Source organism: Pipistrellus hanaki (assembly GCF_964339955.1).
Source record: "Pipistrellus hanaki genome assembly, chromosome: 1".
Taxonomy (NCBI): domain Eukaryota; kingdom Metazoa; phylum Chordata; class Mammalia; order Chiroptera; family Vespertilionidae; genus Pipistrellus; species Pipistrellus hanaki.
In genome coordinates this window covers 89,219,362-89,507,719 of record NC_140503.1, presented here as the reverse complement: position 1 = coordinate 89,507,719, position 288,358 = coordinate 89,219,362, and the positions used below count along the sequence as shown (strand labels likewise).

General features: G+C 40.1%; 3 protein-coding genes, 2 long non-coding RNA genes and 5 pseudogenes across 22 annotated transcripts; 5 read left to right on the top strand and 5 right to left on the bottom strand.

Annotated features, from left to right (window-relative positions):
• Window positions 1-22,810: 22,810 nt before the first annotated feature.
• On the bottom strand, window positions 22,811-28,084 carry BAMBI (BMP and activin membrane bound inhibitor). The gene is made up of 3 exons (XM_084897483.1): window positions 27,647-28,084; window positions 24,036-24,323; window positions 22,811-23,599 (listed from the first exon to the last, which is right to left on the bottom strand). Exons 1-3 carry the CDS (start codon window positions 27,720-27,722, stop codon window positions 23,181-23,183), a joined length of 783 nt encoding a protein of 260 aa, XP_084753609.1. The 5' UTR covers window positions 27,723-28,084; the 3' UTR covers window positions 22,811-23,180.
• A 30,219-nt stretch (window positions 28,085-58,303) lies between these two features.
• On the top strand, window positions 58,304-59,972 carry LOC311620640 (aurora kinase A-like; annotated as a pseudogene). The gene is made up of 2 exons: window positions 58,304-59,438; window positions 59,773-59,972. The product of its transcript is annotated as an aurora kinase A-like (transcript).
• Window positions 59,973-77,856: 17,884 nt separating this feature from the next.
• On the bottom strand, window positions 77,857-159,385 carry WAC (WW domain containing adaptor with coiled-coil). 13 transcript variants are annotated; one of them, XM_084875985.1, is made up of 14 exons: window positions 159,123-159,367; window positions 158,149-158,185; window positions 156,385-156,580; window positions 114,612-114,718; window positions 107,077-107,192; window positions 106,394-106,506; window positions 101,703-102,011; window positions 93,481-93,723; window positions 90,015-90,137; window positions 88,641-88,789; window positions 84,417-84,538; window positions 81,542-81,728; window positions 80,508-80,635; window positions 77,857-79,339 (listed from the first exon to the last, which is right to left on the bottom strand). In XM_084875985.1, the coding sequence occupies exons 3-14, from the start codon at window positions 156,521-156,523 to the stop codon at window positions 79,270-79,272; spliced, it is 1,806 nt and encodes a 601-aa protein (XP_084732111.1). In that variant the 5' UTR covers window positions 156,524-156,580; window positions 158,149-158,185; window positions 159,123-159,367; the 3' UTR covers window positions 77,857-79,269. The 13 variants fall into 13 exon arrangements, with proteins under 13 accessions (XP_084732111.1, XP_084732113.1, XP_084732108.1 ...); XM_084875987.1 differs by having other exon boundaries at window positions 156,385-156,599; window positions 158,150-158,185; window positions 159,123-159,349; XM_084875982.1 differs by lacking the exon at window positions 159,123-159,367 and adding an exon at window positions 158,557-159,068.
• LOC311612190 (small ribosomal subunit protein uS15-like) lies at window positions 94,627-101,691 on the top strand (annotated as a pseudogene). The gene is made up of 2 exons: window positions 94,627-94,653; window positions 95,432-101,691. The product of its transcript is annotated as a small ribosomal subunit protein uS15-like (transcript).
• Window positions 159,386-159,500: 115 nt separating the features above from the next.
• Window positions 159,501-180,547, top strand: LOC311618856. The gene is made up of 3 exons (XR_014794386.1): window positions 159,501-159,895; window positions 171,330-171,527; window positions 180,210-180,547. It is a non-coding gene; the product is annotated as an uncharacterized lncRNA (long non-coding RNA).
• A 3,879-nt stretch (window positions 180,548-184,426) lies between these two features.
• Window positions 184,427-248,113, top strand: LOC311618861. Its single transcript, XR_014794388.1, has 4 exons — window positions 184,427-184,941; window positions 192,444-192,639; window positions 244,863-244,982; window positions 247,919-248,113. It is a non-coding gene; the product is annotated as an uncharacterized lncRNA (long non-coding RNA).
• Window positions 196,796-200,083, bottom strand: LOC311612183 (regulator of G-protein signaling 18-like; annotated as a pseudogene). The gene is made up of 3 exons: window positions 199,938-200,083; window positions 197,365-197,535; window positions 196,796-197,290 (listed from the first exon to the last, which is right to left on the bottom strand). The product of its transcript is annotated as a regulator of G-protein signaling 18-like (transcript).
• LOC311610026 (cleavage and polyadenylation specificity factor subunit 6-like) lies at window positions 219,944-222,058 on the bottom strand (annotated as a pseudogene). Its single transcript has 2 exons — window positions 221,618-222,058; window positions 219,944-221,381 (listed from the first exon to the last, which is right to left on the bottom strand). The product of its transcript is annotated as a cleavage and polyadenylation specificity factor subunit 6-like (transcript).
• Window positions 222,941-228,363, bottom strand: LOC311612176 (bridging integrator 2-like; annotated as a pseudogene). The gene is made up of 3 exons: window positions 228,352-228,363; window positions 223,901-224,614; window positions 222,941-223,666 (listed from the first exon to the last, which is right to left on the bottom strand). The product of its transcript is annotated as a bridging integrator 2-like (transcript).
• A 7,668-nt stretch (window positions 248,114-255,781) lies between the features above and the next one.
• RAB18 (RAB18, member RAS oncogene family) lies at window positions 255,782-285,838 on the top strand. Its single transcript, XM_084876360.1, has 8 exons — window positions 255,782-256,034; window positions 260,637-260,692; window positions 268,846-268,907; window positions 274,954-275,026; window positions 278,291-278,409; window positions 278,485-278,551; window positions 281,026-283,113; window positions 283,355-285,838. The coding sequence occupies exons 1-7, from the start codon at window positions 255,967-255,969 to the stop codon at window positions 281,196-281,198; spliced, it is 618 nt and encodes a 205-aa protein (XP_084732486.1). The 5' UTR covers window positions 255,782-255,966; the 3' UTR covers window positions 281,199-283,113; window positions 283,355-285,838.
• Window positions 285,839-288,358: the final 2,520 nt, after the last annotated feature.

The following is a 288,358-nucleotide window of genomic DNA, read 5'->3' as shown; positions in this document are numbered from 1 at the left end:
AAGTAAGTATGATTTATCCTGGGCATGCAAGATTGATTCAAAAATCAACAGACTAAAGGGAAAAATATATATTATCATCTCTATAGATTTAGATAAAACCTTTGGCATAATTCAACATCCATTCAAGATTTTTTAAAAAGTCTACACATTAGAAAATGAGATGTTCCTCAGACTGATAAAGCACTCTCTTCAAAGACTACCACTTCTATCCATACTTAATGGTGAAAAACTTAATTCTTTCCCCCTAAGATTGGGAATAAGGCAAGGATGTCTGCTTTCTTCACTCCAATCCAATGTTTCCAATGTTTTAATAGAGTCTCTAGTCAGAAAAATTAGGCAAGAAAAAGAAAGAAAAGAAAAAGGTTATGCTAACATGCTAAGTGTCCAACCATCTGACCAGTCGCTATGACATGCATTGACCATCATAGGGCAAATGCTCAATGCAGGAGTTGCCATGATGCACATTGGCCATTTACAGAGAAATGACACCGCAGATCTGGTGACCACAAAGCAACATTCAGCTTCCCCCAAGTGGGACACAGGCCCTACCACCACCCCAGAGCAATACCCAACCAAATCGCAGCCAACATTGCTAAGACCCCATGGTGCAAAATGCAGCTCACAGCCCAGTACTGCCCTGAAATGGTGGCTTTGGACGCCAGGTAATGACATCATGTAGCAACACCCACCTTCCTCTCTCTAGCTACTAGCTTCCTTGGAGTTTCTTCAGTCCAGGAACATGACTTGCTTTATAGCCAGGTGGAAACATTTTACACTTTAACCAAGTGTCTGTGAAGCATTTCCCCATGCATCATCTCATTTGATCCTCACAGAAGTCCTGAAGTAGGTAAATAGGAGACTGGGTAGAATCCTACTTTTTTTTTTTTTTTTTTCATTAGCTGGAAAAAGAAGATTTAGAAAATGAAGATTTTGACCCTACTGAAAAGAAGTAAAAAACGATGAAACTTGAAAATGACTTCAGGTTTTCTCACTGCACAGAATATAGTCAAACACTGCTACAGTTAAATATAATATTTCACCCTTGGTTCTCCCTGCATAATCTGTAATAATAATTTGCTTCATGTTGATATTTATTGCTGTGTTGCTTACAATTACCTGAAAGAGAAGTTGAGGTGCTTCACTGGGCTGGAAAAAGTTTAGCTAAATTAGAAAGCATGTCTAATAAAACAAATTTTATATATATATATATATATATATATATATATATATATATATATATATATATAAAGCTCTTGCTGGTACCAATCGCACACATATTTTTATCTGTCATTGTTGATCATGAATTTGATTTACACTTCTATTATAGAGAAAGGGTGAATAGCAATATTAAAATATTTCTTCTAATTAATTTCCTTTCAATGTGCACAAATTCGTGCACTGAGCCTCAAGTGGAAAATAAATAAATAAATAAATAAATAGGATAAATAAATGAAATAAATAAAACTGCTTCTGTTCTCAGTTAATATGACCATCTATGTAGAAAATAGCTAAGAATCTACACAAAGAAACCACTACTAAGCCAAATATGTGAAATAAATAAGGTCACATACTACAAAGAAAATAGTTTATAAACCAATGTATATCTTTGTATTTGCAATAAACAATTGGAAATTGAATTTTTTAAGTGTATAAGAAGTCCTAAGACAAATAGTATTTAGACTTGTTGCTCTAAAGACTGGCACTAACTAGAGGTCATTGTTTCTGACCACATTCTTCTGGGTAAGAAAAGTTTGACCCTCCTCCATTTCATAAATTCCATTCACATTTGGAAGAGGGTAATACCTACTCTCCAGATCAGTGCTTCTCAAACTGTCTATGATATAAGAATAATTTTTTCTCAGTCTATCACAGACTGATATCTTGTAAAATACAATAAAAAGTAATGACTAGCCAAAGTGAAATTAAAATCAAAGATATACAAATGAAGTCCCATTTTTAATTAGATTCACCAGAAATAAAATTACACCACCAAATTGATATTAATATTTCTAAATAATTATTCTCAATTTCTGTGCTTATCATGAACCAGTGCAAACAGTATGTGGACCAGCCCCACCATGGCTCACACTTTAAATCACCTTGTCTTAGAGTTTTGCCAATGGGACCGAGGAAAATTAAGGGAAATATAAGAAATGATGAGGAACCCATAGTCTAAGAGGGGCCAGAACCAAAGTTTGCTACAAATCAGTACAAACCCCCAGGAGAAAGCCCTTGCTGGCATCTCTGTATTTTTTTTTTTTTTTTTTTTTTTTTTTTACATCATGGTCTGAAATCTTAAGGTTCTAGGTACCAGAATTCACTGCTGCTTGGGAGGTAGGGCTTGTTTTATTAAATGTTAATATTTTGTTTGTTTCCCTTTTCCATGCCAAGAAACCCTTTTATTTTCTCCTAGTCTTCTAATATTTCTTTATGTTTTCTTTCTTCCCCTCATTAGTTTTGTTTGTTTTCATTTCATATACCTCCTCTCTCTCTCTCTCTCTCTCTCTCTCTCTCTCTCTCTCTCTCTCTCTCTCAAACTAAACTAAAATACAGAAAATCAAGATAACTCAGATCTGCAGAGCACTTGAAGACTTCTTAAAAATAGTTTAAATGTTTTCATTTTCTATCCAGAGCACATTTTACTGCACTGATACAACAAATCAAGAATTTTTCTTTCTTTCTCCCTCTCTTATACATTTCATTTAAGCAAAACTTGGAAAAGATAAACATTTACTTTTTATGTGCTAGTTATTCTGGTGACGCTTGGTATGCTAGACTCAGATTGAGCATTCCATGTAATCTGATGTCTTAATTTTTTTAAAAAATATATATTTCTATTGATTTCAAAGAGGAAGAGAAAACTAGAAACATCAATGATGAGAGAGAATCATTGATTGGTTGCCTTCTGCATGCCCTACACTGGGGAGTGAGCCTGCAACCTGGGCATATCCTGACTGGGAATCGAACCATAACCTCCTGATTCATAGGTCAACACTCAACCACTGAGCCATGCCACTCAGCCTATCTTAATTTTCTCATTCACCCATTTTATCAATGCCTGACAATGCCCATCATACTGCCCACTTTGATTCTGAAATATCAAATATTTGTCATCAATGAGAAGCTGAATGTCTCTGAGGTTTTCTTATTCTGGAAATATAATGCTCCTCTTCCATGATTTCAATCATGTAGAAAATTCCTATGTTGTGTTCTTGACTGTTTTCTAAAAGGAAATTATTTTAGGACAGTGTTATGAATAAAGTGAATGAAGTTGTCAAAGCATGAACATGAAGAAAATTGAGACTCTTTTGTTGAAAGAAACACTGTCCAAATATAATTATCATTTCTACTCTAAAGCTCTTGAAGCTTTAGAAATACAATTTACATCAAGTTTGACATTTTATGAAACTTACATTGAAATGGCACCTAAAACTATTCGCTGAAATTGCACCAAGATCTCTATATTCTTAGATAAGAATTTTTTTTAAAATCAAGACTGTTAAAAGAGCAAATTCAACACATATTTTTTTTCTACAGGTACTTCTCTGTTTCCAAGGGAAAATTTACTATATATATGATTCATTAATATTAACCAAAAAGGATGATCAGAATCAATAGATTTATGCTTCATTTGGTTAAGAGAGTGGTTTGTACAAATGTAAGAGGCAACTAAAAATAACAGAGAGAATGAAATTGCACTATAACTCCATTTCTCCCAAAAGCCAAAAAGAGAAAAGTTAACATGCCCTCTCCTTATCCCCAGACTAAGGAAGTCATTGGTGAGGAAAACAAAAATCTTTTCCTACAGCTGCCAGAACAATGTAACAATGATCTTTCCTTGAGGAATTAAACCTAGAAATAAGACATTTTTCTCAACCAAAAATAAGCTAGGCAAAGAATTATTTTCTGGTCTCACTGGAAGGGATGGATGAGATTTGGCAGAAATCATGGATTTGGGGTTTAGCGTGGTTTTGCCCTCCTGAAAGGTAGAAACACAATTTCAGACTAAGGCCATTGGAAAGATTCAGAAATAAAACTTTGTGGGAGAATTTGAGATCTGTTCCCCTGGCATATGTCATCAGTTTGGCTCAAATAAACTCAAAAGAGAGAGAGAGAGAGAGAGAGAGAGAGAGAGAGAGAGAGAGAGAGAGAGAGAGAGAGAGAGAGAGAGAGAAAGAAAGAAAGAAAGAAAGAAAGAAAGAAAGAAAGAAAGAAAGAAAGAAAGAAAGAAAGAAAGAAAGAAAGAAAGAAAAAGTTTTCAATATCTATTGGGGAAAATGTGTCCCAGTAATAGTGTAATAGTATCCTGGGCAAAAATCCCTGCTCACAGCATTGCCACAGAGAAGTCAGCCACTTTTTCCCAGCTATGGCATAGGCAGAATAATACACAAATTTGCGTTATTTAAATATTAAACAGTTAAGTGTAGATCAACAAGAAGCATAAATATTCCTTCTTATTTCCCTGGCCAGATGGTGCAGTTGGTTCAAGTGTCATCCTGTGCACCAAAGGTTGCAGAGTTCGATTCCCCATCAGAATACATAACTAGGTTGCAGGTCTGATCCTCAGTCAGGCACGTATGAGAGGCAACCGATCTTTTTCTCTCAAATCAATTTTTTAAAAATTCCTTCTTGGACCCTAGCTGGTTTGGCCTGTGCATTTAGGATTCCCGGGTTCAATCCTGATCAGGAACACATGCCCAGGAGGCAGGCTCAATCCCCAATGGGAGGCATCCAGTAGGCAGCCGATTGATAATTCTCATCATTAATGTTTCTTTCTCTCTCTCCCTCTCCCTTCCTCTCTAAAATTAATAGAAGTATTTTTTTAAATATTCCTTCTTGGTCTACTAAATCTTAACAGTTCAGTTAATTGTAGAACATTTTCAAAATCAAAAGTCAATTCTATTGTTATATAATATTTGTTTTAAGTATGGGAAAGTACAAAGGTTAAAGTTATTTTTAAGCAAAATTGTCTCTAAGGGTTAGAGGTTGTCTTCTTCTTCTTCTTCTTCTTCTTCTTCTTCTTCTTCTTCTTCTTTTAGTTGAACTTTTGTTTCATTTTTATTTAGGGGTCTAAGAAAAGTCAGCATGTTTATTTCAACCTGCACACAACAACGGTGCTACCAATTTCATTATTTATCCTGTTTGGGCTTTTCTCTCTTCTCTCTCTACCCACCCTAGCCCGAAATCTAAGCCTGATATTTATTGTAAATGTAAATTCAATTACAAACAACATTCCTAATGGGTAGTGCTTTTTTTGTTGGAATAGGGAAAGATGGCATGTAAATGTTGTATATACCATTTTTCTAGTAGTTATAATTAAACTGTATGGTTTATTTTTTTAATATATTTTATTGATTTTTTTACAGAGAGGAAGGGAGAGAGATAGAGAGCTAGAAACGTCGATGAGAGAGAAACATCGACCACCTGCCTCTTGCACACCCCCTACAGGGGATGTGCCCGCAACCAATGTACATGCCCCTGACCGGAATCGAACCCGGGACCTTTCAGTCCGCAGACCGACACTCTACCACTGAGCCAAACCGGCTTCGGCAACTGTATGGTTTAATTATAACTACTAGAGAAGGAGAAAGGAATCAAAACCTATATTGAAAGAGCAATAGAAATGAAAGTATAGAAGAAATAAAAATGGAAAAATACATAAGAAAAAGCTCATATTTCAAAATATTCAATAGTATTTTAAGAATAATTCCTATTTTTACAGTGCTTTCCCAAGATGATCATAGGGTCTTACCAGCATTGCAGAATTCCTATAGCACACATTTGAGGTAGGAAGGAAACAATCTTATTGTAACTCTCATTTTACAAATGAAAAAAGATGAAGCTGGGAGAAGTCATGGCTTATTAAATCTCACTAGTCATTATAAAATCTTCAAACACATTGCTTCTTTTTAAAAAACTGAAAACTGACTGTCATAGTTGTGCAGCAGTGACCAGTTAACACATTGGGCACCAGTAGTTTTATTGCTAGCTTTACCCAGTGGCCAGATAAGATTCTATTGAACGAGTACAAAAAACGTTTTGCAAAGTATCATACTTTAAAAAGACATTTGCTTGTAAGAACATGCAATAAATAACTTCAAAATGCAATGTACTTAATTTTAAGGCACACCTTTAACATTTATGTAAAACACTGTGTAATATGAAAACACGAGAATGCTCGTGATCCGCCAGCAATGTGTTAATAGAGGAAGAACTATAGCTGTGGTAGCTTATGCCGATCACCTTCACTGTACTAGGCATTATGCTACAGACCCCACAGGAACCGACCAGAACACACAGCTTTCTGTGTATTGCCAAAGCTGCAGTGCTGTCCACAGCCAAAATGAGACCAAAGATGCCTGGGTACCATCTAGAACAGGGGAAGAAGGCTGCTGCAACAGAAGCCAGTGGCCGCTCCCCAGCCAGGGAGGGGTGCTGAGCCCCTAGCCAGGTGAGCATGTGGGTGCTAGCCTGACCAGCTGCCTGCTATGGGCCACCAGTTTGGCCAGAACACCTGCAATATCTTGTCAAACCATGCCTTAGCTGGCCCTTCCTGCGCCTGTCAATTCAGAATAGCATTTTGCCAAGTTGGAACAAGTGCTCTTGTCATAGGCAGCACATGGTAAGGCTCAGATGTCCACATTTCCTCCCAGCTCTACCAGGAACTGCACCTTGATTTCTTAGAGAGGCATCCCTGGTGGCTACTTCTTCATTTCCCAGTCATGTTAATAGACCGGAGCAGGCTAGGAATGGCACCTACTCATTTTCATTAGAAAACCACAGAGTAGACAGTCATAAATTGTTCTGCCTACAACAAGAATAGGGCAATTGTATCAGATTTCTGTAAAAACTGTCAGACCAGGGTGTTGGAGAAATGGGCATTACTTTCAACAGCTGCAGTGAGTCAGAGCACAGGGGCACAGGACACTAGAGATATTGCCAGTGTGTTCTCAGTCCTGAGGATCATGGCCTCTTCCTTTAATCACCATCTTGCCCAGGAGCACTCAAGCTTGCTTCATAACTCTAAATTCATAGGTTCCAATCCTACATCATTAATGGGTAAGAAACACCCACCAGGAAATTAGGATTATATGTGTCTTGGGAGCTCAGTGAGGTGAGGTAAAACATAATTATTGAATGCGTAGCCCGTATCTTACAAGCAAGAGTCAGGATTACTCAGGCCTGGTCCAGGACTGATCTGTAAGCTTCACATCATGGGTCCAATGGTCTTACAAGAGAGCTTCCCACTAAAGTTCCCAAATCAAAGTCCTATATTCAGTGAAGTCACTGGAAGACAAATAGGTTGAGCAGAGAAGCAAAACCCAAGTACATGATTGAAAGAGAGAAAGAACATTACATAAGAGCAAAAGGGGACAGGACCAGCCTGAGGCAGAGCCCACAGAGATGTACTGAGCAGTGGAGAATCATAGATAATTCTCAAGTCTAGGGAAAAGGACAGGGATAATGCCATCATTAGCAATAAACCCATGTCTGAGGGCATCAAAACTAACAGGGTAAGGGGCAAAACCCAGAATGGATAGGAGGGGTCAAAAACTGGACAGCCAATGGAAAATGTGCTTGGAGCTACCTATTTCACTCACCACAAGTCTCCAGGAAGGAGCTGGTGACTGCTTAAAGATTCTGTGAAGATGTGGGACACAGAAAATTCCTGGGCTTGGGGGAGACTCATTGATTTGTCAGTTTCTTATGTAACATGAACATCAGGCTAACTTACAGAAATATAAAGATATAAGTATGGAGAAACCAAGATGGTGGCATAGGGTAGATACCTGAATGCAGCCTACCACAACAATTTTGAATTTAGAACTGGAAAACCGGGGAAGCATCTCCCTGAAGCACCAGACAGCTGGCTGAGAAGAGGCTCTACCATCTGGGAAGGGGAGAGAAGCCACGCTGAGCCTCAGGAACTGTGAAAGTGCGGAGAACTGTGTGCGAAAAAAGGCGGCCACCGAGTTCGCTGCTGCCTTGCTTGTGGCACGCAGAGAGGGCAGGCTGAGTTTCCTGCTGGCTTACTCCCTGCACCTGGAGAGGGCAGACAGCTAACACTCAGCTGGCTTTCTTGTTCAGGAGGAAAACAGAACCACACTATTGCTCTGATAGAAGGTCCCAGTCAGGGAGAGGCTGGACTGTCAGGCAGTGGGCAGAGATCTCTTGAAGGTATGTGAAGCCAGGGGCCATTACTGTGGGATTCAGGAACTGGACCCTCGTAGGGAGGGGCTGACGGGAAACCAAAGCTTTTCTGCACCAACCTGAGACTCCGCCCCATCAAAGTGGAGCACAGAAGCCCTCCCCAAGGCTGGCTTTCTCGTTCACCAGGAATAGGACTTTCCTAAGGCGGGACTGATGGGAATCCAAAGCTTGTCTGCACCACCCCGAGACTCTTCTCCATCCAAGCGGAACACAGAAGCCCTCCTAGCTGAGACACTGCTGATCCTCACAGCCAATTGGCTTGGAGATCAATGCTTCCCAGTGATACCAACAACAAGCAAGGCCTAACAACAAGACTGCACACAGAGCCCTTAAAAGGCTGCACCAAGACTGTCCACCTCAGGTAATTGGGAAGGCTGTGCTACTGGGCTCTACCAGAACACCTAGCACACAAAACTATTCCATCAGATCAGGAAAGCAGCTAAAATGCAGAGAAGAGGCAGGAAACAAAGAAAGGAAATGGAGAAATGTAAAATGTAAAAGAATGGACATTGAGTTCAAAACTACAGTTATAAGGTTTTTCAAGAACTTCCTAAAAAAGGATGATAAAATAAACGAGACCTATGAGGATATGAAAAGTGATCAACTAGAAATAAAGAATACATTGTCTGAAATAAAAAATATTATACAGAGTCCTACAAACAGACTGGAAGGTCATAAGAATCAAGTCAAAGATTTGGAACACAAAGAGCTAGAGGTCACTCCTCTGCAGAAGCAAGAAGAGAAGATAATCCAGAAAGTTGAAGATAATGTAAGAAACCTCTGGGATGACTTCAAACGAACCAACATCAGAATTATGGGGGTCCCAGAAGAGAGAGAGCAAGATACTGAAAGCATATTAGAAGAAATAGTGCCAGAAAACTTCCCCCACCTGGGGAAAGAAATAGACTTACAAGTCCAGGAAGCGCACAGAACGCCAAACAAAAGGAATCCAATGACACACCAAGACACATCATAATTAAAATTCCAAGAGCAAAAGACAAAGAGAGAATATTAAAAGCAGCAAGAGCAAAGCAGGTAGTTACCTATAAAGGAGCACCCATATGATTGTCAGCTGAATTCTCAACAGAAACCATGCAGGCCAGATGGGAATGGCAAGAAATATTCATCACTTGCTATTCAAATGATGACTAGCAAGAACCTACAGCCAAAAATACTCTACCCAGCAAAGCTATCACTCAGAATCAAAGGCTAGATAAAGAGCTTCACAAATAAAGAAAAAGCTAAAGGAGTTCATCACCGACAAACCAGATTATATAAATTGCTGAAGGGGATTCTTTAGGAAGAGGAAGAAGATAAAGATAAAAATTATGAACAACAAATACTTAACTATCAACAAGTGAATCTAAAAACCAAGGGAATTAAAAAATCTGATGAACACTATTAATTGGTGAATATAATAGAATCAGAAGTATGGAAGGGGAGTGGAATGATGATTCTCAGGGAAAAGGGCAGTGGGGAGTGTGGGAAGAGACTGAACAAAAACTGTGCACCTAGGGATGAGGACAGTGTGGGGTGGGGAAAGGGCAGAGGGTGGGGTGGGAACGTGGTGAAGGGGAGCAATTGAGGGGTGGGGAAGAGGAACATTTGTAATAATCGGAACAATAAAGATTTATTAAAAAAAAAAAAAGACGATATAAGTATGTCACAAAACTCTTAGTAAGAAATAATAAGTAACGAAATGGGTCCTAGCTGGTTTGGCTCAGTGGATAGAGCGCTGGCCTGTGGACTGAAGGGTCCTGGGTTTGATTCAGTTCAAGGGCACATGCCCTGGTTGCAGGCTCAATCCCCAGTAGGGGGCAGCCAATCAATGACTCATGTTTTTATGTCTCCCTTTCCATCTCTGAAATCAATAAAAATATATATTTAAAAAATAAATAAATAAGTGACAAAACGGTAGATTTGTGATCAGTACTCTTATTTTTTTTAAAATATATTTTATTGATTTTACACAGAGAGGAATTGAGAAGGACAGAGAGTTAGAAACATCGATGAGAGAGAAACACCGACCAGCCGCCTCCTGCACACCCCCCACTGGGGATGTGCCCGCAACCAAGGTACATGCCCTTGACCGGAATCGAACCCGGAACCTTTCAGTCCGCAGGCCGACGCTCTATCCACTGAGCTAAACTGGTCCTGGCTGTGATTGGTACTCTTATTATCAAAGCCGTATTGTGCTGTTAATCCAACAGATTTCTTAGAAGCACAGATTCTCATGAGAAGACTTCTCACTCAGTTTATGGCTTCTGTGTGGTCTGGAACAAAATTTGAATGCATCTCTTGCCTTCTTGTGGAGGTTCACCAGCCCTTCACCTGGACCCCAAAGCAGCAAGACAGTAGGCAGCACCAAGTGCAGTGAACTGTGGCATGGCCCTCTGTTGAAGTCAGCAGAGCAAACTAACACACTTGACAGGTGTGTATTCATTAACAGGATTTGCCAAAACAGGTATTTGTTGTAACAGGGAGCAGATAACATGCCCTTCCTGATTTTGGAGAATGTTAACACAAACTGCTCTGCACTGATGTCAAACATTGTCACTGTTCTAACAAGTAACATTTTTTTTTTTTTTGCAAGGGATATGGTACTTTCAATACTTTTACATTAAAATTAAGTACTTTCTTAATGCCTTAAGCAAAATGCAAACATGGCAGATTAAATTGGGCTAATTAAAGATACTTACAAATAAAAAAGAATAGACATCGCTGGATCTTTGAATCTATCCAGTCTGGCTCTTTTCTGGGCTGTAAAGTACACAGGTGAGTCCTGGGTGCTTCTTTCTCTAAGCATTTGGAGGGTGTAAAAAGGAACAATACTTACTGGTAATGGGTAACTTTTACAACTTTGCAATGAATTGGGTTAAAGCTTTATTTGCATTATCTTATTTAATCCTCCCAATAATGCAAAGTGCTGATAATATTTATCCCCATAGGTCAGTGAGGCAATGGAGAGGTTCATTAGCCTAGAGTCATACCACTCGTAACAAGCCAAGCCTAACTGAACTCAGGTCCCTCACAAGACAAAACCATACACATCAGAGCCACTATAAATGAGGAGTTAGATGTGATCGGGGAGTTTAGGGTAAGGGCCTCGGGGAGGGAAGAAAGAAGGTAAAGTGGAAATAGCCAGATCGTCAGGATGTGAGCAAGATAGAATGTACCAGTCAACTGCAGAGTTGCCCTTCCTCCTGAACTGAAGCAGGAACTAAAAGCAGGGAGATGAGGGCAAAAAGAGATTGGCTGGTACTTTTATGAAAGCGCCAATAGAGGTCAAAAGCAGGAAGTGTAGACTCCTAGACTAGTGAGCTTCTGCAGCAACCTTTTTTGGGGCCCCTCTCTGCTTACCACTCCCTTGTCCATGAATTCATTCCTTGACTTCTCCAGACAACCAACCCAACAGCTCACACTCTTGGCTCATCTTTAGGGTCTCATCCGGGATCACTGGTTTGAAACACCAGGACCCTGTCAGTTAGTTAAAAGCAGCTAGCATGGCTGCTGGACTTAAGACACAGAGGACAGGCTTTTTCAGGGTGGTCAGTCTAATTCCCCTAATTATAGGGAACGTTGTTCTAACTCCAACTCAGATTCCTTTCTCGCATATTTCTCACCAGATTACCTGATACCGTGTTTCCCCAAAAATAAGACATCCTCCGAAAATAAAACATCCTCAGAAAATAAGACCTAGCGCATGGAAAGATAAGACATTCCCTGAAAATAAGACCTAGCGCAACTTTGGGAGAAAAAATTAATATAAGACACTGTCTTATTTTCGGGGAAACAGGGTAGTAGGGGCATGTGGCCAATCTGACATTCCCAAGCTCTAGAAGAATCTGGTTTGACTTGGAGGCTCAGAAAAGTCCTCCTTCCTGACCCACTAGCATAAATGGATGGCATTCTCTCTTTTTCTTTTTAGGGGCCCTTAAAACCTGTTTCTACTTGGATGTTTTGGTGGAGATTGTACATTGTGAAGGTTTGATCCTCTTAAGAAGAATATTGAGGTCCCCAGGTCCCCACTGCCCCCAGTGTCCTCTCCATCTGGATCTTAGGAGTTGGGTGGTCCAATTCCTTTCATCCCTGATCCCTCACATGTTCAAGGTGGGCCCTCAATGGACTCCCAGGGAGCCGTTTTGCCATTGTCAGTCCCTCTGTCCTTTTGGGTGTAGGGGACCGAGCCCACCATCAAGAGTATGGTCTACTCTTCTTCTCTGGGAGAATGGTGGACTAGGCATTTTCAGACTTGTGTGTTATAAGGTCTGAGGAGAAGTTGCTTCAAGCCTCTGAATTATGCCTTCTTTGCCTCCTTCACTGGAATTATTGTCCTTGGTAGATATCCTTGACTCATTTCTAGAGCAGACAGAGCCTTCAGACCAGAGTCTGAAGCTTCATAAGGCTTTGATAGCTGATTTGGCCTCAAGCAGAAACCTCTCCAGGGGTCTTCAAACTACGGCCCGGCCCGCAGAGGAGTCTGATCCGGCCCGCCAGGTTTTTTGGGCAGTGAGCGCAGCCGAGGTGTTACAGTAGGAATTAGTAGTTCATATAGTCCGGCCCTCCAGCTCTCTGAGGGACCGTGATCTGGCCCCCACTTTAAAAAGTTTGAGGACCCCTGCCCCACAGGGTAAGAATTCAATCTATATGTAACTGAAAGGGGAGAGTTCAACCTATAAGTAACCAAAAAGGGGGGGGGGGGGCCCTTAGGAGTACTGACCCAAGTCTGAGGCCCTGCTCAACAGCCAGTGAGAGATCTGAGTAAAGAACTGGACATCGTGGCCAAGGGCTGTTTGTGGTAGTGGCTGCTGTGGCGCTGCTGGTTCCAAAGGCCACCAAGTTCACCTTAGGAAAGGACCTGACGGTTCTTACACCCCATTATATCACAGCTTTATTATCCTCCAAAGCAGCGTTTCCCAAAGTGTGGTACGCGTACCCCCAGGGGTACGGGAAGAGTTTGGTGGGGGTACACGGTACACCGGAATTTGGTGGGGATATGCACTGCACCGTGCTTAGCTGCGCCTAATTCTATGTTCTCATGAGTACGAGGGGTACTCAGTGTTACGAAAATTATAGAAGGGGTACACATATGTCAAAAGTTTGGGAAATACTGCTCTAAAGGAAGCTCATGGCTTTCAGATAGCTGTCTTCTCAAGTATCAGGCACTACTATTAGAGCAGTGGTTCTCAACCTTCCTAATGCCACGGCCCTTTAATACAGTTCCTCATGTTGTGGTGACCCCCAACCATAAAATTATTTTCGTTGTTACTTCATAATTGTAATTTTGCTACTGTTATGAATCATAATGCTAGCAGGGTCGCCTAAGGCCATCAGAAAACACAGATATTTACATTACGATTCATAACAGTAGCAAAATTACAGTTATGAAGTAGCAACGAAAATAATTTTATGGTTGGGGTCACCACAACATGAGGAACTGTATTAAAGGGCCGCGGCATTAGGAAGGTTGTGGACCACTGTATTAGAGGGACCTATAGACCAAGTAAAATAAAATCATGGCCCTCTTTAAACCCAGCCACCTTCCTCTTGGAAGAAAAAGGAACACAAAACATGACTCTGAACAGGCAGTACTCCAAACCTATGCAGCCAAAGACTTAAGGGAGACTCCTTTGGAAAGTCCTAGTCTGACCCTGTTCATGAATGGAAGCTCTTTCGTGGAACATGGGGCGCGTAAGGCTGGGCACACTGTGGTCACCCTCATCACCACTCCGGAAAGCACTCCCTTCTCTCGGCACTAGTGGTCAGTTAGTCGAGCCGATTGCCCTTATAAGAGCATTAGAGCTCGGCGAGGGCAAGGGAGTAAACAGATACTAGTATACTGACGCTAAATATGCTTTCTTAGTCCTCCACACCCAGGCTGCCATCTGGGAGGAAAGACATTTCTTGGCAGCTAATGGATCCCTTGTTTAATAGCTCTGTCCTCAGTATACCTCCCCTCAGAGGTAGTTGTTATATGTTGCAAAGGTCGCCAAAAGAGGAGCGATGAGGTCAGGGAAGGAAATAGGCTAGCTGCTGACCTGGCCGCCAGAGCAGAACTCTCTAGATCCTTGGATTCCTTAGCTAATGTAGTCTTAGATAATGGTTTAGCCCTTGATTAACTATTGGCAGGACAAGGAGGAGTCTGAGTGGTTATAAGCAAAACCTGCTGTATTTATATCAGGAACTCCCACCTCGTGGAGACAAGGATAAGGAAAATCTATGAACAAGCAGAATGGCTGCATAAGTACAAACTCAACGGGGCAGGGACATCAGGCAGTCTCTCTTCCTGGCTGCCTAGCATTACTTGGCTCCTACTCTTTCTAGCCCCCTGGTCTCTGTAGTACTCCTAATTTTTGGACCCTGTGTTTTTTTAGCGTTGCTAAGGGTTTTATTTCTAAATAGAGGAAAATAACAAAATTAAATTAAAATAGGCTTCAGCTGGAACCACGTTTGTTTTGCTTTTTGTTTTCTTTTGAACAAATTAATTACCTACCAGCAATTTTGTTTTATTACAGCATGAACCAGGAGGAGGACAGGAGAAGGGCGGGACGAGGAGAGAAGGTCTGGTGACTGTGATGACAAGCACCAAAAGCTTTCTTCAGATTTCAGGGAGCCCTGATAACTCCCCAACCGAACCATTTAAAAGACTCCGTGAGCACAGCTATGTGGTCCTCCTGGGTGGATCAGTCAGAAGAAGGGAGGAGAAGGGAGAGGAAGGCCAGAGGACTGTGAGGAAGGGCAAGGAGAGGGGGAGGGGGAGGGGAGGTTACTGTAGCTTGATTTGGCCTGGGCTAGAATTGGGGCACGGGAGAGTCTCCAACTTTGCTATGCCTTGTCTCTGGAATGGTGCTGGTCCAGCCCCAGCTACCACCTGTCCGCCTGCCCATCCATCTAACCATCTGCCTCAGGTGTCTGGGAATGCTGGTTAGAGGCTACCAGGGAAGGGGCCCCCATGAGCTGAGGTCTGAACAATACCTTGGAGTCAGGCTATAAAAGTCAAGGGACTCAGGGTTGGGCTGAGATGGGGGTGGCCATTCCCCCTATTGTCCACTTCCCAAGAAGCAGGTTCAGAAAAAGGATCCTTGAGGCCAAGGGGAGCAGGGGGCAGTCTCTATTGGGATCTGTGCCAGGTTCAGCCACTGTCACACTGTTGCTGAAACGGCTGCTGTGGGCAGGACACATGCAGCCATGGAGTCAGAGTAGAGAAAGGGGCTGAAGGGCCTGAGCTGGTCCCTGGGGGCCAGCTCCCAGGCATTCATTCTGGTTCTCTTGTGTGCTGGGGCTGCCAGAGGTGGACAGGGGTTGGGGACACCCTCAGCCCAGGTCTCCTCCTCCAGCTCCTCCTCCTCCTGGGACTCCTTGGCTTTTGGCCCTGAGCTCCAGACCCTCTTTGGCTCTAACTCCTCTTAGGCTGTGGATCTAGCATTTGTAACCTCTTAAATTTGTGTTTTCTCCCCTAGAATCCTTCAAATTACAGATGGTTATGGAAATGGAACCTCACATGGACAACCTGATTTTCCAAGGCCCTTGACTGTCCTCTCCTGACAGCGTTCTCCCTCAGCAGGAAGCAGTCAGGTGGTCCCAATCAGAGGGGTACACGAGAAGTTAGATGGGATCAGGCAGTTTAGGGTAAAGACCTCTGGGAGGGAAGATGGTAGATAAAGTGGAGACGACCCAGATGGTCAGGATGTGCGCAAGATAAGAGGAATATACCAGTCAATCATAGACCTACTCTTCCCCCCTAAACCCAAGAGCGGAAACTAAAAGCCGAGAGATGAGGAAAAGGAGGTTGGCTGATGCTTTTTTGAAAGAGCCAATAGAGGGCAAGAGCAGGAAATGTAAACTCCCAGACTGGTGAGCTTCTGCAGCAACCCTTTTCGGGACCTTTCTGTAGTGCTGAGAGCTTTGTTACTTTCGCTGTAATAAATTTCCCTACCTTTTTTGCTTACCTCTCCCTTGTCCATGAATTCATTCCTGGACTTCTCAAGACAAGGAACCCAAAAGCTCATACTCGCATCTCATAAAGATGATAAAAACGTTAGGCTGAGTACTTTGAACAAATGCCTTCAACCAAAACCCGTCCATACAAAGGCTCAGCCCTAGTGAGAGACTCAATGGCAGGTCTTCCTTTGGGCCAAGGAGGGAAGGGCATTTTCCCAGAAGAGGTAGGAAGATGAAACCAAAGAAAATGGCAGATTTATTTTTTTCCAGACGAGGTATTCATTATGACAGATATTAGAAGAGAGAGGCTAATGTTGTTTTCCTTTTAGTTTGTTTTCTGGTGGCTCAGCCCCCGCCGGAGAGCATTTATCTCCAGAACTTCTAGAGCCCGCGGCTTCCCAGCAGGTCCCTCCGAGCAGCAGCAGAGCATTTCCGCTCCCGCAGCCCAACTGGAGTTAATGAAAAGACTGGACTCTGACGGACCTGATTCATTGCTGAGAACCATGAAAAAGAGCTCCATAAATCTGCCCACAAAGAAAAGATCAGGATAAACAAATTGAGCATTTCAAAGCAACCTGTTAGCTACTCGCTGCGATTTGCATACTAATACCAACAAACAACCTCCCATTGTTAAACAAGATGGCTGAGGAGGTCGGGTTTTATTGTCTGACTATAGTGTTTGTCACAATCCAGCCCCTTGAAAGATTTACTTTCAAACCTGCTTCACAATCAAGTGTCAGGCCAGGGAAATGACCCTTGACATTTAGCGATCCCTGATGGACATGCAAATCCCCCTGCAGACAGCCTTTTAAAGCAGCACCAGCCTTGAGCTCTGTCAGCCTGAGAAATTGGTGGTCAGAAGAGAAGAATCCCAGAGGACTCTGGGCTTCTAATCAAGCATGATCACTGCTCCACCAGGTTTTGCAGAGAGAATTTTTCCTCTTTCCAGCAAAGAAGTTTGCCCTTGAAAATGCTTATAACAGTGCTGCTTTTAAAGAAATGGGGTTTCCCTTTTCCACACTTTATTCACATTTTTAACAAACACTACTGAAAGCAGATTGATGTTGGTTTGAGCCAGGGTCATAAGAAATGTATACGTATATGTATACCTATATTACATGTGTGTGTATATATATATGTGTGTGTGTAATATACGTATACGTATACGTATATGTATATGTATATAATATTTTTAAGTAAATACAAGGAATGTGAGAAACTAAAAAACAACATAAAGTTTGGAAAGACATGAATGGTCATCCCCACCACACCACATATTTTTAAATTTATCTTTAGTTATTTTAAGTTATCTATAATAAGTAATTTTCTTAAGAGAACATTAAATAATAATATAATAAAAGAAACATACATAAAAGTCTAAATTATAAAACTGTAAATATATGGCTGTATAACAGCCCTTTGAGTTTTGAGATAAAAAGTAATCACCGAATGAAGATGCTAAGTGTTTGAGGGGGGGAAGATAATTTGTAACTTTTGGTGTGTCCTTGAATGAAAGATGCAGCAAACTGTTGCTTTAATTATAGCCTCTAATTAAAAGGTTCATTCAGGAGAAGAGAATTTGCCAAAGTTGCACCAGTGTAGTTGTGACAAGCTGCTGAAGTTGAAATGCTAAGTCAGACTGCGTCCAGCTTATTCATCTTTTGGGCCAACAAAACTCTCAGTGACTTGTTCTTGCCTCCTTAGAAAAACAAAGTTTGATAAAAACTTTGGGTACTTTACAATACTTAAATGAAAATACAACTTTTAGTTTAATAAGAAATGATGCTATACTTCTTGGCTTTGGGGACTGCTAATTTAAAAGGTAGGCTGGCTGAGCAGGTCGACCTTAGCAATGCTTCATTAATTTTCAGATCCATTTGAATTATTTCTCCTCAACTCCCTTCATTAGCAATTTGTTTTCCTTTAGACCTCTCAAACAAAAAAATATATAAAACAATAGTTTAGGATAGAAAAACAAATGAGAAAGAAGCATTTGTGTATTTATTGACAATCTGAATTCAGAGGTTTGATGACAAGAGGCCTTAATCTGTCCTTCATCTCGTGCTCTCCTTTGCTTGGATTGTGGAAACGTTCAGAGTTTACTGATCCTAGAACACCCCTCTTTCCCACCCTCACCCCGAGCCTGCCTAGGAGTAATCCCTAAATCCAGATGAGAAAACCAACTCAACTGTGAAGTTTATGGTATCAAAATCACATTCTTTAAATTTAGTAAAAAAATTATTCAAATTGGAATTCCAACACTTGAAAAGTAAGCAACTGCTTTTACAAGTGTGGTGTTTTTCCACTGTCCTCATCAGTTCCCGGGGGAAATTCCAAGAGGAAGCGACGAAGGATAAAGAGCTTTCTGTATTTCTCTTGGTTTTAACTGCTAAAACAATTTTTGTTCCATTAGGTTTGTAATTTGAGATCTTTCAGAGTAAATTTACACAACAGCCTCTGACTTTATTAATTCATCACAACTAGTGTAGTCTTCACATCTAAAAACAAATTGCTAGCTGCTCATAAATTCCATCATCTACTTATATTAACACTGAAAATGGTTAAGTGCAAAATTATTCCAGAATTACAAAGACTATTGGACTAGCATGACATAACTGTATATACATGGGATGCAATAAATAATTACTAACTCATCTTTCTAGGGTTCTACTCAGATTTAGTTTAGCACCAATCTAATCTACAATATCAGATAATAGTAGCCAAACACAATGTGAAATAGCCCCTGAGAGGCCAGTCTGGCCAGTGGCCTCCAGAGAGAATGAATCCCTTAGGTCTTGAGGAATGACAAATACCCTGAGATATTATCTAACTGCTTACCTAAAGTATCTCCCAAGATGGAGGTCAATGCCTTTCTGGTTATGCTTTTCATATTCATAGAATGGGGAGTTTACAAGAAACATGGCTATTAGGCCTCCTCTAGTAATAAATAATTCAAAACTCCCCAAAGCAGATCCATTGGCAAATTGCTGCCTTGCTGCAAGAATTAAATCCCTGGTTAAACTCAGCTTACCACCTTCCCACTTCCATCTCCAAATTCTGGAATGGCAGACAAGTTAATTACATCACTGAGCTGCAGAATGGTGCTGTGTTGGCCAATTAAGAAGGACATGTATCAAGTCTAAAACTGTACCCCAAATAAAGAGAAGAAATTTGAAAGAACATTTAATGTCATTATTTTTTTTTTTGACTCTCAGATTCTCAGATCACCAATCTGCCTTTTAAGTCAACAGAGTGAGGAAGACTTTAACAAAATGAATTGGATAGAGGGGAAGGAAGTGAGTTGGTCTCTGGAGCAGTTATTTTTTTTCCATTACAACTGTGACAAAGTAACTAAATTAACTTCATCCAGGGAAATTAAATGGATTTTTCACTAAGTAGCCCCCTGTCCCACCCCCAAATTTACAAAGTCCCTAAAACTAGTTTTGGAACTATTTGTATTTTGTTGGGAACACCTGTGGGGCAAATTATAATTGATGGTACCACTTGTCTAGAATACATCAATCAGACACAAACTGTTCAAGCAATTTTGAAACATTATCTGTCACTTAATTTTGGTCTTGGTTTTCTCAATGGGTTAACAATCCAGAGCAGCTGAAACTCTAAAAGAACTTCTGCCAAACACCAAAAAACAAAATACCTGTATCAAATTAAAATGTTCCTATTAGTAGCCATTGAGATTATTCCAAAAGGAAATAATTACAAACCAACGTAATTATTAGATATGAGACTAATAGCAATGAATTTAAAGTAAATATTAAAAACACTAAACCCAGCCTACAGGTGATTAAAGGGTTTTCAAATATGCAAAGATCTGAAATATGAAAGTCAAGATAATAAGAGGCACAAGTTCTCAAATTTTGAGGGAAGTTGGGCCACTATTTCCTCATAATAATCTCATAAAGTATTGTCATTGATCCCATTTTATTAGTAACAAAACTTAGTATTCTAAGAGCTTGAGTCATTTGCCCAAGTTCACACAGCTGTTAGGGACAAAGACAGCCTTTGAACCCAGGCTGTGAGACTCCAGGTTGTGAGCTTGGCTGCTATCCTGTAAGCTCAGCTTCATCACACGAAGCAACTTTTAGAAGTTTAGTTATTTGAACTGAGACAAAGGCTATAAGGGGAAAAAGCTGTCTTGGCCCCCAAAAGGCTAGTTCCAGATTCATGATACTAGATGCCACTGCTTTCAAGCTTGTAGCCTATAATCAACTCACATTGAAAACAGATTTATGAGCTCTTCAGAGGAGAGTTTTGTGATTTTCTAAAGCAGACACATTTGGTATTTTAGGTCAACCCCCTATGGTGTGGTGTTTTTAATAAAATCAGTTCAGCAGAAATTAGAGACACATTAGTCAATTTCTAGAAAGCCTCTGAGCCATTCAAAATAAGGGGGTAGGAGGAAGAACATAAAAGACATAACCATGTTCAGATCAAATTTTTTTTAAAGGGATAGAATGTAAGGGATGTAAATACAAAAACACGGCAAATTTGGTCCCATTTGTCTCGATTTGGGCAAATTTACACTTAGAAATGGGGGAGTTTTATGTCAATATTAAACAAGGGCTGTTCCTGGTTAGCCCAGCCTTGTACTGACACCTCAAAGTAACAGTAAACATGTCCATGAGGGAAAAACAAATAAACCAGTCATTACCATTCTTACATCACTGCATCAGGTAGGTAGTTATTTCATGAAGGGTCCTTTATCTCCACTCTTGGCAACTTCTACACTCTCATAGGAAAGCAAAAGGAGAAACTATATTTAGTTCTTGGTAAAATTCAAAGTTGGGAAACCTGCAATATTTTCATTGAAAGGCTAAGTTATGCCTAGATCTGACTGTAAGACATGTGCAAAAACTAAATGAATGACAGGATTTAAAAGAAGAGGATTGTTATTATCAAAAGAGACAAGGCCAGTCTATTAAATGGCTGGAACATGAGCACCAGAACACCCAGTCTGACGGAGCACGGGCACAGTGCCACCACCCCAGAGAAAAGGGAGATGCAAACAGTTTCATAAATTTACAGTACAAAGAAAAAGGCCCAGATGAAGAAACATAGAACCAAGTGAAGACCCTTCATTGACCTTCCATTCAAGTTGTGTGATTTTAGCTTTAGCCTGGACCCAGGCCTTTTCTGGAATATGGAGTTTATGGATTTCCAAGTGTTTCTAAGCACATGAATTTAAATCCTTCATTGCTATATTCCTTAATGAATTGATGAGTTGTTAACTGGTACTTGGAAGAAATTGAATGAATAGAGAATAGCAGGGCAAGCAGAAGGAAATAACTCCACAGAAGTGAAGTAAAGGCTGGCTAAAGAATCATTGAACTTGTATGGTGTTGTACGTGAAATGAGAAGGCATAAGGAGCAAGTCTTTTAATCTAAGGTGAAACAATTCCTTGGCTCCCTCAGAAATTGACACACATAAAACTTATCACATAAATTGTTAAGGCATGAATGCACAAACTGTCAATCTCAAAAAGCACAAAACAAATCTGTCATTTATTAAGATGCATATTTATTCCATAGCCTAATTTAGTTGGGCTGTGGTCTATTAACTATTAAATAATCTAAGTACTCATCTTTAGATTAGTCCTTTCAATTCATATTCTTCCATGAGCTTGGCTACTGCATCTGTCTTCAGGGACCCAAATTATGCTCATCATAAAATATTCCAGACGACATTTTTTAAAAACTCTATAATATTCATAAAAGAAAACCCCTTACTCAAATATGTAGGCAATAGGTAATTAAGCAAAAGTTTCCAATATACAAAAGAATTGAGGGAAAACCCTACATGGCAAATTATTCTTTTAAGATTAAAAGAATCCATTTGGGAGAAAGGTACACAAATGTGACATGGGTTTATACTCAGGCTAGGCAGTGTTGCCAGACAGAAAGTCCTACAGGAGCGGAAACACTGGTGTACTAAGTTAGTGGCTAACGTTTGGTTATGTTAATAAAAGGATCACTTGGGGAAGAAAAACTAGCAGCACTGTGTGTTATTTAAATCTCAATTGATATATAGTGTTCACCATGGAAAACCTTTCTAAAATTTCGTTATAGAAAATGAAAAATAAGATAAAATATTAGTATAACACTGTGTTTAAAGATGTTTTGGAGTCCAAAATATTTAATTCGGTTTCAGACAGAGTAAACAGTAGAAGTAGGCAGTGACTAACTTTACCAAAATAAGTTTGGTTTTTTTCCTGGTTGGAGGTAGACATATTTAAAAGTATTAAAGAGCAAGTGGATCAAGTTGATAAGTAATAGTAGGCTTGCTAAGGCAACTTCAGTAACAGATCAATCATACCTGATGTGGTATAAATATGCTTAAGATTTCTCTTAGATAAAAAAGTTAAAAAACAGAATGATCCAAACAAAAAATGTGGGTAAGACACTTAAATAAATGATGGGCAGTCCATTTAGAAATTCTACATGCTGTAGGAGAATTACACATATGCACGTAAGAACAAACAAGATTTTGGTCTCGTTTTTGAAACAAAAGAAGGGAAGACCAAGCCAAATCCTATAGTTAGACCCTACTCTGAGCAACAGATCTTCATTTATATAGTTAACATGTAGTGTCTTACACTTCCCACTTAGTTTTTAATTTATGACAAGACACTGTTTTCAATTTCAGACAAAAATATAGATATATATTTTTAAATCTTTTTTACAATAAATCAAGATGTAGGAGCTTACATAGAACACATTTTAGTTTATTTAGGTACTCATTCCAGCTCCCTCAGATGCAAATCACCTTGGTAACAGTGTGTACATAGTCTTCTCTTTGCTTTTTATAATTTCAAAGCAAAAAAATTCATTTGACTGTATGTAAGTCTGTGCAAATAATCCTTCAGAAGAAACACCCAAGATTCTGTTTGCAGAGGTCATTTTGTCTCTCAAAGTTGATTACGTTTGTTTTTCTTCAGATAAAGTGCTCCTGTCCAGCGGAACTCAAAGGCCTTCAAGCGTCCAAGAAGCTCAGTTCAGATAAGACACGGTCATACGAATTCCAGCTTCCCGTGCCCACTATACATGCCCCAGTGAACGAGGGAGAGGATCTTGTCGTTGCTGAGGTCTGCTTGTCTCATTTTGTCACAGGTCAGACAGCAGTTCTCATGCCCACTCACCGGCACCATGCATTCCAAGTCCAACTTTGCAACCTGCCCCTTTTTAGAATGGTGTCCGTGAAAGCTGTAGTGCAAACGGGAGAGCATCTGTTGCCGCTGATCCCGCAGTCTCTTGTTTTCACTTCGCAGCATCCTCAAGGCCAACATAATAAGCAACACTAAAATCAGCCCTCCAGCAATAGGAACAGCAATCACTGCTGCCCGGAACCACAACTCCTTGGAAGAAGTCAGCTCCTGCACTTTGGTGATGAGGTTTCTGCTACCGTCGTGCTGATACCGGTTTCCTTGTCCTAAAGGAGCACAAGCAAAACTATGTTAACTCTTCCTGTACACATATATTCAAACTCACCTATCCATTTTAAACCAGGCACCCCAATACATAGCCTACAATTAAGTCAACCCTATTTAGGAAATAAATGTTGCAAAAACAATGCAAAAGATTACAAAGACATCTGTTTACAGACTCTCATTACAGAGTATTAGTGGTCTTTTAATGTCTTCCAACTTGAAAAAACAGGCAAAACCTATTATGTAGACAGACATCTAATGCTCAAGCACACATAAAAGCTACTCAGTAGAGATGCATCTGTGCATTCAGCCATTCTTCTCCCTCTGCTGTCTCTAATTAGATTAACAACAAAATCAATAGCAGACATACAAAGTCTTGGCTGTCACAAAACTGTATAGATCAGGCAAGCATTCTGGTTAGAAAGAGCTACTACCTACCTGAGGCCTCTCCTCTGGGAGAAGAGAGAACGTCATGCAGCCCTCTGTAATTGCACATATCTTCATGACAGCATTCCAATGTGGGTATGGCGGTGCCAGAGTGGTTTTGTGCCTGTTTGGTTTGGCAGATATCTGCTGTGCTTGCGAGAGAGTCCAGGCAACCATGGGTGAGCGGGGAATTTGTGTTCTGAGGATCAAGAAGCTTAGAGAAGCAGGCACTCAGCTCCGACTTACACATATAGCCAGTCGCCACACAGTGGGCAGCATCACAGTAGCATCTGATTTCCCCTGGAAACAATGAGAAACTGCATCAGAGACCAGATAATGCGTCTGCTTACGTGAATGCTAAATCCCAAGCTCAAAGGCACTTTTAGAATATTCAGCTGAGTGCTTACAACAACAGCAGACCAGGAAGACTGGGAAAGCCCTTTGTGTAAGCCTGTGCTTTCATTTCAACCCAGTTAAGTACAATTTTAGAAATGCATTCACCCCAGTAGCAGAGAATCAAAGTTCAATTTGGGTTTCTGTTAAGTTAGTAATTAAAAATAATACTTTTGTTTGTGAGGGAAAATAATAATCACAATAACTTCTCCTACAATAAGGTAAAATTACATCATTTACTCAATTAATCATGACCATACAAAATGAAAATGCTAGGCTTTTTTATTTTGTCAGTATAAATATTTGATCGGAACTACTGAATTGTTTACTACCTCGAGGGGCTGTGCCAAGATTTAAGAGCTTTAGCTAACACTTTATAAAGTTATTAACTAGAAACACAACAATCTAGAAACTGCTCCAGTCAGGAGGTTTTAAAACTATGAAACTGGGCAGCTATTTGCAACCTCTCTAGAAAAGGCAAACTTTGCCTATAAAGATCTTTTCATGCAGAGGAGCTTTTAGTATATTGTAAAACAGGAACTAGGCAGTTTACAATTAGTGGTTTGCTTGCCAAAGTCAATTTCTTTCAGCCCAAATGGAAAGTCATAAATCTGGGGGTGGAGGGGAGAATGTAAAAACTGCAAGGCTAACCTCTCCTCCCCCTGAACTCCCCCGTTTTACATGTAATTCAACATGGGATCTAAAAGGGGAAACACTGAATCTGAAAATCCTCTGCTGGTTCAATGAAAAATCCTTAAGGAAACCTCAAATTTTTCTACAGGAAGTGATTAAAGTTTCCTTTATAAAACTTACTTTGTGAGTTACTGTTAACCTTTTGCTGCAATGTGAGATCTGAGGCTTTTAACATCAATTTCTAGTTGAATTAATCTGGGTCTCAGAGTTATCACTAGTATGATTTCCCACCCGGTGGACGCCAGTCATTGTCACATGCCACAGCTAAAGCTACTGTGAATTAAACTAACGCACACACCTCTCTCCAGTTTCCCAATCTGAAGTTCTGTCTAGTTACTGAAACCAAACCCCTCTCCCTACCCTTTACTCCTCTCTGCGAATGCCTGAGTAAGGTGTCTCATTTAATTATCTGTCCAAATTCCAAGCCACCGTATGGCAAGCTCAGTTTTCACCAGAGGCTGCTAATGCTTCAGTTCTAAAAAGACTTGCCAACTCTATGTAGATCTCCGGCAAGCTAAGTTTAACGGTACAAAGCCGGAGGTCTTGCTGCTATTCTAAATTTCTGTGTCTACACTCCCTGTCCTGGGTCTGGGGCCCAAGACCCTTCTCCAGGAAGACCTTCAGGATAGGAACTTGATTTGTAGAGGTTTTCTCCTCTTTGCAGCTTGATTTTTTTTTTTTTTTTTTTTTTTTGCATAAAGCTCACTGGTATTATGTGATTGATGATAACTACATGTCCCTAGTCTGACAAATCCCATACAGAGATTTAAGGTTGAAATAAGACAGATTAAAAGTCTGTTTTGATCCTATTCACCCCAGACCTCAAGCAGGAAGAAAAAAAAAAAAACTGAATGCAAATGAAATGCTGCTTAAACGTTTATGAGAGCCTATTTAACATATTACATTTTCAATGACCTAAAACAGTCTAATAAAATTTTGACAGGTAACTAGAAAAGTTCTAACGACTTTTTAAAAAAAAAAAAAAAAAATTGGAGCCACATTTGAGCAAGTTGAATTAACTTTTGTATTACTGTATTGAAACTATATTTCTGTTTCATAAAGTTTCTTCCTGTGGCATACAAAAGGCCAGAAAGGCGACTGGTCTTTTGAAACAGTGAACAATGCTCTTTCTGAAGTGTGTGTGCCCCCCCCCCACCCCCACTTTTTACTGTACGTAGTGATTAAACAAAAATGTCTACTTTAGTCAAGATGGCTACAGGAGAGACTGCAGGCTTCTTTTAAAGCTTTTGAAGTCAGCAGCAGTCAGAAATCTCTGATCCCCTAATTATATCATTATCAGGCACATAGTTTCGGTATCTGCGACTTCACGTCAGCCTCAGTCCCTCCCCGCGCTGCCCGCCTTTGATGGGACCGGGAGGCTCCCCTCTCGGGCGGAGAGGGCTGTTATTTAGGGTTAATTACACCCTTCCTTCCAAAATAAATAAATACTGTAGCACATCATCCTTGCTGGGCTGGCTTATCCTTTAACCTCATGCCTGATACATGGCAATTAGAGAAAAGTGGAGGGTGCAAAGCTAAACAACACTTCCTATTTTTTAAAAAAAATGTATGTGTAGTTCACGGCAGGGTAGGTAGGGTAACCTTGAGAACTAGATGGAGTTTGGGTTATTTCAAACTAAAAGGTGAAAGTCTGCAGGGGAGAAAAAATAAACTAAGCGCTGTTTTGTTATTGCTTTTCAGTAGCTTTTGTGCAATGCGAAGGGAGTGGGAACTGGGACCACTGACAGAGCCTTCTCCTCCCAGCCACTAAGAAGAGCACAGCATACCCGCCTGCACAGTGCACACACACACACACACACACACACACAGAGAACACACACCGGACACTCGCTCCAGGAGGGAGGCTCGCACTCGCTGGTTCACAGAGACGCTCACTGGGGGACGGAAGGAACGCTCCTGAGCAGAGGCACATTCAAATACAAAGGCGGACTCAGAGAGAGAGGTACACATGCAAATACAGACACACAACACACACATTCAAATACGAAGATATATTCAAACACAAAAACAGATTCAAACACACTCACTGAGACACACGCGCCGGGCGCGGCGCAGGGGGGAGCGGGCTCCGCGGTCCCTCCGGGCTCCCCCGCCCCGGGCAGGCGGGCAGGCGGCGCCCGAGCCCCCCCACCCCCGGCCCGCTCCCGGCCGCAAACATTCTTAGGTTCAGACACACTGACTGACACCAACACCGTGACAACCGCTCGCCCCGGGGTCAGACCGCCCCTCCACGAGCCGGGCCCGGGACACCGACCCGATTCGGCTGCGAAGCCACCGCCGCGGCTTCTAAGCAGCAGCGACTTGTCGTGACCTGCGGCCCCGGCGCGGGGGGGAAGCCTCGCCCGCCGCCCACAAAGCCCGGCGGCCGGCTCCCATCCCCGGCTCCCATCCCCGGCTCCCATCCCGGGCTCCCATCCCCGGCTCCCATCCCGGGCTCCCATCCCGGGCTCCCATCCCGGGCTCGCAGGGCGGCCGCCCGCCCGGGACCCCGCGCCCTGCCCGCCGCGGACACCCACCTTTGGTGAGCAGCACGGCCATGGCGCAGAGTTCCAGCTGCAGCCAGATGAAGATGTAGCTGGAATGGCGATCCATTGACGCGCCCACGGCCGCGGAGCCACGCCGGTGCCGGAGCCGCGGGCAGCGGCAGCCTACGCCTCCCGGCGCGCGCGGCGCATGAGGGCAGCCCGGGGCGGGCGCCGTCAGCGGGGCGAGGGGGCCGGCGGCGCCCGGAGCATGGGAAGCGGCCGGACGGTGTGCCGAGGACCCGAGACGGCCGGCGACGCCACGGACACCGGTTCCTTCCTCCGCTGGGGCCGCGCTCGGGGTTGAGCTCTGGGATCCTCTCCCTCCCGGCGGCCGCGGGGCAGGGGCAGCGCGCAGACACCGCCGGCGGCTGGCTCCCGCTGCGCCCGCCTCCTCAGCCGCCGCCGCCGTAAATACCGCTCCGCCCGGGAGCCGGCCCGGCGCCGCCCCGCCCCCGGCCCGCGCCAGCGCTGTCCGATTGGCTGACGGGCTCAGGTCAATCATCCCGCGCCCAGGGGGCGGGCCCAGACACGGGCGGGGCAGACCTGCCTCCGGCTCCTCGCAGCGCCGGCGTCTGGCCCGGCCGCTCCCCGCCCCCGCGCCGTGTGTCCCGCGCTCCCTCTAGCGGAGGCCCGCCGGTCCCTGCCCTTCGCGAGGCGCGCGGGGCCGCTGTGTCCATCTCCGGACCCTCACAGCTCAGCCTGGAGCCAGCGCCCCCAGCCCGGGCCTTCTTTTCTGTTCCCCCCGAAACCCGCGATTGGCCCGCGTGGCCGCCTCCCAAAGCCCTCCCCCGCCTCTGCGCTCTGGGAGCCCCAGGGACCGCGGCGGTCCCCGGCGTGCGCTCCTGCCGGGAGCCGCGGGCTGGCGTGTGGCGGTGGAGCGGGGAGCAGTAAGGGGCCTGGAAGGAGGCTCGGGTTTGCTTTCAGCTCCCTCCCTCCCCACACACACCCTTTCCCCCCAGTGCATCCTCTAAGAGCCGCCTGCCCTGTGATCAATAAAGCCCAGACAGACAGACTGTTGATCAGTAGGAGACGCTGAGTTCTCCTGGGTAGACAGGGGACGAGTAGAGACACTTAACGAAAATTAGCAAATCCAAAAAGCACCCGGCGCCAGCGAGACGACACAGGCCCGGGCTGACGCGCAATTAACCACCCCCCTAACAAACGCAGGCAAACACTCGCCGACCTTGATCAATATCAGCCCCTCGGCGGTCTCCTTTCTGAATTGCTAATTCATTTATTAGGTCTTTCGGGGCTGCCTGCCCCCAGTGTACCCAAAAGCGGTCCTAAATGGTTTTGCTGTTGTTTTTTAATTTTTTTGGAGGGAAGACTCGGCTTAAAAGTGTTATCTGAGGAAACGATTTTACCCCTTGTTCTCAAAACCTGAGATTAACAAAAGTCAACCATTTGCAAAATTTCCTTTTAGGATTAACCAAGGTTGCCCTATCTGATAAAATGTCAAAGGGGGAGGAGATGGGCAGAAGAGAGCATTCAATGCTAAATTGGGAGATGCAGAGTCACCTCTTTAGGACTAGAGTGCAAAATTGGGCTTTAAAACTAAGAAATATATGTATGTCTCAAGGCGAACCTTGTAAATTAAACTTGTTGAAAGTCCACGGAACTGCAGCTTGTAGTTAATGAAGTTGTCTTTGAAAAGTAATGTTTATATGCAGATAAAATAAGATAATTTCATAAACAGATGCTCTGACCATTCCTCCAAAAGGATGGGACATTAAGTCCAGTTGAAGTTTTAATAGGAAATCAAACCAGATAGGACACCAGGTAAACTGCAGGCATATCTCACGTGGTGGACAGACTGTCATTTCTTGAAGAGGAGTTAGATAAGAGCTCCCTGATACCTAATTCTTTATTGAAGTTAACACTTCTAAGGGGTTCATACAGACAATACTTTCCATGCAATGACACATTTTTAACTTCAGATAGTCAAATCGTTAACTAAAAGGAAACTGAGAGTACCTATGTGTTCATTCAGCTATTTTGGAGCGCCCACTATAGGCCAGGCTCACTGTGTCTGGGGTTATAAAGATGCCAAAACCTAAATAGGAGCTTGGGGCAATGGAGCTTGAGGATGGTAGGGATGTACCTGCACAATGTTTTGAGCATAAAGAAAGAAAATAACTAGCTCAGGAAGATAAAGATATTAAGAAGGTCTGCTGGAAGCAGTAACATTGGACATGCCTCCTAAAGAATAAAGAGATTTGGAAGAAGACTTTTACAAAACAGAGGACCACCAGAATTTAGGCATGAAATGCACTGATTTCGTTAGGAGATATGGGTACTGAGAATGAATAAGCAATTCTTTGTTACTGGAGCATAACATGTGAAGCAAGGAGTGGGCAAAGATGCCCCAGAAAATAACTATAATTGCCTGTGATGCAGGAAAAAATGCTTATTTAATGGAAAGGGACTAGGAACATGTGTTGATGAAAGCTGTAAAACATTTGATGAAAGTAGTAAACATTTCTGAGTATCTTCCCAACCCCTTTCCCTAGAGCAGAATTAAGGGACTGCCCTCTGGCTATACCTATCACATGGCCCCAGTTGGGCCAATTAGGTTCTCTCTTCCTCATCTTTGGACAGAGATGCTGGGCAATCTCTAGAGATCACTTCACAGGACACATAGAAATTCAGTGTTCACTGATCTTCAAAGAAAGAAAAAGATGACAAAGATGTGCAGAATGGGAAATATTCAAGTCCAAATGATTTCCAGCCACATGTCTTCACATCCTGTCCTTAGGTTCCATGGTAATTCAGGCACCTTAAAATTCGACTTTGCACTTGAAGTTCTTTAACTTTCAACCCAGAGGGATCGGAATATAATGAGCCTTGTATTTTATTTAATTATTATTGACTTTTATACGTTTTTTGTTCCAAACACAATTCAAAATAAAAACATGTGATTCATTCTTCAGACCATGATTTCAACTCTTTTACTTTTATTACTAAAGGCCCAGTGCATGAAAATTCATGCACTCGGAGGGGTCTCTCAGCCTAGCCTGCACCTCTGACAACCTAGGACCCTTTGGGTAGGGTCCGTTCCCACAGCCCCCTCCCACCGCCGGGCCACGTGCTCCCTCCGCGGGAGGCCAGGACCTCCTCGCCTGGTGTTTGGTCATCTGTCTGGATGTTTAGGTCGTGACGGACCCTGGCTCTTTATATTTTAGGATTAGTTTAATGGGCAGAGTTTTTAAATGGTTAGAAATTAGTTATAAGAGAAAAAAGTCTGCCCTTTTTTCTAATGTTTTGGAGCAGACATTGACTTTTCAACTAAATGTAGAAGACTGTTTGAATCAATGTGGAAAATCAAAATTGGTTTAGGGAGAATATGTCAATTAAAAGGACATAAGAATAGTTGAGAGAATAGGCAACAATTTAAATTAAATTTAAGAGTGAGTAAAATTGCTTCTCTGCAGAGTTTTACTTGTGTTTTATACATAATCCAGTTATTACTTTCCTATACGTAGGTTGGTAAGTAGAGGGAAAATAGTAAAATCTAGTTAGTGTCTTTTGGAAATTTAAATCAAGTAATCAGTGACCACAATTTTCTTTACTATTATAAAGGGAATTCTGAAAATACAAACTGGGAAACAGCTGACTATACCTTAGAACAGAAAGCTGATTCTAGATTTAACAAATGGAAATAATTAAACATTATAATAGCTTTATTTTATTAACTCTAAAGTGTTCTAAATATGATTTATCCATGGATATAGTATCATCTACATAATCACAACATGCCACTATGAGAATTTTCATGGTTGTCTTACACAAAATAGCTTCTCAAATATCATTTTTCTTATAGAAGAAAAAATAAAAAACAACCACAAGAGTTTTTATGTCCCAACCCATTTTGTTAACAAAGCTGTAGCTATTAACCTCTGCTTACCAAATAATGCCATTGTTTCCCGCAGTTATATGTAATCCCCATTTTCAGCAATACCTCTCTCTTCACAGTGCAGATGAAAAATAACGCAGTGTATTTTGTTCAGAGAGAAGCAGCTGTGTTCAAGTTCCAGGCTGTCATACAAACAACTGTTGCAGTCTAGCAATAGAATCTAGCACTTCTGCCTGTCATACAACTCTTCCACCAACTAACAGTCCTTAAGGTTTAGGTAACACTTTGAATTCCCAATAGCAGCATTTTTACAAAGTCATTTGTACTCAGTAGAAGTTAGAAGTTTGGATCTAAACTTTAATTGGGATGAGGTCAGAGGTGAGAGGTTAGCACAGCCAAAGGAATGGTTGTCTAGTGAAGCTGGACTGTACTGGACTTTAATATGGAACAGAAACTATGGGCAATGGCCTTAATTCTAGCCCTGCTGAAGACAAGATTAGACTGCTTCCATGGCAAGGTGGACAGAGATGGGACCTTTGGAGGGAACTCCCTTAATTTTATATCATCACTAAAGCTTTCCATGAAACCCCACGCTCCGAGCGGGAGAGAGGAGAGATGGGGAAAGGGGCTCAGGAAATTCACTTCTTCGAATAAATTTTGTGTCATCTATATTTTTAGCCTATCATTTCAAAGACATCATTTAAAATGTGCACATTTATAGTACATTCTTCAGTCGAACTTGTTTGATTAAAAGGAGGAGAAACCCACTTAAGATTAATTAACTTTGGAGGGGTTTCTTGTGCAGTTACAATAGGCTTATTGTAAAGATTCAACTAATTGGTAATTTATAAGCTTTATTTATCTTCTCAGGAAGCTAGTCTTCCTGGAACCGGAAACTAGACTTAGATCTCTTTTCTCGGGGTTATCTTTGGTTCTTACTCTTCACCAGTGAGCTGGCTTTTTTTTTTTTTCTCATTTCTAGTTTTTGCTCTCTCATAACTTCTGCTTGGTTTTATCCAATTATGCATAGAGGCAATGCTCAAAAGATTGTTTTGCCTTCTGCCACTATTGTAAACTACTTTCCCCCTTCAGTTTCCCAATTCCCAATTTCTCAGGTGAATCTGACATGCAAATTACATGGGTTTTGTTCAGTTTATGGGCAGCCCAAATGCTTAGTCCATGGTCCATTCAGCTAAGGCAGGCCCTGGCTGATCTACAACATGCTGCTGCTTGCCATCAGGGTGTGGGCAGGGAGATCAGGTGGAAGGAGGTACAATTGTGAGTATGTGAAACACAGAATTTATTCTTGTATTTCTGTTTATTATTGTGTTATTTCCTATATGAATAAGTATAAATCTATTTTTGTCCCACCCTGTTATAAAATATATATGATACATTTAAAATTAATTTACTCAGCTCTAAAAAAAAGTATTAATGAGTGAAATTAAGATCATTCCTTTAAATTATTAAGTCAGTGTGGATGTTTGCTGTCATCAAGAGTAAACTCAGTGTAAGCACATGAAGATGGCCCATCTTATTACAGACTAATGGCTCAGAACTTTTCCAGAGTCCAAGACCACAGAACCACTTTGAACTCCTGGATTATGTTTACATAATCTTGAATATTCTGTCTTTTTCGTTGACAATAACAACTAAACGAGCTTTTCTCAGTTGCCTGAGAAAGATGGAAATTTGGGGTGAATAATCATCTGGCTTTTTCCAGACATGCAGTTTGGATATGGGAGGCTAAGATACTCACATGTCTATGAATGAATGACATTGTTTGTCAGTCCATATGTCACACAGGAGCAAAATTCATCGATTTTACAACCACAAAGCCAAAGCAGTTTCTTGCTTCCTTATAGGTCCAACTCTCTTTCCACTCCATACCTGTTAGTTGTCCCTCATAAGATTATGGAAGTATAAAAGAGTTCTCTAAAGAAGCAGCACTGTTTATATGGTAAGGCCATCCCTCTTTATCTACCTCAAGGAATTCGGGTAGGGAACCCTGCTAAAAGAAGGGAGCATCGCCTTAGCATCATAAACAGAATGTGGCAAACAGGGAGAAATCCAGCAAAGCCTGTTTCTCTCTGCGTCCCATTGTTTCTGGGTGGATCAGCAATAATTTGTTTAGCACATGTTTGCTTTTGTAATCTACCTGTAAATTACCTCCTTTCCCTTTGAAATCCCACACCCCTGCCTCCCTCTTCTTTGCCCATAATGGCATATAAATCTCAGCTGACCAACTTGTTCTCAGGTCTCATATCCTTATGGTACCCCTACGTGTTCATTTATACTACATTTTGCACAATTTTCCCTGTTACACAGTCTCATGCTGATTTGATTATTAGCCCAGCCAGTGAATTTAGAAAGGAGAGAATATTTTTTGCACCCCCTTTTAGTTATTTAACTTTCCTTTTCTTTCTGGTTACTCATGGAGATTATAAACCCTTAAAGACCAGAAAACATCTCTATCATTCTTTCTGTTTCCATTGTTACCTTTCACAGTGTTGTCCTGGATGCATTTTCATTTTTGGTGAATGAATGTCAATGAGTGAATTTCGAGCGGAAACAATATAACGTTGGAGATAAGGATACAACACTGAAGGAGGAGACTGAAGACTGGATTTATTTCTCAGCTCCATTATTCAGTGTAGTATTGTGGGCAATCAGTTGTCTCCTTTGTACTACAGTTTCCTCTCCCGTAAATGAAGGCAATAGTGGTAGGTGGCCTGGCCGCCCAGGATTGCTACAAGAATCATGAGGTCATCTACCTTGCATGGTTTTAACTGTAAAACCCTATAGAAATGTTAAATGATTTTCCAAAGAAACAAAAACTTTATTCAAATGTATTTTTTAATCATCTTAATATATTTATGGTAGTTTCAGGACTCCCCAAATGGATTCAGGATTTTCTCCTCCCTGGAACAGAAGATTGGAAGCACACGTGACATCACTGCCAATCTAGCCGAGGCAGGTGAAACACAGCATGAATCTTGCCAACAAAGGTTAGCTCCCACAACTGATGATAGTCCAAGAATCAGCCGAGACAAACTGGCTAACTTATCATTATGCAAGACATTTAGCTGCTCACAAGAAGCCATAATTCGTGCCTCCAGTCTTCTGTTTCCCAGAAGGCATCTTCCACCTGTAACAGGACTCCTATAGGTTCCCCATTACCAATGCAATGGCATTTTTCAAAAAAGTCTGATGTTGCTAATTCACTGTTGGGGGAAGCATTTCCCAATAAAATCCTGATTGATTATTGATTATGGGTGTACTAACTATAACTATATTCGTGAGCCATCTCCTTTTTATTGGTAGTCAATAAGATTACTGGGAAAAAAATATTACTAAAGAGGCTCCTGCCCTCAAAATGCTTACAATCCTGCTGCCATCCTTCTTTTAAGTGACAGCCTAGTTTTGACAAAAGTTGTGGAAATAGAGGATATGGGTGAGGAAAGGGTGCTGACATTCCTTTATTACTTATCTTTTTTAAAATATATTTTTATTGTTGATATTACAGACATATCCCAGTTTCCCTTTTCCCCCCTTGTCCCAGTCCCTCCCTCCTCCCCCAGGTCTTCACTACCCTATTGCCCATATCCATGGGCTATGCATGTATGATAAATATATAAATTCTTTGGTTTATCTCTTTTCATCCCCTGAGCCCCACTTTGAGGTCTGTCAGTCTGTTCTATGCCTTCCTGCTTCGGGTCTTATTTTGTTGCTCAATTCATTTTGTTCATTGAATTCCACATATAGGTGAGATCATGTGATATTTGTCTTTCTCAGTTTGGCTTATTTTGCTTAACATTATATTTCCCAGGTCTATCCATACTGTCCCAAAGGGTAAGAGGTCCCTCTTTTATACAACTGCATACTATTCCATAGTGTAAATGTCCCACAATCTTTTTATCCACTCATTTATTGATGAGTACTTGGGCTGTTTCCAAATGTTAGCTATTATGAACATAGGAGTGCATACTTTCTTTCTGATTGGTGTTTTGGGGGGTTTTAGAATATATTCCCAGAAATGGGATTGCTGGGTCAAATGGGAGTTCCATTCTTAACCTGTTAACCGAGCGGGACGTATAAATACGTCAAACGTAAACAATATCGGGTACGGGTAGGACGTATGAATAGGTCCTTGAAATATATGTTGTGCCCTGAAACGGGCGGGATGTATATTTCTGAACAACAAAGGTATTAGTCATCCATACATGTCTCCACATGAATTTAAGACACGGAGGGAATCAGTATAATTTCGCTAGTGAGATTGGTGGATGTGTTCAACAAGAATTGTTTTGGAGTTAACACATGACTTATTGAATAAAGGGTATAGGATTTACTTAGATAATTTCTATACGTCAATTCATTTGGCTGAACTCTTGTGTCAAAACAATACAGACATTGTTGGAACAATGAGGATAGACAGAGTCGGAATCCCCAGTGAAATAAAAACAAAAAAATTACAGAAAAATGAACATATAGTAAGAATGAAAGACAAGCTTATGGTTTTAAAATGGAAGGATAAAAAAAAGACATATTGATGCTCAGTTCTATTCATAATGATGAAAAGAGAGGAAGAGGCAAGAAAAACCGAATGTTGTCCTGGATTATAACAAGAATATGGGCAACGTAGATTTGGGAGATGGAGTTATGGTGGCCTACACGGCTGCCTGTAATAGGGTAAAAAAAATTTTATAAAAAAATTTTTCTACGATTAATTGCTATGTGCTGCTTCAATGCATATATTATATACAAAAAAGATAAAGGTCATTTGGATCGATTACACTTTTTGATAGAGTGTGTAGAGAAATTGGTAGATAACAACATACTGTAGTGAAAACCCACCCAAAGACATCAACAACAGCTCTACATCTAAACCATCACGCTTACTTGAGAGGCATTTTCCAGAAAAAATGAAAAGTGATATAGGAAAAACTAAATCCAGGAAATGCCGAGTTTGCTACAAAAAAGGTGTTAGGAAAGAATCTACATACTGGTGTCCAGATTGTAAGGTATGTATCAACAATTGTTTTATTTTTTTTTTAATATATTTTATTGATTTTTCACAGAGAGGAAGGGAGAAGGATAGTTAGAAATATCGATGAGAGAGATACATCGACCAGCTGCCTCCTGCACACTCCCCATCAGGGATGTGCCCGAAACCAATGTACATGCCCTTAACCGGAATCGAACCTGGGACCTTTCAGTCCGCAGACCGATACTCTATCCACTGAGCCAAACCGATTTCAGCTGCATCAACAATTGTTTTAAAATATATCACACAGAAGTTGAGTTTTGAATTTTTACATCTATATTTTAATTTTTTAAATTCAATATTTCTATTTTATTTGTGTGCTTTTGTTTATTGTTCTATAATTGTTAACTTTTTTATATTTTTTATTGTGTATGGAAATAAAAAATATATATTTTTTGTAATCTTTATAATTGTTTGTAAAATTTATAATTTTTTAATTCAATGTTTCCATTTTTTTGTTGGTATTCTTTTCTATTTGTTTATAATTTTGTATTTTCCTTTCTGCTTTATATATAAATAAATGAAAATATATATATTTCATAGTCTTTTCATTTATTTTAAGTATAAATAAATAAAATAATAATATGAACTTACATCCTCCGGGCGTGATGTACTGACACGTCCTAGTGAAAGAGTACGTGCCCGTTATATGTTGCGTAATTAAAAAGGGAATTCCCCGGTTAACAGGTTAATTTTTTGAGGAAACGCCATGCTGTTTTCCACAGTGGCTGCACCAGTCTACATTCCCACCAGCAGTGTACTAGTGTTCCCTTTTCTCCACATCCTCACCAGCACTTGTGATTTGTTGATTTCTTGGTGATAGCCATTCTGAAACGTGTGAGGTGATATCTCATTGTGGTTTTAATTTGCATTTCCCTGAAGAGTATTTTCACGTGTTTCATGGCCATCTGTATGTCCTCTTTGGAGAAATGTCTATTTGGGTCTTCTGACTATTTTTAATTGGATTATCTTCCTTTCGTTGTGCTGTGTGAGTACTTTATATATTTTGGATATTAATCCCTTTTCAGATGTACCTCCCAGACAGTGGGTTCCCCTTTCATTCTGATGGCAGTTTCTTTTGCTATGCAGAAGCATTTTATTTTGATGTAGTCCCATTTGTTTATTTTCTCCTTCATTCCCTTTGCCCTAAGAGATGTATCAGTAAATATATTACCATGTGAGATGTCTGAGATTTTACTGCTTCTGTTCTCCTCTAAAATGTGTATGGTTTCATGCCTAAGATTTAAGTCTTTTGCCCACCTTGAATTTATTCTTGTGTGTGTGGTAAGTTGGTGGTCTAGTTTCAACTTTTTGCATGTGTGTGTCCAGTTTTCCCCGCACGATTTGTTGAAGCTTTTTTCCTAATCTTTGAAGCCATCCCCTGAAGACTGGAACTGTTTTTCTGGAAATAGGTGAGTGTGGACCCCTCATACACGCAGAGAAAAGAGCCTGTTTTGATTGATTGACTTAGTCAGACGTACTATGCCCAGGTACAGCCAAAGCTGTTCAGGTCTAAAATCTTTTTGTTTTCATCATGCAGCATAACTCCAGCAAGAGACAGGAGGTTGAGAGGGGAAGAAGGGGGGGCGGAGGTGACTAGTAGACAGGGGTGAACTTCCCATATTTGACAGATCCAGGACGTTTTGGGAAAGTTTACTGCAGATGCCACACATTTTTACTGGTTCTTGGCTTACTGGAATGGAAGCAAAGGAGTATTTGGAGATATCCGTTTAAATATAAAATAAATGGTAATGCAGGTGCTTCTAATTTTCCAATGAAAAATCTAAAAACTGGCAGCACCAGAGCCATTTCAAACCAATCAATGGTATATTCGTGTCCATTCTAGAAAGCTACCCTGTTTCCCCGAAAATAAGACAGTGTTTTATATTAATTTTTGCTCCCAAAGATGCGCTAGGTTTTATTTTCAGGGGATGTCTTATTTTTCCATGAAGAAGAATACAGTACACATTTATTGTTAAATGAAAATAAAGGAAACTTATTACCTGTATACGATATGGTAGTACGGTGGTTGTCAACACAAACCAGACAAACTGTGAATCCTACAGTATCAAGAATTTACTCATTTATTCAATGACAATCATGTCATCATCTTCTGGAACATCATCATAACAATCCAATTCCTGAATTTCCTGGTGAATTTCTTGTAACTCCATTTCTTTCAGAATCAGTGGACCAAATCTCTGATGTTTAGCCTGGGGGGGTGGGCCTTATTTTCTGGGGATGGCTTATATTTCACTCAGAAGGAAATCTGTAAATAGGTCTTATTTTTGGAGGATGACTTATTTTTTGGGAAACACGGTAGGACTCTCGGAGGGAGAAAGTGGAAGAACAGGTTGATGGAAGGGAGAGCGAGGTTGGAGAGGCTTGAGCGTGAATGAGGGAGCGAAGAGGGAGCGAGGCAGAGAAAGAATGAGACCGAGCGGGATCCCTCCCGGGAAACCAAACGCTGGAGAGAGGTACCAATTATTTTAATTGAAGGTAATGGTGCTGAGGCGCCAGGGAGCTCCGCTCTGTTATGTGTCAGCAGCCTGGCCAGATGCACCCGCACCGCGCTCGGCCCCTCCACGCCCAGCCCGCGCCCTAGGGCTCCCTGCGCCCTCCAGGCTGGCGGCACCCCGCCCGGCCCGGCCCGGCCCGCAGAGAAGTTGTCCCCGCTCCCGGCCTGGCTCACTGGCCCGAAGGCCCCAGCTGGTCTGGCCTCTGGCCTCGCACGCTGCCTCCCTCCTTGTGAGGAATGAAGCGCCACTGACGTGTCCCAAAGTGAAAGGGAGGAGCGTGCGCTCCTGGCCGAAGCAGGCTGGCATTGGCAGGTGTGGAAGGCAACGCTGCCCCATCCTTGCACCTCCGCGTCCGTGTCCCTGCTGTGGTTCTCAGCCTTCCTCCCAATTACCCCTCCCTGTTTCCTCTTAACTGGATCTGAAGTGGGGTCTTAAAAATGACCCACCTGGGAGCAGAGTGATGCGACACCTGTGTGCCTTACGAAGTGATTGCAAATCTAATAAACATCTGTCACCGTGCAGTTATTACAGTATTATTTGCTGTATGCATGCCCTGTTGTACATGACATCCCTGCAACTTATTTACTTTATAATCAGAGAAAGGATTTTCAACAATAATAAAAAGGAGACTTTCTTGTAGAATTGCAGAGGGCGTAACAAGGGCCAGTGGGTGCCAGCTGAAAGCTGTCAAGCAGGCATACACCAAGAAAGAACTCTGTAGCATGAATGCTGTCGGGAGAGGCTCGGTTCCCAAGCACCAGCGGAAGTCCAGTGTTGGACACACAAGCTGATTGTTGGAGCAGGTGACCCTGAAAGTGACTTTCAATGCTGAGACAGTGTTACAGCTACAGCTTCTAGTTATTACTCACCACAGATGACAAGGCAATGCCGTGTCGTTTTGCAGAAGGAGGAAACATGTTGGACTCTGCACACGTCTACAGAATGAGGTCCTATGAATCAGTCAGACTGTCCTGATCTGCTCAAGAACAAGAATGTCCACCTGAGGGGAAGAGTGAAGGCTGATGTTCGGCTCCCACCCTCAAAACAGACTGTGCATCTCAACAGTGGCCTTGATGGCTTCAGAGGGAGTGCCTTCTAATTCACAAAGAAAGCTTAGGATGGGCCAGTCACAGTCCTATGGCCCAGAACCTGGGTCACCACAGATAGTCTATTGCCGGGGAAGTATAGGGCTGCCAAGGGAAGACGGCAGATAACTGGAATCTTAACTCAAGTTTGAGATCCATACAAGACCAAGGAGAAAAACCTTAAAACCATCTTAAATGGGTATCGATTCTCTCAAACCTGTATTGCATGTTTCCAAAAGGCATTTCCTGTATCTTTTTCTTGAGAAGTGTCTAAATACCTCCTGTCCATCTTCTTTCAGGGGACAACGAGGCAGATTTAACTTTCTGTGGGAATAAAGGCCACTTCCGTTTGACAGGCTCTACTAGTAAGAGCCTTCCTCATAAATCATTTCATATCACATTATAATTCAGACCAAAGAAAAAGTCAGGAGGCAGAGGAAGGAGGGAGAGAGGAGAACCCAAACAGGTCCCGTATATTTCTTCATGGTATAGCTGTCACTTATTTCCCCAGCTTTTGCTAACACATTATTTGATAAGTAGCCCTTAAGGTAACCTGGAACTGGACTGCCTAGAGCCAGGAACAGAATCACTGTAACCCAGCCTAGGGACTTTCCTTCTCTTGAAAGCACTGTGGTCTTCAGAACCCTTCCCAATGTCCCGGCTCACCTGCCCCTACAGCCAGAGAGCAACGCTGGGAACTGGTCTCTGCTCCAAATCATCAGGCCCTACTCCAGCACACCTTTGAATTCTCACACATGCATCATCAATGTCGTTTAAAATGGCCCTGGCCATGTGGCTCAGTTGGATGAGCTTTGTCCAGTGCACCAGGAAGTAGCAAGTTCTCTTCTGATCAAGACACAGGCCCGGGTTGCCGGCTCCATCCCCAGTAGGGAGCGTGTAGGAGGCGGTCCACGTTTCTCTCTCATTGGTGCTTTGCCTCTCTCTCTCTCTAAAAATCATTTTTTTAAACATATCTTAAAATCATGTGTTCGTTCTCTAGGCTTAAAAAATCTCCACCAGAGTAACCCTTTGTTCCTAAGCCAACACTGGAACTTTCACATCTATTATCACTTGAATTTTCCAGAGAATAAAATGCATTAGTTTTAGACCCACAGAACTTGCTCCACTTTCAGGTTGCGCCTCCTGCCATCCAGAAGGGAACGGACCTGTGGCATGTGTCTGTCGCCCTCTGGTGGTGAGAGGGAAGCAGCACCCAGCTAATGTTTGCTGTTGATACAGGAAGGAAGATCATTCTAGGGAAAATTTTGACTCAGTATTTTAACGACTGTCTCAATGTCAGGCAGTGACCTCAGTATCAGGACTCTGAGTACTGTTCCCAGAATCACCTCAGGTCTTCGGACAATAATGAAGACGCTCTTCTTCTTTAGTAAAGAGTGAGGCCTGGAGAAGGTGGCAGGAGCAGGTCCAGGTACACTGTGGAAAACAGTGATCATTGTTCTACATAAAACACCCTTGCCCGCGAGTGTTTGCATCACCCATCAACAAGCCAAAGCTCTTCCCAGGGAGGAGTTTATATTCTGGCTGAAATTTATTCATTCCCTTTTTTAAAAAAAAAACATTTTTAATTGGAAAAGTGTTAACTGAAAAGAACGTGGCATTGCCCCTAGTCTCTAAACATTAAATATCTTTGTTTCTATAAATCTACACACTGTTTTGACCAACTTTATAACACAAATAAAAATCTAAACACAGATGAATTAAACAAAGATCTCCTCCTTTCTTGAGCTACATAACACCAAAGATTGGTGACTGACCCATGGTAACGTTGTAGAGATGCATTCTGGGGCTATGCTTACACCCCCAAGTGACGTGAAACTCTGATTCTTCTTTCTGTTGAGATCAAAACTGAGAGACTAAGGGATAATTCGGCCCCATAGCTCCACATGAGTGACCAGTCTAGATTGATCAAGTTAATCAAACAGTCCCTCTGTGTACTGAGTTACATCAGCCACTCTTTGCCTCAAACCATGGAAATGATCACCACTGTCTTGACTTTACAGCTGAGGAAAGCCAGAGGAGATTGAAGGCTCCCCAGTCACGCCAGCTGCACTGAGATTCTGGGCTCACGGCACCACCTGCTAACCCTTCGAAGGTGGGAAGCTATGACTGGCCATTGTGTTCACTGGTAAATAGTGGTCAGTTTCTCTTTGAACAAGAATATTAAAAGAAAGTGTTAGTGTTTTCGAGCTAAGATTCCACAGAACCACTTTGGTAATATTATAAGGTAAAAATGCCTTTTGACAAATGGAGTACTTTGAGGGAGAAAAGAACAGGATAAACAAGAGAAAAAGAGAGAACTTTTACGCTGAGAATAATGGTTGTTTATGAATTGATTGATCCACTACCATTCCTAAACCTTTCTCAGTTCTCATGACCCCACAGTGAAATTTTCTGGGATTGAGTTTTGGGGTCGTTCTTGGATTTCAGCTTTCATTGCCAGAATCAACCTGCCTAGGTAGCTATCAGTGATGGTTTTTCTTCTTCTTCTTCTTCTTCTTTTTTTATCTTTATCAAGGATATTTTTTCCATTGCTTTTTTAGAGAGTCAGTGAGACAGAGAAAGAGGCAGAGAGAGAGAAAAAGAGAGAAAAAGAAAAAGAAAGAAAGAGAGAGAGAGAGAGAGAGAGAGAGAGAGAGAGAGAGAGAGAGAGAGAGAGAGAGACTAATGTGATAGAGACATATCCATTGGTTGCCTCCTACTCTTGCCCCAACTGCTGCCAGGGATCAAACCTACATGTCCTTGACTGGGAGTCAAACTTATAACCTTTCAGGCCAAGGGCCAATGCTTTGACCACTGAGGAAAACCAGCCAGGGCCCTGGTACTTGATTTTATTTGCAGGCTTCTGCTCAGACCTTTGCCTTCTCCTGTGGAAAATGCTCTATGGGAATTCCATGACCCTGACTCTCAGTGCTCACAAACAGAAGCAACCAGCAATCCAGCCTTCACACCAACCAGGATCCTCACACCAACCATGGAAGTGGCTTCTGTGGAAGGTACACCTCAGGGCTCCTGAGGTCATACCTGGTACTATTTTGAGGGCCATCGAGACCCACCGATCACTAAGAACCTGCAGATAACGTCATCTTTCCAACCAAGGATAAGGAGGGTAGCTATGATTTTCTCTGGGGCTCTGCCCTCTAGGCAAAAGGTGAATGGATCTAATGAAACCAAGCTTCTCCACCTGACCTTGCTACTCCATACTGTACCTCCTTCTCTGAGTAGTAATTGCATGGTGCTTTGTAGTGTGGGTACAAGAGAAGCAGTGGGATGCAGGAGACAAACACTGGACTGAATGTCATTTTGATACTAGCTCTTGGCCTGGGTTTGGATTAGACCTCACTTAGTCTGTCAGATTTAAAGAATCCTTATCAAATGAGCCAAGGAGAAAAATAGCTCTCCTGGTTCTAGTATTCTAAACCTTTTTCTAATATTGCTCATATTTGGGAGGATGTGTAACAGGATGAGAAAGCGAGGCCCTTGTTCTTAGTTTCTGCAGAAGCTCCAAGACCTAGTGCAGTGGTTCTCAATCTTGAGCCTTCATCAGAATTGTTAAAGCAGATTAATAGGCTCCACCCCTAGAGTTTCTGATTCACTAGGGCTGAGGTGGGGCCTGAGAATATGCCTTTCGGATAAGTTCCCAGGTGTTGATGCTGCCAATTGGGCATACTTTGAGACTCTTTGGCCTAGAGCTCTTTAGGAGGCACCAGGTACCCCCCAGACTTCTCAAGACATGCAAAGAGTTTGTAAACATGCTGTACCAGTAAGGAGATGCTGATCCAGACAGTCAACTACATCTATAACTGCTGACAGGATCTATAACCTATTTCCTAGGGTTAGTCTCATGGAGAAGCATATGATAACTAATATTTGTATAGTACATTATAATTTTCAAAGAGTTTTGCTTTATTTTATTTGATCATACTGACACTACTCTGATATGGAGAGTGAAGATATTATTATATTCATTTTTTTTTAGAAGGAAACTTGTTCCAAGGAGCCCCATATTAGATCAGTATCACACAGCTAAAGAGCACTAGAGTAGGGAACTCAGTTGAGGGTCTCAGTTCTTCTGTATTAAGCTGCCCCTTAGTATTCTTCCAGTAATTGGGGCACTGTTCCTAACCAAATAATTATTTATTTGAAGTTATAATTATGTATCATTTTAACACATGCAAAGCCATATTTATTTAAAAAGCCTTTCTCTCTGGCTCTATTGTCATAATCAAATAGAAACCTGAGCTGGAAGACTTACTCTTGCATTTGAATGTGGCTTTCCAAAAGCCTAGTTAAATAGTGAATCTCAGTCATCATCATTAGTAATATCAAGTAATTTTTCTTCACTACCTGATGTGATTTAGGACTCTCTGGATAAGTTTTTCAGAAGGTAAACTTCACTTCCTAGTTCTCAGTTTTGATATATTTTTTTTGCATACAAATTATATTTAGTATTCATTTTTTTCATTTCAAAAATGTTTTAAATATAATAATGTTACATGCAATAAACATTAATGTTTTAAGAAAAATTATCTTAAAAATAATAATACATTCAATAAACATTAATATCACAAAAATCCTATTTTAAATATAATGTTATATACAATAAACACTAAAGATTCAAGAAAATTATTTTAAATATAATATTACATGAAATAAATGTTAATATTTTTTAAATCTTTATTGTTAAGATTATTACAGTTGTTTCTCTCAAAACCCCCCCCCATAACTCCCCTCCACCAGATTCCCACCTCACCCATGCCCTTACACCCTGCTCCCACTGTCCTCATCTATAGGTGTATGATTTTTGTCCAGTCTCTTCCCACACCCCCCACACCCTTTTCCCCTCGAGGATTTTCAGTCCACTCCATTTCTATGCCCCTGATTCTATTATATTCACCAGTTTATTCTGTTCATTAGATTTTTAAAAATAAATCTTTATTGCTCAGATTATTACAATTGTTTCTCCTCCCCCCCCCCATAGCTCCCTTCCACTCAGTTCCCACCCCACCCTCTGCCCTTACCTCACCTTCTCCCCCATTTGTTTTTATCCATAACTGTATGATTTTAGTCCAGTCTCTTCCTACACCTCCCATACCCCTTCCCCCCTGATAATTATCAATCCACTCTCTTTCTTTGCCCCTGATTCTATTATATTCACCAGTTTATTCTGTTCTTCAGAGTTTTAATTCACTTGATTTTTAGATTCACTTGTTGATATATATGTATTTGTTGATCATAATTTTTATCTTTACCTTTTTCTTCTTCCTCTTCTTAAAGAATACCTTTCAGCATTTCAAATAATACTGGTTTGGTGGTGATGAAAACCTTTAGCTTTTTCTTATCGGTAAAGCTCTTTATCTGCCCTTCAATTCTGAATGATAACTTTGCTGGGTAGAGTAATCTTGGTTGTAAGTTCTTGCTATTCATCACTTTGAATATTTCTTACCACTCCCTTCTGGCCTGCATAGTTTCTGGTGAGAAATCAGCTGACAATCGTATGGGTGCTCCCTTGTAGGTAACTAAATGTTTTTCTCTTGCTGCTTTTAATATTCTCTCTGTCTTTTGCTCTTGGCATTTTAATTATGATGTGTCTTGGTGTGGTCCTCTTTGAATTCCTTTTGTTTGGGGTTCTGTGAGCTTCCTGGACTTGTAAGTCTATTTCTTTCACCAGATGGGAGAAGTTTTCTGTCATTATTTCTTCAAATAAGTTTTCAGTATCTTGCACCCCCATAATTCAGATGTTGGTATGCTTGAAGTTGTCCCAGAGGCTCCTTACACTATCTTCATATTTTTGGATTCTTTTTGTTTTTTGCTTTTCCAGTTGGATGTTTTTTGCTTCTTTGTATTTCAAATCTTTTACTTGATTCTTGCGATCCTCTAATCTGCTGTTGGATCTCTGTATGTTATTTCAGTCAGTGAATGCTTAATTTCTAGTTGGTCCTTTTTCATATCCTCAAGGGTCTCACTAAATTTATTGGGCTTTTCTAAAAAATTATTGAAAAACTTTATAACCGTGATTTTGAACTCTATATCCTCCATTTCTTTCTTTTGTGACCTCTTTCTTTGTCTACACATTTTGGCTGCTTCCCTGTGTTGATAGAGTGGCTTTGTGTGCTAGGTGTCCTTTAGGATCCAGTAGCTCAGCCTCCCCAATTACATGAGGTGGACACTCTTGGTGCACTCCTTTGTGGTCTGTGTGTACAGTCTTATTGTAGTTAATCCTTGATTGTTGTTGGTATCACTGGGAGGAATTGATCTCCAGGCCAATTGACTGTGAGGATCAGCTTTGTCTACGATGTGAGAACTTTTTGTGCTGTAGACATCCTTATGAGACAAGACTTGCTTCAGTGGGGCTTTGATGCTCACTTAGTCTGCCCCCTGAGTGTGTCCCTTATGGACCTGAGGAGTTGTAATCTGGATGGTCCCATTCTGACCCCTTGGTACACTGGCTGTAAGATCTCCAAAGAGGTGCTAATTTGGCCTCTGCCTGAGGCCACCCAGCAGGAGCTACAGAGAGATCTGCAGATTCCTCTTCTTTGGGTTTACGTGGTGCCCAGATGAGGCCCAGATATGAAGCAATGCAAGCTGCTGCGGAGCTTGGGGCCTTCTTTTGGATGTTTTGGGTCTCACTGACTCAGCTGCAGTTTGTTAGATAAGTTTAGATTTCAAAGGACCAGGTCATTCATATGCAAAAGCCTCTATGCACAACTGGGTAAGGCAGAGTCTCAAGGCAGAGAAAACAACAATGGCTTCCCATCAGCCCTGCCCTAAGAGGCCTCCAGATCTCAATCTCCCTTGATAATCGCTGCAAGCACGTTTGAGAGAAAGCCGCCTTTGAGTTCTGCCTGCTGCCAGACAGTCCAGCTTCTCCTCAATGAGTCTGGATCCCCAGAGTCTCGCCCAGAACTGGAGTTCAGAGCAGTGGGGAGCTTTTGTCTCCCTCCCATTTGAAAAAGACAGTTGTGTACTGAGTGGCCAGCCCTTTTTGCATGTGTGCCTCCATACTTCTGCCTTTACTTCCGCAGCTCCTCTGAGTCTCAATGTGCTTTCTCTTTCCTTCTAGCTGTAGAATTTCCCTTAGCCAGCCTTCCTGTGGTTCTGGATGACGTCCATTTTGTCTTTTAGTTGTAGTTTTTAAGTTGTTGTGTGAGGCAGCAGTTCAGGTGTTTACCTATGCCGTTATCTTGGTTTCTCCTCTGGATGCCTTTTATTTCTTCTTCTTGTCTGATAGCAATGGCTAATACTTCCAGTACTATGTAGAACATGAGTGGTGAGAATGAGTATCCCTGTCTTGTTCCTGTTCTTAGGGGAAATGGTTTTAGTTTTTGTCCATTGAGTGTGATGCTGGCTATGAGTTTGTCATATATGGCTTTTATGATGTTGAGGTATGATCCTTCTATTCCCACTGTGCTGAGATTTTTTTTATCAAGAAAGGGTGTTGTATTTTGTCAAATGCTTTTTCTGTGTCAGTTGATATGACTATGTGATTTTTCTCCCTCAATTTGTTTATGTGTTGTATCACGTTTATTGATTTGTTGATATTATACCATCCTTACATCCCTGGGATAAATCCTGTTTGGTCATGGTGTATGATCTTTCTGATGTACTGCTGGAGCCAATTTGCTAGAATTTTGTTGACAATTTTGGCATCTATGTTCATGGGGATATTGGCCTATAATTGTCTTTAATTGTGTTGTCTTTATCTGCTTTGGTATTAGGGTGATGCTAGCTTCATAGAATGAGTTTTGAAGTATTCCTCCCTCTTGAATTTTTTGGAATAGTCTGAGGAGGATAGGTTTTAGCTCTACCTTGAATATTTGGTATAACTCTCCTGTGAAGCTGTTGAACCATGGGCTTTTGTTTGCTGGAAGCTTTTTGATGACTGCTTCAATTTCTTCCATAATTATCAGCTTATTGAGATTTTTAGAACCTTCCTGATTGAGTTTTGGAAGGTTGTATTTTTCTAGGAATATGTCCATTTCCTTCAGTTTGTTGGAATAGAGTTGTTCATAATATTTTTTAACAATCTTTTGTATTTCCGTGGGGTCTGTTGTTATTTCGCCTCTATCATATCTGATTTTGTTTGTTTGCATCCTTTCTTTTTGCTTCTTGGTGAGCCTGGCCAGAGGTTCATCAATTTTGTTTATCCTTTCAAAGTAACAGTTCATGGTTCATTGATCTTTTGTATTGTTTTTTTGGTCTCTAATTTATTTCTGCTATAATCTTTATTATCTCCTTCCTTCTGCTTACTCTGAACTTTTCTTGTTGCTTCTACTAAAATACTAATGGTATATTTCACAGATATATAAAAAAAACATTCAAAAAATGTATATGGAACCAAAAAAGACCCCAAATAGCCTCAGCAATTTGGAGAAAGAAGAACAAAGTTGGAAGTATCACACTACCTGATATTAAATGATCGTACAAGGCTATTGTACTCAAAACAGCCTGATACTGGCAAAAGATCAGGCACATAGATAAATGTAACAGAACAGTGACCCCAGATATTAACTTTCACTATATAATCAATCACTATTTGACAAGGAGACAACAACATACAATGTGGTAAAGACAGTGCATTCAATAAATGGTGCTGGGAAAATTGGACCAAAAAAATGAAACTAAGCCACAATTTACACCATACATGAGAATGAACTCAAAATAGATAACAGACTTAAATTTAAATAACAAAACCATAAGAATCCTAGGAAAAGTCAGGTAATAAAATCTCAAACATCTCTTGAAGTGATATTTTTGCCAAAATGTCTCCTAGGGCAAGGGAAATAAAGGGAAAAAATAAACAAATGGGACTACATCAGATTAAAAAGCTTCTGCACAGCAAAAGAAATAATTAACCAAATGAAAAGGGAGCCCAGTGTATAAGAGAACATATTCCCCAATGATACATACTAACTAAAGTGGGAATTATCAGTAGAGTATTTGAAGCAGCAATTTGGAAGATAAAGAAGCAGAAACACCCTATCAGAACAGCAAAAAGAAAAAGTAATCCAAATAAATGAGGATAGTTTAAGGAGCTTCTAGGACACTTCAAGTGTACCAACATTTGCATCATGAGAATGCCAAAGGAGAAAAAAGTAAGTAAGGAATTAAAAACCTATTTGAAAAAATAATGATGAAAAGTTTCTTAGCCTGGTTAAGGAAATAAACATACAAGTCCTGGATGCACAGAGAATCCCAAACAATATGAACCCAAAGACATATCATAATTAACATGCCAAAGGTTAAAGATAAAGAAAATCTTAAAAACAGCTAGAGAAAAGCAGTTATTTACCTACAAGAGAGCTCCCATATTCTGTTCACTCCCCTTTATCATTGACAATGATGAACTCTCCAAATAATGTTATTTAGGTGGTGTGTCAGGCTCATTCTCCATCATTCCTTCTCAGAGTGCTGCCTGAGAGCTAAATCCTATATAGTTATAGGGAATTGAGTTATTTATTAAGATAAAAGAACAACAACAACAAAAGTAACCTATAACCTTAAATGCTTCCATTGAGGACAAATACACTAACTTACAATGACTTACTAATACCTGCGTTTACTGTATTGTGAAACATTGACTCTTGAAATAGAGCTTTTACAAGAGAGATTAAAACTCTTGCACATTCATCCTTAGATTCTCACCCAATAGTAGAGTCCAGCATCCCTCATTAGAGGTGCTGAGAGGTGGGGGTAGAGCATGGGAAGTAGATTCTGGCAGGTGGGAATCTCCCAAACTGCATACACTGAGAGAGTGGGCTTTCTGATCTTACAGTCACAACCTTGTCCACCCAAGCCTGGTGCCCTGAGACAAGATTCTGAGAAGAGAGAAAAGGAAAAATATTGTTGGCCTTCTGGCCGAAATGAAGTTTGGTATAATAGTTAGTCCCCTGGAACAATTTGGAAAGAGAGGGGTCTGGCATAGCAGCAGTGGCCAAGCAGAAAAAGGGCAAAGTTTGGATTGATGTACAGATTAAGATATATCAGTGCTAGCAACAGGAGAAGGAGAAAAATAACTTTCTGTAAAATTCTTTAATAAGTTGGCCAACTGATTTTCAGCAAATTGACTATACAGAGCAATCAACCCACCTCTCCCTTGATATATTCCTGGCTTGGATTTAATATACTGAACCACTTTCTTACCGAACTTTGATAAGAGTTATGCCCCTTCAACTATTACATTGGTGTGGGGAGCCAAATTACTGGCTTCTGAGTTAATGGTCCAACAATGATGCTTTTTTTGCTTACAAAACCTCAGGGCCCAACATCCACCTAAAGCATTTCCCCTGAGGGCCATCGGAAGGCAGTGCACCAGGGTGGGGAAAGGCACATTTTGGACTCAAAGATCCACTTGCATCTGATAATGCCATAACTAGGTCTGTAAGTTTTGAAGTCTTTTACTTTTTAATATGTAACATTGGATTTAATGAAGCTGTTTGTAATACACTCATCTTGAAGTCTTTAAATGTCCCTAAGCCCCTTTTTTCTCATTGTTAAAATGGGAATAAAATAACTATTTTATAATGTTATTTGGACAAAAAGATGTAATACTGTATGTAAAGCACATAGCACAATGCCTGGTACAGAGAAAGTCATTACCACATTTGGCTATCCTGATTATTTTGGTTACCAGGTGAAGAAAAACCTTGGAATTTGAAATTGTTGGCCAGGAGCTATATGTTGCCCAGATTATATGATCTGAGAAGTGATGCCAAAATATTTTCCCTCCTTTAATTCCTTCTTCATTTCCTCCTTTGTTTTCCCATCTACCAAATGGAAATCATGATAATTCTTTAAAAAAAAAAAAAAAAAAAAGAAGAAGAATGCAATATTAATACATGCAACAACATTGGTGAATGTAAAAAGGCTTACATTCTTTTTAAAAATATATTTTTATTGATTTCAGAGAGGAAGGGAGAGGGCGAAACAGATAGAAATATCAATGATGAGAAAGAATCATTGAGCTGAATCCTGCATGTCCCCTAGTGGGGATCAAGCCCACCACCTGGGCATGTGCCCTTAACTGGATTGAACCCAGGACCCTTCAGTTGACCCATGGGCCAACGCTTTATCCACTGAGCTAAACTGACTAGGTCAAGATCATGATCATCCTTACCTCCTAAGAACGTCATGAGGATTAACTAAAATATCACATGAGAAACCATTTAGTAAACTGCAGAGATTTCTTACTAGTATTCAAAGGGACTGATACCCTGTTTCCCTGAAAATAAGACAGTGTCTTATATTAATTTTTTCTCCCAAAGTTGCGCTAGGTCTTATTTTCAGGGGATGTCTTATCTTTCAATGCGCTAGGTCTTATTTTCGGAGGATGTCTTATTTTTGGGGAAACACGGTATTTCAGGAGGGGCCATGAACAAAAGAATGAGCATAATGGAAGAACAACTGGGAAGATGCAGAATGCAGATTTCTGCTACTCTTAATTATACCCAAAGCCTACCATAGCTGTCATGGAAAAGTTCAGCTCACAAATAGAATTATATTGAGGGGACTTAGGCAACATTTTAACATCACTTACTTTTTTTCATGGAAATATCACTTACTTTTTTTTTAAATAATTTTTTATTTTATTGATTTGAGAGATAGAAGAATAGAGAAAAGAAGAGGAAGAATAAAAAGAAGAGAAAGGAGGAGGATGAGGAGGGGAGAGGGAAAGAAACATTGATTTATTTATGCATTCATTGGTTGACTCTTATATGTGTTCTCACCAAGGATCAAACCCATAACCTTGGCTTATCAGGACAATGCTCTGACCAACTGAGCTACCAGCCAGCCTTAAAATCACTTACTTTTGAAATAGAGATGTTCCAGATTATACTGTTTCCTGGGTTGCTAATAAACAACACAGAGATAATGCCAAATGCTACCTGCATCTAGGATACAAGGCTATTAAGTTACAGAGCATCCCCACCCTTAGGCCATCATCACTAGAGTTGAAATGGCACACTTGGGTAGTAATTGCCCCTAAGATACTTCTATTTTACCAGATGAGGCCCACCAAGTAAATGGTCTTTTGGCAAAGTATATGGAAGCTTGCTGTCCTACCCAGAGAAAATGAATCTATACAAAGAGTTAGATTATCATAAGGTTCATTTTCTTTTCTTTCTTTCTTTCTTTCTTTTCTTTTTTTTTTTTTTTTTGGTTTGTTTTTTATTTTATTTTATTTTTTTAAATCAATCTTTATTGTTCATATTATTACAAAAGTTCCTCATTTTTCCCCCCCTACACCAGGTTCCCACCCCACCCTCTGCCCTTTCCCCACCCCCCATTTTCCTCATCCATAGGTGCACAGTTTATGTTCAGTCTCTTCTTGCATCCACCACTCCCCTTCCCAGAGAATTGTCAGTCCACTCCCCTCCCGTATCTCTGATTCTATTATAATCAACAGTTAATATTGTTCATCAGGTTTTTTAATTTCCTTGGTTTTTTTTTTTAATTAATAAACTTTTATATTTTTAAGAATAAATTTTAATATCTAATAATTTTAAACCTTGTTTTTTCTGCCCTGGGAACTGAGAAGCAAACTTGTTTACATTAAACTTGCCCTTAGAACTCCCATTTGACCCAGTAATCCCACTTCTAGGAATATATCCCAAGAAACTAGAAACACCAATCAGAAAGGATATATGCACCCCTATGTTCATAGCAGCACAATCTACAATAGCCAGAATTTGGAAACAGCCTAGGTGCCCGTCAGCAGATGATTGGATCCAAAAACTATGGTACATCTACACAATGGAATACTATGCTGCCATAAAAAAGAAGGAATTCTTATCATTTGCAGCAACCTGGATAGAATTGGAGAACATCATGCTGAGTGAAATAAGCCAATCAATGAAAGAGAAACACCACATGACCTCACTCATTTGTGGATAATAAAGAACATTATAAACTGATGAACCAAAAGATAGATATAGAGGCAGTATATCAACAAGTAGACTGTCAAATTACAGCGGGGAGGGGAGGAAGATCTGGGGAGATAATAGATCAACCGAAGGACTTTTATACATGCATATAAGTACAACCAATGGACACAAAACTCTGGGGAGTGAGGGGATGTGTGGGAGGGAGGGAGGGGGGCAAAAAAAATCAATAAAATATATTTAAATAAATAAATAAATAAATAAAAATAAAACATAAATAAACTTGCCCTTAGGTTATCAAAAGGTGTAGCCATTCAAATGTAAATTAACACATTGTTTAAAGATAGCTGCTGGCTGGAATTTTAAATTACCTGTTCTGGGTGGGAAGGGCTTGTCCTCCCCTTTCTCCATTAAAATTAAGGTGTTAGCTTTAAAACCTCTTTTTGGCAAGAAACCTTAAACTTTCAGAACTTTAAATTTTTCAGGCAGCAAATCAATTACTTTGCATTTTCTCAAATCAATAATACCTCCACATTCCCAAGGATATACTTCAAACAAAAGACACATCCAAATAGATCAACCAACCTCATCCAGACCCCACACAAGGCACTCACAGATCAACACCCCAGAGCTACAACAACTCAACACATCCAGATCTAAGCCTTCATCACTTGATTCAGCAGACCCTCAAGTTCCCCCAAAAGTTTCCAGCCATGTCTGAGAAGCAGCCCTGGGGCATGGGCAGGCGAGGAGCGAGCTGTTCCTGGCTGGCTGCTCCGGGCCTGGCCGCTGTTGCTCCGGGCCTGGCTGCTGCTGCTGCTCTGGGCCCAGCTGCTGCTGCTCCGGACCTGGATGCTGCTGCTCCGAGCCTGGCTGCTCCTGACCTGGCTGCTTCCGACCTGGCTGCTCCGGTCCTGCTGTTCTGGGCCCAGCTGCTGCCACTCCTGGCCCAGCTGCTGCCACTCCGGGCCTGGCTGCTCCGGGCCTGGCTGCTTCGGGTCTGGATGCTCTGGGCCTGGCCGCCCTGGGCTTGGCTGCTGCTGCCCTAGGCCTGGCTGCAACTGCCCCAGGCCTGGCTGCTCTGGGTCTGGCAGCTGCTGCTCTGGGGCCTGGCTGCTGCTGCTCCGGGCCCTGCCGCTACTGCCCTGGGCCTGGCCGCTCTGGGCCTGGCCACTGCTGCTCCAACATTCTGTCTTTCTTTTTTTTTTTTAACGCATTTATGTTGCAATGTTGGCTGATGAGTTGAGTTCTGTCTAAATCTTCGATTTTTCAAGATCTTCTTTGTATTCTTTCTTAAGTAATTTTACTATCTTTTAGCTATAACTTGATTTCTTCACATTGAAACTTTTTTGGTTTCTTCCTCCTCGTCCTGGAAACTCAGCAGGCTGGCCTGCGACGCCCCTTTGTTCTCCGCGGCCTCCTGCGCAGCTTCAGCCTGTTGCTGGGGTCGGCACCGTCCAGGAAATAGACCCTGGCCTCGGCTCCATGGCCTATGATCAGCGGTCGAGGGCCCAGCGGCACCTCCCCCCAGGGGCCCTGTGGCCTGGCTCCTTGCCGGCGCCCAGCAGCTCCCGCTCCTCATCATGCTCTTCCCAGTCTGGAGCTTTTGTCTTCTTCCCACCAGGGCAATCCTGCAGCACAGCCAACCGTCCCTTCTCTGCGCTCAGTGTGTGAGCCTCCGGGGACTCTGCCTTTCGCCGCTTCCCCGGGGTTCTGCCTTACAACCCAAGTTCCCTCTGTATGGGCCTGGGTCCCCAGGGTCTGGCCTAGAACTGGAGTTCAGAGCAGTCGGAACTGGGACTCAGCACAGTTCGAGCTTTTGTCTCCTTCCTGCTAGGGCAATCTAGCATCAGAGTCAACAGTCCGTCCTCTGCACGCAATGTGTGCAACTCCGGGGGCTCTGCCTTTTGCTGCTCCCCTGGGATTCCGCCTCACAGCCCAGGCTCCCTCTGTTTGAGCCTGGGTCCCCAGGGTCTGGCCTAGAACTGGGGTTCAGTGCTGTCGGGTCTGTGGTTCAGCACAGTCCGGAGCTTCTATCTCCTTCCCGCTAGGGAATGCCAGCCAAGCACTCGGCCTCCCCCTCCTCTCCGGCTCCGTCCTCTTCGAGCGTGTGCTCAGCATGACTCTGTACCTTAGGCTTTTACAGCTCCTCTGATTTTCTTTCTGGTTTTCTCTTTCCTTCTTGTTGTAGAATTTTCAGTCAGTCAACTTCCTGTAGCTCTGGGCAATGCCCATATAATATTTTAGTTGTATTTTATTGAAATTGTTTTGTGCGGCTGCGGTTAGGTGTTTACCTGTGCAGCCATCTTGGATCCTCCTTCCATTTTCTTTTCAAGGATCAAAAGCTACAACATGTGTATTGAATTGTAACACCTCTCTGTTCCTCCCCCCACTGCTATGGCTCTTCACTAATTATATTATGAGTTGAGGTTGGAATACCAACTTGAACTTTAGATTTGTGACACAACCAACTATAACTCAGTTTAAGCATACTTTTTAATTTAATTGAGCGTTCTAACTTACTCTGTACTTCCTGACTCCCTTGGGCTAAAACAACATGATCTAACTCAATAAAAACTAGCAAAAATATATATATTCTTTACTTTCAGTAAAGAGGCCTCTGATAAAGTGAGTAGCCTAAAGCCAATTGAATCTACCCAAAGCATACTCGAGCAGTGTTAATCAGCCAGAAGACTAAGTGGTTTTCTTTCCCTTCTTCGTGCCCACACATTCAAATCAGAGGACCCATCGTTTTCAGATGGCCTATAAATATACACCCTTTCAGGAATAACCATGCATCTCTATGAACTAAAATGTTGTGTTAATAGTGAGTGTCTAAAGTAGTTCCTGAATAGTTGTGAGGCAGATTTGGCCAAAGAGAAAAGAAGTTGAGTCTTCAATAATTAATTCTAATTTTATAACTCCTGTAGGGAGTGTGGGGTATAAGGACTTTATAATATAAAATCAGGAAAAGGCCAGGAAGAAGTCTGTACTTGACTTGGGGTTTAAAGCAACAGAGATTGGTAGATAAAAAGGAGAAAGAGGACATGCTGGAAAATGGAGCCACATAAGTGATAAGCACAAGTAAGTACTGCATGCATGCACTCAACAAATATTAATAGAGCTTGTACCATTTACCAGGAACAGGGGTAGATGCTGAGATATATCAATGAACACAAATAGCTCCTGGAACTTACATTCCCATGAAGGGGCACAGACAACAGAATATATGGAGGTGCCAATAACATACGGAGGTGCCAGATGTTAGCAAGTCCTGTGGAGCAAAACAGAGTCAGAAGGAACATACGGAGTCCTGAGTCACGGAGCTGCTCTTTTAAACAGAATGACCAGGAGATGCCTCTGGTAAAGTGACTGTTTTAGTAAGGCCTGGAGGAGGTGAGAGAGTAAATTAGACAGCTATATGGGGAATGAGTGTTCTTGGAAGAAGGTAAAGTATAAAGGCCTTGAGGTAGAACCATGCCCAAATAGTGAAAGTCTACATTCTCAGCAGGGGAGCCATCATCCTAAGGGGGCTCATTCCTAAAGAAAAAAAAAATCTTACTTTTTGAATGAATAAAAACACATTTCATGGAGTGCTGTGATTAGAAATAAATATATCTTAAAAAATAAATTTTTGTCTCTGGTGTGGGACAATAAACAAAGTTGAAAAATATGGTAGGGGAGGGAGTTGAGAAACACTGAGGTAGGGGAATGGTATGGAAGCCAAAGTGGCTAGAATGGAATGAGCTAGAGAAAGAGAAGATAAGAAGGAGGTAGAGGAAAAAGGAAAAAGAGAAGGAGGAGGAGGAGGAGGAGGAGGAGGAGGAGGAGGAGGAGGAGGCAGAAAAATAATGGGGAGTTAGGTTATCAGTAGGTCAGTGTAAACACTTTGGCTTTTACTTTGAGAAAATAAGGGACATTGCAGAAATTTAACAGAGAAATGATGTGACTTGCCTCTTAAGGAAATCTTCCAGCTGCTGTGTTGAGAATAGACTGAAGGGAAACCAGCTGAAGGTTGTTGATACAGCACAGGTGGGAGATAATGGGGCTTAGTTTGGGATGGCAGAGGTGGAGGTAGTAAAAAGCAGTGGACTGTGTATATACAATATTTTGAAGATGAGACCAGAAGGATGTGTGCATGTATTGAATGTGGGGTGTGAAAGAAGGAAAAGACTCAAGGAAGACCCAACATTTTGGGTGGAAGAACTGGAAGGATAGAGTTGCCAATTGTCTTAAAGGGAGAAAAGAGCAGGGAGAAGACTGCCAGGAGCTTGAATTTGTTATGTTAAGTTTGAGATGTATATTATGTGTCTAAACACAGATGTTGAGTAGGCAGATGAATTTAGAAGTCTGGAGTTCAGGGCAGAGGCCCATGCTGGAGATATAAATCTGGGAGTTGTACATGAGACCTGGCAGTGATATTAAAATGGGGGAGAGGAGAAGAATAGAGGTACAAAATAAAGTATACAGAAAGTAAACTAATACAATGGTAGATTCAAACCAGACATATCAAAAATTGCATTAAATAATCATGGCTTAAACACTACGCTTAAAAGGTAAAGGCTGTCAGGTGGAGATTATATATATATTCTAATGCCAGTGGTCTTGATTCAGCATCTAGAAGGGTTTAGGGACCTGTAGAAGGTGCTGTGCGTAAATTAAAAGAGTCCAGAGAAGAAACATAATTTTGGAAGGCATTATGGGGAGTCAGAGAAGACTTAGCTAAAGGAACTAAGTTCTCCTTGTCTCAGGACCCCTCGCTATTTATTAACACAATTTGTCCTAAGGCATGGTGGAGATACACACTTCAAAGGCCAGGGTTTAGTACACAGATCCATTGCCAGACTAGTGAATTGCCTGGGGCTGTTCAGGTGTTTTGCCAGTAGGAGGCAACAACATGTAGATTGAGATGTCCTTAGCTGTCTGGCAGTAAGCAATCAATTTAATGCATCCTTTTCAGGTTTGGGGAAATGCCCTCAGCCATCTCCAGATGATTCAGCTCTGCTGATCTGCTGGAATTGGCTTCCGGCAATATTCACTATCTAAAAGATGAAGTTTAAATATAGAAATGCATTGATAGCAAATGGATGGGAAAAGATACACTATGCAAACATTAAGCATAAAAAGAGTGGAGTGGCTATGTTAATACTAAATAAACTAGATTTCAAAGTAAAAAGTATTCTCAGAGATGATCTTTTGGGAGGACTCTGTGGCCTTGGGTTGTAGGCCAGAGCCAATAGGCATTATGGACAAATCTAAAGAAAACCACATTTCAGGGTCTGTTAAGACTACAATTCTACCTGGTCATGGTCCAGAATATGTGCCGGTAACTCAGCAAATGCCTTCTCAGCATCTGTTGTCTGCGAACAGTGGCCAGGTTCAGTGGATCTTATGTCCTTTGAATTCCTCCTCCCAGAGAGTTCTTTTGCAAGCACAAAAGCTTGTCCCAGCCATAAACCAGTTCAGAGTCTTAAGCAGAAGCAATTGAGGCAACCAGTGTTCCTCATCATATATCTAGGCCAAAGAATAATACCCAAAAGAATGAGTAGCCTCAGTCACCAGCCCCTGGAAATAATTCTGAAAAGGAACTGGCCTCAAACAGAAATATATACTGAAATTAGTCACCCTCTGGGTAAAGGAAAGTTTGATAATGTAAAGTGAGAGAAAAAAAACAAAGCAAGTATATTCTGAAAGTCTTATTTGAAGCTCAACTATAATAGAGAATGCAGGAGTTGAGCATCAGCTGAAAAGAGAAGTAAAAAACAATTTTATCTTAGGTATCCAAATATTCTTAGACTGAATGTTTACTTCCATGATGCCACAAGAGTTTATCTTATTCTACACTATGTACTTTTTGGAGCTGCCTATGAAGAACTTAAGAAACAGTCCAGGTTTGATGAGAAAAGAATTGCTATTTATACCACAGAGTTGGCAAATGCCTGTCTTACTGTCATTCAAAAAAAGTTATTCATAGAGATATGAAGCCAGAGAATCTGCTCCTTGGATCAGCTGGAAAGCTTAAGATTGCAGATTTGGGGTGGCCCGTCATGCCCCGTCCTCCACGAGAACCACCCTCTGTGGCACTCTGTACTACTTGCCCGAAATAATTGAAGGCCAGGTACACTTTGAAGGTGGATCTCTGAAGCCTTGGAGTTCTTTGCTTTAAATTTTTAGTTGGGAAACCCCCTTTTGAGGCAAGCATATACCAAGAGACCTACAAAAGAATATCGTGGGTTGAATTCACATTCCCTGACTTTGTACTGGAGGGAGCCAGGGACCTTATTTCAAGACTGTTGATGCATAACCCCAGCCAAAGGTTACCCTGAAAGAAGTACTCAAACACCCTTGGATCACAGCAAATTCCTCAAAAGCATCAAGAAGCCAAAAACAAACACACACAGAGAGAGAGAGGGAGGGAGGGAGGGAGGGAGGGAGGGAGGGAGGGAGGGAGGGAGGGAGGGAGGGAGAGAGGGAGAGAGAGAGAGAGAGAGAGAGAGAGAGAGAGAGAGAGAGAGAGAATATCAACTAGCACACACAGAGAATCAACTAGCAAGAAATCTTAAAACTCTTGCAGGGGGAGAAATCCATGAGCCAAAGCTGCTGTATAAGGAGTCAGAAGCAGGCTCCTGATATGATCTTATTGCTGAATGCCTGCTTGAAACCTAGAACACACCAGAAAATACGTTTTGTTTTTGTTTTGTTTTTTCTGAGCAGGAAGTACCACATCCTCTCCTTTGAGAAAGTTCCACTTCAATAAACATGAAAGTAGCCATGAGAATCATGCTAATTTCACTGATAATATCATCTGGAGGAAAGGTTCAAGTGCAGCTGCCCCACAGCCTGTTTGGAGTAAGGCATCCTTGTGGAAGATTACCTCAGAGCCAACTGTGGGCAGAGTGGCCCCTTTGCCCTGACTCCATCAGGTCAGGAGCTGCACAATAACCTTCCAAGTAGCTGAGTGTGTGTGTGTAAAACTCATTAGATGGTCATGCCTGGTAAAGCTGTCAGAATTAGTATGTGATTCTTTTAACTATTAAAGATATTTTAACATTTCATTAAAGCCATACAACTATAAATGTATATGTGTCTAATAACAGAGGTTCAAAATACATGAAGTAAATATTGATGTAATTAAAGGGAGAAAAAATAATTTCCACAATTATAATTTGATATATTATCATTCCTCTCTTAGCAATTGATAGAAAAGTAAGCAAAGATCAGGAAAGTCTTGATGTTCCCTCAGACATGACCAACTCATTCATTTCCTTTAAGTCTTGGCTACCACTTGACAATGCCAACCCTGATCATCTAATTTTAAATGGTAAACAGTTCTTCCACCACTGACACATTTGGATTTTCTTATTCTGCTCTACTTTTAAAAGAAATTCATATCACAGTAACAGCCAACCTCACAGAAATACAAAAGATTATGAAAAAAATACTATTAACAGCTCTATTCCAACAAACAGGACAACATAAATGAAATGGACATGCTCTTAGAAAAAAATAAGCTTCCAAAACTCAATCAGGAAGAATCAAAAAACCTCAATAGTTCAATAACTACTGAAGAAATTGAAGCAATCATCAAAAACTTCTAACAAACAAAAGCCCTGGTATGGACGGTTTTACAGGGGAGTTCTATCAAGCTTCCAAAGAAGAACTAAAATCTATCTGCCTCAGACTATTCAAAAAAATTCAAGAGGAAGAAGGCACACTTCCTAGCTCTTTCTATGAAGCCAGCATTGCCCTAATTGCAAAACCAGATAAAGACACCACAAAGAAAGAGAACTACAGGCCAATAACCTTGATGAATATAGATGCTAAAATCCTCAACAGAATTGTAGCAAATTGGATCCAGCAGTACATTAGAAAGATCATACACCATGATCAAGTGGGATTTATTCTGGGGGTGCAAGGATGGCACAATATCTGCAAATCAATAAATGTGATACATCATATACACAAATTGAGAGACAAAAATCACATAATCATATCAATTGATGCAGAAAAAGCATTTGAGAAAATCCAACACCTTTTCTTGATAAAAACTCTCAGCAAAGTGGGACTAGACAGATCATACCTCAACATCATAAAAGCTATATATGATAAATCCACAGCCGACATCATACTCAGTGGGCAAAAACTAAACTCATTTCCCCTAAGAACAGGAACAAGAGAGGGATGCCCACTTTCACCACTCTTGTGCGATATAGTACTGGAAGTGCTAGCCATAGAAATCAGACAAGAAGAAATAGAAGGCATCCAAATTAGAAAAGAAGCCTAGCCAGTTTGGCTCAGGGAATAGAGCATCGGCCTACAGACTGAAGAGTCCCAGGTTCAATTCTGGCTAAGTGCATATGCCTAAGTTGCAGGCTCCACCCCCAGTAGGGGGTGTGCAGGAGGCAGCCAATCAATGATTCTCTCTCATCATTAATGTTTCTCTCCTCTCTTTCCCTATCCCTTCCTCTCTGAAATCAATAAAAATATATTTAAAAAAAAAGAAAATTGGAAAAAAAGAGGTAAAACTGTCATTATTTGCAGATGACATGATATTATATATAGAAAACCCCAAAGACTCCATCAAAAAAACTACTAGAGTTAATAAATGAATTCGGCAATGTTGCAGGATACAAAATTAACACCCAGAAATCTATGGCTTTTTTTATATACCAACAATGAGCTCACAGAAAGAGAAATTTTTTTTTTAAATCCCATTTACCATTGCACCAAATAAACTTAACTAAGGACATAAAAGACCTGTACTCAGAAAACTATAGGACATTGAAAAAAAGAGATAGAGGAAGACATAAACAAATGAAAGAATATTTTGTGTTTATGGATTAGTAGAATCAGCATCATTAAAATGTCCATACTACTCAAAGCAATTTATAGATTCAATGCAATCCCCATTAAAATACCAAACTCTCCAAAAATTTATCTGGAACAAAAAATTACCCCGAATAGCCACAGCTATCCTGAGAAAGAAGAACAAAGTTAGTGAAATCACCAATATCAGATATCAAGCTATATTCCAAAGTCACTGTTCTCAAAACTTCCTGGTACTGGCATAAGAACAGACATATAGACCCATGGAACAGACCAGAGAACCCAGAAATAGACCTAAGCCATTATGCTCAATTAATATTTGACAAAGGAGGCAAGAGCATACAATGGAGTCAAGACAGTCTCTTCAATAGGAAAACTTGGTCAGATATGTGCAAAAGAAAAAAGAAAGAAAGAAAGAAAGAAAGAAAGAAAGAAAGAAAGAAAGAAAGAAAGAGAAGAAAAGGAAGAAACTAGATTACCAAATTTACTCCATACACAAAAACAAATTAAAAATGATTAAAGGACTTAAATATAAGATGGGAAACCATAAAAATCTGAGAAGATTCCATAGGTAGCAAAACATCAGACATATGTCGTAGCAAAATCTTTACTGATACAGCTCCTAGGGCAATGGAAACTAAGGAGAAAATAAACAAATGGACTATATCAAAATAAAAAGCTTCTGCACAGCAAAAGAAACCATCAACAAAACAACAAGAAACCCCAGTGCATGGGAGAACATACACTGAGTGGCCAGATTATTATAATCTCTAAATGCATAATAATCTTACCACTCAGTATATATCCTATATAATAAAAAGCCAATATGTAAATAATCCCCTTGACCAGAAGTTCAACCAGCAGGCAGGCCAGCCAACTGCTCACATTCCCTCCCCATGGCCAGGCTGGCTGAACCCCACCCATGCACAAATTCATGCACTGGGCCTCTAAAATATATACATATATATTGCCACTCAGTGTGTGTGTGCATTCAGAGATCATAATAACCTGGCCACTCAGTGTATTTGCCAATACTATTTCAGATAAGGATTTAACTCCTACAACTAAAGGAAGATAAACAATCCAATCAAAAAAATGGGCAAAGGGCCGAAACCGGTTTGGCTCAGCGGTAGAGCGTCGGTCTGCGGACTGAAAGGTCCCAGGTTCGATTCTGGTCAAGGGCATGTACATTGGTTGTGGGCACGTCCCCAGTAGGGGGTGTGCAAGAGGCAGCTGGTCGATGTTTCTCTCTCATCGACGTTTCTAGCTCTCTATCTCTCTCCCTTCCTCTGTAAAAAAATCAATAAAAAAATATTTTTTTTTAAAAAAAATGGACAAAGGACCTAAATAGACACTTTTTGAAAGGAGGCATATAGAATGCCAAGAGACCTATGAAAAGATGTTCAAAGTCACTAATCATCTGAAAGATGCAAATCAAAACAACAGTGAGATACCATCTCACACCTGTCAGAACGGCTATCATCAACAAACCAACAAACAAGTGCTGGCGAGGATCTGGAGAAAAAGGACCCTCATGCACTGCTTGTGGGAATACAGACTGTGAAAAACAGTATGGAATTTCCTCAAAAAGTTAAAAATGAACTCCCATTTGACCCAGCAATCCACTTATAGGCCTATCTCCCAAAAAACCAGAAACACCAATCAGAAAGGATATATGCACCCCTATGTTCATAGCAGCACAATTTACAGTAGCTAAGATTTGGAAACACCCTAAGTGCTCATCAGCAGATGAGTGGATTAGAAAACTGTGGTACATCTACACAATGGAATACTACCCTGCTATAAAAAAAAAAAAAAAAAAAAAAGAAGAAGGATCTTTTACCATTTGCAACAGCATGGATGGAACTGGAGAGCATTTTATTAAGCAAAATAAGCCAGAGAAAGATAAATATCACATGATCTCATATTTGGGATATAATGATCAACATAAACTGATGAGCAAAAATAGATCCAGAGACAAGATAGCACTGAACAGACTGTCCAACCTCAGAGAGAACGCAAGGAATGGGAGGTTAGAGATCAACCAAAGGACTTGTATGCATGCATATTAGCATAACCAATGGACACAGACACTGGGGCATTGGGGGCTTGCCCTCAGGGGTGAGAGTGGCTGCGGGGGTTGTCAATGGGGGAAAAAGGAGACATGTAATACTTTAAATAATTTTTTAAAATCTTGGAGTTCTCGTTTTATTAGTACAGGCAGATCTCCACCATTCCATCTGCTGTCTGTATAACATTCCATTGTTTGGATGTACCCATGTTAATTACTAGTCCCCTGTCAATAAATATTTAGTTTATTTCTAGTTTATTGTTAGTATAAGTAATATTACAATAATCATTCTTATACATATCTTGATATACTTTTGTGACTATATCCATGTAGCAGTGAACTTGCTGGATCTTGGGGTACAGGGTTCTCCTGCTCTCCAAAAGTAGAGTTCCCATGAAACCTTTCATAAGCTGAAATGGAATAAAGAAAAGAACCAAGTACCACTCATTAATATGAGAAAATTTTCAGCATTCCCAGAATTAAAAAAAAAACAAAAAACAAAAAACAAACAAAACCCTACCAAATCATAGCAAATAACCAATAAAACCTAAAAGTACAGTAACATATAATAAAAGTAGGGCCACTCTTACTGCTCAGTGCATACTGCCTTCATAACAGCTTTCTGCAAAACAAATAATTAAGGTTATTTTCACATTTTTACTTTTTCACAAAAGCAAAGATCCTCTTCAGATTTTTTTATTAGAAAAAAAAAAATCCTAGTGCAGATCTTTTGTAAAAGCGAAGTGGTGTAATTTGAACTTTCAAAAAGCAGAGGGAACCTTATGTGCACTTAAAAATTTAAAGATATTATCAAATGACTGCTGTTGTCCCATGTGTTTACTAATGTTATGTTTTCTCAACTTTTTTAATTTTTATAAATCTAATAATTGGAAATAGATGTCTCATAGCTTTAACATTCATTTCATTTTTTCACTCGTTCCACAGATATTTATCAAGTGCCTACTGTGTATCAGGCACTCTGATATTTTGTGAAAAGTCCAATAAGGAGTGCAGTGAACCATATTCTCACAGGTTTCATTAGCTCTTTTCACTTCTGGAAACGGCTTGTTTATACCCTGCTGCATTTTTCTCAAGTTGTTCCTATTCCTCTTTCAGACTTTCGACTACTGTTTGTGAGGACCTCTCCCATTTTTTGTGCATTGCCATTTCCCCCCTCCTTTGTTTTTGTTATGTTGAGCTTGTTTAGGATTTTAAATTTGGGGTTGTGTTGAGAAACCAAGATGGAGGCATAGGTAAAAACCTAAATTGCAGCCTCGCACAACAATTTCAAAAATACAACTAAAAGACAAAACGGACATCAACCAGAACCACAGGAAAGCTGACTGACTGAAAATTCTACAACTAGAAGGAAAGAGAAAACTACAAGGAAAATCAGAGGAGCTGTAAGAGCTTGAGGTACGGAGACACGGAGACATGGGTGCCCGTGCAGAGAGGACGGAGCAGGAGAGGACGGAGCAGGAGAGAAGGGGGCGGCTGAGTGCCTGGCTGGGGTTCTCTAGCGGGAAGGAGACAAAAGCTCTGGACTGTGCTGAACCCCAGTTCTGCCTGCACTGGACCCCAATTCCAGGCGAGACCCAGGCTCATACTGGGGTAATCTGGGCTATAAGGCAGAAACTCAGGGGAACAGCAAAAGGCAGAACTTTGGAGGTGCACACGTGAATGCATCTGTCATAGTGACTGGTCATTCCGCTGTTCAGTTGATTTGCATATTAGCCTTTTATTATATAGGATAATCACCATACTGTATATTAGATCTTCAGAACTCATTCATTTTATAACTGGAAGTTTGTAGCCTTTGACCCCAACCACTAGCCTCTGGCAACCACCATTCTACTGTTGCTATGAATTCAGCTTTTTTATTATAGATTGCATATATAAGTGAAATCATACAGTATTTGTCTTTAACTTATTTCACTAGCATAATGCCTTCAAGTTTCACATATGTTGTCACAAATGGCAGGATTTCCTTCTTTTAATGGCTGAATAATATTCCATTGTATATCTACCACATTTTCTTTATCTTGATCTATTGACAGACACTTAGATTCTCCCCATATTTTGGCTATGCTAGTAATGCTGCAATGCCCATGGGGGTACAGATAGTGATTTTATTTCTATCAGACACTCAAAGTGAGGTCACTGAATCATATAGTAATTTCATTTTTTGTTTATTTTATATATATATATATAAATATATATATACATACATACACATATATATGTATATACATATATATGTATATATATATATTTTAATTTTTACTGATTATGGTATCACATAATTGTCCTCATCCCCCCATTCCCATCCCAAACCCCTCCTCACATATGCCCCCGCCCCTCTGTTGTCCATGGCCACTGGCTAGCCCATGTGCATGCACACAAGTCCTTTGGTTGATCTCTTCCCCTTACCCCCACCCTCCCCTACAGACTCAAAAGAACTATTGGCCCAGAAAGGAACTCACTATAGACTGATTCATTTGCCTCTCAGCATAACCATTATGGCTTGTCTCAGTTTCGGTTCTTACAAGGGTATTTCTTGGATCACATGATCTCACACATCTAGAGGAAATAATGAACAACATAAACTGATGAACAAAAACAGACCTAGAGAAAGAGAAGCAGTGATCAGACTCTTAATATATTTTTATTGATTTCAGAGAGAAAGAGAGAAACATTAATAATCAGAATCATTGATCAGCTGCCTCCTGTATGGCCTCTACTGTTTTTTTGTTTTTTTTGTTGTTTTAAATATATTTTATTGATTTTGTACAGAGAGGAAGGGAGAGAGACAGAGAGTTAGAAACATCAATGAGAGAGAGGAGAATCCAAGATGGCTGCTCGGGTAGACACCTAACCGCAGCAGCACACAACAATTTCAATGGAATACAACTAAAATGTAGAGTGGACATCGCCCAGAGCTACAGGTAGTCGACTGACTGAAAATTCTACAACAAGAAGGAAAGAGAAAACCAGAAGGAAAATCAGAGGAGCTGAAAAAAAGCCTAAGGTACGGAGACATGCTGCGTGCTTGCATGCACGCATGCGCGCGCGCAGAGAGGTTGCAGCCAGAGAGGAGAAGAGGGCTGGGTGCTGCCCGGCGTTCCCTAGCAGGAAGGAAATAAAACCCCCAGCCTGGGCTGAACCCCCGAATCGGCAGCGCTGAGTCCCAAGTTATGGGCCAGACCCTGGGGACCCAGGCTCCGGCAGGGGGAGACGGGGCTGTGAGGCAGAATCCCAGGCGAGCAGCGAAAAGCAGGGCCCCCGGAGTCGCGCGCACATTGCGCGCAGAGGACTGAATGTTGACTCTGATGCTGGATTACCCTAGCCAGAAGGAACAGGGCCTCCGGCGGCGCTGAGCCTCAGTCCGGACTGCTCTGAACCCCAGTTCTGGGCCAATCCCTGGGGACCCAGGCTCAAGTAGAGGGAGACGGGGCTGTGAGGTGGAGTCCTGGGAGAGCGGCGAAAGGCCGAGCCCCCGGAGTCGCGCACATTGCTTGCAAGGGAAGGAATGTTGACTCTGATGTGGGATTGCCCTGGAGGGAAGGAAACGGGAGCCCCGGCTGTGTTGGGCCCCAGTTTCGATTGCTCTGAACCCCAGTCCTGGACCAGACCCTGGGGACCCAGGCTCGAGCAGGGGGAGACAGGGCAGTGAGGCGGAATCCCAGGGGAGTGGCGAAAAGCGGAGCCCCCAGAGTCGCGCGCACTGCGCGCAGAGGACAGTCTGTTGACTCTGTTCCTAGACTCCCCTAGCGGGAAAGAGAAAAAAAAGCTCCAGACTGGAGGAATGCGACAGGGAGCAGGAGCCCATGCTGGACACCAGCCAGCCAGGCGCCGGCAGGGAGCCGGGCGACGGGGCCCCCATTGTGGGGGGTGCTCCTGAGCCTTCGACCTCTGAGCACGGGCAACGGAGCCAAGGCCTTGGGCTGCTTCCTGGGCGGCGCCGACCCCGGCAACAGGATGGAGCAGCGCGGGAGCCTGCGGAAAACAAAGGGGTGCCACAGGCCAACCTGCTGAGCTCCCAGGACAAGGAGGAAGAAACCAAAGAAGTTCTCAATGTGAAGAAATCAAGTGAGAGCAAAAGATAGTAAAATTACTTAAGAAAGAATACAAAGAAGATCTTGAAAAATCAAAGACTAAGTTAGAACTCAACTCACCAGCCAACATTGCAACATATATGTGTTTAAAAAAAAAAAAAGGACAGAATGTTGGAACAGTGGCGGCCAGGCCTAGAGTGCCCAGGCACAAGGCAGCAGCAACCGGGCCCGGAGCAGCAACGGCCAGGCCCCAGAGCAGCAGCAGCCAGAACCAGAGCAACAACAGCCAGCACTGGAGCAGCCAGACCTGGGGCAGTGGCAGCCAGGCCTGAGGCGGAGGCAGCCAAGCCCAGGGTGGCCAGTCCAGGAACACCCAGACCCGGAGTGGCCGGGCCCGGAGAAGCCGGGCCCAGAGCAGCCGGGTTGGGAGCAGCCCGGAGCATCCAGGCTGGGCGCGGCCAGACTCGGAGCGGCCGGGCCTGGGGCAGCCGGGCCCAGAGCAGCCGGGTTGGGTGCGGCCAGGCCCGGAGCAGCGGCTGCCAGGCTGGGAGCGGCCAGGCCCGGAGCAGCCGGGTCAGGTGCGGCCAGGCCTGGAGCAGCGGCTGCCAGGCTGGGAGCGGCCAGGCCCGGAGCAGCCGGGTCGGGTGCGGCCAGGCCCGGAGCAGCGGCTGCCAGGCTGGGAGCGGCCAGGTCCGGAGCAGCCGGGTCGGGTGCGGCCAGGCCCGGAGCAGCGGCTGCCAGGCTGGGAGTGGCCAGGCCCGGAGCAGCCGGGTCGGGTGCGGCCAGGCCCGGAGCAGCAGCAGCCAAGTCCAGAGCAACTAGGTCGGGAGCGGCAGTGACCAGACCCGGAGCAGCTGGTTGTGGAATGAACCAGAGCAACAGAGGCCAGGCCCGGAGCAGCCAGCCAGGAACAGCTTGCTCCTCACCTGCCCCTGCCCCACGGCTGCCTCTCAGACATGGCTGGAAACTTTTGTGGGAACTTGAGGGTCTGCTGAATCAAGTGATGAAGGCTTAGATCTGGATGAGTTGAGTTAGTATAGGGCTGGGGTGCTGATCTGTGAGTGCCTTGGGTGGGGCCTGGATGAGGCTGGTTGACCTATTTGGAAATGTCTTTTGTGTGAAATGTATCATTGGGCAGTGGAGGTATTATTGATATGAGAAAATGCTAAGTAACTGATTTACTCTCTGAAAAGGGATTTACTATTGGGGAAAGGGAGGGAGGAAGAGACTGAACATAAACTGCACCTATGGATGAGGACAGTGGGGGATGGGGAGGGGGCGGAGGGTGGGGTGGGAACCTGGTGGAGGGGGGAAGAAATGAGGAACCTTCGTAATAATATGAACAATAAAGATTGATTTAAAAAAAATAAGAAGAAGAATAAAAATAAAATAAAATAAAATAAAAAAAGAAACATCGATGAGAGAGAGTCATCGATCAGCTGCCTCTTGCACACCCCCCACTGGGGATATGCCCGCAACCAAGGTACATGCCCTTGACCGGAATCGAACCCCGGACCCTTCAGTCCCCAAGCCGATGCTCTATCCATTGAGCCAAACCGGTCTCGGCCCTCTACTGGCTTTGACCCTGCAACCCAAGCATGTGCCCTGACCAGGAATAGAACCATGACCTCCTGGTTCATAGGTCAATGCTCAACCCTTGAGCCAAACCGGCTGGGCTTAATTTCATTTTTAATTTTCTGAGGAACTTCCATACTTTTCATAGTGGCTGCACCAATTTGCATTTCCACCAACAGTGCACAAGGGTTCCCTTTTTTCATAGTTTCACCAATTCTTACCTCTTTTTTTTTTTTTTATAATACTCACTCTTGTAAGTCTGAGGTGACATCTCATTGTGGTTTTAATTTGCATTTCCTTGATGATTAGTGATGTTGAATACCTTTTCATGTGTTTGTTGGTCATTCGTATGTTTTCTTTGGCAGAATGTCTATTCAGGTACCCTGCCCATTTTTAAACCAGATTCTTTTTGCTGAGAAATATGTTCAACACATTTTTGTTGTTGTTGTTGTGTTAATCCTTACTGGAGAATATTTTAACATTGATTTTTTTTTTTTTTTTTTTTTTTTAAGAGAGAGAGAGTGGGAGGGAGGGAGAGAGAAGAGAAGCATCAATGTGAGATAGACACATTGATTTGTTTCCTCCCATGTATGTCCTGACCAAGCTGAGGATCATACTTGCAACCAAGGTGCATACCCTTGACCGGAATCAAACCTGGGACCCTTCAGTCTGAGGGCTAACGCTCTGTCTACTGTGTCAAACCGACTGGGGCCTCATGTATTTTATATATTAAATTCTTGTCAGATACATGATTTACAAATATTTTCTTCCACTCCATAGGTTGGTTGCCATTTTACTTATTTTGTTGTGCAACTTTTTAGTTTGATGTAGCTTCAGTTATTGATTTTAGCTTTTGTTGCCAATACCAGTGTCAAAGAGCTTTTACCTTGTGCTTTTTTCTATTTTTGCAAGTTTCATTTGAGTTTTTAATCCATCTCAAGTTTATTTTTATGAGTAGTGTAAAATAGGCATCCAATTTCATGATTTTGCATATGAATTATCTAAATTTCCCAATACAGTTTATTGAAGAGACTAATTTATGTGTTGATTTAATTGCCATTGATCTTTGCATAGTAAAGTTATAATTAGCCCTTTTTCTGAATAATAATTTTATCTTTATTTTCCAGATATATATCACTGATAAACACTACAATTTGCTTTCTTCCAATCTCATTTTATAGCTCATTTCTTTTTCTTTTCTATCTACATTGGCAAGTATTTTCCAGATAGAATTGAAAACAACAAAGGTGATGGTCTAAATCTGATGTACTGCTTCCAGTTTTTAGTCATTAAGAATGATATAATGTTGAGCTTCACATGACTGTCTTGTTCTCATTCCTCAGGCCTCAGATAAAGTCATATCCTCAGAGAGGCTTTTTATAACTACATGATCTAAAATCCCTCACCCTTATACCTTTGTAGATCTATAATTAGTGCACTTTTCTTTTCTTTTCTTTTTTTTTTTTTTTAATATATTTTATTGATTTTTTGTACAGAAGGAAGGGAGAGAGATAGAGAGTTAGAAACATCAATGAAAGAGAGTCATCGATCAGCTGCCTCTTGCACATCCCCTATAGGGGATGTGCCCGCAACCAAGGTACATGCCCTTGACCGGAATCGAACCCGGGACCCTTCAGTCCCCAAGCCGACGCTCTATCCATTGAGCCAAACCGGTCCCGGCTATTTTCTTATAGCAATTATTTCTATATTTAATGTGTATTGTGTATTTGAATTCTGAATTTTTGTGCATTTACTTTTTGAAATTGTTTTTTTAAAAATATATTTTGTTGATATTTTTTTTAATAGAGAGGAAGGGAGAGAGATAGAGAGCTAGAAACGTTGATGAAAAACATCGACCAGCTGCTTCTTGCACACCCCGTACCGGGGATGTGCCTGCAACCAATGTACATGCCCTTGACCGGAATCAAACCTGGGACCTTTCAGTCCGCAGACCGACACTCTACCACTGAGCCAAACTGGCTTTGGCTGAAATTGTTTTTGCCTTCATTTATATGTAAGCATCAAAGAGCAAGAACCTGATCTGCCCAGCACATAATACCTTTCTGATCAGTAAACATTGGACCTTCTAACTAAAAAAAGAAAAGAATGCACTTATGCTTCCTCCCCTCTTTTCACCACCTCCTATTTTATCACTTAAACATTTCCACATTTTACTATGCTCATGTACCACATTTTCCATCATTCTGCAGTTGCATGTGGAAATTGCTACCCAAACACCAGCAATGCTTTTACTACCATTCTTTATCTTTTGTTACGATTTTCTTGAGTCATTTCCTTTGAGATCTAGTGAGTGCAGTAAGTCTCTGACCCTTTCATGTTTTGAAGTCTCTGTTGTCTCTTATGTTTAAACGAGTTAGTAAATATATTTGAGTCATAATATATTTTCTTAGATATTTCTTAGAACTTCAGACATTTCTCCATTATCTTTTGTTAGGAAATATTGTTCAAATTGGCATACTTTTTCTCTTGCCTTGCTCTGTTAGTGAGGACAGGTTGTGCTAGTTATTTGCTTGATTGCTCTCAAGTTCATTGTCCTCCCTTTCTCAGCATTGCAGAGAATGTCACAAGCTTTCTTACTCTTCGGCTTCTGAGTATATCCTGCCAATATAGGCAGATCTGGGACTGGGAAGGCCTGGGTTTCTCTTTACTTAAAAAAAGCACCTTAAATCAGTGAATGGCTTTGTCTTTTAGTTGGATCCATCTGTCCATGCTCCCAGCTCTCTCTTTTGTCCCTTTTTTCAGTCAGGACTGCCTTACTTTTACCCTCCACCAGTTTCAAATTTCCTCCTTTTGCAATAGCCAGATTGATTTCTATTTTCTGACTGGACCCTGACAAACTCAGGTGTGATTAGTTGTGCTAAACTACAACAAAATTTTCTATCTTCCTTCTTCTCTCCAGCCACCACCTTTCAAAGAACATAGAACAAGTTTGTGCTTCTTTCATATTTTTTGTATTTGTGGAGGAATATTTTGGCTCTTTAAATACTTACGTTAAGCACTAGAGGCCCAGCACATGAAATTTATGCATGGGGAGGGTGGTAGAGGGGAGTCCTTCAGCCTGGCCTGCACCCTCTCCAATCCGGGATCCCTTCGGGGATGTCCGACTGCCTCTTGCAATCTGGAACCACTGGCTCCTAACCACTCACCTACCTGCCTGCCTGATTGCCCCTAATCCTTCTGTCTGCCAGATGGCTCCTAACCACCTCTGCCTGACTGCCTGATTGCCCCTAACTTCTCCCTTGCTGGCCTGATCACCCCTAACCATCTTTGCCTTACCCCACACCCGGGACCCAGGATTCCCTCCTTTGGCCTGTTGCAGGTACCCAGTACACGGGTTTCCCTCCCTCTGGCTGGCCACAGGCACCCAGGACCCAAGCCAGCTTTGCCTGGGCTGGCCGCAGCTGCAGGGGACCACCGGCAGGCAGCTTCACCTGGGCCGTAGCCATTGGCGATGGCACCCAGAACCACGGGGCAGGTGGCTTGTCCCTTTCCTGGGCTGCAGGAGCAGGCACAGCCACTGGCACCTGAGACCACAGGGCAGGTGGCTTGTCCCATGCCATAGAAGCAGCCGCTGGTGCCTGGAACTATGGTGCAGGTGGCTTGTACCTCTCCTGGGCTGCAGCCCCAGCCACTGGTGCCCAGGACCATGGGGTGAGCAGCTTGCTCCTCTCCTGGACTACAGGTGCAGGCACAGCTACTGGCACCTGGGACTGTAGGGCGGGCAGCTTGTCCCTCTCCCAGGCCACAGGCGCAGACACAGCCACAGCCACAGCCACTGGCACCTGGGACTGCAGGGCAGGTAGCTTGTCCCTCTCCCAGGCCGAAGGCACAGGCGCAGCTGCTGGTGTCCAGGATGGCAGAGTGTGCGGCTTGTTCCTCTCTCAGGCTGCAGCCTGGCTGTCCCCATTCCTCTCTCCCATTGTTGAGTGCGAGCCATTACAGAGTGACAACCATTTGCATATTAGCTCTTTATTATGGATAGGGGATATCAGCTATCTTAACCTGCATCCATTATCAGTATTTTACATAGCATCTTTGGAATTCTTGAGCTGGTGAAACAAGTATAGAGATGTAGCCTGAGATTGCATTGGCATTTTAAGAATTGGAGCTTTTTAGTCATGATCTTAAAAATTATTTTGCCCGACTGGCATGGCTCAGTAGTTGAGTGTCAGCCTATGAACTTGGAGGTCATGGTCTTATTCCTGGTCAGGGCACATACTAGGGTTGTGGGCTTGATCCCCAGTGTGTGGGGTGTGCAGGAGGCAGCCAATCAATGATTCTATCATTGATGTTTCTGTTTCCCTTCCTCCTTGAAATAAAAATTTATATATATATATATATATATATATATATATATATATATGTTTAAAATGTTTAAATACAAAATTGAGTTATCTTATATTTAAAATGTATACTTATTTCATGCAAAAATATTTTGAGTACACACTTTGTGTTAATTTTTCTAGTTGATGGGGATATACAATACAGGAGACAAAAATTATTGTCCTTGCTTCCTGCCTTTCTCATGTAAGGTAATAACCCTGAAACTACGTAAATAAGGAAAGAAAATTGTCGGTTTCCAAGATGACCAAGAAGTAATAATGGTCATGTCAAAAAAGGCTGAGGCCCTGTGCAGCCTATTCATTGCACCAATGCGCCTGGTGCATGCCCATTAAGAAGTTTGTCATTTGAACATAGTAGAGCCATTAGGGACATCTCCAAAGCAAGTGTCTTCGACGCCTATGTGCTTCCCAATCTGTATGTGAAACCACATTACTGTATGTGCTGTGCCATTCACAGTAAGGTAGTCAAGAATCGTTCTCCTGAAGCCCATAAGGACCAAACACTCCTACCTCGATTTAGACCTGTGGGTGCTACCCCACGACCTCCACCAAAGTGCATGTAAGGAGCTATGCTAAGTCTTGAAGGAGTGAAGAAAAGTCCTCTAGGGGAAAAATAAATGAAAATTGTACCTAAAAAAAAAAAAAAAAAGACAACTATTGTAATCCTAACATACCCCAGACTGATGTAATTGGGAAATTAACAGGCACCTTAAAATTTTATAAGAATGTTTTTGCCTGTCCATCTTTAATCTTCACAAAAGCAGAAAATTCACAATCTCAGCCATTTTCCATATGATGGGCACGTGCAGTACCAATGTTCTATTAGTGACACATCTTAGAACATGATTCAACAGTGTTTCCTGCCTATTCTCCATCCTAAAAATTAGTCAAAGGCCTGATTGGATATCAAAGCAATATGTGAACCAAGGATATGGGATTATCAAAGCATCCTACCTTGTGAAACCAGGGCATAGTTCCTAACCCACACAATTCACCCAACACTGCCCTTCAGAAGCAGGGACAGGTCCTGCTGGTCTATCTCCCCACACTTATTAATCAGAAGTAGCATCTTGCTTCTTATTGTTTTCCTTACTCATAAAATGTGTTCACAGGAAGCTCTTAATTATTAGAGACCACATAATGATAACAATTAAAACAGACTTGCAGTTAGGTTTTGGTAAGCAATAGTAAAATGCAATAACTTAAAAGAAATTAAAAGCTAGTTGCTGTTCCTATCTCCTCATAGGACAAAATTGAGATTTGAAAACTTTTCAGTAAACTTTGTAAATTTTCTTAAATTTTGTATTTAGTATTTATAATTCATTCATGTATTTATGGAGTACAGTTTGACGAAAACTACAGTGAAGAAATAGTGATGGTGCCCCTTTAGATCAGGAAAATCTTCTTTGAGGTGACATGTGAGAAGAGACTGAATGGGTAGCAAGCTGTGCAAGTCTCAAAGAAAAGAAATTCACAGCCAGTCAGAGAAAATGGAAAAACCCTGAGGTGGAGCTACAATGCAAGGTAGAAACTAGTAAACGCAATTGTGGTGATGTAACTTAGGGGATTAAACATGTAAACCACAGAAGGAGCTTCGAATTTTGTCCTGAGCATTAAATTACTGGATTGTAAAAAGAATGAGATTTATATTTCACTCTGGTGACTATGTGGAGAATAGACGTGAATGTGATTGTAGTGCTGAGTTAAGAGAAGCGAAAAGAAAGATAAGGAGATTGTAGCAGTGGTCTAATTCAAAGATGATTGTAGATTGCATTGGAGTGGTAAACATGAAAAATGGTGAGAAGCTACAGATCCAAATATGTTTTTAAGGCAGATCTTGATGGTTTAGATATAGGGTGAGGGAGTTAAGAGGGGAAAAAAATAAATGACGACTCCTCCATTTGTGTCTTGAGCCAATTAATGAAAATGGGAATTCTAGAGAATAAAGTCTGAAGCACAAATTGAGCTCTATTTTAGAGAATTAACAATGTTAAATCACATATCTAAATAGACTGCTGTTTGAGAGCTCAAAGAATAGATCAAGACTAGATAACTGGAATGAAGGTGACCTTAAAGTGGGGTTCTTAAAGTCAAGAGCCTGGATGAGATTGCCTAGGCAGACTGCATTTTAAGGCACTCCCAAAGTTCAAAAATCAAGAGGACAAATGTGTACAGTAAATTAGAACAGGATCTAAAGAATCCCAACTTTTAAGCCAAAATATTTATTAAAATACTGCAATTAAGAAATTATATTGCAACCAATACAACTATTAAAAATTCTAGCAGTGATCTGATTTTTAAAAAAATGCAAATTATGCATTCTAAGACTTTCAAAACAGACTATTCTGAAATAACCGCACAATATAGTCAAAACATATTTATTACTTTTTAGTGTAATTTTGTACACTTCAGTACAAATACAAGATATATCCGTATTTACAGGTATTGAAATCCGTATATTCAAACCCCATATCTAAATACAGCAGTATTAAGTCCTGATGTAAGTCCAAATCAGAACTATAACAGTTCTGATTTGCAGAGTGACTTCCTTCACGCTCTGCCCCCACCCCTGGGGAAATAAACCCTTAAAGCTAAGGCTGTTTAAACAGAACAATAGGTTATTTTTGAAATGGGGTAACAATTCATTCTTTGCAAAGTTTTAAGCACCGCCTTTCCAATATATTACAAGTGTGAAACAGACATATAAAATTAGAAGATAAAATCATTCATTTGGGCTATTAAAAGCCTGATATCTTTAAAAAAGAGCTGAAGCATGGGAATTTTCAGGGTGTTAAAAATCTGGAAATATAGTCCAAGTTTTAAAATGAAAAGTTGAACTACATAGAAAAAATAGTAGGGAAGCTGGTTCTTCAGGGTAAAGACCCACATTCTAACAGACCCACCTTCACAAAATATTTTATAACAATAGAGTTTGAATCTGACCCTTTTAAAACAAAAATTAAAACCCTGAGGTTTCCTAGGGGCTATTCATATTTCCATTCTCAAATTATTTGAATCAAGGTGCCCACATATTCTCTGATACTATGTCTATTTTTAGAAACTGTCCCTGGTTACCTCAAGAAGGTTAGTTGCTGGACACCATGTATTAAAGTGCAATATTTAAAATATTTTTTTATAGAATAAGTGATTCAAATATTGTAAAAATAGACTACAAAAAATTTAATTTTCTAAGTTTAAAAATTCACCAGGAAATTTCAAATCAGGCATCTTTTATATGAGTTACCATCTGATCAGGAAACCTTTGCTTATCACATAATTGCTTATTCCTATCCTTGAACCATACAGGACTACATTAATAAGGGTTCTAGCTTAACATAGTTCTCTTCGGAGTTTCATTTACATGCACTAATCAAGTCCAGCAAATATTAACAATCTCATAGGTATAAACATTTCATGATGATATAACTTAGGACATTTGGTTCTTCTTACATGTTATGCTCAAGTTACAATAAAAAAAATTAGTTTCCAGTATCAGATTCTAATTCCTCTTAATTATACTGGAATACCTTTGTATTTTTGGAAATATCATCCATATTATCTCTTACAGTTTACTTTTTAAATTATTTAAAAGTTTGAGCATTATCTTTTATACCTTAAGTATGCTTAAAGCAACGAGAGCAATTTCAAAATTTTAGTATCCCAAGAATGTAATAACATAATGTCTCACATCACAAAATAAGCCCTTGGTGCTGGCAGTTCTCTGAAAGCACATGAAACACATCTGCCTCAACAGGAAAAATAGGCTCTAAAATTGGATAAGATTTTGAAATTAAGATTTTTTTTTTTCCTGCATAAAGAAACCCTTGTGACTTGATATAATACTGGCAGTGTCATGCTAAGGCCAGCTGACCAATATTTTAACAGAGAAAAAAAAAAGCCAAGGTAATTTTATAGTAGCAATAGTTTCTTTTTTTATTTTAATATACTTTAGGAAAACAATATACAAAGCTGAGCTTCTCCACCATTTCCAGCTAACAGTAGGAAGCTCCAATTACACAAATTTAGCGTTTTGTGATGGCTAAGAACAGCAGTCAGCACCAGACTTGAACAGTTAGCTACAACACAAACATCCTTCAAAATGAAATGTCATAATAGCAAGACAAGTAAACCAGGATTTAACAAATGACAACCACTTGGGAAGTGACTTAATCATTCTTGTTGAATTTCATATTTCATTAAATATCTTATACACAGTTCCTGTTCATCTGCTTTAAACGAAACCTTCTTTAAGGACTTATTTCAATTAAGTATAAATATTCAACAAGAATAGTTCTGATAAAGAATCCCCAGGTAGTTCAAATTCTAATATGCATTTGACCAAAGGAAAAGAAAAATAACATTTTATTTGTTTTAACATGTTTATTACAACAGATACAATTCACATCTGACTAGCTTTGTTTCCTCTTTCCCCTCCACAACCATGTTCACTGGGCATTTCCTTACATTTGAGCAATCAATGTAATTCAGCACACACTCACGTCCAGCAGTACTTTTAGGTCCATTCCATTCTTACAGGGTGCAAATGGATTTCAATAATTTATACAAACAAGTGGGTTATGCTCAATCACTGCAATTTTAAGCTACTGTACACAGGAATGAAAAGATTATAGAAAAGTGCCATAGCAACAGTGCCTTAAGAAAGGAGAAAAAAGAGGAGCCTTAAAAAATGGATAAAATCAAATCAAGTATTTCAGAGGAAAATGGAACACATCGAAAATGAAAAAACATTTCTCTGCAAAAAAAAAAAAAAAAAACAGAGAAGCACTGCTCTTGATCAGGTGCAAGTGTGGAAATAGTTGTTTCATGATATTTTATACACTGCCCATATGGTTCAAAATTGTATCTCCTTAGACACAGATCGCCTGGCGCTTGCACTGAATTTCTGAAAATGCAAGATTTCTGAATGATAAATTAAACCCCCCCCCTCCATTTTTTTTTCTTTTCTTAAAAAAGCTAATTTTGCAGACAGGTTTACATGTAAAAGGCTAGGTATTTAGCCACCTCAGCATTAATTAGTTTTGGATGTCTAAGCTCTGTTACACATGGCTTCCCATGGCTTCACTCTACAAAACATATTTACAACGTGAAGAATACATCTACATTAAATCTACATTTCAAGGGTTTTACATCAGTCTTGTCTCTTTCCACTGAATCAACTCTCACAGACCTCAGTCCCCTTGTCATTTCCTCTGCCCAGCTTAACGGTCCAAAGTCTACTTAAATGCAGATCAAAAATGTTAAGATTGGGCAATAGATTTACAGTTCCTGTACTCAAAACCATGTGCAATTATTCACATCTTCAGACCATGAAGGAATTCTGGTTTTTTAGCTTTTCAAGTTCCTTAATTTGTTGTCTCAAAAATAGTATCCTGAAAAAAATAAGAAGGCATTAGAACTGTGTGGTCATATAAATGTTACAGAAAAACCAAACTTCTAACAACAAAATTATCTTTTAAAAAACCAGTTACTAGTTAAGACAAAAATAATTAAAAACCGTTAAGTCTATAGTTAAGACAATCATTAAATATATTTTACATAATATATTGTATAAGAATGACAAAAGTTAGAATGTTTTCTATTTGTCAAACAATTTCTCAATAATTAATTTGAATATAACAATTGATTTAAAACATAGTGTTTACTGTATCATCACACATACAAAAAGGCAGTAGATAGTGAACATGAGATAAGCCTATATTGTTTTCTGTACTAAAATATAGTAAGTATAATAACGATGGAATTAACTAGATGCAACAAACTAATTTTTTGAATAATTTTCAATATAAATGTAAATTCATAAAAATGGAGCCAAGTCAAGTCCCACAGACATGTATATTTAAAACAAAAAAATAAACCCAAATGCCACAGCTAACCAAATTTCCATAAACTTCATAAAATGTTTCCTATACTGGCTTGATATTTGACTGGGTTTTCTCTTTTAATAAATCGCAATAAGGAATAGTATAATTTCTTAAAAGCTAAATCATCTGTCTAGCAAACCAAAATGAAATTAAGCTTTATGTAAGAGCTCTATTCAGAGCAATCTTAGAATAAAAAAATCCCAGTTGATATTCAAAAACTGCCTCCACATATTTTAGAAACTGAGACATAGATAAAAACTCAATTTTTCCAAGTGTACTATAAACCCCAACTTGGTATTTTACTAAATATGCGTGGTTTCATGAGAAGTTTAACTCTACTTTATACAAACAGGATGTGAAGCCATTTAAAGTTTGTCTTCAATTTTGTACCAGGTGTTTAAAAAATGAGACAATAAGAGTTTAGGTGAAAACAGGTATGTCATTGAACCAGCTGAAAACTATATTCCTAATGTTATGTCCAAGAATCTATTGATGATACTAGCATAATGTAAATAGTAATATGAAATTTCACCTGAAATAAATACCCTGGGCAATAGTTAAGTCCCCTCAATTCAAGAGTGACCCTTTATAATTAGTTGCTATCTAACTTCACTTTTTAAGTAATTACTTCAGTCTGACTTCTAAGAAACAAAAATTATTTCAGCAAAAAACTTACCTTTGCTCTCTCAAAGTTGCTTGAATTTCACATACTCGGACTAAAGATCTTAAATTTTTTAATTCAGTACAAATTTCTGACATATGAACACTCCCCATGTTATGGGCTTCTTCTCGCAATCTTGATGCCTATAATTACAGAAAACCACATAAAATATAAGTCACATATAAAAAATAAAACATTAAATTTTTTAGGAGAACTTTACACCAAGATTGCAGAATAATCATTTTCCTACAGGGGTCTTCAAACTACGGCCCCCGGGCCACATGCAGCCCCCAGGGGAGTCTGATCCTGCCCGCCAGGTTTTTTGGGCAGTGAGCGCAGCCAAGGTGTTACAGTAGGAATTAGTAGTTCAGATAGTCCGGCCCTCCAGCTCTCTGAGGGACCGTGATCTGGCCCCCACTTTAAAAAGTTTGAGGACCCCTGTAAAGTCACAGAAATGCGAGAGATTAAAAAGAGCGGCAGAGTAGGAGGATGCTGCACGAATGAACACGCTCCCAGGAACAAGCTGGAATTACAACTGAAATATGGAAAGGCTTCATGAAGAATCAATGAAAAACTCCTGCAGGCAGGAGAGAACTCTGATACCCAAGGACCGAGGGTAGAGACTGCATAGAGACTGGTAGGAGGGGCAGGGGCGCGAAAGGGCTGGCTAGGCACCCACAGACAGCAACTTGAGTCCTGGTGAGATATCTCAGCTGTGTTTGGTCCACAGGCTGACACTCTACTACTGAGCCAAACCTGTTATGGCTCGTTAGCAGTTTTAAGTGGAAAAAACAAAGCACTTGGTACACAACAAAATGCTTAGTACTTGGGGGCTACAATGATAATTATATTAAATTACTTTATGTTAAACCAATCTCTAGGTAAGTATATATAAAATATTTTATAAAATAGACAACCTATTTAGAAATTAGTTGCTTTAAATATAGCTTGAATATAGCAGTCCAGATCAGATTTCTTAAAGGTAGAATTTAAATTATATATTTTAGTTATCCAAAGGTAAAACATCTACTGTGAATCATGTAACATACCTGCTTTTCTGCATGATCTGCAGGCCATCCTTGAACATGTTTTATGAGATTTTCATTGAAATGTGCTGCTAGCGTAGGTGTTAATGAGCATGTAGTTCGGGTAGATGAATTCTGTGGTACTACTGCTGCATTTGACGCATTACTTCCAGAACTATGATTTGGACCAGGTGATGGACTTCTCTGGCTACTGAAGAGAAAACAGAATTGAATGTGAAGTATATATCTACAAACAGTTTTAGGGTTTCTTAGATATTGTCTGTCGGTACCTTCCATTCAAGATACCCAAATACCTAAGAAAAATGTTATTTTAACACAGAGGCCTGGTGCACGAAATTGTGCATGGATAGGATCCCTAGGCCTGGACCATCCGAGGCCTTCTGGCTGCTGGCTGGGGCCTCCTTTCATTCCATGCCCCTGCCCCCCTCCTCCCCTTGGTGGTCAGTGCACATCATAGTGAGCAATCGAACTCCCAAAAGGGACACTTTGCATACTAGCCGTTTATATATATATATACACTAGAGGCCCAGTGCATGAAATTCATGCAGGGGTAGGTGTGTCCCTCAGTCCAGCTTGCACCATCTCCAATCTGGGAACCCTCTCACAATCCAGGACTGCTGGCTCCCAACTGTTCGCCTGTCTGCCTTCCTGATTGCCACTAACCACTTCTGCCTGCCAGCCTGATCACCTCCTAACCACTCCTGTGCCAGCCTGACTGATGCCCAACTACTCTCTGCCAGCCTGATTGCCCTTAACTGTCCTCCCCTACAGGCCTGGTCCCCCCCCAACTGCTCTCCCTAAAGACCTGGGTCCCCGCCAACTGCCCTTCCTTGCAGGCCTGGTCCCTTCCAACTGCTCTCCCCGGCTGGTTTGCCCTGAAGGGTGTCCTGGATCAGGGTGGGGGTTCCCTTGGGACGTGGAGCAACCTGGGCAAGGGGCCTGTGGTGGTTTGCAGGACAGCCACGCCCCTGGCGCTCAAACGGAGGCCTTGGTATCTGTGATTTTATCTTCTTTAATTGAAACTTTGTAGCCTTGAACGGAGGCCAGAAACGACCAGGGCAGGAGGAAAGCTTGGCTCCTCCATCGCTGCGAGCAACCCAAGCCTCCTGCTCGCTTTAACTCTGTGGCTGCCATCATCTTGGTTGGGTTAATTTACATATTCACTCCAATTGGCTGGTGGAATGTTTCTCTTTTCTTAGTGTAGAAGATTAACAGAATTTAAAAATTCTAAGAACATTTATATAATATATTCCTTAATATACTTTTTTGGGGGAAAGCCCCTTTAAAACTAATGTCAGAGACAAATTTAAAATAACATCATCTTTGTATACTATAAACACTAATAAGGATATCACCAAGAAATGGTTACATTTTTTTTTTGTTTGCTTGTTTTGTTAATCTTCACCCATTTTTCCCATTGATTTTTAGAGAGTGGAAAGGAGGGCCAACCCTCTAACAACTGAGAGACACCAGCCATGGCTACATGGTCACATTTTAACAATTATAGATACAATGCACACATGAATATTATATCTTAAATACATGTAGATAAGGAGGGGAAAAAGATATATTGCTCTTGATTAACATCAGAACAGAGTACTGAAACAGAGGGTAAAATAATGAGAAGCAAAATACAGGCATTTTATTGGATAGCAATGAATGAGTTTAGTGGCAAAATAAGACCAAAAATGGAATACTCTGAAATTGGTTATTTCTCTTATTTTTTAAAATTATTATTATTTTTTTTTATTGATTTCAGAGGAAGGAAGGGGGAGAGAAGAATGGAAACATCATGACAAGAGAGAATCATGGATTGACTGCCTCTGCAAGTCCCCCATTGGGGATCGAGCCCCCAACCTGGGCATGTGTCCTTGACCAGAATCGAACCAGGGACCTTTCAGTTCGCAGGCTAATGCTCTATCCACTGAACAAAACCGGCTAGGGCTATTCGTTTAAAACTGTATAGCTTAGGCTAGGGTTTAGGGATAAGGTGGTGAGAATAAAAAATTTAGTCACCCACGTTGGTTATTTCCTACCTGCTTCATCAGACTTGGCTCTGAATGAATTTCAGTTATTTCCAAAAACTCAATCTCCCAAAGGATGAAGAGTTTTCATCACTGAGGATACTTAAAATAATACTGCAGCCTCTAAAGACAATTTAAAAGAAGAATTTCCCAAAAATGTTCTGAGCAATAGCAACATTGCTGGAGTAAGTACACAGCTTGCCAAGGTGATGTTTTGAAGGGGACAACTCTCATTTGGATGTGTTAAGTTCTCAACAGTTGAATTATTTTGCCACCTCATAGCAAGAAATAAAAACAGGAAAATCAATCAAATGAAAATCATTTAAAGTTGTATTTGTTCATTTAACAAAGAAAAGTGACAACACACTACAGCTCTATATGACAAGTAATCCTTATAGGAGCAGAGTTGAAGTTAAGAGGAAAGCTTGACTAACACACACCATTGGCAACACCAGCCCAAGTTTTAGATGTGAGATTCTGGAGTCATCAATACACTCCAATCTAAAACTGCTATGAGGAGGTTAAAAATGTCTCATTTCCAACAAATAAAGTATTATATAACCATGTGCCCTCTTTGTGCATGTTTTACATATTGTTACTCCCATCATATTCTACTCAGTGAAATACTAAAGAATGACCTTTCTCAAAATAACCCAGGCTTTTCTACCCAACAATCTAATTGCTACAGACTGCCTTTGTAAATTTAGTAATACATAAAAAGTTAGGTTATCCATGGATTCTTTCAAGATCAAATTATATCATATAGTAGTATATATATTTATAATATTTGAACAATGCAGTATGACATATTTAAGGAAAAAATAATGTTGTCTCAACACATAACATCAACTTACTTTGAGCGCTGAAGATTTCGAGGGGAAACAGGATCGTGACCTTGTGGTTTGTCAGCAATTACAGGCTGCTGCTGTGTGGCCGATTGTGAAACTGGTCCTTGCTTAACGATAGGAGTAGTAACCTGAAATGTCAGAATCTGGTGAGACAGAGTTCTATCACAATGACAAATAGCAGGGAAACGAAATCAAAGCAAAAGTTCTATCAATAAAACTTCCCAGTTACATTCATTCTTCAGTGTTTTTTAAGATCGAGTTGTCCTAAATTGTTTCATAATTAGAGGCCCGGTGCATGAAATTCGTGCACTTGCAGGAGGTGTGTATCTCAGCCCAGCCTAAGCCCTCTTGTAATCTGGAAGCCCTCAGGGGATGTCCTGATTGAGCATTTGCCCCCTGGTGGACAGTGCATGTCAAAGCCAGCAGTCATTCTGCTGTGGGTCTGAAACCAGTTCTCTGACAAGAGATCCCAGATTGCAAGAGGGTGCAGGCCAGGTGAAGGGAACCCACCAGTGCACAATCAAGGCCAGGGAGGGACGTTGGCCAGTGGGGGGAACCATCAGAGGGCTCCAGGGAATGTCAGAACCATCTGGCTCAGTCCTGATCAGCCAGACCCCAGCAGCAAGCTGACCTGGTCAGAGCTTCTGCCCCCTGGTGGTCAGGGCACATCTTAGCAAGCAGTTGAACAGCCTTAGCATATCATTAACATATTACGCTTTGATTGGTTGAACAATTAACTGGATGACTGGACACTTAGCATACCATTCTCTTATTAACAATTGACAGTAGCAATATATATAATAGTCTTTCTACCTATCCTCAGGGGATATGACCCAAGACCACCCCCCACCCCACCAATAGAGGCCTGCAAACCACATATATAGCAGGTCCTCAAATAACATCATTTTGTTCAATGTCATTTCATTAAAAGTTGACAGAAACATAACTCTTGTTTTATATCAATTAGCCTACAGTAAAAGTGGTTTCATTAAATAATCAATTGACTATGTTAAGCAGGTAGTACTGTTTATACTGCCTTTTTCTATATGTGCATATCTATGATAAAAAGTTTAATTTATAAATCAGGCATGGTAAGAAATAAACAACAATAACTAATAATATAATAGGATAATTATAATATATTCTAATAAGTTATGTGAATGTACACCCCCTCTGGTAATTGAGATGGCTACTAAGTGACTAAATGGCCAGGTAATTTATACAACATAGATATACTGGACAAAGGGCTGATTTAAGTTCAGGGTTGGATGAAATACGATAGTGATCTCAGAATGGGATGCAATTTAACTTGCAAAGTGTTTATTCCTGGAATTTTCCATTTAATATTTTAGTTTTTAGTTTTTATTTTAGAGATAGAAGGAGTGGAGAGAAAAGGGTGGAGGGAGAAAAGGAAGGATTAGATGAGAAGGAAGAGAAACATTAATTTGTTGTTCCACTTATTTATACACTCACTAAAGGTCAGGTGTATGAAATTCGCGCACAGGAGGAGGGGAGTGGGGGATCGGAGGGTTCCCTCAGCCCGGTCCGTACTCTTTCCTATCTGGGACATCCCTCTCACAATCCTGGATCACTGGCTCCTAATCGCTCACATGCTGGCCTGCTTCCCTTCCTGGTCGCTCCTAACTGCCCAGCCCCTGGCCTGATTGCCCCTCACTGCCTTTGTACGCTGGCCTGATGCCCCTGCAACTGTCCCCTCCTTGTTGATTTGGTTTGCTCCTAACAGCACCCCCTCCAGCCTAGTCACCCTTTACTACGCACCCCCCTCCATCCTCCCCGCTGGCCTGGTCACCTACAACTGCTTCCCCCCCCCCCCCCCCCCCCGCCTAGTTGCCCCTCACTTCGCCCACCAGCCTAATCACCCCAAAACGCCCTGCACCTCCGATGGCCTGGTTGCCCCCAACTGTGTCCCCCCCCCCTCCCCCCTGCTCAGCCTGGTCATCCCTAATGACCCTCCTGCTAGCCTGGTCACCCCATGCAGCCTGCTGTTCAGTTGTTTGGTTGTCCCTCACTAACCCTCCTGCCATCCTGGTCGTAGGCAGCAATCTTGTGAGGATGTGAGGGTCAATTTGCATATTACCTCTTTTTTATATAGGATTGGTTGATTCTTGTATGTGCCCTGACCAGGCATCAAACCTACAACCTTGGCATGTCAGGACGACAGTCTAACCAACTGAGCCACCCAGCCAAGGCTCCATTTAATATTTTGAACAGCAGCTAACTGTGAATAATTAGTTATATAAAGTACTGTCACTTAGGTCCCCAAATTCACATAACCCTCCAAATATAGGTACCGTATTTTCCGGCGTATAAGACGACCCCCTAATTTTACAGTTAAAACTGAAAGAAAATTAAGCCTTTGGTTAAATATGAGCTGTTAAAAATTTTCTGGCTGTATAAGACTACCTCCCACTTCCGAGGCAACACCAGTTCTTTTTTAAATTAAATTTTTAATGAATGGCCCCCGATTTTTGGTTGACTTTTTTTCGTTTCAAAAGTCATCTTATACGCTGGAAAATACAGTAATAAACTTAAACACCATAAAATCTAGAGATTAAAAAATATAGAATGAGTTTCCAAAGATCATATAGTTAGAAGAGAGTCAAGATTTGAGACCTGAATCTAATTTCTTTGTACAATAAAATGGTCATAAAACTACAAGGTGTACTGGTTAAACATGGTAATTTCAATAAAAACATCAAAAGTGCTTTATTCAAAGTAATGTCCATCACTGCTGTGTTTCACCGAAAATAAGACATCCTCTGAAAATAAGACCTAGCGCATGGAAAAATAAGACATCCCCTGAAAATAAGACCTAGCACAACTTTTGGAGAAAAAATTAATATAAGACACTGTTTTATTTTCGGGGAAACAGGGTAGCTACACATTTCCCCCATCCTTCAGGTAATTTGTGGATACTGTCCCAATAGAACTTTTCTTGCTTTGAGGCAAATCATTCAGAGACCCAGTTGTCCACTTCTTTTGAAGTGCTGCTCAGAAAGCGCTTGTGCCACTGATTGGAACAAGTGGTAATCTGAAGGAGCAAGGTGTGGTGAATATGGCAGGTGGGTTAATACTTCCCAGACAAGATCTTTTTGTGTCTTTAACTGGTTTTGAGGTGTGTGATGGTGCGTTATCATGAAGCAAAATTACTTTGCCGTGTCTTTTGGCCCATTCTGGTCATTTTATATCGCCAGAGGGGTCCCAGACTGCGAGAGGGAGCAGACCAGGTCAAGGGATCCCAATAGTGCATGATCGGGGCTGGGAAGGGACCATGAGGGGGTTCTGGGGCGTGTCCGGCCCATCTTGCCCAGTCCCTACTAGCCAGACCCCAACAGCAACCTAACCTACCAGTCAGAGTGTCTGCCACTGGTGGTCAGTGTGCATCATAGTGACTGGTCAAATAGTCCAATAACTTAGCATATTAGGCTTTTATATATATGTAGATTTTCTTAAGATCTATGAAACACTGAATGTCCACTTATTTTTGAAAACAACTTGAAAAAATTTTTTAATGTAAAAAACTGATATAAAGTATTTGAAATGCTAATTTTGACAATTTACTGTTTTAGCCATCATTATTCACTTTTATGAGATCATCCTGGTATAAGTTTTAAGCATTAAAAAAAGACCTAAAATCTGGCCTACTATCAACTTAAAGCTATGTTTTGTTGAACCTTTCAGCTTTGCTTACGATGTTATTTGAATAAAGAATTCTTTGGCATAAAATTTTAAACAGCTCATATTTAACCGAAGGCTTAATTTTTTTATTTTTTAATTGAGGCAAATATTCGATTCTCATGAGGTGGAAGTTAAATATAATACATACAAAGCTCTTAGCACAGAAACTGACTCATGTGTGGAATGAAAGTACAGGGGAAAAAGACATAAAAAACATGTTTTCTCATATCTTTTAGAGTTTGAAAATTCTACAAATATTAAGAGTCAATTATTAGTATACCCTTCTTTATCTAGCTCTCCATGTCACAAATCCCAAAACCAGTAAAAGTATCAGTGCATAAAAGTAGCACAGATGCAATTTCCTTCTCTATCCATCAATTAACTGATTCCAACCTGCATCTATTTGTATAATAGTTACCTGTCATTCACTCCACTTCATTCTCCCAGTGCTTTTTCTATAATAGATTCTAAAACATTATAAAACTTGCTTTTCCAAGTTTCTTTTCTAAATTTCCCTCAAAGACAACATACCTTTGGTTGTGATGAAACAGGAGGAGTACTAATCAAAGGTTTGATAGGGACTGTGTTAGTTTGAGGTGTGCTTATTCTTGGAGACACATAGGATCTTGGGGATGATGCATCAGACGTTAAAGACATTGGAGACTGATTAGATGGCTGGGCTGCAAAATTATGAAGCAATTAAGTTCAAATAAATAAAAACATGTTTGGAGAACTTTGCACCTCTCTACCTGCTCCCCCCACCCCCCCCAAACCCACTTCCCCCTCACCTCCACTACCCTGCTAGAAAACACTCATCTTTTCAGAGTCAGAATGTGAGATACTCACTGGGGGCCACATTTACTAAATGAGCTGTGTGTTACAGATTAAGCACATACCCAGTGTGGCCTCTCTTTTTAAGGCTGGACCTATTCTCACATGTAAGGCATTCTCACCATTCTTATTTCTTATTCTACATTTAAGGTCAGTTTTCCCCTTAGTCTCCTGCCTCACTAGGCTAACTAGACCATTGTAAAAGTCTTCCCACTATTATACTTCAATTTTAGACTAGTTATTCCTGCACAATTTATTAGCTTTTTGAGTTGGGGATGAGGGAGAAGTCAAAGTGACCCTTTTATTTCTCTTTTGTTCCTGTATTTATCTCTTCCCATTAAAAAACTTCATGGAGGCTCTAGATGGTTTGAGTCAGTGAACAGAACATTGGCCTGAAGACCGAAAGGTCCCAGGTTTGAATCCAGTCTAGAGCACGTACTTTGGTTCAGGCTTCTCTCTTGAATTTTTTTTTAATGACTAGTATTCTCCCAAACAAATCAAGATCATACTTCTGAATATAAAAAAACTTCTTTTATAAAGTACACTAGAGGCCTAGTGCACCGATTCATGCACCAGTGGGGTCAGGGGGTGTGGAGGAGGCAACCAATGTGTTTCTCACATCGATATTTCTGTCTTTCCCATTCTCTTTCACTCTCCCTAAAAATAATTGGAAAAATATCCTCAGGTAAGGATTAAAAAACCAAAAAAAAAAAAAAAAAAAACCCAAAAAAACTTCATGGGAAAGTGGGATAGTAGCTACTTAAAAGATACACTCAACATTTCACAAAAATTGAGGGCATATAATAATTTGCTTTTAGCTTTGAAATAAAAATATCTCATCAGCACCATAAATTCAGCATGAAATATACACTATTTTATAGAGTTGACAGCAATTATAAGATGTCAAATCTTGTTTCATCTAAAAGAAAAGAGTAAATAAAAATACTACTCTATATATAGTAATGAAAAATCAAGCATAAAATTGTTGTAGTAAATCAGCTCAAAGACTTAAAAAGAGAGAGAGAGAGAGAGAGAGAGAGAGAGAGAGAGAATAATATCTAAGAATATGCATACCTTGTGTAGAGAGCTGAGCAGCTTGAGAAATCAGAGAAGTTAAGTTGAAAGCTGATGGTCCAGCAGTAAGAAACTTATGGATTATAGACTGCAATGATGCTTGTGTCACAGCTGCTGTAAGAACTAAAAACATATTGTATCGTAAATTCAAATAAAACAGAAGCAATAGTAACAACTTGAAAATCAAAGAACTAAGACAAAACTGGAATGTTTCAAATCAGAACTCTCAAAATAAAAGTCTGTTACATCCTACATAATAAAAGCCTGATATGCAAATTGACTATCACTTCAACACACAAGATGGCTGCCCCTGTGTGGTCAAATATGGCCACCCCCATGTGAACACAAGATGGCCAGCAGGGGAGGACAGTTGTGGGTGATCAGGCCAGCAGAGGAGAGCAGTTGGAAGGGACCAGGCCTGCAAGGAGGGCAGTTGGGGGCAATCAAGCCTGCAGGGGAGGGCAGTTGGGGGCAATCAGGCCTGCAGGGGAAAGCAGAGGGAAACCAGGCCCACAGGGAAGGGTAGTTGGAGGTGACCAGGCCAGCAGGGGAGAAAAGTTAGGGGTGACTGGGACAGCAGGAGAGGGCAGTTAGGGGCGACCTGGCCTGCAAGGGAGGGTATTTGGGAGGGATAAGGACTGCAGAGGAGGGCAGTTGGGGGAGGCCAGGCCTGCAGGGGGAGAACAGTTAGGGGCGACTAGGCTGGCAGGGGAGGGCAGTTAGGAGCAATTGAGCCATCAGGGGAGGACAGTTAGGGGTGATCAGGCCCACAGGGGAGGGCAGTTAGAGGCAACCAGAATGGCAAGGGAGGGAAGTTAGGGGTGACCAGAACAGCAGAGTAGGACAGTTGGGGGTGACCACGCCTGCAGGGAAGGGCACTATGGGGGAATGAGGCCAGCAGGGGAAGACAGTTAGGGCAATTGGGCCGGCAGGGGAGCAGTTAGGCTCTGATCAGGCTGCCAGGGGAGTGGTTAGGGGGTGATCAGGCTGGCAGACAGACCGGTTAGGGGCAATCATGCAGGCAGGCATGTGAGCAGTTGGGAGCCAGCAGTCCTGGATTGTGAGAGGGATCCCAGATTGGAGAGGGTCCAGGCTGGGCTGAGGGACACCCAGCCTCCATACACAAATTTCGTGCACTAGGCCTCTAGTAAGAGGAATATAATGGCTCTAGAGATATGAAATGATCTGAGGCAGAGGACAAAAAATTTAATCAAACTACAATAAATGAAAAGAATAGTTTCCTTTACATTAAAATTCAGATATTCAGTCAAGAAAATTCTTCTATGACACTTTTTAAAAAACAGGAAAATGAGTATTCACTGGAACTTCTAATCACACTACAAAAGTATTCATATATAGGTAAAGTATGACTATGTTACTTAGAATTAACTGGATAAATGTTAACTATTTAATGAGATTGCTTTTTCAGACAAGCTTAACACTAAAACCCTAAATCAACAATCTTTTATAAGTGGATATTAAAAGGATATTAAAACAATGGGCACTTATGTACTAGTTGGTTTGGCTTGTTGGATAGAGTGTCGGCCCACAGACTGAATGATCCTTGGTTCAAAGACCATTGGTTGCAAGGACATATACCTTGAATCCCAGCCCTGGTCAGAAAGCATGAGGGAGGCAACCAATTGATGTGTCCCTCTCACATTGATATTTCTCTCTGCCTCTCTCCCCCTTCTACTCTCCCTAAAAATCAATGGAAAAATATCCTTCAATGAGGATTTTTTTTTTTTTTAAATCACAGAAAACAAAACAAAAATACACACACCTGGGCACTTAGGAAAGCCACGTTTTCCAAAGTATAAGAGCTTTTATTATTGACATTTTCTAATGCCATCATTTCTTCAAACTATTTAAAAGCCCCACTTTGCCTAGTAAAAATGTTCCCTATCAAACAAGAGAATGGCATGGTTACCTTAGAGAATAAAAATGATAATACAGAAAAGTTGAGGACAGTAAGACCATAAGATTAATAAACAACTATCCTGAGATATCCATTTAAGATAAAGAAAAAATTTAACCATTTAACATTACTGTTAAATATTTTATTTCAAAATGTACAGAAATGTAAAATTCTGCAATGCTCTTAAGGGCTTAATATTTGGATCTGAATTGGTTTACAAATTAAAAGTACATATACTTTTATTCAGACTTTGAGATCACTGTGTAAAAACTTTAGCATACTGAAAAGAAAAGTTGGAATTAATAATGCAATTAACTAGGAAAAAGAGCAAAATGTTATTACCTCCCTTTAAAAATTTTTTTCAAGTACTATAAGGAATTATTACCTTTTAATTAGCATATTAAAAACATTCCAAGTAATTATCTACCCACTAGAGGCCTGATGCACGAAATTCGTGAACTGGGGGGGGGGGCCTTCAGCCTGGCCTGTGCCCTCTCATAGTCTAGGAGCTCTTGGGAAATGTCCAACTGATGGCTATGCCCACTCCCAGTGGGGAGTGAGCCTAAACCAGCCCATTAGACATCCTTAATGCTGCTGCTGTGGAGGCGGGAGAGGCTCCTGCCACTGCCACTCTGCTTGCCAGCAGTGAGCCCGGCTTTTGGCTGAGTGGCTCTCCTCCTATGGGAGCACACGGATCACAAGGGGGGCAGCTCCTGTGTTAAGCATCTGCCCCCTAGTGGTCAGTGCACATCACAGTGACCAGTTGTTCCGCTGTTCGGTCAATTTGCATATTAGCCTTTTATTGTATAGACTATTATAAGATTTTTATTTTTAAAAATAAACCAAGAAATCAAGTATCCTATATAATAAAAGCTTAATATAGTAAGTGTCTAGTCGTCTGTTCAACCAATCAAAGCATAATTGCTAATGGTATGCTAAGGCTTCTCAACCACTTGCTATGACCACCAGGGGGCAGTAGTCGACAGGTAGGTTAGCTTGCTGCTTGGGTCCAGCCGATTGGGACTGAGTTCGAGGGTCTAGACATGCCCTGGAGCCCTCCCACGGTCCCTCCTTGGCTGGCCAAACCTCCCATATCCCTCCCTGGCCTGGCTGGTGCCCTCTCGCAATCTGAGACCCCCCTCGGGAGATGTCGGAGAGCTGGTTCCCACAGGCCAGGCCAAGTGACCCACAGGTGCACCAATTCGTGTACTGGGCCTCTAGTTTTAATATAATTTTAGCATGTGCTCTTTAGTTTGTTTTTACTTAAATAATAAAATAAAATTCACCATATACATAAAGAAGACAGAACTCATCTCTAGGAACTACTAGGTATATGGTAAGTCTTGAAAAAATACACAGAAAATCCAATTGCTAACTCAATTACAATACCAAAGGCATTAAACTATGGCAGGTAAAAATTCCAAATAACAAAGTGCAAACGTAAATTCAAAATGAAATAAAGACCATTCCTAAAATGGGAATTTTACTAATGATATGATTTTACACAATACAACTGGGTCTTTAAAAATTATTAGCATGAAAATTTACCTTCATTTATTTTGGATATGTCCACATTAGAATTATTAAGTTGCAGTGTAGCTTGCAAGGCAGGAAGCAACTGTCTAAGAAGATTTGGATCCTGAAGTAATGGAGGTATTGGTGATTGTGGAACAGGAGAAACAGGGATTGCTGAAGCAGATGTTGGAGGTGCAGATGTGGGATTCAGTCCAGAAGACGACGTGGAAGGAGTTGTGCAAGAATGTGATACAGATTTGTCTCCTGATGTAGATTCTAAATAAACAGGAGATAATAAGGCTGAAAGAATTACTTGAATAGAGGAAACTGAACCGATATCAAATAACTTCCATGTGCCAGGTTTGGTGAAAAAAAATCAAGAGATTATATAGCTTGCTTGAAGTCATGAAACCTTGGTAAAGCAATGATTCAACCATATCCATGTCTGATTCTAAAAGTACCACACTGTTTATTAGTAATGCTGTCCGAAATACTTTTGTATATTAACTACATATTCATGGAACCTTCCATTAGGATAAAAGGACAATACAATCCTCTAGGTCTAAATGTTACATGTCTGAAAATAATTAAAGGTGAAAATATCTACGAACAACCTACCTAAATATAACAATGGTCTTAATACAAATCAGGACAGGTACTATGGTGAACAACCCCAGAATGGGCTAAGATTATGATAAAGAACACAACTTGTGGCTTGTCTTGCCAGATATAAAAACTTACATTTTTTAAACAAAACCAAATTAAGGTTAATTTAAACTTCTGTATGTATATTTAAATATTTAAAAATAGAGAAAATATAAGAAGATATATTTTAACAGGATGCAGAAATTTACAAAAAGCAAAAAAAACAATTACATAAAAAGTATTAGTAACCAAAATATTTTAAGGAATTACTATAGATCAAAAAGGACAAAGTACACAATATAAAATCAAACAAAAGACACAAAATGACATTTCACAGCTTTATTAAAAAAAAAAAAAAAAACTGCAAAAGATGCTACACTTCATTGATAATCAGGAAAATGAAAATTAAAAACAACAGGGTATCTTTTTATGTTCATCAGGTTGACAAAAATGTAAAAGCCTGACAAATGTTGGCAAAGAGTAACAGAACACTTCACATTTCTGGTGGAGACTAAACCACATTGGAAAATAACAATGAGGCATTATCTAGAAAAACGAGCTGTACACACACTTTGTGACCCACCAACCCCTCACAGATATACACCCTAGTTTAGAAACTATATAAACCAGGAGAAACATTCAACAAATTTTTAAAATATATTATTTATTTATTTCAGAGAGAAAGGGAAAGGGAGAGATAGAAACCTCATTGATCAGCTGCATGCCATGGAGCCTGATTGGGAATCGAACTGTGTGTCCTCCTGGTTCATAGGTCAACACTCAACCACTGAGCCATGCAGGCTGGGCACATTCAACAATTTTTATCACAGTGATAGGTTTGTTTTATTTCATCTTTTAAATATATTTTTATTTATTTCAGAGAGGAAGGGAGAGGGAAAGATAGAAACATCAATGATCAGAGAGAATCATTGATGGGCTGCCTCTTGCACACCCCCAACTGGGGATCAAGCCCATAACCCAGGCATGCGCCCTTGACCGGAAATGAATCTGGAACCCTTCAGTCAACAGTCCAACGCTCTATCCACTGAACCAAACCAGCTGGTACTGTTTGTTTTATTTTAGTACAAAACTAGAAACACATGTCCACCATTAGGAAAATGAACACAAACTGGTATTTTCATGGAATTTTACTAATACCGTGACTTTCATGGACAAAAAAAAGAGCATTAGAAACAGAGACCTTATTATGGGTAACAACATTAAGATTGGGCTATTCAAGATGTTCATACATAGTCTCTGACAATACTGGTCTAAAAACTAAACATGAAAATTTACATTCCTTTTCACTATCATCATTGGTCATACACACTCAGGTTAGGGACTGTCCCAGTGTGTTTTGCCCTACCACCACAGTGTTCCCACCCGGTTGAAATTAATGTCTGACAACGTGAAGGACCAGATCTACAAACTGGCCAAGAAAAGCCTGACTCCCTCAGAAATCAGTGTGATCCTGAGAAACTTACAAATCAGGATCACACTGATTTCTGAGGGAATCAGGCCTTTCTTGTCCAGACATTGCACGAGTACGTTTTGTGACAGGTAATAAGATCCTGGAAATTCTTAAGTCCAAAGGACTTGTTCCTAATCTTCCTGAGGATCTCTACCATTTAATTAAGAAAGCTGTTGTTGGAAAACATCTTGAGAGGAATAGAAAGGATAAGGATGCTAAATTCCACCTGACTCAGAGCAGTAGTTACTGTTTGGTTCAATATTGTAAGTCCAAACGAGTCTTCCTCCCAATTGGAAATATGAGTCATCCACAACTGCTACTCTGGTTGCGTAAAATGTCTATGTACTCAAGCAATAAAATCACTCTTTAATTAGGAAACAAATTGCTAAAGCATTTTTTAATTTCCCATACATACACATTTCTTAAAAATTTAAGCTCACATTTATATTATATTACTGATTTAAGACTGCTACTATGATATGTTTCAGGCTCACTGTGTTTGAATGTTTACACTGCTACCAGTAACTAAATCTTCATTTCAAATTCTAGGAACTAATTTTTTTCTCTTCCTAGCTCCAAAAAAAACAAAACAAAAAAAAAACCCAGGTTATTATTAACAAGCTTATTGAAAATGGACTCCTCTACCAGCCTTTTTATGATGCTACTGTAATGGTTAAAAGAACTAGGAGCAATAGCTCTCTAAAATATAAACCTCAGGATGTATTGTTCAGTTATGATCAAGTTAGAAGGTATAAAAAATTTTATTTATTTATTCTTAAAATATATTTTATTGATTTTTTTACAGAGAGGAGGAGAGAGGGATAGAGAGTTAGAAACATCGATGAGAGAATCATCCATCAGCTGCCTCTTGCACACCCCCTACTGGGGATGTGCCGGCAACCAAGGTACATGCCCTTGACCGGAATCGAACCCGGGACCTTTCAGTCCACAGGCCGACGCTCACTAAGCCAAACCGGTTTTGGCGTATAAGACATTTTAATTTTTGAAGAGACTTGTGCATATTGAAAGTAAATTAATTAGAAGGTGGCTGGCGAGGCGGGACCAGGTGAGTGGACACGCCCTGGAGCCAACCTCTCACAGTCACCCCCTGACCACCCGCACCTGGGGCAGCGCTGGGACTCGAGAAGGGAGTCTGTAGAGTGAGCAGGGTCCCTCCACAGGTGGGTCCCTCGGCCTGGCTTGCAGGGATCGGGCCCAAACTGGCATTCTGACATCCCGAAGGGTTCTGGAGTGCAAGAGAGTACACTGCAAAGTTGCTATTGCTTGTATTGAGTGTCTGCTCCCTGGTGGTCAGTGCACATCAAAGCTACTGGCCAGCTGGTCACTTAGGCTCTTATATATATAATGTTTGGAACAAAACAAGCTCTATATGTTAACTTCCTTTACTTCCTGCACAAATTAGTAACCACTTCCCTCTGAAATGATCCTTACTCTTATTATTTCTACTGTGATTTTCTTTTGCTTTCAGTGACAGGAGTTGGAGAAGGTATAAGTTGTTTTCAAATTTATTTTGGTGCTGCTAAATCTAGCCACAGATTTGAAAAATTAACAAAAGCTTAAAAATTCTTCACCATTGTTCTTTAATCCAAAATAGTAGAAAAATTAATAAATATCACACCATGCAAAATTAAGTAACAAAAAAATAAACATCCTTTATTTCTAATTTTAATATTTATTTACTCTGAGGATAGATACCTTTTACAATTTTATGAGAAAAGACTATTGATAAACTAGAGGCCTGATGCACAAAATTCATGCAAGAGTAGGCCTTCCTTCCCCCAGCATTGGCTTCCCTCTGGTACCTGGGACCAGGGCTTTCCTCCAACCACTGATAGGCACCCACCACTTTCCTCACAGCCCTGGCTTCATCCGGAAGGACGTCTAGTCTAATTAGCATATTATGCTTTTATTATTATAGATAATATGGAAACCAGTTATAGGATCCTTGAGCAAATGACATGTCTAAAGCAAGGATATCTCTATTAAAAAGTTTTAATGAATGAATAATCATCCCTCTCATTAGATGAAAACTATGGAACCAGCAAGTAACTATGTGAATAATAGCATCTTCTAAGAACCAGCGTGAAGTTACTGCATAGGTCTGCTTCTGTGGCCACCCCATTTATTTTTCAAAGTTATTTATGCTAATAAATTATAAGAAACTTGTTAATGAAGATCATTAAACTCTTCTAACTGGCACTCATGTGACCAAAACAAAGAACAAAAGCCCTTGTTTCCTGCCTATTTTGTCATTTTACAAATCTGGAAGGGAGGGTAGAGTTAGGCCCAGTTTATAGAATGGACAAGGGGTACCAACTGACAAAAATCAGTTTTAGATATTTCAGAACATCAGAGTTTGTTTCTTTATTATATGGTTGTCCAATATATTCCCCTAACACAGGGGTCCTCAAACTTTTTAAAGTGGGGGCCAGATCATGGTCCCTCAGAGAGCTGGAGGGCCGGACTATATGAACTACTAATTCCTACTGTAACACCTCGGCTGCGCTCACTGCCCAAAAAACCTGGCGGGCTGGATCAGACTCCTCTGCGGGCCGCATGTGGCCCGCGGGCCGTAGTTTGAAGACCCCTGCTTGAAAGGTAGTATCTGACCTCTGTCCTGTTTCACCCTACCCAACACAACAATTATTCTCTACAAAATTGTACAATAGTTTCAAAACTTTTTCACACTCATTCCTTCAAGCAAAGGTAGATTTTGATTTATCTTTTTCTCAAGAGACACACTGGCTTTAAAGGAATCTAAATTTATTGCTGTTTCATTTAATTAGATGCAAAACATATATAACACACTTTCTCCAAATACGTTTTTTAAATCATGACCAGTGTGCAGGTGTTTGCCCCAATCCTCAGCACACTCATTACCATTCTTAGTTATTTCTCCCTCTACAACAAATATTTACTGCTTACATTTGTCAAGCATTATGGATAGGGATAGATCAGTGGTTAAGAAAGATCCTGTTCTGGTATTATTTCATACAGCTTATCTACCCTATTAGCACTTAAGATCAAGAGACCACTTTTAGTTGAACCATCAACCTCTTCATATAAATTGTTAAGGAAAATCCAAACAAGAAAATCACTACAGTGATAAGAAGAGTCAATAGGAAGCTTAATTTAAATAACCATGTATCCACTGAGGGAAATATTTTTTTTCAAATTAATGGGTGCTTCACAAATTTAGACGAAGTGAAAAGCAATCTAAAAAAATCCAATTTCTTATTTAAGGAAACAATATTGTCTTCAGTTCACATGCAAGGAGAAGTACTTGGAAAGACTATACAATTTTCCCTATATAAATAGGCAATTCCAAGATAATTGAGTTTCTTCCTATAAGTTCAATAAAATTATTAAATTTCAGAAGTCTAAGTTAATATAGACTTTATAGGTCTTTCATTATGGTTTTATGAAAACAACATGAATTTGAGAAGCTGCCACTAACACTATGTGTTCATACTGTGGCAATATTCAGGCTTTTCATATCTAATAAGAGAAAATATCTTCTCCCTCAAGATGTTGTTTTAAGGAATAAATTAAAATGTATATAAATTACCTAGCACCAAATGTGGTACATTGTTAATTTTTAATTGTTAGGTTGTCAAAATGATACTTGAATCATATATAGATAGAAAGTGAACAAAGTACAAATATAGTAAAACATAACGTCTAATCCTAAAATGGACACAGTCTAATTGAAGGAACTAAAATTATGTGATAAATGCTATAATAAACAAAACTACAAAGTGTTTGTGAAACACAGATTGGGAGAAGTTAACTAATGCTGAGAATCAAAGGACATTAGAGTAGCTCTTAAAAGGTACTGAGTTCAACAGAATGGGAATAAAAGAAATATGTCTTTCTTTTCAGCAAAGGCTCAAAACAAAAGAATGTAACATGCCCCAAGAAATGTACAAATTTGCAACAGATAAAATATAGGAAATATAAAAGTGGGCTGTTGGAGGTTAAGCTAGTAAGACAGACTGCAACTATATTGTTAAGTACTACTTGTTTTAACCTTACTATGAAGTTATGAACTTTATCCTTTAGATAATGGGAAACTGTTAGAAAATTTGAAACAAATAATACAACCCAAACTAAAAGTGGACAAACTGGGTAAAAGTAAGCAGAGCAGAAATCAGGTTAGTTCAAAAGGGATGACCCGAGTTTCAATAATGGAAATAAGATATAGGAGGAAGAATCCAAGATTTGTTGATGGATAGGTAGGAGGAGCTGGGCTAGAAATGTTGAAGAACAAGGAATAATTGGGGGGAAGTATCGTCACTTACTGAGAACCTAAGAATAAATTGTGGGAAAAGAGAGTAATTTGGGACACACTGTATTCTGAGACATAATACCAAGTGCTTATAGAAGAAAAGCATTAATGTGAGATAAGAATGGTTGCCCAACAAAAGAGAATATATGTGAAGCAAGCAAACACACACACACTGAATGCTACTGTTATTTAAGAGGCAAGAAGATAACAGAAAAGGGAAATTAGAGTACCAGTATCCCAGAAGACAGGAAAGAAAGGAATTTCAAAGGGAGGTAAAAGCTAAAAAGTATTAAAATGAACAAGAGGTAGCCCTGGATGGCGTGGCTCAGGTGGTTGGAGCTTTGTCCTATGCACTGAAAAGTGTGGGTTTGATTTCCAGTCAAGGCAGGTCGGAGGCAACTGATTGATGTGTCTCTTTTACATCAATGTCCTGTTCCCCCCCCCCCTCTCAAAAATCAATAAAAAACATGTCCTTGGGTGGAGATTAAAACAAACAAACAGTATGGAAGGTAAAATGAGACCAACATTTTAAGAACTGAAAAACTGTAACATCCATTAGAAAGTGAATTCAGTTTTCATCTTTCCAGAATTCTCTCAGTATATTTAATTCTGCATCAGGATAAATATCACTTGCACACCTAACCTTGGCTCTCAAGTTGGGTTTCAGAAGGGAAAAAGATTATGCACGGCGCAGGAGTCAGGGAGAAACCAGCTCAGATGTGGCCGAAGGTCCATGTGTGGCTGGACCTCACCTGCTGAACCCTCAAGACATTTAGAAGTTCCTTGACATTTATTAATACTAATCAGCTAATTCACCTCCAATGGGTCTACCCACAATTAATTATTGCCTTTTCATTTCTTTATTTTGTTTTTTTAAGTGAAAGAGAGGGGGACAAGCGAAGGGGGTAAGGGAGGAGTGGAAGAGAGAGAAGAACATCAGTGTGAAAGAGACACGTCAATTGGTTGCCTGACTCCCACACGATAGGGCCAGGGATAGAACTTGCAACTGAAGTACATGCTCTTGAGAGAATTGAACCACTGACTCTTTGGTGTGAGGGCCGATGCTCTAACCATTGAGCAACACCAGCCAAGGCTATTTCCTTAAGTTTCTTAAAACTTACTATGGAGCATAAGTTTAGCACTGTGAGTAGTTAGGCAACTACGCCCTGCTTTTGTTTTTGTATCACCTTCCAAGTAATAGTCACTTTTTTGAACATGGTATGGCTTCAGCATAAAGTTGGATAAACACAGTTTGGGTTGCAAAGTTTAGCGTATTCTCTTCAAACAATAAAACTCCTTATCTTGTGGCCCATGACTCAGTTTTCTAATTCACAAACTGAAATCAACAGCTGATATTGTATAAAAATGGCAAGTTTTAAAACTTGTCTCTATTCATATTTAAATTGTAATTAATAGAAAATTGGAATAATATGAACAATAAAGATTTATTTAAAAAAAGAAAAGAAAATTGGGACAATGTATAAACTAACTCATCAAGACAATTAGCACTCAAAAAAATTACACAAATATGAAGGGACAGTCACTTGGCTTTGATAAGTTATTTAAACAATTACTAAGTATTATAAATTAAGTACTGGACTTAAAAGTGTATATGACAAAAAAAAAACAATTATGAGGCTTCATAATTAAAAATTAAAAGAAAAAACTAATATGGCTAACTCTAGACCTATAAATCTATGTAGTAACATTCAAAAAGACTTAAGAGTTTATAATTAAGTCTTATTTAAGCTAATGGAAATAATGTAATATAATCAGAAATTCAGAAACTATATAGTTCAACGTGCAGCACATCTAGTAATAATGGCATACCTTTTCTTTCTGTTTTCTGTGCAGGGACAGAAGATGTGGGTGTAGGCAGTTTTGATAAAGTAGATGCTCCATTAGCATCAAATGATTTCTTTGGCTGGTGATCAGACTGTAGCATAAATTGACTAGAAGGAACAGTGCTTGGGGTAGCAGTTGGATGAACCACTGGTTTGATGGGGTGCTGTACTGGCGTAGAACTACTGTGAGTCTCTGCTCTTGGCAGTCTGTAGTCTCTGTCATTGTGTCTGCTTGTTTGAGACAAAATATTCTGTGGGAGCAAACTACTGGCATCACTGGAATGCTTGTCTTCCACTTTAGTTCACAGTTCGAAAAAAGAGATGTTGGAATGACGGTGATGGAAGGGGGAAGAAAAAAGATTATGTTAGAATCCTGTCTTGAACATCAGCTAATTTAGCAATATACTTGTACTTTTAATAAAACTGCAAGCCCAGTTAATGTCTGCAGTTTTAGCATATGTCTAAATGCTGAAAAAATTTTTAGCTCAACTATAAATACTAATCTATACTCAAGATTTCAAGTGGGCAACAACTCTTTGGGTATTCTTTAGAACCACAGTTGTTCAAACAAAACTTTAAAAATACTCTGGTAAAATAACTTAAAATTTTTTTGATAATTAAAAAAGTAAATAGTCCAGTCTTTTAAAATATAGACCTTTGGGTCTAATAATTAACTGAATTGTCCACATGACTAAACAAAAAGGCTATTAGCTTTAGTAGCCTGATCTTTCTGAACACTAACTAATTTGTGGGCTCTAAAGTAGTTTGTGCTAGGGCTTAAATGACCTGTTTTGTAATGATCGAATTAACAATGAACATATTTTATTAATGTAAACAAATACCAGTAGTTATAAAATCAAGTGATAGATAATGCTATCTGAAAATAGAAGTCCTACATCCACAGCATAGTAAAAAAAAAAAAAAAAAAAAAAACCAAAAAACCCACTTGCTATTATTACTTTCAAAACAAATCTTTTAACAATTTAAAGCCACAAAAATATTTTAAATTTAGAAGTACTTTTGCTTCCACAAAGAGTACAAAAGAAGGAAAAAACCAACAATCATAAAACTTTGTATTTATCAAAAAACCTGTAGCCTACATTACAACAGTCTTATCAGTAATTAAAGAATTAAAACAGTATGTTTTACTATGTTTCCAAGTAGAGAAACATTTTAAGATGTAAGCACATTCTATATGATAATAAAATTATCAGAGGATGCCCTCCCTGTTGAATACTGTATTCTTTTTTCCAATTCACAGTTTCTCCAAGTCTAGAGACTAGGACAGCACAAAGAAGGAAGTCTGCTGAAACTACAAGCCAGTTTTCAACTCATCAGTGCACAACTCCTACATGTTGAACCATAAGAAAAGGTACTGCCAAAAAAAACTTCAATCTATCAACTTGCATGCATATAAAATTTTAAAGTTTTATTCTAAAGTGTCCTCCTGAAAAGACTACTACTACAATAGAAACTTTCAGAGACAGAATAACAGAAATAATACCATGCCCAATTCCCACCAACCCTGTCACTTGATTACCTAAAACTTTTATTTCATAGACCAAGAAAAATTCCTTTTAGTTCTATATAATTGTAACAGTCAAAGTAAATACATTCAGTTGAAAATTACAGATGATATTTTCTTAAGCTTTGGGAAGAAAAAAAAATACCCCAGCAGCAGGATTACAGGGACTGAGAAAGATACAGCTGCAACAGTTTTCTATTACAACTCTACAGAAGAGTTAAAGCTGGGACTCTACTTTCTAATCCCCACAACAAGGATATTCAACAAATTTCGGAAGAGATTTTTGGTTGTCACAACTGAGAAGAGATGTGTATGGAGAGGCCAGGTACGGTGCTCTACAACCTACAATGCACACAGGACAGCATCCCACAACAAAGAATTACCTGACTCTAAATATCCTTGGTGTTACTGTTGAGAAACCTCAAATTAAGGTACCTCTAACTATCCAACAATCACTTTATAATGCACAATCACAATTAAAGTTGACAAAAATAATCCAATAGCAGTAATATCAAATTAAAAAGTTTATCCATATGATTTTCAATGCCAAGTTTGGATAACATTTACTACATTGCAAACAAAACAAAAAAAACTGCTCTAAAATCTAACACATACATACACGCATACTTCTTTTATTGGCAGTTGGAATTACAAAGCTTTAAGCCTTATCCTACATGAACACTAAAATACTGGTCAGATGTGAAAACTCTATCAACATTTTCTAGGTAGAGAAAGTTAAACACTTAAATGTCTTAGTGACTTTATTACGACAACACACCAAGTACAGCTCAGTTGACCAATTGGAGAAGAAATAAAAAGCAACCATATAGCCAAGGCCCTTTCACAAACATTATTTAAAATTCAAAAAATATGATACAGACTATATTTTAACACCAACACAGACGCACTGATCATCTGCACTTCATTTCTTTGCAGACAGAAAAGAAGTCTATGTCCCTAAATGTCTCCAGTTCATGGGATTAACACAACAGATATGATTTTCTTGAAAAATTATTTATTAAAAAGAGAAAAAATGTTTTTTCCTTCCATCAATATTTCTATTAGTTCTCAAATTACACCCTTTCACTTCTACCAATATTTCTATCAGTTCTCAAATACCCCTTCACTTACTCAACCCCAGTGGTTCTCAAGCCCCACAGGAGGGCAACTTAATTTTTAAGGGGGTAATTCAGGAATGAGTTATTAGCAGTGAATTTTTTGTATTTCTTATGGTTCTAGGGGCCTCATATATTGTGACATATTTAAGCATTTCGGTTCTCTATTATATATTCTGAATCTTTATTTGCTTTTTTTCATATCATATTATTACTTTTCTAACAATTTATTGATTTCTTCCTCAGTACTTCAACTCAACTGTCCTTTGTTCTTTTTTCTCTTTCATGGATGCCATGTTCTTTGGAATCTTGTTTGTTAGATAAAGTTAATGGCCTTTTAGGCTTCCTCCATGTGAATAAGAGCTCACTTTTTGAATAAGAGTTATATGTTATAGGGGAAGCATCAGAATTTTAGGTAGGGCATGGCCAAAAAAAAAGGTTGGAAAGACTAAAGTAGACATACTAGGCTCTGATCCTTTTTCCTCTCTGAGGAAGCCTACCCCATTAATTTTTAAAAAGTTGTTATTTTTTACACCCATTTGCCACTCTTCCTCAATACCCACCTACACCCCCACAACACAATTTGTTCAAGAGGCCCACAAGCTCGGAGCTATTGTAGTATTGTATTTGTTGTTGTTTTTTTAAACCTGGAGAGGAAAGCATTAATCTCACTTCTAATTGTTTGCCAAAAGACAGTCATTTAAGGTATTAAGTTTAATTGGACTAGATCCTAAGTCTTCCATCTCAAAATACCATTCTTAATTTCCTAACTTTAGTACTTTATTTATTGTTAAAAGACACAATTTTTATTGATTTTAGAGAAGGATGGAGAGGGAGATAGAAAAATCATGATGAGAGAGAATCACTGAATGGATCTCTCCTGCACGACCCCTACTGGGATGAGCCCACAACCCAGGCATGTGCCCTTGACCAGAATCAAACCCAGGCCCTTTCAATCTACACACTGGCACTCTAACCACTGAGCAAATTGGCTAGGGCTAGCTTTAGTACTTTAAATCATTGTTTTCTAAGAATTAAGTACAATTTCACTATATAAAAAAATTAAATGTTCCAAGAAATATATCTCAAACATTTAGTCCCACAGAATTATGCTGTTTCATCTTATATAATTATTCCCATCAAAATATTAATATCCTCTGCTGAAACTAAATAGATCCCCTACTTTTTTGTTTTGAATTATAGGAGGAAAATTCAAATGCTTAAATCTAAGAATTCCTAGAACAAACCTGGAATTCCTCTCAAAATTTAAAAGTTTAATAAAGGGCCCAAAAAAACTCTCTGGAATTTCAATTTTATTCTAGATAAGAGACGCCACTGGGAAAAGGATATGACTAGTAAAAGCTTCAAACTCAAATTTAAATTTGAAAAAAAATTTTACTTTTAATTTTAAATGAGTTAAAAACAAATGTATGCAACTTATATTGTCCCACTTAAGACAAAATCTGACCCCCAAAGAACATTAGGCTATGCATGGAAATGTTCTGCATGTTTATAGTCATGCTGAAACCGATTCCAAAACAAGTTTTTCATCAACCAAACAACAATAGGCACTGTGATGTCACTATCTGTGTAGGGGGCGCTGATTCAATTATTAAATTGAAGCCCAGGGAGTTCTGGAAGGGATATCAGTGCTCAGTTTAATAGTATATAATTCAACATGGGGTGTGGGAGTACATGGATAGGGGGAAGCTCCTGTTTTAAAAAGAAGTCAATCTACAAAATGAAGTTTTATTTTATTACTTTTTTTTTTTTTTTTTTTTTTTTTACCAACTTAACTGCATTACAGCCATTAAGGATATTAATGAATACTTGTTTGTATTATTCCACTGTGCATACTTTCCCTTTTCAGGAAACAAAATGGTGATTAGGGAAACATATCCAACATAAAGGAAACCCTATATATTCCTATTTATTTTAGTTTACATATGTAAATGTTTATGCATTTAGATCTATAGCATAAATGAACCACAGGAATGAAGTAAACATCATTACTATTTCAAAGAAAAAAATACTTACTTCCACTGGCAAATGCATTAGTGGCTGTTGCTTGCATCACCTCTCTTCTGTAATCCCTATCTTTTGGGAAGCTATTAACTGCCATCTTGTTTGCTTCTTTCTGTCTCTGTTCTCTAAAAATAAAAAAATAAACCCATAATAATTAAATCATATATAATAAGTCTACATATAACACTTCTGGCCAAATGTTCAACAAAATTATATATGCAAAATTAAATAACTGAATATAGTTTTATTATTATGTTACTGATGTGGTACATAGGATGCAGTAAACAAAACATTAACATTTCCACTGGTAAAAATATTATACCAATTATTTATATAACATTAACCCAACAACCAAAACTCTGTAATATTAATTCTACATATATGAAGGAACATACTGTCCCACAAAAATTACAAAGATTTCCATTACAATTATATAAAAATGAATAAATGTGAATATAAAATTTTAAATTAAGTGCACCAAATGTTCACAAGGCCCCGGAGAACAGTTGCTTACTCTGTCTTAGTTTTTTTAAGGAAATCATGGCATACACAGATAATGGGCCAATCACTGCAATTATATAGGAGAATAAATATCACTATTAGAAACCTAAACTTATAATGTTTAATGTTCTAAGATGTTAACTGATAGAATCAAGAATGAGAAATACTGTTCAATTAGATTAAGAGCTAAATACCTTTCAAGCCACTCTTTTGGTTTTTCCCATTGTGAAACTTCTGTTCGACAATTGTAGTAGTATTTTTTCCCAGAAGAGCTAATGTGCTCAGACCAGTCATCTGCAGAATCATAAGACTTAAAAATATTTTTAAAAATTAGAAAATGTTAATACTGTTTAATAACTTGATATGAAATATCAAGAATGTCAATGGTTTTCAAAGTATATATGGGAAAAGACTAATAAGATAAAGACAACCTGATCTAGGATGTAAATAAATAAATAAACACACACACACACCCCTTAGGAGACCTTAGTTTATGAAAACCTTCAAAGATAACAATGGAAAACTCTATTAAATATGTTAAGCAAATTAATAAATATAAAATTAAATAGATTAATAAATACTAATTTATTAGGGGCAGGAAGAAAAATGTTAACTTTACAACATCCTGACATTTGAAAAGCATTACGAAAGTTCCCCATTATCATAATTTTAATTGCTGGAATCCAGTCACATTGGTGGTGGGGGGAAGGGGTTGGAGAACTAACTGAGCTGATGGCACATTAGCTCTAAACTCATAGGCACAATAGTTATCATATACAGTGTGATAGAGAACAACCTGCTTATATTTACTGTTATTTAGTGGGGGGAAAAGCACAAGATTTAAAAATGTAAACAAATAGCTAATTAAAGGCAATGAATTTGTTTCATCTTCAAAACAAATGAAATGGGTCAAGTATTTATTAAACCTTGTCTCACATAAGCAGCATCACACATTTTTCCTATAACTAAAACTAGACTTTTGAACATTCTCAGTATCTTGCAGTTATTTTAAAGGCACTGTAAAATTAGAATGAAATTAGAAAAAACTGAAAGGCCCAGTTTTTATGGAACCGATCTCAGAAAGTTTAAGTACCTGCAGCACTGGCCACAAGAAATCTGGTAGAATTCCAAGCACATTTCAGATGAATTTCTTAACTATTTTTTTTTTTAAAGCTTTAAGTTTAAAATGAAATAATGTTATACTCTGATAGCCTATCCTTGTTCTGGGTTCAACATAGCATAGTGTGACACAATTTTAAAGCATGAAGAAAGGAACTTTTATGCCTTGCCAACTCAAGCTTTAATTTTACCGATGAGGAAATAAGTGGAGATAACTTAAGTTGTCCAAAGGTGCTAAAAACAATTAGTGGTAGAAAAAGAATCAAAATTCAGGTTTGCAGATTCCATTATTTCCACTAAATCAACACCAATTCTGGAAATGTCATAATTTTTAGGGTTGAATAAATACTGCAGATCCTATTATTTGTTTATAATCTCAATTTTATGTCTCTAAATAATGAAGCTATTTGGAAATCTGCCTTGTGCCTCCACACCTCTAAAATCAGTGGAAAGTTAATGCTCAATCCCCCTCCTTTGAAGAATCAGGTTACACCAAGCTGCAGTAATCACAGAAGGCAAAATTCAATTCTTCTACATCATCTACTACCTACCCCCTATAGCTAAATTATTAAGCATACTGAGCTGTTCTATGGATATAGCTGGACATTTTTGGTTTGATTTACTTGGCAAGAGGTTATATGGGATTACTAATTTGATCTGAAGAAGTAGAAAGAGATCTGAGGCAGGTGAACCAGAGTAGATGAGAGAGTGATTTAGACCAGTGTTCTTCACAGTGATGGTTTGAAAACTGTTTCCTGTCCTGGGGAAGATAAGGAGTTTGTATCAGAATAATGTTTCCCTGGCCCAAAGTCTTGCTTTAAGGAAAAAATTTAAAAACTAAAGTTTATTTAATGATAATTAACTTACATTCTGGCACAACTGCAGAACAGTTAAAAGTTCAAAAACCAGAATCCTGAAAAGCATGTGTCTACGACACTCCATTGATTTTGCCTATCAAATCTTAGGTTAGTACAAGTATGTGTTCCAGGGTACAGCATTCTTATCATATACCAGAAAACTTTAGCTTTCACCACCCCTCTTCCACCCTCAAAAAAGATCAAAGTTGGGCCGAGACTGTTTTGGCTCAGTGGATAGAGCGTCGGCCTGCGGACTGAAAGGTCCCGGGTTCGATTCCGGTCAAGGGCATGTGCCTTGGTTGCGGGCATATCCCCAGTAGGGGGTGTGCAAGAGGCAGCTGATCGATGACTCTCTCTCATCGATGTTTCTAGCTCTCTCTCTCCCTTCCTCTCCGTAAAATATCAATAAAATATATTAAAAAAAAAAAAAAAAGATCAAAGTTGGGGGAGAAAAATTAAGTAATGAAGTTATTTTTTAAATGCTAATGTGCAAGAAACAGCAGGTGTTCAACTTCCCCCCCGCCCACTTTATTTCCTTTCAGTTTTATTGAGGTATAACTAACAAATAAAATTGTAATTTATTTAAAGTGTACATAGGGATGATGTGATATACATATACACTGTGAAAGTGTTTTTCTGCACATCTAGTTAACACAATACTCATCTTTTTATATGTAAACGTTTAAGTTCTCTCTTACAATTTCAATTATACAATGCATTGTTATTAATATATACACAGGTATTGAATTTATCAAAAAGAATCTAAAATTAAGAGCTAAGCAAACAAAGGCCTGAAAACATACAAGTTTTCTAAATTAAGCTTGATATAGTTGCCAACATATGCCCTAAAGCAGCAGTTCTGCCAAGTATTGTCCAGGAACTGTTGAGGGCCTCCCCGATCATTTCACAAGATCAAAACTATTTTAATAATAAAACTAAGATGACTGCTTTTCTCCTCATTCCACCATAAGAACACTGTGTTTTCTCAGACTGCACAGATTTTTGTTCACAAAAGACTAAATGCGGATATGAAATTATAGGTCTCTTCTATTAAGTCAGGCATTCAAAAGATGTTCAATGTCTATTTTTTGTTTTAGACATTATCTATCATAAAATATATTATAAGCCAACCTGACCAGTATTGCTCAGTTGGATGGGTGTCATCCATGCATCCAAAAGTTGCTGGTTTGATTTTCAGTCAGGGCACATGCCCAGGATTGTGGGCTCAATTCCCAGTAGGGACATCTAGGAGTTTGCTAATCAATGATTCTCTCTCATCACTGATGTTTCTCTCTCTTTCTCCCTCCCTCCCTCCCTCCCTCCCTCCCTCCCTCTCTCTCTCTCTCTGCCTCTTCCTCTGTCCCTCTCTCAAAATCAATAAAAGGCCCTGGCCAGTGTGGTTACCTGATTAGAAATCAGCAATCCCTGCCTATGGTCAATGCAATCAATCAATCAATCAATCATTCAATCTCTCTCTCTCTCTCCTGCCCTTTTACTCTCTAAAATCAATGGAAAGAAAATACCCTAAGGTAAGGATTAACAAACATAGAAATGTTTGAAATATAATTACATGTTACATATATAATGGGTTTACAATTGATTTTAAAATCAGCTTTAATTTTTAACATGGTAAATACTGATAATAGAGTCCAAATAAACAAAAACAATGTTCATGAAAGTGAAGACATCTTGAGACTAAAAGTTTAAAAATGGCTACTCTACAAGACAAAACTAACACTGAACAGTTACTGAGCCACCATCTGCTGTCCTTCAATTCAAAATGTCTTTTAATACTCTTATATGAGAGAGTTGATTTTTCTCTACTTAAAAAAAAGCATCTCCCTTTCTACTCACTTCAAACACATCCTTCTCCAAGTTATTAAACTATGGAAATGAAAGTCAATTCTGGAATTACTTTATGAATTGCTAATAAAGAGCAAATCACAAAATAACATCATCAAAGATGACACTCATTGTAACAAAGAATTTCATGGAGACCTGAGAGTTCTCAAATAAAATTTTTTTAATTAATTGGAATATCGTTAGGCAAGATTGGTTACAGAGAAGAGATCTTGAGAACTTCAAACTTAAAGTTCCACAATATGCAAAGGGTAAGTTGAAAGTTAATGCAATCCTCTAAGACTGAATTTAAAATGTTTCTCAACAAATCAAAATTGGTGAAGGATACACAGAAGATTTTAATTATAATATCTTTAAAATGGGAATTAAAAATGAAGAAATCCAGAGGCTTCTTTTTTATAAAAACACAAATATGCACAGCTTATCTAAATAGTCTACATAATACCTGTAAGTCCTATCATGATTATGAAGGAGGCATTCGACAAGCTGTTCCTAAATGTTCAGTATGGGCTAGGTAGGCTCTATGTTAGACATAATTAATGTTTATCATAGTATTTAGAAGGAAACTACATGTGAATCTTAATCTAATACTAAAAAAATAAGGTCATTTCAACTTGACTTTCAATAGTTAACTTAGTAAATGTCACTATATAACCAAATATCTATGTAGTAATCTAAATAATAATTGTTACTTATTTTCAAAGATAGAATTAAAACCTAAAAACTTCAAAGACGAAAAATAACGTGTTTTTTTAAAGAAGGTTAAAATAATGTTCATCTGTTCATTTATTCTTTCATTATGAAACTATTAGATGAAAGGTAATTTTATGTATTCATTAGTCAAAGACTTCCATTTGAAGAGATTTTAAGACAAAGAAAGTCAATTTTTAAGAAACCTTCAGAAATGTTCAAAAGCCCTCTTTTCAGGTAACATTAAATTCACAGTTTTTAACTGATATATGTGTCATAATGGCTGGGTACATTATAATGTAAAAGACCACTACTTGGAGATTAATTATATACCAACAGTTAAAATTTACAGCAAGGGGAAACCCTGATTCTGAAAACACATAACATTAAATCCATTCTGGTAATGGTTTCAGTTTCCACTCCTATAATGAAATTCCCTGACATCCTTTATGATTTGGGTCTTTCAAGACTATATGATGCCCATTATTTATCCTTTCTGGTTTCACTATTAATTCATTTCTTGAAAATCAAAATAATCAGAATTTGTTTTCCTTAAATAAGTATTTTTTTTAAACCAAAACAATATTTATAGGGCCTGCCTTCTATCATAACAGTAAATGCCCAAATCTGAATTGTCTATAATAATAGAAATTTAGAGGTGTTGCTTTGTAAATAAAGCCATTTTACACACACACACACACACACACACACACAGGGCTATTCATTCTAAAATCCTGTGTATCTCATTGAAAATAACCCATTACAAGCAATTTGATGATAACAGTTAACAGTTTATCAAGCTCTTGACCCTGCCTTAATACCACCCTTCTATATTCTGTTCTGTGATACTAGGGTTGGAATAACACAAATTACATTCTATTTAGCCAGCTAGCCTCCTGTTAGATTCTGCTACAGTTGGCATTAGAGAAAGACTAAAAGGGAGGACAAAGGAGAAGCCTAGTAGCCATAGTTCCAGTTTCCAGTTTTCTGCTATCTGCTCCAAACCTGAATTAGCTTCACCGAAACACTGAAAGGTACTATCACCAGCTCCTCCTTCTAAGCTATTCAGTTCTGGTAACCCCAACCTTTTCCTATTGCTCATCAGCCCAAAGGGATAATCACTATATATATATATATATATATATATATATATATATATATATATATATATATATATATATGTATGTATTCAATGTCCTTTTTTGTTTTATTCAGTCCTCAGTATCTGCTTAATCAATCCTATATATAGAATTATTATTAAATTATGCTAAACATAATAAGCATGACTTCTATTTTTCCAATTAGACCCTGATTAACACAATATTTAAAACTATTCTACATTTATTTTAGGAAATTATCATTGCTGTCTCAACTTTCTATAAAAATGTACTATCCACACTGTTTTAACTAGATAAAGACCCTTTTAGGGTCTTTCAATGCCAATAAAGGTATGATGATCACCCAGATAATCAAGACAAAACTCTGTTGGATTCAACCTTACACTTCTATAGCTTTCTTGTTGTTCTTTTCTATAATGTACTTTCCATGTAGCTATCTGATATGTTTTAAGCTGCAAATATGATGTGACTTGACCAGTTTTATCCTTCAATGGGTCTCCACTGCCTTTATATAAAATTCACATTCCTTGGCAAGATACATAACTCTCTGTTGACCGACACCCACTCATCTCTGTCACCTGAATTGTTTTCACTGTGCCATATTATCAAAATCCTGTAGTTCTCCAAACATGCAAACTATTTCACACTTCTCTTGTAAGTGGTGTTCTTTTGCATATTACACAAATTCCAGAACTCTTTTAACGGTTCAATCTATTGGGTAGCATTACATATACTTTAATACCCTCCTCATAATTCTGGGAGTCCATCCTCATCTTGAGGACTCCTAAAGCAACATTAACATGCAATGTTTTATTTTTTGGTTTCTACCACAGACCTGAAAGTTCCTTTAACGTGAGCCACGTTTTCCTAGTTGTATAGAACTACAATCTAGGATATGCTTGGCAAATTAAAACCTCATTAAATTTTTGCTAAATAGCTCTACCAGTGTTGGAGGATGGATCTCCCTGTGTGAGATGTGCAGGAGGCAGCCAATCAATGATTCTCTCTCGTCATTGATATTTCTATCTTTCCCTCCCTTTCTCTGTGAAATAAATAAAAATTTATTTTAAAAAATTTTAATAAATGTATTAGAACTTTGAGAAAAGGGACTTTTATGTCACTACTGTCTAAAAGAGTGTATAACTACAGTAACAGTAGATCCTCAATACATATATAAGAAATTTATATATTACAAGAGGCCTGGAGCACGAAATTCGTGCACAGGGTGTGTGTGTGTGTGTGTGTGTGTGTGTGTGTGTGTGTGTGTGTGTGTGTGTATGTGTGTATGTGTCCATCCCTCAGCCCAACCTGCATCCTCTCCAATCTGGGACCACCTGAGGAATGTCCAACTGCCCGTTTAGGCCCAATCCTGGTAGGCAGTCAGACATCCCTCTCACAATATAGGACTGCTGGCTCTCAACTGCTAGCCTGCCGGCCTGCCTGATTGCCAGCCTGATCATGCCCTAACCACTCCCCTGCCTGCCTGATTGATGCCCAACTGCTCTCCTGCCAGCCAGATTGCCCCTAAATGCCCTCCCCTACAGGCCTAGTCACCTTCAAATGCTCTCCCCTGCAGGCCCTGTTGCCCCCAACTTCCCTCCTCTGCCGGCCTGGTCACCCCCAACTGCCCTCTCCTACAGGCTTGATTGCCCCCAATTGCCCTCCCTTGCAGGTCCCTCCCAACTGTCCTCCTCAGCTGGCCATCTTGTGGCAGCCATCTTGTATGTTGGAGTGATGGTCAATCTGCATATTACTCTTTTATTAGATAGTATGGAAAAGAGCGGCTTAAGTTAAACTACAGAAGTTTCACAATCTAAGGTTCTTTATATCTCAATGGTAAATTTTTGCTCTATAAAGGAATAGTGACAAATAATACAGTGTTCTTGGACTATCCTCAATTCTAATAAGGTTATCTCAGTAATCTTAGGGAACATTAAGAAAAAGGTAACTTAGATGTAAAGAAATTTATTTATTTATTTATTTTTTAAACAACATTAGACTTAGCAAGACTTGGTGTTAAGGGGTTTTGCAATGAATTAAAAAACAAACAAAAAAAAACAAAATTGGGTGTGTTTATATACTTACTGCATCTGAAGTTTTGCTTGGATTATTGCTTGGATTAGAAGAATGTGAATTTGAACTATGAAGACTACTGTGGTTGTGTGAATTTTCTTGTGGAGAGTAACTGGTCCCTTAAAAAAAGAAAATTATAAGTTTTACTTCATATTTAATTTAAACTGGCTTCCAACATGTCATGTATCTTTATATCACTGTACTAGAAAGTATATCCCTAAGTCACTTTATATAAGATCAGGAATACATATGTATTCATGCTTTTTATTAATACATAAAGTATTTGTGAGCCTACTAAAATGTGGGTTAATCAGTACACATGCTACATGGCTAATATGGAACAGTCTATATAATAAAAGCCCAGTGATCCTTATGGCAGAACAACCAGAATGACCGATCAATATGATGCACACTGACCACCAGGGGGCAGACGCACAACGCAGAAGCTGACCCCTAGTGGTCAGTGTGTTCCCAAAGCGGCAGTGTTACCGAACAAGTGGGAGTTTAGGAGCGAGGGGACAAGGCTTGCGAGAGGGATCTAATACTGCCAGACTAAAGGACCCCTCACTACCCCCCATCCTCTGCACAAATTTTGTGCATCGTGCCTCTAGTGTTGTTATAATTAGATGAGCAAAACCTCATCCATATAATTTCTAACAACTTCTGGGTTTCTTAAAAATAAAAGTTTTATTAGGAAATGACAGAAACACAACATATATAGAGGAAAAAGGGTACAAATATTCAACCATACAGACCTGAAAATCACAACTATTCAATATGTTTTTGCAATTACAATATTTCTCAGTTTCTTAAGTAGCTTCACCTATTTTTCAACTAAAACAGTATCAAGTTTTTAAAAAGTTAAGTCTCTTGGAAGGTGCTTGCTTTTAAGATGATAAAAAATGTCAAGTTTTCTGGTAACAGGATCAACTCTACCTAAAAAATGTTTAAATGTAACTCCTAAGTTTTATGAGTAATCTACACATCACAGAGATCATTAGAGATGATGTTTTTCTTGTCTTAGGAAAAGCTAAGGTATAAAAATCCAGACTTGCAAAAACATTAATGACACAAAAAGGTTTAACCATTAGTATTTCAATTCATTCCACATTATTTTATTTTTTTAGCATCAAGTTAAAAATAATTCAACGGAAGAGGGAAGAACAATTTAAATGGTCCAGAAATTAGTTAGCAGTAGGAACCAGCCATTATGAGTAGAAATGAGTAAGAACTCATTTATTTCACAATCAACAGAAAAAACTAATAATATTTAAGAATGAACCCGGACAGACAGAAGATGACTATAAGGTTTCAGATATTAAAATAGAAATGGTCAGCAGATCTATGTAGAACTAGGAATTCGGAAGTGGAGCTGGAAGTCTCTTCCATTAGAAGTGAAAAGTAGGGGGCTCTTAGCTTTGCCTTGCATATAATAAGCAAGCACTGGGCACTCAGACTGAATTAAAGAATGTGACAAGAAAAAAGACAATAGCCAACATTTAACCTCGGATAGGGGCCAGCTTAAAGCAGATCCAAAGACCCAATAAAGCCAGCGATATAATAAAATACAAAAGAGGAGCCCTAGCCGGTTTGGCTAAATAGATAGAAAGTCAGCCTGCAGAGCAAGAGGTCTCGGGTTCGATTCTGGTCAAGAACACATGCCCAGAGTTGTGGGCTGGATTCCCAATAGGGGGCATGTAGGAGGCAGCCAATCAATGATTCTCTCTCATCATTGATGTTTCTAAATCTCTCTCTCTATCCCCTCCTTCTCTGAAATCAATAAAAATATATTTAAAAAGATACAAAAGAGGGTTACCTAGGTACTGAGCACAACTTAGGTGGTACAAAGAGAAAATTCCCCAAAAGCCTGCATCTTGAGAGGCCTAATGGTTTCTTCACTTGTTTTTAATTTTATCTTGAACAGTATATATTTATGTAAAACACTAAACTATTAACAAAGTAGACTATAAATTCTTCAATAAATTGTGTGAATAAACAAAATCAAGAAGAAATTGGTCAAAAGTAAAGTTAGTGAGCAGAAAAGTTAACATAGCAAGCTTAAAAGACTGTTATCTTTAGAAAGGCTTGCTTGCAGAGCTTGCCCCTGACTGGCATGTGGAAACCTAGGTTTCAGGAGCATTCCCACAATAACTGTAAGAGCAGCTCACTGTGCCAATGATTTATGTTGCACACCTGCTTTTCCCACTGAGAATCCAGACTTTTGTATGTGCTAGGCAGAGGTGCCTACATAATAAGTCAAGTCCAATGAAAGCCCTGGGCACTAAATTTCTAATAAGCTTCCCTGGTACACAGCATTTTGCAAGTGTTGTCACAATTCACGGCTGGAGGAATGAAGTCTGTCTTGTGTAACTCTACTGGTGAAGATTCTTGGAAGCTTTTATCTGGTTCCCTCCAGATTTTGCCCCACATGCCCTTTCCTTTTTATTATGTTCTCCATCCTTTTATGATAATAAATCATAGCTATGATAATGACTGTATACTGGGTTCTGTGAGTCCACTTAGACAATCACCGAACCTGGGGGCAGTCAAAGGACCCTAACACAGTCAGTTACAAAGCAAATTATGCAGAACTATGCAGAAATTTATACTTTTTAGATGTACTCATACAAATTTTTAAAAATCAGGTTTATAGTTAAATACAAAAGAAACAGAACTAGTAATATAGACTACTAGACTATCATACAGGTATACTTATTATAGTTGAGATTGTCATAAAAATTTCCATAAATATCTCAGCAATAAGGGGTTGGGGGAGGGGGGGAGGAAATGCCAATTTTATTGAGTGAAATAAATCCCAGAGTTATCCATTAAGAAGCCCTGCACATATTCTTGAATAAAACATTCTATGAAATAGCTTCAATCTATGAAATAAAGTACCACTTTACATGGCAGACAAATAAACAGACCTTTCTTGCACCTCGTCCCAGGGCCAAAATGAAAACACAACTAAATTGAAGATTATTCACCTGGAATTATAATACCAACTAAAGGCCAGCAAACACCAGGAGATAGGTAGGTCACCACACCCTGCCCTCCCATGTCCCAAAACAATCCAATTAAAAATGGGCAAAGAAGTTGAAGAGGACAGATGGCCAATAGATCACTAATCATCAGACAAATGCAAACTAAAACCATGAGATATCTCCTTACACCTGTCAGAATGGACTTTCATCACTAAATCAACAAACAATAAGTGTTGTCGAAGATGTGGAGAAGAGGGAACCCTCATGCACTGTTAGTGGGAATGCAGATTGGTATAGCCACTGTGGAAAGCAATTCCATTTCTGGGAATATATAAAAAAAATTCTCAAAACACTAATTTGAATGAATATATGCACTCCTATGTTTGTGTAAGTGTTATTTATAATCACTAAGACTTGGAAGCAGCCAAGTGCAATGAGTAGATGAGTGGATAAAAAAGCTGCAGTGCATTTACACAATGGAATACTATGCCGCTGTAAAAAAAAAAAAAAAACAAGGATCTCTTACCCTTTGAGACAGAATGGATGGACCTAGAGAACATAATGCTAAGAGAATAAGCTAGTCAGAGAAATACAAGTACCATATGATTTCACTTTTATGTGGAATCCAATGAACAAAATATACTAACAAAATACAAACAGACTCACTGACATGGAGAACAGACTGTCAGCTGTCAGAGAGGAGGGGGTGATAAAAGTTGAAGGCATTAAGTAAACAAACAAAACAAAAAACACCTCACAAACACAATAGTGGTGATGACCAGAGGGAAAGGTAGATGGGTAGAGGAAGAAGGCGGTATGGGAAGGAGGGGGTAAACAGCAATGGAAGGAGTCTTGACGGGTTGGTGAACACACAATACAATATATAAATGATGTAGTATAAAATTGTATACCTGAAACATATAATTTTAGTAACCAGTCATTCCAATAAATAATAATAATAAAATTGAAGGACCTCTACCACCCCAAACCACTTTTCAAACAAATAAAAGTAGTTAACAGGCATGGCTGAATAAGGTTCAGCAGGGATCTCGAACTCCACTATATTAAAAAGTACAGACTTCAAGGTTAAATCTCAGAGGTCCTAATTCACAGTAAATGGGATGGGATTCCAAAAACTGAATCTTTAATAAGCACTCTCAAGATGGTTTGGTATGGTATCTTAGCCACAATTTATTCTAAGCAATGCATTACTTTCCATTGTCTTTGGTCCTCCTCTCATCTCTCCAAAACCAGAGACCACACTTAAAATAAGGGGAATTCACAAAGAAAGCCCCGAAATGGGTATTTTGCCATAACATGTTATCCTGAAAAACTGAGTTCTGCAAAAGCATACACTAAAAATAAAGCCATATGGGAAAAAGAGGAGCAAATCACTCAAAATTATGCAAATTTATTATAACCAGAACACTAAACAAAAACTTGAGCAGCAGTATTGGCAGGTTTGGCTCAGCAGTTAAAGTCCTCACACTGAAGGGTCAAGGGTTAGATTTCTGGTCAAGGACAGGTACCTGGGTTGCAGGTTAGATCCCTGCCCCCAATCAAGGGGTTGTGCAGGAAGCACACTAACCATTTGTCATTCTCTTTCCTCCTTCCCGCCCCCTTCCTCTCCTTCAAAAAGTCAATGGGGGGGGGGGGGGGGGGATCCTCCTTGGGTGAGGATTTAAAAAAAATTTTTTTTTTCTTTAGGCACTTTGCCTATGCAGCAGCTGGTTGAGGCTTTTTTCTTTCTATTTGAAGGTTTAACCCTAATCCTGCTATCTGATCCTCTGCTGAGGAAAAAAACTTCACATATAAACCAACACAACTTCAGTTTATATTGATACCGTTCTCCAATTTACCAATTGTATATGAGCTAATGGTGGTAAAAAGAAAATGTGGTAATCAGACTATGTCTCTTGGGATGGACGGATGGATAAAATGATGCGTTAATAACAAGCTTGTATCTGACAGTCCCTTGTAGCTAAATTAATCCCAATGATAGCCTCTAGGCATGCATAGCTATGGAGCACTTACAATATGGCTACTCTAAGTTGAGATTTGCTGTATGTGCAAAATACAAACTAGATTCAAAAACTCAGTACAAAAAGCACATTAATATTTCATACTGATTATATGAACTATTTTTTATATTATGGGTTAAATAGTATATACTATTAAAATTAATTCCAGATGTTAGTTACTAGGAAATTTAAAATTGCATATATAGTGCAGTGAACAGCACTACTCTAGATGAAAGTGTCCACTTTAGTGAAAGGAGGCTAGGGAGCTCTAGCCAGTTTAGCTCACTGGAAAGAGCATTGGCCTGGGGACTGAAGGGAACCAGATTCGATTCTGGTCAAGGGCATATACCTCAGTTGCAGGCTCGACTTTAGCCCTGGTTAGAGTGTGTGCAAAGGCAACGAATCAATGTGTCTCTCTCACATTGATGTTTCTCTCCCTTCCATTCTCTCTCTAGGGGGAAAAAAAAAAAATCAATGGAAAAATATCCTCAGGTGAGGTTTAAAAAAAAAAAAAAAAAAATGAAAGGGGGCTAAAGGTCCCTACTGTGCATAAGACATTTCTCAAATGTCCCTGTCTAAAAAAGCAGCTCGTAATTGAACTGAGCCTAGGATCTAATTCTACTTAATACAATATGCTGAAATTTTCTCGGAATGTAACTGTTGTGCGAATTGTACTGTAGAGTAGTTTTTGTTTCAAACTTTTACCAAGATGTTCACCACTTGGAACAACCTCATTACCAACAATACATCTGCACTTGTATCTATTACAAATGATATCAAGGGAAGTCCTTTGTTAACAGCTAGTACCAAAATTTTCATACTAACAGATAAATGAGATACAGCAGCTTTCACTGGATTTCATTTAATAAAGCTTATTTTAAAAAAAGTACTACTATCCTATGTATATCCCAAATAAATATGATAAATATTTATAGTGATAAAAACATATTTGAGAAATGTACATTATTATATCATTTCCTTTGGAGCCACCATATCATCCCTACTCTTACAGGTGTATTAGCATATATTGGTTATCTACAGCAGTCTACCTGAAGGCTGTATAAAGCCAGAGAAATCATTTGGTTTGGTCCTGCCAATGCATTAAGAGTTAATTAAATGTTTGACCAAATATAGCAGGCTACTTTTGTATAGCTCACAAATGATGTTATAAATATCCAAATGGCCCTTGGGGGGGGGGGGGGGGGAAATTCTCCCAACTACAGGTCTAAAGGCTAGAAATGGAGATTTTACAAAAATACTTAAGGTAATTGCACATTCAGAAGAATGAAGTTGAGTTGGACACCCTTTCCTCACACCATATACAACACTAAATCAAAAGGAATCATAGATCTAAATGTAAGAGCTAAAACTAAAAAATATAGGCATAAATTATCACCAAAAATACAAGCAAAGAAAGAAAAATTTGATAAATTAAAGTTTGTCAAAATTTAACTTGTGCTCCAAAGGACACCATCAAGAAGATAATCCACAAAATGGGAGAACATATTTGCAAGTCATATGCAAAGAACTTTTACCTAGTTTTATTCAATAAAAGAAATCAATAAACCAATTTTAAAATGAGTAAAAGATCTCAATAAACATTTCTCCAAAGAAGAAATGGCCAAAAAGTGGCCAAAAAAAAAGACATGAAAAGATGCTCAACACATTAACCATTAGGGAAATACAAATCAAATCTGCAGTGAGATACCACTTCATACCCACTAGGATAGCTATAGTGAGTGAGTGAGTAGGAGAGAGAGAGAGAGAGAGAGAGAGAGAGAGAGAGAGAGAGAGAGACACACACACACACACACACACACACACACACACACACACTATAATAAACTGTCCATGAGAACAAAGGTTAAACACACGTATCATGTAACCCAGCAATTCTACTCTAGATACATGTCTAAGATAAATGAAAACATTGGATATTGTATCTAGTTCAACTGTGAAATCTATATATATAAAAGCCAGTGACCCTTAACGCCCCATCACTATGAAGCCCACTGTCACCAGCAAACTGGCCTCATTAGGTACATATGTCTCCTTTTTTCCCCATTGACCCAAGAGCTCTCTTTGTGGTTAGCTGAGGTTGATCCCTGGCCAGCATTGCAGCTTTCCTTATTCCTCTGCCCTAAACCTCCTCTTTTCCCATTCTTCCCAGTTAGTGCTCACAAAAGTATCCTTTAATAAGTACTGCCCACTATCGGACTCTCCCACTCCAATCAAAGGCGGGGTCAGCCCTGCCCCCGACTGGCCTGCAGTCCTTCCCTCCAAAAGACCCCACCCCTAATCCCAACAGGGAGCTGGGCCAGCCAGCCAACTTCCTGCAGCCCCTCCCCAGACCTCACCCCCACACCAATAGGGAGCAGGGCTGGCCGGCCAACCTCCTGCAGCCCCTCCTGCAGGCCAGCCCCACCCTCGATGGGCCCCCACTACCCTAATCAGCCAACAGCCCCTCCCCCCAGCAGGCTTCCAACCCTGATTGGCCTGAGCGGGATAGGCCAGTTGGCCAACCTCCAACTATCTCCTCCTCACGACAGGCCCAGCCCTGATCTGGCCCAACTGGAGCTGGTCTGGTCCAGTAAAATGCCTTTCCTTAAAAAAAATTTAGGTATTTGTGTAATGACTTACAGAAGTATGTGATTGGAGTGAAGACTATTCATGAAGATTAAATTCTGGCAAGAGTAATCTTATATAATAAAAGCCTAATATGCAAGTTGACTGAATGGTGGAACTGGCAGAATGACCAATTGCTGATGTGCACTGACCAACAGGGGGCAAATGCTCAACACAGGAGCTGCCCCCAGCCCACAGGCCCCAGGTTGGCAAAGGTGGGTCCCAGTGGAGTGTCCCCGATGACTGGCCAGTTGCCCCACAGATTGGCCCTGATCATCGACCAGGCCTAGGAACCCTACCCAAACATGAATTTTGTGCACCAGGCCTCTAGTAATTTATAATGTAGTTTAACAATTGACAACAGCAAGGGAAGATTTTCCTGCTTAAAAAGTTAAGCAGCTAGCCTACTGTATAATCCACCAATCATACTCAGACATTTGTAACAGAGAAATTAAAAATTATTTCATATACAAATGTGAACATGAATTTACAGCTAAATTGGTTATAGCCAAAAACTAGAAACAATCCAAATGTCTCTCAATGCTGAATGGTTAAACAAACTGAGATATATCATACCATAGAGCACCACTCAACAATAAAGTAGAAATGCATTATTAATACATATTCCCTTGGTTTCTCAGAATTACGCCGAGTTAAAAAAAAAAAAAAAAGTCAATCTCAAAAAGTTACATACTATGATTCTATTTATAAAATATTCTTGAAATGACAAAATTATAGAGATTGAAAACAGATTAGTGGTTGCTAGAGAGGTACGGAATGGGGTGGCTGTGGCTATAAAACAGAAGCACAAGACATTATGAAGAACTGTTCTGTACCTTGACAGTGGCAGTAATGATTATCTACTCATGATAAAATTGCATGCAACTGAATCCACACACACATCAGGGCATGTAAATTTGGTGAAATCTGCATAGGACAAGTGGATTGTATCAATATTGATTTCCTGGTTGTATAATAAACCACTACTACCGTGCTTCCCCGAAAATAAGACATCCTCCGAAAATAAAACCTAGTGCATAGAAGGATAAGACATCCCTGAAAATAAGACCTAGCGCAACTTTGGGAGAAAAAATTAATATAAGATACTGTCTTATTTTTCGGGGAAACAGGGTAGAGGTCTGGTATATGAAATTCATGTATGGGTAGGGCAATCAGGGCCGAGTGGGGTTCTAGCTGCCAGCCAGAGCCTTCCTTCATTTTGCGCCTCCCCTTGGTGGTCAGCACATGTCAGAGTGAGCAATTAAACTCCTGGTCTCCCGGTTGAACTCTTGAGGGAACACTTTGCATATTAGGCTTTTATAGAGAGACAGAAGATTATGCAAGATGTTACCACTGTGATAAACTCAATGAAGGATATACTGGATCTCTTTGTAGGTATTTTACAGTTGCAAGAAAATCTACAATTATATCAAAATGGGTTGTAAAAAGTAAAACTAGGTGCTCTAGCCAGTTTGGCTCGGTGGATAGAGCGTCAGCCTGTGGACTGAAGGATCCCGGGTTTGATTCTGGTTAAGGGCAATTGCTGAGTTGTGGGCTCAATCCCCACTAGGAGGTGTACAGGAGGCAGCCGATCAATGATTCCCTCATTATTGATGTTTCTATCTACCTTTCCTCTCTCTTCCTCTCTGAAATCAACCTACACTAATAAAAGAGAAACATGCAAATTGTCCATACCTCTGCCCTGCACACAAGCCACACCCACCAGCCAATCAGGAGTGAATATGCAAATTAATTCAACCAAGATTGCTGTAGCCATGGAGCCAACAGGAGGCTTGGGTTTCCCCAGCAATGGAGGAAGCCAACCTTCCCCCCATGGCCGGTTCTGGCTTCCGCTCAAGGCTACAAAGTTTCAATTATAGGATATAAATAAATCCCAACAAAAATGGCGGAAGTCACAGATGATAGAGGAAGCCAAGCTCCCTGCCCAGCCTGGCTTGCCCTGGCCACTGCTCAAGGCTACAAAGTTTCAATTATAGGAGATAAATAAATCCCAGATTCCAGGGCCTCCGGTTTGGTCACCAAGAGAGTGTAGCCAGCCTGCAAACCACAACAGGTCCCTCGCCCAGGCCACCCCAAGCTTCAAGGAAACCCCCACTCTGATCTGGGCAAACCAGCCAGCCACCACCCATGTACCAGGCCTCTATCCTATCTAATAAGAATAATATGCAAATTGACCATCACTCCAACACACAAGATGGCTGCCCCATTGTGGACACAAGATGGCCAGCAGCGAAGGGCATTTGGAACCAGGCCCGCAAGGGAAGGCTGTTTGGGGCAATCAAGCCTGTAGAGGAGGGCAATTAGGGGTGACCAGGCAGCAGAGGAGGGAAGTTGGAGGCGACCGGGTCTGCAGAAAAGGGCAGTTGCGGGGGGACCCAAGCCTGCAGGGAGAGCAGTTGGGGAGGACCAGGCCAGCAGGGGAGGGCAGTTAGTGGCAATCAGGCTGGCAGGGGAGTGGTTAGGGGGTTATCAGGCTGGCAGGCAGACAAGCAGTTGGGAGTCAGCAGTCCTGGATTGTGAGAGGGATCCCAGATGGGAGAGGGTGCAGGCGGGGCTGAGGGACACACCCCCTCGTGTATGAATTTTGTGCATCAGACCTCTAGTAAAAAAATAAAAAATAAACAAGTAGTAAACCAGGTTTAAAAAAAAGTTGTGATTTAAACCAAAGTGTGACTGCTTCTTCTATTCTTCTATTAACAAGCATAGGTGATGTGACTTTGTTCTCTCACTGACCCTAATCATGAAGTCCATTTTGCTTAAGTTGCTTTCATCATGGCTCCTCACTATAGCAACTAAACTTGCTATCTCCACAAATGTATGTTTAATCAATCCTACAAACTCATCTCTATGGCTTTTCTTTAATGCCAACACAATGACTTCAGTTAGCATTAAAACTTTCTCCAAAGAGCCGAAACCAGTTTGGCTCAGTAGATAAGTGTCGGCCTGCGAACTGAAAGGTCCCAGATTCGATTCCGGTCAAGGGCATGTACCTTGGTTGCGGGCACATCCCCGGTAGGGGGTGTGCAAGAGGCAGCTGATCGATGATTCTCTCTCATCGATGTTTCTAACTCTCTATCCCTCTCTCTTCCTCTCTGTAAAAGAAAAACAAACAAACAAAAAAACTTTCTCCAAAGAGATCATTTTGCTTTCCACTGACAACACTACTGAAAAATACTCGGAGATGTGAGAAAATATAGATAGGCAATTCAGTACACTCAGAAAACAAATTAATGACCAAAATGAGTACTTTACCAAAGAGATTAAAACTTTAAAACAAAAAACAGTCAGAAATCCTGGAAATAAAGCATGCAATTAAGAAAATTAGGAATGAACTACTGAGTGTAGAAAAAAAGAAAAAAAAACAGATGGAGGGGAAGAATTAGTGTTATTGAAGGTAGGAATCTAGAAATGATGCCAAGAGGAGAGACCTGAGCACATACTCCCCATGTAAATTTTTTTAAGATACACTTTTCTAAGGTCACCATTTAAAGTGAACTTTTCATTACTAGTTAAATATTTATCAAAAGAAAATCTATAAATGTGCACTTATCAGCACAATTCTGGGAAAAGAGAGGGAGTGAGCCGGTTGAACTGTAAGGATAATGTGACTGAGAAATACACAATTCTGGAGAGCTACAGCAGATCATCATCTGGCATTGCAGTTCTTTTAAATATAGCATCTATTGTTTCATATTTACAGAATATAAATTAAAATATTTTAAAAAGTGGTTTTCAATAAAACCTTTAGAAAAGTCCAAATGAATCTTACCCAGAACAGATATATAAAACAGACATAAGTGGAATTGGGTCTCTCTTCTTTTCCTCCTAACAGTGACCTACAAGGCACTTTTGCAGAGCATTCATGGAACCAAAGGCTGCAGCTACAGAAGTCCTCACTCAAGGTCACAGTGAATTCTGAGACTTACAAACAAATAATGAAAACCAACTTTACAATAAGCTAATTGATATTTAAAAAAAAAAAGTTGAGTTCTTTTGGCATATCATCAATTTTGTATTTATAATGAAGCAGCACTGAACTAAAACACCACTATTAGAGAAACTACTGTATAGTCCAAATAAACCTTCCCTTGTTTAACTTAAAAATTGGTGCTACAGCTCTGGCCGATGTTGTTCAGTTGGTTGGAGTATTGCCCCGTACACCAAAAGGTGGTGGGGTTTTGCTTCCCAGTCAGGGCATAAATCTAGGTTGCAGGTTTAATCCCCAGTTGAGGCACATACAGTAGGCAACAGATCGATGTTTTTCACATTGATGTTTCTCTCTCTCCCCCACTTCCTCTCTCTAAAATTGATTCTAAAAAACAAACACTCACACACACCTTGTGCCAGTGATCTCTACAGCTATAATTAAACAGCCAATAATAATAACCAATATATATACTATAAAAGTGATAAGCTGCCTTCATATTATCAGTGAACTGCAATCTCCAATCAATAGCTTCAATCTAGGGCCAATCCTTTAATTCTCACACTAAATCTCAACATTGCTCCAGCAATTGCCTCGGTTTTTTTTTTGGTTGTTTTTTTTTTTTTTTACTCTACTGAACTGGTTTCATCAGCATACCAATATGCTTCAGTGGCTCCAATCTTCTAAAAAGAAAGAAAAAAAGAAACCTTTCCTTTAACCCACAACCTATTCCAGTCATAGTTTTATTCTTTATCTTCCTTTTGTTATACTAGAGGCCCAATGCTCAAAATTCATGCATGGGTAGGGTCCCTAGGCCTGGCCGGTGATCATGGCCTACCTGTGGGACGATTGGTGGGGGCCCTGCTGGCACCCACCTTGGCTGGCCTGGCACCCTCTGCCACTGGCTGGGGCCTGAGGGCTGCAGGTAGCTCCTGTATTGAGCGTCTGCCTCCCTCCACCCCCCAATGTGGTCAGTGTACATCATAGGGACTGGTCGTTCTGTATTTTGATCAATTTGCATAATTAGGCTTTTATTATATAGGACAGTTTGTTACAGGATCCATCCAAAACTGTCTTATAGCAAGGGTGGACAAACTTCCGGCTGGTGAAATATGAACACACCCATTCCTTTCACTATCTAGCTCTGTAGAGAAAGTTTGGTTTTGACTCAAATCTCCAGTCTAAACGAAATCAAGTCTCGTGGTTTTAAAATCACTCTAAGCGCTGATGATTCCAGCCCAATCTCTTCCTAAAACTTCAGACTCATAGCCTACTCCACATCATTTGGTGCCATAAACAGGATTCTTACAGACCTAAAACAACCAAAACACAAAATTCCTGATTCTCCTCAGTCCCCAAACCTTCAGTTCTATAGCCTTCATCTCAATACATGAAAACTTCAGCTTACAAACATACACTAATAAAAGAGAAAGATGCCAATTGACTGTAGCTTTGAGATGCCCACCAGCCAATCAGGAGTATGCAAATTAACAGGACAAAAATGGAGGGTTAATTTGCATACGCAGGCACTGTCCCAGCCAGAGCAAAGGCAGTGCCGGCAGCCAGGGGAAGGAAACCCCATCCTTGCACGAATCTTTGTGCATCGGGCCTCTAGTGCTTAGGATAAAAATATTGGGAGTCATTCTGAACTTCCAGTTCACTAGTTGATACTTTCAAAATCCTTCCAGAATCGTACTACTTCTTTGTATAACCCTAAATTCTCACTTGAAGTAATGCAATAGTAGTGTCTTAAGTTATCTCCTGCTTCTCTTATTTACATGAAGTCACTCAATATCCTCCAAGGAATTCTCATCTTACTATTAGTAAAAGCCTAAATCCATTTCAAAGTCTACAAGGTTCTTCACGATCTGGCCCTTGCTACTTCTCTGAGATTATCTTTAAACACTTTTCAAGTATAAAAACACTGGTGCTACCTTATTCAAACAAAAGCACAGTCTTGTCAGAAGGCCTTGACACTTAACTGTTTTCTGCCTGGAATATTCCACCTAAACTACGCCTATTCATAAGCCTACTTTCCTCACGTCTATGTAGCAGCATCTATTCTATATAGCAACCATACGTCCCAAAATTATCTTATTCCCTCTTATCCAGTTCTATTTTTTTATGAGGCACTTTTCTCTAACTCATATTAGTTAATTACCTATCTTCCCCTAAGAGACTGTCAATTTGAGGCCAGTCAACTATCTTATCTGCAAAATATAAAAACTAAAAAGTCTACAGTGCATAAAAATTATGTTCCACTCTTTGCAAAGTTTCTTTACTTCCCAGGACAGTACCATCTTAAAAGTTGTTGAGTATACCACATTTTATTAATTCTGAAGCAAACTCAATATTATTTTTACTGGCTTTCATTAATATCAGTAATTGTAACTTTAGACACAAAGAAATACAATAAGGACCTAGGAGAAAATGAAAAATTGTGAACTCAACACTTTTTACATATGTTTGCTTACATAAAATTAAAGAAAAATAAATTCTAAGGACTCAGCTTGCAAAATCTCGGCTATTTTATATAGGCAATGATAATACTGTATGACATTAATACAGTTCGAAAATGCATTAAATATAGAGTGATATCAAAGGAATGGAAGCGTGAGAGATCCCCTTGAAGTCTGAACAATTTGAACAGCTATAATTCAACAAAGGATTCCCTGCTCAAAAAAACAAGCACATCTGAGAGATCCATGCATTGAAACATCTAAAGGAGCAACCAAGGAGGTGAAAGAAAAAGGAACTCAAAGAAGCTACAGACACAGCCCTGAAGTTCAGAGCTCTCTGTGGCGTTAAGGGGGGAGGAATCAGGCTGTGGATTGCACACCCTTCAGCTGGAAGGAACAAAAACAGAGTTCCTGCAGGAGTGTGCAGTTTGACCTTTGGCTGAGCCCAGTGACCTGGGCAGAGGTGTAGTCAGGGTTATCTGCCAATAAGCATTCCAGACAGAGACACAAAGTCATGAAGCCAGAGCCTGGCCACCTTCCCTTATTAATCTCCCAGAGCTCGCCTCCCTTCATCAGGCCCATTGGATTGTAGAGTACTTTATCTGCAAACCCAAGTACGGATGCTACAAAAACACTTTCTCCCTGAGATAAGGACACACCCTACAACTAATCCTAGGATCAGGTAGAAGAGCAGGTATTGGGGGGGAAGGGGGGGTGGCGCGCGTGGGGGGAGGTGGAAGTTGGGGGAAGGCTAAACACCAAAGGTGGCAGCAGGGGTCCCTCAGTTCAACCCACCCCCACTGCCAGTGGTGTCTGGCTGTGAGGACAACAATGGGATTTCATAGCTTTGGAGCCCCATTGTCCACTGCATTAACCTGAGGCACTCCCTTGGACCAGAATGACCAAATCACAGGGAAGGCACAGGCCATTCTCCACTATACTGCAGAGATCTGAAAAGCTAGAGAAGTGCAAGAGTGATTAAAACAAACAAACAAACAAACAAAACTTTAGATTCAGCACCACCTACTAAAAATGGGCTTTCCCATATAGGAAAGACTATATCAATCTTCTAGAGAATTGCCCCTCATACATACATGTCTTGATAGAAGGGACACACCAAATACCGTAAATTACCAAGGTAATGAAGCAGGTCAGAAAGAATGAAAAATCTCCAGAAAATAAATTTAAAGACATGAAAATATACGATTTAAATAGAAAATTCAAGATTATAGTTGGGGGGGTGGGGGGATTAGAACTTAAATTCTGGTGATCAAACACTCAATAAAAAGATATCAAGAATGAACTAGTGAGCACAGGAAATACAGCTGAAGAGATAAGAGGAAAGAATTAGTGATATCAAAGACAGAAATCTAGAAATGATGCAGAGGGAAGAAACAGAATTGAGCATTAAAAAAAAAAAAAAAAAAAAAAAATTAAAAAAGCTCTACGATAACTATTTGACTCCATCGGAAAAAAGCAATTTAAAAATAGACATACCAGAAGAAGAAAAAGAAAGAAGGGAATGGAGCCTATTCAAATAGTTTGATGAGAACTTCCAAAGCTATGGAAAGAGCTAATTCTCAAACCTAAGAATAAAACCTTAACATCTAAATACCTCAATTCAAAAGACCTTCTCCAATACACATAAAAAACCCCCACAAAATTCTAGAAGCAGCCTGGGAAAAGAAAAAAACTAACCTAGCCCCAACAAATTTAACCTAGGTAGGAAAGCCCATTAGGTTATCATAAGACATCTCAGCACTCTACAAGCTACAAGAGAATGAAATTAAACATTGAAACTACTGAAAGAAAGTACCAGCCAAGAAAAAGATATCCAGCAAAGCTATCCTTAGAGATATGAAATAGAAATAAAGAATTTTCAAGAAATTGAGTAAATTTATCAACAGAAGACAACTAGTGGCCTGGTGCATGAAACTCATGCATGGGAGGGGAAGGGGGGAATCCCTCAGCCCGGCCTGCACCCTCTCTAATCTGGGACATCAGGGAACACAGACTCCTAATCGATTGCCTGCCTGCCTGTTTGTCCCTAACTACTCTGCCTGCTGGCCTGCTTGTCCCCAACTGCCCCTCTCCAAACTGTCGTCCCCTCCTCCCCCCTGCCCCCCCCCCCCCCCCCCCGCCGGCCTGCTCACCCCCAACTGCCCTCCCTCCCCTGGTCTGATTGCCACAAATTGCCTCTGCCTCAGCCCTGCCACCATGGCTTTGTCCAGAAGGATGTCTGGAAGATCTTCCGGTCTTATTAGCATATTAGCCTTTTATTAGTATAGATACTCAAGGGCTTTACTCTACCTAAAACAAAAAACTACCAGTAAGATCACCAAAAAACAGCATAAACAGTGATGATTTGTGCAAAGGAAAACATAAAAGGAGATAAGGTCTGAATTTCCAATGTAGATGGAGATTAGATACAATCAAAAGAAAAAGGATTACTGTATATATGAAAATTTCTCTTCCACAAACATAATGGTACCCACAAACACACACAAAAATTGAAACACATAACTTAAAAATAGAGGAAACAAATTTTTGGTTTTTAAAAGGGAATTACTTATATCACATGACCTAACACATCTAGGGGAAATAATGAACAACATAAATTGATGAACAGAAACAGATCTGGAGACAGAGAAGCACTGACCAGACTGTCAAACCTCAGAGGGAAGGTAGGGGAGGGTGGGGGCAATATGCATTCATACAAAGGACTTGTATGAATGCATATAAGCCTAACCAGTGGTCATCACGGACAACAGGGGGGTGGGGGCATACATGGGGAGGGGTTTGGGATGGGAATGGGAGGATGAGGACAAATATGTGATACTTTAATCAATAAAAGAAATTTAAAAAATAATAGAGGAAACAGAGGAAAAACGCATGGAATACCACCAAACAAAAACAACAGAAAACGCGCGCGCACACACACACACACACACACACACGCACAAAAAAAACAAACCCAAGAGACACACAGCTCAGGAAATAAAAGATAAAATGGCTATAGAAAATCCTCATCCTATATAATAAACGGAATATGAAAATTGAACATCACTCCATCATAAAGATGGCTGCATGGACAGCTGAGGCTGAATTCCCACAAGGAGCCTTAACAAGTAATCAGCAGGGACCTGAGGCTATACTGCGCTCCCCCCCCTCCCCCCCCCCCCCCCGCCCTACCCCCAACTGCCCTTGTGGCTGACAGGGAAGGGACCTCAGGCCATGCTCTCTGCTCTGGCACCAGGTCAGGGGACCTGGACCATGCCCCACGCAGGGCAGGGCTTTAGGAGGGACCTCAAGATGCGCTTCCCATCCTGGTGCTGGGCTAGGGGACCTCAAGCTTTGCCTAGAACCAGGCAGGGGGAACCTCAGGCCATGACCCTACCCAGAAGGGCTTGCTAGGGGACCTCAAGGTGCACCCCCAGTGCTGGGTTGGGGGAACTCAGGCCACGCCCACAGCCCAGCGGGACTTGATAGGGGACCTGAGGCTGCACCCCCTGACAGTGGGGTTTGATGGGGGACCTGAGGTTGTGCCTCCTGCCTGGCAGGACTTGACGGGGGACCTCAGGCCATGCCCCCGACCCAGTGGGGCTTGATGGGATCTCAGGCCGTGTTGTGTGTGTCTCCCCCCCCCCCCCCCTCTCCCCCTGCCGTGGGGCTTGACAGGAAACCTCAAGGCATGAACCCCGCCCTTGTCTGGGCTGGAGGACCTCAGGTCACGGCCCCTGCCCGGAGCTTGACAAGGGTGGGAATGGCCTGGTCTGGATCTAGCCCAATAGGGGGGAGTGGCAGCTGGGTCTGGGTCTCATGTGATTTTGACGTGCATGTAGTTGGGCAGGGACTGGACTCTGGGTCCCCTGGTGCGCCCCAGACTCTGACAGGAAGAATGCTTTCATATACATTTCACTAACTATCTTTCATCTCTGACACTTCTATTATAGAGAAAGGGCAAATAGCAATATTAAATTATTTCCTCTAATCAATCCCCTTTTAATATGCACGAATTTCGTGCACTAGGCCACTAGGTACATCAATAATTACCCCAAATATAAACAAACAGAATTCACCAATAAAAAGGCACAGAGTAACACAATGGATCAAAAGACAAAAGCCAAACACATGCTGCCCTCAGGAAACACATCTAAGCTGCAAAGACAAAGATAGACACTGATTCTCCAAGCAAATAACATACACAGAAAAGTAGGTGTAGCCATACTCATATATGACAAAACAGTTTTCAAAACAGCAGCAGTAACAAAAGACAGAATGGACATTTTATAATGATAAAGGGGACACTACATTAAGAAGACATAACACTTTCAAAATATATGCACTGAACCAGGGAGCCCAGGGAAAAACAGATCAAAACAAAATCATACTAGGAGACCAAAATACCCCACTGACAACTACAGATAGATCATCCAAACCGAAAATCAATAAAGAAATATAACCATAAATGACACATTAGATTAAATGCACATAATTGGAATTTTCAGAGCCTTTCCTCCCAGTACATCAGATTATACATTCTTTTCCCATGCGCATGGAACATTCTCAAGTGTGTGTGTGGGTGTGGCCACAAATCTAACCCCAACAAATTTAAAACTAAAGTTACATCAAGTATATTCTGCAACCACTATGCTTTAAAATTAGAAATCAACTACAAAAAGTAAAAGAAACCTCACAAATATGTGGTGATTAAACAATATACGATTAAAAATTGACTGAGTCAATGACGAAATAAAGGTAAGATAAAAATATATATAGTTCTAGCTGGTTTGGCTCCCAGGTCCCAGGTTCGATTGCAGTCAAGCAAACATGCTGGGTTATGGGCTTGATCCCCGGATGGGGGCGTGCAGGAGGCAGACAATCAATGACTCTCTCTCATTATTGATGTTTATATCTCTCTCTCCCCCTCCCATCCTCTCCGAAATCCTATATGATAAAGAGATAATAGCAAATTGACCGTCACTCCAACACACAAGATGGCTGCACCCATGTAGACACAAGATGGCCACCACAAGATGGCCAGCAGGGGAGAGCATTTGGGAGGGACCAGGCCTTCAAGGGAGGGCAGTTAGGGATGACCCAGGCCTACAAGGGAAGACAACTAGGGGTGACCGAGCCTGCAGAGGAGGGCAGTTTGGGGTGACCAGAGAAACAGGGGAGGGCAGTTGGGGACAACCAGCCTGCAGGGGAGGACAGTTATGGGCGACTAGGTCAGCAGGGGAGAGCAGTTAGGGGCAATTGGGCTGGCAGGGGAACAGTCAGGCATTAATCGGGCTGGCAGGGGAGTGGTTAGGGGGTGATCAGGCTGGCAGGCAGAAGTGGTTAGGGGCAATCATGCAGGCAGGCAGACAAGCAGTTGGGAGCCAGCAGTCCTGGATTGTGAGAGAGCAGTTGGACATCCCTCAAGGGTTCCAGATTGGAGGGTGCAGGCTGGACTGAAGGACACACACACACACACCCCACCCCCTGTGCACTATTTTCATGTGTTGGGCCTCTAGTCAATAAATAAAAAAGATATATAGAGACAAATGAGAATGACAATACAACATAAAAACTTCTGGGATGCAGTGAAAGCAGTAATAAGAGAGTAGTTTATATAATTACAGGCCTATCTCAAGAAACAAAATCCCAAGTAAACAATCTAACACTACATCAAAAGGAACCAGAAAAGGAACAACAAAAACAGACCAAAGTCGGCAGAAGAAGAAAGCAATAAAAATAAGGGCAGAATTGAATAGAGAACAAAGAGACGATACAAAAAACTAATATACAGAGTTGGTTCTATGAAAAGATAAATGAAAGTGACAAATCCCTGGCTAGACTCACCAAAGAAAAAAGAACACTCATGTAATCAAATCAGGAATGAAAGTTACCACAGATATCACAGAAATACAAAGAATCATTTACACTAATAAAAGAGAAACATGCAAATTGCCATCACAAATTGCTATGCCCAACAGCCAATCAGAGTGAGTATGCAAATTCAACTGCAAACATGGCAGCAGCCCCACCCCCCAGCTGCTCCGGGCCTTTGGGAGTCGGAGAAGTCAGGTGCCAGCACCTGAGGCTGGGTGCAGCCAGGGTTACCAAGAAGCTGCCTGCCCTGTGATCCTAGGCCTCAGCCAGCCCCAGAAGCTTCAGGTCCTACTGCCCCATGTCCTGGGGGAGACTGAGAAACAGGGCTCCAGCGCCTGAGGCTGGGTGTGGCTGGGAGAGGAAGAAGCCACTTGCCCCATGATCCCAGGCCACAGCCAGCTGGAGAAGCCGCCCATCCCATGTCCTGGGGTGATAAGAAACTGGGTGCCTGTGCCTGAGGCTGGCTGCAGCCCAGAAGATGAAGCCACCTGCCCTGTGATCTGAGGGCACAGCAAGCCAGAGGAGTTGCCCCCACTCCATCCAAGGGAAGATGGAGAAGACACCCACCCCACAGTCCCGGGCACCAGCACCTGTGGCTGGCTGTGGCCTGGGAAACAGATAAAGCGCCAACCCTGAGGTCCTGGGCACCAGCACTGTGGCTGCAGCACAGGTGAAGCCACCTGCCCACCAGCCCCTGAGGCTGCAGCCAGCCTGGGCATCTAAGGCTGATGAGAGGGAAGGAAGTCCAGATTCAGGGTGCCTGTGGTCAGCTGGAGAAGGGATTCCTGGGTCCCGGGTGCAGGGCAGAGGTGGTTCGGGGCAATCAAGCCAACAGGGTAGCAGTTAAAGACTATCAGGCTGGCAGGCGTTAGCAGTTGGGGGCAATCAGGCAGACGAGCGGTTAGGAGCCAACAGTTCTGGATTGTGAGAGGGACTTTCGTGCACTGGGCCTCTAGTACTAGAATAATATGAAACACTATGCGACACCAAGTTCAATAACCTAGAAAATATATGGCCATCCTAGACTGAATCATTAAAAATCTAAATAAACCAATTAACAGTGAGAAAATTGAAACATCCAACAAATACCTCTGAAAAAAGTAAACATCCATGACCAGGTAACTTCATTAGACTGAATTTTACATTCTAGGAAGATTTGGTACCTATCCTTCTCAAACTCTTCCTAACACACAGTATGAGGCCAACATAACCCTGATAACAAAAACCTAGCAAGGACAACACACACACACACTACAGAACAGTATCTTTACTGAAAACAGATATAAAAATCTTAAAAGAACATACTAGCACATTGAATACAACAAAACATTAAAAAAATAATATATGTCACAAACAAATAGGATTCATTTCAAGGGCACAAGTATGGTTCAAAACAATAATGGTGCAAATTGATCAATGTAATACACATTATCAAAACAAAGGATAAAAATTACACAATCTTATCAATAGATGTAGACAAAGCTCTTCATGAAATACAACATCAAGCCTTAGACAGTGTGATTCAGTGGTTAGAGCATCGGCCAGAACACCATAGGGTCATGGGTTTGATTCCTGGGTACGTGCAGGTGACAAGCAGCTGATTTGCCTCTCTTCCATCAATGTTTCTGTCTCCTCCTCCCTCCCCCTTTCTCTAAAAATCAATGTAAAAAATATCCTCGATTGAGAATTAACAACAATAAAGATGCAACATCCATTTACCGTATTTTTCGGACCATAAGATGCACCGGACCATAACACGCACCAGTTTTTAGAGAAGGGAAATGAAGAAAAAAAGATTCTGAAACAAATAGTGTCCTAAAATATTTTATGTGCATTAAAACCCAACATCACAGTCATAAACACATGTAATCAACCCTGTAAACAGCAGCATTTAGAACCATTTTAGAGCCGGGCAAGCACACAGAGACCACACAGAGCCGGGCAAGTAAAAAAACTTTTTTTTAAAAAGTATATGCGTAGGCTATATTTGGACCATAAGACGCAGGGACATTTCCCCCCCACTTCTGGGGGGGAAAAAGTGCGTCTTACGGTCCGAAAAATACAGTATGATTAAAACACTCAATGAAATATGTTCAGAAGGAAAATGCCTCAACATAACAAACATAAGCCACATATGACAAACCTTCAGCCAATACTGTACTGGAAATCGTAGCCAGAGCAAATCAGGCAAGAAAAAGAAATAAAAGACATCTAAATTGGGAATGAAGAAATAAAAGTGTCACTCTTTGCAAATGACATGACTCTTTATATAGAAAATCCTAACGATTTCACCAAAAAACTTTTAGAAACAATAAAATACAGTAAAGTTTCAGAATACAAAACCAATGTGCAAAAATCCACTGCATTCCCATATTGTATATATGACATATACTAACAATGGCATTTCAAAAAAAGAAATGAAAAACAAAATTCCATTTGCATCTGCAACAAGAATAATAAAATAGCTAGGAATAAACCTAAAAAATCATGTGAAAGACCTATCTACTAAAAAGTACAAAGCATTATTAAGAGAGATTGAAAAAGACACAATGAAATGGAAAGACATTTCATGTTCATGGACTGGAAGAATCAATGTAGTTAAAATGGTCATATTACCCAAGCAATACACAGATTTAATGCTATCCTCATCAAAATCCCAATATCATTTCTTAAAAAATTAGAACAATAAATCATCAGATTTGAAGGGAGACCCTGAATAGCTAAAGCAATACTGAGAAAAAAAGAAGTCTCAGTTATCACATTACTTGACTTCAAAGTATACTACAGAGCTACAGTAATCAGAACAGCAAGGTACTGGCAGAAAAACACACAGATCAATAGAAAAGAACTGAAAGCCCAACCACTTCTACATAGGCAAATAACTTTGACAAAGGAGGTAAAAACATACACTGAAGAAAGCTTCTTTAATGAAACAGTGCTGGGAAAATTAGAAAGCTACTTAGAAAAGAATGAAACTAGATTACAGTTTGTCCCATGGACAAAAAGTAATTCAGAAGGGACCAAAGACCTAAATATGAGACCTAAAACAAAACAAATTTCATAGAGGAAAACATAGGTACTGAACTTACAAACTTTGGTCATAGAGAACATTTTATGAATGTGACCCCAAAGGCAAAGGAAATAAAGGCAAAAATAAATGAATGGGACTGTATCAAACTAAAAAAAATTCTGCACAGCAAATAAAAAGTCAACCAACCAAATGGAAGAAGATATTTGCCACAATAATTCCCATACAGGGTTAATATCCAAAATATATAAAGAACTCATAAAACTCAACACCAAACAACCCAATCAAAATATGAGCAGAGGTTCTGAACAGACATACAAATGTCCAATAGATATATAAAAACATGCTCAACTTCACTAGAAATTAGGGAAATGCAAATCAAAACTACAATGAGATACTATCTCACATCTATTAGAATAGCTATTATCAACAAGATAAGTAGTAACAAGTGTTGGAGAAGTTGTAGAAAAAAAGGAACCTTCATTCACTGTTGGTGGGAATGTAAACTGGTACAGCCACTATGGAAAACAGCATGGAAGTTCCTAAAAAAATTAGTAACAGAGTTACCATATAACCCAGCAATTCCTCTTCTGGGTATCTACCCAAAATATTTGAAAACATTTATTCACAAAGAATATGCACTCCTATTTATATTCATTCTAACATTATTCACAGTGGCAAAGACATGTAAACAACCAAAGTATCCTTTGATAGATGATTGGATAAAGAAAATGTGATACATATATACAACAGAATACTATTCAGCCATTAAAAAAATGAAAAACAGCCATTTGCAACAACATGGATGAATCTTGAGAACATTACACTAAGCAAATAACTCAGTCAGTAAAAGCTAAGAAACATATGAATTCATTCATGTGTGGGATGTAAAACAAACTCACAGACACAGATTTACATTATAATGGTTACTAGAGGGTATAAGGGAGGAGGTAGTAAAGGGTAAAGGGGGCCAAATATATGGTGATGGAAGATGATTTGACTTTGGATGGTGGGCACATAATACAATATACAGATCAAGTATCACAGAAATGCATACTTGAAATCAATACAATCTTATCAATGTAATTTATAACATAAAAATGCTCTAAATTATGCCTGATGTTGTATTAGTCAATTATACAGGTAACTCAAGTTAATTTCTAAACACCTCAGGGTATAACACCCATTTTTATTAGAAAAAGACTGTTTCACATTAAGTAATCTTGATTTATATAGCCACTTCAGAAGTATAGCCAAAATATACAACAATTACTAGTCCCAAATATTTAGGACAATCTCTTAAAACCATTATACATTAAATGGTATAACGTGGTGGTAAAGTTCTCACTAGTAGAAGAAAAAACAGCCTTCCTCAAACCAAAATAACCCATTCACATCTAAGGTAAAAATTGAGTGCGAATGTAAAACAGTTAAACAGTTCACAATTATTGTAACAAATACTCAAATTTTTAAAAATATATTTTTACTGATTTTAGAGAGGAAGTGAGAGAGAGAGAATGATAGGAACTTGAATGCTGAGTCATTGACCGGCTGCCTCCTGCACACCCCCTTAACGAAGTTCAAAAACAAAACCTGGGCATTTGCTCTGACTGGGAATCGAACCCATGTCCTCTTGGTTTATAGATTGATGCTCAACCACTGAGCCACGCCAACTGGGCCTGAAATTTTTTTGATGCAACCAAAGCACTAAGAGAGACAGTTCCTTAAAAAGTACAGGTTTGTATAGTTTTACAATATTGTTTCTATGGTTTGAACTAAAAAATATTCCCAACATTCTTTAGTGATTCCTAAGCAACAAAATGTCACTAAGAAGGTGCTTCAATACTGAAAACTCCAATTGGATTCTACTTAAACTCAAAATATATACTATTTACTTCCAGAAAAAATAAAGGATACTCCAGCAAATTTAAAAGATCCAGGTTAACTTAGCATCGAAGTTTTATAGTCTTTTTTTTTTTTTAAATATTGATTTTAGAGAGAGGAAGGGGGAGAGGAGAAACACTGACGTTTGAAAGAAACATCAGTCATTTGTCTTCTGTATACACGCCAACCAGGGATTGAACCCCAAAACCTGTGTGCCTTGACCGGAAATTGAACCCACCACCTTTTGGTTTATAGGACAATATTCCTACCAACTGAGCCATACTGGCCAGGGCAAATTATAGTCTTTTTAAAGTTTTAAATATATTTAAATTAAAAGAAATTTTTGCCGAAATCAGTTTGGATAGTGTGTCAGTCTGCGGACAGAAAGGTCCCAGGTTCGATTCCTGTCAAGGGCATGTACATTGGTTGCCGGCACATCCCCAGTAGGAGGTGTGCAGGAGGCAGCTGTTCGATGTTTCTTTCTCATTGATGTTTCTAACTCTCTATCCCTCTCCCTTCCTCTCTGTAAAAAATCAATAAAATATATTTTAAAAAAAGAAGAAATTTTTAAAAACTGAAATTAAAATTTATCTCAGATTTTCTGCCACTAATCATTCCAGAGAATTCTTAGTTCCTCCACTTCATTATAATTTTACCATTCATATAGCACAAAGCAGTGTTTTTCAAAATTTTATACACATTAATACAAGTTGGATCATATTAAATGTGAGGTTCAGATCAATCGATCTTAAGTGGGACTGAATGGCATTTTTAAATATCCCAATGATTCTGGGACAAGTGGTTCATGAAAAATAGTTTGAGAAACAATGGTATATGTTTCCAACCATGAAAAAAAAAAGTCAGAATGTTTCTCTAAAATACAACAAATATAGATTTCACTGAAATATACGAAACATGTTTTAAAGAACTCTGAAAAATTTATAAATTAAGATTAGTGGCAGTACAAGACATTAAAGCAACCCAAGTTCCCATCAATAGAGGAGTGGATAAAAAGTTGTGGTACATATACACAATTACCATTCAGCTGTAAAAAAGAATGAAATCATTATGCTAAGTGAAATAAGAAAGATAGCAAAAGATAAATACCATAGGGATTTCACTTATATGTGGAATCCAATGAACAAAATATAAACAGACTCACAGATACAGAGAACAGACTGAAAGTTGTCAGAGGGTTTTGGGGGCTAGGTGAAAAAGGTGAAGGGATTAAGCAGTACAAATTGGTAGTTGTAGAATAGAGACACAGATGTAGACTATAGATAACATAGGGAATATAATGAATAATCTATATATATAAAGCTCAGCTACCAAACAGCAAAACGACCAGTTGCTATGACGGACACTGACCACCAGGGGAAAGACGCTCAATGCAGGAGCTGCCCCCTGGTAGTCAATGTACTCCCACTGTAGGAGCGCCGCTCAGCTGACCAGAATGAGTGTTGCTCTCACAGCGGGCTGATCCCCACAGGTCATGCCCCGATCCCCACAGGTCATGCCCCCTACCAGTGCACGAATTCCTGCACGAGGCCTCTAGTATCTTTATAAACATCTATGGGGCCAGGTCAGTATTTGAAGCAATGGGGAACCACTCTGTAAAGTACATAATTTTCTAACCACTTCGCTGTACATTTACAATTATATAGAATAATACTAAATGTAATTTTAAAAACAAGTACCGGTATATTAATAATAAAAAAATTGCTGGCAGTACAGTTCATAGTATATTTTAACTTTTTGTTAATTAAAACAGTACAAAACAAACAGCCCTCTATCGACCCTAAATAACTGCACTAGATTTAGCCTTTAAGATTAAGTATTTTAGTCTTCTGGCAAGAGAAAAGATTTATGAGAAACCAAGAATCTGAATAATCTGTTGCTGCCCTAGATAAGAACCATAGTCACAGAAATCCCTTATGCTGATACCATTTCAATTTACTCAATGTTGTTACTTTCTGGTAATTAGCCTTAATCATCCATTTTATGTATAATTTTCAAACTACCTAAATGATAGAAAATATCTAAGACATCCAGTGAGTAGGAAGAGCAAAGACTGAGACTGTTAAGCAAGAATGTGCCTGTAATGCTTGAGGAACTACAAAGAGGTCAGTGTGTCTGAAGTGCCAAAAGTAGAATCAAGAGGCTTAAGGTCACAGAGATAACAACAGAGGGAGTAACAAACCACATAGGGCCTTTGGGTCTTTGTATAGACTTTTGAGCAAAGGAGTGATACAATTGCTGCATTGAGACTAAAGAGTTTGAAAACAGGAAAGCAGAAAGACCAGTTAGGAGACTTGAGATTATTGGTGTGAGCAACTGAGAGGCTATAGTTTCTATTTACAAAAATGCAAGCTATAGAAAGAGCAGGTTTGATAGAGAAAAACAAAAAGCTCAGTTTTGGACACTACAAGATAGTTACCATAAAGAATTATATGCAATACAGATGTGCTAATCTAAACTGAAGGTTGGGAGGCTAAAGGAGGTAATTTACTTCTAAATTTTAAATTGAAGCCTGAAAAATAGGAATTAACTAAGCAAAAGGGGCTGGAGGACAGATGTGTGGAAGTCACTAGGTGTGACAGAACTTTTATCTTCAAAGAACTGAAGCATATAAGAGGGCTAGAAAAATACAAAGAGCTGTTTATTGAGACATTTGTACTTTATCTTAAGGGTAATTGGAAGACATTTTTATACAAAGAATGAGCAAGTATGCTTTTCTTAAAAGATGATTCTGGCCCTAGCCCGTTTAGGTCAGTGGATAGAGGGTTGGCCTGCAGACTGAAAGGCCCCAGGTTCAATTCCAGTCAAGGGTATGGACCCTGGTTGCCGGCTCCTTCCCAGACCAGGTCCTGGTTCTTTCCCTCTCTAACGGAAAAAATTTAATCGGGTGAGGATTTAAAAAAAAAAAAAAAGTTAATTCTGGCACAGGGAATAAACTTGAATGAAGGAATAAACAGTATGCTAGTGCTTTAATTTAGGCAAAAGTGGACAATGGTCTGAGACAAAAAATGAAAAGATTCAAGGACTATTTCAGAGGCAAGATCTAAGGAGACTCATAAGTGGATACTGAATATAAGGGAGGATAATGATATTAAGAAAGTTAAAAACTGCCCTAACTTGTTTGGCTCAGTTGATAGAGTGTCGGTTTATGGACTGAAGGGTCCCAGGTTCGATTCCGGTCAAGGTCATGTACCTTGGTTGCGGGCACATCCCCAATAGTGTGCAAGAGGCAGCTGAATTGATGTTTCTCTCTCATCTGTGTTTCTGACTCTCTATCCCTCTCCTTCCCTCTCCATTAAAAAAAAAAAAAAAAAAAAAAAAAATTCAATAAAATATATACATTTAAGAAAGTTAAAAACTAAGCAAAGTGAAGAAAACCAAGATGCAAGGAGAATCTATGCTCATTCAACAAGTAGAAAACAGCATGTTTCATAAAAACCCCAGTGCTCATTCCACAGCTATCAAAACCTGCACATTACAAATATTTACTGCTTGATATCTGCATTTTAAAAATTCCATAAATCACCAATTTAGATATTAACATTTACACTATTTCTTCCCAGGCCAGGGCTCACCAAGGAGAGGCCATGTTCAGTTTCAGCAAAAAGATCGTGAAAGCCAATGGCAAGAAGCTGGAGGAATTTGAGTCCCAACATCTCCCAGGCTCTGCTGGAGCTGAATATCACATTAGCCAAGAAAATTGAAGTCGGTGAGTGTTGGAGAACTATTACCATCTTTGTTCCTGTTCTTTAACTGAAATATTTCCAGAAAATCCAAGTCTAGCTGGTATAAGAGTTGGAGAAAAAGCTGAGTGGGAAGCATATTGTCTTTATTACTCAGAGAATTCTATCCAAGCTAACTCTAAAAAGCCATACAAAAAATAAGTGTCCCAGAAGCTGTACTCGGACTGCTGTGCACGACATAATCCAGGAGTTCTTGATTGTGGGCAAAAGAATCCACATGAAACAGCATGGCAGTGGGCTCATGAAGGTTCATTTGGATAAAGCCCAGAACAAGGTAAAACACAAGGTTGAAACTTTTCCTGGTGTCTAAGAGAAGCTCATGGGCAAGGATGTTAATACTGAATTCCCAGAATTTCAGTTGTAAACAAAAATGATTAAATAAAGTATCAGTCCCAATAAAAACTTATAGTATGCTTAGGTACTTTCATCCTCACCCAAGGATATTTCTTCCACTTATTCTTAAAGAGAGTAGGAGGAGGAGAGTTGGGGGTGAGGGGGGAGGGGGAGAGAAATATCTATATGAGACACACATCAATTGGTTGCCTCCTGCATATGCTGACCAGTCAGGGATCAAACCTGCAACCTAGGCACTAGCCCTTGACTGGAAATCATCAAATCTGTGGTGTGTCATGAGCCAGCATTCTAACCATACTGGCCAGAATACTTTCATATTTTTTAAGTAAACCCATCAGAAACTGGTATTTCAGCAATAGATTAAGTTTAAAAATTTTAATACTCAGTATTTTAAAAGTCAAAGTTATTATTTCCCAGCTTGAAACAAGATATGAATATTCTATTTGGTGGGCTTGTTTTATATAAACAAGCGATTTTTACAGCATAGTAGTATACAGTACATACAGTAAAGACTTTAGGACTTCTGCTTAGAATAGTCTTGAAAATTTTCAACTTTATTTCTCAATTTAAATTAATAAATGTGAAGAAAACTATCATGCTGTTCTACTCTTCTCTATACACACATTTTTAAAAATGCAAAATGAACACTGGTGGGAAATATTCCAAAGATTCCCACACAAACATAAGCAGCCACATATATTATATTATACTTTGGAAGGGAGAGTTTTAGTTACCAGATCTCAAGACAGGTGCTCTTTCCACTTTACATTTTTTCACCTTAATTCTTGTTATCAAGTTAACAATATATCTCTAGCAGAAACTTGCTTATAATCAGAGTAAGGTCGATGCAAAGAGTTCTGGCTCTATAATTTGACTTTTTTTAGGTTTTAAATTTTATTTGGTAGTAGTTCCTTAACATGATGCTTTGACCATATACTAGGTACCCAGAGGTCAATCAATACTGTTCTTTTAAGTAACACTACACTAAACAAATCACCTCTATTTGATTCTCTGCTTTTCTCCAATGGTAACAATCTACTAGTAAATGATACTGAAAAGATTACAGAGAAATACTGCAGTGCTTCAAAGAGTTGCACAAAGTTAGATTATATAAACCTTTGAGTGGATCATGAAAAATTATGAGTTGCTCTGAAAGAAATGCAGGTGCCTCAGCACTTGACTGTCCCTGATGTGTAACCTCTACTGTGGACAGGAAGTCACTGGCACAAAATATTGAGAAACAGAATGGTTTCCTAAAGACAAAGGTGTCAGATAAGGGTACATTTTACCTCCCTTTCTGTTTAATCTGTACCTAGAACATATAGGAAAAACTAAGCTAGAGGCTCAGAGGAAGAAGTAAAAATTGGGTGAATAGCAATCACTTAAGATATGTGATAACACCATCTTACTGATGGAAAGTAGCAATGATTTGAAACGACTTCCAATGAAACTGAAACAAGAAAGTGCTAAAGCAACCAGGCCAGCATGGCTCAGTGGCTGAGCGTTGACCTATGAACCAGGAGGTCCCAGTCAGGGCACATGCCTGGGCTGCAGGCTCCACCCCCAGTAGGGGGCATTAAGGAGGTAGCTGATTAATGATTCTCTTTCATCATTAATGTTTCTCTATCTCATTCTCCCTCTTTCTTCCTCTCTGAAATCAACAAAAACATATTTAAAAAAAAAAAGGAAATGCCAAAGCAGGACTGTATTTGAACATTAATGAAGAGAAGAAATGAAGAGAAGGCTAAGACTCAGAAGGGCGCAATCTAAGTATTAGGAAAGATCGCCAAGAGCAAAGTTGTGTTATTAGAGACCAAGGCTAATCATCTACACCCCTGTATTTCCTATTACAAAAGTTGGACAATGAAGGCAGCTGCTAGAAAAAAAAAAATGGATTTCAAATATGTTGCTGGAGAAGGGCTCTATGGATACACTGTACCGCTAGAAAGACGGCCAAATGGGTCCTAGAACAAATTAACCCTGAAATATCACTGGAAGCAAATAAGACAAAACTGAAGTTGTCTAAGGCACATAAGAAAGGATTCTTTGGAGAAGACAATAATGCTGGGAAAAACAAGGCAGAGGAAAAGAGGAAGACCAAATATGGGATAGAATGACTCCATAGAAGTTATCTGCATAAGTCCACAGAGGCCTAGTAGGCTGGTGAGGACAAGACATTGTGGATATCACTCAGAGTCATTAAAAGTCAGAGGTGACTGAAGGCACATAACACACACATCAAGAATGATTTCCCAAGCACTAACAAGGACAGAGAACACTCAAGCTAGGAAGATTTTAGGCAGTTATCTATGGACCATTATAATGAAGCTTGTCTAATGACCAAAAAGATAGATCGGACTGAAAATCAAAGGATAGGGTCTGAAGAATGAAAAGCAACAAGGACAGAACATAATTACACAAAAATATGTAATGAAGATTAGTCTAGTTTTGGAAAGTACAGCCTTGACTTAACCCTTAATATTCTTTGTAATTTAAAGGTCTCATGATGAGACTCATTAGCTATACATAAAAAATTAAACATGAATGCTTTAAAACCCTAATGAAGAGCCAATAGGGTAGCAGTAACAGAAACCTGACCAAATCATCATAGCAAAACCTACTGGCAATCTTTAAGAAAACTACTTCTAAAAGCCCATCATACTGTGTTCCAACTTCCCTAGCTTTTCCCTATTACAATGAATGTTTTCATATCAACCAACACATTTTTATGAAGTTGAGTCTCAAAATTTTTCTTCACAATCAAGTGTTAAATGCCGAACACTTTATTGCAATCCAAGCCAAAATATTCCAAAATCACATTTGACTAGTATTGCTTTTTGGCTACCGGAAAGGACTCCTCCTGTGAGAATAGTACAGGACAGAACTTTTCAGAAAATGCCAACATTATGTCATGCTTTTCTAACATACTGTCACACAATTCAGAAGTTATCAAAGATTAAACCAAAAGGCTGGCACTACCTAAATATATAAACAGAAACATAAATTTCTTTTAAAATGCAATTGTTCCTAAAGGTCATTTCAAGAAAACTATTTGCTAACACCTGAGTATAACAACTCAGGTGAAGACTATTACTCAAAAAGATAGAAAGCTAAATGAAGTTGACCACTTAACTATCTGAGGACAGTTTGATGATTCAGGGACTGGGGGATGGTGGTGGGATGGGAGAATCTGAGTGCCAAAGACTTTTATCTAAATCAATAGTGGTGGCTCCAGCTACTACCCATATATATCTTACCTGTCCAATTACAATATGCTTAGAAACTTCTCCACTATCTGGCATTAGGTCTGATCTGGGTTATTAGATGTCTGTACCACAGAATACTAAATCTGCACTTATTTTGAACTCCAGCATCTATCCAAAAGTCCCTGAACTGAAAGGTCCTAGGTCAGAGCAGTTACCAAGTTAGAATTGCTTTTGCCAGACTAGCAGTATTTTCCTTCCTAACTCTAAAGGAAGAAGGAAGCAGGGACTTGAGACCTAAAACTAATCTGACACTAATTTTTCTTTAGTCAAATAAGAGTAAACCTAATAATACACTGGGTCACAGTCCAGGCACTTAGCTAAATGCTTTTTTAGTGTTTTATGTACATAATTTCATTTAACCTCACAATAATCTTCAGGAGTGGATAAAGTAGTGTGTCTAAGGTTACTTAGTTACAAATATCAGAGTCTGGATTTAAAACTAACAGAAAGAAGATTTTAGTCATTAATTAAGCATAAGAGGTAAGGCTAGTATTAATATTCTCTAAGCACTAACTAAAAAGTATTCCTAGTTGATCCTCTTAGATTGTTATTGCTAATACCAAGTATATGTTAAGTCCACTATGCAGATATTAAATGACAAATTAAAAAAAGCCATTAATACAATATGAAAACATTTTAATAAAAATCCTGGAAAGACTATTAAATCCTTCGGACATTTTATGGCTTAAAAATGAGTCCAATGGAAACTAATGATTTAACTTCAAAATGATAGGATTTGAGGCAATTTTATTTTTCCCATTTCTGCCATTTTCTAAATTTTTTGTAATAAATGTGAATTAACAAAGAAAAATTTTACTACAAGCACTATGTATAGTCACACCTCATTTTACTGTACTTTCCAGATGTTGCTTTTTTAAAACACAAATCAAAGACAAGGCCCTCTACCAGCAAAATGTCCAAAGTATGCCTGTAGATCAAGAATCTATTAATTCCAACCTTGCTTTGAATAAATGTTTCAAAAATAAGGCACATAAAAGTTTTCTTTGGAGAAATAGCAATATGTGTAAAGCTAGACAGAACAGGGTGATTATATTCTCCAGAACTGTGCTGTCTAATTCAGAAGCCACTGGTCACACATGTAGCAAGTAGGCACATGGGATGTGGCTAGTAACAAATTACAATACTGGATTTCAAAGACCTTGCAGACCTTGCACAAGATTATAGAGCAGGGGTCTTCAAACTACGGCCCGCGGGCCACATGCGGCCCGCAGAGGAGTCTGATCCGGCCCGCCAGGTTTTTTGGGCAGTGGGCGCAGCCGAGGTGTTTCAGTAGGAATTAGTAGTTCATATAATCCGGCCCTCCAGCTCTCTGAGGGACCGTGATCTGGCCCCCACTTTAAAAAGTTTGAGGACCCCTGTTATAGAGAATCATTTTTTAAATATCAAGCACATGTTGAAATATTTTAGATATATTGGGTCATATAAAATATACTCAATTTAATTTCACTTTTACTTCAATATGGCTACTAAAAATCATGTGTGACTTGCATTTGTGACCTACATTATACTTCCATTGGAGTGCTGACTCTAGGACCTTGTTATTCACAAGCAGCCAGTGAAGTGGGAACCATCTGGGATCTTGTTAAAAAGAGGCAAACCCACCCTGGCCAGTGTTCTCAGCGGCTAGAGCATTGGCCTGAGCACCAAAGGGTAGGGAGTTCGATTTCTAGCCCCAGTAAAGGTGTGTGCAGGAGGCAACCAATTGGTGTGTCTCTTTCACATCAATGTTTCTCTCCCACCCCTCCCCCACCAATCCTTCCCACTCTCTCTTAAAAAAATAAAGAGGCAGATCCTGGGGCCCCACCCCAGAACTGCTGAACTAGAATATGCACTTTAGCAAGATCCCAAGGGATAGTATACACATTCAAATTTGAGAATCGCCATTCAAGAAAAGTGCAATAATTTCCTTTAAATCATGATAATCCCAATATTATTTTGTCCACCCATAAAACAAATGCATTCCGTTCTTGTGGTTTATATTCCACAAAAGACAAGCAAACATTAACTATTACAGCAGTTCTGTTATAATACTTGTTATGAAAACACAAATTTGCTTGAGTGCTACTGATGTACCAGGAAATTTGAGCACAACACATTATTTCCCACTTACTTATGAGCGATTTTACTTTGAGAAACAATAGTTGCACTCAGATGAACCAAGCTTCACAGGAATTTACAAAGCAACACTCACACACACACCTCTAAAACATCTGCCAACCACTTCAATTCACTTGTATGAGTTGTTTATCCATCCACAATTGGTGTTACAACTTTCAGAGATTTATTTCAGATAACCCTCCTTCCATCACATCACAATAACTTACAAGCTGCAACCCTTTCAAGATGTCCACTTCCACAAACCTATTTCAGATCGTGGTCAAGGTAAATGTCATATGTATTATATTGTTCATGTACTCTTTAAACATTTAATATGTTATGGTATGATTTTTGTTAGATTAGTATGCTTTTTAAATGCATCACATTTAATATTTTGCCCATAAACCCCTTGCTATAATTCTGCATAGTATGGTTACTTTCAGGAACACATTATGCCATGTTATTACAGAATGACTATGAATAAATAACATCAGGTTGTTAAGCACAAGGAAAGAACAAAGCAGTGGAAAGGACAGACAATGATGGGGATGCCTGTTCAGAGAAGACCAGGAAGGGTAGAGAAGGCCTCTGTGAGAGGGTGACATTTAAGCAGACACATTACATTTCTGAAGTGAGAGAATGAATACCAGGAGGACATACAGAAAGAACAACATAATGTACAGAACCTCTAAACAAGAATAGATTTCTTCCTGTGGGGCGAGTATGGACAGAGGAGCACAAACGAGGGGAAAAGTGGTTGAAAAGGCTGAAAAACACCTAGACACCAGGTTACACAGGGTATTTTATAGGCCTTGGTAAGCAACAGTCACTGGAGTGGTCCAAGTATGAGGGTGATGTGAGCTGAGGGGCATTTTAACTGGACCATTCTGCACGAGAAAATAATTGTGTGAAACAAAAAGGATACAGGGACATCATTCAGAAGGCTCTTGCAGAGTCCTGATAAGAGAAAGTGGTAGCCAAGACTACAATGGTTGTATTTTAAGTACAAGCAAGTACTTGGAATATAATTTGAAGGTGGAGATAAGGTTTTAAGTATAGCAAAGAAACTTGCTTTCCAGTTTCAACAATAGGCTGAACACTTTAATTGGACTATATTGTACTTTCATCATTGAAATGGGAATAATCTAATTAACCTATTTCAAACGAATCAGATGACAATGTAAAAAGGGCTCTGAAAATTTAAAAATATCGTATAAATCATAAAAGTAGACTCTTCACAGAATATATTTTCAAGCCCGCAATAACTGCTTTTGAAGTAAGTGACATAATTCCAGTTCTTAGTACAAAGTCCAAAGAGCAGAATCCAGTTACAGATGTGGTCCCAGTTACAGAAAAGTTACAGAAATCCTGTAAAGGCCTGGCTGGGTGACTAAGTTGGTTGGAGCATTGTCCCATAAACCAAAAAGGTTGCAGTCAGGGCAAGTACAGGAGGCAACCTATCAATGTTTCTCTCTTACATCGCTGCCTGTGTCTGTCTCTCTCTCCCCCTTCCTCTATCTAAACTCAATAAAAACATATCCTCAGGTAGAAATTTAAAAGAAGAATCCCTGTAAAAGATCCCCTAGCTCATTGCTATCTTCACTCTTTCCAGCATCCTAACAAAATGATACACTACATACACCAAAACCACTCTGTACATCAGAATAAGAAAATGAACATGTTTAACAGAGGGATAATCCAGAATACATAAATTTTGTGACTTATGCACCAAAATTCTAAGTACATTACACCAAGAACTTTAAATACATATTACACAACTCAAAAATAGTTCAATTAAGACTGCCTTAAAAAATCAAAGTAAAGCCAAGACCGGTTTGGCTCAATGGATAGAGCGTCGGCTTGGGGACTAAAGGGTCCCGGGTTCGATTCCGGTCAAGGCATGTACCTTGGTTGCGGGCATATCCCCAGTAGGGGGTGTGCAAGAGGCAGCTGATTGATGACTCTCTCTCATGGATGTTTCTAACTCCCTATCTTTCTCCCTTCCTCTCTGTACAAAATCAATAAAATATATTAAAAAAAAAAATCAAAGTAAACTATTCTAAAATATTTTATTGTGAAATAGAAATATATCATAAATATATAACTATATTTTTAAAAATAGCAAACAATATTTAAAACGTGATGACTAAGACAAATGATGAATGTGTTCAAATATATGCACAATTAGAGCATTTTTTAAATTAAGAAAAAAATGATAAAAACAAAAATATTACTACTGCTAATGTGGCAATCTTTTTATATTTCTTTTAATGGGATAATTATTTCCTGTGATCTTTTTAAACTAATTTCTGGAAAATCCAAATTATCTGCCTAGTTTACTATCTTTCTATAATATAAAGCACCAATCAATAAAAATGGAAAATATCTATTTCTGATCTTCACTATACAAAAAAATACTTAACACAGTTAATGGTATTAAAATCCAAATTTTAGATTCTGTATAACATTTCTGAGTTGCTTTGAAAACAAGTTTCATAATGTGAGACCTTAACTTGAGAAAAATGGCTTCTTCCTAGTAAAAATTTGGCAAGCTTTCACATTAAAATTTATTTTTAAAAGTGAAACTCTTAACGTGATAATTTAGTGTATACACATACAATGTATCAATGTCAGTGCCCTGGCTTTGAAACTGTACTATAATTAGGCAAAATGTAGCCACTGGAGAAAGTTAGGTAAAAACATTAAGCAAACTCACCCTTTAAACTTGTGCTGTCGTAAATACCAACAAATAAGCTTTCAATACGCTTAATGTTTCATCTGTAACAGCATATACAATTATTAGAAGGGACTAATGTCTAGACTCAGCTGTCACTATTTGTTCAATTTAAATAGTAAGTAAATTAACCCTCATTTGTAAAATTATAAAAGAGATATTATCTGTTCTATCTGCCAAGATCAAAATGAGGATCAAAAGAGACTCTTCATAGTACTGTCTAACATTACAAATGCAACAATCTTTCATTTTATTCAAAACCTAGTTATTAGAATAATCAAAAGGCCATGTCAGACAAATACCACAGTCTATTATCCAATATGAAAAGATTCAAACATTACTACATTATATATAAAAACACCAATTATCTCCAAATGGTCCCACTACACAATTCCTTCAAATACTAATTATAGTAATCTTTGTTTGAAAATTAGATGAAAATACATTTCCAAATTTTACCAGATATGGCTAATGACAAAACAAGATAAAAACTTTCACTATGCAGGTAAAAAATTTTAAATCTTTAGAAACAATGGTTACCAAACCAACAAGGATAATTTTCCTTTTTATTAAAAAGATACTTGAATGTTAACTCCAGAGCTATGCAAATGCACTGATTCCCACAAACCAGAGTACCAAAATAAAGAATATTTTTCAATTAACCAACTGAGCTAAGCTATCTGTCCTAAAAAGATGTTTCTAACAAGTAGTCCAAATATATCTTCTTATATATCTCTTACAGTTAATTCCAAGAGGAAAGATGAGAAAAATAGAACAAGCCTCAAGAGGCTGAAGTTTTATGGAATAACTTCCAAGAATCTCTGTAAACATACCCTTCATTCCTAAATCCATTTGTGCTATTATTCTTAAATTTAAATTTACTTGTTAAAATAGAGCTAGCTCTATAAAAAAAAAAAAAACAAAGCACGCGCGCGCGCGCGCGCGCGCGCACACACACACACACACACACACCACTAAACATACTTAAACCAATTGAAAGAGGTTTAAAACTCAATAAAATATAAATTCAACCTGTACTGTATATTCCCTCTTCTGAGGTTTGACTGTTAGCTGCATCTTTAAAAACAGCTCAGCTGCAAAAAACAAATCTAATAACTGTACCATAAGATTCTTGCTTTTGATCATTTTAAAACAAAAGATTGTATGATTTACAAATAGATCAGAGAATAAAAACTTATTTCCCCTTAATTTACAACAAATAGCCTACATCCCCTTAATAATCCTAAGGGACTCAAATATCTAAATCTTTTATATACGCATTCTATGTTGCAATATGTCTTTAAAGATTCCTAGGAGCGACAATTCTCAATCCCTGCTTCCAAACTTTTTATTGTATACCTTAAAAGTCCTTTCTGTGTATTACTTCTAAAGTGTCGCTTTTCAAAGAAATCCAAGGTGCCATGAAAAACAGCAGATATAGCCCCAGCTGGTGTGGCTAAAAGTTAGAGACTCAGCTGGCTCATGCACTGAAGGATTGCAGGATCAATTTCCAGTCAAGGGCAGGTTCCACACAGTTGAGGTCTGGGTGGGTGTAAAGGTAACTAATAGATGTGTCTCTTTCACATCAGACATGTTGGTGTTTTTCTCAAAAAAAAAAAAAAAAAAGCAATGGAGCCCTAGAAGGTTTGGCTCATTGGATAAAGAGTTGGCCTACAGACTAAAGGGTCCCAGGTTCAATTCAGGTCAAGGGCACATGTCAGGGGTTGCTGGCTCAATCCACAGTAAGAGGCGTGCAGGAGGCAACCAATCAATGATTCTCTTTCATCATTGCCATTTCCATCTCTCTTCCCCTTCTTCTCTGAAATCAATAAAACTATATTAAAAAATAAAGAAAATAAAGGGGGGAAAAGCAATGGAAAAAATATGAATGAGGATTAACAAAACGAAACAAAAAAAGATACATTTGTTTAACTCCCTTTGTAAAATGCAAATTACAAATCATAGTACATAGGCTCTTAAATTATTACATTTACTAAAGTCATTAGATTGTTTAATTCCTAAAATTAAAAAAGTAATAAATCTGAAATCACGTCAATAAACAAAATAGTAACCTATTCTTACATTGTTACTTATACAGGCTGAGAGCATAGATAATCCAACATACTTGCATTTGCCTTAGGATGATGACTTTGACTTTATATAGATGAGTAGATATATAGATATAGATATAGATATAGATATAGATAGATATATGTGTGTACACAATACACATATATGTATGTGTATATATATTCCAATTAATATTTAAAGATAAAAACCTAAGGAAATAGAAATGCCTGTAATAAAATTAAACATACACACTTTTTAAAAAGTTTTGTTTCAAACACTTATTAGCAATAAAACACCTGGAATCTAAACTACAATGACTAAGTATTATATGAGAGAAAAATCACCACTTTACATCTTTAAAAGAGAGAATTAAGAAAGATGACTCTCAACTTCTGAATGAAGAAATCCTATTTTATGGTATTTAAAGGAATATGGCAGCCAAGTATTTCAGATTGTACAAATAGGGATGGAGTTATATAGTATTAGTTAACAGGCTCCACAGGAAGACAGACAAGCAGCTTAAAAAGCAAGTTAGAATGTGAAGCCTAACTCAGCAAATGACTAAACCAGAAAAATAAGAAAGAAGTTTCTTACAAATGGAACTAAGAAAAATCAGTAAACAGATACAAATAAAAAGGAAACTAAAAGCCAACAAGAGGTATCTGGAATTCACAAAGAAAGTAAAATTAAATAAAAACAGGAATGAAGAAAAAGTCAGCAGCTATATTACTAACTCTCAATTACAATCAAAATGAAGAAAATAAGAATTAAAAAGTATGCAGCTACAACACTAACTCTCAAGTAAAGTCTTTAGCTTCAAGGGCAGAATCACATCTTATCTTTAACTTCCAGGAATACCACACCATTACTGGCACACAGTGGATGCCCAATGGTTGTTGAATAAATAAGCAACAGAATGTTTTTAACTTGTGAAAGATCTATCAAGCGTGATTCACTGCAAATGTACATCAAGTTCCCTAGAGCACCTAAACTATCTTCTTCCTCCTCAATTTGAGAATAGACAGAATAACCAGATCAGAAACACTAAAAGAGAACCTACATCCTATTTTATCAGTCACCAAATTTTAAACATGAAGCATAATACAGTACAAATAGTACATGCCTTCTAAGAGCTAAAGTTTGAAATGAAAACTGCTATAGAAGAATGACTGATAATAGTATCTTAGACTATACAAAACACTATAGAAAATTTATCCACAAAACTGAAAATATTAATAGTGTAATAGTATCTAAGACATCAAAGAACTCTGAATACTTTAATAACCAAACCCACCTTATGTTTCTTTCAAACAAAATATCGTTTATCTGCTTAAGCTATAGCTGTATTCAATAGAGATATAGACTTTCTATTCCTTATCATTGAAACATATTAATTCCCTCAACCCAGTAATTATGTACAGAGACCAATGTTTTTCAATATTTGATCACACTGAGTAAAACTGATTACTATCCTAGGAGACATAAGAGAATCAGAAGAGGCAGAATATTTTTCTTGTTAATGCTCACCTGAGGGTATTTTTCCATTGAGTTTTAGAGAGTAGAAGGGAGGGAGACAGAAACATTGATGTGAGAGACACATCAATTGGTTGCCTCCTGCAGGCTGGATCAGGACCTGGGATCGAGCCTGCAACTGAGGTACGTCCCTTGACCAGAATCAAACCCGGAATCCTTCAGTTCTCAGGCTGGCTTTCTATCCACTGAGCCAAACAGGCTGGGCCAGAACATTTTTTTAAAAGTAAGCAAAGTATGAGAAGCTAGTTGACAGTCAGAGGCAGAAAGTCATAGGGCACTCTACTGAGTTTCCTTAGGAGCTTTTAAAAGCACAATCAATTTTGTATATTCATCTCAAACATTTATTAAGTGACATAAGATCTTATAGTGAGGAAAAATATAGATGTCTTAATTATCTTAGTGAAATTGGTTTGTTCCTCAATCCATGCTTTAGACATGAAACCTGTATTTTGGTAAATTTAGGAAAATTAAGTCTGAAAATAGTTACTTTTCTCAACCTCCTACCACAAAGAGCTGAAGACAAGGTAATAACTGAAGGGTACTACCTTTATACAAAAAAAAAAATGAGGTTTTAAAAAAGTTGACTAGTTGAATGAACACAGTATAGCAAATACATCAATAAGATCCAGGAAAATATGGAATATTTTAAATGTTTACCAAAAAAAAAAGTAATTCTCAGAATCAGAAATGTGTTTTGTTTTGTTTTTTAATCTGTAAACTGTCTCCAAACACCTGTTTTAAATTCATAATTTATTATTAGGAAACACATTTGGAGCCTTAAAAAAAAGAGATTCAAGCAGCAACAAGAATCTTTACTTTAAAAAGGTTAAAGCTTCTTTTTTGGAAAATGTCTTGAATTTCCCTCACAGTTAATAATGCATTACTAGGTAGACTATATTCATAAATGCATTCTCTTATTATAAGCTATTGGAATCCATTTTTAGATGCTCCTGTCAGCATCTCATTTCTATGTAACCAGTTCAGGAACCAAATAAATAGAAATAAAAAATGTTCATGACACCCATTCAGCAGTATCTGTAAACTAGAAATATTGCCACCTATTATTTTACACAGAGCAATTGTTAAAAATATATATGTGAAAGTTTCAACAAAAAAGCTACTTACCACCATCCCTCTCTCTAACTCTGTGAATATGCACATTTTTGGCCTTATTGTGACCTGTGCTGTCACTGTATTTGTTTTCAGGACTATCAGATCTCCGTAACATTTTATTTGGTGGTGAAGGATCTGCGGCGTCTCGCATTTTCTCATGTCTGTGATCACCACTACTGGGGTGACTCTTCGATGAATACTTAAGTGCCTGTAAAACATCACCCCCCAAAAAAGAGACGGAAAGTTGAAACTTCAAACATAGCTTCCTAAATTCATTTTATTATAAAACTTGGTGTTTTAACTTCACTAAGTTTTAATAATTTATATCAATAAAATTAAAATTTCATCTTCAATTATGTTCTTAAGTTATTCTGTCAAAGCCTAAATATATGCCTAAGAGTTATTAAAAAGCTCCTCATATAAATCATAATACCTTATTCTAAAAAAAAGAGAAAACTCTAGACCGTAAAGTATCTTATAAATAAATGAAATCATACACCTTGACACATTAATTCCTCAATAAAATTTTCTGGGAATTAAGTTAATTTAAAGAAAAGTAGAAACTGAGTACTATTATAACCAATTTCTGCTCGATAACTGATGCAAAGACAAAAATATAAGGAGCTTAAGCACGCTTTCGCAAAGCTACAAAAAAAAAAAAAAAAAAAGCATCACTTTCTCCAATTCTGAATCAAAAAAGCATTTCAATCCTACTTTACCTACTCTGACAGGTATGGGAAACAATTCAAGGTAAAAAAAAAAAAAAAAAGAAAGAAAGTAGTTGGCTGATATTTCTAACATAATGAAATGTAATGGAACGCCTTCAAAATAATGGTTTAATTTTATCCTAATGCATATTTAGGACAACCTTGATAGACCAGTCTTTTACAAGGTGTAAGTAATTATGTTTAGAGAAGCAGACTCAGTAGGGTTTAATCTTTGATATCCAAATGTAATGAGCAATGGTTTACACATCAGGGGACTTAGGGTTTTTATTTGAGCTTTAACTAGTGACAGCCAGTTAACAGAACTATCAGCTTAGAAAATTGCTCTTCTACCCTTGAAGTAATTAGACTTAAAAAGACACTTCCAGTATCATCTGATGGTTAACAATTTATGAGATTTTTTTTTCCCTCTGAAAACAGGCACCACCTGTATAATTTTTTTAAAAACTTTACATGCAGCAACTGCAGTAACAAATAGGACCCTACATACCTAGAACTATCAACATCAGAATAAGTTATCCAAGTATCCACAGATCTCAATTCCTACAGAACCAAAAGCACTATCTTTCACTAGTAAGGCAACTATTTGCAACAAAAAACTATTAAGTTGGGAAGAGACAGTGGTTTACAACACAATTAAGAGTTGCAAAACAATTAGTTGTTTCTTCCCAACCCTTCCATCTAATTTTACTACCTTAACATTAACTTTTATTTCCACAATACAAGTGGTTGAGATGGCACCTATCACCTCAACCCACCGATTCTTTCCCATCCAAATAATCGAGTCAGGTCCTTTCTGGCTGAGCATGCTATTTTCCTTAAAAAAAAAAAAACTGAACTTCCTTAACCCACCTGTCAAAATGAGTCACTAAACCTCGCTGGAAAGCGCTCGAGGGCCCAAACACAGCATTTGAAGGGGAGCAACGGTGCTAGTTTCGGATTTGTTGCACCGAAGGGCCTGTAGCGACTTATGAAGCCTGAGCTCGAGTACCAAGTCCTCCCTTCCCCCTCCGCCCCGCATCCACCCCTGCGCCCCGGCCTCGGCTGGTACCTGGTAAGGCTGCGAGTCCCCCCTCCGGTCGTGACAGCTGAAAAACAGGAAGAGAGTCGGCGACATTAAGTATCTCGAGGAGAAGGAAGAAAACGAGTGCCCCCGCTCCCAAAACCCCTCCCTGCAGGGGACCCACCGAAGGCGCCGGCGGCGGGCCCGCACCCGCACACTGGCCCTTCTACCGGCGGTGCCGGCGGCCAAGCGCCGCGGCCCGGCCCTGCGCCCCTCCGCGCTCCCTCCGGCCTCGCCGGCGCGCGCGGCCGCGCCTCCTCCCCGGCCGCTCCGGAGCAGGGTTAACAACAAAAATGGCGGCCCAGCCAGCAGCAGATAAGGAGGAACAGCCCCCCCCCTCCCCGCCGCCACCCCCGCCTCCGCCGCGGCCCAGACCGAAACGAAAAGCCAATTTACCCATCACTGAGTCTCTGCTGTTTCCTCGCATACATTACCATCAATGCACGACCTGTGAGTGTGTGTCGGGGGAGGGGGGAGCAGCCGCGAGAGGCGGGCGGGCGGGCGGCAGCACCGGCCCCGGAGTCCGGCGCGCCCTGGGCGACTCGCAGCACCTCCCCGTTACTGGCGCCGGCGCTCCCGGGCCATCTCCCTCCGACAACACCACGCTCACTCTCCGCCGGGAGAGAGGCGCCACCTACACGGCGGAAGCGGCAAGCCGGGGGGAGGAGGGCGACGAGACGCGTCCTGCACAGCCCCGCGGGGAGCGACTGCCTCCTCCGCCTTCACTGCCTCTTGCTCCGCTGCCTCTCGCCCTCCTCTCCCCCTGCCGCCGCCTTTCCCTTCGCCTTCGCCTTCGCCTGTCGTCGCCGCCACCGGTGCCGCCGCCGCCGCTCCACCAACTACATCCGGGCAACTCCGAGGCTGCGGCCTTCGGCAAACCTCGGCAGTTTCCGCCGCGCCCCTCCTCTCCGCCCTCAGCCCTCCCTTCCCCGCGCAGTTCCGGAAGGCCGCCTTCGGCAAACCTCGGCTCGCTCGGGTGTTCCTCTTCCTCTGAGGCCTGGCTCGCCGCCGGGAGGGCCCGCAGTTCTTTCCGGTGGCCGCTGCTTCTCCTTCACGCGCACGTCCGGCCGCTGCTCTTCCAGTTTAAGGAGAGTCCTGCCTGGGGACCCGCTTCAGGCTGGTTCCAGAGGCCCCGGGGTGCGCGGGGAGGGAGCCGCCTTCGGGAGGAGGACGGTGGGGCGCGAGGGAAGCCATCTCGGACTAAGTACGGGCGGCGGAGCTACTGCGCGTGCGCCGAGGCGGGGGCGGAGGAGGGGGAGGGCGCCCCGGGGGGAGCGCTCGGGCCCCGGCTCCCGCCCCTCCGGGCTGGGCGGGGTGGTCGCCGAGCCCTCCGTGGGCGACGGGCGGACCGTCCCCCTGGAAGTTCCTCCGTGAGCGGCGACGGGAGCTGCCCTCTGGGAGGCGGGGGACGCGCGGCTGCTCCCGCGGGCCCTTCTCCGGGAGCCGGACCTGGGCTCCGGCCTCCACCCGGACGCTTACGGCGCCCGCGGCCTGCGGCGGGCGGGGTGGGCCGGGGCGGCCCGGAGATCCCGCGCCGCTCGTTGGAAGTAGGTCACATCCTCAGAAGCGAGCTCTCCCAGTGAGGAGCGACCAGGGGAAGGGGTGGGGGACATTGTGGAGAAGACGACGAGGCCGTGTGCCTGCGAGATGTTCGGTGGAGGCTCTGAGACGGAGCAGGGCCCGCCGCTGGGGCAGTGAATTCAAACATGGACGAGCCTGGAGCTTCAGGGAACGGGTAACGGGGAAAGTGTTGAACCCAATCATCCTTGGTTAAGGTGTTTCGGTCTCAGCTGTGCCCAATCCACCTTTCTTTCTTTTTTCTTTTTTTTTAATTCCCATTTTTCCTGTCATTTGGAGGTTCGGAGTGTGAATCGAAGCCTAGGTTGGGTTAAATGAAGTTGGTACAAATTGAATTTTACAGACTGTTACAGGCACAAGGCAATACTATAGGGAGGAAAGAAGTCAAGTACACCAAAAAAAAAATTAAGCTTTATTTGAGGGTGGTAGTATTCAGGTGATTTTTTTCCTACTCTTAAACTCCTTTTGCAACTGTAATTAAATAAAAGGATTGTAACCAGTGTGGCTCTATTTGAGTGTGACCTACGAACCAAGAGATCATGCCTGGGTTGCGGCCTTTATCCTCAGTAGAGGGCGTTCAGGAGGCAGCCAATCAAATGAATCCCTCATGTTTCTGTCACACTCCCCGTTTCCTCTCTGAAATCAATTAAAAAAATATTTTAAAAAGAATTGTAATACACATGAAGTAAATATACAACTATTCATAGAAGATAAAAGCAAGATAATAAATCAGAGGAAACAAGATCCTTCCAAAAAATTACAAAAAAGTAACTTATTTCGTTTCCAAGAAGTTACATTATTGCAGGACCTATTAAAGAGATAGAATGATATGAGCAAAGGACTCTGAGATAACAATTTATTGAATAAGATACATAACTTTATTTGTCACATCCACCATCCAAATGTTAAGATAATTGCTGTTTGTGAGGGTTAGTAAAAGCCTACCTAATGCCCAGTGAAGCTGACAGTAACTAAAGAAAAAATTGCCAGTGACTGAAATGAGAAAAACCAAAGTCTTAAGTGTAATTTTAACACTTGTAACAAATACTTTGAAGACAGAAGAGGAGATTATAGGAACATAAGGTTCCTCCAAGTGATAGACACTAAAGTGCAGCGAAGATTGGGTACTATACCCTGAACTATCAATTTCAACTGGTGTGCCACAAGAATTTTAAAACATGCAATACCTGACTATTTACTCAGGGGCACTGATCTCTTTTCTCTTAGATTGTCAAATTTAAAAATGACAACACAAACACAATAGCCATCTGGTGTGACTGAATAAGTATTATACCTGGGGTGGTTGGAGGTAGAAAAGGTATAGGGAAGATAAATGGTTATAGAAAAAAAATTTTTTTTTGGTCAGATTGGCAAAAAATAATGCTTTGTGTGTGTGTGTGTGTGTGTGTGTGTGCGCGCGCCACAGAATTTTAGTAATTAGTTTATGTCATGAGATGAAAAGGGTTGAAAAATCACTGTCCTAAACCTTTTGACCGTCTTGGCAAAACCAGCCAGAATTTAACCCAACTATTCACTTTTTTAGTATCTCTGAGCAGTACAAACTGCTGAAGACTGTTTAACAATAGAATGGATGGATTCCACTAAAATATGATCACCCAAATCAAATGAATCCTCAGAACATCTAGGGTCTAGGCAGTCATACCCATTGTTCTACTTTCTCACCCACTCAGCAAGTTGTTCAAATGTCCACTCTCATTAAACCTATTCCCCTTATTTGACTACTTCCCCTTTTCTGTCAGCAGATAACTAACCCTCTTTCTCCTAAACTAAAGCCACCAAATGGAAATTTATTCCTGCTCTCAAATATGTAAATTTACTCACACTCAACTTATCCTTCTTTCTATTTACTCAACAATTATATTGAGTACCCAGTGTGTGCTGGGGATACATTAATGAAAAATACAAACAAAAAAAACTCTATCCTCCTGTAGTTTATATACTAGTGGGGAAAGACAAGCATAATATGTATAAGTGGTGTGGTAGTAATTTAGGAAGTACTAGGTGCTGTGGAGAAGAATAGAAAGTGATAGGAAGTAGCGGATTAGGGAGTAATATCGTGGTCATTAAGCAAGGGACATTTAAGCAAAGAATTGAAACATGATGAAGGAGCATGCTACATGGGTGTCTGTAGCAGAGGGTTCCTTGCAAAAGGAACAGCAAAAGCACATGTCCTGAGGCAGGAGTGTGCTGGTATGTTCAAGAATAATAAGAAGCCTGGTTGGTGTGGTTCAGTGGTTGAGTTTTGACCATGAACCAGGAAGTCACAGTTCAATTCCCAGTCAGGGCACATGCGTGGATTTCAGGTTCCATCCCCAGTAGAGGCCATAAAGGAGGCAGCCAATCAATGATTCTCTCTCATCGTTGTTTCTATCCCTCTCCCTCTCCCTTCTTCTCTCTGAAATCAATAAAAATTCATTACAAATACAACAAAAAAGAGTAATACAGAAAGCTATCCGGGTGAAATACAATACAATGGAAAGTAATAGGAAGGGCCAGATAGGTTAAAGGTGAGGGAGGGAAGCATAATATGAAGGCTCAAATAGGCTGCTATAAGAAGGTTGGATTTTATTCTGAGTGAGATACGAAATCATGAAATTATGAGCAGAGAAGTGACACTGACTACTGTGGTTAGAGTAGTCTATATGACAAGGAAGGAAGCAGAGAAACTAGAATATATTTGCATTGTCCTAAGGTCACTATTTCAAAATATGAGGTAAACCTCTGTAAGGCTAGTATTTCTTCAGATATGCTTTTCTCCCACTCCTTCAGTTACTTTATACTATCATCTATTCTTTCCTTAGTATACTCAAACTCTCCCTTTCACCAGGATCATATTCACTTGTTTCTAAAAATGTCAGAAAGAAAGAAAGAAAGAAAGAAAGAAAGAAAGAAAGAAAGAAAGAACCCCAATTACTGCTATTACATTCCTCACCTCAGCCAAATTTCCAATAAGACTGGTCTCTGACAACTCTATAGTTTCATTCTTTACTTTTCTATTCTTATTTTGTCAAAATAGATGTTCCTAAGGCAGTAATTCTTCAGTGCTGATTCTCCACAGAGCATTTGGAAATGTGTGGCAGTATATTTGTGGTTTTGACTTACTATATATTTTTAGTTATAACAAGGGTGAGGTGTGCTATTGGTGTTTAATGGTCAAAGGTCAATGATACTTAACATATTGTAATGTATAGGACAGTTCCTCACATTTAAGAATTGTCCTGATTAAAATACCAATTTTACCTCATTGAAAAATAGTCTTAATGTCACTCTTTGACTTCTGTCTGCCTATATCCACAATATTTTTCAGTCTTTTTCCTGCTTGCTCTTAGAACATTGTACATCAGTAGTTACTCTCTTTGTATTATCCCTCTCTCTTGGCTTCTGTAATACATTACATTTCTGTTTACATCCTACCTCTCTAACAACTCAGTTCTTTTTATAGGCCCATCCTCCTTTACTCCACTACCAAATCTTAAGGTTCTTCAAAATCAATCCCTTGAAAGTGATGCCAACAAAAATGGTGAGTTGGGAACTCCAGGGACATGTCCCTCTATATTAAGAGCAAATAAATTTCAGAAATTATTTAGAATCAAATTTATGTGAACTCTGGAAACTGATCAAACATTACAGTAACCAGACAGACAATGAAGATAAAGTTTGTTGAATCTCTGTAGGAGAGCTTTGTGGCCCGATTTAAACTTATTGTTGCCCCATTTCACGATCTCCAATTCAGTGACAATTTTGAAGACCACAATCTGCATTTCTAATTTAGATTCCTGTTGCCAGATAGAGCAGAGTGGATCTTGTCCTCAAAGAATTGTGGTAGTTAGTTTTGACATGTCTAGTGGCTCTCTGAAGGACTGGTGCAAAGAGCTAGTTCTTATTTTGCCTAACTCAGAATTCCCCTGAGACACAGGCAAACTACCCAGGGGGCATTTGTAAAAAAAACTTTTTAAAAGGGAAGTTATTAATTGCTGCCACCTGTGGAGAGAAGTACCAATTAAAGTAAACAAAAGACACAACAAAAAGCCTGGGAGGGAAGACTAAAGTATGTGGTACTTTGGAGAATAAAGCCTTTTAAAAATTCTTACACATTCCTGGGAATCTGAAAGGACACATGCATGCCCAGGGTGAGGCAAATGTTCAGAAAAGACCTGAAAAGGCCCTACATAACTCACCTCTGGCTAACTTTCAGGCTCTGCTCAAATAGGAAATAAGGTAGATTTTAGATTGCCCAATACATAGAACCCACTGTCAAAGATTGGAATTTTTATTTTTTGGTTCTAGGCATTTAAGGTAATCTCAGATGAATCACTAGCTGGCCACTAAGCCAACAAAACAGACTTCAATGGCCACACACAATAATAGAGAGTTTACAAAATTATTTTAGAAAATTTAGTAAACAGAACAGCAACCATAATGAGCAGCAACAAACTCTAGGGAGCATGAAAATCTAATTTCCATACTTGCCACAGTATAATAATTTAAATGTCTAGTTTTCAACAAAAAAATTACAAGGCAGACATAAAAAGAAGAAAGTATGGTCCATACATAGGAAATACATTAGTAGAAACTCTGATGAAGAACACATATATTGGTCTTATTAGACAAAGTTTTACCATGAACCCTTTTAAAGATGTTGCAAGAGCTAAATGAAATCATGGACAAAGAGGTAAAGGATATCAGAAAAACAATATCTCATCAAATAAGGGAATCTCAATAAAGATTGAAATTGTAAAAAGGAAACAGAAATTCTGCAGTTTAAAAATACAATAACTGAAACTAATAATTCACTGGTGGGGTTCAACAACAGTTATGAGCAGTGTGAAGAATCAGCAGACTTTAAGATAGGTCAATTAAGATCACCCAATATTAACCCTACCAGACCTCAGGCCTTAACCTAACTGTCCCCTACATCCGGGCTCCTGAGCATTAAAGAGAAAAAATCAATATGATACAGAAAAATGTTAGTTACATGCAAACAAGTGGTTAGAATAAGATGGAACTTGGAGACATTGTAGAAAATAGGTCTACCTTTCATCTAGCGCCAATATTCTACCTCTGTGTGCCAATCCACACAGCAGGATAAGCCTTGTTTCACACAGAGGTACTTCTTTTTTTTTTTTTTTTTTTTTTTTAGTTACTGCAAGCAGTTTTAATACAAAAGTGTCTTGTTTTTAATCAGTTCATTGGTAGAGCTTCAGTTTCTGCCTCAATTAAAACCAATTGAGATAATCACACAGCAACGTGGTCGGAGCTGAAGAGGAACAGCAGCTAAAAAGGAGCCCGGACAGCTCCTCTTCGTGGTCACTTGGTCAGTTGCAGAGGTACTTCTTGCAAAGTGAACACCAGATGTTGCTCTTCACCTTCTTGCATGGATTGTCTTTGTAGGACACTCCAGGATTTTGCTTGTTGTACCTGGACTGCTTTTCCATGCACACAACACAGATATGATCAGATGATGTCCCAGGGAGAATCTCTGGAAAATGATTGCCTGGGGTCATCCATTGAGGGAGGGATCCTTTTGTGGGTGGCTGTGGGCTGGTTTCCTGTATCCACCAATAAGTTGCAGGCACAGTTTCTGAATATATCTGGTGAAATAAACTGGTATTTTTGAAGCAGCTTGCTGCTTTGAAGCATACAAGATATAAGAATTATAACTGGCCCACATAAAAAATTTTATGAAAAGCTACTGGGGCCAGCGGTAATGATGACAAGACTGGTGAAGGCGGGTCATCTGGTCATTTTTGTCACAGCCACCCATATATTTATGATAGTCCTTCACCAGCTGTGGCATCTGTATTTCTTGCACACTGCCATCTTTATTTCTTCTGTTTATTACTACATTTTGGGCTGGATTGTGGTAGTTTGAAATAAATGGGCTTTCTATCCTGCCAAACTAAATATGTTACACTTTCTTGACATAGCAACTGTCACCCTAGTAAATTTTATTATACTTTTCAGCAACTTAGGAAACTTTTCCTGTTTTGCTGCAGGGTTCCCACAATTCCTGTGTGTAATTCTGACTGCATATTTAGCAAGGGTTACAGAGTTGTAGAACCGGTACATGACAACCACATGAGATTTATTTTCCATTGCACATGAGGTCAGGAGATGAATGACTGTATTTCTACTGGGCCCAAGTCTTTTATAGGCATTGGTGCAGCACCAGTGTAGATTTCTGCATTCAAACTGTAGCCAGTCTCACCTTCACAGAGAAGGAAAGACTTGATGCCCCACTTTGTGGGATTATCCTTGATATACTGCTTGATGGCTAAGTGGTTTTTTGTGGGGATCAACCCCTCATCTAGGCTCAGATGTTGCTGTGGCAGATAGAAGTGGAGAAACTTGGGGAGCAGACTTTCCAAGAAAGGCCTAACTTTTATACATTCTATCTGTCTTATCGATATCTGTGTCTTCCTCACCAATTATGTGTAAAAAAGTCCAAAGGGCCAAGAATCTGTCTTGAGTCATAACATTTCAAAATCTAAGAGTAAACCCAACAAAGTTAGAGACCTTGTTTGTCCAATAATCCTGATAGCTGGGCTTTATACATAAGTATTCCATATAGATCCTCAGTCCAAGAAAAGCCTTCATTTCTTCTACTGTGGCATCCTTGAAATTTTTGGCATTGTAGGAGTTTGGCTTTGCTATATGCAATTGGTGGGCCTGAAGGTTGGTTTTCTCTGTCAAATTTTGCCAGAAAGTATCATCCAAAAACAAGGATAAAAAGTCAGTCGATTCATTCTCCTCTGTGATAGGTCCAGGAATGTTCACTGGGCCTTTTCCATCCTCATTGAAATTCAGATCTGCATTTGGTAATACAAAATTCCTTGTTCAGCCTTCATCACCACCTAGATCTCCCCCATCAGCTGTTTGAGGGACATGCCCCCTTCTCTTACTATCGATCTAGCTCTAGGTCTATAAGGTTCAAGATTCTCCTCATCACTCGAGCTCTCACTGTCTGTGTCACTTGAACTGGAAACATATTCTTTTTTTTTTTTTTTAAAGCAGTTAGTTACTTTTTAAAAAAATATATTTTATTGATTTTTTACAGAGAGGAAGGGAGAGAGAGAGCTAGAAACATAGATGAGAGAGAAACATCGACCAGCTGCCTCTTGCACACCCCCTACCGAGGATGTGCCCGCAACCAATGTACATGCCCTTGACCGGAATCGAACCTGGGACCTTTCAGTCCGCAGACCGACGCTCTACCACTGAACCAAACCGGCTTCGGCCTGGAAACGTATTCTTGATGAAATTCTAACTCCTCAGAGTCAAGAAACAGCTGAAGGAATTCTTCCAGTATTATATGGAATGTTGAAGGGTCTTCTTGAGGAAGAGGATGAAGAGATAAAAAAAAAAAAAATACGAAAAATAAAGTGGCAAGAAATACATATCTATCAACAATTGAATCTAAAAATCAAAAACAAATGAGGAATCTAATGAACAAAATAAACTAATGAATAAAGTTTCCCCAGAAGCATGAAGCATGGAATAGACTGACAGATCTCAGAAGGAAGAGGAGGACAATAGGAAGAAATTAACCAAAGAACTTATATGCAGCCCTCACCTGTTTGGCTCAGTGGCCATGGACTGAAGGGTCCTGATTTTGAATCTAGTCAAGGGCATGGTTGCAGGCTCTATCCTCAGTTGGGGGCATGCAGGAGGCATCTGGTTGATGTTTCTCTCTCATTGATGTTTCTAACTCTCTATGCCTTTCCCTTCCTCTCTGTAAAAACCAATAATATCCTATATAATAAAAGGCTAATATGAAAATTGTTCCCTTGGGAGTTTAACCGACCAAGAATTCAGCCGCTCGCTATGATGTGTGCTGACCACCAAGGGGAGGTGTGAAACAAAGGAAGACCCCGGCCCGCAGCCAGCAGCTGGGGGAAGGAAGGCCTTTATTGGCCCTAATTGCTGGCCAGGCCTAGGGACCCTGCCCATGCACGAATTTCATGTACCGGGCCTCTAGTATATATAGTAGAATATATGAACTTATATGCATTACCCATGAGCATAGACAATAGGGTGGTGATGGCCTGGGGTGGGATGAGATCTGGGTGGAGGAAGCCAATGGGGAGGGTGGGGAGAGTGATATCTATAATACTCTCAACAATAAAGTTTTAGAAAAAGACCCAGAAAGGACAGTTTGTCCCTTTTGGAGAGCTTCTATGTTGGGGAACCAGAATGCTTTTCTGTGCCACTTTACTAGGCCCCAAGTTCTACGAGGACAGAAACTTCTTGTTTGGGACCCCACCTTATGTATTTCCTCATCTGACTATGGATTCATATCTTTTAATGTCCTTTATAATAAACTAGTGGCCTGGTGCATGAAATTCATGCCCCTCAGCCTGGCCTGCACCCTCTCCAATCTGGGACCCCTTGGGGGATATTAAACCACCAGTCACACATTCCTCTCACAATCTGGGACTGCTGGCTCCTAACTGCTCACCTGCCTGCCTGCCTGATTGCCTTTACCACTCTGCCTGCCATCCTGCTCACCCCCGACTTCCCCTCCTCCCAGCCTGATCGCCCCCAACTGACCCCCCTGCTGGCCTGCTCACCTGCAGCTGCCCTCCCCTTTTGGCCCCTAACCGTCTCTATCTCAGCCCCACAACCATGGCTTTGTCCTGAAGAATGTCCAGGAAGCCTCCTGGAAGGTCTCCCAGTCTAATTAGCATATTACCATTTTATTACTATAGATAGAGGCCTGGTGTATGGATGGGGGCCAGATGGTTTGCCCTGAAGGATGTCCCGGATCAGGGTGGGGGTTCCCTTTGTGTGTGTGTGGGGGGGGGGGGGGAGGGCAGCCTGGACGAGGGGCCTATGGTGGTTTGCAGGCCAGCCATGCCCCCATGGGGTGAGGGTCCCAACTAGGGGGCGTGGCTAACCTGGGTGAGGGGCTGATGGCTATTTGTAGGCTGGCCACATTCTCCATCAGGGACCCTCACCCCAATGGTGGCGTGGCCAGCCTCTATGAGAGGCTGAGGGCTGAGGGCCATTTTCAGGCCCCTTCCTTGACAGCCAGCTCAGGCAACTCAAGCCTCCACTAGCTCTGGCTGCTTCGTGGCTGCCGCCCACAGACCCCTCCTTTGGCGACTGGCCCAGGCGGATGGGAAGCTTTGCTTCCTTTCTCTTGCTGGGGGGTGACCCAAGCCTCCTGCCCACACCAGCTGGCTCCATGGCTGCCTCCATCTTTGTCCCACTAATTTGCGTATTCCCTCCTAATTGGCTATGAGTGTCACAGAGTGACAGTCAATTACCATATTTCTCTCATTAGTATACATATCCTTTATGATCTAGTGAGTTTTCTTGATTTCTGTGTGCTATTCTAGGAAATCAAACCTGAGGAGGGTCTTGTGGGGATCTTTCCTTTGCAGACAGGTCAGAAGCACAGGTAAAACTGAGCCCTTTACCTGTAGAATCTGACTATATCCAGGTGAATAGTGTCAGGATTGAGTTGAATTCTTGAACACCCTGATTTTTGTAACTGGGTTCTGTATTTGTTTTTACTATTGAACAAGCACTTCATCAACCTGTTATTATTAAACACTGATTTGACTTAATATGGACATGGTCAGAGCAGTGGTCAGCAAACTGTGGCTCACAAGCCACATTTGGCTCTTTGGCTCCTTGAGTTTTTAGCCAAGGCCAGCTTAGGAGTACCTTAATAACAATGTACCTACCTATATAGTTTAAGTTTAAAAAATTTGGCTCTCAAAAGAAATTTCAGTCGTTGTACTATTGATATTTGACTAATGAGTTTGTGGACCACTGGTCTAGAGTAATCCAAATTAAATGAGTTTATGTATATTTAGTTGAGGAGATATATTAACTAGTTTATAGAATAGTAGCTACCTTAGAAGGCAACCTGCCATGCGAGTCAGTTAACAGAACAAAGATTATTGTTGCATTACATTACCATCCAGTGTGAATCAGGTGGTTCTCCTTGGTAGCATTCCTACAAATCTGGAACCTCGGATGCTTATGTTTTGTAACTGTTCTTAAAGTCCTTCCCCTGATGGGAAAGAGAAAACTGAGAACTCACACCTCCCTCTTACAGTCTTAGGCTGGAAGTGTTACATGTTCTTCCTCTCACAGTCCTCTGGACAGACTGTTTCTATAGTCCCATCCCAACAATACGCAAACATATGGGTATCTGTGAACACTGTCTCTCACACAAGCAACTTAAAAGAAGGCTACTTGAGCCCTGGCCAGGTGGCTTAATTGGTTGGAGCATCGTCCTATACACCGAAGGCTGTGGGTTCAATCCCTGATCAAGGTGCATATGGGAGGCAACAGAGAGATGTTTCTCTCTCTCTCTCTCTCTCTCTCTCTCTCTCTCTCTCTCTCTCTCTCTCTCTCTAAATTAATAAATATATATTTGGCTAAGATTTTAAAAAAAAGTTATTTGATTTAAAGCAGCTTATGTTAAGTTCAAGGAATGACTTTAACATGTTTGAGAATCTCATGGGATTTTATAAAAAAATTTTTACTCATGTTCATTTTTCTAGAAGAGGGGTGCTTGGGAAATAATTTAAGAATTACTGTTTTAAGGCAACAGGTAAGGGGAGAAAAACTATGGTGTTTTCTGCTATTCATTTTATATTTAATATTGTCTACAGTTTACTGCATATTTAGTATAGATGACACATGGATAGTATAGGTTCCACACAGAATGGGTGGCTTGGTCATTATCTAAGCATGTTTCATATCTTTAATCTTTTATTGACCTTGAAGGAAGATATTATCACTTTTGTGCAAATAAGAAATCTTAGAAGCATAAAGATTCTGTAATATGCCTCAGAACACATATAGGGGAACTAAAATTTGAATCGAAGACTGTTTAACTTCAAAATCTTTATATCATATTTGACAATTGAGGTGTTTATCATTCACTATGAATGAGATATAAAAGACGATATTGGGGGGGGCAATTGTATATGTACACAGATAATAATTTAATTTAAAATTTTTTTTAAAAAAAGATGATATGGCCTGAACCATAGTTTATGTATACTGTGAGATGAAATAGGTTGAAAATCACTCTCTTAAGCAAAAGGAATGGTTTCATCGTGACTAACAATTTGCAGCAACATAATCAATGGTTAATGAAGTCTTGAAAAATTGACAAGGCTTCTAAATTACAGTCTACTTTGAAAATGAATTGCTGGACAAGACTGCACACACAGCCCACAAAAGGCTACACCAAGACTGTCCACCTCAGGTAACTGGGAGGCTGACTCACTGAACCATATAGGACACCTTAGCACACAAAGCCACCCTACCAACTTAGGGAAGTTGTGAAAATGCCGAGACAAGGAAATAGATCACAAACAAAAGAAATGGAGGAAAAAAAGAAACTGGATATAGAGTTCAAAACCATGCTTATAAGGTTTTTCAAGAATTTCCTAGAAAAGGTTGATAAGACCTATGGGGAGATGAAAAGGGATCAACAAGAACTATTAAGGGATCAACATGAAAATGAATAGCTGTATTAGACAAATATGCAAGTCTAAGAGAAGTATTCTTTTTTTTTTTAAGTATGTTTTTATTGATTTCAGGGAGATGAAGGGAGAGAAAGAGGAATAGAAACATCAACAATGAGAATTATTGATCGGCTACCTCCTGTACACTCCCCACTGGGGATCGAAGCCCACAACCCGGGCATGTGCCCTGAATGGGAACCAAACCATGATTTCCTGGTTCATAAGTCAACACTCAACCACTGAGCCACACAAGCCGGACTTTCTTTTTCACAGGTATCGTACCTGCTTCATGATCTGATGGCTTTGCCTACCTCATCCTGCTCCTTCCCCATTATCTCTCACAAGTGTTTTCCCCAATAAATCTCTTACACAGCTAATCCTCTCTCAGCATCTGCTTCTCAGAGACTCGGGACTAAATCTTTATGTAACTATTTTGTTTACATATATAATTTAGAACCAAGCATAATTTCTGATTTTAGGGCCAAATATCATCCATTATCAGAGAAAAGACCTAGTAATGAAAATATTTATATGTGAATTATATCAATTAATTATCTCAGTTGGCCTAAACTTATAGAAAACTATTTCAGTTCTAAATAACTTAAAATCTCTAGAGCAAGGCCCAGCCCACAAAATTTGTGCATTGTGTATAGGGGGTCCCTCACCCTGGCCTGCAATCGGTTGCCCACCCTGCCCACCTGCCACAGTGCTCCCACCTGGTAGCCTGGGGCTCTCTCTTTGGGGTGATCTCTCTTGGGGATCCACAGAGGGAGGCCCAGGCCACCGACCTGCAGGTTGCTGCAGGTGGGCAGGGCCTCTCTCTATGAGGTGATCATGGTGTGATGGCCAGCCCCTGACCAATTGCATTGCACCCATCTTGGCTGGCCTGGGGCGAGTGGGTGTCATAGCTTGGTAATCTGAATGGTTCCACTATTCAGCAGTTTGGTCAATTTGCATATTATGCTTTTATCATTATAGACTAGTGGCTTGGTGCACAAAATTTGTGCACAGGGGGAGGGGTATCCCTCAGCCCCACCTACACATTCTCTCTAATCTGCTGGTTTATAGAAATCAGGCCTAAACCAGCAGTCGAACATCCCTCATGTAATCTGGGACTGTTGGCTCCTAACTGCTCACCTGCCTGCTTGCCTGATTGCCCCTAACCACTCTGCCTGCCGGCCTGCTCACCCCTAAACGTTCCCCCTGCCATCCTGATCACCCCCAAATGCCCCCTGCCAGCCTGGTCATCTCCAAATGCCCCGATGCCAGCATGCTTGCCCCCAACTGACCCCCTGCTGACCTGCTCACCCCAAACTGCCCCCCCTACTGACCACTTGATCACCCTCACTCAACTGACCCCCACTGATGGCCTACTGACCCCCAACTGACCCCCCTGATGGTCTGCTCACCCCCAATTGCCCCCCACACCAGCCTGATCACATACAACTGCCCTCCCCTCTTGTCCTCTAATTGCCTCTACCTCAGCCCTGCCACCAAGACTTTGTCCAGAAGAATGTCCAGAAGGTGTCCTGGAAGGTCTCCCAATCTAATTAGAATATTGCCCTTTTATTAGTATAGATAGAGGCCTGATACATGGCTGGGAGCCAGCTGGTTTGCCCTGAAGGATATACTGGATCAGGGTGGGGGTTCCCTTTGAGCATGAGGCAGCCTGGGTGAGGGGCCTATGGTGGTTTGCATGCTGGCCATGTCCCCATGGGGTAAGGGTCCCTGCTGGGAGGCCATGGCCAGCCTGGGTGAGGGGCTCAGGGCTCTTTTTGAGCTGGCCACACCCTCTTTCAGGGTGGGGGTTCCCGCTGGGGTTCCCGCTGGGGTGCCTGGCCAGGTTGGGTAAGGGGCTGATGGCCATTTGCAGGCTGGCCATGCCTCTCAGGACCCTCACTGCATGGAGGTGTGGCCAGCCTGGGTAAGGGGCTGAGGGCTGTTTTCAGGCTCGCCACACACCCTGGTGACCCAGGCTCCCAACCCCTCCTTGAGCGGAGGCCAAGGCGGGCGGGAAGCTTGACTTCCTCTGTCACTGGGGGCAACCTAAGCCTCCTGCTTGCTCCAGCTCCATGGCCACCACCATCTTTGTTGGGTTAATTTGCATACTCACTCCTGATTTGCTGGTGAGCATAGTGGAGTGACAGGTAATGTGCATCTTTCTCTTTTATTAGTGTAGCTAAATATGACAGGTTACTAGGAGTCTGAAATCTGGAAACAGCATAGTTGGGGGATTTTGAGTTGGATCTCACATAAGGCTAAACTGAACACTGAAAAATGGTTGAAATAGTCAATGTGATATGTATTTCACCACAATTTAAAAAAATGACATGATTTCTGCCATATTCTATTGGCTGGAAGTGAGTGACTAGATCCAAACCACATTCAAAGAGAAATTAATTAAGATCCATCTTTTGAAAAGAGAAACAAAGAATTTGTGGATATACTTTTAAAATCACACCCTTTAAAGTAGGGGTGTCGAACTCAATCAGAGAAGGGGCCAAAATCTAAAATCCAGCCTAAATCGCGGGCCGAATGGTTTACTGAACAGTCATAAACTGACAATGTCATAAACTGACAGCGGAGTGCAGTGATGACAGCGCGGTGCGGGCCACATTGCAAGGCCTGGCGGGCTGGATTTGGCCCGCGGGCCTTGTGTTTGACACATGTGCTTTAAAGGCTTCCATTCCAAAATAGACATAACAAGTACAAAGATGGAAAAACACACAAACTACTTTGACAAAGTACTTGTCACAAATTGCTTCATTGGGTGGACATCATGCTAAGACTGACCTAGAAGGCAAGGACAAGTATTTATCCTTATATTGTCACTCAGTGCTAATCTTTTATTTATTTATACGTGTGGGACTTGAATCTTAATTGTTTTACTAGAGAATAAAACATGGATAAAGGGATTAGCACACATAAAATATTTTAGCCAAACTCAGTGAGTTATGATTTTTTTAGAAAGAAAATTTGACCTTTAATTACTTCAAGTCATATGTAAGTATCTATGCCCTGGCCAGTTGCTCAGTTGGTTGGAGCATTTTCGTCCCATACACCAAAAAGTTGCAGGTTTGATTCCCAGTCAGGACACATATCTAGTTTGTGGGTTCAATCCCTGGTCAGTGCACATATGGGAGGCAAACAATCAATGTTTTGTTCTCTCTCCCTACCTTGGTCTCTCTAAACATATCCTCGGGTGAGGATTGTGGGGGGGAAAAATGAAATAGATTTTACACACACACACACACACACACACACTAAACAGCTCATATCTCAACCTTGAAAATGAAATGCATTTTAATAAACAGTGCCTTTATAATTATTCAAACTGTGTGTATACATTTTGGGGGGACACCCTGTACATAAGTACCTATGAGATAGGGTATGTGGCTAAAAGGCTCTAACTGATAAAGGCTACAAGCTTATCAGGGAGAAGTGAGACAACTCCCAACAAATATATGGCTTAGAACTGACAAAAGACCAGCTCAATCCAACTTTGTGACTAATTTCACCTTGTGGAAATTCCTAGCCTCATTATACACTCCTTGCATACACTCATTAGTATACTAAGTGACACATCCCATGCTACCATGATAAGAAAAAGTCTATATTAGGAAGAATATAGCCAAGAACCCACAGTGAGTTGTAGAACTTTGAGTCCCCAGGCCTACCGAATGCTTGCATCATGCCAAAGACTGCATTTGTTTAAAGTTGTAGCCACACAAAATAGAAAATTTGTGATCTACATTTTTGTTGAATTGCTAGTGATATATAGAGGACATATTCAAGAGGCTCCTTTTTTAAAAAAATATATTTTATTGATTTTTTACAGAGAGGAAGGGAGGATAGAAAGCTAGAAACTTCAATGAGAGAGAATCATCGATTAGCTGCCTCTTGCACACCCCCTACTGGGGATGTGCCGGCAAGCAAGCTACATGCCCTTGACCAGAATTGAACCCGGGACCTTTTAGTCCACAGGCAGACGCTCTATCCACTCAGCCCAAGAGGCTTCTTAATGGTTACCCCTGCGATCTCCACACATTAACACCCTGGCCCCTCAGTCACAGAATAAAATGGGGGTGATCATAGGCCTAGAGGCCTAGGAGGGCTGTGGCTGATGAGAAGCACAGCCAGCAGGCTCAACTGCCAGGTGTTTTACTAAAGCCCTTAAAATTCTGTGCCAGATTACAATCAAATGGAGAATATTCAAAAGACAGTGTTTTCTACTTCTCTCCAATATGTGCTTTTCTTCTTTTTTCTTCTTTTTGTTTTTTTCTTATTTAACATGCACACTTTGAACAACTAGCTTAATTTGCCCTGTGTATAATGAGAATATTTTTTTCTCTCTGTTTATTCATCTATGTCTTCCTACACATATTTACCCTTCTGATGAGAGACCAAACATTTTCTAATTTAATCTACCACTACACAAGCTTTTTTTTTTTGCAATATTATATATGTTTTTCTTCCTCTTTTTCTTTCCCCAGAGTACATTACAGAAGAGTTGTAACTATTTCTCAATTTTAAACAGTTGCTTTATGGGGAAACGAATCAGCAAGAGAATAAACTTAAAAAAAAAAAAAAAAAAAAGGATCAGCCCTGGCCAGGTAGCTCAGTTGGTTAGAATGCTGTCCCAATAAGCCAAGGCTGGGGTTTTGATTTCTGGTCAGGGCACATGTAAGAATCAACCAATGAATGCATAAATAAGTGTGTGTGTTTGTGTATGTGTGTGGGGGCGGGGGGGGGGGCGGGTAGGGGTAGAAGGGATCAGCACCTTCTCTTTGACTTTTTGTTTTATTTGTTAGTTGACATGCCTGTGATCACACCTCCTTCAGGAGACACCAAAATTTACCAAAGGAGTTACACATAAATTACAGCCAGTTTTTACCCACTAAGGTTTCTATGTATCAGGGGCTTTCTGCAATTTCATACTTTCCCCAGATCCTTTCTTTTTTTAATTTATTTTACTAATTTTTCATTGCTTTTTAAAAAAATCCACCACCACCCCCTCACTCTCACATCCCCTTCTCCTCCCTTACTACTTGTTTTCTCTGATGGGGTAAAGGAGATAATTTTATTTTCATTTTTGATGAGCACCAACAGTTCTACCCCCAAAGGTTACCTCTACTGCCCAGTAATTGCATAATTTCTCTTCTTCCATTACTGTACAAGCACAGGTGCCTGTAGGTTGGGAGATTTTTTTTCTTTTATGTTTTTTGGGGGACTGGGACAGCTGGGAGATGTTTTATCTTAGAGAAGTTTGCTAATGGGTATTTTCCACTCTCCTGCCAGTGGAGGAGAAAAACAGGAGTTAGACTAAGCATCAACTGAAAATTTTAAAAATTACTGGCAATGAATTAGGGCTCAAATAACCAGCGTTGTTCTCCGATAGCACATGAGAGACTTGTACTATACAATTGACCTAACCCCTTATGCTCCCGGTTCACTTTCCTGTATAGCTAAACCTTTATTTCTTAAAGGTTGTCATTTTCAAAATAAAAGTAATAATTACCAGTTTAATCTCTTACTTTATTACATTAGCTCAATAGCAATAACCAACAATCAGAAGTTTCTCAAGAAATTTTACTATATCTAGGACAGAGTTTTGTAGAAAGTGTTCAGTACAGTGGGAGAAATATTAATGTTTAGATTTGGGTTTCCCCCAGGAAGCTGACTCTGAGCTGGAGACAAGTATGCAGGACACTATGAATGAGTGCTCCTATGTCTGCCCTGAGGAAGTATAGATACAGAAAGAATCATGATTGGGCAAATGCAATGGTGGCTGTGATACAGTCTTCACCAAAGCCACAGGTTCCCCACAGAGAACTCTGTTCCTGGATTGCCCTCAGAAACTGTCCCACCTGAGGGAGTCATTGGATGTAGGTCACCATGAAAAGGGTGTGTAACCTTGGGCAACGCACTTCTTCTCAGCTGAAGCAATCCCCAAGGAGGTCAACATATGAGAGCTCTCTGCTGGCAGCCCTCCTACAACTGCTGAGTTGGCCAGCTATGAGCTGGCTTCTGGCTGAGAGGCGCTTCCCCTGTGGAAGCACACTGATCAGCAGGGCAGCAGAGGTCAGCTCCTGCATTGAGTGTCTGCCCCCTAGTGGTCAGTGAGCATCATAATGACCAGTTGTTACCAGTCATTCGCTGTTAGGGTCAATTTGCATATCACCCTTTTATTATATAGGATTATACATTTGCATTTTGGGTTTAAGAGAAATTTGAGGTTTCCGACATGGTTAATTGGTTAAGGGATATGAATAAGCAAAGGTGGATTATCAAATCAGGTCACCGAGCAAGTTCTGTTATCTTTCTCCAGGTCAATCTCTGATTTTTCACATTTTACATCTTTTACTTTTTCTAAGTTACAAAGTTTCCTAAATCCCTTCTTTTACCACAGAAAGTTTTTTTCTTTCGTTTATACAAATGCAAATATGGTAAAATTAGTTATAAAGATAGTATTTGATCTTAGGAGGTCAGTATTCTAAAAAGCTCATATCTGTGGAACAGAGACATCTTATTATAACTTAATTTTAAATGAATATAAGACAATCAGATTCACTGATTCATGAACAAGGAATAAAGATTTTGTATTAGCTCAAATATGACTAGGTTATGCTGCAGTGACTTATTTCTATCTCATGTCATACATCCACTGGAGGTTGGCAGGGGTTTTTGTTCCACGGACCATCAGAAACTCAAGTTGACATTTGCTCCCCTATCTTTTCCTACTGTAATCTCAGCACATATTTCTTTTTTTTTTTTTTTTAATATATTTTATTGATTTTGTACAGAGAGGAAGGGAGAGAGATAGAGTTAGAAACATCGATGAGAGAGTCATCGATCAGCTGCCTCTTGCACACCCCCTACTGGGGATATGCCCGCAACCAAGGTACATGCCCTTGACCGGAATCAAACCTGGGACCCTTCAGTCCGCAAGCCGACGCTCTATTTATTGAGCCAAACCGGTTTCGGCTCAGCACATATTTCCAAAGGCACAGGGTGAAGGACCCGACTGAAACCTAATCACAACCCAGTGGTCAAAATCAGTCACACGGGCCAAAACCGGTTTGTCTCAATGGATAGAGCGTCGGCTTGGGGAATGAAGGGTCCTGGGTTCCATTCCGGTCAAGGGCATGTACCTTGGTTGCGGGCATATCCCCAGTAGGGGGTGTGCAAGAGGCAGCTGATTGATGACTCTCTCTCATCGATGTTTCTAACGCTCTAAGCTAACAGTTAAAGCCTGTGGTGAATAAGAGTACAAAGCATAGTGATTCTTGTAATCTCTACCACACTTGTAATCCAATGGTTTTTGGATTTGTGTAGATTGTGTCAGTGCTACCATCAATTCAGAAACACAATTAAAAGATTTTTACTAAAATGTCCTGGTAGGAAGGGAGTTGCAGTGTCATCTTATGCAGAATTGAACTGTATTGTGAGAATTCTCATAAATCAAAGAAATTTTCACATCCTAATGAATACAAAATCACTAGAAAGCTCAATACAACACCAATTCCTGGTGCCTGTGCCCTGGAGATTTTAATCTAGTAAACTTTAGGTGCAGGAATTTGGATCTGAACAAGCATTTTTTGAGGGTTTACATACTGGTGGTCTTCAGGGTTTGATAAACACAAGATTATTAGTTCCTGCCTTCTGACCATGTTACATATCAGCTTCATCATGTTTGAGAGAGTGTGCGTGTGGCATCTTATTTGGAGGAAGGAGTAGGGTGCTAAGAAGCAGATGGCTGTTACTTCTCTTTCATTGGATCTTCACAAATGAAAGCCTTGGTAGCAATTGATCCTCAAACCTCAGATGTGTGTGAATAAAAACAGCTGAAAATGAGAGCTGTCCATTGTGAGAAAATTGGAAGTTGGGACACCACGAGAGGCTGCAGAAGAAGAATGGAAATGAAGATAATGAACATGCTTAGGAGTGGGGATTCGTTTATTTGGGTCAATACATTGTCTAGTGGAAAGAGAAGGTGTGAAAATGTTCCACAATATGGCAAAGGATCTGGAATGAGAAAAGATCTGAAATATTCTACTGGGACACCTTTTTCTCACTGTGAAACCAAAGATCAGTTGAAGTCTGTACTGATGGGAGAGTGTCCAGAAATAAACTTCTAGTAGCAGTGGCCTCTGAGGAGCTGGTAGCTGTGCACAGAGCAAGCTGAGTGGAGGACAGTGCTCTTGGTCACACCAGGGAAGGCCTTCACATTGCCTGGCTGGGTTCTAACTCCAGTTTTGCCATCCATGGGATAGCAAAGGCTCTTTATACATTGGACTGGGCCTCTAGGCAAGAGTTTTAACAAAATAAAAATGAGTATGAAAATAGTCTCCAGCTTTGATGGCTCCTTTTCTTCCATTCCCACTCTACTCAGGCAGCTTTGGGACCAACACATATAAGTAATGCTGATCCAAAGCCCCAGCCCACTCACATTTCATAGGGAAGATGCAAATTATGCTCAGGTAAACAGGGAGATTTTCAAAAAGACCACATGAAAATATAGGGTGAATAGCAGGTCTGTGTAGAATTGGCACTATTTCAAAATGACTAAGCAAGAAGGAAGCTAGCTTGGGGCCTGTAATAATTCTGCCCCACTACCACACCCTAAAAATCACCACAAACAAACAAACAAACAAAACGAAGAGAAGGAAAACAGCTCAAAGTGCATAAGAAAAAGAGCTCACTTTGGAAGAACATTTCAGGAAAATTGCTTTTCCTCTTAAGTAAATTAAAAAGAAACATGATCATAATAATAGATTGGAGAGCACCACAGACCTCCCGGAGACCCAGGACTTAGCAATGTATAACATTTTATAAAGCTGCAAATATCATTTAAAATCCATAGTATGGCATGTTGGATAACCAGAGAGGTGTGCTGCAGTGAACAGTGTGATTGCTTATCTAACCACACATTCTCCCTCTCTCTTCCTGACACAGTTCCTACTGGGTTTAGGTGCCCATCTCTCCACATAGTCGTGCTCTTCAGAACAAATTATTGGTCATGAAAGGCATGTGACACAAGTTGATGCAATTAGGCAAGAAGAACATGCATGGGACGTATATAGTCCAGCCGTGGTCGCCACTGGAAGTCATCTTGTGACCATGAGGAGAACGAGCTTGTAGATGTGGCCACCAAAAATCACAGAGGAAACAAAGAACCTGACATCTTGATGACACTGCAGAGCCCACCCTACACCTGAGCTTCCTGTTGTTTAGTTGTTTATGCTAATTGAGGTCATGGTTTCCTAAATTAAACACGGTGGCTTTTTTTTTTTTTTTTTTATACACTTCCATATTGCTTGCATTTCTTTTACATTTAGTGGTTATTCTTTTTGTAATAAGAAAAAAGTTATTTTTATTTTGATAAGTTAATACAGAGGATACTTAAAGATATTGAAAACTATTTAAGATGTATTGTTAAATTTAAAAGTAGATTACAAACTACCCATCCAGAGTGGCTCAGTTGGTTGAGAATCGTCCTGTGCACCAAAAGGTTGCCTGTTGGATTCTTGGTGAAGTCACATACTTGGGTTGTGGGTTGATGACCAGTTGGGGTACTTATGGAAGGCAACTGATCAATGTTTCTCTCTCTCTCCTTTTCTATCTCTCTAAGCATGTCCTCTATTGAGGATTAAAAAAGGTTACAAAGTTTTTTGAGTGAGATGAATAAAATTTTATTTAAAAAATATATATATACATAATGCTATGTATGCATAGGAAAAAATATGAAAGAATGTGTGTTGAAATCATTGCAATTACTTTTTTGTTTGTTTCTGTTAATCCTCACCTGAGGAAATTGTTTTTATTGATTTTTAGAGAGTGGAAGAGGGGGAGGAGGAGAGAGAGTGAGGAGAGAGAGAAACATCAAGGTGACAGAGACATATGGATTTGTTGCCTCCCGAATGCATACCAATCAGGGCCTGGATCAAAGCTACAACCCAAGTACATGCCCTTGACCAGGAATTGAACCCAAGACCCTTCATTGTACTACAATAGTATTCTAACCGCTGAGTAACCATCCAGCTTGCAATTACTTTTGAATAGTCAGATCATATTTAACTTTTTCTCTTTTATTTGTCACATTTGTTGACTCCTATAATAAACATGGTTTGGCTTACATAAAGATTTTAAAAATAAGTAAAAATTGAAATGAAAATTGAAATATTTCTATTTGACCAGCAAATGATTTCAATATTTTTCCTCTTATATTTGAGTTTATAATATTTTGACACTATTAAAATCAGAGGAAAAAATAGCTGGAGGCACCAACTCTTCTCCCAAACAAAGCATTCAATACAGACTACAATTTGTTGGAGTTAGGTGCACCTGGCTCCTTACAGCTCTTCCAAGTTTCCTCTTTCTTCACAGGGGGCGAAACTTCCCAACACAGAGTTTTAGGATCTTAGCTAATATCAGTTTACCTCCAAAGGATTCCACTTCAGATCTGCAGCAAATTGAGTGCCTGGTCAGCAATCCAAACAAACAATGGTTTTCCATGCCCTGCAAAGAAATGCTTGATTCAAAATTGCAATGGGAAATTTGCCAATAGCTTCTTTTTCTCTCCATTTTAGTATTCCTCCTTACTTTTGTTCTTATTCTCATTCTTATCATATGACAGGAGTTTGGCATACATTAAATCATTTTATACTCATTAAACCTCTGAAAGGTTGGAATTATTAGAACTATTTTACAGATAATTCTTTTAAAAAAATATATTTTATTGATTTTTTAAAGAGAGGAAGGGAGAAGGATAGAGAGCTAGAAACATCAATGAGAGGGAAACATCAATCAGCTGCCTCCTGCACATTCCCCACTGAGGATGTGCCCTCAACCAAGGTACATGCCCCTGACCAGAATCGAACCTGAGACCCTTCAGTCCACAGGCTGATGCTCGATCCACTGAGCCAAACTGGTTAGGGCTATTTTACAGATAATTCTTGGAGCAGTTTCTCAACCTTGGTACCACTAACATTTGGGACTGGATACTTCCTTGTTAGCGGGCAATCCTGTGCATTGTTGCAGGTTTAGCAATATCCTTGACCTCAACCAACTAGATGTCGGTAGCACTCCACCCTTCCCCCACCCACTCTTTAGTTGAGACTACTAAAAATATCTCCAGACATTGCCCAATATTGCCAGATGAGGGAGAGGCAAAATCACTTCCAGTTGAGAACAACTGTCTTGGAGGTTAAGAACTTATCCAACCCTAGTCAGTTTGGCTCAGAGGATAGAGTGTCAGCTGTATATTGTAGGGTCCTGGGTTCAATTCTGGTCAAGGGCACATGCCAGGGTTGTGGGTTCAATCTCCAGTAGGGGGCATACAGGAAGTAGTCAATCAATGATTCTCATCATTGATGTTTCTCTCTCTCCTTCTTCCTTCTCTGAAATCAATAAAAATATATTTTAAAAAAACACACAAAGAAAGAACTTATCTAAGTCTCATGGTAGAGGGATCATATTTTGAATCCAGGTCTCAATCAAAGCTATGCTTTTAACCATTAACTGCTGCAACTGTTTTCCCTCACCTTCACGTCCTATACTTCTCCCCAGCCTCAAGCATGCTGTACTCTTTATTTTTCCATTATGGTTGACATACAATATTACATTAGATTCAGGTGTACAACATAGTGATTAAGCATTTATATACCTTAAAAAGGGATCATCTCAGTAAGTCCAGTATATTCATATGGCACCAAACATAACTAATATTATTGACTGTATTTCCTGTGCTGTATTTACATCCCCATAACTGTTTACACAACTGCCAGTTTGTACTTCTTAATCCTTAGGTTGTTGGGTGTTGTAAATAATGTTGCAGTGAACATAGGGGCACATATACCTTTTTGAATTAGCATTTTGAATTTCTTTGGGTAAATACCCAGAAGTGGAATCTGTGGCTCATATGGTAATTCCATTTTTAATTTTTTGAGGATCCTCCATATTGTTTCCACAGTGGCTGCACCAATTTACAATCCCCCCACAAGGGCACACTGTTCTCTTCCCCCATCCATAAACTTAGCTTGGAAATTTCTTCCTTTCCCCATCGGGCTTGGGCAATTCTGACCATTAATCAAAAGAGAGTTGGACAGAGTTGTCACCTAAAGCAGCCCCACCTCCAAATCTTAAATTTTATAGTCCCATGGCTCAATTCTGATCAGAGCCTCCATGTCCTTCACACAGCCTTCCTCCCCCAGGCTCTGTAGGGTCAGAGCTGCTTCTGCTTGTGTGCTGTGGTATGCTTGGCACCTAGGGTAGAGAAGAGATGCCTGTATTTTCTGAATTTAATTAAACAGAATCCTATTATACCAGGGTACTTTCTTCTCTATCTCATTAAGTGATCTAGTCTCTCAATCCTTCTTTTTCCTTAATTATTCAGTGGACAGTTATTTGCCAAATATTTGCCCTATACTACATAGTCCTTACTCTCAGAGACAGAGGATGGAGATGATTCTTTAGACCTTAACTAAAGGCCTGATGCATGAAATTTGTGCAAGAGCAGGCCTTCCTTCCCCTGGCTGCCGGCACTGGCTTCCCTCTGGCACCTGGGACCTGGCCTCACAAAGGGAGGACCTGCCCACCTGCTGCAGCCCACCGATCGACTGCAGCCACACTGCTTGCCTGGGCCCTCACAACCCGGGCTTCATCCGGAAGGTCATCTGGAAGTACGTCTGGTCTAATTAGCATATTACACTTTTATTATTATAGATGGGAGCCAGTGGAAGAAAATAAATTGGCAGTTATTACAATAGTATAGGGTGCTCTAAATATTAAGTGTTGGGCTTTTTTTTTTTTTTTTCATTCCAGAATGTATTCCAATTGAACCATGTTTTTTTTCCCATGCGTTCCTCACTCCCACAACTCTCTTAACTTTTTTATACACTTGCCATGCAAACCACTAAACTTAGATTAATATGTGCTTATGGGGTGCTGGTACTCCCAAATTGCTCATGTCCCATTTCAACCGTATTGTCAACTACTATTCTGAAAATGGAACTCTCTTCTCAAATTTCCCACACCTCCCCACCCGGCAGTGTCCTTGCCATCTGTCTGGCCAGTAACTGTTTTCCCTTTTTATCTGCATGCTTCTCTTCTTACCTGCAACTGCACTCACTGTGTTTCCTTCCCACCAGTTTTAGAGGTCAAGATTTCCGTTGCCTGTCTCACCTGTCTTAGCTCATGGAATACCTTCTCTTGCCCTCTGTATTGTTACCTTCTCTGTTGCATATAACCATGCTCTCATCTTTGCGATTATAAAACAGAATCTGTTCACAACCCTTTGTTTCTCTCCAGCTCTCATGTCATCTTTATTTTTTTTTTCCATAGTGCATTCTCCAAGTGTCATGTTCATTCATTACCTACATCCCCTTATTTCACCAAAAGCAGATTAGGGGCCACAGCCATGCCCCCAATGCCCTGCTGATGTATCTATGAATCTTCATGGCCCAATAGGAAAGTCAAAGCTCAATTCTTCTTACTTAATCTGTGTATGGCATTTGGATTGGATAGTGTTAACACTCCCTCTTTTCTTTCTAGAAAAGAAACTGTATGGCTTTTTCACTTATTGGGATTTTTAAGAAATTACAGATGATCCACATGACAAATGAAACAGCACATAAATCTATTGAGAAAAAGTAAGCACCCTCCCTCTCCTGGCTTTCCATCTTCCCATGTAAGGGATCTTATACAATGTCTCCACCCACCAACACACACAGGAGAGGGGTTTCTCCTCTTTTCTCCCCTTCTAACTCCTCCCTTCCCTTGTCATCTTCCTCTGGTTTGATATCAAGTTTTTTTAAAAAAAATATATTTTATTGATTTTTTACAGAGAGGAAGAAGCGGGATAGAGAGCTAGAAGCATCGATGAGAGAGAAACATCGACCAGCTGCCTCCTGCACACCCCCCACTGGGGATGTACCCACAACCAATGTACATGCCCTTGACCAGAATCGAACCTAGGACCTTTCAGTCCACAGACCAATGCTCTATCCACTGAGCCAAACCGTTTTCGGCTTGATGTCAATTTCTTGTTCACATCCTAAGCTCGGTTTTCCTGTCAGTTGTTACCCCAAAACACACCCTCCCTCTCCTGACGATCAGTCCAGGTGGGACTCTCCCCTTCACCTGCTCTCCCCTCGCAGAGGCGGTGTGACCTGTCTGAAGGTGAAATGGAACACACTTCAGTGGGTCCTCCTCAGCTCATCTTCTCGCTTCCCCTGTGGGGAGGGTCTGCTCCATGGCTGTGCTGCTCTCACAGGGGACACATCGTCTACTTCTCACACTCAGTGTCAGGAAGACATTTTCTCTCATATTAGAATGTGTTTTCCATCCCAGCCTCTATTTAATACTAAACATGGTTTTGGCTCCTATCTGCCTTACTCTTTGGCAAATATCTCAATTTGTTCAGAATTCAGGTCAGAAAGGGGTGAGGTGACATTTGTATAAACATCTCAGCATTTAATGAGCTGTTTCTCTCATTTATCAGTGAGGTGAGCTCTTTGTGTATTAGGTGTAAGTACTATCACTCTACCTATTGTCTTATGACTTTGTTAATGCCTTTTCTCCCTTTATATGTGTCTAATTTTTATGTATTCAGTTATGTTGGTCTTTTCTCTTTGGCATCTCCCACTCAGATGTTAGAGACATTCTTCTGAATTTTCTCTTAGTGTTTTAATGCTTATATTTTGTCATTTAATACATCTAAGACTTATTTGTGCATATAATTTCAATGGGGGGGGGGGTCCAAATGGATAGCCAATTATGCCAGCACAATTTCTTTAAAAAAAAAACCAACACAATCTTTCCCTATCAAATATCTGTGTTCAAGGCCCAACAAGATCCTCAAATTTGAGATATCCCTTTTCAACTCATTAACTGTTCCCTTTTCTACATTCTTCAATCAGTAACCTCCACCTTAGTCCTTGTCTCTCATATTTGCAGGTATCACCTGACTTCTTTCCATTTCTCAAGTGGCCATTGTTTTAAAACTTAAAGCAATAAATATTTTTTAAAAATATATTTTATTGATTTTTTTTACAGAGCGGAAGAGAGAGAGTTAGAAATATCGATGAGAAAGAAACATTGATCAGCTGCCTCCTGCACACCCCCTACTGGGTATGTAGTTGCAACCAGGGTACATGCCATTGACTGGAATAAAACCTGAGACTCTTCAGTCTGCAGGCCGACGCTCTAGCCACTGAGCCAAACCAGTTAGGGCAGCAATAAGTTTTTTTTTTGTTTGTTTTGTTTTTTAATTGGAAAATAAGCAAAGGGAAGAAATTTGAAACCTCTGTTATCCCAACTCTCAGGAATAACCATGTGGTACATATTAGATATTTTCCCTTTTTTTCCATCCTCTTTAAAGGAAATGGCTATGTCCCTGTTGTCTTCCTTTGGCCTCTCCAAGTCCACCCTCTACCACCTTGTCCCCTGCTCTGTGCCCAGGAGCTGCCCTGTGAGGACCATGTCACTTCACAGCCGTCCTCTGGGTTCCTGTAACCGCCCTCCCCCGACCTCCTCGGGTCCAGGAGTGGTAACAGCTCCACTGGTGCATCACCGCGGTCCCTCACTGTCCTAAGTGGTTCACCTGAACCCCAAACTTAGCTTTATAAGCTTTCCTCAGTTACACGCCCCTCAGATCATTCTAATTCCTCCTGTCTGTTTCCTGGTTGTTACAAGAGGACAATTAAAAATTATTCTTGATGTAAAATATTTGAACAATTCTAAAAAAAATAAAAACATTTACCTTAACCTTCAATTTCTCAATTGTAGTTCTTGCCTCAGAGATAACTATTGTTTTCAGCTTGGTGAATGTCTTTCCAGATCTTTATTTCTTACACTTACACAGAGTGTATAGCTAAATACAGGTTTGCATGTGTTTGTTGGTGTGTGTTTACATCCATGGTATCACACTGTACATATTGTTCCAAAACTTGCTCTTTAAAATTTATGTCTTAAGGAATTTTTCCACTTCAGAACAATGTAAAACACTTTTTATGAAATTGCTGCTTAGTATGTTGTAGTGTGGAGATATAACTGTTTATTTAAGCACTCCCCTATTGACTGACATTTAGAGAATTTCCAAGTTTTCACCATCATAAACAATGTAACTCTGAAAATGCTTGTACACGGGCAATCACTTCTCTACTCAAAGTTCCTCCTCCCGAGGCCAGACCTTTTTGCCTGTAGACTCACATGTATAAGTGATGGGATGCCCTGGAAGACTAGACACTAAAGCAATATTTTTATAAAAGGAGACTTTTATTGAAAAGTTCCTAGAAATATTCTGTCTCTGGAAATTGAAGCTCTAACTTGGGGCGCTCTGTTTCATTGTAATGTGAGCGTGAATCTCAGGCCACCAATGCAGATGTGCAAACATGTCATCAGACTCATAACCGTTTCATTTCTGTATCAATCCCATCTGCCCGGCACCTGAAACGCAGTCAGTCAGATGAGGGCTCTCCATCTAGTCCCTGTGTTGCTTGCTTAGTTTGGGGTCCCCTTCCCCCAGGGCGGGCTGCTGGTTGTGGGGGATGCAGAGGGGCGCTGTGGGAGTGGGCGGGCAGAGGCGGGGTCTCCCGTGCTGTCCTTGACTCCCTTAGGCCCCAGCAGGGGTGCCCGCCCTCCCATCTGGCCCCTGTGGAGCTGTGCCCACCTCTGCCCCAAGGCCTCACCAGGCCTGGCTGTTTCCCAGCTCTGGCTGACCTCTCCGGGGCAGAGCCACATGTGGCCGCACTCCTGCCAGCTGGGGTGTGGGCATCTGCATCCGCCTGCCCACCGCTCTGCACGGCCCACTTTGTGGCCGCTCTCACCCCTCCTGGGCGCCCTGGGAGCTTCCTCCTGAGCTAGGGGAGCAGAGCTCTCCTCTCTTCCCAAGCATTTCTGCGGGTTCTAAACCCTCATCCTCACCTGGTCCTGGCCGAGGGTGGCAAGTGGGGGGTGAGACCCACATGTAGGGGGAACATACAACCCCGGTTCGCCTGGTGTGGCCTGTGTTTCCAGCATAATTAGTGGTAGAACGCCCTTTCACTCTCAGCAGCGTCCAGCACACTAAACTATAGGTCCTCCTCCCACACAGAGTCCAAGATACCTCCTCCCTTTCCATCTCTCCTCCCCTCCAGCCTAGAGAATCTGCATTTCATTTCGGCTTGGGAAACCTGACTTTCATCATCACATCGTATTCTTTCCAATCTAGTAGTTATGGCATAAAATTAATGCCCTGACTCTTTCAAGGCTGGCTTTTGATACTGAAAAGTCCAGATGTTTGAACCTCCTAAAAGCATTTTCTCTTCTTCTAGGACATAAAAACCCTTCCCTGGAATGTACAATGGAGGCCTCACAGTTTACTTTGGGAAAGGGCCTTAGGGTAAAAGTGATCCCCCCAACCCTACAAAGAAACTGACTTCTTGTTAGAGGTGTTCTCTGCTACCACACTCCCCAGGGCATACGAACTGAACTTAAACAGGGTTCTCTGGGGAGTCAGTCCCACTGCAGGGAACTGGCGGGGCTGCTGGGCGAGGGCCATCTAGGGTGACTTTAACCACACAGGGGACAGAGGCCCGTTCTGATCATTAGCACCCGCAAAGGCCCAGGAGTTAGACTCAACCCTGGGGAGAGGGAGACGCTGAATGGATTACCCTGAAATAACTGGAATGAAGTTTTTCCAATCCAGTGTAATGGGCCCTAAGTAGACGTACAAAAAATAAGGTTACATTTTTTGCATATTTGAGCTGTGACCCAAGCCTCACTGACCCTGTTGCTTGTAGGGGTTCATGTAGAATTGATAATAATAATAATAATAATAATAATCCAGTCTGCTCTCCATATCCGCAGATTCAACCAATCATAGATTGCAAATATGCAGCAAAAGAAGTTACACTATGTTGACAGGCCTAGGATGATTATATCTATACTGAACATGTACAGACTTTTTTCTTGACTTTATTCCATAAACAATAAGTATAACAACTATTTACATTATAACTAATCTAGAGATAATTTAAAGTATATGGAAGAATGTATGTACATCATATGCAAATCAGCACACCATCTTATATAATAAAAGAGTAATATGCAAATTGACCATACCTATGATACATCAACGAGCCATGCCCATCAGCCAATCAGGAATGAGTATGCAAATTAACACAACCAAAATGGCTGTGGCCATGGAGCCAGCAGAAGGCTTGGCCCTGCTCCAGGCTACAAAGTTTCAATTATAGAAGATAAATAAATCCCAGATACCAGGGCCTCTGCTTGGGTTGCTGGGGGATGTGGCTGGCCTGCAAACCACCACAGGCCCCTGGCCCAGGCTGCCCTATGCCCCAAAGGAACCCCACCCTGATCTGGGACACCCTTCAGGGCAAACCGGCTGGCCCATACCTGTTCACCAGACCTCTATCCTCCTATCTAATAAAAGGATAATATACAAATTGACCATCAATCCAACACACAAGATGACTGACCCCATGTGGACACAAGATGGCCACCACAGATGGCTGGCAAGGGAGGGCAGTTGGGAGGACCAGGTCTGCAAGGGAGGGTAGTTGGGGGCAATCAAGCCTGCAGGGGAGGGCAGTTATGGGTGACCAAGCCAGCAATGTAGGGAAGTTGGGGGCAACCGGGCCTGCAGGAAAGGGCAGTTGCAGGGGGACCCAGGCCTGCAGGGGAGAGCAGTTAGAGGGGACCAGGCCTGCAGGGGAGGGAAGTTAGGAGTGACCAGGCTTTCACGGGAGAGCAGTTAGGGACAAACAGTCTGGCAGGGGATCAGTTAGGCATCAATCAAGATGTCAGGGGGTGATCAGGCTGGCAGGCAGAAGTGATTAGGGGAAATCAGGATGGCAGGTAGGTGAGCAGATGGGAGCCAGCAGTCCTGGATTGTGAGAGGGATGTCCAACTGCCCTCCAAGTAGGATTGGGCCTAAACAGTCAGTCTGATATTCCTTAAGGGGTCCCAGTTTGGAGAGGTTGCAGGCTGGGCTGAGGGACACCCCCCCCCCCCCCCATGCACGAATTTTATGCACTGGGCCTCTAGTTTTGTATAAGGTACTTGAGCATCCATGGATTTTGATATCTGAGGTGGGTCCTGGAACCAATTTCTCATGAATACCGAGGGACAACTGTAATATTTACTGACTGTTTTCTATGCACCAGGCTCTTTTCTAAAAGCCTTACATGTTGTTATGCTATAGATACTATAAGTTGCCCAATTTTATAGAAGAAAATTGAATCACAGGTATTAAATAACTGACTTAGATCAAAGTATACATCTGCTCAATAGACTGTTAAACCCTAGGATGGTCATTTCAAGGAACAGGTCATTTCAAGGACATGAGAAAACTGGTGTGCAGAGATGAGGCAAGCGTCTCAGAAATCATTGATTTAGAAGGAGTAGTGGGCCAAAATGAGACTTCATTAGAAAAACTGCAATAGTTTCTGAATCTACACAGGACAGTCATCAAAAGGAAGGAATTTCAGATTAAGAAAAGGAGAATTTAAAAGCTCTTCTGTGAATTCATAAGTGACCTGAACTTTGTCCTGGAGACAGACAGGCTTTGTAGCTTGTAGCTCAGAGCTCCACATCCTGGACCCTGGCTCTGACCACCAGGTAGGGGACCCCAGGCTGCAGGCAGACTGGCATCCCCTCGACCTGCCGTGAATTCCTGAAGCCACTGCAGACAAACTGCATGGGCAGAAGATTCCAGTTTACAAAGCTGGATGATATTTTTGTTTTGTTTTGCTTTTGAAACAACCTCTAAATATTTCTGAAAGAATAAGTATCTACTTTGCTCCTGATTGGGTCAGTGTAAAATGGAATATTTGGCAGTGAACTGTCAAACAGGATTAAAGGTGAGTATGGGGACTTTGCAAACTGGAAGTACTTTGAAAATTGCAAGAGTGTTAAGTAGTTGATCCAAAGGGGCTCAGCTTGCGCCCCATTCTTGACCAAGGCACAGTGGGAAATGTGGAGAGGGAAAAGGCATGTGCTCCCTTTGTGGAGAGGCAGCCACTTGTAGTTCCACAGTTCCAATTCACTAATAATAACCCCAGGTAAGTGATGCAGCACGATTCTCAAATGGGCCTCCTCAGAGGAGAAAAGGCAATGCAGGAGAGATGACCCAAAAGGGTGTCTGGGCCCATGGGCCTGGGGCATCCTAAGTGTCCCCTGCATCCAGTGGGGCACAGGAGTAGCTGAGCATTTTCCTGTGTGGCTGAGAGCAGTTAGTGTGCACCCAGAACAGAGAGCCAGAGGACGGCAAGAGGGTGCTGAACCAGAGCCAAGGGAGGCCTCCCCAGAGGCCAGCAAAGCCAGGCAAAGTTCCACACCTCAATTCCCAGAGTTTAGATGCAGCACCAGGAGAGAGAGGGGAAAGCCTCAACTGTTATGAAATCATAACCTAATTGGCTAAGATTTTATTTTCTCACCTTACAGAATGGTCTGAGACTATCTATATATCTATATCTATATCTATATCTATATCTATATCTATATCTATATCTATATCTATATCTATACCTATATCTTCTATATCTATCTATAATACATAATATATATATATATATATATATATATATATATATATATATATATATATATATATATATCACTGTTACAAAAAATGAAGTAAAGTTACATTTCTTGTACACCTGAGTTAAGGCCTGACTAATTGGTACCCACTCTGTTGATTTGAGGAAGTTTTCTAGACTTGGCCTGTTGGTGCCATGAAAGGAGAACCTGTTATTCTATAATAGAAGGAACTGGCGAGTCACCCTGTGTTGGAAGGCATATAAGAAGTGTTCTGGTTTGCTAGTGTGACTTGTACATTCAAGCCAGTGGCATTCTTCTTGTTTTGGGGGGTGAGGGATGGGAGAGTCTTGGCTCTCTGTAAATGAAGACAATGCTGGTTCTTTGGTCAATTTTTTTTTATTGTTTTTTTTTTTTTTTCAGTGAGGAAGAGAGAGGGATAGAGAGTTAGAAACATCGATGAGAGAGAATCATCGATCAGCTGCCTCTTGCACACCCCCTACTGGGGATGTGCCTGCAACCAAGGTACATGCCCTTGACCAGAATCGAACCTGGGATCTTTCGGTCTGCAGACCTACGCTCTATCCACTGAGCCAAACCGGTTTCGGCTGGTCAATAATTATTAATAGCATTTTTGTTTGTTGTTTGCAGGCAAGAAACAAAGAGAAAAGACAAAAGTGTCTTCTTTTGAGCAAGACTTTGGGTAAAGGACTGTTGGCAGAGATGTTGACAATCTTGTGCAAGGACAGCAGGCAGCCTTCTTCAGGCAGCAGATACCCAACTGGAGTGAGGGGCATGGAAAGGAGAACATGACAGCAGGAAGACTTGGCCCTGGAGGCTACAAAAGGTAAGAATGGAAGACACTGAGACCTGGAAAATCTGCATGACATGTAATGGATGTGAAGAGCTGCATGATATTTGGGTGTAAGAAAATCCAATTTGGCCCTTAGCAGTTTGGCTCAGTGAATAGAGCATCAGCCTGTGGACTGAAGGGTCCTGGGTTGGATTCTGGTCAAGGGCATATGCCTGGGTTGTAGGTTCAATCCCCTGTAGGGGGTGTGCAGGAGGCAGCCCATCAATGATTCTCATCATTGATGTTTCTGTCTTTCTCTCCCTCTTCCTTCCTCTCTGAAATCAATAAAATAATAAAAAAAGAACACCCAATTTCTTTAATTTTCCATCTGAAATAAAATCTGGCGTAATATTCATTGGTTGGCTACAATGCTATCCCAGTGGGTCATTTTTGGAAGGTTGTGTCTCCGGGTAAAAGCATTTCCTTCAGATACCCGAATCTCCAAATAGAATCTTGAGTAAAAAGGATTGGGGTTGGTTGGTATAATTTTGAGAAGTCCCCTCCTCCACTGCTTCTATGCCTCGGATTCCTGGCCACGTGTGCCCTGGCCAGGGGAGAAGCACAATGCTGGCGAGAGCACATGCTTCCTCACTGTGAGTCCTTCTCCAGCTGGCGCGGAGCTGGCTGCCAACAGACCGTTCTTTTCTACTGAGCTACCTGCTTCTGGTGCTGGGATCATAACAGGATTAGGGAATTTCGTGGGCATTAGTCTACTGGCTTACTTATCTCCTTTAAAAGCAATTCCTTGGTCACAGTAGTATTATGTGGGAGACTATGATAAGAGTGTAAGCCACCCAGCAGGTCCATAGAGAGTTCTGGTGGCAGCATGACGACAGCCAGGGAAACAAATCCAAATACGGAATGAATGCCTGTTCCAAAGAGAAAAATCTTGGCACCTTCCCTGATGAAATAGGTCCAGTGTAATCAACATGCCACCTGTTAGCTGGCTCCTCCCCAGAATTCTTCACTGCACTAAATGGCACTGCCAGTCACTCAGTTGTTCAGGTCAAAATCCTCAGAATCCTCTTTTTTCTTTTTCTTCACAGTATTTACTATGGGAAGATCTAGACAGCAAGTGATATAAATGAGAACTATACATACATTTTTTGATTAAGTGTGGCTAATTGGAAAGAATTTAGCCTTTAGAGCCCAACAGACTGTTACTTAGAAGAGGCATGGTCTGAGGCTAGCTTTTAGCTTTTCTGAACCTGTTCTTTTACTGGGAAAGTGACAGTTATAGAACCATCTTGCAGTGTTGTTAGGAGAATTAAGTGACAAATGCATGAAAAACACCTCACCTCTGAAACTGGCTTGGCTCAGTGGATAGAGAGACAGCCTGCGGACTGAAAGGTCCTGGGATCAATTCAGGTCAAGGGCATGTACCTTGGTTGCGGGCACATCCCCAATAGGGGGTGTGCAAGAGGCAGCTGATCGATGATTCTCTCTCATCAATGTTTCTAACTCTCTATCCCTCTCTCTTCCTCTCTGTAAAAAATCAATAAAAACATATTTAAAAAAAAGAAAAAAAGAAAAGCACCTCACATAATACCTGATACATACCCATTATTGTTGGCTCTCTTTCCCCCACTTCCATGGGTTATTGTCAGATTAAATATGGAGAGAGGCTAAGACAAAATAAAAACAGATTGGAGGAACAATGCTAGGTGGAAAACCAGATTAAGGCTGAAAAGTAAGAGGTAAATATATAAAATATGAAAGAAACAGTTTTACTTCAAGCATGACATATAAGCAGAAAGAACTGCTATTGAGAAGGCTGCCCAACAAAGGGCAGACCAGACCTTCGCCTTGCCAGAGCTACCCCTTTCTATAAATGATCTTTATCATGAGCCACCATCTTTCATGCTGTAGCAAATATAATTTTTCAAAATGGAAATTGTATCATCACAATGGCCACATTAATGTGGAAAAGGGGGAAAAAGAAAAAGATTATTATGAGTGTAGAATGTTTCTTTAAAATGTATATTAATTAAGGAATTCCATTGTCATTTAGAAATCAAACTACATGGGTTGCATAATTTACTCAATGAGATTGGGATTATATCATTTGCATTTTCAGCAGTTACATGTTGATACGCCCCAGATGATTTAGTTGAGAATCAGCGTTTGAATATAAAATGGTTGATTCCAGGGATTGTTAGGTCAATAATTAACTCTATATTTTTTATTCAAATTCATATCTGAAGAATCAATAAATCAAAAATTTTAGGCAATCAACTGCAGTTCTATGGGCAACTAGTTTTTGCATCCTTTGATCTTCTAGACCTAGCATTCTAAGTGATTCCTTAGGGGGAACTCTAGCTTAGGTGTCCCTGTGTGGAACTGCTATAAACCTAAGTGCTCAATTTGATACTTAAGAATCTTTATATAAGAAATTTGTGCCTGTGTATGTAAAAAATACATACCTCCATACAGTAAAAAGTGAACGTGCATATCTTTCCCTTTCCTTCACCAGTCTCCTCAGAACAAAACACCTCCAGTCATGTAACATATACTGTATATTGACAGAGTTTTTATATGATTATACTTTTTATACACATATACTCAACAAATTTTTAAGTTAATTGTGATGAGTATTCTTATATACATATTTTTAAATTACTTTTGCTTATGTTTTTACAAGACAGAAGAAGTGAGAATGAGGGATCATGTAGGATAGTAAGTTATGATTGGTCTCCAAAAGTTGTATCAGTTTATACTCCAGCCAAAGTGTATATGACAGTTTATTTCCCCAAACTTTTGCCCCAAGTGTATTTCAAATTTAAAAACATTTATTTCCATCTAATAGATGAATATAATTAATATTTGACACATTGAATTATGATATAAAAAGTGCTTACCCTACATGATCACAAAGGCAGAGACCATAAATTACATATTTTTAAATTTTAATAGAATGTTTTCACCTCTAACATCAGATTTATGATATTCTCATCTTTTCTTACCATAATGATTCTCTGTGCCTTCATTTTAAATCTAGGGTATATAAGAATATAATTTACTTCTCTTAGTTTCTTTTCTTTTAAATTAAGTGTTCAGGGAAAGTTATATTCTAGTTGCTACAAGCATGCAAAGTTATTGAGTTAGGGATCTTTTTTTTTAGGTTCTGTGTGAACTTGGACAAGAGTAGGGAAAACACCTTTTGTCAGCCTTGCAGGTTCCACTTGTTTCATTTGCCCTCTTGTTTGCCCTCTGCTGGCTGTTTAGAAGAAGAACATGAGTGATTAGAACTATTTTCTCTGATCCTGTGAGGTTTTTTCTTGTTTGTTTTTGTTTTGAAAAATCGAAATTCCAATTGAACTCCCTAATTATAAAAATGCTAAAAGAAGCAGTCATGTGAATTTTAATTAGATTAATTTTAATTACTGTGATTGGAGATAAGGCCTGGGGATAGAGGAAAACCTTCTTGATCATTTTTCATGTATGTCTTACTGTTTAGTTCTTCAAGTATGAATTTTCTTAGGACAACAAAACCCAAATAAGGGCGGTGATAGTCCCTGTCACTATCCGCCACTTGTCACAGATGTTGCTTTTCTTTGTCGCCATTCTTTTGCTCTTTTTCTGGTAATAGTATCACCATATCTTTGGGAAACTGCCATTTCTCTCCATGTGACCCAAATGTGGCCATTTCTTCTCTGGGATTTCATATGTTAACTAGAGGCCCGATGCATGAAATTCATGCAAGAGCAGGCCTTCCTTTCCCCGGCTGCCAGCACTGGCTTCCCTCTGGCACCCAGGACCCAGACTTCCCTCGCAACCCTGGCTTTATCTGGAAGGTCATCCGGAAGGATGTCCTGAAGGTTGTGTGGTCTAATTAGCATATTACGCTTTTATTATTATAGCGGCTGGGAGAGAACAGCTATCTTCTTCTTCTAGGGTCACAAACTTAAGTTTATAGAAGCCTGAACAGTCCATGATGTTCTTATACTTCCCCCATCCCCACCCAGGACAGCAGACATGAGGAGAAGTAGATGGAATTGAAATATATTTTGAAGTGGAATCTACTGAAGGGTCCTCTCCCCCCCCCTTCTACACTATGTGTTTTATTTTAAATGATGCATCTGTTTGTTAACACATGCTGTCTTAGGCAGATGTACAATATTGTCACCAAAATTAGCAAGATTAATTTTCTTTATAGCCAAATGGCAACATCCGACTTCACATCTTAGAATTCATTGCAGGTGAATGAACATGATGGTCTTCCAAGGTCTTCCTTCTGTCAAGTCTGAATAGTTGTCCTCTGAGGTCTTCCTTCTATCAAGCTTGAATAGATGTCAGATTTCAGAAAACGTATGTAATTGTCCTCCATAAGCTGATACACTCTGCTCTGTGTGCATCAAAAGTGTGGAGGGTGGGCTGTGTGATGCTTTTTATAATGAGTTCTTTGGTGTGAAAATAAAGGTTAACCTCTGGTGGGGCATCATTCTAGGTAAATTTCTCATATATTGCTTTTGCTTTAAAAAACATTTGTTGAGGGTCTTTGCTTTTCTTGAAGTCTTCATAGGCCATCCAAAATTCAATATTTTCCTCACTGAACTTGGTTTTAAGAAATCTGGTAAGTTCATCTTTATGGGAAAGAAGTTTGTCAAATGATTCACCCCATCATATTGCTTCTACAGGGCAGACTCTGTTCAAGACATAACATGTCTTATAATGGAGTGTACAGCAAGTATGTTTACAAATCTGTGCTAATCATCACACTTCACAAGGTTTCTCTTTTGTCTGGTTACTTTGGTTAAATGTGCAGATCTACTGATGTGTACCTCTTTATGAAACTTGGATTTCTATAGGAGAAGATTTAGCTGGTTTCCTTTCTCCTTAGCTCTGATTTTGGCTTCTTTGCTTGTTTCTTCTTTTGCTGAACCATGTATTCTTTGATTTGCACATATTCAATTGAGAAAATAAAATAAATGATGTTTCCTTCTTCTCTCTAAAAGGAAGAGATGTCTAATCTATTCCATCCTTCACTTGTTAATGCTATTCCAGTTATACATGATAGAAGAAAAAGTTATCTCACCTCTGTTGGCAGTGCTTATAATTGAAAAGAAAATAAGAGTTCTAAAAGCTGTGTTTCTGCTGCTGTAGAGAGAGGAAAATGTAGCCCCGAGGAACTAAAGTACAACTCAGTCCTGAGTTGTTTAGGGAAAGGACACTACAAATTTTCAAAGTGACTCTTGGTCTCTAAGATAAGGACTAGTATTACCACAGTAAAACTTCCCTTTCTAGTTTGTTGCTGAAGAGTTTAATTTGAAGCAAGAGATTATCAAAAGGGAAGAGTCAAGAATAATTTCTAGATTTCTTTTTTTTAAATAAATTTTTATTGTTCATATTATTACAAATGTTCCCCCCCCCCCCATTGCTCTCCTCCACCAGGTTCCCACCCCACCCTCTGCCCTTTCCCCACTCCCCATCGTCCTCATCCTTAGGTGCACAGTTTATGTTCAGTCTCTTCCCACATACCCCTCTCCCCTTTTCCCCAAGAATCGTCAGTTCACTCCCCTTCCATACCTCTGATTCTATTATATTCAACAGTTAATATTGTTCATCAGATTTTTTTTAATTTCCTTGGTTTTTAGATTCCCTTGTTGATAGTTACTTATTTGTTGTTCATAATTTTTATCTTTATTTACTTTCTCTTCTGAAAGAACCCCCTTCAGCAATTCCTATAATTCTGGTTTGGTGTTGATGAACTCCTTTAGCTTTTTTTTTATTAGTGAAGCTCTTTATCTGACCTTTGATTCTGAGTGATAGCTTTGCTTGATAGATTATCTTTGTCTGTAGGTTCTTACTATTCATCACCTTGAATATTTCTTGCCATTCCCGTCTGGCCTGCATAGTTTCTGTTGAGAAATCAGCTGACAATCGTATAGGTGCTCCTTCATAGGTAACTACCTTCTTTGCTCTTGCTTCTTTTAATATTCTCTCTTTGTCTTTTGCTCTTGGAATTTTAATTATGAGGTGTCTTGGTGTGGTCCTCTTTGGATTCCTTTTGTTTGGAGTTCTGTGCGCTTCCTGGACTTGTAAGTCTAATTCTTTCACCAGGTGGGGGAAGTTTTCTGTCACTATTTCTTTCAGTATGTTTTCGATATCTTGCTTTCTCTCATCTTCTGGGACCCCCATAATTCTGATGTTGGTTCGCTTGAAGTTGTCCCAGAGGTTTCTTACATTATCTTCAATTTTCTGGATTCTCTTGCCTTCTAGCTTCTGTGGAGGAGTGTCTTCTGGCTCTTTATGTTCCAAATTTTTGACTTGATTATTGCAATCTTCCATTCTGTTTTTAGGACTCTGTATAATATTTTTTATTTCAGACAATGTATTCTTTATTTCTTGTTGATCCCTTATCATTTCTTGTTGATCCTTATAATTTCTTGTTGATCCCTTATCATTTCTCATTGATTCCTTATTAATTCTAGTTGATCTCTTTTCATATCCTCATATGTCTTATCGATCTTTTCTATTATAGGAAATTCTTGAAAAACCTTATAAGCGTAGATTTGAACTCTATATCCAGTCGCTTTTTGTCCTCCATTTCTTTCGTTTGTGATCTATTTTGTTGTCGCATTTCGCAGCTACAGATGGGGCGGAGTTTCAGGGTGGAGCCTACAGCCTTGGCTTCTGTCAGCCCCACCCTATGTGGCTCCTGGGTCTCAGGGTCCTTCAGTACTCGCTGCAAGCACCTCTGAGAGAAAGGTGCCCTCGATTTTCGCCTGCTACCAAACAGTCTAGGCCTTCCCCCAATGAGCCCAGTATTGGGGTTCAGTTCAGTTGGAAGTGGAGTTGGAGGTGGCGTTCAGAGCAGTCTGGAGCCCCTGTCTCCTTCCCGCCAGGGCAATTCCACGGCACAGCCGACCCTCCCTTCTCTGCGCGCAGTGTGCGCGCTGCCAGAACCTCCTTTCGCTGCTCCCCCGGGGTTCTGCCTTACAACCCAGCTTCCTCTGTTTGAGCCTGAGTCCCCTGGGTCTGGCCTAGAACTGGGGTTCAGAGCAGTCAGAACTGGGGCCCAACACAGTCAGAGCTTTTATCTCCTTCCTGCTAGGGAACGCCAGCCAGGCACTCAGCCTCCCTCCTTTCTGGCTCCATCCTTTCCGCGCGCGCCGCGTGTCTCCGTACCTTAGGCTTTTACAGCTCCTCCGCGCTTCCTTCTGGTTTTCTCCTTGCTTCTCGTTGTAGAATTTCCAGTCAGTCGACTTTCCTGTAGTTCTGGGTAATGTCCATTTTATATTTTAGTTGTATTTTATTGAAATTGTTGTGTGCAGCTGCGGCTAGGTGTTTACCTGGGCAGCCATCTTCTAGTATCTCTAATTTCTAGATTTCTAATTTTTAATGTGTTGCCATTGTTAATATAGGGACACAACCAGGAATGAACTTGGAGCTGGAAGCGGGACTTTGAGGTGACACTCAGGTGTTCTGTTTTGGACATATGGATTTAGAGATATCTGTGGGAAACCAGTGGAGATGTTAAGTGAACAGTTGGATATGTGACTTTGGAACTAGTGGGGGAGATCTGAGCTGACTATATATATAAAATCTTCACTGGAGAATAGTTTTTCCATTGATTTTGAGAGAGAGTGGAAGGAAGGGAGGGAGGGGAGGAGGAGAAAGAGATAGAAAGAGAGAGAGAGAGAGAGAGAGAGAGAGAGAGAGAGAGAGAGAGAGAGATACATTGATTGCCTCCCTCCCATCCCTTGACCAGAGCCAGAGATTGAACCTGCAAGCCAGGTATGTGCCCTGGATCAAGAATTGAGCTGAAACCGGTTTGGCTCAATGGATAGAGTGCCAGCTTGGGAACTGAAAGGTCCCGGGTTTGATTCCGGTCAAGGGCATGTACCTTGGTTGTGGGCATATCCCCAGTAGGGGGTGTGCAAGAGGCAGCTGATCGATGACTCTCTCATCGATGTTTCTAACTCTATCTCTCTCCCTTCCTCTCTGTACAAAATCAATAAAATATATTAAAAAAATTTGAATCAGTGACCCTTCAGTGCGCAGGCCAACACTTTAACTACTGAGCACACTGACCAGGGCTGAGCTGACAACATTAATTTAGGAGTTGTGACATATGAATTATATGTGAAGATACTGAAGTAGGTAAAATTATTTACAGATAGAACACACTGAAAATAAGAAAGCCCAGGACCAAGGAGGATCAAATTTTAATGACTGAGTAGAAAAGAAAAAAAAAAAACTTAGCAAAGGAAACTTACAAATAGAGGTTATAACATAGGAGAAAAAGTAGAATGAGAAAAAATATCATAGAATTGGAGAGAAGAGTCTCAAAAGAGAATAGTGGTCAACTAAGTCAAAAGCACTGAGAATTAGAGAAATTTGAGATCAGAGACATATTCATCGGGTTTGACAATACAGAGGGCACTGGTGAAGCTGGGCATTTTTAGTAGAAAAATGGGCATGAAAACTAGTTCAGAGCAGGTTAAAAAGGAATGGTGGTGACCAGCAGTGTAGATAATATTGTCAGTTCATGTGAAACTCCTTACCCCATCCCCTACGTTCATACACACAAAAAACACATCACAGTATAAATGCATAGCTAAGTCTGATAAAATAATTTAAAAAATATTGTATTTTCTAGAAAAATTTACTCCTTAGGTATTTGACTCCTAAACCACAGGAGCCCAGAATCATATATATATATTAGCTATAAAAGTGGAGGCTATTACTCTTGCTTTCACCTTTTAATTCTACAGTCCATATAAGGTTGATTATTCAGGATAGTAATGTTCTATAAAGTCACCACTAATGCTAAATTAGCTAATACCAAAAGCCAAGGGGAAATAAAGGGTTAGGTTCCCATGAGCTTCTGGTCACAGTATTTTTATCAACAAAAATACTACGCACTTGGAAAACAAGCCAGTCTCATCAGCATAGAAAACCGGATCTTCCACATAATCTGTGCCCAGCAAAACACCTAGCAGACATATTTAAAATCCTCCCATAGTCTCCTGAATACCTACAACTTTCACATTCTTCATGCTACATTGCCTTTTGAAATGTGCAAGCCAGTACCAGCGCAGAAAAGTTTGGGATATATATATCTCACCCTGTATAATGTGACTGTAAATTTATTTGGCTCTCAGCCTCACAACAATGGTGTCTGTTATGTTGTGTGTTTTTTTGTTTGTTTGTTTTTTGTTTTTGTTTTTGTATTTAAAAAAATCAGTTGTCATCTCTGACCTCACAAATATAGCCCATTTTCCATGGGTTTATCACACACTGTGGATGCTTCATTAGCATTTTCTGGAGTGGCATGATATACAGTGAATATTTTCCTCCTTTTTGTGGATGTGTCCTATTGTTGATTCCTTAACTTAGAAAGCATAGGCATAAAGAACCAAAGAGAGGAGACCCAAATAAATAAAATTAAAAAAATGAAAGAGGAGATATAACAACAAACACCAACGAAATACAAAGGATTGAAAGCAAATACTATGAACAACTATGTCAACAAACTGGACAACTTGGGTGAAATGGATATTAGAAATATGCAATCTTCCAAAACTCAAGCAGGAGGAATAAAAAAACCTGAGTAGGCCAATAACAACTGATCAAATTGAAGCAGTAATTAAAAACTTCTAGCAAACTAAAGTCTTGAACTGGATGGATTTACAGGAGAATTTTACCAAACATTCAAAGAAGAACTAACACCTATCTTCTCAGACTATTCCAAAAATTTAAGAGAAAGGAAACATCTAAGCTTTTTTTATGAAGCCACATCATCCTAATTCCTAAACCAGATAAAAACACTACAAAGAAAGAAAATTACAGGCCAATATCCCTGATGAACACAGGTGCTAAAATCCTTAATAAAATATTAGCAAATTGGATCCAGATACATATTAAAAAGATCATACACCATAATCAAGTGGGATTTATTCCAGAGATACAAGGTTGGTACCATATTCACAAATCAATGAAGGTGCTACATCACATAAACAAATTGACAGATAAAACCATTGATCATATCAATAGATGGCAAAAAAGCATTTGAAAAAATCTGGCATACTTTTTTTTGATAAAAACTCTCAGTAATGTGTGGATAAAGGGATCATATCTCAACCAAATAAAGGTGATATATGACAAACCTATAGCCAACATAATACTCAATGGGCAACAAATAAAAGCATTTCCCTTAAGAACAGGAAGAAGACAAGGATGTTTACTTTTATCACTCTTACTCAACATAGTATTGGAAATCCTAATCACAGTAATCAGACAAGAAGAGATAAAAGGCATATCCAAATTTGAAAGGAGGAAGTAAGATTGTCATTATTCACAGATGACATGTTATTGTATATAGAAAACCCTAAAGACTCCACCAGGAAACTGCTAGACTTAATAAATGAAATTAGCAAGGTAGCAGGATACAAAATCAACATCCACAAATCAATGGTATTTCTATACACCAATAATGAACTCTCAGAGAAACTAAGAAAACAACTCCATTTACCATTGCAACAACAGCAAAAAGATACCTAGGATAAACTTAACCAATGAGGTAAAAGATCAGTACTTGGAAAACTATAGGACATGCTTCCTGCTCTCAGCAGCAGTTCTCCCTGGGCCTGAGAGGACTGAGTGCCGCCATCTTGTGTCTATGGGCACTGCCATTTTTGTCTCAGAGAGATGGTTAATTTGCATATTACTCTTTTATTAGATAGGATGGCTGTAATGAATAACCTGATTGGCTTGTAAAGAGCCTGAAAGAAAAGCACTGAAAGATTGGAGGCAGGCTGGTCTGGAGTAGAGGCTTGTTAAAGAACATTCCAGATGGGCATGGTGATTTTTGTATGTGTCCTTGCAGCTTCTTCCATCAAGTGCTGGGTCTGTCTCCCAATTTCTTACATCTGAATTAGGCTATGTGACTTTGACCCATAGGACAACTAAACGATCCAAGAACAGGCTTTAAAAGTGCCTGGGCAGCCAAAACCAGTTTGGCTCAGTGGATAGAGCATCAGTCTGCGGACTGAAAGATCCCAGGTTCAATTCCAGTCAAGGGCATGTATCTTGTTTGCGGGCACATCCCCAGTAGGAGGTGTGCAAGAGGCAGCTGATCAATGTTTCTCTCTCATCGATGTTTCTAACTATCCCTCTCTCTTCCTCTCTGTAAAAAATCAATAAAATATATTAAAATAAATAAATAAATAAATAAATAAATAAATGCGCCTAGGCAATGGAGCTTGCCCTCTCTAACTTCTAGGAACTTTTCTGCCACTGTGGAAAAATCCTGCTGTTTGATCAAGTGATTCTACTCCTGGGAATATATTCTAAAAATCCCAAAATAACAATCAGAGAGAATATATATACCCCTATATTTATAGAAGCATTATTTACAATAACCAAGATTTGGAAAAAGCCCAAGTGCCATCAGTAAATGAGTGAATAAAAAAGCTGTGGTATATTTACAAAATGAAATACTACACAGCTGTAAAAAAGAAGGAACCCTAAATTTTGTAACAGGATGGATAGATTTGGAGAATATTATGCTAACTGAAATAAGGCAATCAAAGAAATACAAATACCAAGTGATTTTACTTATATGTGGAATCTATTGAACAAAATAAATTGACAAACAAAATAAACCAATGCAACAGAACAGAGAACCTAGAAATCTACCCAAGACATTATGCTCAATAAATACTTGACCAAGGAGGCAAGAGCATACAATAGAGTCAAAACAATCTCTTTAATAAATGGTCCTGGGAAATTTGAAAAGATACATGAAAAAAAAGAAAAAAAAGAAAAAAGAAACTAGATCACCAATTTACACCATACACAAAAACAAACTCAAAATAGCTAAATAATTTGAGTGTAAGACAGGAAACCATGAAAATCTTACAAGACTCCATAGGCAGCAAAATAGCAGACATTTGTCTTGGCAATATCTTTACAGACAGCTCCTAGGGCAATGGAAGCTAAGGAGAAAATAAACAAATGGGACTATATCAAAATAAAATGCTTCTGCACAGCAAAAGAAATCATCAACAGAACAACAAGAAAGCCCAAAGCATGGGAGAACATATTTGCCAATGATATTTCTGTTAAGTGTTTAATCTCCAAAGTACAGGGAACTCCTACAACTTAACCAAAGGAAGATAAACAATCCAATCAAAAAATGGGCAAAGCGCTGAGACCGGTTTGGTCAATGGATAGAGCGTCGGCTTGGGGACTGAAGGGTCCCGGGTTCGATTCCGGTCAAGAGCATGTACCTTGGTTGCAGGCATATCCCCAGTAGGGGGTGTGCAAGAGGCAGCTGATCAATGACTCTCTCCCATCGATGTTTCTAACTCTCTATCTCTCTCCCTTCCTCTCTGTACAAAATCAATAAAATATATTTTTAAAAAAAAATGGGCAAAGGATCTAAATAGACACTTTTCGAAAGAGGACATACAGAAGGCCCAGAGACATGTGAAAACATGCTCAAAGTCTCTAATCATCTGAGAGATGCAAATCAAAACAACAATGAGGCCATCTCACACCTGTCAGAATGGCTATCATCAACAAATCAACAAATGCCAAGTGCTGGCAAAAATGTGAAGAATGATCTTATTAAAATAACCACAAGGTGGCATCCGTTTTCTATTTAAAAAGTTACAGTAAATAGGGCTAAGGATTCCTTTTCTCTTTCATTTGTAGTTTGCAAAATCCTGAGTTTTTTATATATTTCCTATAAATTTCCTAGTGACATTTGTATCACATTTAAAATCTGTAGATAGGGTAACTGGTTTGGGAATTATACGTGTTGAACATATTTGCATATGGGAGAATGACTCAGCTGTCTCCTGGACATTTAAGATGAAATGTCAGTGTGAGGGGGTTCATAAATACTCTCTAAAGGAGCAAATCAAAACACAGGGCTTCCTACTGCCCATTTTTATGGTATTTTTTAAAGCATAACATTAGCATATCCCTGTCAAAAAAACACACAACCACAGAATGTCTACAATTGCTCACAATTCCATCACTACAAAGTGTTAAATTCTATAGAAAAACATGTGTACCTCAGGATTAGCCTTTATCTACTCTCCTTATTTTAAATCACTGATTCTAGATTATCTTATTAATTAATCTAGTTACCTAGATTACTCATGTTTGTGTGGGTCAACCAAAAAATATGACCAGCCCAGCCAGTGTGGCTCAGTGATTGAACGTTGATCCATGAACAAGGAGGCCACAGTTCGAGTCCAGTCAGGGCACATACCCAGGTTGATCCTGGTATGGAGCATACAGGAGACAGCTAATCAATGATCTCTCTCATACTTTCTATCTCTTTCTTCCTCTCCCTTTCTCTCTCTGAAATCAATAAAAAATATTTTTTAAAATTGCCTAATTATTCTCCGCCTGTTTTCTGCACCACTCTAGAAAATGAATTTGCTGTTCTTAATATGCCTAAAAATAAAATCAGGCAAAATATTCTATGAGCTCATCTGCTATTTTTGAGTTGTGAAACTATTTCATATTGGTTTCAGAGTTCAAGTGGAGCTGTAACATGGTCTAGAAGTGACATGGTTTCTGATTAAGCAAGTTTCTTTTTTAATATCTTTTTTAAAAATTGATTTCAAAGAAGAAGAGGTGGGACGAGGGAGAGGAAGAGACATCGATGATGAGAATCATTTATTGGCTGCCTTCTGCATGCTCCCTACTGGGGATCCAGTCTGCAACCCAGGCATGTTCCCTTGACTGGAATTGAACCTGGGATCCTTCAGTCCGAAGACTGATGCTCTATCCACTGAGACAAACCAGCTAAGGCTTAAGGTTCTTCCTTTCAGTCATTCTAGTTTTTTTATTTTTATTTTTTATAAATCTTTATTGTTCAGATTATTACAGGTGTTCCTCTCCCCCCCCCCCACCCCCTTAGCTCTCCTCCACCTGATTCCCAACCCCACCCCATACCCTTACCCCGCCACTGTCTTCATCCATAGGTATAAGATTTTTGTCCAATCTCTTCCCGCACCCCTCTGACCCCTTTCCCCCTATAAATTGTTAGTCCAATCCATTTCTATGTCCCTGATTCTATTGTATTCACCAGTCATTTTGTTCTTCAGACTTTTTTTTATTCTCTTGATTTTTAGATTCGCTTGTTGGTAGGTATGTATTTGATGCCTTTTAGTTGTTCATAATTTTTTATCTTTACCTTTTTCTACTTCTTCCTCTTCTTAAAGAATACCCTTCAACATTTCTTGTAATCCTGGTTAGGTATTGATGAACTCCTTTAACTTTTCTTGTCTGTGAAGCTCTTTATCTGACCTTCAATTCTGAATGATAACTTTGCTGAGTAGAGTAATCTTGGTTGTAGGTTCTTGTTGTTCATCATTTTGACTATTTCTTGCCACTCCCTTATGGCCTGCATAGTTTCTGTTGAGAAATCAGCTGACAGTCATATGGATACTCCCTTGTAGGTAACTAGTTGTTTTTCTCTTGCTGCTTGTAAGATTTTCTCTTTGTCTTTTGCTCTTGGCATCTTAATTATGATGTGTCTTCGTGTGTTCCTCTTTGGATTCCTCTTGTTTGGGGTTCTTTGCACTTCCTGAACTTGTAGGTCTATTTCTTTTACCAGGTAGGGAAATTTTTCTGTCATTATTTCTTCAATATCCTGCTCGCTCTCTTCTTCTGGCACCCCAAAAATCCAGATATTGGTACGCTTTAAGCCGCCCTGGAGGCTCCTTACACTATCCTCACACTTTTGGATTCTTCTTTATTTTTGCCTCTCTGGTTGGGTGACTTTTGCTTTATTATATTCCAGATCTTTGGTTTGATTTTTGGGGCATGTTGATCTATAGTTGAGTGTCTGTATATTTTTTATTTCAGATTTTGTATGCTTAATTTCTGGCTGGTCCTTTTCCATTTTTTTGGTATTCTCATTAAGGTCCTTGAAAGTCTCACCAAGCTTCTTGGAGGTCTCATCAAGTTTCTCAAAGGTTTTTAGAAGATTCTTGAGTAATCTTATAAATGCGATTCTGAACTGAGTGTCATCCAGTATTTTACTCTCCCCCATCTCTCCCATTTGTGTCATGCTTCTGTGTTTCCTTATTTTGGCTGTCTCTCTGTGTTGATGGAGTGGCTTTATGTGGTCGGTGACATATAGGGGTCAGTAGCTCGGCTTCCCCAATCACCTGAGGTGATTGCTTTTGGTATATCCCTTTGTGGGCTTAGTGCACAGTCTTGGTGTAATTAAGCCTTGATTGCCGTTGGTACACTGGGAGGAATTAACCTCCAGGCCAATTGTCTGTGAGAATCTGTTGTGTCTATAAAGGAAGAACTGCTGCACTGGAGACACGTCTTGTTTCAGTGGGGCTTTGGTACTTACTGAGACTGTCTCCCAAATGTGACACTTATGGGTGTGAGGGATTGAAACTGAGCACCAGAACTCTGGTTTCTGGGTCTCAGTGAGGTGCAGTTCAGCTACTGTCTGTGGCCAGTACTGTCGCAGAAGCTACAGCATGAACCACCTGTCCTCTTTGGATCTGGCCCTGGTTGCAATTTTGCTAAACTGCAACAGAGAGAGCCATTCATATGCCAAGTCCTCTGCTTGGAGCTTGAATGTGTTGTGAGGGGCAGAGTCTCCGGGTGGAGTCTCAGGGCCTCACTAGGCTGGGCCATGGCCAACAGCGATGGCTGCCTGTCCTCTGCCTCCCCGATGGCATCTTGCACCACAACACAGCAAACAATCTCAGCTCTGCAAGCAAGCCAGTCTCACTTTCTGACCCGATGGCAGACAGTCTAGCCTCTCCCCAGAAACTGGATTTCAGAGAGATCCGGGCGCTTCTCTCTCTTTGGGTTGGAGAAAGCACTGCCCTCTGCCAGCTGTGATCCACCGCCAGCCCTTATCGTGTCCTCGCCCCCCGCCCCCCCCACCTCAGTTTTTCAGTGCTTGTGCCCTGGATTCTCCTCTTTCGTTTCAGTCTAGTTGTAGGGCTTCCTTTCAGCCAGCTTTTGTTTGTTTTTTGGGAGTTAGACGTTTGTTGTATAGTTGTTTTTGAACTTGTGCACAGCAGCATCTGGCCTCAGCATGCCCTGTACCTCTAACTAAATGACCCCAGGGCCAACATTAGTTGCATCCACCTCAGTGTGCAACTTGGCCTCTCCCAGATGTCTACAAGCCAGCATCTTCAGATCACTTTGTAGCTCATACCTAACTGGCCCCTAACAAGGCACAGGAAAAGGCACAATTTGGTTTGCACCAGAGCCCCTCCCAAGAGCTTCAGAACCAATACACCTGATGGCCAGCTTCAGACCACACCAGACACAACTTAACCACTTCTACAAAGAATGTATCCAAAGGGCAAATTCGGTGGGCACAAAAGCCTCTCTAAAGCAAATCCTCCATAACAACTCCTCCACTGTAGTCATGGCCAGTCCTCACAACCTATCAGCCCTAGAGTAAATCCCTTTTATTGACGTGTCAACAAGGGACACATCTGGAGCTCAGGTGACAAGGGAGACTGCACCCCTGGGTCCCACATAATACCTACTGCCTAAGGTCCCTCTACCAATACTGGGAGACATAGCAGATTGACCTAATACACAGAAACAAACACAGAGAGGAAGCCAAGATGGGGAGACAAAGAAACATGCCCCAAATGAAAGGACAGGTAAAATCTCTAGAAAAAGAACAAAATGAAATTGAGGCAAGCAATCGACTAGATATAGCAGTACAGTTCAAAACAATGGTTATAAGGAAGCTCAAGGAACTTAGTGAAAACTTCAACACAATGAAAAAGACATAGAAATCATAAAAGGTTTATAAGATCCTCTTTGGGAGGAAGCTGCAGGGAGCAGCAGTGGCTAGGCGCCAAGCCTTGCCACCACCCAGACTCACCACAGCCCACACGCCTGCAAAAGACACTGAGTGTCCTCTGCGTGCCTGGCATGTGCCCAGCCTGAACCCATGCACCTGACGGAACCCAGCCTGGACCCTGTACCACTGCTGTGCAATCACCACTGACCCGGCAGGGCTCTTGCCCCTGCTGTGTACTCAGCCACTGCCACTGTGCTGCTGCAGCCCGAGCCCAGCTGCTCAGGTCCACTGCCGGGGTTCAGGCACAGGAACTGCACTGAAGCCTGGGAAGTGGAAGTAACCTCCCCTGACCTGGACCTACTGAACTGAGGACCTGAGGAGACTGAAGAGGCTACAGATCCGTAAGTGAGACAGGAGGGTCTGGGACTGAGAGAGGAGGCCAAGGGGGGACTGGCTACAGAGACTGTGGAGTGGGTAGAGCAGTGGAAGCTTGGGGTTGAAGTCCCATCATGCAACCAGTGGGAAGGGTCATGCAGTGGAGCTCAGGGCCAGCCTACATGGGAGGTGTCTGAAGGACACACTTAACATTTAATCTGGTGGGGGGGGGCGGGAGGCGGGGAGAAAGAGGGGGGCTCTATTTCTTGGAGGAACTTGTGCTGGTGAGCAGAAAGGGGGCTGGACAGTAGGTCCAGAAAGGAGATCAGCCCTGCCCTCCTATGGGGAAGTCCCCTTTTTCTCCTCGACAAAACAGCTGCTTCTTACTGGACCTGCAGCGACTTGAGACAAGGGAGAAACCGCTCAGGGAAGGAAATCCGTGCTCCTGAGGGTGACAGAGAGGAGATGCTAGCAAACTAGACAGAGCTGAGGCATTAGAAGGAGATAAAGGGCCCACAACGCCCCCTCCTACAAGCTCTTGGCACCACCCCCAACACGAGTGTGATCAAACCATTCTGGCCAAGACCAGGATACCCCTGCAGAGCCCAGCTCTGTGAGGGAAGGGAGTAGAGATCAGAACAGGGATAATCAAGGCGTGAGACTCAGGCAGACCCAGCCTCTGTGCTAGAGCCCCCACGCTCTGGACTACTTGGGGATTCACCTTTGGGACCTCACTCAGGTTGCCCAGGACCAGAAAGTACAATGACTCACATTGATCTGCACAAGGAATCTCCCAGGGGCCCAGGATAGACACACAAAGGGGCCATATTGAACAAAATCACATAAAAATCCGCTGAACTTTACAAATAGCAGACCCAAAAGTTTTTTTAGTGTGTGAGTATGGGTAGTTTTCTGTTTTGGTCTGTGTGTGTGTAAATGGATTTTTATTATTTTATTGTTTGTTTTTATCTTTTTCTAAAAATAATCTTTATTGTTGAAAGTATTATATATATCTCCTTTTTCCCCATTGACCTCTCCCAGCCTGCCATTGCACTCCACCCAAGGCCTTCACCATCGTATTGTCTGTATCCATGGATTATGCATATATGCATATAGTTCATTGGTTGATTTATTCACACCCTCCCCTGCCTTCCATCTGAAGTTTGATAGTCTTTGATGCTTCTGTGTCACTGGATCTATTTTTTGTTCATCTCTGTTTTCTTGCATATCTCTAATCTCTTCTCTTTAAGTCTAGTCTTATTATTATTATTATTAATTTTCTTTATTTTATTTTTCTCTTTTTTTCATTTTCCCCCATTTTACTTTTCCTATATATATATATATATATCCATTATCAGTACATTTTAAATTCATCATTATTATTTCATTTATTTTCTGTTTCCTTTTATTTTTCTTCCTATACTAGTTCTTTTAGCATCTTCCTTGCTTCCATATAGCCATTTTTTTGTTCTTCTATCTCTATTTTCCTTTATGTCATCTTTAAGTTTTTGATCACATGTCATTTAGTATTCTTTTGCTTTGCTTTGCTTTCTGTTTTTTAATTTTTTTTCCTTCATGGTTTTCTTATTGTAGTTTCATTGAGTAGCTTGATATTCATGGTATTTTTAGTCTGGTTCTGTTGTATCTTAGTCTGTTCTGTCAGTAGCTGTATAACAGCTTGTACAATGTTGAGATTGAACTTCACTGGCAATAAATTGGAGGGGATATCCCTCCTTCAAATAGGACATCAATAATCAAGTCCCAGTTACAACAGGAAAGCCCAAATAATGCACACAAGGGACATTCCTAGAGCATCCAGCTCATGAACAAAGAAACTGAACCTTTGGGACAACATACAGCATAACAACATGCATAATAATGATACTGAAAGAAAAGAAAGTGAGCAAGGGTGTGAGAACTCATGTGAAAAAATAATGACTAAATCAGATGAAGACACACCAGTCCAGGAAGTACAGAGTCCCAAACAAGATGAACTCAAAGAGGCTCACACCAAGACAGATAATTAAAATTGCTAAGATTAGAGACAAACAGAGACTTTTAAAAGTAGCAAGAGAAAAGTAGTTACCTACAAGGGAGCTCCCATAATATTATCAGGTGATTTCTCAAAAGAAACATTTCAGGCCCAAAGGGATTGGCACAAAATAGTCAAAGTGATTAAAAGCAATGATTTGTAACCTTTATTACCCAAGACAGCAAAGGTATTATTTAGACTTGAAGGGCATAGAAAGAGTTTCCCAGATAAGAATAATCTAAGGGAGTTCATTACCATCAAGCCAGTATTACAAGAAATGTTAAAGGGTCTTTAAGAAGAAGGAGGGTGAAAAAAGTTTAAAAGTTGTGAATAATAAAAAGGCAATAACTGAATATCTATTAAAGGTTAAATGAATCTGATGGCTGAATTGATAAGAAAACAAGACCCTTACATATGCTGCCTACAAGAGACTCATTCCAGATTGAAAGACACGCATTGACTGAAAATAAAGGGATGGAAGGATATATTTCATAAAAATAGAAACAGAAAAAACAAACAAACTTGGGTAACCATACTTATACCAGACAAAATAGATTTTAAAACAAAGGCTATAATAAGGGACAGCAGGAGAGAGAATCCAAGATGGCTGCTCGGGTAGACACATAACCGCAGCAGCACACAACAATTTCAATGGAATACAACTAAAATGTAGAGTGGACATCGCCCAGAGCTACAGGTAGTCGACTGACTGAAAATTCTACAACAAGAAGGAAAGAGAAAACCAGAAGGAAAATCAGAGGAGCTGAAAAAAAAGCCTAAGGTACGGAGACATGCTGCGAGCTCACACGCACGCGTGCGGAGAGGTCGCAGCCGGAGAGGAGAAGAGGGCTGGGTGCTGCCCGGCGTTCCCTAGCAGGAAGGAAATAAAACCCCCAGCCTGGGCTGAACCCCCAAACCAGCAGCGCTGAGCCCCAAGTTATGGGCCAGACCCTGGGGACCCAGGCTCCGGCAGGGGGAGACGGGGCTGTGAGGCGGAGCAGAGAAAAGCATGGCCCCCAGAGTCGAGCGCACATTGCGCGCAGAGGACTGAATGTTGACTCTGATGCTGGATTACCCTAGCCAGAAGGAACAGGGCCTCCGGCAGTGCTGAGCCTCAGTCCGGACTGCTCTGAACCCCAGTTCTGGGCCAATCCCTGGCTCAAGTAGAGGGAGACGGGGCTGTGAGGTGGAGTCCTGGGAGAGCGGCAAAAGGACGAGCCCCAGGAGTCGCGCACATTGCTTGCAAGGGAAGGAATGTTGACTCTGATGCGGGATTGCCCTGGAGGGAAGGAAACGGGAGCCCCGGCTTGTTGGGCCCCAGTTTCGACTGTTCTGAACCCCAGTCCTGGACCAGACCCTGGGGACCCAGGCTCGAGCAGGGGGAGACGGGGCTGTGAGGCGCAATCCCAGGGGAGTGGCGAAACGACAGTCTGTTGACTCTGATCCTAGACTCCCCTAGCGGGAAGGAGAAAAAAAAAGCTCCAGACTGGAGGAATGCGACAGGGAGCAGGAGCCCCTGCCGGACACCGGGTGCCGGCAGGGAGCCGGGCGATGGGGCCCCCAGAGGCGGGGTGCCGGCAGGGAGCCGGGCGATGGGGCCCCCAGAGGCGGGGTGCCCCTGAGCCTTCGACCTCTGAGCACTGGCAACGGAGCCAAGGCCTTGGGCTGCTTCCTGGGTGGCGCCGACCCCCGGCAACAGGCTGGAGCAGCGCGGGAGCCCGCGGAGAACAAAGGGGTGCCACAGGCCAACCTGCTGAGCTCCCAGGACAAGGAGGAAGAAACCAAAGAAGTTCTCAATGTGAAGAAATCAAGTGAGAGCAAACGATAGTAAAATTACTTAAGAAAGAATACAAAGAAGATCTTGAAAAATCAAAGACTAAGTCAGAACTCAACTCACCAGCCAACATTGCAGCATATATGCGTTTAAAAAAAAAAAAAAAAAAAAAAAGGACAGAATGTTGGAACAGTGGCGGCCAGGCCTAGAGTGCCCAGGCACAAGGCAGTGGCAACCGGGCCCAGAGCAGCAATGGCCAGGCCCCAGAGCAGCAGCAGCCAGAACCAGAGCAACAACAGCCAGCACTGGAGCAGCCAGACCTGGGGCAGTGGCAGCCAGGCCTGAGGCGGAGGCAGCCAAGCCCAGGGTGGCCAGTCCAGGAACACCCAGACCCGGAGTGGCCGGGCCCGGCGAAGTCGGGCCCAGAGCAGCCGGGTTGGGAGCAGCCAGGCCCAGAACAGCAGTAGCCTAGCCCGGAGCATCCAGGCTGGGCACGGCCAGACTCGGAGCGGCCGGGCCCGGGGCAGCCGGGCCCAGAGCAGCCGTGTCAGGTGCGGCCAGGCCCGGAGCAGCAGCTGCCAGGCTGGGAGCGGCCAGGCCCGGAGCAGCGGCTGCCAGGCTGGGAGCGGCCAGGCTCGGAGCAGCCGGGTCTGGTGCTGCCAGGCCTGAAACAGCGGTTGCCAGGCTGGGAGCAGCCAGGCCCGGAGCAGCCGGGTCTGGTGCGGCCAGGCCCAGAGCAGCAGCTGCCAGGCTGGGAGCGGCCAGGCCCTGAGCAGCAGCTGCCAGGCTGGGAGTGGCCAGGCCCGGAACAGCCGGGTCTGGTGTTGCCAGGCCCGGAGCAGCGGCTGCCAGGCTGGGAGCGGCCAGGCCCGGAGCAGCCGGGTCTGGTGTGGCCAGGCCCGGAGCAGTGGCTGCTAGGCTGGGAGCGGCCAGGCCTGGAGCAGCCGGGTCGGGTGCGGCCAGGCCCGGAGGAGCAGCTGCCAGGCTGGGAGCGACCAGGCCCGGAGCAGCGGCAGCCAAGTCCAGAGCAACTGGGTCTGGAGCAGCAGTGACCAGACCCGGAGCAGCTGGTTGTGGAACGAGCCGGAGCAGCGGAGGCCAGGCCCTGAGCAGCCAGGCCCAGAGCAGCTCGCTTCTCGCCTGTCCCTGCCCCACGGCTGCCTCTCAGACATGGCTGGAAACTTTTGCGGGAACTTGAGGGTCTGCTGAATCAAGTGATGAAGGCTTAGATCTGGATGTGTTGAGTTAGTATAGGGCTGGGGTGTTGATCTGTGAGTGCCTGGGGTGGGACCTGGATGAGGCTGGTTGACCTATTTGGAAATGTCTTTTGTGTGAAATGTATCATTGGGTATGTGGAGGTATTGTTGATATGAGAAAGTGCTGAGTGACTGATTTGCTATCTGAAAAGGGATTTGCTATCGGGGAAAGGGAGGGAGGAAGAGACTGATCATGAACTGCACCTATGGATGAGGACAATGGGGGATGGGGAGGGGGCGGAGGGTGGGGTGGGAACCTGGTGGAGGGGGGAGGAAATGAGGAACCTTTGTAATAATATGAACAATGGGGATTGATTTAAAGAAAAGAAAAAAAGAAAGAAAAAAAAAAGTATTCCCATCTAACAGAAGAAACGAAAGCTAAGTAACTTGCCCAAGGTTACATAAAGTGGAAGATTTAGTCAACAAAACCCATATCTTTTATTATAATGCTTTTTTTTATAATCTTCTCTGAATATAAATTTGCAATAAAATTTCCATAATGAAAAAAATAAAATAAAATAAGGGACAGCAGCCTTATGGGGGAGGAACCAAATGGCTGCCTAGGTTAATATTTTATCTGCCTCCTCCCACAACCACATCAAAATTACAAATAAAATATAGAACAACCATCATTCATAACCATCTGAAATTCAACTGAATGGAAGCCCTGCCACTAGAAAATTAAAGAAGAAAGTATATTGAGGCTGGTAGCAGGGGCAGAGCCATAGAATGGGCTGCTCTAACACCCATGTATGACCTTTAATGACACACCAGTTCAAATGGAATTAATTGATATCTTCAGAGCATTTTACCCCAAAGCAGCAGAATATTCATTATTTTCAAGTGCCCATGACTATTTTCTAGGATATACCACATGTTAGGGCAAAAAACAAGTGTCAATAAATTTACAAAGATTGAAGTCATATCAAGCATTTCCTATGACCGCAGTGGTATGAAAGTAGAAATCAATCACACACACACACACAAAAGAAAACATACACAAAGAAACAGAGGCTAAATAATATGTTACTGAAGAATGAATGGTTTAACAATGAGATCAGGGAAGAAATCAAAAGATACCTTGAAACTAATAAAAATGAGACCATAACAATCTAAAATCTATGGTCACAGCAAAAACAGTCCTAAGAGGAAAATTCATAGTATGACAGCTTACCTCAATAGACCAATTTTACACTTTAAAAAGTGGTGGAAAGAACAAAAACAAAGCCCAAAGTGATTAGAAAGGAGGAAATAATAAAGATCAGAGCAGAAATAAATAAAATAGTGTGTAAAAAAATACACAATACAATCAGTGAAACTAAGATCTAGTTCTTTGAAAAGATAAGATTCAAAAATCTTTAACCAGACTCATCAAGAAAATAAATAAAACCAGGAATTAAAGAGAAGTAACAATTGTCACCACAGAAATACAAAACATTGTAAGAAAATATTATGAATAATTATATGCCAACAAATTGAACAATCTGGAAGAAATGGGTAAATTGCTAGAATCAGTCTTCCAAAATGGAATCAGGATAATCAGAGAATTTGAATAGACAGATTACAACTAGTGAAATTAAAGAACAACTAAAATTCCTTGTCTGGACAGCTTCACAGGTAAATTTTACACAATATTCAAAGAACTACCACCTATCCTTCTATTCCAAAAAATTCAAAAGGAGGGAAGATTTCCAAGCGCATTTTATGAAGCCAGCATTATCCTATTTCCAAAACTGGTTAATGACACTACAAAGTTAAAAAATTATAGGCCCATATCCCTGACCAACAGATGTTAAAATTCTCAACAAAATATTAGCAGACTAGTTTCAGCAATGCATTAAAAAGTTCATACACCATGATAAAGTGGTATTCATTCAGGACATGCAAGCTTGGTATAATATCTGCAAATCAATAAGCATAATATACCATATAAACAAAATGAAAGCTAAAAACCACATAATTATATCAATAGATGCCAAATAAGCATTTGATAAAATTCAGCACCCAGTTATGATCAAAATTCTCACCGAAGTGGGAATAGAGGGAATATATCTCAGGAATATATAAAGGCATATATAACAAACCCATAGCCAATATCATGCCCAATGGTCAAAAACTAAAAGCACTTTCCTTAAGATTGGGAACAAGACAGGGATAACTGCTTTCACCCCTCTCATTCAACATAGTTATGGAAGTCCTATCCAAAGCAATCAGACAAAAAGAAGAAATAAAAGGCATTCAACTGAAAAGAAAGAAGTAAAACTGTCCTTATTAGTAGATAACATGATACTCTATACAGAGAACCTTAAAGATTCCACTAAAAATACTAGAACTCATCAATGAATTTAGTAAAGTAACAGGATATAAAATAAATATCCAGAAATCAGTTCTATTTTTATATACCAACTAGAGACCCGGTGCACGGCCTGCACCCTCAGCCCAGCCTGCACCCTCTCCAATCCGGGACCTCTTGAGGGACATTCCTCTCACAATCTGGGATCACTGGCTCCTAACTGCTCACTTGCCTACCTGCCTGATTGCCCCTAATTGTCCCCCCTGCTGGCTTTGTCATCCCCAACTCCACTTTATAAGAGCTTAATAAACAGCAAAATACCTGCCAATAATACAATATTTAGAACAATTATTTTGGTTTTGGGAAGCCTTTCTTATCTCTATTTTTGTACCAATGCAATGAACTAAATTAATCTAAAAAGAGTTTCTTAGGCCTTTCTGTGTCATCCAGATTAAGCTCTCTTCCTACAGCACAATCCCTGGTAAAGATGAGCTGGGTTGGGGTGGGATAGAGACAGAGGGTTCCAACATAAAGCCTGTGGCAACTTCCTAGAACATGGGCAATGCTTCCCAAGCATGCAGATTGAAATTGTGAAGCATTCTGCATTCCCTTTCCACGATTTGTAGTCTGAATTTGAGGCCAATAGATATAGTCCTTGGTTTTGACTCTTTGGAGAACTTAAGTCTACCAAACAAACAAAAGATTTTGCAACAGCACCACAAAGCTGTTATAAGGAAGATACTTCAGAACTCTAACTTTAATTTTAGAAGTTATATATTTACAAATATATAACAATATATTTTAGACAAATTAAATACAATTTTTAACACTTTCCAGAGTGAAGCTCTGGAAGTGACAACATTCAGGTACTAATTTTGATAATGGATAGTACAAACAACATTTGGTAGCATTTATAAAAATAATAGTATATAATGGTCAAAATGAATTCATTAGCCATTTATATTTCTGTCATGTTCTTGCATAGGTGTTTCCTTATTCTGCAGGATCAATGGCTCTTTTGGTGACATACCAGGTAGCAGATGGAAAACATTAACTACTATTTTCTATACTTCTCAAAAAAGTTTTGTAATCATTACTTTAATTACTTACACATATTGTACTAAGTCACAGAAAAGAAAATATCCTATATAATAAAGTGGTAATATGCAAATTGACCCTCATGCCCTCACAAGATGGCTGCCTACAACCAGGCCAGCAGGGGGGTTAGTGAGGGACGACCAAATGACTGAACAAGCAGGCTGTGTGGGGAAACCAGGCCAGCAGGGGGGTAAGTTAGGGGCAACCAGGCTGGCAGAGGGGGGCAGTTGGTGGTGACCAAGCCAGCAGGGTGGGGCAGTAGGGGGTGACCAGGCTGACAGGGGAAGGGGACAGTTAGGAGCAACCAGGCCAGCAGGAAGGGGGCAGTTGGGGGTGACCTGGCTGTCAGGCAAGCATCCAGAGGCAGTGAGGAGCAATCAGGCTGGTGAGGGGGCAGTTAGGGGTGACCAGGCAGGCAGGCAGGTGAATGATTAAAAGCCAGTGGTCCCAGATTTTGAGAGGAATATCCAACTGCCTAAACCGGCAGTCGAACATCCTCCAAGGCATCCCGATTGGAGAGGGTGCAGGCTGGGCTGAGGGGACTCCCTCCCCATGCACAAATTTTGTGCATTGGGCCTCTAGTTAATAATAAAGGGAACTATTGGTGTTAAATAAAAAATAAGCTTTAAAATGAAAATAAATATGAATTGGATCTTGAGGTGAGTAACAATTTTTATTTTTTACTTATTTATTTTTTAATATATTTTATTGATTTTACACAGAGAGGAATTGAGAGGGATAGAGAGTTAGAAACGTCGATGAAAGAGATACATTGACCAGCTGCCTCTTGCACACTCCTATTGGGGATGTGCCCGCAACCAAAGTACGTGCCCTTGACCGGAATCGAACCCAGGACCTTTCAGTCCGCAGACCAATGCTCTATCCTCTGAGCAAAACCGGTTTCGGCAAGTAACAATTTTTAATTAAAAGCCATCTATAATAACAAAAGAGTAATATGCTAATTAGACCAGATGTCCTTCTGGACGAAGCTGGGGCTCTGAGGGAAGCCTGGGTCCCAGGTGCTTGCTGGCAGCCAGAGGAAACTGGTGCAGGCAGCTTCCATGAATTTTGTGCATTGGGCCTCTAGTAGAGAAATAAAATGGTAGGGTTTTGATTTTGCTTTCTTTAATCTTTATGCAATAATTCTATATATTTTTAGCATCTAAAAAGCACAAGTTATATCTTATACTTCACAAGTCATCTCTGAGAGCTGGTAATGATTTGTCAACACAAATTTGTTAACTAATCAATAAAGAATATTTTGAAGCTATTGGTTTGATTTTACATTGGAACTAAGTCAGCCAAAACCTCCACTTTAAAAACAAAACAAAAACTTTATTGTTGAGAGTATTACAGATGTTTCCCCACTCTCTTTTTCTCCCCATTGCCCTCCTCCACCCAGATCCTACCCTGTCTCAGGCCTTCACCACCCTAATGCCTGTGACCATGGGTAATGCAAACATGCATATAAATTCTTCCCCCCCCCCCCATTAAACAGTTTATTACAACACTACATCTATTGTAATCAAAGTGGTGCTGTTTACAGACATTATCATATGAACATTTTTAACAAGAACAAACTGCTATAAAAAACAAGCATTTACTTGACATTTGTTTCAATTACTTGCACATTATAATAGCCAAAAAGTATATAACCAGTAATAAAATTGCAAAAGCTATAACTTTTAAATCACACAGATTTTCCTCAAATAAAAACAGTTAAGCAACATAAAAAATAAAAGGAGAGCTACTGGTTACCATTTATGCAGATTTGCTTTATTCAGATCTATTCCTGTTCATTTTATCCATGAATCCTTACAGGTCCAGTTCAATCACAAGAAGCAAACTGCTGGACAAGTGTCATGTTTCCCTCATGAAGACTGTTTTGTCTTGGAAGGTGTTCCTCTTCCTTCAGCTTCTAAAGATGACAATACTCGTGCTCTCGGTCACACTCTCGGTCTCGGTCCCTATCTCGGTCATGGTGTCTCTCTTTTTCTCTGCTTCTCTCTCTATAATAATCATTGTGACGATCTCTACTGTGGGATTTATGATGCTGACTCTTTTCTTGTGATCTATTATGGTCCCTCTCTCTTGATCGTTCAGGTCTTGATCCAGAACCATAAGACTTGGATTCAATTCCTTGAAAGCAATCTTGCAAAGAGCTAATAAGAACTTTGCAACAATCATCAACAGATACTTTGGATTTAATTAAAGAAATTGCAGTTACCCATGTCTCAATTGCACTCGCACAATCACCACCACTAGCATCAGACACAGCTCTTGAAATAGCACTGTTTGAGATTGCCCTATTTCTATTCATGATTTCTTCAAACTCAGCTTCACTCAGTGGTGTTCTTGCTGTATCCATTTCCCTTCCAGGAGGCCCATAGTCATCCCTATCATATGGCGGAGGTCAGCCATATGGATCTGTTGGTGGTGGACCCCGACTATCTGATGTAGCTGTGAGTTGGTGGAGGAAAGAAAGCTGGGTTCAAATGTGGATCTGGTGGTGGGGCACCTGGAGGTGGTCCAGGAAGATGCGAAGGAGGAGCAAATGTAAGGGGTGGTCCAAAAGGACCAGGTGGACGAGGTGGAAAGGGACCTGGAGGTGGAGGTGGTCCCTGTTGTGGAGGTGGTGGACCAGGAGGGGGGCCATAGCCTGGAACTGGAGGTGAAAGACCAGGAGGAAGCGGACTCAAAGGAGGCTGTCCAAAAGGTTGTCCAGGAAAAAGAACTGGCGGTGGAGGGCAATCTCCTCGGTTAGGAGGCCCAGCTAAAGGAGAGGCAGAACCTGACCAGGTGGAGGTGGATCTGGTGGACCAGGCGGGCCTGGAGGACCTAAGGGTGGATGTGGTGGAGTCTGTCCAGCTGGAAAAGGTGGGAGTGGATTCCTGGTCCTGCTGGCCCAGGAAATCTGTCCCCACTGGGAACAGTCCCTGGAAAACAGCCCCCTTCTTACTACCTCGTGGAAATGCTACACGTGAACTGCCTCCTGGAGGACCAGCTTTACCTTCCTCAGACATTTGTCCTGTTTGTGTAGTTTTCCTGGACTGCATTTCAAATGGACTCAGGAACTGTTTATCACATGGAGTTACAACAGGATTCTGACCATGAAGTTCTCTTTTAGGCAACAAATCCATTAACTTTTTTTAATTTAATGTATTTTATTGATTTTATACAGAGAGGAAGAGGGAGGGATAGAGAGTTAGAAACATCAATGAGAGAGAATCATCGATCAGCTGCCTCTTGCACACCCCCTACTGAGGATGTGCCCGCAACCAAGGTACATGCCCTTGACTGGAATCGAATCCAGGACCCTTCAGTCCCCAAGCCGACGCTCTATCCACTGAGCCAATCTGGTCTTGGCCAAATCCATTAACTTTTTTGAGGATGCTTCAGATCCAACACCAACAAGGGCAAACCCTTTTGATTGGCCATTTGCCCGGTTTTCAAAAAACTTTATCTCCAAAATATCACTTACTCCCAAAGAATGCACTGCTTCAGTTAAGTCTTCATCAGTTGTCCACCATGTTAGATTTCCAATGTATAATGCAATCCTCTTTTCCGTATATGTATACACAACATTTGGTGCTGCTCCTTTACCCACATCATCACCAACAGTTGGTGGGAGGGTATCCATGTAATCCCGGTGTTCTGGGGCATCTCCATTATTTGCGGATGGAGAGATGACATCATCATACAAATCTATCTGATCATGCCCACCATATTCAGCTTCCTGGTTGAACTCTTCGCCTACATCCGCGTAAATGTCTATGTGGTCCACACCGTCCGCCATCTTCCCATGGCCTCGGCTGCCGCCACCTCCTGCAGGTCCACCGCATATAAATTCTTTGTTAATCTCTTCTCTCTGAGATTTGTCCGTTTGTTCCATGTTTCCATGCCTCTGGTTTTATTTTATTAATTAGTTTATGTTGTTCATTAGATTCCTTGCTCAGTTATTCTGTTTTTTAGATTCAATTGTTGATAGATATGTATTTTTTGCCATTTTATTGCTCATTTTTTTCCCATAGAATAATGCTTTATTTAATAATCTGAAAATATGTTCTTTTGGCTTTAAATCTTGAAAAATGAGTGGTAAATCAAAGATTTGTTTCATGTTTTCTATGTATGTGTGGTTGTGTATATGCATCTATAGATGCTTTTGCTTGTTATAGTCATTTTACTTATTTATTTAAAATATATTTTATTGAGTTTTTACAGAGAATAAGGGAGAGAGATAGTTAGAAACATTGATGAGAGAGAATCATCAATCAGCTGCCTCTTGCACACCCCATACTGGGGATGTGCCCGTACATACCCTTGACCAGAATCAAACCTGGGACCTTTGAGTCTGCAGGCCAACGCTCTACCCACTGAACCAAACCAGTTTTGGCTGTTATAGTCATTTTAGCCTCACTTTATTTAATATGTAAAGTCTTATTATTCTAACAGTGCTAAAAATCTGAATTAAATATTCCTTGAGTCTAACAATCTCTTTTCCCAAGCCTGCCTGCCTCCCTCCCTCCTCTGAGTCTGCTCCTCAGCCTCCATTAAAGCTAGGTCTTTAGAGACAACCAGCATCCATATTGAGAACTTAGAAATGAATGTTAGATCTTTCTTAAGTCCCTGTGACTTCTATACCCTCTAACTGAAGAGTTTCTCTGGGAGATGTATATATGTGGGAAGTCTTAGCAGTTCTTCTTCAGAGTTGTGCACTTTGAATTGTAGATACCTCTTCTTGAAGCTCAGGTGTGATGTTGCTGTCTTCTGGAACCACAGAGGCATGAAGCTGGAGGCATTGGCTCTCAGGGGAGTCAGTCAAAATAAACTTATTATCCTCTTTTTTGTCTTCCATCTTACTTGTCAGATTCTGAAAAGCCTGAGGGGTTATCGAGGTGGGGGAAGGGTAAAGATCTGGGTTCAGATTGTTGATGTTTTTTTTTTCTCTGTCCTCAGAAGTTTTTACTGGCTTCTGTGGTGGCTGTGGATCAAGAGAAACCTTCAAAGTGGCCCTGGAACTAGGTCTTGGAGTTCCAGCTCCCAAGGAGGCCCTAGGGGTGGTGGGTGAACTCTGGTTGGAGGCTTAGGGCTGGAGAATATATTCCTTGAGGAAATCCTAGAGTTGGGAGTGGCTCTGGGTGGAGGAGGCCTATTAAAGGGTGCTGAGGTCCTCTGGACAGGGGCTCTCTTCTTTGGTTGTTCAGAACGTTCACTGGAGGTTCGGGTTTGGAGGATACCTCCGGGGAGAAATGCAGGCTGTTCTGAAGGGATCAGGGCTCTGCCTGGGGATGGAGCTGGGGAGCCAGGGAAAACTTCCTCCTGGGACTTGTGACCCCCAGTGGGCTGGGTAGAAGAGGGCTGGGCTTGGGTAGGGCCATTGAAGGCTGGTAGAGGCTCTTCCTCCTCAGAGGTCTTTGCTTCAGCCTTTTTTTTTTTTTTTTTTTTTGTCTATTTCCTTTTCTTTTAGGTAGGGGTGTCGAACTCAATCAGAGAAGGGGCCAAAATCTAAAATCCAGCCTAAATCGCGGGCCGAATGGTTTACTGAACAGTCATAAACTGACAATGTCATAAACTGACAGCGAAGTGCAGTGATGACAGCGCGGTGCGGGCCACATTGCAAGGCCTGGTGGGCTGGATTTGGCCCGCAGGCCTTGTGTTTGACATATGTGTTAAGGGCTCTTTTTTAATCTCAGAGTTGTCTCCTCCCTGAGCTATATCTGACATTAGCTCTTCTTTACTTGCTGAGATGGAGTCCCTCTCACTTATCAAGAAAATGTAGAGGGACTGGTAAGTGAGGTAGAAGGGCTAGAGACTGTGTAGATGTTTGAACTGGCAAAGAGATGACTAAAGAGCGTCTGCTGCTGCTTGATAGTCTTCGCCACAAAGACTTTGTTGGAATGTTGCTTCTCCAGTTTGCTCATCACTTCATAAAGATTGTGATTGTTCTCATTTCCCTGTAGAAGATGTCCTTCAAGTTGAAAATGTTTTGAAAGATGCTCATAGAATAGCCTATACAACTATTATAAAGTACAGGTAGCTCTAGTAGTTCCTGGTTCAGATCTTCAAACACAAGCTGGGCTTTGTTGAACACTTCATCTGCCTTGGCAATCTTGACCTCATTTTTTTCTTGGCATTCTGCACTGCCTCCAGATGGTGTCTGGCCCTGTCATAGTCCATGAGTTTGTGACCCTGCTTGGTGATTATTTCCTTAATCTCACCAAAACTGGGCTACATAGTTTTCCACTGTCCTTAAGGCCTGGTCAGCTAGTTTCTCTTCATAGTCTTCCCAAAGAAGATCATTATTTCCTATGATGGCCTTTGGCTCCTCAAGACCATCCCACTCACAATTTAGTTCCTTCCCATATGTGTCTGGATCCTTTTAAGCAGTTGCCAGAACTGAAGATCAGTGGGAATGAGTTCGAGTAAGTCAACACATGGACCCTTTAAGAAGAACTGCCTATGTCTCTGGCTGCCCCCATATCACTCAGCCACAATCCCCACTGGTTTTTATAGTCCTGGCACTGGAACCCTGGACTGACAGTTCTAGTGTGGGGCTGTGACTCCTTGCTCCCAATTAAAAACACACCACATGTGGATGTCAGACAAGCCATTCCATACCTCCTACCCTCCTATCAGTCTCAATATAGTTTCTTCTTTAATTCTCTAGTTATAGGGCTTCCATTCAGCCAGATTTCAGGTGGTTCTGAATGATGGTTCTTCTGTATTTTATTTGTAATTTTGATATGGTTGTGGAAGAATGTGAGTACCACATTTACCTATGTCATTATCTTGGTTCCTCCACCCATCTGGAGACTTGCACTTTTTTTTTTTTTTTTTTTTTTTTTTTATCCTCACCTGAGGAGATTTTTTCCCATTGATTTTTTTTTTTTTTTTTTTTTTGAGAGAGGGAGAGAGAGAGAGAGAGAGAGAGAGGGAGAGAGAGAGGAAGAGATGGAACGGAGGGGTGAGAGAGAGAGAGGAACATTTTTTTTTTTTTTTATTAACTAGCTTGCTTTTATTTATTTATTTATTTTAATAAGTTTTTATTTTTCATATTATTACAAATGTTCCTTTCCCCCCCCCCCCACCATTGCTCTCCTCCACCAGGTTCCCACCCCACCCTCTGCCCTTTCCCCTCTCCCCATTGTCCTCATCCATAGGTGCACAGTTTATGTTCAGTCTCTTCCCACGCCCCCCTCTCCCCTTTTCCCCAAGAATCGTCAGTTCACTCCCCTTCCATACCTCTGATTCTATTATATTCATCAGTTAATATTGTTCATCAGATTTTTTTAATTTCCTTGGTTTTTAGATTCACTTGTTGATAATTACGTATTTGTTGTTCATAATTTTTATCTTTGTTTACTTTCTCTTCTGAAAGAACCCCCTTCAGCAATTCATATAATTCTGGTTTGGTGGTGATGAACTCCTTTAGCTTTTTTTTATTAGTGAAGCTCTTTATCTGGCCTTCGATTCTGAGTGATAGCTTTGCTGGGTAGCTTATTTTTGGCTGTAGGTTCTTGCTATTCATCACCTTGAATATTTCTTGCCATTCCCTTCTGGCCTGCATGGTTTCTGTTGAGAAATCAGCTGACAATCGTATAGGTGCTCCTTCATAGGTAACTACCTTCTTTGCTCTTGCTTCTTTTAATATTCTCTCTTTATCTTTTGCTCTTGGAATTTTAATAATGATGTGTCTCGGTGTGGTCCTCTTTGGATTCCTTTTGTTTGGGGTTCTGTGCGCTTCCTGGACTTGTAAGTCAAATTCTTTCACCAGGTGGGGGAAGTTTTCTGTCACTATTTCTTTCAGTATGTTTTCGATATCTTGCTCTCTCTCATCTTCTGGAACCCCCATAATTCTGATGTTGGTTCGCTTGAAGTTGTCCCAGAGGTTTCTTACATTATCTTCAATTTTCTGGATTCTCTTGCCTTCTAGCTTCTGTGGAGGAGTGTCTTCTGGCTCTTTATGTTCCAAATCTTTGACTTGATTCTTGTGATCTTCCCTTCTGTTTTTAGGACTCAGTAAAATATTTTTTATTTCAGACAATGTATTCTTTATTTCTTGTTGATCCCTTATCATTTCTTGTTGACTCCTTATTAATTCTAGTTGAACTCTTTTCATATCCTCATAGGCCTTATCCATCTTTTCTAGGAAATTCTTGAAAAACCTTATAAGCGTAGATTTGAACTCTATATCCAGACGCTTTTTGTCCTCCATTTCTTTCGTTTGTGATCTATTTTGTTGTCGCATTTCGCAGTTACAGATGGGATGGGGTTTCAGGGTGGAGCCTGCAGCTTTGGCTTCCGTCAGCCCCGCCCTATGCGGGTCCTTCAGTGCTCGCTGCCGGCGCCTCTGAGAGAAAGGTGCCCTCGATTTTCGCCTGCTGCCAAACAGTCTATGCTCTCCCACAATGAGCCCGGTATTGGGGTTCAGTTCAGTTGGAAGTGGAGTTGGAGGTGGCGTTCACAGCAGTCTGGAGCCCCAGTCTCCTTCCCGCCAGGGCAATCCCGCGGCACAGCCGACCGTCCCTTCTCTGGGGGCAGTGTGCGCGCCTCCGGGACCTCCTTTCTCCGCTACCCCGGGGTTCCGACTTACAGCCCAGCTCCCTATGGCTGAGCCTGAGTCCCCGGGGTCTGGCCCAGAACTGGGGTTCAGAGCAGTTGGGGGCCCAGCACAATCGGAGTTTTATCTCCTTTCCACTAGGGAACGCCCGTCAGGCACTCGGCCTCCCTCCTCTCCGGCTCCGTCCTCTTCGCGTGCGCCGCGTGTCTCCGTACCTTAGGCTTTTACAGCTCCTCCGCGCTTCCTTCTGGTTTTCTCCTTGCTTCTTGTTGTAGGATTTCCAGTCAGTCGACTTTCCTGTAGTTCTGGGTAATGTCCATTTTATATTTTAGTTGTATTTTATTAAAATTGTTGTGTGCGGCTACGGCTAGTTGCCTACCCGAGCAGCCATCTTGGATTCTCTCGAGAGAGGAACATTGATGTGAGAGAGAAACTTCGATGTTAGAGAGACACATCAATTAGTTGCCTCCCACATGACTCCCATCAGGGGTTGGGATGAACCTACAACTGAGGTACATGCCCTTGGCCAGGAATCAGATATAAGATCCTTCTGTCTGGGGGCAGACACTCTAACCCGCTGAGCCAAACTGGCCAGGAACCAAAACCTGCACTTTTGACAGCTATGTTCAATATGAAATAATCTTTGTCATATGTTCAGGACTTTAACAAATTTATGTATTACTATTGATGTTTTTAAAATCACAGCTACAGAATTTTTAAGCTATTAAGGAGCTAGTTACCTGGTTAACTTACTTTATTTTACACAAAACTGAGGCAGTAACAAAGAGAAGATTTTAAATGGTTTATTCCTGTTGAAAGGTATTCATTATTTCTTCTGCCTCTAAATATTTTTCTATTCTTTATTTTTAATAAGGGAAGTTCTGCAGCTCTGACAACTTTACTTTTGTCTGTTTTTATGTGATAACTAATAAAATCTGTTTCTTGGTTTGCTAACTGTACTGTTTCATAGAAATAGTTGACTTAGGATTCAACTTAAAGCTATTAAACACTCAATGGCCATCACAGAAATAGTCCTCATTATCCTGATAGCTCTCTATAGATTTTCAGCCCCACTTGCTGATTAATTGACCTAAAGTTAAAGTGAAAGAAACACTTGTTTAAAAAAGCACTTTTCAAAAGTGATTTGTGGCAATAAGACCGAAGACATAGAGAGGAAACAAGATGGCAGTGTAGGTAAATGGCTGTACTCGATGCCTCCCACAACCACATAAAATTATAACTAAAATATGGAACAACCATCATTCAGAACCCCTTGAAATCTGACTGAATGGAAATCTTACAATTAGAGACGTAAAGAAGAAAGCACATTGAGATTGGTAGGAGGGAAAGAGGCACGAAATGTCCTGCTTCCTCTGAGCTCCAGTGCAAGGCAGTGGCTTTAGGGGGGATCCAGGGACATATGGGGAAGAAATGGACTGTGCGGCATCAGGGCAGGAACTTGAGGGTGTCTTTCTCTCAGACAGGGGTGCTTGAAGGGGTAACTCTTCTTGTATAGAGACCTCCTCCATCACAGAGCTGTCTGACAGCCATACCTGAGTTACCATCAGCCTCACACTATTTGCTCTGCCTGGTGATTCATGAGACCCCTCCCCATTCAATTTACAGCCCCACCCAAGCTGTTTGCAGCAGCTTTTTCATATGAATGGCCTGTCCTGGCTCAGGCTTCAGATTTTCCTAAAATCTCTTAAAGAAGTAACAGCTGGAATCAGCCTGACCCAAACTTATCAATAAAAGGCCTAAGACCTAGCACTAGCAGCAGCTTTCCAAGGTTCACAGCTTGGCCTCTCCTGCACACCTCCACTCCCAACACAAGTAGCAGCCATCTGAAAATCACTCTGTAACTTGTAATGGGTGGCCCCAGGCAGGGCATATGCAGTAGTTGACTTTGCATTTCCCAGGAGGTCCTAGAGACAGTGAACCTGGTGGATAGCTTCAGACTATGACAAACTCTACTCAACACACTCAAGGGCAGACTTAGTGATCACAAAGGTCCCACTGAAGCAAGTCCTGCTCCATAGGAGCGTCCCCTGTACAGCAGCTCTTTCACTGTAATCACAGCTGATCCTCACAGCCAATTGGCCTGGGGGTCAATTCCTCCCAGTGATAACAGCAATCAAGGCTCAACTACTGGTACAACAGGACAGTTCACACAGACCACACAGGGACACACCTAAAGTGCCCAGCTCAGATGACAGGGGAGGTGGGGCCACTGGGCCCTGCAGACACCTATTACACAGGGACACTACGAATTCCAGGAAACATAACAGCTCTACCTAATGCATAGAAACAAACACAGGAAAGTAGCCAAAATATAGAGACAAGGAAACATGTTACAAATAAAAGAAATGGTAGCAAGCAAAACTGGAAACAATACAATGGTTATAAGGTTACTCAAGAATCTTCAAGGGAGTTAATGGAAGCTTTAAGGGATGTATGAAACTTTTAAGGATCTTAATGAGAATGTTAAAGACATGAAAAAGGACCAGTCAGTTATTAAGCATATACTAACAGAAATAAAGAGTAATTTACAGGGATTCAACAGTACAGTAGAGAATTCTGAAAATCAAACCAACCATTTGGAATATGAGAAAGCAAAATCACCCAATCAGCAGAGGAAAATAAAAGAATATAAAAGTATGAAGACAATGTAAGGAGCCTCTGTGACAACTTTAAATTTACCAATATTCACATTATGGGGGTGCCAGAAGCAGAAGTGAGAGAGCAAGAGATTGAAAACCTATTTGAAGAAATAGTGACTGAAAACTTACCCTAACTGGTGAAGTTTAGGAAACACAGAGAGTCCCAAACAAGAGGAACCCAAGGAGACCCACACGAAGACACATCATAATTAAAATGCCAAAGGTTTAAAGACAAAGAGAGAGTCTTAAAAGCAGTAAGAAAAAAGCAGTTATTACTATAAGGGAGAGCCCATACAACTGTAAGCTGATTTCTCAACATAAACTTTTCAGACGGGAGTGTCAAGAAATATTTAAAGCAAGGAACTACAACGAAGATTACTCTACCGAGCAAAGCTATCATTTAGGTCAGATAAAGAGCTTCACAGACAAGAGAAAGCTAAAGTTCATTACCACCAAACCAGTACTACATGAAATGTTAAAGGGTGTTCTTTAAGAGGAGAAAAAAGAAGAAAGGGAAGATAAAAATAGGAATAATAAAATGACAAGAAATACATATTTATTAACAATGAATCTAAAAATCAAAATAACCAAATAATAAATATATGCACAAAATAAACTGATGAATAAAATAGAATCAGAAGCATGAAAATATGGAACAGACTGATGAATCTCAGAGGAAAGGGAGCTGGAGTGCAGGAAGAGATTAACCAAAGATCTTATGTACATATATGCATTACCAATGCACACAGACAATAAGGTAGTGAATGCATGGGTCAATGAAATAACTTGGTAGAGGGAGCCAATGTGGGGTAAAAATATGGATAACCAGATGGAGAAATCTACTGGGGGTGAAGGTTGTGGAGGGGGGAGAGGAAGAGTGACATTTGTAATACTTTCAACAATAATTTTTTAAATATAAAAATAAATGATTTATTATCTTGTTGGTGTGGCCCAGTGGTTGTGTGTTGACCTATGAAATAGGAGGAAAAGGTTTTTTGTTTTTAAATAAATCTTTATTGTTTATATTATTACAAAAGTTCCTCATTTTTTCCCCCTCCACCAGGTTCCCACCCCACCCTCTGCCCTTTCCCCACTCCCCATTGTCCTCATCCATAGGTGCACAGTTTATGTTCAGTCTCTTCCCACACCCCCCCACTCCCCTTTTCCCCAAGAATCATCAGTCCCCTCCCCTTCCACACCTCTGATTCTGTTATATTCAGCAGTTAATATTGTTCATCAGGTTTTTTAATTCCCTTGGTTTTTAGATTCACTTGTTGATAGTTACATATTTGTTGTTCATAATTTTTATCTTTATTTTCTTCCTCTTCCTAAAGAACCCCCTTCAGCAATTCATATAATTCTGGTTTGGCAGTGATGAACTCTTTTAGCTTTTTATTATTTGTGAAGCTTTTTATCTGGCCTTCAATTCTGAGTGATAGCTTTGCTGGGTAGAGTATTTTTGGCTGTAGGTTCTTGTTATTCATTACCTTGAATATTTCTTGCCATTCCCGTCAGGCCTGCATGGTTTCTGTTGAGAAATCAGCTGACAATCCTGTGGGTACTCCTTTATAGGTAACTAACTGCTTTTCTCTTGCTGCTTTTAATATTCTCTCTTTGTCTTTTGCTCTCGGAATTTCAATTATGATGTGTCTTGGTGTGTTCCTCTTTGGATTCCTTTTGTTTGGGGTTCTGTGCGCTTCCTGGACTTGTAAGTCTAATTCTTTCACCAGGTGGGGGAAGTTTTCTGTCACTATTTCTTTCAACATGTTTTTGGTATCTTGCTCTCTCTCATCTTCTGGGACCCCCATAATTCTGATGTTGATTCGCTTGAAGTTGTCCCAGAGGTTTCTTACACTATCTTCAACTTTCTGGATTCTCTTGTCTTCTTGCTTCTGTGGAGGAGTATCCTCTGGTTCTTTGTGTTCCAAATCTTTAACTTGATTACTGCAATCTTCAGGAGGACAAGGTTTGATTCCTGGTCAGGGCACATGCCTGGATTTCAGGCTTGATCCCCAGTGGGAGGCATGCAAGAGGCAGCCTATCAATGATTCTCTCATCATTAGAGTATCTATCTCTCTCCCTTTATTCTATCTTCTCTGAAATCAGTAATATATATATATATATATATATATATATATATATATATATATAAAGTAATTTATTAAATGTATACACTGGACTCTTATAAAAAACTTAGTTTCTGCAAGGACTGGGATATAGCTGAGCCTCAGGAACATGTGACACCAAGCCTTAAATTCCATCAAGTCTCGCAGTGACTCATCTGTTTTTCTGTCTGCCTTAGCTTCTTTCTCTTTGAATTAAATGAATTTTCTCCATGAGTCTATTCGCAGATCTGATTTTGAATCTTAACAGTTTTTTAATTGAATGTAAACTGTAATTGAAAAAAAAATTAAGATTAAGGAAAAAATAGTTTTCCAATTCCAGTCCTAAAATTCTAGGAAAAGGACTCTGATTGGCTTAGCCTGAGTTATGTGTTGCTCAGACCAATCAACTGAGGCTAGAAAATGAATTATCACAGTAATAGTATCTTGGTTCAGGTAGCCATTCTTGGTCCAATCAACTGTATACAGGAAGTGGGGTCATAGTGTCTTCCACTATAAACAGGAATTTTGGGGAAAAAGCAGTTTCTAGAATAAGAATGCCAAACAAACAATTGCTTTGAGGCCATTGTGTTTACATACTTGATATGTGCTCTCCCTGGGTTTCTAAATCATCATTCCAGTCCCTCCTTTCCCTAGCCATGCAGAAATAGGAAAAAAAAAAATTAAAGCAATTTTTAGATTTTACTCCCACATCTTTATACTAGTATCAGGATTTTTTATAGCCTTAATTGTGTAATAGATGATATATGAAAAGTCATATGTAACCCTAACGTCAATTAAGAAGCACAGAAATAAACACCTGTGAATCCATACCTAGGCTGAGGAAATAGCAAATTATAAACACTACTGAAACTCTTGTTGCTTACACTCTGCAACACTCCTCTAACATATTTTTAATACATTAAATAAATATTAATATATTCCCTCTTTTAGGCAGGAAGACAACCGAAAGGAATAATGGAGGTCTTAGATTAGCATTCTACCTTTTCCACTTACTACATGCATGAGAATACATAAGTTATTTCATTCTCCTGTGCCTCTCTATTTCTTCATCTGTAAAATGAATTAAATTGTTCTCATCTCACAGAGTTGTTTGTAGATTATATAAGAAAATGTAACATTCTTTGTAATAATGTTAATCTGAAGCCTGGAAACAATATAATATAAATATCCTAATATATAAAGAGCCGGGGTCCTTCACAACCTAAACAACCAGATGGATGACTGAACAGCAGGCTAGGGTTCCAGCAGGCACGGTGGAAGTCAGTCCTGGGTCTTGACTGCACTGAGCGGGAGTCAGTCCTGGGTCATGTAAGTGGAAACCTTAAGATATAGAAGCAAGGCAGACCTATACCTCCACATGGGGAGATATTGACAGAAGAATAGCAGGGAGCCAGAACTCCCACCATCTTATAAAATAATGAATACCCATCCCCCCAACACACCTACAAACCTTGGGCCAAGTGGGGAACCTGGACTTCTACTCTCTTCTTGAAATAATTAGGTGGCATCTCACCCTTCCCTCACCAAAGCAGTACAAAGCAAGCCAGATAAAACAGGTTGAAAAGATCCAGAGTTTCATAATGCTCAAAATTTCTAGGTTTCAATTATCAAATTATTCAAACAAAGAAGCAGAAAGATCTAAAACTGAATAAAAAAGATGATACTAACACTGAGATAGTAGAGATGACAGCTATTTGATAATAAGTTTAAAAGAGCCATCAAAACAATCTTTACATGACTGATTTTGAACATCCTTAAATGGGAAAAAAGAAAGTTATGGCAAGTAAACAGAAAGTCTCAGCAAAGAAAATGAAACTATAAAGAAGAACCAAATGAAAATTATAGTACAGAAGAATATAATAACTGAAATAAATAACTCAGTGAATAAGCTCAGAGCAGAATGGATAGAACAGAGAAAACGCTCAGGGAACTAGAAAATATAACAATAAAAATATCCAATGAGAATAGGGAGAAAATGGGCTTAAAAACAACAGAAAAAACATCAGAACCACAGGAACCAGTGGAGTCATAACAACAAGAAAATAAAACTGTAACATTTAGAGTCCAGGAAGAAATTAAAGAATACTTGTCATAAAGGGATGAAAGAAACATCTAAAATCTTTAAAAAGATTCTACATCTTATATTGGGTGTTATATATGTAAATACGTTTGATCTTTACATTTATGTTTCATGTACAGGTGGAGTTAAATATAAGTGTTTTCTAGCACTGAAAGTCACTTACTATTTGAGCTTGGGTTTCTCAACTTTCAGAGTCCATGCTAGTTTCCATTATGTCATATTACCCTCTGAAGATAAATAGTGCCATCAAGACCTAATTCTAATTGGCTCATTTATCTTCCTTTTATTAAGTTGTATAAGCTGTCTGTAGATGTTGGAGAGTAAACCTTTATCAGTGATAACATTTGCAACTATGTTCTCCCATACAGTGGGCTTTCTTATTGTTTTGTTGATGGTTTCTTTTGTTGTAAAAAAGCTTTTTATTTTGATGTAGTCCCATTTGTTTATTTTCTCTTTAGCTTCCATTGCCCTAGGGGCAGTATCTGTGAAGAAGTTCTTTTGGCATATGTCTGAGATTTTGCTACCTGTGGATGCCTCTAGTATTTTTATGGTTTCTCGTCTTATGTTTAAGTCCTGTATCCATTTTGAGTTTATTTTTGTGTATGGTATAAGTTGGTGATCTAGTTTCATTTTTTTTGCAAGTGACTGTCAAATTTTCCCAAAAGACTGTAAATTTTTAGCCTAAACATACTTTAATATATTTTTTATTGTTGATTTTAGAGAGGAAGGGAGAGAGAGAAAGATAGAAACATCAATGATGAGAGAGAATCATTGATCGGCTTCCTCCTGCATACCACACACTGGGGATCTAGCTTGCAACTCAGGCATGTGCCCTGACCAGGAATCAAACCATGACTTTCTGGTTCATAGGTTGATGCTCAACCACTGAGAAACACCAGCCAGGCAGCCTAAACATACTTTAAAAAGTGACTGTCATATATTAGGAAATGAGACATTAAAGTAATGTGTAATCCTGTATAATAAAAGGCTATATGCAAATTGACTGAACAGTGGAACAACCAGTCACTATGACACACACTGACCACCGGGGGACAGATGCTCAGGCAGGAGTAGCCCCCTAGTGATCAGTGCGCTCCCTCAGGGGGAATGCCACTCAGCCAGAAGCCTTGAGCTGGGCTCACTGCTGGCAAGTGCAGCTGGGCTCACTGCTGGTGGTGGCAGGAGTATCTCCCATGAGGAGCGGCACTAAGCCATCAGTTGGACATCCACCAAGGGCTCCTGGACTGTGAAAAGGCACAGGCCAGGCTGAGGGACCCCCCCACCCCAACCCCATGCACTGGGCCTCTAGTTCATTAATAATAAACAAGTTAAACAAATTGGAAGATTCAAACAGCTGACTACTGTCAAGCAATTAATATTACATTTATGTTTGTAGATTTCCCAAACAGAGGGGAGGCCTCCTCCTACAATGTATGGGTCCATTTTCTCTGGTCACTTTAGTTTGCAAAAATGAGGCCAGAACCAATGGACAGAAACAGCAGGGGGGTAAGGGCATGCACGGGAGTGGGGTGGGGGGTGGGTGGGGGATATGGACACATATGTAATACCTTAATCAATTTAAAAAAATAAAATAGAAATATTGAGTTTAAAAAATTGAAAAGAAAAATTTTTTTTAATTGATTTTTCACAGAGAGGAAGAGAGAGGGATAGAGAGTTAGAAACATCGATCAGCTGCCTCTTGCACACCCTGCACTGGGGACGTGCCCGCAACCAAAGTACATGCCCTTGACCGGAATCGAACCCGGGACTCTTCAGTCCGCAGGCTGACGCTCTATCCACTGAGCCAAACTGGTTTCGGCTAAAAAATTGAAATATAGATGTAAAAATTCAAAACTCAACTTCCCTGTGATATATTTTAAAACAATTGTTGATACATAGTGCTACCTTACAATCCGGACACCAGTATGTAGATTCTTTCCTAACACCTTTTTTGTAGCAAACTCAGCATTTCCTGGATTTAGTTCTTCCTATATCGCTTTTCATTTGTTCTGGAAAATGCCTTTCAACTAAGTGTGATGGTTTAGATGTAGAACTGCTTGTTGATGTCTTTGGGTGGGTTTTCACTATGTTGTTATCTACCAATTTCTCTACACACTCTATTAGAAGTGTGATCGATCCAAATGACCTTTATCTTTTTTGTATATATTGTAATATATGCATTGAAGCAGCACATAGCAATTAATTGTAGAAAAATTAAAAAAAAATTTTTTTAACCCTATTACAGGCAGCCGTGTAGGCCACCATAACTCCATCTCCCAAATCTACATCTCCCATATTCCTGTTATAATCCAGGACAACATTCGGTTTTTCTTGCCTCTTCCTCTCTTTTCAATCATTGTCTTTTCATCATTATGAATAGAACTGAGTATCAATACGTCTTTTTTTTATCCTTCCATTTTAAAACCATAAGTTTGTCTTTGAATCTTACTATATGTTCATTTTTCTGTAATTTTTTTGTTTTTATTTCACTGGGGATTCCGACTCTATCCTCATTGTTCCAACAATGTCTCTATTGTTTTGACACAAGAGTTCAGCCAAATGAATTGACGTATAGAAATTATCTAAGTAAATCCTATACCCTTTATTCAGTAAGTCATGTGTTAACTCCAAAACAATTCTTGTTGATTGTTTTTCTTGTGGGTAGTTTGAACCATAATTTGTGTCCTTGCCTGTGTATAAAATTATATTTTGTACCTATCCAGATTGGCTTTCACTCAAAATAAACAACTTCATTCCAAATCTAGCTCTTTTTGTAGATATATATTGTTTCCAAGATAAATTCCCTTTCCATAATAAAAGAGATTCATCTACGCATATTTCTCGTTCACATACATAAAAACTTTTAAACTTTTCTGACAAATTATTGATGATTGGATCAATTTTATATGTTTTTCTATTATTATAAAGGTTGGAGATATAAAAAATATAACTAAATGATATATAATACGAAAATAGGTAGGTAAGTGTAAGTATGTACCCGTCACTGCTCACCCAGAACACGTCCACTACTCTCACTAGCGAAATAATACTGATTCCTTCCGTGTCTTAAATTCATGTCGAGACATGTATGGATGACTAATACCTTTGTTGTTCGGAAATATAGTCCCGCCCGTTTCAGGGCGCAACATATATTTCAAGGACCTATTCATATGTCCTACCCGTACCTGATATTGTTTACGTTTGACGTATTTATACGTCCTGCTTGGTTAACAGGTTAATGAGTAGAAGAGCTAAGATATGTACCTGGGCTGTCTAATTCTAGGGAGATAATGTGCACTATCTAGTTTTAGTTTATTTTTTTGCCTGTTTCATGATGTAATTTCTGCCAGTTATCCCTCAGAACCTTGGCATTGCTCAGTAAACAATTGCCTTCTGGTCTAACCAGAAGAGAATTAATGGATTACCTGTGCCTACACTTAGGGCAAAGAGTCAATGGAAGAGAACTGTAACCTGGAGAAATAGAAGCAATTTAATTACATTTAATAGCATCCTAGAATGGAGAAAATTATTGTGTATGAGCATGTGTGTGATATATATAGAAAATATCTAGAAGGATTCACTCAAACCACCGTTAGTAGTTGCCAATGAAGAGTAAATGGATACTATAGAATTTGGAGATTTTCACATTTTAATTCTATGTAGCTTGAAAAATTTAAGTAAGGTTGTAGTTTGTGTCACTATTTAAAAAATACAATCTACATCATATGATGGAAAGAACTTTCTGGACTAGTTTTTGCTTTTGTGAGATAAATTAGCTTAACTCTCCTATAAGTATCTTAGGTACTGAGAAGAAATAAATAGTTAAATAATCCATCTCCCCCAAATAGAACCTAGATAGAGAGATTATCTAGTCTCACACACACATACAAAAAGACTTATCCAGTGGAGTGGCTCAGTTGGTTGGGCATCGTCCTGTGCACCAAAATGTTGCCGGTTCAATTCCCTGGTAAGGGTACATTCGTGGGTTGCAGGTTCAATCCCTGGTTGGGGCATGTATGTTTGAGAAACCAATTGCTGCTCCTCTCTCCTCCCCTACTTTCTCTTACTTTAAACATGTTCTTGGGTGAGGATTTTTTAAAGAAAGCCTTACTCCTCTACTTGGGATATGCTCAAGGAACCTAATGTGTAGATCAGGGTAGAAATAATGGTGGTTTACATTAGGGTGTTAGGAGATCAAGGTGGTAAGAAGTGGCTGGATTGGGATAATTGGGAAAGATAGAGCCAAAAATATTTGCTACTAATTGGATGTTCAACGTGAGAGAAATAAAGAATTAAAGAGTGACTCTGAAACCTTTGGCTTGAGCAAACATTTTTTTGGTGACTGGTGGTGCCATTTACTTAGCAGGTTACACCAAATAAACAGATTTATGTTGCAGAAAAAGATAAAGAATTTTGTTTTCCAACATATTATGTTTGAGATGAGGGGATGTTATTAATATCCTCAATTGACAAAGAGTTGGTAACAGTGGTCCAAAAGTTTTACCATAAATATTTTAAAACAGTGACTTCCTCTTACAGCTCATAATTAAGAGATGTATTAATATTTATAAACATCTTCTCATAAATATGTCTAAATAAAATTGGAGGATTTTCTTTTTTTAGGAAATTAACTATATTTCACCAATTAGACTGTTGAAGTCAAATGTTCCAGATTTTATAATTTCCCTGAAGTAGCTACATTATGACATATTTAAAACATCAGTCTTATATAAGACTAGAAGTGTCCTAACTGGTTTGGCTCAGTGAATAGAGCATCAGACTTCAGGTTCGATTCTGGTCAAGGGCATGTACCTTGGTTGAGGGCACATCCCCAGTAGGAGGCAGCTGATCGATGTTTCTCTCTCATGGATGTTTCTAACTCACATCTATCCCTCTCCCTTCCTCTCTGTAAAAAAATCAATAAAATATAAAAAAGTAATAATAAGACTAGAAGCCTGATTTGTGCTAGAATGGACTTTCCTTTCTCTGACTGCTGGCACTGCCTTTCTACTCTGGCCCAGCCCTGGAGCTGCCTCTTTCAGCTCCCTCCCTGCCTTCCCATGCTGCTAGAGGCCACAAGAGACTGGGGGTGGGGTGATGATGCAGGCATTCCGCCCCACCCTGGTCACTCATCACCTGTGCATGCAAATTAACTCCCATCTTTGTTGGGTTAATTTGCATATCACTCCTGATTGGCTGGTGGGCATAGTGGAGGTACGATAAATTTACATGTTTGTCTTTTATTAGATAAGATTGGAGCTTTACATAGGCATAAATTCACAACAGTGGCTGGACCAAATCCTTTCATTTAAATGACACTTTCTGTTGGTAAAATTAAGACACATGATTTCATGAGACATCTATACCCAATGCAACATCTCCAAAGATGAATTCAAGAATTTATGTAATCTTGATAAATATCTTTTTTTTTTTTCAGTAGCATGGGTGATACCAAAATACAATGTGTTTTAAATACTGAAAGATGTTGTTAGTATTTAACAGAGTTATATAGAATCTTTGAATTTTCTTTTTTATCTGACCAATGAAATAATAAAATAATTCCCTGTGATGTCAGCAGTCACACTATAAATTTGAATATTTGTGAGCAGATTTCTCCTGTGGCTCATTCTAAATAGGTGTTAGAATCCAGAATGTGATATTATAACACTTTTTAAATATGAATGAAATGATGAGTCTTCCCACATTTCTCTGCCAATGAAAGGGAAAACTAATTATATTTTTCTTTTAGGAAAAATAAAATATGAAAAAAATCTAAAATTTCCAATAATCTGAATATCTTTCAATGAAGTTCATTTCCTAATATCCAGTGGTTTTATTTATTAAGTATGCAAGCCTCTACTTTGAAAATGTACTTAGCAAAAATGATGCAAAAACAATAAAATCACCCTTGGAGATAGCAACCGCATTTTGTAATTTTATTTATCATAAATTTATTTGAAACCAAACGATAGCAATATAAAAAATATGTTCACTTTTAGCCTATTTGGATCACCTAAATGGGTAATTTTAAGGGTTTCTTTATAAATAGAAACAGTTTAAATAACCAAGCATTAGTGAAGTCCCTATGATGTTTTTTAGTTCTATAATATTTCTTTCTACAGATTTCTCTTTGTGGATCTATAACTTATATCCCCAAACCAGAATTCAGTGTATTTGTTGAGGAAATTATACCCATGTGTGCCCTTGTGCATGCATGCACACGTGCGCGCGTGTGCGCGCGCACACACACACACACACACACACACACACACACAGCCTATTTCATAGAGACTCCCAAGAGAGCTTTATCTTGGTTCAAAAGAGTAGCTTTTAATGGTGATGAAAACTGTAAATGACATTGAGAGCAACAATTTCAGGGCTCCCCTGTTCTCTCCCTGCCTCCCCTCTCAGCTCACTGCTTCTTTTTTTGTGATCTTTCACAGCTATTAAAAAAATTTAGAAACGTGATATTTCTGACAAAATTTACAATGAAATACTACTAGCACAAAGAAAAAATGGTCTTAGTGTAGTAACGGCTAACATATGTCAACATTTACTTTGTGCTCCCTCTATATCATGTAATTATCAAAACAGCAATATGATGTAGGCATTACAATTATGTCCATTTCCATTCTACAGATAATGAAATGGGCCTTGGTGATTAAGTAACTTGACCCAATCTATCCAACCATGAAATTGACAAGCTAGAAACACTATCATGGTTCTAAACAATCACATCAGTAAAACCTCCAAGAGCAGCCACCATGTTCTCCCAGGCTTCTGACTAACCCAATTGCCAACAGCCTGGCCCTATTAGGGCCTCATTGGAGTGGCCGGCCAACCTCCTTCCATCTCCTCCTCCCAACAGGCCTGGATTAACTGACCCAATTGGAGCTGGGCCGGCTGGACCTCACCTATGCACAAATTTGTGCACTGGGCCTCTAGTTGTCTAATAAAACTATGCTTCCTTTTCCTGCAAGTGAATCTGCAAAAGGATTCTACTTTTTGTATGTAAAAACTGAGTATTGAAAGGAACCTTAGAGGCAAAGAACAGATTATTCTACTTTAATTTTACTTTAAGCAAATTTTTGAACATGAATGAGTCTTTGTTTTAAAATTTTATATACTCTGAAGTTTTATAACAACAAAGGATGGCTGGTTTTCAGGCCTTAAGCTTCTCCAGAGGAAAAGTCTTATCCTGAAAGCATTTCTAGCTAAAAAGCTTCAGCAAGCCCTGGCATCAGTTTGGAATCATGAATAACCGTGTTCTTGCTCAGACTGTTTCCCTCAACAGTTGTTTCTACTTAGGCCTTACAAATGTTTGTGGTATCTTAAAGCCTCCTGCTTCCCAGAATTCTAGCCAGTCAAATTTGCCTTGTTGCGTCTCCTGGCTAATCTGGTCTGTGCACCTGAGCAGGGGACAGACCCAGAGGCAGTAATGCATTTAGGCAGGATTTTCCCTGTGGACTGCCAGCCTGAGTCAGGCCCAGGTTGGTGGTGATTTAAGTTGAAACTAACATTGGTGCAGTCCAAGCTTTTGGTTTTGATCTGTAGCAAAAATTTGTTATGTGTTCCAGAGAAATGCAATTAAAAAAAATAACATGCAAAGAACTGTTATTTAACAGTCAGATTGCTTTATGGTCCCTTGGCTGGGATTTTAAAAATGCTATATTACAAGAGAAAAACATAAAGTGGGGGAATATCACAAAAATGATTTTGGAATAAAACACCCTTTTAAAGGAAACTGGTTTAAGTACTCCTTTTAAAGGACTTTGAAGCCATCCTTTGGCTTCTCAAGAAGTCCAACCCACTTGCTGATGCTGCTCTTGTCTTTTCCCAAATAATGAAAGTATTGGGAAGTGATGAATCACAAAGCCAAGAAGAATTTTCTCATTCTAGTGCTCATCATCTGGCATGAGACTATATGATTATATAATATACTTTAAAAATTATTTACAAAAGGAGATCTCTTGAAGTTTAAGATTTATTTATATCTCAGGTAAATTTTTACTTGGTAAAAGATGAACACAAATTGACATCTAGATCACTTATTTCTTCTTTCCCTTCAATTGACCAATTTTTATCTATGGAGTGAAGTGTATAGTAGTAAAATATTATTCAACTAATGATCACACACATAAAAATCTTAACACATGAATTGTTAAAATGACTGCTTCAATTCTCCTTTTTTTGTGTGTTTTGTTGTTAATCCTCACCCAAGGACATTTTCTCCATTGATTTTTATTTTATTACTAGAGGCCCAGTGCACGAAATTAATGCACAGAGGGTGGTACTTTCAGTCTAGCCTGCACCCTTTCCAATTGGGGACCCCTTGGGGGATGTCCTATAGGGATTGGGCCTAAACCAGCAGTCAGACACCCCTCTTGCAATTTGGGACCACTGGCTCCTAATTGCTCATCTGCCTGCCTGCCTGATTGCCCCTAACTGCCCTCCCCTCCCAGCTGGTTGCCCCCAATTGCCCTCCCCTGCTGGCCTGATCTCGCCCCCAACTGTCCTCCTCTGTTGGCCAATTTGGTTCTGATTGGTCAGTTTCTATGCCAGTCAGCATCAAATGCTTTACCTGTTAGGCAGCCATTGGCTCCCCACAGCACCCAGATTTGGTTTTGATTGGCCGGTTTCTATACCAGTCAGCATCAAAAGCTCCATTTCCTAGGCAGCCATTGGCTCCCCACAGCACCCAAATTTGGTTCTGATTGGTCGGTATCTATGCCAGTCAGCATCAAAAGCTTTGTCTCCTAGGCAACCATTGGTTCTTCACAGCACCCAGATTTGGTTCTGATTGGTTGGTTTCTATGCCACTCAACATTTCTCAGCCTAACAACAGGGCCTCATCAGAAAGGCAGGGATTATCAGCAGCCCAGATGGAGGGCTGGAGAGCAATGGAGGTGCAGCTGCTGTCCAGACTGGGAGAGAGAGAGGCAAGTGCTGACCAAAAGCTGCCATAGAGGCAATGGATCAGTCCCTGCTTCTCTCTTCAGGCCTCTCTCTAAGCCTCTCTCTCTCCCAGCTGAGGGAGCTGCGAACACTTGGAGAGAGAGATTGATTCTTAGTTATATTTATATGGTCCCAATAAACTATTGTTCCCTGAAACAAGCATTTGTCATCAATGATAAAATTTTTGCTTTAAAAATTTGTGTAGAATTACAAATTCCTCTTTAAGAAGAGGAAGAAGAAAAAAGTAAAGGTAAAAATTATGAACAACAAAAAGACATAAAATACATACCTACCAACAAGCGAACCTAAAAATCAAGTGAATTAAAAATCTGAAGAACAAAATGGACTAGTGAATATAATAGAATCAGGGACATAGAAAGGGATTGGACTAACAATTCTCAGGGGGTGAGGGAAGAGATTGGATAAGAATCTTACACCTATGGATGAAGACAGGGGCCCAGGGGGTAAGGGCATGGGGTGGAGTTGGGGATCAGGTGGAGAGGAGCTATGGGGGAAGAGGGGGGGAAAGAGGAACACCTGTAATAATCTGAACAATAAAGATTTATTATAAAAAAATTTGTGTCTTACAAAAGTGGAGTGAAGATGAGAAAATACGATTTAGTTACAAGAAATCATTATTGTATCATTCAAATATAGACAAGGATTGAAATGCTAAAGAACTGGTGAGCTGAAGCAAATCCAATGACATTCTTGCCTCCCTTGATCTGTGCTGAAGTTTGTAAGTTCACAGTGACTCTTAAAAAACTGTCTCCTTGTTTTCTTCTAGAAGTAGATGAGACTAGAATAGAACAGTTCTATATTTTCCAACTAAAGCCTCTCTCACTATGAAAGAAGTGAATGACTCACATCTACTCACTCAAAGTTTTGCTGTCTTTGAAGGTATGAATTTTCCAATTCAGTAGCAAAAAGGAATAACAGTTTCATTTGTTAATTCATGACTTCTATACTGCTACAGAAATACTTCATTCCTGGTTTTGTCATTTATAGACAACATATAATTTTGTGGCTATATTTTTTTAAATTCCTGAATTTAAATAGTACTAAAAGTTTGTTGTGAAATGTTTAACTCCTCTGAAAACAAACAAAAACAAAACTAAAATTACATCCTGTACATACATGCACAAAAACCCTCATCAAAATGATTTCCTATACAGGGACAAGTGTGGCTTCACATTCTCAGAAATAAAAAAAAGACCTGTATGCTCTGTATGAAAACAATTACACTGAATATTCAAGTAAGAGGAAGTCAAGGAACTGAAAAAATCCTTTCAAGGGACAATGAATAGCTAAGAAAGTTAATGAAGGAAACAAATATATACTCAGATCAAGGCATTGCCAATTTGGAACAAGCTGTCTTCAAATGTTTAAAATAATCACCCCGAAGAAAAGCACATTAAATCACAGTAATATGGTTGAATTAGAATAATGGGGTAAAATTAGGCATGAACTAAACTATTTATTATTTTCTAGTAAGGCTAATTTAAAAAAAATACTTCCAGGATGATTGATAATGACCTGAAAATGACATTTTAGGAAATAAATCATTTTCCCAAAGATCTTTTTTATGGTTGGTACTTGTTGGTTTAGAGAATGCCTAAGAGTTCAAATCTCTTTGTTCTAATTAAGAATTTCTGTTCCTTTTCTGCAGTCTGCAGACCCACTACACCAGTTCGGAATCTCTAGTTCTTTTTTGCACTCCTGCAACTAAGACAAGCAAAGCAAACTAAGAGAACTCAAAGGAGACCTGTCCAGTGTGGCTCAGTTGGTTGGGTATTGTCCCTTACATTAAAAGGTTGCTGGTTTGATTCCTGGTTTGGGCACAAGCCCAGCTTGACCCCACAGGGGCCATGCAGGAGGCAGCTGATGTATGTTCTGCTGTCACATCATTCAATGTTTTTCTTTTTCTCTCTCCTTTCCTCTCTCTCTCTAAAAATTCTTTAAGAGAGAGAGAGAGAGAGAGAGAGAGAGAGAGAGAGAGAGAGAGAGAGAGAGAGAGCTCAAAGGAAAAGACCATAATGTAGGCTTTATATTTTTGTGTCCTATATTGTGTAGATCTCTAGGTTAAAAGATCAGAGATCTGGATCCTATACACTACATGATTTAGAATAAGACAGTCAAACTTCATAGATCTGTCTGTAGGTTTTTTTCATCTCTCTCTCTCTCTTTCTCTCTCTCTCTCTCTCTCTCTCTCTCTCTCTCTCTCTCTCTCTCTCTCTTTTCAGACACATCATGAGAAGACAGGGTTCTTTGGAAGAGATAATAATGGTGAGGAATAACAGGAGGCTGCAGGAAAAGAGGAAAATTATCTATGGGACTGATTGACTTCATAAAGGAAGCCACAGGTATGCATCTACAGGAGCTGAGCAGGGTTGTTGAGGATAGATTATTGTGGACATCACTCATTCAAAGGATCACCATGAGTTGGAGAGGATTCAAAAGCATGTAACAAACACACAAGATAGGGATAAAATTACTTATCTTGCTCGCAGCACTGGGTTGTTAAAATGATCAAGTAATGTGCTGTAAAAACACAAAAATAAATTATAGGATCATTATTACTGCACTCTACAACTTGTGCTGCTTGTTCCACCCTACTTTTCCAGTATCCTTTGTGCCTGACTCAGCTATGTCTGGCCAGGCTTTATGATGGAGCCAGTAATAGGATGGCAGCAGCAGTGGTGTGGACAATGGGAGATGAAGAACTGAACAACAGTACTAATAGCTCAGGTGTGAGGTTACCAAGTACTTTGTCCATTAAATTCGCATCTGGAAAGAACATTTCTGACAATTTTTGTGCAATAACACAAATGTTTATGAACAGGTTTTTTTTTTCTGGCTCTGAGTTATCTTATTATGATCTCTAAAATTAAAATTTAGAATTGGTATGAAGGAGAGCTCTTACTCTGAAGCGATCACCCCCACTGAAAAGAGCTCCATCCACATTGTTGAATTATGAAATGACTTAAGCACAGTGGAATTATGTTTACCCAGTATTGCTTGAGATAAGCAGAACTGTACAGGTTTCAAAATGGTAATATTTTACAAAATATACATCTTTTAATGGGGTAAGGAGAAGAATTTGTAGTGACAGTGCTTTCTAGACTTGTCTGGGGCTGAATAAAAGCTTTGTTTCGATATCAAAGGTGTGTGATTTATATAGGCTTGAACATATAATCACCTTATAATGAAAATTTCCGTTCTTTATGAGCGTTCACAGGAATACTTTAAAGTTAAGGGAATGTTAATATGTGCATAGGCATCAACCACACTGAAAACCAAGACTAGCCAGACTATCTTGCCTTACCACCAGTTTCTCAACAACAGTGCTATTAGTATTTTGAGCTAGATACATTATTGTAGGGGACTGTTCTGTGCACTGTGTGATATTTAGCAGCATTTGTGGTTTCTACTCACTAGATGCCAGTAGTGACAACCAAAAATGTCTCCAGCCTAAACCAGTTTGGCTCAGTGGATAGAGCATCGGCCTGGGGACTGAAAGGTCCCAGGTTCGATTCAGGTCAAGGGCATGTACCTTGGTTGTGGGCACATCTTCAGCAGGGGATGTGCAAGAGGCAGCTGATTGATGTTTCTCTCTCATCGATGTTTCTAACTCTCTATCCCTCTCTCTTCCTCTCTGTAAAAAGTCAATAAAATATATTTAAACAAACAAACAAACAAACAAACAATGTCTTCAGGCCTCGCCAAATGTCCCTTCGGGGGAAAAATCAATCTCAGTTAAAAATCACTGCACTAAAACCATTAATTTAATTTGCTGCATAAAAATATTTTTTTCCTGCCAAAATAGGTTTGGCTCAGTGGATAGAGTGTCGGCCTTCGGACTGAAAGGTCCCAGGTTCGATTCAGGTCAAGGGCATGTACATTGGTTGTGGGCACATCCCCAGTAGGGGGTGTGCAAGAAGCAGCCGATTGATGATTCTCTCTCATCGATGTTTCTAACTCTCTATTTCTCTATCTTTCTCTCTGTAAAAAAAATCAATAACATATATTTTTTAAAATATTTTTTTTTCCTGCTTCTAGAAGTTTGCTCTTATGAAGGACATGCTTTTCAAATAACCAACAAATGTTAGTTCTGACTAATTTTACTAACAATTATTTGTGGCTTTATTGAAAAAATAAAATCAAGTACTTCTACATGCAATATTATATAAGCGAAAGAAGGAAAGTTGTTAATATTAATTATTTACTATATGTCATTTTCTAAAGGACTTACTTCAAACACATTCTTCTAGTTATGTCTCAGAATATCTCTATTTGGGAATTATTTCCCTCCATTTTATAGATGTGGAAAAAATTTAGAGATATTAAGCTACTTTCCCAAGAAATGTAGATAATTCTCTAATTTCAAGTTTTTTGCATTAACAAATCGTTTGTTTTTGTTTTTGAGGACATGCTTTTATTGATTTTAGAGAGAGGGAAAGTGAGAGAAAAGCATCGATGTGAGAGTGAAACATCCATCTGTTGCCTCCCACATACTACCTGATCAAGGATAGAACCCACAACTTAGTTATGTGACCTGACAGAGAATTGAACTCCGGTCTTTTGGGGTACAGGGCAATGCTCCAACCAAATGAGCCACACTGACCAGGGCTCGAGTTGTACTACTCTTTGTCCCACATCACAGCTGTCAGTGAGACACTGATCATTATACTTGACAATTAAAACAGCAATTAAAATGTATGTGTCAGGATTAAGTTATCTCACAAAGGCCCAGGTTAGTTTTTACACTTTTCCATTTTACAATTTAAGAGACTGGCCTCAAATAACCAAGTTGTAGGCATGTATCATCATTAAAAGAAAATTAATTCGGTCTTATACAACAGCCAGTTAAAATATTCAAACTAACCCAAATTCTCTCTGGGTTATGAAGTTACCCTTCTATCGGTTGATTTGTAATATATGGCAGGTGATTAACAGGGTAGCGAGAGCAGCAGATATTATTGGGGATTTGGAGGGATGGAGCTGGTTTTCACTGCTGCCACATAAAATATTCAAATAAAATATTAGATACCCTTTTCTTAAAAGTCCTTCTGTCATTGCATCTCCAGAATACATCTCTTCCCCCTCCCCCCCCCCCCCCCCCCCCCGCCATCTTTTCCTCAGGCTCTAACCTGCTATCGCACAGCTTACTCAGTCCTCTCCCTTCCTCAGTTAGCCCCTTTCACTCCCTGGTCGTCCAGTCCCTTTACCCTTACCTCTTCTGGAATGTAATTCTCTTCTCCTACAGGGCAGAACAATTAGCTCTCCACTCCCTTTTCAGGTTGGGCTTCACCTCCGCATATTTGAAAATACTTGTCACTTTGCTAAACAAGAGGCATCTCCTCAGGAGCTCCGCCCTGTGCAACACTAAAGAACTGGCAGATTTGGCAATTTCAGTTTTTCTTCAGTCCCCACTCTGTACCTGTTGTCCTGCCCCCAAACTCTGTAAGTGGAAGAGTTCAACATCAACACTCATTTTCCCATGAATAAGTGTCATCTAGCCAACTGCCATACACATCTCAAAAGGAAGCAGTGGTGAGTCAGTTGTTTTTGTGTGTGTGTGTGTGTTTTTTTTGTTTTTTTGTTTGTTTCTTAATACTTGGTATTGAAATATAAAACAGATACTGAAAATGCAAATTTGGAAATGTATATCTTTATGAATTTTTAAAAACTGGACACACCTGTAAAACCAGTATCCAGAACAAGAAAAAACATTACAAGCATTCCAGAGGCCTCTTTGCTCCCTCCACCAAATAGTGTAATAGTTTCTAATGACAAAGAGTTGTACAGGCCAGCATATGCTCTCTAACCAGGAGCAATGCAGTGAGTTGTTTTTTATTACTGTTTTGCATTCAATCACAAGGCACACATAGGTACACTTGCTTATTTATTTGTATACATGCCATTAAAAATGTAGTGATTGTATTAGTGTTGTGATTTAGGGGTTTGAGAAGGAAGAGAAACCTCCTAGGTCCTGTTCCTGGGACTTCGCAGAGCCAAAAAGTCTTTCCCAAGTGGGGTTCTCTCCTAGTACAGAAGAGCCCAATTTTCGTTGGGTTCCATGGGCATTATGTATTCTAAGTGATTATAACTCTCTCAGCAAAGCTCACACTAACTCATCTGAAACTTGCTCCCATAATCACCAATACTGCCATTTTACAATGTAACCGTCTCAACATATATGAGACACTGACGTGGTAAAATTCCCTATCTCAGTGGATCTTATCCTTGGTAGTGCATTGCAATGATCTGAAAAAGTTATAATACTTTTTAAAGAAGCTTATGCCCATCCTAAACCAATGACATCAGAATTTCTTGAAGGATACCAGCATTGATAATTTTAAAGTTTTATGTATTTCTAGAGGGTTGAAGAGCATTGAGACTTTCAACCTTTTCTTGGAGCTCACTACCATTTCAACTTTAAGCTTATCAGCAACTCTAATTACAATACATTCTCATGATAACTGAAAATGTTGCCCAAATTTTATTATCAGCTGCCTCTCAAATATAGGGAAGGACATCTTCCCCTCACCCCAATGAAGGGACTATCCTTAAGTTGTCCAAATTGGCAAAATGCCTCAACTATCTCCCAATTTCCTTCTAATGAGCACTGGGCAGGAATGGTGAGATCACCTGAGATCCCCACAGTGAAGATGTGATCACTAGAGCCCACTTCCAGAGGAAGCTGAATCTTCTTCAGCACTGAAGTGTGTCATCATCTGGTTGCATTCATTCCAGTATATGCGGGCTACCTAAACAGAGTTGCATAGACAAGCGCTCTCTTGTCTCTGAAGACAGCTTTACTGTCAACAATCACCAGTGACTCACCAGCTATGTTTTGGTAGCTTGTGAGCTGCAGTTCACAGAAGTCTAAAGAGAGATGGAGGTATTGGCAGAGTTGTGGAGGGCTTTTCTTATGAAAATATCAGTTCCTGTTTCCTTTCATTTCATCATGTGACCATTTTCTCTATCTGTAGGAAATGTTGTTTTCCAATAGATCTATCTGTCTTCAGCACCTGAATGATGAGTCACTGAAGGATGGGCAATAGCTTGAGAAGGTGCCCCCAGAGGCCATGTATCACCTAGTCTGAAGTTCATACACAAATATGAAATTAGCCCCAAATATATTTGACTCCTGTTACACCCTTTCCAAGAGTTTCAAATAAAAGAATTGGAAATTCCACCTTTTCGTTCTGCTCCTTCTCTCTATGCTTCTTGTTCCCTCCTCCTTTTAGTTGCTCTTCAAGTTCCTTTTAACCGAATATTTTCCTGTGTTAAAGGCTAGGAGAATGGGTGTCACATTAGGTAATTTACTTTAAATCTCCAGACTTCTAAGAGATGTTCTTGTTGGAAGAAAAAAGTAACTGTCTGATAAACTTCTCTCTAAGCCCAGCTTTGCAACCTGGCCCAAGGCAAACCATTCTCAAGGCATCATTCCATAGTAAAGTCCCTAGGGAATCACCAACCTGACTGATGGGACTGGCTGAATTAATAATATTAATAGATATCATCAGAGAGGATCTGCTGGTCACCAGACACTGTATATTCATCACATCATATAATACAATAAACATTTCAAGGCAGGTAAAATTCATCTCATTTTACAAATGAAGCTATGAAGGCTCAGAAACTCAAATGGCTTGCTTCAGGTCACAAAGACAGTAAATGGCTGAATAAAGCTTTGAAACCAGGTCTATCTGATTAGACTTTGCTTTCTTTCATAAGCAAAGTTGACCTTACATGTATTTCCCTTTAAGCAAAGCCCTTAAGGCTTTTCAGATGCCTAGCGCTCTTAGGCCAATACTGGATTCCCAGAGCCTCCCGCATTACAACCCAGCTCAGGCCAGTACTCCTTCAAGGTTTCACAAGAAGAGAGTTACTTATTGCTCACCACCCAGGACCCTGCCTTCTTTTAGAAGATAGCTACCCAAAGCATGTGATATGTTGGTCTTTGGATCTTCTTGGATAATACCTTTATTTTATGACAGACATACAAAAGCAGTGCCTTACCCAAGATTGATGCTGACGGTTAGGATTTGTTTTTAGAGGTTTGCTGAATGGGTCAATCAGGAGTCTCTGGTTGGTAAGTAAGGGAAACTTAAACTCAAACTTAAGGGAAAAGAAGATATACTAGCAAAACATGGAAAATATCTGAGAGAGAATGATGAATACAAAGCTTTATGGAAGTTAGAATAAGTACTTTAAATGAACTACAACTATATCTCATATCATAGTTAAATCTCCAAAATATAAAACTGAATAAAAATGTCAAGTTTCAGAAGTATCTGTGTAATTTGATAAAATTATAAAGCTTAAAAATCTATAAAAGGAGCTTAAGGATACACAATAGGCAGTAAAAAAAATATAATGTCATGTATGGGCATGGCAAACCTTGAATTCTGACATCTCTGGGATGAGGAGATATCAGGCAGGAGCACACAGGATGTCTCAGATGTCTTTAATGTTTAGTGATTTATATTAAAAACATCTAAAGTATGATTCTTAACATATTTGACAAAACAAAGTGTTCATCATATTATTTTCTCTATTTGGATCTGTATGTTTCAAATATTTCATGGTTTTCTTTGTGGACCAAAAGGAGCCATATGCTAAACCTGACAATCTTGGGAGAGGCCTGCATGGTGGCCTTACAAGCTCATAAACCTAAAGTAACATAAAGAATGGTCTGAATTTGCCGAGACCGGTTTGGCTCAATGGATAGAGCGTCGGCTTGGGGACTGAAGGGTCCCGGGTTCGATTCCGGTCAAGGGCATGTACCTTGATTGCGGGCATATCCCCAGTAGGGGGTGTGCAAGAGGCAGCTGATCGATGACTCTCTCTCATCGATGTTTCTAACTCTCTATCTCTGTACAATATCAATAATAATAAAAAAAAAAAAGAATGGTCTGAATTTAACATTTACAAACTAAAAGCAGATTATGACAGGTAGTCATGTCCTAGGCATCTTTTCTTTTGATTGTGATATATAAAATAAGATGGAAACCTGCCATTTTCTGGAGCATAATATCAATACGTTGAAATTTTGCCTCCTGTCAGTTATCTACAGTTTGACTCAAATAGACTCACAAAAATTCTCTACAGGTTTGAATATTTCTTACATGGACATTTTAAAAGGGAATTTATTGGCTCATAAAACATAAAAGTATGAGAGCAACTAGCTCTATCCAGAGGAGCAATTTGTCAGGAGCTCTCTTTGTCCATTTGTTGGCTCTCCTTTTTTCCTCTGGATTCTGTTCTTGTCCAGATTCCTTACTGATGATAGCTAGAGAGCTCCCAATAGTTCTAGGTCCATGTCCTAACCTTTCAGCATCTCTTATAACATGCACTTCTCCTGACAGTTTTAGTAAGAGTTCTATAATTTCATCCCATTGAATCATGTGCCCATTCATGAATTAAACCATTTTAACTGAAGGAGTGAGCTGATTAGCTAGGCAATGGTTATGTGCCACCTCTTGGAATTGGTGTGAAAAGGTATCAGTTTTCCCCAAATGACATTAATGAAATTAGATGCATGCTAAGAAGAAGAAGAAGAAATAGATTTGGGGTCATTAGAAACAACAGATAATTATCACGATCAGCCCTTCCACAAAAAAGTGCCTGTATGCTTTATCGATGATTATCTTAGAACAATCCCTGCTGTGCTCTATCTCGAAGTAAAAGTGACTACAGGAAAGTATAAATAAGTTTCATTTAGGAATATATTTATATTTGCAAACTCATAAATGAAATGTCAGAAAATAGAATTGTATAGTATATAAAGGAATAATTTACCAAAATCAATCAAGATATAGCTTAGCATCCTATCTAATAAAAGAGCAATATGCAAATTGACCATCACTCCAACACACAAGATGGCTGCCCTCGTATGGACACAAGATGGCCACCACAAGATGGCCAGCTGGGGAGGATAGTTGTGAGGGACCAGGCTTGCAAGGGAGGGCAGTTGGGGGCGATCAAGCCTGCAGGAGAGGACAGTTAGGGGTGACCAGGCCTGGGCTGGCTCCGTATCCTCCATTCACAGGCCCCTCCTTCGTTAGCCAGCCCAGATGCGTGGGAAGCTTGGCTTCCTTGGTTGCCAGGGTCAAGCCAAGCCTCCCACTCACTCTGGCTGGCTCTGTGGCCGCCGCCATCTTTGCCCCGATAATTTGCATACTCACTCCTGAATGATGTCATAAAGGTACGGTCAATTTGCATCTTTCTCTTTTATTATCGTAGATATTTTTTCTTAGCCAGTTAATGCATTGAGGGAGAAAGCTGATACTAAAGTTATCATAAATAGAAAGTGCGAGAATTGTTCTACCAATGGAAGACCAAAATAGCAAAAGTGGACAGATTCAGTCCAGTTTATCAACAAGGAGAACCTAATCTAAAGGAGAAGGACACAGACTTGCTTTGGAACAGGATAGTGGAAAGGTTAGTTACAGAGCCAGGTAGTTCTAAGAATTATCTCAGAACTAGAGAAAAGGAAGAACAAGATCCAGCCCTCTTTTGGAAAAGAGGCTGGCAGGAATGAAGCTGGAAGCAGATTCCAGCCAGCTGGCTTGGTGTACCCATAGGACATGAAGTTCTCAAGTACTCTAGATAAAAGATAGATAGGTATGGGCCCAGACTTGCCAACTTGTGTATTTTTCGATTCTTTTTTGGTACTGGAACTGTGACATACTTAACATAAGCACACCTAAGTGAGAGCAACAGGATAAGTAATTTTGATGTGGTGCTGGGCTAGCCAATCATAGGTTTAGGGTTGGTAGCCTATTCCTAAATGGATATTCCTTTGACAATATAACTGGGTTAAGAAATGGTTTGGACGAACCCTGACAATTCCCTCCATATATACCAAGAATTATGAATGGCATATCATCATCCTACCTAATAAAAGAGTAATATGCAAATTAACCATCACTGCACTCCACAAGCCACACCCACCAGCCAATCAGAGTGAGTATGCAAATAAACCCAACCAAGATGGCTACAGCCACAGAGAGCAGAAGGGAGGTGTTTTCCCTGGCAATGGAGGAAGCCAAGCTTTCTGGCTGCCCTTGCTGGCTTAAGCCTCCACTCAAGGCTACAAAGTTTCAATTATAGAAGGTAAACAACTCCAAACAGAAACGGCTGCCACCATGGGGCAAGCAGGAGGCTTGGCTCAGCTCCAGGCTACAAAGTTTCAATTGTAGAAAGTAAATATATCCCAGATACCAGGGTCTCCGCTTGGGTCACTGGGGGGTGCGGCTGGCCTGCAAACCACCACAGGCCCCTAACCAACCATAGCATCTGTCCCCTGGTGGTCAGTGCATGACATAGCAACTGGTGGAAGCTATGACAAATGAAGCGTCAAATGAACCATTGGACACTTAGCTTATTACACTTTTATTATATAGGATAGTACTGGAAGTCCCAGCCATAGCAATCAGACAAGAAGAAGAGATAAAAAGTATATCCAAGTTTGACAGGAGTAGTAAAACTGTCATTATTTGCAGATGACATGATATTGTACAATATATAAAAAACCCTAAAGACTCCACCAAGAAACTACTATACTTAATAAATGAATTTGGCAAGGTAACAGAATACAAACTCAACATCCACAAATCAATAGCATTTTTATAGACCAATAATGAACTTTCATAAAAAGAAACTAAAAAAGCAATCACATTTACTATTGCAATAAAAAATATAAGATACCTAGGATAAAGGTAACCAAGGAGATAAAACACATGTACTTGGAAAACTATAGGACATTGAAAAAAGAAACAGAGGAAGATACAAACAAATGGAAGCATATACCACGTTCATGGATTGGAAGAATTAACATCATTAAAATGTCTATACTACCCAAAGCAATCTATAGACTCAATGAAATCCTTATTGAAATACCAACGGCATACTTCACAGAGATAGAAAAAATACCCCAAAATTTATATGGAACCATAAAAGACCCTGAATAGCTGCAGCAATCTTGAGAAAGAATGAAATAGGAGGGATCCCAAAACTGAATATCAAAATATATTACAAAGCCATTATAACCAAAACAGCCTAGTACTGGCACACGAACTGACATATAGATCAATGGATCAGAATAGAGACCCTAGAAAGTGATGTACACCATTACATTCAATTAATATTTGATAAAGGAGGCAAGAACATACAATGGAGTCAAGATAGTCTCTTCAACAAATGGTGTTGGGAAAACTGGATAGACACATGCAAAAAGATGAAACTAGACCACCAACTTACACCATACACAAGAATAACCTCAAGATGATAAAATACTTAAATGTAAGGCATGAAACAATAAAAAATCTTAAGAGAACAAAGGCAGTAAAATCTCAAACATCTCACATAGCAATATGTTTACTGATACATCTCCTAGGGCAAAGGAAACTAAGGAGAAAATAAAAAAATGGGACTACATCAAAATAAAATGCTTCTGCACAGCAAAAGAGACTATCAGCAAAATGAAGAGAACCCACTTATGGGAGAATAAATCCAGACCTGGTTCTTAAATTTTTATTTTTAATTTTTTAATCTTGTGAATAGTACCATGCAACAGTCTCAAACTTCTTTTGTTGTACAAATTATTGTATACTTTTACAACTATTGAGAACTCTAAAGAGCTGTTATGTGGCTATGTTGTTAATATTTATTCCAAAATTTAAATACATGTATTTATTCATTTAAAAAATAAACCTATTACTAGTTGACTTATGTATTTATAAAAATAATTATTTTCTTTACTTTGTTCTTTATTTTTATTAAAAACATTTTTAAATTAACTTCAGATTGAAAGGGGAAAGAGAAAGAAAGAGGGAGAGGGGGGAGGGAGAGACATCAATAATGAAAGAGAATCATTGATAGGCTGCCTCCTGCATGCCCCCTTCAGGGGATCAAGCCCCCACCCTGGGCATGTGCCCTTGACAGGAATCAGACTAGGGATCCTTCAGTCTGCAGGACAACGCCTTATCCACTGAGCCAAACCAGCTAGGGCTGAAGTTTGACTAGATTATTATACTCCCCTAACTCAGTGCACCAGGAAGCAGGGTTAGAGTAGGGTTGGGAGCAGAAAGAGCCTGAGCAGTCAGTGAACCCTCACTCGGCTTCCCCCATCTGCGCTTGCGCAGGAGATGCGGGTGACTCCGGTTTGCGCAGACGCAGAGCGGCCTCCAGGCGGAAGTAGGGCTTCAGCAATTCCAATATCCCAGAGAAAGGAAGGTGGCGGCCGCGGAGCAGTGCGCGAGCTCGGCCAGCGTTCCTGGCGGAGGGTGAAGGGCCAGACAGGGGCGGCCGGGCTCGGAGCCGACGGGGTTCAGGATGGATGAGGACGTGCTGACCACCCTGAAGATCCTCATCATCGGCGAGAGCGGCGTGGGCAAGTCCAGGTGAGCGGGCCGCGGGCCGTGCCGGGCGGCGGGGCCTTTCCGCCTCCGCGGCCGCGGGCCCTCCGCGAACCGACGGTCGCCGGCGGCGGCGCGGCTCGCGCACCGCGGGGGCCCGAAGCTCCCGGTCCCGAGGCCCCTGCGCCCCGCGCCGCCCGGCTCCGGGTCTGCCAGGCCCGGGCTGTGCGGATCGCCTTCCCTCCCGTCTCACCCAGAAAACAATCCCGGGGCCGGCTGTTTGCTGCTGGAGCACAGGGCGTGGCGGGCGGGTTCGGGCCCAAGTCCGGCCGAGTTTAGGCCCGAGTCCTGCCGCGCGAGGTGTTGTCTGGGCCCCTGTCACCCGCGAGCTAAGCGTTGTAATTTGATCACTTTGGGATTTCTCTGGGCTTTGTCTAAATACGTTCTTCGCAGGAAGTTTCGTGGCACCTTAGGTCGTATGCTTGGCCTATTTTGGTGCACCCGTTTGCATATTTCTCTCTCTCTCTCTCTCTCTCTCTCTCTCTCTCTCTCTCTCTCTATATATATATATATATATATATATATATATATATATATTCTTGAGTGAGCTGGGAAAGAACTCATTGGTCTTCTGACTACTTGAGTAAATCCCTAAGATGATAGAGCCCAAGGTTGGTTCTCATTCTGCGGCACCGTACAGAGGCAGAAGAACAAGTTAGTGTGTGCCTTTTCTTTCTTGACACTTTCTTGGGGAAATCACACTGACAGCTGTTAGAGCTGAGTATAAAGTAAGATGTGGAGCTGGGTGGGTGTTACAAGAGGAAAGTGATTTCATCCAGGTCTTAGAACAGAGTTCTCCCAGTGAAGTTATTCTTGCCATTTGATTGTGAATAGGTTATATTCTAGGGCGCCTTGATCTTTAAACAATATTCAAATTCCAGGAGTGGTAAGCAGTTTCACAGTTTAGCAGTACCTCCTGATAAACTTACCTTTGAAGTTACTTCATAAAGTCTTACTTTTTTAGATACCTAAATTTGACATCTTATTCTGTAATACATTCTGAAATTTTTTATATTTTTAAAATATGACAACACATTTTCATAGTTTTCCTCATTTAATGTACTCTGTGTATATTGGAATAAGGGACTTTGCACATAAGGAATACATTCCTGAAACACTGTGGGCTAACCAAAAAGTATGGTGTGTGTGTGTGTTTTTAGGGTTGAATAAATTAATTTTGTGATTACCATCTATTATGTTTGAGCACTAAAAAAGTTAGTTAACATATTGAATATTGTCTTAATAGGAATTCCATAGCCCTGTAACCTTTCTTTTTTTCTTGAGATCTGACCCTTATTTAAGTTAAGGCCTCTGAAATTGCTGATTTTGAAGTCATTAGTAGTTAAATGTCATTTTATGTGGTCCAACCTAATACATGTTTGGTTGACACTTCTTCTAAATGTATTGGATAGATGACTAGTTAAGCTGTGTTATAATTTTCTGGAAGGTTAAAACTCGAAGTACAGTGTTTACATAATTGTGGTTCTCCCTCTAGAGTAAAATTTGTTAAGTGTAATTATTGGTTTATTTGGTTCCCTTCTCTCATACAAACTTACTTGGATCTAATCTGCTCCCAAAATTTTTCTCAGTACTTCGTGGTGAGTTATCAATTGCTCATTACAAAGTTTTAACACTTTTAACTGTCTCTTTCAAGGAAGGATTGCATTCAGGAAGAAAGCTGGTTTATTTTTTCTAGCTAGCTGTACATTATTGTATCTGTAATGTGTAATGGAAAACAATACTTATCTTTCTGGATAAAATGAGAATAAATAACTACTAAAATGGGAGCCTATGCTTTTTAAGGTGAGTTAGTACAAAAACATGTCATGGTTATAATCTTAAAGGCTTGTTGTAACTAGTAGTTCATGTATATTTCCTTAGAGATTTAGAGTTAGTGTAAATGAGATATCACTTGTTTTGTTAAGAAATCATTGCACAACAAAGGATATCTTAACTAATTCAAATTAGTGGGTTAAATTTTCAGTTTATTTTAGACTCTTGCAGTATAATGAACATATGTGTTAGTGGCCAGGAGATTAGGATTAAGAGACTAGTGCTGTGACTTGGTGTGACCTTGTGTGTGATACTTTAACATTCTAGACTTTTATTTCTTCATTTGAAAAATGAAGTTGGAATAGAAATCTCTCAAACCCTATTTAATGTTAAATGTATAAGATTCTTTGATTCTAGGGCTAGCGAGGGTGAAATAAAGTTGAAAAGTATTTCAGAGACTATAATGGATTTTCTAGAAATCTATTATCCAAATTGCTATCCCTCCTGTGTCCCTTGCAACCCTATCCTTTTTGGCTAATTTAATTTGCAAGTTAAAAAATTCAGATTAGTTATAATCACACTATTTATTATAAATTTGATCTCCTCTTAGCGGAGTGGTGTAGTTACTCCTTCTATCTAGCTCTGCATGAGAGTGTTTTGCTTCTTTTATGAAAATATGAAAGCTTACTACAATAGTAGACATACATTCTTTAGAGCACTGGTTCTTAATCATTTTCAAGTTGTAGATTTTCAAAATCCAATAGAGACATGGACTCTCTGCCTACAAGAATGCATGCATAGAATTTTGGATGTATTTTGAGCTACCAGTGTATCCCTGGCTAAGATCTGCTGATTTATATTAAGAGCCTGTTTTAAAAATTTGTTGCTTTGCACCATACTAATTCCTTGCCTTTCCTGACAAAGTATCATTGAAGACAAGGGATATTGTAAGGATTAGCAATTAACATAAGAAAAACCCCTGGCTCCTTGTTCTGGCACATCGGCTACCTTCAGAAATAATAGCCAGTACCATTGTTATTTATATTATTCAGGTATTGTCATTATTGCTACTACTGTTGCTGTATAAGGCTATGTTAACCTGTGTTCTTGTAATGATAAATGATATTTTTTGTGGTGACCAAGTATAGACACATACCTTTTCTAATCTTAAATTATGGATAATTGAAAATTTTAATGACATTTTCACTTTTATTATTTAAAATTTAATGTTGCAGAGAGAATAAAATTTTTGTAAATAGTCTTTTAAGATTCTTAGTTACTGCTCTGACCTAACTCATGTTGAAAGTAAGTAAAAATAGTTATAGTCAAGTGAGTTCAATGATAAGTAGAAAAATCTACAATTTGACTCTTCTTTGCTTTTGTGGTGCTGATTTTTATGGTAAACACAAGAAAGCAAAATCAAGAAAAGGACAGTTAATCCTTCAAATACAATCAATGATACTGGGTTTAGGAATTCTGTTTTGCGATAAACTCTGTGGACAAAAAAAAAAAATTTCTCTAACAGCAATAATTGCAGCCTATAGAAATATTTTTGTACAACTCAGACATCTGATATCTGTTGCCTTGATTTTATTAATGCAAGCAGGTCAATAGAACAGTCTTGTCCTACTTTAGTAGGTAATGTGAGGGAAGATTGATTAATTGTATAAATCTAGGCTTTAACGAAAGCTTAGGCTTTACTTTTGAAGAGCTTCTAATAACTGACCCTTCTGCATTCTATATAATAAAACCCTAACATGCAAATAGACTGAATGTCAGAATGACCAGTCACTTTGATGCACTGTGACTCCCTCAGGGGGAGTGTCGCTCAGCCAGAAGCCAGGCGCCTTCACTGCAGGTGGTGGTAAGAAGTGAGGGGTCCTGGACTGTGAGAGCCCCACACTGTGAGAAGGATGTCTGACTGTCACTGGTAGGCGGACATCCCCTGAGGGACCCCATACCCAGTGCACGAGTTCGTGCACCGGGCCTCTGTTATCAAATAAAATAATCTTAGGAGGTGTAAAAATCTTAGAATATTCTTCTAAACTGGTATCTTCTGCTTTCATTACACCTTTCCCTTTTAATTTCTTTACCATTTCCTAGTTTAATTCTTCATTAATTTCATCATAATTATGGCAGTTGTCTTCTGTTGTTTTTTTTCTTTGCTGGCATAACTTTTCAAAATGTAGAGCAGTTCTTGCCTTTCCTTTCTTTGAAACTCTTCAGTAGCTCCCTATTGCCTACTTGATTTCACATACCCTGCATATCATTTGCCAGAATATATGTACTCTGGACTTCTGTCCTCACTTTTTAGTATATCCTTTTATCCCACTTAGGTAGTGGTCATACTATGTATTACAAAATGCTAGACATTCACACCTTCCTGTTTTTATTTAAATTCAGAGTGGATTACACATCATATTTTTTAAAAATTAATTTGTTTTGTTGACTTATTTTTCTCCCTTTTGTCCATATCAGTTAAAGCATCACATGTTGCTATATCATTTTCTTAGAAAATTATACCAGGAAAGTTAAAACAAACAAACCTTTTCACACTTGGGGAATTGTATAAGGAAGCATGAGGAATATGTTTTCTAATACGAACTACTTTGTTCTGGGTATTCTTTAATTGCCTTTCCAATAATTTAATTCATCTGTATATACCTACACTGAGGTAATATTTTGGGAGCAGACCTACATCAGCTATTCCTATTGCATCTATTTGTGATTAAATATAACAACCATGAGCACATTTATCAAATGATTAGAAAGAAAAGTCAAATTTTTAATCTGTCTTTTTAACATCTCTTTTAGCCTGCTCTTGAGGTTCACAGATGATACTTTTGATCCAGAACTTGCAGCAACAATAGGTAAGCCTGTGTTTAAAAATTCAGTAGAATTGTCAAATATTATCTTGTCTTCAGGCTGTTTAATTTAACTCCCCCTACCCTTCTTTCTCCATCCCATTACTTCTTTGTCTGTCGAAATCTTATTTGTCTTACAAAGCTTAACTTTGATGTCATTAAGTTTCTGAAGCCTTTGTAGCTCTCACCAAGTAAAAATAACTTCCTAATCTATTGTCGCATGACACTGTGTTAACACTGTGTATTATGATTATCTGCAAACACAGTTATATTTCTGTACTGTAGATGGTCTTTAATTTAGCAATAGTCTATTATTAGATTATTTATTGTATGCCAGGCACTATCCTAAGAGATGGGGTTATAATGATGAATAATACAGATTTGGTCTCTATCTTCATAGACCTTACAGTAGAATGGGTTAATTTGGTATTTTTAGCATTGCTACAGTATTTGGCATGAATTCTGAACTCAGCATACTTATCAATATTAATTATTAAAGTTGTTAGGAGCAGTGATACTTGAGTGCCTTTTTAAAATTAAATTTTGATTGCCTGAGAGTGGTTTGTTGCATGAGCTTCTTAGAATATATGAAAAGATAGAGCTAAATGTTTTGGTATCATATGTTTAGGGGTAGATGACAATATACTGATATCAAGAAATAGCTTGTCATAGTTGAAAGAGCTGAGTCAGAGCAAGATAATAGTATGGGCTCTGACTTGAAATAGTTGTGATCTTGAGCAAGGCATTTAACTTCATTGCTTTCATCTGAAAATGGAGAAGTTTTGGTGAGAAAGAGAGTACATTTTTCTTCCAGCTCTAAAATTTTATGATCTTCTAATGAGTAGAATGTAGTAAGGATGAGTCTAGCATTGTTGTTAGGGAAAATGATTTCTCTGAACTGGCTTCATTTTTTTTTTTTTTCCTTATTGTGTGTCTTTATATTTGGTTTTATTTATTGTTTTTTAATCCTGAGGATAGTTTTCCATTGATTTTTTTTTTTTTTTTAAGAGAGTGGAAGAAAGGGAAGAAGGGACAGGGGTGAGAGAGAGAGATCGATGTGAGAGAGTCTCATCGATTGGTTGTCTCCCACACAAGTCCTGACCCACACCTCCCCTGGATTGAGCCTGCAACCCAGGTACATGCCCTTGACCTGGACTTGAACCCAAGACCTTTTGGTCTGCTGGCTGATGCTCTAACAACTGAGCCAAAAACAGTCAGGACTATGTTTATTTTTTAAAGAAAAGTTGTAAAAATGGTATTAAGAATTCCTGTATATCTTTCTCAAATTCCCCAAATGTTAACATTTATCACATTTGCTTTATCATTCTCTCTCTCTCCATACAGTGTTCTTGCCTTTTCCCAAATTATTTGTGAGTAAATTGCAGATCTTATGTCTTTAACCTCTAAAAACTTAATTATGTATTTCCTAAATGAACATAGATACAATTCTATATACAGACAAATTTCATCAATTATCCCATTAATGTTTTACATAGTAAAAGAATTGTTTCTGGTCCAGGATCACATATTGGATTTAGTTGTGATTTCTCTTTAATCTCTTTTAATCCAAACAATTCTTAAATCTTTATCTTTCATGGCTTCGACATTTTTTTTTTGAAACAATGTTTATTTTTCAATTACAGTTGATGTACAGTATTATATTAGTTTCAGGTGTACAACCCAATGATTAGACATTTATATAACTTATGAAATGATCATCCTGCTAAATTTACCCATCTGACATCATACATATTTATTACAATGCTAGAGCCCTGATCCATGAAATTCGTGCATGGGTAGGATCCCTAGCTAGGCCTTCTTTCCTGACTGCCAGCCTTCCTTCCCTGGCTACTGGCTGCTGGCCAGGCCTTTCTTCGTTCTATGGCCCTCCCCACCCCTCCATGGTCAGTGCACGTCATAGAGAGTGATAGAACTTCCCATCTCCTGATTGAACTCGGAGGGAATACTTTGCATATTAGCCTTATATATATATATAGAACAAGAAGAAGATTATTGCTATTATGTAACTGAGATAGCATCAGATCCCACAGATTAAGTGCTCAGCCCTATGGGACTGCTCACTTCCCCTATTCCCACTTCATATGCCCACTCCCTCCTCCCCACTACTTCAGATGCCAGTGGAAATCCCAGGATGTCACCTGTGCTTCTGGATTGGCTATAAATGGGGTGTTCCTACAACCCCTTCCTTAGTCTTAAGATGTCAGTCACAAGTTCAAGTTGTCACCTGTACTTAAGACTGATGAATCAGAGTTTCCCTGGAGTCCCTCCTCAGGTTCAGTTAATTTGCTAGAGCAGCTCAGAGAAACGTTTTACTTATTAGATCACTGGTTTATTATAAAAGGAACAGGCATATGGAAGAGATGCATAAGGAACGATGTGTGGGAAGGGGTTATAGAGCTTCCATTCACCACTCTTCCCGAATCTATGTGTTCACCAGCCTGGAAGCTCTTGGACTTCCCTCCTTTTGGGTTTTTATGGAGGTTTTATTACATAGGTAAGATTGGTTAAGTCATTGACCATTAGTGAGTGATTTAACCTCCAGCCCTTCTCCCCTCCCCAGAGGTCAGGGCTGGGTCTGAATGTTCCAATGTTCTAATCACAAGGTTGGGACCCCTGGAAACCAGCCCCCATCCTCAGATAGGGTCTAAAAGCCAATTCATAAACATTTCTACAAAGAAGCTTTTAGAATTTTTTTTTTTTTAATATTTATTAGAGAGAGAAGAAAGGAGAGGGAGAGAGAGAAACATCGACTCACTGCCTCCCACATTTACCCCAATTGGGGATAAAGCCTGCAACCCGGGCATGTGCCCAGACTGGGAATCAAACAAGTGTCCTTTTGATGTACAGGGTGATGCCCCCCAGCTGAGCCACACTGGCCAGCGCACAGCTTTGGGAATTTTTTTATAGAGATTGTAGTGAATCTGTAAATTGATTTGGGTAGTGTGTCATCTTAACAATGTTAAGTTTTCATTCATGAACACAACATGTCTTCTCACTTTTTTATATCTTATGTCTTTAATTTTTTTCAGCAGTGTTTGTAGGTGTACGTGTGCAATTTAACCTCTTCGGTTAAATTTATTCCTAAATATTTTATTCTCTTTGACGTTATTGTGAATGGAATTTTTAAAAACATATTCTTTTTGGATTGCTCATTGCTAGTCTATGGAAATGCAGCTGATTTTTGTGTGTTGATTTTGTATTCTACAACTTTGCTGTATTCATTTATTCTTGTATACATGTGGAATAGAATCATTAGAATTTTCTACATATTAAGAATATGTTGTCTGTGAAAAAGATAATTTTATTTTTTTCTTTCCAATTTGGATGCTTTTTATTTCCTTTTTCTTTTCTAATTGCCTAATGTCTGGCTAGAACTTCCAGTACTCAGTAGAAGTGGTGAGCTGACAGGGCAAGCTTCCTTGTTAGTGAACATTTGGAGGTGCTGGGAGGATGGTGAGCTTGGGGGAGGGCATGGCATGGAAGCCCTTTGCCCCTTCCCACTATGGCTTTCCCTATGAATCTCTTCTATTTTGCTGTTTCTGGTTTGTATCCTTTTATAATAAAACTAGTGACCCAGTGCACAGATTTATGCACATTGAAAGGAAATTAATAAAAAGGTGGCTGGCGGGGTAGGACTGGGTGAGATGGGCTGGACACGTCTTGGAGCCAACCTCCCACGGTACCTCCCTGGGATCTCTGGAGTGAGCGGGGTCTCTCCGGCAGATGGGAGTCCCTTAGCCTGGCCTGCAGGGATCGGGTTGAAACTGGCTCTCCGACATCCCCTGAGGGGTCCCGGAGTACGAGAGGGCACTCTGCAAAGTTGCTGTCATACAACAGAGTCTGGAACACAAATGCAAGTGTGCAAAGCACCAGATTTGGGGCCAACAGTGCCCCAGCAACATTACCGAAGGTAGAATCTCGCAGTCTGTGAGGAATCAGGCTTCCTCCTCTCTGGTTTTGGGGTGGGTCACCGGGAACTGCTGCTGCCAAGTCACTGCAGCTCCTGTGTTGCGCATCTGCCCCCTGGTGGTCAGTGCATGTCATAGCGACTGGTTAGACAGACACTTAGCATATTAGCTTATATAGATGATAATCTAGTAAGTAAACTGTTTTCCTGAGTTCTATCACAAATTAATCGAATCAAGGAGGGGATCATGGGACCTTCTGATTTATTGCCAGTTGGTCAGAAGCACAAATAACAGATTTGTGATTGGCATCTGAAATGATGAGTGTAGCAGTCTTGTGGAACTGAGCCTTTGCTGTGTAGGATCTGACTCTAATTCCAGTTAGGTACTATCAGCTGGATTGATTTGCAGGACACTCAGCTGGTGTCCCTGGAGAGTTTGAGAATTGCTTTTTACAGAGCACATATCTGTAAATATTCATTATTGAACTAGAGGAGAAACACGGGAGGTTTATTTCCTAGAAATTCTGCTTCTTTATGAGCTCCTTGTTATCCACCTGAAGAGGTTGGAAAGACAGTTTAATCAAATCTAGTTAGAAGTTGGCAAAATCAAATTTATCAAAAAGATTTTCACTGCTGCCACCAATGAAAACAAACTAACAGCTACTTGGAAACAGAAGAACCAGCCTTGAAGAAGAAACAATTTGAGCATGTGAGAGCTAAAGAGCTCTGTGTCAGCGCATGATAATCACCAGAGGAGACAAGGGAAGATGGATGATGAATGGGGGACTTGAGGGGTCTGAATCCAGATGAGGTGTTCTGTCAGGCTAACAGTGTGTTGACTTTGATGGTAGGATTTAAGTGGCAGTTTCCTGAAGTGTGTTCTCTGTAACTTTCAGATCTAATATGTTAGAAGAATAACTTGGAGACAATCATCGACATGCAAATTACACATTACAGAGAAAGGAATTAGGCTTTCCACAAACATGCGAAAACAGGAAATTATAAAAGAGGAAGGAGATTGAGGAGGAGGAAAACAAACATTCTGGGAATAGTGAGTTTCTGTTAACCAGTAGTTAGCAGAAAGGCCAGCATTCCTCTGATCATTCTGTCTGTGGTTATTAAGGGGAAAAACAAAAGTTCTTCACTCTGAAAAACCTTGAGAATTTAACTGTAGAGTATGTGTGACAGGCTATCTCTCCGTAGTGTCTCCCAGTGACCTTCATTTAGTCCTGCCCCAAGTCAGAACCCTTTCTTGTCATATGGATTTTCTAGCTTTTGTTTTATTTTTTAAAGCAATATGAATAAAATTTGTCATTTCATATTTTTTATGTAATTAGTGTGGCGTAATTTCTTTCTTTTTCTTTTTTTAAATCTAGAACCTGGTACACACAGATTATTTAACATGGGTTTTTGTTTTTTGTTGTTTTTGACGCCAAAGAAACAGGTTTTCCTTGGACTACGTAATTGGCACTATCCTTTAACTAATGGTTGCACATCTTTCTAGCCATGTCTTTATCAGCTCCTTTATCACTCTAGCCCAAAACACCAAACTTTTTTTTCTTAATCTTTGGCATACAGAAAAACCTGGCATAAAACACATTTTGAAATGCATTTTTAGTGCCTTATTTGTATATGTAGTGAATTATCAGAAATCATCCAAGAATTACTAATATTTCTATTAGTATTCTATTAAGCATATGATAGTGTTCTATTAAGCATATGATAGTGCTGTTCATCTTAGCTGTGGCTTTCTGAATTAATTGTGACAAGCAAATAAAATCTTTTGAAAGTTTTTTCCCAAGCCTCTTGAACTAATGTTTTTCCTCTGGCCAGTTGGGTAGATAGCGTATTATTTTTGATCCTCTTTAAAGATATGTGGATAGTTACTGTTCATTTAAACCAGATGGCATATGACATTCCTTTTCCTGAAAAGGAAGAAGTTTTTTTGGGTTGCTGTAGTAAAATCTCATGTGACTTCTTATGAAGCTCTTCTCATTACATAAATTCAAATATATTTTTACAGAATTTTAAGCGTCCCTCTTGCATGTATAAAGATTCTTTTTTAATTTTTTTCTTTATGGATTAAGATATTACATATGTGTCCTTATCACTCCATTGCCTCCCCCGCTGGTGTCTGTATCCATTGTTTAGGCTTATATACATGCATATAAGTCCTTTGGTTGATCTCTCCCTCTTACCCTCCCCCTCCCTTACCTTCCCTCTGAAGTTTGTTGGTCTGATTGATGCTTCTCTGTCTCTGCATCTGTTTTTGTTCATCAGTTTATGTTGTTCATTATATTCCATAAATGAGAGAGATCATGTGATATTTATCTTTCTCTGTCTGGCTTATTTCGCTTAGCATAATGCTCTCCAGTTCTATCCATGCTGTTGCAAATGGTAAAAATTCCTTTTTTTTTTTTTTTTTTTTTACCACATTGTAGTAGATGTACATTGAGTAGATGTACCACAGTTTTCTAATCCACTCATCTGCTGATGGGCACTTAGGCTGTTTCTAAATCTTAGCTATGGGAAATTGTGGCGCTATGAATATATGGGTGCATTTATCCTTTCTGATTGGTGTTTCTAGTTTCCTGGGTATATTATTAGAAGTGGGATCACTAGGTCAAATGGTATTTCCATTTTTAGTTTTTTGAGGAGATTCCATACTGTTCTCCACAGTGGCTGCACCAGTCTGCATTCCCACCAGCAGAGCAGGAGGGTTCCTTTTTCTCTGCATCCTTGCCAGCACTTGTCATTTATTGATTTGTTGATGATAGCCATTCTGACAGGTGTGAGGTGGTACCGCATTGTTTTGATTTGCATCTCTTGGATGATTAGTGACTTTGAGCATGTTTTCATATATCTCTTAGCCTTCCTTATGTCTTCTTTCAAAAAGTATTTATTTAGGTCTGTTGCCCATTTTTTTTTATTGAATCGTGTATCTTCCTTTTGTTAAGTTATATGAGTTCCCTGTAAATGTTGGAGATTAAAAACCCTTATAGATAATAACTTTGGGAAATATGTTCTCCCATGCATTGGGCTTTCTTGTTATTTTGTTGATGGTTTTTTTTGCTGTGCAAAAGCTTTTTATTTTGATATAGTCCCATTTGTTTATTTTCTCCTTCATTTCCATTGCCCTAGGTGCTTTATCGCTGAAGAAATTGCTTTGGCATATGTCTGAGATTTTGCTGCCTGTGGATTCCTCTAATATTTTTATGGTTTCCTGTCTTATGTTTTAGTTCTTTATCCATTTTGAGTTTATTTTTGTGTATGGTGTAAGTTAGTGGTCTAGTTTCATTTTTTTGCATGTATCTATCCAGTTTTCCCAAAACCATTTATTGAAGAGACTGTCTTGACTCCATTGTATTTCTTGCCTTCTTTTGTCAAATATTAATTGAGCATAGTGGTTTGGGCCGATATCTGGGTTCTCTATTCTATTCCATTGATCTATATGTCTGTTATTGTGCCAGTACCAGGCAGTTTTGAAAACAGTGGCTTTGTAATATAGTTTGATATCTGGTACTGAGATCCCTCCTACTTTGTTCTTCTTACTTGGGATTGCTGCAGCTATTCAGGGTCTTTTTTTATTCCAGATAAATTTTGCATATGAAGATTCTTAATGGGTTGGGCACAAATGTTTTAGTGTGTAAATTGTCTTTTGGAAATTGTGCAGTAGCAAGTAATCATTGATAAGGTTATATAAAACTAATACTGTTTCATAGGATAAAAACAAAGAGAATTTACAAGACAAGGAGTGAATGGCTTTTTTATATTTTTACCAGTCCTCCCAAGTTGCCTACAGAATCCGAGTTAAGGGGTTGGTCAGCTATGAACAGTGCTCTTAATAAGTATGTAGGTTCTTTGGGAGCTCCTGAAAATTGCCTGGCTCCACAGTCAGCCATAGATAGTTTTTTCTCCATTAGCACCATGAATATTTTAACTCTTGGCTATTAATGTGCATATTTAATGCCCACCTTACACTGAATTTTATTTTTTCAATAACATTTTTATTTTTTCAAAAAGTAAAGGTAGGTCAGTGTTTGAATTCTTCAAGCATCTGGTTTTCGTTTATCCTAAGGTACTGAAATTTACTGATACTTTTATCTTTACATCCATAACTCTAAGGACTTGGGGTGTAAACTAGGGCATTTGATAAAGTGACTTTTTATAGGTAATTATTTTAAAAATATATTTTACTGGGATTCTTATCAAAATTTTTATTTTTTTCAAGGTGTTGACTTTAAGGTGAAAACAATTTCAGTGGATGGAAATAAGGCTAAACTTGCAATATGGGTAAGAGTTTTTAAACTGTATTTTTATGAATATTAAACTGTACTTTTTAAAGAAGCAGATATTGATATGTGTAGTGTTATTGAGGTCTTGTATTATATAACTTTTGGGAAATATGTTGATTAAAGATAAGCAATAAATAGTTATCATTGGGTAACTAGGTAGAGACCAATTTTACTTAAAAATTTAAAATATATAGTCCCTTCTGAATACCAAAAAATAGAACAAAATATTAAAAACCCATCTTGCCTGTCAGAATCATTGTTATTGAATGTATTTCTTTAAAGTTCTAAAAAGGCAGCTTAGACTGAGCTAACATAACATTAAAGAGAGTTACAGGGGTGAAGGGGAATGGTGTCATACTTAGAAAAAATAATTTTTCATGTTTATTAGTATAAATATTTATAAAATTAGAATTTACCAACTTTGGGTTTGTTTATGTCTCTCCATCTTTCTTTCTCTTTTTACCTAAAGACATGTTTTGTTGATCTAGACATACAAAAGGGTGAGGGGGGAGGGGAGAGTGCATTGATGCATTGATGTATGAGAAATATTGATAAGTTGCCACCCATAGTGGCCCCTACCGGGGACCGAACCTGCCACCTAGGTATGTGTCCTGACCAGGAGTCAAAATGGCAAGCTTTCAGTAAACAGGATGATGTTCAACCATCTGAGCCACACTGGCCAGGGCTGCCTCCTGCATGCCCTCTACCCAACCCAGGCATGTACTCTTGATCCAGTTTGAGCCTGGGACCCTTCAGTTCACATGCAGGCTGACACTTTATCTCACTGAGCCAAACTAGCTAGGGCTATGTAAATATTTTTATGGTGAATAAAAAATGTCAAGACTCAAACATCTGATCTAATTAAATGTTTACATTTAAAGTGTCAAAATCATGTAATATTTTAACACTAAATTATTTTTTGCTACAGTCTTTATTTTTAAAACATTGGACTTCATGCAGAATTTACTGGAATTGCAGTTCTGATTTTTATATTGTGTTTTATTAAGGCAGTTACTGAAGTTGATCTCAGTGAAGACCAAAGGGAACAAAATTAATATTCAAATGGTTTTCTGCTAGTTCTAGAAATTAATTATTAAATTGTGGGTATTTTCATTATGCAAATTGAATGACATTTTCCTGTAATAACCAAAAGTCTTTGGATAAAAACATTTCATGCTTGGTTCTTGCCCTGATCTATATCACATTGTCAGTATTATAAACTGTATTAGAAGTAAATACACTTCACTTAATGCCACTTTTAATTAAATATTGTTTTGAGAGTAAACATGAAAATTGAATGATTTTAAATATTAGAGGCAGGTTTTATAAGAAATTTTGAAGCAAGGAGAACTTCTGTAAAGAGAAATTAGTTTTTCATCATAAATTTATTTCTTTAGGAAGTTTAATTTTTTAAAAAAATCCTCAACCGAGGACACATTTTTTTGTTTTGTTTTTTGTTTTTAATTGATTTTAGAAAGAGAGAAAGGGAGAGGGAGAAACAGAAACACCAATGTGAGAAACATTGGTTGTCTCCTGTATTGACCCACAACCTAGGTGTGTGCCCTAACTGGGCATCAAACCTTGGACCTTTTGGTATATGGGATGATGCTCCAACCAACTGAGCCACAATGGTCAGAGCTAGAAAGTTTAATTTTAACTTTGTTACTTTTTTACTTTAACACGCAGGGGTAAGGGAAGGCCAGTTTCTATAGTGGTGAGAATCTGGAAGCCAAGGACATTCTACATTTATTTAAGTTTATCTGTGGCAGAGCAATGAATGTGCAGAGTGGTTTACATCAAAGTTATTTTCCTGTTTTTCTTCTGGGCTATAAATTACCACAAACCACTCTTTACCTTATTTTATTTTCTTAAAGCATTGTCTGCTGTGGCCAGGGAAAGAAACTAGTTATTGCCAGAGCCTGTCACTGCTGGTTTAAAATTTTTCTCGACCTTCTAAACCTCTTAGAGGTTGTTAGCACTGTTTATATGTAAAGGAGCTAGCTTCTGTTTGCTCCATAGCTAAATTTGAGTTTACAACCATGGGGCTGGTAGCTAAGTTGACATTTAATATACAGCTTTCCTTTTTTCAGGATACTTTACATTATCAGACTATAAACCTTTTAAATTATATTTTCTAATTAGTTTACATTAATTATCCTATATAATAAAAGCCTAATATTCCAAGTGTCCAGTCGTCTGATCTTCCATTCAACCTATCAAAGCATAATATGCTAATGATATGCTAAGGCTGCTCAACCGCTTGCTGTGACGTGCACTGACCACCATGGGGCAGTTGACTAGTCAACTAGTCACTATGACATGCACTGACCACCAGGGGACTGACAGTCGACTGGTTGACCAGTCACTATGGCGTGCATTGACCACCAGGGGGTAGACACACCAACTGGTAGGTTAGCTTGCTCTAGGGTCCATTCAAACGGGACTGAGTGGGATGGTCAAGACAAACCCTGGAGCCTTCCTGCAGGCCCTCCCTAGCTGGCCAACCTCCCGCATCCCTCCCTGGCCCTGATCATGCACAGGTTGGGCCTGGCCTGCACCCTTTTGCAATCTGGGACTTCTTGGGGCATGTCAGAGAGCCGGTTTTGGCCCAATCCCACAAGCCAGACCGAGAGACCCCACTGGTGCGTGAATTCGTGCACCGAGCCTCTAGTCTGTATGTATATGTAGGTGTGTGTGTGTATGTGTGAATAGTCGTTAGACAATATGTATACACACACACACACACACACATATATGTAAAAGCCTAAGCAACCGAAAGACTGGTCAACCAGTCGCTATAACACACACTGACAACCAGGGGCAGACGCTCAACTTAGGAGTGTAAGTGCTGCTCAGCTGACTGATGGGCATTAGACATAGGGCTCATGGCTGGCTGCTGCAGCCTGGAGACTGCAGAGGAGTGGCAGTGAGCCTACTGAGCAGCGGCGGCAGCAGGCATAGTGGGGCTGGGATGAGCAGCAGTGGCAGGCAGCGTTGGACTGGTGGTTTCAGCCCAATCCCCACAGGCTATGCCGAGGGACCCCAGTGGTGCATGAATCTGTGCACCAGGCCTCTAGTTATTGTATATTAGTTTCAGTCATACTAGTTTCATTATAGTCATTAGACAAATCATAAACTTTATAGTGTTTCACACTTTTTTCTAATACCCACCTGGCACCATACATAGTTATTAAATTATTGATTATATTCCCAATGCTGTATTTTACATCCCTGTGACAGTTTTGTGACTACCAATTTGTACTTCTTGATCCTTTAACCCTATCACACAGTCCCCCAACCCCTGTTTTCTCTGGTGCAAAGTTTCCCATAAAAGTGGACCATATGGAAGTACATGAGTAAAATGGGACTGGCTGTGTTCAGGTTTTATAAAACCTTATATAATAAAACACATGGTGAGCTAAGGCAGAGATTGCCAACTCCTACTTTGCATAATCTTAGTTACCTTGAAGCCACAGCCCAAGGATAGTAGAAAGAAGGCAGAAGGAAACCATCCTGGAAGTAGAGACTTGTTAATTAGTTTTTTCATTTTGTTTTCCCCCAACAGAAGTTGAGCAGCTATCCAGTGGCAGGACTTTCTCTAGGCACTGGGGTTAAACTGGTGTTTAAGCAGATGAGGTTCCTTCCTCATGAAATCTTAATTTCCTATTAGTGTACAGTGTACTCATCCCTCGCATGAGTCAGAAATGAGTGGTTTGGTTTTATGCATTTTCCTAAAAGAAAATATATAGAAGACACTTTAAAAAGTCCAACTTAAAAGTTCTTACCTAAAATAAGACACTCCTGTAATTCTCTTTAAACCAGTGGTTCTCAACCTTGATTTTATATTAGAATCACTTGGTAAGGTCTTAAAAACTTCCTTCAGTCCCTAGACTAGACCAATCAAATTAGAATATTTGTAGGTTGGAACCTATTATCCAGGAAATTTCATTTCACAGCCAAAGTTGAGAACCATAGCTTTCAATGAAATAGGTTTTGTGACTGATAAAAATCTTAAATCTGAAGTGGTAGAACACCTTTACTTAGGTGCATTTTTGAGATGAGTCAGCAATGAATTTTATTTAATACTAGAGCCTGGTACACAAATTTGTGCATAGATGGGGTCCCTCAGCCTGGCTGGTGATTGGGCTGGTTGGGACCAGCCGGCTGGCCAAGAGGAGGGACCATGGGAGGTTGACCAGCCTCAGGAGTTGGTTGTGGGAGCACACTGACCACAAGGGGGCAGCTCCTGCATTGAGCATCTGCCCCCTTGTGGTCAGTGCACATCATAGCTATGGCCGGTCTTCTGGTAATCTGGCTATCATGGTCGCTTAGGCTTTTATATAGAGAGACTAGTGGCCCGGGGCATGGAATTTGTGCATGGGAGGAGGGGAGAGGTTTCCTCAGCCCAGCCTGCACCCTCTCCAATTAGGGACTCCTTGGAGGATGTATGAACTTCGGTTTAGGCTTGATCCCTGTGGGACATCTGTCTTGCAATCTGGGACTGTTGACTCCTAATCGTTCACCTGCCTGCCTGCCTGATCACCCCTATCTACCTCTGCCTGCCTACCTGATTGCCCCTAACCCCTCTGCCTGCCTGTCTGATCGCCCCCAACTGCTCTCCCCTGCCAGCCTGATCTCACCCCCAACTGCCTCTGTCTGCCCGAACACTCCTAACTGTTCTCCCCTGCCATCCTGATCTTGCCCCCCAACTGCCCTCCCCTGCTGGCCTGTTCTCACCCCTAACAGCCCTTCTCTGCCTGCCTGATTGCCCTTAATGACCTCTGCTTTGGCCCCCACCACCATGGCTTTGTCTGGAAGGAAATTGGATGTCCAAAAAATGGCTGGTCGACCTGGTCTAATTAACATATTACCCTTTTATTAGTATATATTATTAGTACAGATAGATTATATAGGATAGGATTGCTTAAATGGGGGGATAAGCCTTTTTCAGCAGGAGGAGATGCTCTTGGCAGACAAAAATACATAATATATATATATATATATATATATATGGACTGATACCTAGCCATATGCATTATACTGCCAAACTGCTCATTAAAAAAATTGAACCACTTTCTTACACCTTATACCAAACAGCTATTGCCCTTAAAACCCCTCCTCAGCCCCAACCTTAGGTTCTGCCTTCGCAGTTCACCCAGATTAGGTTCTGATTGGTCGGTTTCTATGCCAGTCAGCTTCAAAAGCTCCGCCTCCTAGGCAGCCATTGGTTCCTCACACTTTACCCAGATTTGGTTCTGATTGGTCAGTTTCTATGCCAGTCAACATCAAAAGGTCCACCTCCTAGGCAGCCATTTGCTCCTCATGCTTCAGCCAGATTTGGTTCTGATTGGTCAGATTCTATTCCAGTCAGCATCAAAAGCTCTGCCTCCTAGGTAGCCATTGACTCCTCGCACTTTACCTAGATTTGATTCTGATTTGTCAGTTTCTATGCCAGTCAACATCAAAAGCTCCTGCTCCTAGGCAGCCATTCGCTCCTTGCACTTCACCTAGATTTGGTTCTGATTGGTCACTTTCAATGCCATCAGCATCTCTGGGCCTATCAGTAGGCCTGATTAGGTAGGCAGGGCTGATCAGCAGCTCTAGCGGAGGCCCAAGAGAAAGAGAGGCATGGCTGCTGGTCTGGCCCCATGAGAATGAGAAAGGCAAAGGCTGATCAACAACTGCACGGAGGCTATGGATCAGACCTTGCTTCTCTTTCCAGTCCTATCTTCAGGCCTGATCTGTAGTCAGTACTGGGTAAGAGCACCAGCAGTGGTGGGCAGTCAGTGCTGGGTCATCACAGCAACCCAGCACTGATATCTGGTCGGTAGAGCTTTTGGTTGTTTTGGATGTTATGAGCCCAGGGTTTTTATATATTAGGGTAACATTTGTCATTAAGAGAACACATTTAAATTTCAAATTTTAAATCTGTTTGTGCATTAATATTTTTAATAATGCTGTTTACTTTCTACTCTTAACTTAGTGTTTTGGATGTCTCTAATTTATACTTTTTTTATTTAATAGTAATTGATTGTCACTTTTAGGATACTGCTGGTCAAGAGAGGTTCAGAACATTAACTCCCAGCTATTATAGAGGTGCACAGGGTGTTATATTAGGTAAGTTTTTACTTTAATATACTATTTTTAAAATGTTGTTTATTATACATATCTGTGAAGATGAATACGTTTTTATTTTTCTCTAGGGCTACTTTTGTGTAACTTGACCTTGTGCTAACTTTATTTAATATTAATGAATATTGAGATGGTTATTGGTGAGGTGCTCCCTGTGTCCCCACCTGTTGCCCATGGAAGTGGGCTTCTTGGGGTGCTTTTCTAAAAATATATTTTTATTGATTTCAGAGAAGAAGGGAGAGAGAGAGGGAGACAGAAACATCAGTGAAGAGAGAGAATCATGCTCCCTATTTGGGATCAAGCCTGCAACCTGGGCATGTGTCCTTGCCTGGAATCGAACCTGTGACCCTTCAAACCACAGGCCATTATCCACTGAGCCAAACTGGCTAGGATGGGGTTGCTTCTGGGATAAGAATTTTCTGAGCTCCCCATAGGAGGATGAATTTTTGTGGAAAGTTTTATATCTGTGGAATTAAATCCTGTGTTTCCAAGGTCTCATCTCCATCTATCTTGTCATGGTAAAGTCCAATCTTATCTTCAGCAGTGCTAGGATTAAAGCCAATACTCAGAATCTCCATTCTATATTTGCAAGTTCACTCCAGCATCTGGCTAGTTTAGCTTGTGTTCCCAGCTGCAGTCCATTGGATGTGGGGTTCACATGGCTTCTAGGGCCACATGACTAGAGAGATTACATGGTGAGTGCAAGGAAGCAGGAGCAAAGCCAGAAGCACAAGAAAGAGATAATTATTTGTCTTTGGATTATGTATTCTCAAATTTTTGTGGGCTTGCATTGCCTCCTCCCCTCTGGCCAATTATTTTTGTTCCCAGGTTAGGCTGACAGACAAGCATCTTCCCTACACCCTGACGTAGGGAGGGTACTTGCCTGCATCTTCCCCTTTTTGGACCCTTCCCTTGGTGATCTGTGTGGAATGGTGGTTCCCTGGGATGTGTAAAGTTGCAGCCTTCTGGTGAAGCTGCCCAGATAACCATGCTCATAATGTCTGGCCTTCCCTTTGCCTCTTTCCTATTATTAATATTAGCTAATTGCAATGGGAACAGAACTTTCAAAACTTATTTTTAACCCTTTGTCAAGCAATTGAAAAATAAAGATCAGACTAATTTATTAGACTTAAAAGTACATGTTAATAAGGAAATAATTGAAGATTGATCCACATATAGTTGGTTTCAGAGTAGTACCAGAAACTGATCTTCAATTAGTGGCATTTTATTAGTCGTAAAAAAATAGCCCAAAGCCCTTAACACTGTTGATTTATAATCACACAAAATTTAAAAACCAAATGTGGTTTGGTTTATTAAAAAGTGCTTGTCTTTTATTTTTTGTGCTTACATTCTTTTATTTATTTTATTAGAGGCTCAGGGCATGAAATTCGTGTAGGGGTTGGGGATGGTCCCTCAGCCCGGCCTGCTCTATCTCCAATTTGGGACCACTGGTTCCTAACTGCTCACCTGCCTGCCTGATCACCCCTAACTGCCTCTTCCTGCTGGACTTATCACCCCCTAATGGCTCATATGCCAGCCTGATCGCCCCTAACTGCCTCTGCCTCAGCCCCTGCCACTGTGGCTTTATCTGGAAGGAAGTTGGACATCCGGAAGATGTCTGGTCGACTCGGCTTAATTAGCATATTAATTTTTTTTATTAGTATAGATATATGCAGATCTATTTCATGTATAATACTTAGTTCTATCAAATAACCATACTAAGGAGTTCTAATGGAAATGTTCCCCAAAGTAGATTCAGGTAAAATAAATTTTTGTGCATTTCATGTACTATCAAAACTTGAGACTTAACTGATTTCAGTTTTAAGGCCATACAAACGATACAAAACATACACAAATTGGGTTAAAATGATAAAAGTGGGCTGAAAGAAACCACAGGATTCAGAACAATTAAACTGTATTTTGCTTGCAGTAGAGCCACAAATGTGGGTATTATGGTAATCACACAGCTCTTTTATTGTAGTGTGTGAGGGCTTTTGAAATCTATGTTTACTGCATGACTGGTGGGCTAGCAGCTGATATGTCCTGCTGGAAGCTTTGCTAAGGACTCTTTCTTCTTCACCTTGCCTTTCTTGGATTCTTATTTCAATTTGTAATTAGCCAGGGTGGCCTTGATTGTATCTTCAGCCAGTGTGGTACAGTGCAGTTCCATAGGGAGAAAGCAGAGTTTCTTGATGATATTTGAGTTTTTGATAGTCAAGGCTTCCTTCACTGTCTTCCTTGTCAGTTGTTCAGTGGCCAATGAGCTGGAGGCAGTTGTAGAACCATAGCCAAATGTTTTATATTGGCATCCACTATCTTCCCCTTTTCATCCACTTGAATCTGTAATTTCATTATATCACCACATGCTGGAGCCCCACAGGTCCTCCAACATTTTTAGATGTCTTGTCAAAAGATTCCACATTTCTGGGATTTTCATAATGATCAACGACATTCCTGGGATAGAGCCAGGCCAGAGCTGACAGATGCTGTCCTGGGCTGGGAGGTTTGGAGGCCAGGCTCTGGAGCAGCAGAACTTAGACCTACACCTCAGATGCTGCTCTATCATGCAGGCTTGCATTAAAAGTGTTTTTAATGCTCCTGGGAAATGGTTTGAAATGAATATTGACCAGTTGTAGGGAGAATTCTTTCATATTGTGACTTTTGAGGCTTTGGTTTTACTTGTATTAATTTGACAGTGAGTCTTATTGTTTTGATTTTAGCATTTCCTAAGTTTAGAAAATACTGTAAATTAATAAAACTCTTTACTTACAATAATTCAGAATAATGTGAAAGGGATAACAGGAAGACAATCAGGATCCCATGTACTAATTTTACTTGGGTTTTCAAATTCTGGTCTTTGTAAGAAACAAATTAACAAATTCATGTAAAGTTTTTGATATTTTGCCCCAGATTTGAACCAAAACACTGTTTTTGTACAGATTTCATTTTCTTATTGTTATGAATGGGGGTAGCAGTTGTTTTACTTAAATTAATTTTCAGTTATCACACAGGATATAACTAATTTCTCTTACAGTATGTGTTAATAAAATTAAAATGTGTTTGTATTTTTTTTTCATGTACTTGTTGCTTCTTTTGGATGAGTAGATACTGATAAGTATAAAAGACTTAAAAAAAAAAACCCAGATTTTCCTATATAGTAATGTTAGTTCCTATTTTCATATAAAAAAATATGATATCATTGCTCTTATTTTTAAATGGTTATTTAATAAATGACTCTTTTTACTTCAGTTTATGATGTCACACGAAGAGACACCTTTGTTAAGCTGGATAATTGGTTAAATGAATTGGAGACATACTGCACAAGAAATGACATAGTAAACATGCTAGTTGGAAATAAAATTGATAAGGTAAGAAGTTAGACACTTGGCATTTTTCTCTGTGTCTTGGTAGTTTTTTTTAAAATCTTTGAATCTATTTTTTAGGAAAATCGTGAAGTTGATAGAAACGAAGGCCTGAAATTTGCACGAAAGCATTCCATGTTATTTATAGGTAGGTGTGTGAATATTTATCATTTACTTGTTACTGAGCAATTTAAAAGTGGAATTTCTGTTAAATTTTTCTCAATGAATTATAAATGATACTAGAGGCCTGCTGCACGAAATCTGTGCAAGTGTAGGCCTGCCTTCTCCCAGCTATCTGCACTGGCTTCCCGTGGCACCCGGGACCTGGGCTTCCCTTGCAGCCCTGGCTTCCTCTGGAAGGTTGTCCAGAAGGATGGTCAGTCTAATTAGCATATTATACTATTATTATTATAGATAGACTAGACACCTGTTGCAGGAATATTTCTGCAAGACTTCCGGCGGGCTTCCCTCCCGCCACCCCCAGCTCTTCCACTGTGCCCGCCCCACGGCGCCCATGGCCACCTCAGGGGCTGTGTGCGCCCACCACTCCCTCGGGGGCTGTGTGCGCCCACCACTCCCTCGGGGGCTGTGTGCGCCCACTGCTTCTGGGGCCTCGCCTGCTGCTGCCACCTCCGGGGCTGTGAGCGCTGCTGCTGCTGCTGCGCACCCCGCCCCACCCTGCCCTGTGTGCGCTGCCAGTGCTTTCCCTCCAGCAGCCGCAGCCGCCTTGCTTTCCACTTTTCCTCCCTTTTCCTTCTATGCTGTCTTCAGTCTTCACTCCTCCCTCCCTCTGCATATGCAAATTAACTGCCATCTTTGTTGGGCTACTATGCATACTCTGATTGGCTGGCGGGTGTGGCTTGTGTAGCAGAGTGATGGTTAATTTGCATATCACTCTATTATTAGGTTAGATGTATTTAGTTCATAGTTGTCCCATGCTGTAAAATCTAACTATAGAATCAGATTCTTTATTTTTCCTTTTATAATAAAAAATAGGATCTCATTATGTGAAGTCATACAGAACACTGTCAAATTATTCCTCTCAGGATGTAATGCCATTCAATAAAGCCATGCTCCCTGTGCTAAAGTTGTACTTTGCTGGTTCATGTGCTGGCAACAGTGGCACCACCTGGGAGCTTGCTAGAAATGCTTCATCTCAAGCTATAACCAGATTTTCTGAATTGGAATCTGTAGTTTAATAAAATCTTCATGTGATTTGCGTGCACATTAATATTTCAGAAGCATGGTAGAGCAGGGTTTGGCAAACTACAATAGGGGCCAAATTTGGCCCCATTATTTGTATTGGAATACAGCCACCCTCAGGTTTCTACATATTGTCTGTGGCTGCTTTTGGATTCATGGCAGAGTTCAGTTACAACAGAAACCATGGTCTACAAAGCCTAAAATACTTATTATCTGGCCCTTTACAAAAAAAGTTTGCTGACCTCCTCATCCAGAAAAGTGGACCGCCTGTATCAGAAGCACCTGCAGAGCTTTTTAAAATTCTAGGCCCCTGGGCCTTGTCATGGGTTTTAAAGAAGGCCCAGAAGGCAATATATAAAAAAAACACCCTAGTTGATTCTAATGTGAAGTCAGCTTTAGGAATTACTAACTTAGTCCATAGTGTTAGAATTGCCTAGGAATCAATAAATTAATATGGGAGCACATCATATATAGGTAGAAGCAGGGTACTGTAAGTGAAAGGTATAGGGAGTTTTAGAAAAGAACTGAGTACTCCTCTACTGCTTACTTGCTGGGAGTCCTTCATTTCAACATTTATTCGTTTGTTTATTAAATATTGATTGGCCACTGATGATATAATAGTGAATAGAATGAACTCCCTGTTTTCATGGAGCTTATGTTTTAGTATAGGAAATAGTTAAATAAATAAATAATCCTTTGAAAGAAAGAAAACATTGTTAGGAGAGAGAGGATGACCGGTGTGGGAAATGGTTAGGCAGAGTTCTGTAAAGCAATGACATTACATTTAAGCAAGAATCACTCATATGAAGACCTAGAGGGAGAGCATTTCAGGCTGAGAGAATAGCAGATATTTCCTGAGGTAGGTAGAAACCAGTTTAATGTATTTAAGAAACAGGAAGAAAGCTCTGGCTGGAGCAGTGTGTGTTGGGGGAAGGTTGGTGATAATGGGAGCTGGGATTTAAAAAGTTCATGTTGGACCTCACTGGATATGGGAAATAAATGTTCTTTAATTCTAAGTGAGGTGGAAAGCAAGGGAATAGTGCTGTGGTCTGATACTCTTTTTTAAAAGGACCCATTTGTGTAGAAAATGGACCATGAAAGCAGAAGCAAGAGGCTAGTCATTCTCTTAAAATACAGTAGTTCAGATGAATGAAGCTGGTGGCTTTGACTGTGGCTTTTGGCAGGTGGTGAAAGTTAACTAATCTGGGAGACGCTTTAATAGTAAAGCTGACAGGCACTGAGACTTTGAGGAAATTCACTAATATTAAACCTGTTGGGGGGGAATTATTGATTTGGGTCTTTACATATTGTAGGCTGATCTATATACCATAATAATTTCCCATAAAAACATAGGCGTATGATCAGAAGGAATGTACTTAATATACATTAAAAAAAATGACATTTTCCCTTGAATTTCAGAGGCAAGTGCAAAAACGTGTGATGGTGTACAGTGTGCCTTTGAGGAACTTGTTGAAAAGATCATTCAGACGCCTGGACTGTGGGAAAGTGAGAACCAGAATAAAGGAGTCAAACTGTCACACAGGGAAGAAGGCCATGGAGGAGCCTGTGGAGGTTATTGTTCTGTGTTATAGACTCTGGGAAATGCCATATTTGATCAGATAGTGACATCTTTCTGTATATAAACTCTTTAACTGCTATTTTAGGGACCTTGCAGTTTGCACATATTTGTTTTGTATCATGGCATAAGTATTTACAAGAAATCTCACTCATTGGCTTTCCCAGGTAAAATGTTATGGTAAGCATGCACAGTTTGCAGCCTACAGTTTTTTATGTAACATAAAATTGGTGTACCTTTATAAGTACACTTGATTTTATGATTTACATTTATCATGTGATTTTTAAAAATCCACCTGTCTAATATATGTGAGAACAAGGTCTACTTTTGGTCTTTTTGCTTAAATACTCCTATCAATTACTGAATTAATTGGTATGTAGAACTCCTAGAACTGCTGAGAGATTACAGGTATCCAACCTGGTGAGTTTCTTCAAGAATAACAAAGAGCATGATTCCACAGCTTTCCCTAGGATGTTTGCTGACAGATTCTCTTTTGGTACTAAGCAAAATTCTCTTTATAGGATGCAATCCAGGCCAATTTATAATTAAATCTCTGTTCTGATGATGCTTCTAAAATAGCATTGATATGTTAAAGAAGTTTGATCTTACTTTTTAATTTCAATGAGTAGCTCAGTTCCTTAACTAGAGTTTTAATTCTGTGATATGTACATTGGATTCAAGACACTTAGTGCAGCATTTTCAGTGGGTGTTTGGCAGAATGGCAATAAGGTTTTCCCCATTTTGGTTTTGGAAAGACATGAATAGTGTGTTTATGTGACTCATGTTAGTATTTACACTTTGAAACCAACACCTTTTTCTATAAATGTTGGTGGTGTTTGTCCAGGTACCTCCAATTGTAGCTGTGTAATGTTTATGAATAGCTGTATCTAATGACTTCCATAAATGGTTTGTTGATATTAAAAAACCTATGTCTGTATTTTGAGTGTTGGGATAAAAAACAAACAAACAGTAAATGACAATTTGAGAAAGTCATATTGCTTCCAGATTTTGATGTGTATGGGAAAATAGTGTTGCAGTGAAAATCTTGGTAATTTATTGTAACAATTCAATATTTTATTAAAACCAACTTGTACAGACTAATAAATCTTTCCCACGATATTCAGTTTTCTAACCTTAGCTATTGTACATTATATGCTTTCTTTTACTCATGTTATTTAATTCACATTGACCTCTGCTATTTAAGCTCCCAAATAAGTAGTTTGTCTTTTCAGATAAGTCAATCACTCTAATACCCTTCACAGTACAATTCTGATATTAATTTCTGGGCATTTTGTTCTTTGTATGCCGTTGTAAAGGATAAACATTTTTGTGGGTCATCTTTGCAATATATATGATAGTAGATTTATTTGAAGTTGGGTTCTTTCTGAAATGTCCACCTCCACATAAAACCTTATATTCTACTTTATTCACACTTGTTAGACCTCATTACATGTGATTAAAAGTTGTGTACGGTATATACATTTTTATCAAGTATAAAACATTTACTACTTTAATTTGGAAAAAGGTAGCCAACACATGTACTTAGGATTTTTGTTCTGTTAAAACTGTAGATTTGTATATTCATGTAGAATCTGTATTGATAAGGCATTTCTGTTTATTGCTTTTTACTCCTTTGGGCTATATAATAATCTTTCTGTACATTGCATTATTGCCTTGAATTGGTCAGAATTTGGATACATGAGTCACTTAACTTTTAAAAACTAATTTTGTTTGATTTATATTGTAACCTTTTATAGTTTTTGAATAAATATAGCCTGCTTTCCCTAGATGTATTTGTTCAGAAAGTATTATCCATTTACCTATTAATCTCACCAGCTGAAGGACCTCTGAATGTAATGTTATTCAATTCTACGGTAGTCTGTGGCTTTCCCTTTACTATTTTGTTGCAAACTTATTGTTTCATAGTGGAGGTTTTCTTTCCTTTTTTTTTTTTTTTAATATATTTTATTGATTTTTTTACAGAGAGGAAGGGAGAGAGACAGAGCCAGAAACGTCGATGAGAGACATCGGCCAGCCGCCTCCTGCACATCCCCTACTGGGGATGTGCCTGCAGCCAACGTACATGCCCTTGACCGGAATCGAACCCAGGACCTTTCAGTCCGCAGACCGACGCTCTACCACTGAGCCAAACCGGTTTTGGCCATAGTGAAGGTTTTCTAAGTGAAGTAGTTGTAATATCTAAAATTAGTCACTGAAAGGAATTGGTTAATTTTTATTTTCCACGCATTTGAAATATTAAAGTGCTTTATTATGTTGCAAATTAGAACAATTAGGATATAGTGTTTGAGTTCTTGGAATACAGAAATAGACCTAAATAAACATATACACAATTACTCCTAATATGGAGTAATAGCATTTATTGTAAGTTTCCTTTGTGTGAACTGCTGTTCTAAGTGCTGGATTATCTCATGAAATCTCACAGCAACCTTAAGAGATTGGTTGGTACTCTTCTTTAAAGATGAGGATAATGAGCCCTAGCTGGCTTGGCTCAGTGGATAGAGCTTCAGCCTGCGGACTGAAGAATCCCAGGTGTGATTCCGGCCAAGGGCACATGCCTGGGTTGCGGGCTCAATCCCCAGTTGGAGGCGTGCAGGAGGCATGGATCAATGATTTTCTCTAATCATTGATGTTTCTCTATCTCCTTTTCTCTTCCTCTCTGAAATCAGTAAAGAAAAAAATGAGAATAATGAAACCACAAATATGTTAGGTAACTTCCCAAAGATCATAGAGCTAATCAGTGATGGAGTTGAATTCCAGTTAAGGCAACTTCACTGTTGAATCCATGTTCTTGACCACTGCTCCCTTTGCTGTGACTAGTTTCAGCAGGGTTGAGAGTTTTCCTATTTCTTATTGTTCTTTTTTATGTATAATAGAAATATTTCAGATTTTTGGGTTATGTAATAAATCCCATTGATGTAAACCAGCCATCTATAAGTCATTTAACCAAAAAGTTAAGGTAGTGAAGTAAGTTGTCTTTTAGTTATTTTATCTTCTCGGGTTGGAATGAAAATCTCTGACTTAGAATAGTACAATGTCAGGGGACTTATGGCACCTTAACTTCCAATTTGTAACTGGATTTGAGAAAAATTCAGGAACAGTCTTGTTCAAAATCGAGGGTGAAGGGAAATATTTTCACTTCATTGTCATCTAAATTCACACTTGGTGTTGATTTTCTAATTGAGTGCACTGGAATTGGACTTCATTTTGATTCATTGTAGTTTGCATACTTAAATATACATGATTCTGTACAAAGTGTGGAACTGGCCCCATAGCTTATAAGAGCATCCTTCTTATGCCACTATTCTACCTGTGGGATGGCACAGACCTACCTCATAGCTGTAATATCTTTAAATACAGTTTAGTGTATATTTTTTCTGACTTTCAAGTGAACTGGTACAATCCTGTAAGTACTCTAGACTGCAAGTCTTCTCAGTATACAAGCATTATGCTTCTATGTATTGAGGTCTATTTCAACAATCACACTTAGGGAATTTCTTGTTTCTTGTGTATTTTCCCAAGTTGGTATGGGGTGAAAGGACTTAAATCAGTTTTCAGAAGACATTTTACTAGTTCTGATCCCAGCTATGCCAAGATTAGTCATCTATAGGCTTCATTCTGGGTTTTGTCTAGGAATGTTGAAAGAAGATAAAAGAAAGAAATAGATAGGCCAAGTCAAGACTTGGAGCTAAAGAATATAGATTTACCCAGGAAATCTGATCTTTATTTTTTCCAACATGGAAACATCTATCAGATTGGAGCGGAGTAAAAGGTAGTCAACTTCTGTTATGTTATGGGACTCTGAATTTTACTATTTGTTGTTAGCTTTTTGTTTATATTTAGAAACCAGTAATGTTTCTAATTGTGGGGTGAAATTTGCTTACATGCCTTTTAGTTAAAACAGCTTTGTAGATAAGCACCTTTTCAATAGCAGTGAGAGCTCCTATTTTCAGTCCTGCCCTTTCACCATCTCTAGCACACACAAACAATATTTCTTTTATCAACTTGATAAGTATTAAATTACGTAATTTTACTTATGTTTCTTTGATAACTACTTAGACTGAGTACTTTTAATATTTTATTGCATAAGTTCCTTGTTCGTGTATGTTGTCGTTGCCCATCCAGCATCCACTTCCTTCTCTCACAATACCATCCACTATTTCTTTGTATAATTACCGCCTCTTCTCCCACTCCCCCATTACTGAGCATGTGGTTTGGATGGCACTGCCATGCTTTCAGCTCTAGAGTTAACCCAGTTAATTTTAAACAATGCCATGCTACCTCCCCTCCCCGCCTCCTCTCCACCACCTACACACACTCAAAGTAAATGGTTCAGGGATAGGTAGGCACCTTACCTGGATCAGGCTATTCATTAACCGATGTTTGCTGAGGCTTTCTCAGGAACTACTGATGAAGACACCTTCTTGAAGATAGTGTGGTATGAGGATTCATGTCTGACCTTGCTACAGATAATTTTTTTAACATAAAGGAGCCAGCCTGAGGGTAGTACCAAGAAAAGAAGAGGGATTCTAACTTGGAACCCTGAAGCAATTTGTAACCTCCATCAAATTGGAACAGAAGTCAGATTATTTCTGCACTTTTCACTTATGAGAGCCAATAAATTCCTTTTTTGTTGAAGCCAGTTTGAGTTGGATTTTCTCTTTTTCTTACAACCAAATGTATACTGTGAAAGTGAATGTGTAGGGGCTCTTTATCCATCAGGCTTAATGCGTTGATGAAAGCCAATATTGTTAAGTAAGTTAATATTTTAGTGAGGTTATCTTCATGTATTTGGATATATACATATAAGTGAGCCAACTTCATACATGTGATCTTAAGGACCTGTTTTATAGTGTCTCACGGTGTTTTATTTAGTTTTCTCTATCATGGGAAATGCACTCTTCCCTGCCCTCCCTAAGGTCATTAGTGTTACAGCCTGGCATGTGTACCCTTTCTGCATTTCTCCATGCCTCTATAATCATATACAAATACTGTATCCTAATATATAAAAACCCAGGGTCTGTAATGACCAACTGAAGGCTTGACCGAACACTGGAAGTCAGTTCTGCAGTCAGTGATGGGTTGCCATGGTGACCTAGCACTGACTACTGCTGGTGCAGGTGCAGTGACCCAGCACTGACTGCTGAGGTGGCTGCAGATCAGGCCTAGAGAGAGGCCCGGAGAAAGAGGTAGGGTCTGATCTGCAGCCTCCATGGCAGCTGTTGATCAGCCATTGCCTCTCTCTTTCTCTCTGGGCTTTGCCAGCAGCCATACCTCTGTTTCTCTCTAGGCCTCCATGGGGGCTGCTAATCAGCTCCACCTCTCTGATTAGGCCCAGAGATAGGCCTGGGAACGTTGACTGGCATAGAAACCGACCAGTCAGAACCAGATCTTGGGTGAAGTGTGAGGAGCCAATGGCTGCCTAGGAGGTGGAGCTTTTGACGCTAACTGGCATAGAAACTGACCAATCAGAACCAGATTGGCTGGCAGGAGATGGCAGTTGGGGGTGATATCAGGCCTGCAGGGGGGAGCAGTTAGGGGTGATCAGGCAGGCAAAGGCAGATAGAGGCGATCATGCTGGCAGGGGAGAGCAGTTGGGGGCGAGGTAAGGCCAGCAGGGGAAGGTCATTGGAGGTGAGATCAGGCTGGCAGGGGAGGACAGTTGGGGCAACTAGGCTGGCAGGGGAACGTAGTTGGAGGTGCGATCAGGCCAGCAGGGGAGGGCAGTTAGGGGTGATCAGGCAGGCAGAGCGCAGTTAGGAGTGATCAGGCTGGCAGGGGAGAGCAGTTAGAAGTGAGATCAGGCTGGCAGGGGAGGGTCGTTAGGGGTGAGATCAGGCCAACAGGGGAAGGCAGTTGGGGGCAAGATCAGACTGGGAGGGCATTTGGCAAGATCAGGCCTGCAGGGGAGGGCCATTGAGGGTGATATTAGGCCGGCAGGGGAAGGTAACTGGGGGTGAGATCAGGCCAGCATAGGAGGGCCATTGGTGGCGAGATCAGGCCAGCAGGGAAGGGCAGTTGGTGAAGTCAGGCTGGCAGGTGAGGGTAGTTGGGGTGAGATCAGGCCGGCAGGTGAGGGTGATTAGGGGCAATCAGGCAGGCAGAGAGGTTAGGAGTGATCAGGCAGGCAGACAAAGGGGTTAAGGGCAATCAGGCAGGCAGAGTCAATTAGGGATGATCAGGCAGGCAGGCAGGTGAGTGGTTAGGAGCCAGCAGTACAAGATTGCAAGAGGGATATCTGACTGCTGGTTTAGGGATCAGGGCTAAATTGGCAGTTGGACATTCTCCCCAGGGTCCCCGATTGGAGAGGGTGCAAGCTGGCTGAGATAACTCCCTCTCCATGCATGAATTTCATGTACCAGGCCACTCATCAATATAATAAAAGCCTAAGCAACTGTTATGGTGGAACAATCAGAATGATTGGTTATTATGGGCACTGACCACCAGTGAAGACTCTCAATGCAGGAGTTGCACCCTGGTGGTCAGTGTGCTCTCACAGAGGGAGCGTCGCTCAGCCAGAAGCCGGGCTCATGGCTGGCAAGCACAGCGGTGATGGGGGAATCTCTCCTGCTTCAGTGGTAGCACTAAGGAGCAGTGAACTGAGCGGTAAGGAGCAGCAAGCAGGCAGGCAGACATCCCCCAAGGGATCCCGGACTGCGAGAGTGCACAGGTCGGGCTGAGGGATCCCCTGCGCCTAGTGCACAAATTTTGTGCACCAGGCCTCTAGTGTATATATATCTTATTTTACTCCTATTATTTTAATGGGATCATCTGTATATTCATCTCTGCATGTTGCTGTTCTTATATAATAATAGATAAGATAAACTATATTTTTTTATTGTTTGTAGACTTATTTATTGTTTATCTCTGACTGACTCCAGTCTCCCTAGTGACCAGAAAGCCCTGTCCCATTTCCTAGCTGGATGTTATGTGGGCTACTCTTCTTACCTCTGGTACTCCAGGCTGTGCAGCTCAGCCTGGGTTCTGGGCCTTGATCATCTGAGGGAAAAGACCTTCTGGTAGCCAAGAGATCCCTCTTCAGTCTTGCCACCCATGGAAGCTGGGACAGCTTCTCTCGACCTCACCCTTCCTACCAATCTCCAGGTATTTTCTGTCCCTCCTTGACAAAAGTTTCCTTCTCAGCTGGACTTTAGCTGG

What these genes read in the sequence shown, in the direction of transcription:
- BAMBI (XM_084897483.1), bottom strand. Translation starts at nt 27,722, where the DNA reads ATGGATCGCCATTCCAGCTACATCTTCATCTGGCTGCAGCTGGAACTC. An exon ending in GGCCGTGCTGCTCACCAAAG is followed by an intron (nt 24,324 to 27,646) that starts GTGGGTGTCCGC and finishes CATTGTTTCCAG; the next exon opens with GGGAAATCAGATGCTACTGT. An exon ending in TCCCAGAGGAGAGGCCTCAG is followed by an intron (nt 23,600 to 24,035) that starts GTAGGTAGTAGC and finishes GTGCTCCTTTAG; the next exon opens with GACAAGGAAACCGGTATCAG.
- WAC (XM_084875977.1), bottom strand. Translation starts at nt 158,597, where the DNA reads ATGGTAATGTATGCGAGGAAACAGCAGAGACTCAGTGATGG. An exon ending in ACAGAAAACAGAAAGAAAAG is followed by an intron (nt 93,724 to 101,702) that starts GTATGCCATTAT and finishes CTGTTTATTTAG; the next exon opens with AATCTACATCAGGAGACAAA. An exon ending in CTGTTTCATCACAACCAAAG is followed by an intron (nt 84,539 to 88,640) that starts GTATGTTGTCTT and finishes CTGACATTTCAG; the next exon opens with GTTACTACTCCTATCGTTAA.
- RAB18 (XM_084876360.1), top strand. Translation starts at nt 255,967, where the DNA reads ATGGATGAGGACGTGCTGACCACCCTGAAGATCCTCATCATCGGCGAG. An exon ending in AGGCTAAACTTGCAATATGG is followed by an intron (nt 268,908 to 274,953) that starts GTAAGAGTTTTT and finishes TGTCACTTTTAG; the next exon opens with GATACTGCTGGTCAAGAGAG. An exon ending in GCATTCCATGTTATTTATAG is followed by an intron (nt 278,552 to 281,025) that starts GTAGGTGTGTGA and finishes CTTGAATTTCAG; the next exon opens with AGGCAAGTGCAAAAACGTGT.